Genomic DNA, 281,218 nt, shown 5'->3' on the forward strand with positions numbered 1-281,218 from the left:
GATAATTTTGCAATTTCACAAAATTTCCTGTTTTTCAGAGGAATCAAAACTCGAGAGGAGTAGAAACAGGAAATAAAGTTGGATATTTAGTGTACACAGCGACAAGTTTCATTCTTTTCATATTTCATATTCACACTTCATTCCGTTGCCCTTCAGACGAAATGGTTTTTCAAGGGAGCCTCTAATGAAATTTAATTACAATACAAAACAAAAACAGTAGGATTTAATTGAAAAGAACAGGACGGTTCTAAGCAGGGACGCCGGAGTGGGGGGGGGGAAGGTCAACCGCCCCTATTGCCTTTTAATAGGAGGGGCTAGGAGGCCAAAGTGCCCTTTTTCATAGAGGTACCCAAGACATTTCAGATGAAAATCTAAATGTACTGACTTATCCTTTTCTATTTACGACATTTCTAAAAATTGATAAAAAAAACTATTTTCGCAAACGTTATTCGATTTTCAAGATAAACGATAAAGTAAATTATTTTCAAATGCCCTTCAACTTAAGCCTGCCCCCATGCCTCTTGGTCGGTCGGCGTCCCTGGTTCTGAGTTGCTACTCCAAGTTTTACGGTTAATGTGATCATCAAGCTCAAAAGCGTGTACAGCTTTGCTTTTACGGCGTTGAGGACTTTATGATACGAGGACAGCCTGTTAAACAGTAATTTTCAAACCAATCAGCAATTTCAAGCAGTGCTTTACAAAAATGAAACTCGCTGATAATACAAACAAGGGTGCTCCAACAATTGAAGGCACGTTTTCGAACATATGAAATTTTCTTTGATATTTCTAAAAGTTTGAGGCCACTTGCTCCTTTCGTCCCCTGATCCATGGACAAATTTAAAGCAGATTTTTCCTGACTCTAACAATGGCTGGTAGTATAATTATGCTTTCAATATGGAAATTTGAGCCCTTATTACTTTTCACGAATTTGCATTGTCTTTGCATGATGGAAGATGTTGGAGTTTAAACTAATCGAAAACAATGTATGTCGTTTGTGTCCCAAACATTTCATCACATTAATAAGAATTTAGAAAATATTGAAGAATTCATATGTTCTCAATACAAATCAGTAATATTGATAATTAATAAGTTATTTTTAAGTTAGGGAATGCACACAAATCTGGAGCTGAAGCTTTAAGGGAATATATAAAATAGCAAAATACTCTAAAATATGAGTATGCATCTTAGAAAACTAGCACTTCGTTTAAAAAGTTAATTTTAATAGGGACGCTCAAACGACAGGGTGTTTTGACACCCTGATCAGCTAGTAAATTCTCCTAATGCGCCATTATGATTTTGTATGCATTCCTTTCGGCATAATTTGCTTGGCGGTTGTGCTGATGTGAGTCAGTGATGATTTACCTTGAAATTATTTCTATATAACTACGAATTGGCAGAAATCACATCGTCTCAAGTATTTTCTTTGATTATTTAATTTTGGGGGCGTTTGTGGAAGATGTCGTCGTACAATTTCTCAGGAATACGACATTGGAGTGAACGCGTAAACGAAGCCGTGGTCATCCGTGGGCCTAACGGCTCCTTCAATCTCTGCATTGAAGGTGGTTCAGAGTATGGGCAATTTGTTGTAATTGGTGACGTGCTTACAAACAAAGTCCGGTATAAACTTGGCACCGTGTCAGTTGGAGAAATTATTCTCGAAATAAATGGAAAACACGTTGCTGGCTTCACCCAAACTGATGCAATTTCCTTGATCAAAGACAGCAATGAACATTTGGAGTTGGTCACTGTTTATCCAGGTTTGTAAAGTCCAGTTTGCGTTTCTTTCTAAATTTCTGATATCCGGCTATAACAAGACAAAAAAGTTTAACTTTAATGCGATGAGATGTTTTTATTTTGTAATTGGGGCATGTACTGATTTCCTGTAAAATCTGAAGAAAGTGGATGGATAAACTGTTTTTGTTTTGTTTTCGCTAGCCTGGTTTGCCTTGAACTGGCCTTGTTTATCCGTTAAAATCCCATTAAAATTGGCCAAATTTATATGTTTCCTGGTAGCTCTTACAGGCTGATAATAACTGATTAGAATGTCGAACATTTACCCTATCCCATTATGTTGATAGTCAGCTGATTTTTGGGGAAACTGTTGAACCACAAACGAAAGAATAAATAAAACCAATATTCCTGTTAATTTTGAAATGAAAACTTGGAATTTCCCAGACGTGACGCTAGAATTCGAAGCTCTATCAATAATGTGTTTTGCTTATTTGCAACTCTGAGTAAACCTGTTGTAAACATGGAGGTCACCAGTTCCCGTCGGTTCCCTGCCCTGAAGTTGTTTGAACAGAAGGCCCTTTTGTCTCATATTTCAAAGCCAGCGATCTCTACGAATTGATCCCAACACTGTTTAGATAAATGAAACAAAACTATACCCTTCAAAGTTCTCAGTGGGAGTAATTATAGAATTAGGTATCTGCTGAAAGCAAATAACCATGTTTTCACTCGTATGCAGTTATCAATATTTGCATGAGTTAAACAAATTAATTTGAAAGGGTCGTGTCAAAAAAATCACTATGGCGTGTCTTTGTTTTGGTTTTTGAGGCGTTGTTCTCTTTCTTGTACTCGTGAGAAATGACTCATAGAAAAGTTACTGAGATTCCTGAGGTTTTTCATTGTTAGTTTTTCTCATGTTTTAGAGATCTAATGCGGAAGAGATTTTCAGAGTTTGTTGTGGTGTTGATTCTCCAGAACATTTAGCGAATCCACCGAAATGATATGCCACTCTTCCTGGCTTCTAGAAACATAAGTAGGCCTAGCTGATTAGCGAGTGCAACGAAAACTGGCAAAGTTGTTTAAACTTATCTTAATCTGATTTGCATCTGAATCGATAGTTTGTAAGTTTACAAACTTCCTGCTTCTTTCTTAGTGAGGATGAAGAGAGCCTTTTTGCAGCTGAAGGAACATCCTGCTCTATACTGCTTCGCATAATTTTTGAAATCATTTCACCCATGTCAGATGTTTAGACTTTCACTAACGACATAGCAATAATCCTGTCAAATGCTTGAATCAATTTTTAAAATAATTTAATATTGGGTCTTGAGAAGTTATGAATATTGACAGTAAAGCATTCAGAAAAATATGTATTTCTTAGATTTTCATTACTACCATGATTTGAGACATGTGCAACAGGCCAATGCTTGTTGCTTTATTGCAGTGATATTTTCATCTATTTTTTAAAAATGGGTCTTTCTTGAATATGAAATTATTTGATGTCATCCTTTTTTCACTTGCCTGAGGCAGACAGAAACCTGCTTTCCATGCACATAGACAAAGACCCTTTTGTTCGGCAAACATGAAAAGATTTTTGTCTGCAGCGTATTTATCTATGTACCTGCAAAATCATAGTCATTCAGTTATTGTTATCCTATGAAGGTTTTCCTGTAATACAGTGATGTCTTTTTGAAAATAATTTTCTTGTGCATTTGTTTCATTTTGTCAATTTTTTAAGCAATTTTATTGTGTTTTGAATCTTGAACCTTTCTTTGACACACCACTGTCCATCTTTCCTTTCTCCCATTTTCTTTGCCATTTGTCATATTTTTGACATCTAGGTATTTTGGTCTTTCTAGTTTGATTGGATTCCTTTTTCAATGGCCATCTACAATATCCCACTTTTCAATTTTTTGAAGGTTCTCCTCAACTCCGGTTCTTGTTTTAAAAGCGCCCTTTCTCCTGCATAATATTATTCCATTTCCATCCACTGAGTATATTTTTGTGTAAACTAAAGCTGCATTGCTTTTGAAAGTTTCCTTCCTGGCTACTTCCAGCTCACTTGTCAATAAGTATAGAAAGAAAAACCTTCTGCCATGTTACTTATTTCATCTCTTTTGTTATTAGAAATCCAAAAGTCTTTATTGCACATGTCTAATTTGGATGGCTGCAGAAAGAGACTGTGAATAAGCACAAGGTTTTATAGGTCAATGTCATGTATGCATAGTGGTTTGTGGTTGAAGAGGTCCTTCTCAAGTGATTTCATATAGCAATGTTTAGCTCCACCTTATTTCTCAGAAACTTTTTAGGAAAATTAGTGACATATTTTTTATTTGCAGGCGCAAATGCTCTTAAATCTTGCTTAAAGTACTCTAGTATGGGCATTGAAAGACCAAGAAAGGGTGCCAGCTTTGTTTGTTGTGTAAATGTATCAAGAAATGTTAAAACTCTTTCACGAGAGAAGAGTCAAAACATAAATTTGGAAATGATTTTACTTTTTATGTTGAGTACAGGGGATGACTGCCTCTAAATGTCCCATTCCATTGGCCACCTTGCGTTTTATAGTTATCATGAATGAAGACTGATTAAAGCTGAAATTCTCCTAAAGAAAATTTGATACTGCAGGATAAACCAGTTGAATCTGGTGACTGATTTTGCATTGAAAAGTTGATGCTAGGGTTTCAATCAGCAGAAATCTTTTACCATATATTACTGATGTGGTAATAAATAAAACCACATAACAATAGAAAACCACCATTAAAACTGTCTCTACTGGTTCGAGGTTTTCTTCTTGAGTTTCATGTCTGTTTCCTCTTTTCTGAAGGTTATGGCCATAGTTTACAAATGAAGGATTTGTAATCCACAGTGTTTGAAGTTTTTATATTATTTAGGAATAGAGCAAAAGAACAGCAGATTTTTATTTTATTAATAATAATCGAATGTTTTAACAGGATAACCTATCAGTACAATATGTACTGTTATCATTAGGGTTGTTGATTTATTTTGTTATTTGTTCTATCACTGTATTTAAGTGGATGCTATTCCAAGACCTAATTATTTCCTGGTGTTTGATAAATATGATTTTCCAGGTGGTGCATATGTATTAAATAGCTGTAACTTCACCCTTAACAGCTATAATGGCTTAGCTTTTTGGTTTTTATTGTTTTTGGGGCGAGGCTGACCCCTTATTAATAAAATAAAGATCTCACGACTACAATGAAGTCCCAAGCTGTCTTATGAATTCCTGCTTTTAGGCCTGTCATGCTTCTGTTCTGTAAAGAACATATCCAGACAGTTTATAAATTATTGGAACAGCATAGTTGTGCTATTCATTGTGTTAGCATTTATATCTTGATTTGCAAAATAAAATGACGCTTCAACGCATGTTTCATAATCATCAAAAGAAACAAAAAAAAAGCAGTTAGCAATGCATAGCTAAAAGGAGCAATGGGATAGAAACAAGAATTTCTTGTAACACAAAGATACCAATAATTTTTTCTTGACCTGCACAGCCTTTCTATTTAAAATACAAACCTTACTTACAGGGGCGGATCCAGAGCAAACTTGAAGGAGGGGCAGTTGGTAGTGGGGGCGCTGAAAAATTTTCAAAAATTGACGACGCAAGAACGCTGTATAAAACAATTTCAGATCCATTTTCGGAATGAACAAGATAATTTTGAAGTAATCCTTGAAGCAAATTAACCTATTGGTCTCAGAAACCTTTTCACCTGATTCTCATTCCAATTTCCAAAAAAGCGGCGCCATACTTTCTTCAACTCGTCGAGGGAGGGGCAACTGCCCCTAGTTGCCCCTTCCTTTAATCCGCCACTGCTTGCTTGAAAGGTATTGCTTTATCAAATCACCAAATAGCTAGAAAGTTTTGAATGAATCCAACTTTTAAAATTTTATTCAAGAGAGTTTTACCTGGAGCAGAAGTATTTAAATGAATTTCAAGATTGTGGAGTGGGGGAGTAATGATGCCACAATATACTTTTAGAATTTTGATCCCATAGAAGGACCACCACAAAATACCTCCAAGTATGCATAATCAGTTGAATCTGTTGCAAATCCACTGAGATACTGCCACATAAGCACAGGGCTCTTTCGCCATCAAAACAGCAGTAATTTGGCCCTTTCCAACATCTATGAACCAGGCATATTCATTAGTGAATCTTATGTCTTTAACTGACCATATCTCAGTGAATATTTAACTGATTCAACTGATTTTGCATATTTGGAGGTATTTTGTGGTGTTATTTCAGGTTATGGAATCAAGATTTCTTAGATTCAAAAGTATATTTTTGATGACGTCACACTCAGCCATTCTGTTTTTGTTTAGTTGAATTAACTAATTGACAAAGAAGGAGACAATTTCATATTTAAATTCTAACAATGTCAATGAAATCCTGTTTTTCAACTCCTCATTCCCTCTGTCTTTTTGTCAAGGTTGCCTTTTGGTAACCGTGGCTACTAGCGTCGTTTCCATTCAGCTTTTCAAAACGTCATTGTTTTAGAGCTCTCAACGGATTAAACTAGGCCTCATTCAATATCTGAAAAGATAAGAGAGCCTTTATCTTTTAATTCTTACAACTGTTCAGTTGTTTACCCTACAAAATCAACATGTATGACACTTGTGTTTTGCGAGTGTCCTGTTTTTAAGCCTACATAATGTTTTCTGTTTGCATGTGAAATCTGATCTTGCCAACGATGTTTGAAGAAAAGTGCGTTAGCCATTGCAAATTTCTATCGAGGTCTTCTCATCTCTCTACCCTATGAAGAGTAGCCTTGACCGATAAGATGTAAGAAGCGAATTCAATTTGGTGCTATAGTCAAGCCTCTATTAAGACGGACAACATGGCAGTGAGTCGGTTCCGACGGCGGTCCCGTGTTTTAGGTTCACTGCATTTCACAGCCTTTTGTATATCCCTCATAAATTTTCTTAAGCCTGAAAGTTAGAAGCAACTAAATTTGGCAACAAACGAATTCTTATGGCTCGAACGCAAGACTGGAGAACCTGTAAAGGGCAAGGCACACATTGCCAGTTAACGATAAATCAACATACCACGGCTTGTTGGGGGCATTTCCAAGGCAAATTCAGCCACCCCTCTCTCCCCCTACAAACAATGTTGATTTACTACAGAAAAAAGAAAGGGGTTATGAAATACACTCTTTCTTGTGGCTTGTTTGATATTTTTCTGGACGGAAATAGTATTATTCGGGAAAGCAAATGAAAAAAAGAAAAGCAAAGAGCAGAGGGTTTGGTGTTCCACGCAATTTTGGCAATGATTGTATGTGAAAAATTGGTGCTGTTTTAAAGATAACACTATTTCTTTCCATTGCATGGCAGAGGAGACAAGTGTTTCAGAACAACGCTGTATTATCTGAAATAGAGTGTTTCTTCGTATTCCTTTGCCGGTTTTGATATTTCCAATCTTGGCTACGTTCCTCCTTTTCCTTCATGCTGTATGCAATAAAAAGACATTGCAGAGGAGGACAACAACCTTCCTCGTCAAGCCTCCTCTTCAAGCCTCAGTTTTTTACCTCTCGCCGTTAATGTGAGATTTTTCTTTCATCTAATTTATTTTTCCTCTATAGCCACGCAAGATGCCAAAAAATCGATGTGTTTTATGATAAAGAGCCCCAGCTACAATGCTAGACTAACAGACCATTGAATTGGGGTTCATTAGACTTCTCAATCAGTTGTAATGTCAGATAATACAAAATATGTTTTTAATAGTGAGTCGATGTTTTCTGGTTTGTGCAAACAGCGCTCGTTATCATCAATTATTTAGTAAGCATAGAATTTTTATTCCGTGTTTATGAGACTCTGGTTAGTTCATTGATTACCGTCGTACTGTCTTGTTAAATTATGCATAATTAGCGTGGTATATACAAGAAATTCATGGTTGTGGGCTGTGTTCTGAAGGGACTTGTTTGCGTGCAGGCAGTGGAGGCTAGCCTGCGTGTAGTTCCGATCCGTGCGTGCAGGCAGTAGATTGAGGCCTTCGATGAAACGTAGCAGTGCATTTTGCCATGTTTCAATGACAGGATTTGCCCATGCATTTAAAATCCAGCCAAAGCTTTTTATTGCAATGACAAATTTATTTAGATGGCAGTTGATCGTTTTATGCTTTTAAGATGCCTTTTTTGGTTGGACAAGGGCACAACAGAGTTACTTCTTTTGGGTTTCGAAATTAAGGGTGTTTTTGGGACCCAAATAGAAACACTTCCCCATGAAAGCTAGTGGTTTGCCAAAGTGCGATGGTGCAAACATGATAGGGATTCGTCTTTCCAAGCATAAAATGCTTCAAGTAACACAAGCGAAAATTTATAATACTTGATTAAGAAGCATTGTATCGCCCAATGGTGATGGATTCTGTGTGTTTTTTTTCCTTCCAACTTAGAAGGAACTCTTTGTGGTTTTTTGGAATTTGAAGCTTTTTAGCTGTTAGGTTCTCTTTGAATTTATTTTATGCACCCAGCTTTTGATACTTGCCTCTGTTAAGTAACTTTCACATCTCTTTAAACTTTCCGAATACTTGGACTAAAATTTTGTAAAGACTTACGTCCAGTTGTCTTGAGCAAAACATAAGAGGGTCTTGAAGGATCCCATAGCAACATTTTCTAAAATATTTGCGAGGCAGCGCGCTTGTACTATCTATTAGAGTTAGAATTATAGCACCAATTTAAACTCCAGGGATTAGAGCCATCTCTTTTTGAAATCATTTCTCTCATTCATTTCCAGTTTTCACATACCTCGAGCTTTGCAAACTCTATGAAATATTTGGATTGAAGCTCTTGTCTTGCTCTCTTTGGTTTAAAGAGCTGAACTGAACTGAATTTAGACTGAACTGATCTTTGCATACAGTTTTTTTAAAGTGATCTCCGCTCACATTTACCTTCTCTTGCATATCTCATATACTATATTGTAGCATAGTGTAGGCTCGACACTCTGGGCTGAAGCAAACAAACTGGGACTTTATCTACGATGCAGAGTTTGAATGCAGCAAAGTTTCTTTGGAAAATGTTTTGTATCTCCGATGATTTTGGCACTGTAGTTTAATAGAAATTTAGTGATTGTTGGGGCTAGCTTCTCATTTTTACACGTTTCTGACAAAGGATAGTGAAATGAAGTTTGTTTGAGTTTGTTAGGTTTTGAGTTTCTGAATTATCGCTGCAATAAAAATTTAGCTGATAAATTTTCTTCGCACATAGCAGCTGTTGTTCATAGTTGATTAAGCCAGTGAAATTTTTTTGTTTGTGCAGAAATTTTTACAAGACACGTGTGAGATAACCCAGCGAGTTTTTTAGAATCACCCGACAATACTTGGATGAATTCTATTTTGAGCAGGCTTCAAGACAGGTTAACCTGTGATATTTTGGATAAACATGAATTATTAATCTGTTGATGACAAATGCAGAATTCTCTGTAATTTATTGTGCCGCTATCATTAATTGGTGGACGAAATATGCAGCTTAATTCTGTTTCTGTAAAAATTATTTTGAGGTTCTGATGAGCAAATCACATTTTGATCAGACTCTTGGTATAGAGGTTAGCAATTGCAAATTAAGTTACACGCGTTTTTGCTTGGAAATATGTCAAGCTTTTTTGGCAAATTTGCAAAGCATGAATTTCTTAAGCGATTCATGGAAGTCTATTTCAAGGCTAAAACATTGGATCCTTTTTCTGGTTAATTTACCGGTTTGTCTCATCATATCATGAAACACTTTGACGCGAATTCAAAAGATCATTCAGATAAAGTATCTATAGAAGATTCGGCTTTTATGATTACATCGTCTCCGCGTTTTAAATGAGTTTGCACACGTATTACGCATTTCACAGCAGAGTCCAGAAATGTCCTTAACCTCCTCCGTTCAAATTTTTTCCCTTTCAAAACACAGCCAAGACTGCTGCTTTTCAGGGGGCCGTGGCAAAACATTTTTCTTAAAATAGAAGGGGGTATTCACAATGTTAAATAAAAATTAATGTAAAAATCAAAATTTATTTTCTACTTAATCTTTATTTGAAGGAAGACATGGAGTGGGTTGCCTCTCCCCTGTCGAGACCCTGGTAATATCTTCTAGTCCAGTTGAAATATTGAAAACTTTCTCGCAATAGCAAAACAGTAACATCGACTTCCCTTCTTTTACAGGTCAAGGTATCACAAGAGATTTGCGAAAATATCTTGGTACCAAATTTTCCAAAGGTGCCGTTGACTATGATCTGCAGCAGACGATCAGAGATAACCTCTACCTGAGAACAGTGCCATGTGAGTGTCATTGTATATGATTCTTAAGTAGCATCTTGCAATGCAGGCTGGTAATGTTAAGGCTTTGCAAACCCCTAGACACATTATTTGGCAACTTGAAATATTACTGTTTAAATGATTTAAGGAGATTTTCCTTAGATTTAGAATTTCGACTTAGAATTTCCTTTAGAAGAACTTTTTCCAGATTCTTTCGAGAGCTCAAAACACGTCAAATGCTCCAAACATTTCTTGGAGCCTCGATGTATCTATAAGAATAATATCTAACAGCAAGATAGAGTACTAAAGAAGAATTCAAAATTTTAAAAACGTGAAAAATTCTAAAAAATATTGATTAGATTTATTGGTAACAGCGTTCAAATAAGCATTAGGCTTTTACGAGGAACTGCGTCGCTACGAAAGTGAAAAATAATATTATGAATTTCATAAAAGAGGTTTAACTTGGGAATTTGGTTATCAGGTTGTCTAAATCTTTAGGTATCCCTGTTGTCTTGGATATCTCACAATATAGAAACTTTATCTCATAGAAACGAAACTAGTATTTACTGTTGGATCAACTCGTAACGGTCCAAAAATGCAATACAAAGGCAAAAAGGTTCAAGAAGTCGAGATTGATTCTATTATATGTTTTGTCGTTGCTTTCACAAGACTCAGACTTGTGGTGGAAACTATGGTTAAGGCTAAAAAAGGATTCGTTAATCATTCTTAATTGCTTTTCAAGGTACAACAAGGTCCCCAAGAGAGGGCGAGGTTGCTGGCGTCGACTATGAGTTTCTTACTGTTGATGAATATCTGGAGCTGGAGAGATCAGGCAGGCTTCTCGAAAGTGGCTATTTCGAAGGCAATTACTATGGAACGCCGAAGCCACCCAAAATGCCAATGACCCCCGGCACTGGGACAATCAGAAGAGTGAAGAAGTAAGTGGAACTCAATGTTTATCTCTTGGAACCACCATTGTCAAGGGGGTAGGGGGATCATTGTCCTATGTTGATTTATTGGCCTTACTCTTCGAACTCTTGGTCAGTAGCGAAGTTATATTATTGTTAAGGCTGGTAGTTGTGGACCAAGTGTGTATATGCTTCAAATGGTATAAATGTTCGTGTCTGTTGTTATTTAGTGGTAGCTCGTGTTTAGTCAACAGATTGGATGTTGAAAACACACTGAGAGATCCTCCCCCAGTGAGTTAGATAGAAGAAAAACCTCGTGCGTAAAGATTTCTTACGGTTATTTGATTTACTAAGAAGATTTTAGGTTTACAAGAGGGTTGTGAAAAACATTGGGGTCTCAAAGTGTCATATAAAAAGGAAAATAAAGTAGAATAGATAAACAAAGGAAGAATTAATGGGTAAGTACTAAAAAGGCTCTTATGAATAATCTTTCTTATTACCTTTAATGGGATTTTGTTGTGTTTTTATGGGTGTCTGGGCGCTTTTACTTTAGATATCCTAAATGGTTGACTTCACTGTCTTGTAAAGGGTATAACAAATTTGAAAGTATAAAGATAGGTAGCAGGCCCGTAGCTAGTATTTTCTTAACTGTTACAGTCCACATACAATATGGCTAAGTTGTTCAGAATCTCGCAGTTATTTTTTATCGTCCTTTGTATTGACTCAATGAATTTTGCAAATGCTTGGACGCAATCAGGAAGACTCCTTTCCTACTGGTCATTTGTGAAAGTCAACGCTCAAGATTTTTCTGATGAAGAAGCATTATTTTTGTGGCTACGGATTTTTTATAGATTCATTTGAAAGAAAACAAATGATTGGCTTTTCGGTCCCCTAAGTGCAAAATTTGGCATGTTCTATTTTATCATGTCTAGACAAAAGGTGACATTTGTTGTCTGAAACTTGATTGCACGCGCAGACATTAAGCAGAAACATAATGGAGAAATACTGTTTTGTTTTTCCAGGAAGCCTATACAAAAACCAAAAGAGGAAGATATATCTTTGCCGACAAATTGGGAAATTGCATACACAACCAACGGAGAAATGTATTTCGTAGAGTGAGTATGAATCCTTGTTTTTTTTGTGACTTTCATGTGTCTTTATATCTATAGAATTAAGACAACCTAGAACCATCATGCTTTTCCTACCAAAGCTTTTGTATAATTTGCAATAGACAGAAGCACGGTAAACAGCAATTTCGTTAATGTTTTTTTAGTAATTAGAGATTTTTAGAGATCTTTTGATGAAAATCTTTATAGTTTTTAATTTTAAGGCTAAAAGAATTAGTTCTCATAAGAGTTGAGGACATGTTTTTTTATGTGACGAAAATCTTACTGCTGCAACAACTTCACTCTTTTTGCTGTGATGTTTTCAGTTTTAAAGTGACAAATAAAAGCTATTTTATTTTGTTCGCTCGACTGAAATGATTTTCTGATTATAACAGGAAAGAAAGCTGTATTAATTGTTTAAAACACAGGGAACTTTAAAACCAATAATGACAGTATCTCACCTGCCCTACACTCCTAGTCATTTCGTTCCAAATTTTTTTTGCAAAAACCTGTATGAAGTTGCAAATGAATTAGTTCTTATCAACGAAAAGCGTAAAATATACCATACTTTCAAAAAGTATATTCGTTTATCCTGTTGTATATTATTGCTTTTATTATTTTACGTTTTCAACCAATACTAGCATGGCGATCTTTTTTAATTATTTTCTTCAACTGATTTAAAGCAAGTGATTAAAATTCATTATCATTTTTAAGAACAAAATCCTCTCTATAATTGCGAATTAATTTTGCCAACTTTTTTTTCCGAACAGTATCAGTCTGTGCTTTCCCACGCAAACACCTGGTCAATGTCAGCTTTTCATAATCCCCTAATCACAACTCTGGCTTTTATGAAAACCTTTTTTTCCACATAGCCACAACACCGGAAGAACACAATGGGAAGACCCACGAAAACAAGGACAAATTCCTCAAGATGTCCAGTCGATGAAATCCCTAAATTCAAGTTACTCGATTCAAGATAATCACAATGAATCAATGGACGACGAGGGTAAGTGACAATGGCTCCTTACTTTTGATAGCTAGAGTATTTCTAATTCCAGTTTCAAGGTAGCTAACGTAGCTCAAAAATGGACTTCGCTTGAAAAGTAAATTGACCCTTACCTTGAGAAGCACCTTGAAACTGAGAATACGAGAGTACAAGTACCTTGAGAATACGAGATCATTTCATTCAATATGGAAATGCATCAAACAATGTATTTTAGTCTAGTAATTTTTTGTTTACTCGAGTCTATTTTGTAAGAATTTGCTGCAATTCTTGAAGCACAATTGATTTTATTTTTTTCACGTTTGTAATTTGCTGTTTCAGATCTACCAGATGGCTGGGAGCGGATTGACGATCAAAAATATGGCACGTACTACATCGAGTAAGTTCTGTTCAATGCAGTTTTTTCTTGTATTGCTGCCCACGTTCCCCAGTGGTGTCACTGGAGGGGCAAAGGAAAGAGAGGAGGAGGGGCGAAATTCAGCCTGTTTAAAATTTCTGAATTTTATCGGATGGACTTGGAATTCTGTTTTTGCTAAATTTGAAGCGCTAAGGAAGAGATTTTAGTTTTGTTTCGTATGTCAAAATTATTTTGTTCAATAAAAAAACATCTTAAGCTTTTCTTTAATTATCATTACTACCCTGATATGCAACTATTTTACTACCCTGATATGCAACACTGAAGTGTGACACACCCTTTTCATAGAGTTTTGGTCAGGTATGCCCCCCTCTCCGGAGCTAAAACCACAATGCCCCTATGCTCATCTATGGGAACTGCTTTAAATGAAAAATAACGACCTGAAGAGCTTAAGAATCTAAAAAGAAAAAACTATAGTGACGAAGCCTCACCTTAAATCTATTCGTCTATTGTACCCTCTGCCCCGTCATCACGCTCCCACATACACAGTTGTTTAATTAGGCAAATCAATCTTTTTTCATTGCGGTTTCAACTATTCTTATCGCTTTAGTCACGTGAACCGACGTACTCAGTATGAAAAACCAACCAAAGCCCAAGTGGATAGCTCAAGGCGTCGACCAAGTAAAGTCAGTATGCGGTCTGTTAGTACAATCAACAGAGACGACGACCGGTGAGTCTTGTGTTTTAATATTTTTACATGCCATTGAAGGAATTGCTTCTGTAGCTATTATTACAGAAAACGAACAAATTTCTTTGCACGACGGGTCAAGGAACCAGTAAACTGAAGCTCCCATATCTGTTGAAAAAGGCGTGAATCCCCGTTTGACTAAAATTATTCATTTCACAAAGTCATCTGCCCAGTAGCAAGTAACAAAATTCCATTATCATTTTCAATTTCCCAGTAGCAAGTAACAGAATTCCATACATAGGTGATCATTATCATTTTCAATTTCCTTGCATGTTAGAAAACCCCATGTTTGTTGTTTTTATCCAGAACCTCGACACCAAAACAATGCTTAATTTTTGATAATGCTCTCTAGTTTTAGTTCTTTGCACTTACTGATCAAACATGTTTTCTTAGCTTTTCAAAAATACAGAATTAAAGATAGCTATTCTTACTGAGTAGGGTGCTGAAGGGTAACTAGAATCCTAAGAACACATTATGATCGTGTATGTGTGTTTTTAATTATAGTTTTTAAACTCAATAAAGGTACCAAGCTACCAGAATATAAAGGAAAGTAGTTTTAACATTTCGATCTAAAATAATGATATTTCAAAAGGTATTGTTTTGCAGGTTCTTCCTGTGTTTTGCATTTGGTCACAATGTTTGTCTCTTGCTTTCGACAATGCTTGTGTCTTGTTTTGTCCGCTTTATGAAGTTACTAGCTAATCTCCCACTCTGGGCTGTAAACATGTTAAATACTGATGATAGCCCATCTGTTAAAGGTCACTCTTAAAACCGCTTACACAGGGTCTTGATTATTTTTTTGTAAAAGCTGATTCATTGTTAATGGGTCTTTTTGTTTTGGAACGAAGTGGTTTTTCATATTTTATGAAAAACTGCCCTTTGTATTATCTTTTATGCCCATGATTTTACTTATTCGATTAGCTATAAGCTTTCCTTTCCGTCAAAGAATGAAATTTTCTTGAATACACAAAAAGAAATTCAGCCATTAGCTCATTTACTTTGCAGAGGCACCCAGAGAAAGTCTGAATCCGTCTTTGATCCCGAAGAGCTTTCAGGTGAAACAATGAGAGTGGGCCTACGCAAAGGACCAAAAGGATTCGGATTTACGATTGTTGGTGGAGAGAGAAGTGGCCAGGCTTTGCAAGTTAATAACATTGTCAGAGGCGGAGTAGCTGCCTTGGATGGGAGATTAAAGACTGGGGATACAATTATTAGGCTTAATGGAAGGAATATATTAACATGGACGCACCAGGACATTGTTCGATGGTTGCAGGCAACTAAGGTGAGAGTTTGTCGCTCGTTCAATGCTTTCTAGCGAAGCTGGATTCTCGGTACCCTCTTTGCTCATATTTATAAATTTGTATTTATCATTTAGGAAAGTGTTAATCTCCATAAATTCTGTTTATCAGCTTCACACATTATTATTATTCCTATTTCAAGGCTGGGGATTTGGTTGAAATAGATGTCGTCAGAGGCAGACCGCTGCCCTTTAATCCCGAAGATGCAAACGTAAAGAAAATAGTAGGCAACTCTGGGCATCCTGTGCCTGAGAAAGTCAATGGTAATTATGACTTGAGGAACTCAAACCAGAGTTTAGCATCGAATTCTTCCAGTCAGTTAGGTTTGAACCAACAATCACCGGGCTATGAAGATGACCGGAACCAACGAGCCAGAGCAATGGAACAGCGGAGATTCGAACGTCAGGATAGTGTTGGCCGGGCATCTGTTGTCTCGGCACCTCAGCTTGGCCCGTCCTCACCCGGTCGGTACGTTAGGCTTTCGATTATACGTGGGGCAAAAGGATTTGGATTCACAATTGCAGACAGCCAGTATGGACAACGTGTCAAGGAGATAATTGACAGACAACGATGTCGTGGCCTACAAGAAGGAGATTTGTTGGTTGAGATTAATGGCAGAGTTGTAAGGAATATCGATCACTCTGATGTTGTTAATTGCCTGAAAGGATGTCCTCAAAATGCACCTTCTGAATTTGTATTGCAAAGAGGAGGTAATTCGTTTTTCTTGCTGAATAATCCTGTTTGAATAATCCATTACTTAGTCTGTTCAGCGTGTTCCGTGCTTTATTCCTTGATTGGCGATTGTTAGAACATAGAGTTTCTTGGATGCTTTGTCATTATAGACTAAGGGCTTTCGAGCCGGAAAATATTTCAGGGCCTGGAAAACCTCACTCATAGAAATTGTCAGAGTTGGCGCAAAAATTATCACCATAATAAAACTATACTAGCACAATCAGAAAATTGAGCTCAAGCAAGATAATTTAATCATTTTTTTTAATAGACTTTGTTATGTACGAAAATACACCCCAATACCAAGAAAGACGACTCGTGTTCAATGACACCATATTAGATGAATTTAATCAATTAAATTTCCCTAAAAGTTACTTAATGTCCACTTTTGCGAAACTATTCGATGCTATATTTTCATCTGACATAAACTTTTTTCCCCATTTAATAAGTTCCCAGAGAAAACAAACACTTGGAGCCATTCTTCACACTCTGTTGAATCTTTCACTAAGATAACTTTACAACGATTTCAATTTCAAATGGTCATTGCCATTGAATTTTTGAAACTGTGAATCATCGTCGTTAAACACCATACTTTTATCCATCGTGCAACTTTTCGGTAAAAATGCCTGGAATTGAAGCTTGGCTTTTCCATTTTCCGATTAGAAGCGAAATCAGCTACCAGAAACTTCATATTTCATCCACTACTTCGTTCCGGAATGCAAGAATGTAAATAATCCTTTTTTATTTAAATCCGATTGCAAAAGCAATAAATCACCTTTTCCGGTCCGAATTGATTTCATAAATTATTTTCTAGACGCAAAATTTGATGATTTTAATATGTCAGCATCCATTCTTTGATAAGTATGCCATTTGTTACTAAACTATCTTTGCTGTTTTAGGCATGTTGACAACTGTGGTTCCACGCGGGGCGCAGACTCCTCCGGTGCGGAGAGATCAACGCGACTCATACAGGCAGTCAAGACCGAAATCCATGCCAAACCTTGATGATGAGCAAGTCAAAGTAAAGCAACAAAACGAACCACTGCGCTCAAGCTCCAGTATTGGAAATGTGATAGCCTCAACTGGAGAGAGCACCCAGGATCAGTTCAGTTACGAGGCTCGAGACCTCAGACACGCAGAACCAGCGCGGGAGCATACGCGGGAACCTATGCGGCAGCCAGCTGATGAAATGCCTGAAGATGAAACGGTGGATCATGTCATAACATTAAAACGAGATGAACGAGGATTCGGGTTCAGAATAGTTGGGGGCCAGGAAGAAGGGACTCAGGTAATAATCTTTATTTTTTATAAACACGAGGCCTTAAGGCTAGTGGGCATGTCTGAACATGATGGTGATATACTGAAACGGAATTCTGTTGCAATTTTTCAATTTTGCATCATTCCATTAATGTAATTTCTTTTTTATTTAGAACTGTTACTATCTCTTTCCTTAGTTTATTTAGATGCTGCAATGTTTCAAGGCGTTTACAAACCTGAAATTCAGTTTAGAAGCTCAAATAATTTTTAAACTAAATTTCCAATAGTTTTAAATCTATTATCTAAAGTTTAATGTTTTCAATTTATTATCATCTAAATTAGAATGTATTTATTATGTTTCAATCTTCCTACATCTTCAAATTATGAATATTAATACATCTTTGTTAGCTTCTTTTTGTTGTACGTTTGAGTAAACCAAGATCCTACTTGCCACGCTTTTTTGAGGCTTCGAGATCTCAATCTGAAACTCTCTCTTCATTGACAAGGTTTCCCTTGATACGATTGTCGCTAACGGCGCTGCTGATCGCGATGGTCGGCTGCGTGAAGGCGATCTCATCTTGGCTGTTGACGGAATAAGTGCGGTTGGTGCATCTCACCAGCGGGTCATAACACTGATGAGCAACGCGGGAAGAAATGGCCAAGTAACGCTTCGGGTACGGCGGAAAAAGCCTGTCGTTGCTCGAGAGGGTACGTTTTTTTGTATTTAAGACTTAAGGAATTCTATCAATAATCATAGAATTGATCAGAGTCTAGAAAATATTACTTTTCCACGGCTGTGAGCCGGAAGAAGGTTATCCGACGATACAGTAGTTTTGATTATATAATGATACAAGAATATGTAAAGTAAGAGGAATTGACCGCTGTGCTTGTATATTTCTTTTGTCCTGACAAAGCACAAAGGCCAACCCATAGACGATTTTACTCAAATTTCATTTCTGAAAAACTTTTGTTCGAAAGATACAAGGAAATTTTTTGTGGATCCTCAGTTCAAATTTGAAATACGGTACCATATTACTACAGTTTCGGTATTTTGCAAGCCTCTTTTAATTTTTTACATTAGAATTTCTATAACAGCTGACATTTTGAATATCTCGATTATATTTTATTTCGTTTGTTTGGTATTTAGAAAAGCCTCCAGTTCGCGACCGCCACGATTGGCCTTTGGCCGCCAAACCACCTCCGCCAGTTCGGTCTTCATCTCAGCCTTCTGTTAGAGAGGAGCGTCGAAGTGAGGCAGGTAGTATTAGCTACCAATCTCGCACACTGCCACGTGATACGAGGTCAGGGTCACAACGAGACCACGAAAGGGACGACGATCACAGGGAACCATACAACAGAGGTGCGTCAGAACAACAGCCTCATGTAGAAGATCGTGCCCAAGTACAACCCCGTGACCTAGAACAGCCTCATGTTCAACAGTACCCTCGTGCCCAAGAACAACCTCATGTTCAAGAACAGCCTCGTATCCTTCAAAACGGAGGTAATAGATAGTTTTGTGAGCAATCAAATTACCCAGATTGAAATTGTTGTTGCCGTTCCTAATTTCAATAGAGCGTTATTTAATCTGTTGATTAAAATTATATCTTTTTGTTCATCAAAATTGTATCTTATAAGATGATCGACCATTAATAATCCGATATTAGCCTTATAAAGTGAGGAAATTTATACGATTTCTGCTAGCATTTATTATTTTAACTAGATTTTATCAAAGCATTTTCTTTTTTTAAATGTAACTGAGACAGTTAATTTATTTATGTCAACAGGATTAGATACTTTTGAAAGTATCAAGTGTTATTCGTTTTTATCATTAAGTTACATTCAAATTGTCTTCCCAGCACCTAACAATCATTATTTAGAACTAGGCAGAATAAGAGTTTTGTATATTGATTTTCAGTTCAAAGCCAGCATCCATATCAATCCGAATACGATCGTCAGCCTGATAACATTGTCAGAAGCCAAGAAGACAGTAGGCCTAAAGCACTTGTAAATGACCGTGGCTTGAATGTAAATGCACAGGGGAGACGACAGCGGCCAAAGTCGCTTGCGGATGGCATACCAAATGAGACTATGAGCCAGCTTAATGGCGATAGAATGCGCGAAGGAATGGGAACAAAAGCAAAGAGTACGGCAGCACTTCAAGATATGAGAGATGGACAACAGAAAGCAAAACCGCCACCAATTGCACCGAAGCCCAAAGTACTCCAGAAACCAGTCAAGGAAGTAACCTTAACCCGAAATTTCAACGAAGGATTCGGGTTCGTCATATTTTCCTCGCAGAATTCCAAAGGCTCTGTTATTGGTACGTTTTCTTTCACGTTTTGTTTCGCAAATGACATGGCAGATATCACATGATGGGATCGCATGAACCCATATGTTTTTTTTTAAATGATTGAATGAATAGCAAGCGGTTTTGAACTAAAAGATAAGAGTTTTGTAGTCGTCATGGTTTTTGTGGAAAACTACAATGCCCGCCAAAAGTGCTGGAACACCCTCATCATCTTCCCCATTCAATGCCTCCCTCCCCCGCCTTAAACAGTGTTGGAGAGGGGGATCAGTCCATTTGAAATAGAAAAATAAAAGGCAACTAAAATTAGTAAAGGCAGTCTCGGTGTTTCAACTACTATTTTCGGCCATTGTAGTTGTAGTAGAAAGGAGCGATTTTTCATGAATCGGGCTGAGCATTTATTGTTTCTTAAACTGTGAATTTTATTTGTATAGATTCATGTTAATTGATAATTTGTATCTTTTCTTAATTTGTCTTATCTGTTGTATTGTAACCTAAGCCGTTAAAAGCTTAGTAAATAGACATTATTTGCGGCTGTGATTTTTGAAAAAGCTTAAAATTTTTTTTAATAAATTTGCCTTTCTGAATGAAATGTTTAAAACCCGGGCCCTGTATTCACGAGCTACATTGCTCCACAAAATGATTGAGTGCTTAAAACGTTCGTCTTCTTACAGGGCGCATGATAGATGGCAGTCCGGCAGCTCGTTCTGGTCAGTTAAATATCGACGACCGCATCTTAGAGATCAATGGCACCAACGTCGCTGATCTGCCTCACGGTGATATTGTTGGGATGGTCAAGAACTCGGGAAATACTGTCAGGCTAAAGATTGCCAGGCCAGGTATTTCAAAAACATTTGTATATCCACTAAGATGAACAGCGAAACCGTTTCATATTTGAAGGGGCACAGGTTGGAAGGGGTACCATGTCACAGAAAGGGTGCACTTTTCCAAATAGACTACTGTCTAGAAAAAGGGTATTTTTGAAAATTTGTTGGCACTTCTCCTGATGCCCCCCTCAATTTCGACACCCCTGAAGAGAAACAATCTTGTTGTAGTTATTGTTGACATAATTCTGTAGATTTTTCATCCTTTTTCAAGATTTCATGCCTTGTTTTAGGAAACAGTCGACCTGCAAGCAGATCTGAAGATGATGTTGCCAATGAGGTGAGGCCTATTAATTGTTTCTATCACAAGAACATCTTTAAAGATCCTGTTTACATTGTTTTAAATCAAATCGGCAGTATGCAGTTTATGACTGTTTGCACGATACTCTCATTTTTGTCGAATGGATTTTGACAATACTGCATGGATGTTTTATCTGTCTACATAGGTTTCATTTCCAATCGGATTATGGATTTTGTTCGCAAAAACGTTTTGATAGTGATAAGCACTGCGGGATTTTTGCTTTTGTTTTGTGAATCTGCTATAAGTTTAATGAATTGCTCACGGGGTTTTTTATATGCCATTCTATTAGGAATATATCTAAAACCGCGACAAAAGTCTTAAAGTGTATGTCACCACACCACTACTTAGAAACTCAGTGGCTCATTGAATCTTGATTTCATGTTTTCCGTTCCTTTTCTCAATTTTTGGCAGTTATAGTGAGTCTATACCGTTCTGCAAAAACTTACTTCTTAACTCGAACGATGCTTTGTAGCAAGCCAAAGGTGATAGAAGGATAGTTAAGTTCTGCCTTGTCCTTTCTAGCAGAGGCAACTGGAGGACGCGCGAAGGTTGGAAGAAGCTCGAATTCGAGAACTGCAAGAAAGACCAAAGTCAGCCCCCTTGTTTGACCCAAGGAATAACAATTCTCAGGAGACAAGAACAGTACCGGATCAGAGATACGCTACGCTAGGAAGAACGAGAGAGGGACGAGAAAATGGGTAAGACCGCTTTGGCTGTTGTTGCATTTTTAAGGATTTTCCAAATGCTTATCTCGGCTCTTGCAACATTCAAAACTTAGGCTGAAAGGAAATCATTACTGTTTCAATGTCCTTCTTGTTGCAATAAGCTCCAATTGACATCCGAAACTTGAACTGACTATGGACCAGGAATTATTCTAGCTACTCATATCTAGCGAAAAACATCATGTGGAAATCAGGCAATAAAAAATGTCAAGCAAAGCTTCTGATCGTATGTTCTCCAAATTTAATAGTTCTTGAATTTCGGAGCTGGTCATGCTATTTAGCATTTCGAAGTTTCTGGTATCAGGTTTTTTCAAAAAAAGCTGTATTCTTTGCAGAACAAGTTTTCGATTTGGTTGGTATTAATTAAAAAAAAAAATATTTTCTTCTCTTGCTGAGAACGCCTGCATTTTAATTTTATCGTTTTTTTAAACTGGGATTTTTCAGGCATAGACTAAGACTAAACTAAGAGCAAAGAATGATTATAGAATTATTTATAAACTGGAGATACAGCAACAAAGCCTTTGATAACCTCTTTTACTAGGGCCTGCTATCCATGGCTTGTTTCATGGTTTCCCACAATACAATCACATTTATTTTATCAATTAGGTATGAATCTCGGCCACAACCTCAGAAAGTGCGAGTCGAAAGCATTAAAATGACGAGTGTTCCAGCACCGCAGCGACACCCGTCTGTAGGCAACGTTTCAACAACTTCGACATTGACTAGAGAAGAACGAAAGTCAATTGTCGCTATTCGTAAAATTAATCCGGGGGAGAAAGCTGAAGTAACTTTAACAAAGAAAGACCGTGGCTTTGGATTCAGTATACGAGGTGGTGAAGGCATTTCGTTGTATGTTTTAAGAGTGGCAGAAGGTGGAGCAGCCCACGAAGATGGAAGACTTAAGGTATGTGTTTTATTCATCAAAATAAAGATGTGCATTTGTTGTTTCCATGGCTTGTTTCCTGAGCTGACCGAGATTTGGGAAAGTCAGCAATAGATTTTAGTTGCCCATAAAGTAAAACTAAGCTGTTGTTGGCGAATTGTCAGATTGCAACACGGTTTTTGTCTATGAATGCATTTTGAAAAGGATTATCTATCTAGAAAATTTGAGAGAGAATATTTGCAGGGATTGCGAAGAGATGAGATCTCCAAGCAACAATGGGTGGACAGTTTTAGGGAAAAGCTCTTGAATTATTCGGATGATTTTATAAACTGTCATCAGTAGAAAAGCGATCTTTTTCAGCAGCAAATTACTAGCACGTGACAAATCCCTCGATAATTGACAGATAGGATATTTTGTATAAGAAAGTAGAAAGCCTTCACAGATGTGTCTTTACTGCTTAGTATATCAACAAGAAATGGCAAAATGTTAACAGCACTCTTTACTGAGCTTCTTTGCCTTCTAAAGTATTTCTGCCGCTTGATCTTTAATTGGGCTTCATGCATATAGTACACATTCCAGGGTCTGCCATAGGATGCTGGTCTCGTCTCGTCTGAAAATAAAACCATAGTGTCACGCATGAGGCTTGCACTAATTTATACATCATTTGACTGCTCAGGAAAACTATTCTGCTGCAAGAACAAAGTCGATATCCGATTTGGTTTCTGACCCAGTCTTGCAAGTTGCCAGCCTTTCCTTGCTACCCGCATAGCCTTGAGATATTTAGTTGGGAGATCATCGTCGCTGAAAAAAGTGTTCTTAGCTGAGTTTCTTCATAGCCAAAGTGCAGTTTTTCAGTCCAACAACAAAGCATATATGAAGTTGATGTTAGATGAAGCCTGTTTTTGTTTTATAGGTTGGTGACGAAATTTTGGAGATTAATGGCCGCGGTTCAGAGGCAATGACTCACGCAGAAGCAGTGAATATGATTAGGTTATGTTCTGATAAAGTCAAACTTTACATTCGAAGACCACTGAATCCTCGAGTGCCAGGTAAGAGACATTCCCCATGTAGTTTTTCCTTCAAGTTGGCGATGCTTTAGCATGTAAGCAACAGACTACGCTTAGAACTTAGAATCACAAAAGCGTATGGATAATTAAATTCTGCAAGAAAAAGGAGCACAGCTATGGACAAGTATCCAGGGTATTTGAGAGTATAATGTTTATCATATGATGTTTATCACTTTCAAAACTAATGCTGTCAAATTATTAAGCGAATGGAATGAGAATTATGAAATCGTATTTGTAATTAACGTCATCCACCTGCCATACTTTTTTTTAATTGTTGTTTAGAAAATATTGTTCAAGTTATGTTTTATTAGTATAATATTGTCATTTTATGTTTCCATGTTAATTTTTCAAATCTTACGCCGTAGACTTGATACCGTGGCCATTCAACCCTTCCTGTTTAGCTTTTGGCCATTGGGACAATTTTTTTGCCTTTATGTCAAATATAAATGCTTGCAAGACTAAAGTTTTGTCTTTTTTAGGGGAAGAAAAGACGCCAAATGGCCAAGCTAATACTAACAATTATTACTCGCTGCCCCGCAACGCTTCACGAACAGTAGAAAGACCAAAGTCACTTCACTATTAAAAGCTCATCATGCGTGTTTACCTAACCCGTTATTCGTGGTTTGAATGTGAACGAATCTATGTGTATAAGCCAGGTCAGTCAAGTAGATTTTGCCTGGCTGCAGACTGCTCAAATCATACACAAAACGCAGTAGATACAAATACTCGAAGCTGGCACAAGTAGCTGTACGTTCCATGCAAGTTACCCTTTGCTGGTCTGCAGTCTTTGGATTTACTTGATGAAAACTGCTGGGATTTTTCGTTCAAAGTCTGGTGTTCGAACAACGAAATTGTTATATTATTGCCAGATTGAAACTGAGAGTATGCTAATTATTATTTTAGTTCTGCAACACTTAAATTCTGCAACTACGAGGCATTCTGGATTCGATAACTTTATTATATAGCTCTCGTTCTCTAGTGGATTTTGATGGCATTTCGAAGCTCCTGCATCAGTCTATTACACCAACCTTCTTAGAATCATCTCAACCCATAGAAAATCGCATGCTCTAACCCTATCATTCAAACGTTTATAAGAAAATTAAGCTTTGTTTTGTGCCAGTCAATCACATTGGCTTTTAAACATCAAAAATTCTGATCGTCAACGTTTGCGAAGCTGCCAAGTTCCAACATGAACTACGTCTAGGTATTTAGAAATGAATTTCAATAAACAATGAGAATTTAACTCAGCTAGGGTACCTTCCTTCAAATGTTTGTATCTCTTGTTAACGGAGCATTGATTAAACTTTATGTTGATTACATTTTATCAAAAATCAGCATCTGTTTAAATCGTTGCCAGGTTTTTCTGCAGATCAAAACATACACAGGGCTTGGCATTTTCTAGTGAAAAAAAATTGTTGTCGTTATTTCGATGCTTGGGAAATATTTTGACATTTAAACCGTTTTGACAAAGTGTTTTTTTATTATTGAAAGGTTCTTGTGAACGTTGATATCCTTCAGTAAAACCCTGAAAGAAAACGTACCCGACCCCCTGTACCCTAATCCCTTAGGATATTTGTATTTGCATTGGTTATCAAAAAGCCTGTCACTCAACTACCTCTTCATTATTGATGGATCCATTTTTGACCATCCCCACTATTTACGTTATTTGATTTTAATATCTGCGCATTTGATATATTTCTTGAAGATATGACATTTTTATCTATTAAAGTCTTTTATTAATTCGAAAGTTTACTTTTTCAATGTTCTCATTTCACTTTCCAATAAATCCTATGTTAAATTTTGTTCTTGACTGCAGTTATTATTATACTGAAGCTCATCAGTATGTTGAAATGCATATGAACAACAAAAGGAGTATTTTATAACTTGTATAACGTATTGTGGGACCCTGATAGAACGGTTAAAGTTGTTTTTGTAAAAACCCAACAACAATTTCATCATGTTATTAAATATCATACAGCCAGAATTAGTTGCCTGCAAGCTTTCGACTATGTCATTTTTCTAACAATTTTAAAGCACTTATGCGTTCAAGATTTGTGGAAGTCTCCGTGCCATGCTTACAAATACACGTAGTTTTCGGGAAGCATGGTTTTCCTCATTATTCTGAGTTTGTTTCCGCCCCTCGATTTGTATAATATTTGGGAAAATGCATGCATTACCGCGGTATATTGTGCACACTGTATATTTTAAATGCATTTTATATGTTATAAAGATTTGTAGCGAACAAAAGGTTGTAATTGTATTTCATGCTTTAATTCTTTTGAGATTTAACCATTATTTCGTCGTAGAAATTCCATTCTTCTCTGTGTTGTTAAAGACTTTAAGTAGCGAAAGTGTAAGGTTGTAGAAATTATTAATGAATAAAAAGAAACATGGGAATTATGTTCCTTTTTTTCTTAGACTCTTCTTACGAACAACGTTTTACGAGCTCAGAACATTTAACAAATCTTTTAGTGCGACATATTTTTGTCGTTTGACCTTGGCACATTTAATTCACTGTTATTTATTCTAGGATAATATTTTCAATATCGACCGGAATAAATTTTTGAAATATCTATTCTGGTGCACTTATCATTTAAAATTCGAGAACCAAAAATTCCTATTAAGTCCGTAGCAGCCACTCAGTGAAATTTTATCAGCGTACGAAATCTCTGTCTTGTAGGTATAATTCAGTATTTGCCTTACCATAGCCATAGATTATCAATCGAGAAACTTTTAAATCTTGTCCTTTGTTATTATAAATGTAAATATTTTTACTTACTTATAGAATTTTTATACATAGTAGCAATATAGTTACCGTGTTCAAAACACAACTTATTGTCTAGGCTAAAATCAGAGATTTCCAAAATTTTTGAAAATACGATGTTTGTGAATACATGTTTATATGTAAAGTACAAATTCCTCGAAATACCTCGAAATTCAATTCTTGAAGATATCGTGTTCTTGTTTGAATTTTTTATTTAAGTGCGAAGGACTACGCAACTGAAAGAGGTAACAAGTTATTCGAGAAGGAATGGAATGTGATAAGGCCCAAATCAGTTTTTGATGCGAACTTCCATTGAAATCGAAATGAAATAAAAGCGATTGCCCACCAAGTAAAATAAACAGCTGTATCATTTCACGGATGTATATTTAGGTATTTAATACATGTTTTGGGACGCGAAGATTGCCCAGTATCAAACAGCTTTTTCAGCAAACAGAAAACGGAATGTCAGCGTGCTAGGCCGCCGAGCATCCATAATGCCTTTGACTGACAAGCGATCAACGAAGTAAACCTGTCGACAGCGAATTCGAATTTTTTCTTTTACTCTGCGAAATAATTGATTATATTTCGCTAAGTTTTGCTGCCAAAACAGCAATACTGAGATTATAAGTGGCATTTGTAATTGATAAAGAATCGCAATCGACAAGATAAAGTACTAAAGGTTTCTGTCGATCTTTTTTCAGTTCAACGTCGAAAGTTGGGCCTAACAGTTTGAGTCGTTCTGCATGATTGCGCATGGTACACTCATTCAACTCTCTGTTCACAACACATTCCGAAGTTTATGGGGAAAACCGCTTCAAAGGGAAACCAGAGACAGTAAATCAATGTGTAAGTATTTATTCCATTAATGTGTTTTCCAGAAGCTTCAGTGAGAGTTTGAAATAAACAGAAAAAGAGTCTCAAACCACCACTGTTTGGAGATTTGATGAATTGGCTATTTGAGCATGCTGGCCTAGGCCATTGTTGTGTTTCAGCTTTTGGTGATTACGTAACGTTGTTGTACATTGGTTAATCAAAGAGACAACACTGCCATCCTAAAACTTGCGAGTTTTCTTATTCTTCATATAAATGATAGTTAAAACTAACGACAAGATCTCAGTTTCAGGATTTCGTGCGGGTAAGTTTTGAGATGAAGGATTGCTGCTATTGGATGCTTGGCTCACAATGGCCGTCGCCTTCATTAAATTTCGATTACTTTTATAACTGAGCCGCAGTGGCGTGAAAGGGACACATTCCCATAAGTTAATAAGTTACATACTCAGAAAAGTCGAGTTCCCCATTTTGGTCAAGGATAGTGCTTGTCAATGCCAACCTTCAATGGCTGGCAAACTCAAGTTCCACACCCCCGGAACCCAAATAAGACATTAAGAGTTGAACGCCCCGCTGTATCGAGGGTTAATGTAGATTCTGAATATTTTCTACATATATTTTAATGAAGTTTTCAAATAATAATGGTTTTATGGAAAGGAGAGATTTTGGTGAAGTTACAATCTGTTGTTCGAGATCTGTAGAAGTAGGCCGCTGCGCAGGAATTTCGTCGATTTTGACGCAGTTGAAGGAGGGAAGATACAAGTGCACATGCTGAAAGAAGAACGACGATTGTTTGAACAGAATAATCTATGCCTTCTGATATATCTTTGTCAGGATGCGAGCATCGGTAATAAAAGAGTAGATATAATCTCGTAAAATCCACGCAGCTGCCAAACAAAGCGCTGGTATAAGGGGATTCCCTAAGGCCTGAGGTTATAACGAGGTTCCCAAGGTGCGTTATGTTATGAAATATCTTTCGTGACTCATTCTTATTCTAATTCATTATCTTATGAATATCTTAATGATTAATGCGTGCATAAACCATTACTTTTTGGTCAGGTAGATAGCAAAAACTACGGAGGAATGCTGAGTACCATCCTGTGGTATGGCAAAGGGAATTTTGCCAACCATTTGCCTTCTTTTTACCTGCCATAAAATATGCTATACTTCTGCTTTGCCCGACAGAACGTCCTAAAGAAATTGCTTCTACTTCTTTCTACCAGCGTTTTACACCCAGATTCACACCGTAGAGAGAAAGATTTTCGAATACTTAGGACCTGTCGTCGCTAAGTTCGCACAACCTATTACCCTGGGTACCAGAGGCACAAAAATTTAACGGCAGCAAAAAATAAAGAGAGCTGCATTATTTTTTGCTGCCGTTAAATATTTGCGGCTCTGGTACCCAGGGTATCAACCTTTACGCAGGTTTACAAACGTTGCATATGTCCGAGGGGCGGCACTGGGCGAGCCCCAAAAGCATGTACCCCCAACTTTTGAAAAATGTCCCTTTTTCTTATTCTTAGCAGCACCTTATCAGCAACCCTTGAGAAAGTGCCCTGTTTCCGAGACACAGTGTCCTTCTTACTTGTGCTCCGAAGACTATGAAATGCTTCCGACGCCTATAATAAACTTCTGATGTCGTTTATCACTAGCAAGATAAAATGCTAGAACTAATTTTATAATTTTACTTGATAGATATTAGCAAAAAGCCACCAAAACAATTCAATATCGACTCCCTTAATCGATTTCGTGAAAATTAAGTAGAAACACAAACATTAAGTGGAAAGTCCCTCCGGTTTCTATAATCAGTTTTAAATACACGTTCAGCAGCCAAAAATGTTTCCAAATCCCTTATAAAGCACAAAGTGGTTTCTCTGGTCATCCACTCCCATCGAAAAGCCTTTTGATTTCAAACGGGAGAAAATGTTACTGCATTGAAACAACCCATTGAATTGAATATTTCAATTTCAAAAAGAGGAATTTTAGGCACAAAAGGAAATTATTACCAACTAATTGGGCCTATTAGGGGGGCACTTGATGTGAGACTTACTTCTTTTTCCAAGGGTACTTGACAAATTTGGATCGGGATATGATTGGACTTTTCAAATGGGCAGTCTACTAGACTTTTACTAGAACTGGACAGAGTTTTACATTATGGTGATTTAAGCAACTCCTTTTTTTTTAATGTCAGTCTTCCTATCGTCTTAGCTAACAAAATTGAAGAAAAATAATGAAAACTGGAGTGACACTCAGGCACCACGGAGCAGAGGGCTAGGGGGCTTTAGCCCCCCCCCACTTTTTGCAAAAAATGCCAAATATTAAATAGTAAACTACCAGTAAAGCCTCTTTCTATTCGGTTTTAGCTCCCCCCACTTTTTTAGACCCCCCACTATTCTCAACGCTCGGCGGTGCCTGATATGGAATTAAAGAAGCTCTCACTCTGCAAAAATGAGAGATAAACGCATAAACAAATTTTGTTTTGATGACAGTGTGTCGTTTGTTTTATCGTACACTCTTTTTCATTGAGAGTTGAGATTAACACTTGTGAAGGACTTCAAAACTCTAGACTGTAACGCTAAGACATGTACTAAACGCTGAGTTGATCAATATTTCTGAAGTCCAGAAGCAGCAAGCGATCTAATGTCGGTGACATTACGCAGTTTATGGCACCGTAGTTTGATACCCGAGGGCCCCCACATGAAAAGGGGCCCCAAATTATATTCATATCCATGTTTTTAAGACTTCGCTGATGTCCATATCATTTTCAAGAACTTTTAAAGCTCTCAACTGAACCTTTTATAACTCAACTTCTACTAGTTAACGAGAAAATTGAGATTTTCAACGCCCTTTAATGGGACTTAGGGCTCCAGATGCCTCCGTTACGCCACTGTCTAATGTTGTATTTCAGATTCAGATTAATAACTTAATGAAAGTATATGCTGAATTGAGTTTTCTATTTACAAAATTGAGATATTCTCCTTTTAACTTTTGTAAGTTGGACTGTTTTTTAACTAGCTGGTTTGTTCTTGAAAGGAGTTTAAAGAAACCGATTTGGCTGACACCACAGTGTCGGCAATAGATGGTCCGCACTTTGGTATTGGCATGATAGTGCACCAAAATCTAGTTTGTTTTTTTATTGGTTATTCGTCTCAAATTGTGCGAGATTTGGTAGACCTGGTAATGATTCTTGGGACAAAAGCTTGGATGAACGCTTGAATGAACTTAAGCTGAATGATGGTACGCAGATTTGATGATGTTTCGATTTTGTAAAGGCCGTAGTTTGCTGGCATAAGGTGCCTCTGCATCTGCATCCTTTTTTCCTTTTGCTCACTCGTCCCTTATCCTATTCTTCAATTAAAGGCGTTATTATTACCCCACATCCCACTTGACCTTGGCTGCTTCATTTCTTCTAGAAGGTTTCTTTGCGTAGGGAAATTTGAGCGTCAGCCTATTTTGGTCATGTTGGCGTTATGACTGAAAATGTCTGGATATTTCTTTTATGGTAACCATTTTCTTCGAAGGATGACGATCGATTTACAAATCTGTCAAAAGGGCTTCAGAACAAATTTCGTATGTATTGGGGGGGGGGGGGGCTGGTAGGAAGGCGAGGCTCTTTGCTGTGAAGAATCTCTCACCATCTTTAGCATATTTTCGTTTATGTGACCAAAATCGAGAAAGAAGAAGCCTAGTTTTAACATACCAATCTCGAATAATTTTGGCACGTGTTTCAAAAACGATGATTATTTGTCAATCATTATCAATCAATCAATTTATTAATCGAAAGTGAAGGTGCACATATTTAATTTTGCTTGGTCTTCGTGTACAAAAAGACACTAAAAATGAGGCGTTGAGATAGATGTGAACTTTGCTTGTGATACCTGATAAGTTGAGAATTAGGTCATGCTACGTAATGAACTAAGTGCTATTTTTCGAAGAATTTTTTTATTTATATTGAAAGACTATTAATTATAACACAATGTGTATGTTGAAGTGTTGCTATCGTGCTTTTTGGGTTTCAACATTCACACTGAATTACGTCACCAAAGCATTTGCTTCTTCGAACTTGTCTCCAAGTATTAAATTCTGTGTTATTGTTCATGATGCCCCATATTTGGTTCCTGATGACGACACATAGGTATCTCGCCCCAGACCATTTTTTTCCACGCTCATTGTGTAAATTGACCGCGTTTGTTGGTTGCCCTCCGGTTTTAAAACAACTCCTACACTGAATAGATCGAATACGAAAAATGGTGGGTAGGTGGGTATTGTATTTTTACGAATTTTTATCCTTTTTCGCGGGAAGCTGTTGTTGTCTGTCCCAAAGTGTAGTCCAAATATTACCCTAGCTGACGGAGACGAATTTTAACAAAAGTTGTGGTTTAGGCATTTATTTCCTAAAGGCGTCGGTCCTTTCCACTTTTGTCAAACATAATTGAGAAAGTCACTTCAACATTTGATCTGTATATGGCTAAATTCAGGCCCAGTTTGTATCTTAACAGGTTGTGTTATTCAGAGTTCACAACAGCCAGAGATTTCCCTTGCTCAAAACAACACGGGCCTAACTGTACAAAGTTGAAACAAACGGGTCTAACCGACAGCAAAAGCAAGATCCTTTTGCACATTCTAAGGCGCAGTTTGTTGGGAAATAATTATCAATATTTGGTAGGAAAATCTGAAACTGTGTGGACTGTTTTATACTTCTTGGCTAGGTCCGTTCCGCGAATGATCGTATTGTAAGGTGAGATTAGTAGAGCTCGGTTAATGAACACATTGGACTTGTGAGATCGCATACCAAAACCGTTCCGAAAGAAGCTGTTCAAAGTTATTCATGAATTGACTAAACGTAGCCTAAGTTTCGGCGTTTTCAGATGCAAAAAACGTTTTTTTTTCATTCACGCGAAGCAAGTTGATTTAGTCTCCCGTTCTCTTCCCAAGTTCATCCGGGATGTTTTGTTCGGAAGTTTAGTGTTGCTCAATGCATCTTGCTCAATGAGGACGGGGGGATTCATAAACCGCTACCGCTTTACCATTCAGGGAATCGCCATTTTACGAAGTTTATGAAGCTCCCAGTGATATAAGTCCGCAAAATACACTGCTTGCCTTCCGAATTTTTAATGTAAGAAAAACAAGAATTATTTTTTCGTCTCGCAAATAAACATTTTCAATCCTCGTTAATTTTAAGAAACAAAGTCCAATTTAAAAGGAGCTCAGTCCGCTTTATAAAAAAAATTCTAGAACGTAAAGTCGAAAAATTTTAAGAAAATTTTTCTACTAAATAAACGAAAATGCAACTATTGATACTTAATTTATAGTATGTGAAATTGTTATTTCTCAGAACTTGCAGCAATCCGCAGCAACTCTCGGCATTCGTGTTTGGATAGAATCGGACCACTCTTCCCAGGAGACTCAGCCTTTTGCAGAATTTTTGTCTTCAAAATAGACCACTCAAAGTCACAGTTGTGTGACATAATTCCTTCCCTTGACATAATCATAATATACACCTATCTTCTACCCAGTCCTTGTTGCCATCATAACAAAATGGTTTATTACAGCATAGTCGATCTATTGGTAGGCGGGACAGGACCACAGTGCTGTGGGGGACACATAGCGTTGGGAAACATAAGAGATCCTGAAAGTTTCATATAGTAAGGCAGGAGCCTCAAGCTCCATCAACTGCTGTTTGACGTGCTATCTGTAGTTCTAGTAAGCCGAGCATAGTGAAGCTTAAAAAAGAAACAAGACCAGATATTAGCTCAATCTGTGTAACTCCTTGGGGAGCTGAAACCCATCTTCTGACAATAGAAATATGTCAAAGCGAATCATATAGGTAAACTCTAGTTTTAGTTAAGCTAAGCTATACGGTATCGTGACTTTGACTGCTCCATGAAACAATGAAGGGATTAACTTTGTCTGGGAGCAGTGACTGGATACTAAAGATTAACTAAGAGCAAACACTGCACTTTGACAAAGCTTTGTCTGCACTCTTGAGTACAACCCCCCATTATCTTCTACCATCTTGATTTACCCCGGACTGCCGACAGAGGGGCCTGAGCCCGTTCTGGTTGTCATATGCTGCAATCTACATTCGTTGTCGAACAAGAGGTCTACACGTATTAGTTGCCCTTGGGCCCAGTCTCGCTCTCGGCGGCCCTGGATTTACACATTCATATTATTCACCCTAACCTGATGCAGCTACTATTTTTTGCTTCATATTCCTCCCTGTGAACATTTGTGCTTGGTTAAGCTTCAAATGTTTTGTCCCTTCCTTGCACCCACTGTTAGTTTATAGCTTACCCCTTCATTTCACTTCAATTCTAATTATTTGCCCCTTATTCTTATCTCAGCCTCGTTTTTCCCTAATTATATCACTACTTGTAAACCTCTTTTCAACGAAAAATCCGGGGTATCGGGGAAACAGGGAGTCGAAACGTGAAACCATCCATCTCCGATCAAACGTGAACCTTAAATGCATTCACCCTAACGGTTAAAAGACGAGTTGGCACAGTTAAAGGCCCATTTACCGTAAATTACTGTTTACTCACATTTTTTGTTATTATGCTATTGATAATGATGTCTTTTTAAGGAATCCGCCCTTTTTATCGCGTTTTTTACTAAAGAAAGTGCTTATTGCTTTCAATACAACCAGGGTGTCGCTGTCGTTTAACATATCAAGTTCAATATCAGTATTTGTTGTTGTTTTATTTATAATATATAGAGAAGAAGACGCATTGAGTTGAAGATTCCCCTGAACTTTTTGCAACGTATCGGAATACGTCACTTGACAAAAGGGGGCTAAATTTACAAGCAATCGCATTTCCACTAGGCTGTAGACTGTAAAGAAAGAATTGGTGGAATTAAAACGCACTCAGTTGACAAAGATGCATATATTTTCCTTTGTACATGCACATATAAAGGTTATTTATTTGTGGTTTGGCTTACTGTTTTGGAAAGAGCGATAAAGTACTTTTAAAAAAACCTGTTTAACTGCTGTATAATATTGTAGTTTTTGGACGGTGAGTTTTCAGTTGGTTACGAAAGCCTTGTTGGGCCTTAAACAACCACATTGCGGTTAAGCATCTTCCCCCGTTCAGTTTAACCCATCACTATGCATACAATAAACCACCATCTTAATTTGAATCCCTTACTTTTGCTCAGCACGATGCATACTTTTCCCAATAATTTTTTTAATTTAATGTATTTGTTTGCTTAAAGAGTAAAGCTACGCAAACTGATAGTTTGAAAGTTTTTTCAAATAGAAAGCGTGTTTCTGTGCCTTCAGTTGTGGAACTATCCTGCGAAGTCGACCACCCCTTACTATCTCATAGCGAGTTAAGCAGCAGCCTAAATTTGAATTTTTTCCATGAAAATTTTGAGTTTTTTGAAGAAAGATCTTTGTTTGTGAATGTAAAGTTAAATAAACGCGTCTTAGAATGGAATGAATACTATTCATAAAAGAGTCGAATATGCTTTTGTTGACATTTCGCACCGGCTTCTTTCTACGAAAATTTTCGATGTCCCGAAAGGCCCTGCTGTGACATTTTCGATTAAATTGGTTCTGGCTCTATTTATTAGCTTAAGAGTTGTTCGTATTTCTTAATAGCCGAGTGATATTCTGATCAAGCATGCATAGCTCCCCGTACCAACGATAGGTTTGCCGGCTTATCGTTTCCTGCTGACGAAAACCCCAGTTGCTCGTTCCAGGCCCCCAAAGTTCTTGGCACTACTACACATGAAACGAAATTGCACATTGGAAGGGTAGGTATAGCAAATCGTGTTTCGTATATTTAGTTACTTCGTGACATGGGAATTTTTAGCTGGATTCGATGTATCGTACTTAAGCTGTGCGTAGGCCCGTGAATTTTCGACTTCGGTTAGATTTCTAAAGTGTTATGAGCTAGACACATTCTGTCGATTTCATGACATTTCTAGGGTGAGTAAGCAGTCAGCGCGCGCTTTTTGGTATCAGTTTTTGGTATCGATGAATCTGCACTTCTAAAAAAGTCTTTTAGCATCAAAATATCAACTGATCGGAATTGCTTCGAGCCAAGCCAGATACAAACACAACCTTGATTTTAATCCCAGGAAGCCCTTTTCAAGTCCCAATATTCCCTTGTCCCTTGTCATATACTTCAAGCAAACCCCAAAGTCAATTTTATCTATAATTCAAGGCGATTGAGAACTAATGTGAAAGAAGATAGAGGCGAAGAAACTGAAGCCGTGAACAAACAGGTCACCATGGCCAGCTGATGGACTCCATCGGACTGAAATTGCTGTTGGTGACAACAATGCTTTGAAAACTGGTAATTTGGAAACTATACCCGAATCAAGTGATACATATTCGAGTCTTGAAGGCTAAGAAACATCACAAGGAAAACTTTACTTGAATAGGTGGGAGAAAGTTTGCGGTTGAACGCCATTTTTAAATCATGATACCTGCGAACACGAACATCCGGGAAGTTTTGGTTGTTTTGTTAAACAAAACATGGAAGGCCTCAATTGTCACGTTAAATGTGAACGCAACATGTCTTTGTTCGTATTTGCCAGCTGCGACGGGGGTCTTGCTATTGCTAATTTGGACAGCCGCAGTTACTAGGCCGTTTTGTGAAAACAGAGACTGTGTTACTGAAAGCAACGCTTTGATGTATGAAATCAAAAGGGGAAAATAAGAACGATAAATGTTACATTCTATCGGATGAAACTTCACATACTAGAAAAAAGTCGGCTCTTGATTTTGTGAAAAGAGTTTTAATTCGGCTTTTCGTCCAGAAGTCCTCTTGAGTTTTATTCTAATTTGGGAGGCGCAACAGTCATCGTTTCTTTATCGACTTCCCTGGGTGCGTAGATCTTGACGGATGGGCTTGTGTCGGTATACATTGCTAGTTGCAGGCCATTGGCATGCTATGCCTGTCCGTTCGCCAGTCTCAAGTTATCAGAGAGGAAATATGAGTGTATCACGACCAGGGCAGGACCTTTTCTCAAGTCTTGTTCTGCACAAACTAAATCTCTCTCTTTGATATGAAGTTTTTGACAAGTAATCGCACCATTGCGGTATATGATTCTGATCGATTTAGAGTGTATTTTGAGGTATTCGCGACCACTCGTTTGATTCTCCGTCCTTAATGAATCGACTAGGCCTGCAGAGCTTCGAGACGATGTTTATAATATTCCTTTTGGGTGAATTAGTTCTCCTAAAGGAACTTATCGCGTCACATAGTTTCCTCAATCGCCTTGGAGAATGCTAGAGACGTTAAATGGAATATACGAAAGACGCCATCACGATCAGTAACACATCACGATCAGTAACGCATCACGATCAGTAACACATCACGATCAGTAACACATCACGATCAGTAACACATCACGATCAGTAACACATCACGATCAGTAACACATCACGATCAGTAACACATCACGATCAGTAACACATCACGATCAGTAACATATCACGATCAGTAGCACGTAGCTTCCAAATTTTATCAAAAATTCCGTATGCTTGGGCGAAGTTTTATTGATATATTTTCTGAAACTGTTGTTAATTGCTACGTTTTTTATTTTTTATTTTAAATTAATTTTAGTTTCTGTATTCCTGCTCACCGCCAGCCCATATTTTTAATCGCAAGTCTCAATTGTCATCTCCCAGAAATCCTTGCTTTATGATGCTCAATTTTTTTGCTATTCATAGTAAGGATTTAATGGCAAAGTAATGAGGTCACAAAGTTCTATTTTTTGAAATTTTTCAGTTGAGATATGACCACATAAACAGAAAGAACACGGTTGAAAATCTCACAATGTACAAAATCAGTTACCCCTTTCAGATTTCAAGAGATATGGCCAATGAAGGTTTTAAAGTTTGCTAACGTAGTCCTTTGCTTTTGGCGTACTTGGGTTGAGTTATAGAATTAGGGCAAAATTACAGTGGTTTGATGGGGGAAAACTTGTACTCATGTAGTCATATTTGTAACAGCCTAACTGATTTTTCAAATTTAAAGTTATTTTATGATGCTTCTTGGGGCTATATATTCAGAATCTAATAGTTGTTTAGTAAATTCTGTGACGTCATCACGTAGCCACTGTTGAAGATAAGCCTTCCCTTCACCTATTTTCTACATTGCCCGATTTCCAATGCAGAATTTCATGAGCCCAACAGATCTCTACCTGGAACGTTATCGTTAAATCGCGATTATTAAATCCTTTCATTAAATCCTTTCTTAACCCTTGCATGTAAAGAATTTTTTTATAATTTCCCAAGGTTTTGACATTATGATGTGAGTTGCAGTTTTGAGAACAGTGCGCCATGGCAACTAAAACCCTGGTGAATGGCTCCGTAACGAAAACCAGTTTAAAGCAAATCAAGATCGAGGAGCCAGAGTTTGAAAAGCAAAGAAAATACCAAAGCAAGGGTACGTATGCGAGTGGGTTTAGAGTTTCTATCTGGTTTCTCGGCATGTCAATGTTTTCTGGCATTCCAAAGGGTGTGGACCCCCATTTTCCCCACGCTCCACTTACCTTAGCAGCCTCCAATTTTACCACCCTGGTTACGCTACTGCTCAAGAGTGGCGTCCAGGTTCTATTCATCGGATGACCCCCAATGAAATTCGCGACGAAGCACCGTTAGATGGCAAAAACTCTGTTTTTCAAGGGAATGTTTTCGATTTCGCCCATTTCTTAATGAAGAATTTAAAATGGTCAGTTTCAGTCATGTAGATACCTTGCTTTCTGCAAAATCTTCTGCCATTCCGTCCACCTCGCCTGTTGATTTTTCAAGTCAATCATAATATTGTATCTAAAATATTTGTATACTAAATTCAGAAATTTTACTGTTTACCGATATGTCGTAAAGTGCTCGATGCCGTATAGGCAGAGATGTGCGCGCTATTTGGTGCATAGAGTAGGACGGTTCTAAGTTGCTACTCCGAGTTTCACGTTTAATGCAATTATCAAGTAACTCAATCAACTGATCTATACACCAAGTAGCCTGTATACTTATTTGAGTTCGAATATACTTTGAATACTTTGGTTTTAATACTTTTCTTTCAATCTTATTCGTTATTTTATTTTGTAGATGGCGCACTAAACATTATGGAAGGTGAGGAAAATAAAGAAGAAAGTTTTGATTGGGAAAAATATTTGGCAAAACACAATGCTACAGCTGTTCCAAAGAGCACATTTAAGCATGTAAGTAGTGTAACGTTGGTGTTTTGACGCACTTAACAGCTCCCATATGATCTACCCAACTCTGATCAACTCCTTCCTATGTCGACCCGTATACCCCCACCATACCCCCTACCCGGTAAAGTCTTTGTTACTAGAGGGGCTTGATCGTAGTTGTTATCGGACATTTTGGGAAAATCCAAATTTTTCTCTCGCCAAAATTAAAATTGAGGGAACTTGAAAGTAATTTGAATTAAGGGGTACTCCTGTTTTTCATATAGTAATTTATATAACATATAAATTTTGTATATGTTATAGGCATATTTTGTACGCAGTTTTATAAATTAGAAAGCCTTAATTTTTGCTGTCCCTCAATAATTTTAAAAATTTGCGATTATGAGCCTAATATTATATTTTAATCATTCTTAAGAAAAAAGGTTCGATCTTTGCTATTGTCTTTCTTCATCACAAACACATTTTAAGAAGCGAATCATCCTAGCAGAATACAAAAAGGAGCATTTCCTTGTTGTCCGCTAGATTGACTAAAACAGGGCTCCTCCCAATGCAAATATCACAGCGTGAAAGCTCATAGATACATGAGTAACTACAGACCAGTATCTACAGACCATTCCATGAAATAACTACCTGTAATAACTTTCTTTCTAAATCATGGGAAATCTATGCTTGTTGTTGAGAAAAATTGTATACAGAAGAGGCTGCTCATTTCGATTCAGGAAATATACGAAACGAAAGATGCACAAAGAGTTTTTGATTTCGGATAGACAGTTTTGCACGCTTGGTATATGGAACAGGACAGTTTTAAGCTGCTATCCCCAGCTTTACGCTTTATATGAACATCTGCTTTCATATTTTGCTGACGTTTTTGAATACCATTTTAGCTTATTGCTGGAAGCACCTTTGATTTTGAAGCCGGTATGAAACTGGAGGTTCCAAATCAAGACTGTTCCAGCACCTATTGGCTAGCCACGGTGATTGCAAAGTCTGGACCATTGATACTCCTCCGGTACGAAGGCTATCAAGATGATAACAGCGCAGATTTTTGGTGCAATAGCCGGAGCTCAGAAATTCATCCGGTTGGATGGTGTGCCAAAACCAAGCATGCGCTTAGGCCTCCAAAGGGTGAGCATTGTTTACGATCAGTACTGAGTGATATCACCCTTAAGCCGCTCTCTCACACAAGATCAGATTTTGCATGTTCAAAGAGCATCATTAGGCCCACCAACAGGCGCTTTAGTTACTACTCCCATGTCCCTTAAATGGTTTTATTTCTAACTTTTTCAATAATAGAGCCGTTATAATACAAGGCAATTTATCTCGACACTTTGGAATAAAACATTTGGAGAAACGAATATTTCGAAGTCATGCAGTACATAACAGGATTTTGATTCTAAAAATTAATGTATCCGACATAGTCCGACCGAGTAAAAACGACGTGAGGTTCGATTGAAAAATGATTTACGGAAATGCTCATAGATTTTTGTGAAACATCAAGACCAAACTTGACAATGTATCGCCTATTTTAAAGTTATATATGTCGCTAAATGTGCAACCTTTCTTTGGTTGTGTTGGTGTTGAAAATCATTATCAGATGTAAAATCTTGTTAATTTAACACAGGTTCTAGGTGATTAAGTATCTTTGGCTGTAAGTGTTGTTTGCAAATTTCCAATTTTGATGGTTCCGTTTTGTGACTTTTCTAAGCTTCAAATAATTACCCAGATTCAGGCTTGCGATACTACTGATCCTAGGATTTCATGACCTCGTCGACATCGTTTTGAAATAGAAAGTTTATGTAGTGTATATAGACTGTTATTTAAAGCACATTGTTTCCGTGCTCTACAGCAATTCAGCACAAAGAAAAAAGTTGGTATGATTATTTGATCAAGAACCTAACTGGAGCACGGAAGGCTGCAGAACATCTCTTCAACAAGGTATGTTCGCCAGGGCATTATCATTTTCGATTGCTGAGAATGAAGCATGGGAGGCTTGGAATTGTTGTTGTCAGTTCTAAAGGATTTACCAGGTTTTTCGAGGCAATTAGTCACCGCAACAATCCGATAGTCATTGTAGTTGATGGTGCATTCTCAGTCATGATAGTTTTGAAGACCCAAAGATTCAAGTACTTTTTCTATATTTCTATGTTCTGTACAATTATGATTACCCAATTACCCACCTCTTCCAAACAAATTGTTACTGACAACCAGAAAAATTCAGCAACATTTTGATGGGAAAGGGAAGCAAAAATTTTAAATTTTGTCTAGGTATTTGAAGTAGTTGTGGCAAAGATTGTATTGCACTATACGTCAGAACCCCTAGAACTTTGATGTGAGTTTTGTAAATACTTCCTGTAGCCAACGAGCTATTGTTTTACCTCAAGGATCGTTTTTCGTTACGATGATACTCATTGATGGTCCTTAGGTAATTCTTCAATGAATGGTTCTTGGTAAGGCAAAGCTACGTCATATGTTAAGTTTGTCATATCTAGGGCAACCTTGACAAAGAAAGGGGCATAGGGGCTGGTTTTCGGAGGTTTGTTGAGAAATAGAAACTCTACTGTTTAAAAACATTACTTATAAAACTAGTGTTTGTTTCTCGTGTCAAATTTTACTACGATTTTTATTCTCCTGCAGCGAGTTAAGCCAATTGACAAGCTTGGTGTTGGTATGATGTTAGAGGTCATCGACAAAGAAGACCCAAAGTACTACTGGGTGGCGATTATAAGCGAGATTTACGCGGGTCGTCTGCGTTTGCAGTACAAAGGAACTGAAGACTCGTCTGGGGAAATCTGGTGTTATTACCTCAGTGAAAGGCTGCATGAGCCGGGCCACGGCTTTGTTTATGGACTGACACTCAGGCCACCAAGAGGTATTTTTACAGATGTAAAAGCTTGCAATTTGAAATGCTGTAACGTGCCAAAGATGTGTTTGTTTCATGACATGTTGCATCTGCTATGTTTTATCGCAGAGAGTGGCTTGATTTGCCATGCTCTTCGCATTATAACTATTTATCGATTAAGGCGATAATCCCTTGTTATAGTAGCATAGTACAGCCAGCTTTCGGGGTTTTTTTGTCTGTGTTTCCAATATTTCAATTTTTGGACTGCTTTTTCCTGACTTTTGACAGGCAGATTATCAGTGCCAAATATATGATTTTTTATTTAATCTGTTCTGAAATGTTTTCCTTTTGGTTAACCGTCAGATGTTCTGAAGACAATCTCAGAAAAGCAGTGGCCGGATTCGAAGTTAGAGAAAAGATTAATGACATGTTGGGAAAAAACACTGCTCTCTGCATTGCTGAAGGTAAATTTCTAGCACGTGTTGCGTAATTGTCTAGAAATAAAGGATTGACTATTTTTTGTTGATGAGCAGGAAGGCCGGACGTACACAATGGCAGTCATTGCACAGTCCTGTTTCAAAATCTTAGCAGTAAATCAATTAAGATAGCTCTTCCAATTTGTAAAGATGTTTGTCTACCTCTGAAATATGACACTGAGATTATGGTCACTGCTAACATATGTATTTATCCTGGTTTGCGATTCACAAGCTAAATCCCATTTTCGTAAATAGTCTTCAATTATCAAGTAAACATTTATGAATCTGTAGGTCCACAACACATGATAATTTTCCTGTGATTTCGAAAGGGATGCAAGATTTGAACATTCTGTCGTCAGATTTAACATACCCTTTTGATAAGTTACTGTACACGGTAATATATATGTTTATGAAAGGATATTGCCTGCTAGTGTCTATTTTACATACGTACCAATCCACTTATTGTTGTTGTTTCTCGTGTATCTCTTAGTGTAAATGCTCTAAAAGACATTCCATGTTTAATTCCTTACTATTTCTCCTCATAAATGCTTTATATATCTTACGTTTAGGATCGCCCACCGATGGTAGAGCACACATTCAAAATGGGGATGAAATTAGAAGCAAAAGATCCGATGGATCCTACGTCGATCTGTTGTGCCACTGTCGCTCGTGTCTTTGACAAATTCCATTTTCTTGTACGAATTGACAATTTGCTAAGCAGCTCAGTCCACGAGGATCGGTCTTTTATTTGTCACAAAAAGAGCCATGGTATTTATCCCGTTGGGTGGTGCCACAAGTTTGGTTTGTCACTGCATCCGCCTAAAGGTAATTTCTTATCCTCGCAACGTTTTTAAGGCAATTTCAGAATTGTTTGCTTTAAAACAATCTTTGATCCTCCAAATAATCTAATTCTTCCACAAATACTATGTTTCTGAAGAAAATAAGAGTGTTTTCCTATAGAGAAACAAACAATGTTTACAAAAGAAAATTAAATGTAGAAGAAGCCTTTGATCGCAGAAGATGTGTTATTTAACAGAAACCAATAATCTGAAAGGACAGGATTTAATTGTTAAAGCTTAAGAGATAAATGAATACAACAAAAATTGTGTCTTCCAATATTTCCCTGCAAAGAATTTATTCCTGCGTGCATATTTTCTGCTGCAATTTGTATTTTTGGTACAACTTTGCATGGCACTGATGGTCAGAATACGCCTATCGGATTTGTTCAGTTCGTTTCTTCATTCTTACTACATTCCCACTTTGTAGTCAGATGGTAGAAGTTTTTTCTGCTGGAACGAAGAAAGGTTGTTTAATATTTAAGGAATCAAATTTAATTATGAATAATAGAGGACTCAAATTTAACACGACCTTTCCTCCCAATTATTTCGTTTGTTAACCATTTCAACAAACATTTTGGCTCAGCCTGGTTTTCACATTGACCCTCCTTGCTTAGCCAGATAAAGGCATTGGATGTAGATGATTCCCCTTTGGACTCAGGTACCGAGCACCTTATGTAACAGTATGACAGCTTTGACACTGCACACGACCACAAGCGTTTAAGTAAGAGTACACGACCCCTATCCATGAAACTACAGGCCTATTGCCTGATCGGTTACCTTGTTGACTTAGGCTCACTTTCACTTATACCCAGGCTTCAATGGCCATTTCACATGGAAGGCTTATCTACAACTGGAGAAGGCAATTGCCGCACCAGAGGCTTGTTTTGACCTGGAACCAGTGGAGCACGAGTTTAAAGTTGGAATGAAACTGGAGGCTGTTGATCAAGAGAACAATGTGAATATATGTGTTGCCACTGTAACTCAGGTCCTCGGCAGGGATGTCTGGGTTACATTTGACGGAGAAAGTCGAAGCGAGCAGTTATTTGATGTTAGGTCGCACGATCTGTTTCCAGTTGGCTGGTGCGAGATGAGTGGGCACGAATTGCAGTGGCCTAGACCGAGTAGTAAGTTTTTCGATTCTCGCGTTAAAAGGCCAGCGTTTAACCTCCAACTTTTACAGTGTTTTTAAAAAATGCAAGTGACGCAAAAATTGGAGGTACTAGAAAACTAAAAATTCACCAATGTTTACAGTATTTCGTCTTAAATTAAATAATGTTTTGTTGTTCTTGGTTCTGAAAAAATCTCAACTTCGTTCTTTTTATGGAGTGATGCTCTCGTATTTGGGATGGCACTCTAATCTTCAACAAATCTAACCTTACAAAGTCTCTCATACTTTTTTCTCATCGGCTTTGTGCTGCTGACCTATCAATGTTTTACAAATACCCCCATAGACATTGCCTCTGAGTTGAGTCAGAAACACCAGGAACTTTGTCAATTTCCTCTTGCCAAATTCGGGCACCCACAAATCTTCTTTCCATTCCATTCCTTTTCTTTCCTTTCCTTTCCTTTCCTTTCCTTTCCTTTCCTTTCCTTTCCTTTCCTTTCCTTTCCTAGAGTGTTTTAACTTTGGAACTTCCACCCTCTCCTTGCTTCCAGATTCTTATAAAATGCTAATGTTCTTTTAAAATGGTCTTCAAAACCAAACCAAATCAACAGTCTTGAGCTCCCCTCCCTCTCTTTCTTTAGCCTCTCCCTTTCTTTGTTAGGGTTTTATGATCCCACTGGTAGTTAAACCGTTATATTTTATTAGCTGTTATTTGTATGGTCTTGAAATCCATCTTTTATTCGTAGCTATTCTTCAGAAGAATCGAATTTCGAGGCTGAGATCCACGACGGAGAGAAAAACCCGTTTGGATCATCTCCGGAAAGGCGGTCCGCGGGCCAAAAAGTCGATCATATCGGGGCAGACTAGTTCAAGCAATAATAACTCGGACGAGGAGAGGGAGGTGAAATCGAAAAACAGGAAAAGGAAGCATATTAAATCACAGTATTACAAAGGAAGTAAGAAACGAATTAAGCAGAAGGCAGCGAAATCCACAGGGGGAGAGGATGACGGGGGTTATGTTGATCCAACGATTTCGTATGTTTTTATTCGGGGGTTGGCAGAGGAACTGAACAGCGAAAATGAAATCAAGAAAGGGTATGCATTTTAAGTTTTATGTCTGTGTTTTTAGGTGAAAGAAGAAATTCACAGTTTTAACTTCCTTATAAAGATTAATTTAAAGACAATGTCTAAAAAACTCTTGATTCATTCAAAAACGATGTCTAAAAAACTCTTGATTTTGCCATTCAAAGGTTTTTAGACACAATAAACATAATGAATGTCGAAAAAAGGAGTTAGTACTTCGAACTTCAAAATCAAAGGTTTCACTGTTAGCTTTTGTCGTAATTCATTAGTTCTTTGATAATTAATCGGTCGAAAGTTCAGCAATGTTTCATTTATTTTTTCCTTGCTATTCGCACCAGTTCCTAAAAGTTCTTTGCTTTAAATGTGTTTTGAAGATTGGAAGCGGGCCTAGACCAACCTACTTCGTATAGCAACAAATTCCAATCGCTATGATTGTTTTTTTGAAGACGGTTTAAATGAAGTCGGCTCAGCGCATATTGAGGCTTGGTTACAAGTTTTCGTTCCTGTAGTGTTCTTGTATTGTTTATTTTTGTTTCAATGTGAACTTATATCTTAGAAGAATAGGTCTTGGAGCCTTTCCGCTGTAATCCTTCAGAATGTTTTGCAGTCTGCAAATTAAAATTATAATGAAAATAATTCGAACTATGATAGATTTTGATTTTAATTGTTTTGTATCTTTAAAGATAATAAGGCAATCTGATTTTGATCCATTTTCCCCTTCAGTTTCAATCTAGACGAAGAGGGACAAGTACCGCGAAAAATCATAACAATCGACTCAGATGAAGATGAGGATCCAGAAGCGAAAAAACCGCTTCTGTCTGAGAACGAAATGAGTTTCTTTACCACTCTTAAAGTCAAGCCAAAAGACCTTAACGTTAAACAAGACGAAGAGTTCGATTTGTTGGCAGGAACCAAAATTCCATTCTCAGAGAGAAAGAAAGACTCTTTAAGCGTGCTTGTCGAAAAGTTCCGCGGAAATCATAGTAGTTCAGCGGCCGCGCGACTTCGTTTGATAGACTTTTATCGTAAACAGAAGACAAAGCAGCGCGGTCGCGTTAGATACAGCGCACGTCGTGCCACCGCAACAGGTTCCCAACAGCAAACTGAAAATGGCGAAAATAGCTCAAATGGTGAAACGAAAGTAGAGGAGTTGAATAAAGAGAATTTAAAATCTGGCGACTCTAATAAATTTACGCAAAGATCTTTACGAAGAGGGGAGCGTAGAACGAATTTCCGTGTTTTGCACCTTACTGGTCAAAAAGCTGTAACAGCCTCGAAGGAAGCTAGGAGTAGCGAGAACGGAACACGTGAAAACGCAGATTCGCAAACGACGTCAACGAATTATGGTGTAGCCAATGGCTTGTACAGAGTTGTTGAGAATAAATCGCAAAGTAATAAAATCGTTATGAAAATCGCAAAACCAAATAACATCAAAGACACGAAACTAAATGGATCCAGTGACCATTCGTTGTTGTTGGATGGGTATTCCCCAGCAAGGGACATCCCTGATATCGAGGAGCACTTGACCACGAAATGCAACGAAATAAGGTCTTCGTGCAAGGATCTCCCCAAAAATCCGTTATCGTGGACTAAACAGCACGTCGTTGAATTTGTGCAAGCGGCAGAGTTAGGAAGATATGCTAGAATTTTCATGGAAGAGGTATGTTTGACGTGAAACCTTGACTTTGAACGTTTTTTATCGAGAAATTAAACGTTATTTTTATCTTGGAGAACGTTGCTAAAGCATTATGCTGAATTGATTTAAGCTTTTCAAGCCTATCATTGAATAACAATAAACTGGTGAGATTTTTGTCAATAATTATGATAAATTGTTCATATCTGCAATATCTTGTTACTTACGTCTTGGTTTGTTTCTACTCTAAGAATCTCATGTTTTTCCTTTGTATTTCAGGAGATCGACGGCCACGCGTTTCTTCTTCTCACCTTAAACGAGCTTCACAACTTACTCGGTCTGTCAGTCGGCCCAGCAGCGAAACTTACTGATTACATATACACCCTACAACGCGACGCCGCGCGATTCAAGAATTCTACCGCCGCACAAAGCTCGAGTAAAAGTAATCGTGCTGATGACTCGAAAGAGCATACCGCGACCGCAAGAGATTCTGACTCGGATACAGGAAGTCCTAACAGTAAATCAAATACGTCTTCAACGAAATCTTCCCGTTCGTCAACTCCAGAAGCGTCCTCCGCGCCGCTCATCACAAAAGTGTACAGCATTTCAAAGCCTTTGTTTTCGAAACTACAAAAAAGTTAGCATATGTTTATTTGCCATAATTATTTCTATCTGCATTTGTGAATACACTTCGTAAAAAAAACACTCGTGGTAAATTAATTGACTCGGATTCTTAATTATTCATCTTTAAGTATTTCTGCTTGTAATTCATTGCTAATTCTATTTGTAACCAGTAATAACTATCTTTTACTTCTCTGATATTTTTGTTCAACTACCCGCTAACCTGCAATGAATTCTGGGATGTTTTCAAGTTGTTGGCAGGGAACTTTAGTTGGTTCTCATGAAATTTCTCTCAACACTCTTGCATTACAAAATCTTTTGTTTCAAGCTCTTTCCTTTTAAGCCATAGCCTTTCAGATCATCTAAAAAAGTCGGTACCCACCACAGTTTAGCCCTATCTTGATCTATAAGAGATCACTGATCATGCTGCCTAACATGAAAACCTTCTTTTGGCTCCGCTATTTTCTCATTTAGGTCCTTGACAGACAAAACTTGCTCAAACAATGTCCACATTTAGTTTTCTAGAAAATAGGCAGGACATTTCTTAAGGAAATTCTTGATTATCTGTATTGCAACATAATATGTATATAATATTGGTAGTTATGCCCACTTGCTATGAAATACCTGGCATTTTATTATTGCAATGAAATATTCATGACATTATTATTGCAATGAAATATTCATGACATTATATATAAACCAGAATATATACCTAGGAGTTAAGTTCTCCAAATTTGAGTCCAGCTGTTTCTAAGGAACACATTTTTACCGTGGTATTTTGTAGCAACATTTCAGATGGATTAAAGTTGCAAATACTAAAATGTTGCATATCTATCAGGAATCAAAGCGCAAAAAGAAATCACACACATTATACATTATTTTTAATGAGCGCTCGATCAACAGTCCCATTAAAAAGACTAGTTCTTGAACAATTAAAGTGTCTTTCTTTGTCGAAATCTTCCCAACCAGTTATTCGACCATCCGTTATTAATGCTTATCTTCACGCAGTCAGGTGCCCTAATTGATTTGATATATCAATGAGGAATTACGTCACTCTGTCCCAATCTCCCATTAACATGATCTAATTTTAACTAGTGTTTTCGAGATGAATTGTGCAGCTTCACTAGACTCAAATACAGAGTGTATAGAGTAAGAGTAATTTTAAAAGTGATGCTTGCGTCATTTTATCAAAATAAACTGTTTATCCTGAATGTTCCTGCTGCTCAATGTGTAATTATTTGATAAAACCCCAAACACTTTGTTATCTTTTTCCTGTAATTAATATAAGTTTACTTGTGTTTAGTTATGAACATGTTATGTATAATACCGCAACGTTTTGTAATAGTTGTGTTAACACTGAAAAGTTCATCTGTGAAATATTCCATCTGTACGTCGCTTTGTCTTTCGTAAATGCCCATTTGTTTCCAAACATTTCAGGTTTTGGGGTGAGAACCAAAACTTTGTCTTCCGGTTTTCGATGCGACTCTTTTCCCAGATGCCCCCAAAACCATATTTCATCCCCAGATGCCCCTATATTATCGTGCCCATAGCTATTCCAAGATCATCCGTGATTCCCTGGAGCAAAATGTCCATGGTGTCATCAATCAGGGCCTACATACTATACGCTTGATTCCCGAGATATGAAATTGCTGTGTCGTAATCGTGACGTCATTTCTTGGGTCTAGGAACTAGAACGAATAAATCTATTCTTTTCTCGCGTTCTCTTTGATGAAAGAACATCAAACTTATTGTATAGTGAAAAGTATACAAAAACTTTACTATGTATTCAACTTTGTTTCCAGAGCAACGCTATAGTATTCGGGCAGGCTTTCTCTGAAGCAGGGGTGTCAAATGCCAATCGTAAACTCACATGTCAAAAGCTATGGCTCGGACCAAACATATTGTTACCGCGACAACCGCTTCTGTTCTTCGTTACTACAACTAGTCCATGAAATTATGTCACGAATTCGTCACAACCTTTAAGGGACTTAAAATTACCCATTTTACCCCTTTAGGCAGTGGAGTCTTGTGGAAATCTTTTTCGTAATTTTCCATGAACTAGAATTCTCTTCGTGGAAGGAGTTGCTGTGAGGAGAAATGGGACAAAAACCATATGATCACGCTTCTCGCCTGAGCACGTGCCATCACTAATCTCTATACAAAGTAAACTAAAATGCATTTTACCACCTCTACAACGCATTCCTCGATCATAGCTATTTGTTCAATAACAAAGAAAAATACATTCCTCGTGGCAGAGTGCACCTGTTCAGATGAATGACGGGGGCTGGAGTAAATACCTCTTTACAGCCAGGAAGGGTTCAAAACACGAACCAACTATGATATCATAACCACAGGTGTAGTCAGAAAATATTGCTCTGGTTATATTGAACCAATCTACAATTTAATTATTTAGTCATTGTATTTTGAAGAATCTATAGCAGAGTCAAAGAAAAGGTTCAAATTGATAAAAGCTGGGCTATAAATTGTCAATAATTTTAACTAAAATTTTTAATCTAAAGAGAAAATAGAGACGAAATTGTAAGACGTGGACAAATATTTGTTGTGGTTGAGGAACAGCAGCAAGTGTTGGATCGAATCGATTCTTGAAGTCTGGTAACGAGAGTCGAAGCTAGAGGACGCGGGGAAAGCTCGAATTGCGCCAAGGAAGTAGATTTTCAGGGGTAAGTCCAAACTTTTCTTTTCATCGATCTCGTGAAAGCGATAGAAACGATTCCTTAACATTGAAATTCGAGAGCAATTTGTTTTGATCAACAGTTTGCTAATGTCGAAAACTTCGATCGGGCAGTTTCGCGAGCCGGCTGCAAGTTCAACAAGTGGGGTTTCAAAACGTTTGTTTTATTTATTCCATTCCATCAAATTAATTTTTGTGTTGCTCTCAATTTAGAACAGATGGGCTGATTTATTTGATCCTACGTTCAATTTTGAGTGTAACAGTATCTCGATGAATGAGTAAATGAATGTTTGAAAGCATACAATGGTCGCCATATACAAAATCTCTCTTTTGGCCTATAATCCTTAAATCGTGATGTACTGAATAATGTCGCTTGTAGAGGCCCAAAAGCCATGGCTTGGTCTATAAAGTTATTGATCTGAAAAGACGAGGTGTAGGTTTTGGAATTCTGAATGATGGCATCAGTATTATGGTCGTGAAAATGAACTACCAGCTTCACTCACATTTGTATGACATCCTTTTTATTTGATTTGTTTAAAATACATTTTTCACAGACTTATCGAAAGAACAAAGCTGGTGCTAATTGTTATTAATTTGTTAAGTTTAACTTCTCTGTATAGAATCCATTTGTATAAGTATTGTTGTAATAAGACATCTAAGTGCAAACTGGATTTTAAAGTGATTGTAATTAGCACCCTTTCTTTAATTCAGCTTGCCATCTTAAAAGGGATTCCTGTTTCAAATTTTGTGCATTTTCAGTTGATGGTAGTATGGCTGCAGCTCTTGATGCTTGTGAGAAGGTAAGTGTGCAATATTAGTTTCTTTTTAATGAAAGTTGCATTTTAAATGAACAATGAAAAGTAAATACATAAAAACACAAAAAAATAAAAGAATTGTGTAACCCTGTGAATGAGTTTTAGTTTTATTCAATACTTTTAGGAAAAGAGCAGAATACAGATTGAAAATACTTGCATATTTTTTCTAGCTAAACAAAGTAGCTTTTACATGTACTTTTTCTATTGTAAATTTTTGCATAACATACCAAAAGGGCCACCAAAAGCCTGCAGCTGGCGACTGCAGCCCTTCTAGGCTGTATCCATGTAAAGCTCGCTCATTATATTTGCCAGTAATTCATGGCCCTGCATGGAAAGTTCTGCATCTTGATAATAATGCCAAAGAGTTCCATGATACATGCATGATAGAAAATTTTCATTTTTCTTTACACCAACAATGGCTTTTCAAGTCACATTCTACCCCAATACAGGCAGCCAACTATCCACCTCTATCACAGCACATTGTTTCCCTTCCTTTATGCCAGTATGCCAAGGAAGTGAAGAAGTCCATGCTGGATATATCTGGCATAAGTTCCATAATAATTACCAGCCTATGAAAGGTGACCAATGCAACACTCCTCCCTCAGACTCCAATTTCCATCTTAACCTCATATACTCTAAATTGTCAGTTAAAATTTCAGTCTTCATATTCTACGTCACACGCTAAATGTCTTTACTACTTTGAATGTCGCTTGCTGGTTTCAAACTCTGTGCAGCAAATTTTTATTAGTACAAAGTACAATAGTTCCAAAATTTTTGTGAATAATCACTGTTTGCTAGCAGTTTCTTTTCATTTGAAATACAATGTTACTTTCTTGGTAACTTTTGCTTTACTAATTAAAATTTTAACAGATCCTGAAGTTATAGGAATGATTATTCATTTCAACCAACATTGTTTGCAGACTTTAGAAAAATAATGTATATGGAGCAAAATTACAAACTTCTGTTAATGAACAGATTATGAGTTCTACTAGCAGGGGTGTATCTCCTAGGGAGGGGGTGTGTGGAAAGTTGGTCAATAATCAAATTTTACAGATGGTCCGTAATCGTTATGGATTGTCTGTAGATGTGTATCTTGACTTTATATATTAGTATATTGGTGTGTATACATTGACTAGCAAGTGTTGAATTTTGGTCAGTTAACTCACCTGTTTACACCCCCCCACTCCAGATCGTCAAGGTACACCCCTGTTTACCAGATAAATTTCAAATGTTCAAGCTTCAAAGTTCTTCTAACAGAACATTGCATGATAATTACTTGTTTTAAAAGGATGTGATATATAAGAAGGACAAAGGCCTAGGCCTACCATTCTTGCTGTCATAATATGAGTGAGTAGCCATGTCTGAATTAGTGGTTGATGTTTGATCTGTCTTTAGCACTTTTTGCCCTCCTTAAACTTGCATTTTTATAAGTTGATCCTTTTCTACCTATTGCAGTGATAGAGTGTTGTATGCCTTTCATTTACATTTTTATTGCTTTCTGGAAAGGCAGATTTTTGTTTGTTGTAACCATACATGCAAAAAACCCACCTTTTCATTCTTTTTAATCAATAATCATTTTCTACATACCAAAAACCAAATGTTTGCTTGACAGACAGTTGATTTCCATCTAGTTTTTCTTGAAGCTTTTTGGCCGTTCATCTATTTATTGGTCGAAAAAAAATTATTTTATTGATATGTAACCAACATTTGTGAGGGTTTTTCCTCAAGATTGTAGAGATCAAAATAATGTTTCAACACAATGATGGAAAAAGGCTATCATTAATTTTTCTGACTGCTGCTTTCAACACATGCAAAAAAATGAAAAACAAGAAGCATAAAAAATTTGCCACTGTCAAAAAAGCAAGATCTCTCACAACATCAATGGCCAAATGTTCTGCCTTAACCAATTTGCATCAAAGCTGGTTTTTTTGTCATTACACAAAATTGCATTAAATGTTCACAATATCTGTTGGTAAATATTGCAAGGGAAATGATAAAGAATTGTAAATGTATCTTTATACTGATAAATTTATGCGAGACTTGCAGCAAAGAAATAGTATGACTTTATGGCCCTGCACTGAATGTCATGTCTGCTTTGCAAGAAAGTTTAAGATTTGTTTAAAATGTTACCAAATGTTATGCATGTTTTATAATGGATTGGCGACATCTACATGCAAATGTTTTTTTGCAACTGAGAGTAAACACTTTGTATTTTCTTTATCTGTAAATATTCTGAAAATATTGGACCAGTGATTTGACATCAGTTAAGTTGCCTTAGGCTTGTAGCGCAAAAGGTTTTTTACTTTAACAAAAAATTATAACATATGAAAAGCGGAGAAACTTGCAACATTTTAATGTCATGGTTCATTATGGAAGGGTTTTTCAAAAAATTATCTGAAAGAGCAATCAATCTCCTTGACCTGCCTGGAAACTTTTGTGAGAGGAATGTATAGGCCTTCCTCTAAAATTGTAATAACATGATTTTTGTATAAGTATTGCTTTTTTATCTCAATATTTTGTATCAATTCTGATATTTCTATGTGACCAATTTTTTTTCAAACAGGATCTGGAAATCTTGCTTGTAAAGATAGACAATGTGAAAGGTTTCTTGTTGGATGCAGTCAATGCAGTCAAGAAGGTACGTATCATTTGTAATTGCCTATTTTATATCAGAGACTAAATTGATATTTGATAGACATTTATAGACAACTTATTCATAGACAACTCTTGACTGAACCAAACCACACCATTGAGTGAATGTATGCTTATAAACTTTGAGGTAGCTATTAAAACAATCAAAAGGTTTCTTGTTCACACTTGATTTTTTTATCAGTTATTGTGGTTTTGATCTAATGATATGGGCGGCATCAAAGTGTGAGCTTTATTTTGAGCATGGAATTGTTTGTTGTGATCTGACTATATTTAGGGTGCTCTATTTTGAGCATAGACATATGAAGCATTTCAAAAGGGGGTTACATGTAGCTACAATCTTTTCTGAAAAGTGGGAGCAGCCCGAATGAATGCCCACCTCTTGGTTCCTTTGTCTATGATTTTGAGAATGCACATGTTTCTGTGTCATAATCATAATTATCTCCTTCAACTGTAGGTTTTAACCATGTCTGGCATCAGACCTGCAGCGTTTATCTCTACTTTTGTCTGTCCTGCACTAAGCCTGCCCCTGCAGATCTTTCTGCACAAGTCTTCACCATGTTAACCTTGGTCTTCTTTCTGGTTAATTTAAACTCTTCTACAAATATAGCACTTCTCCTTTCTAAAACGCCTGAACAACTGTAGCTTCCGCAGGCCTTTTTTTAATTCCTCCTCGATATCTTATGCAAGCTGGACATCAAAAGTTCTGGATTCCTTTACATTTTTGAGATCTTGAGATCTAGATTTGCTCGGCCACTGTCTCTTTTCATCACAAATGAAATGTGATCAAATTAGAAAATTGTCAGTTTATCAGGTTATCAAACACATTTGGAGGAAAAAATGTCATTTTGTGGCATCTTACCTTGTAACTATCAGCAAATAGTTAGACATTTTGATTTTTTAAGAAAAATTAACATATGTTTATCTGACCATAAATTCTTTGTGATGATATTTGAGAAAGTTCAAATCAAATTTCTATGTTGGAAAAAGATGAAATTTTTTAGTTTATGTTTCATTATGTCACAAATATCTAAGACATAATGGAAAATGTTTAGAAAGAAAGAAGATGAATCAATGATTTTGTTTTGCGAGTTTTACTTGTAAAAGATGCTGTTTGCAGTTTCCCAACATGTATGCCATAGGATCTCTTGAAATTTTTATTTTGCAGGAATAATCACCATTTATAATTCTCATGTCTTGAAAATGACATGAAGAATAGGCCTTACCCTAGGAGCTCGTGAATAAATGATGTGACATAAAAATTTTATTAACTTCAACTCTCAGATCCTGACTCTCAGATCTCGATTGTGATTATATCTGTTGTTAGAGCTTTGCTATAAGCCCTATAAGCCCTGGGCTTCTTCTCAAAATTACCAACTAAAAAGAAAAAAATGAGATCTATTTTAAAAGTTCGTGTTAGAAGCCATATCAATGTGAAAAGATGCACTGTTGTTCTGTAATTTCAAGCTTTATAGTTAAACTAGCTAAACTGGCATTTTCTCATTTTAGGCCAAATCATCTATCAATGAACTGCCACCAGCAGTCATTGAAAATGAAGATGTCGAAAAAGTCTTTGCAGCAATTACAGAGCAGATGCAGTTTCTTATGACAGGTAAATACCTTAAATATCCTGCCTAAAAGATTCAATTGATTGCACCAATTGTTCTCTGCTGTTGAGACAGTTGCCAAAACACATGTCAGGTTGCAAGAATATATGCAGCTCAATAGCAGAGATATTAACAGTTTACAAGGGATTGCAAATCTCAACATCTTCTGCCCTGGATTTTAGGTAACTGGTGTCATGTTATAACCATTATTCTGAATATATGTATTTAGTAACTGAAGGTAAGTAATAGTCATCTGATGAGCTTTTTAAGAAACTGGTTGAGAAATTGGCTACACTTTCTTAGTTATAATGAAAGAGGCGGCAAAAGTTAGAGAAAAGAAACTTTAGACAAGCAATTTAGATTGTGATATGTTCCAAAGACAGCCTACCTTGCCAACCCACTATGGTTATTTTATTGCCTAAGATTGCTCACACAAATGTGCATGGCACAGAAATATATTGAAATGATAATCATAATGTATTCTAAATGGATTTGAAAAAGCAAACATTCCGAGTCATACTTAAGCTTATACAATAAGCAAGCGGCACTGATTGGGTAACCTCAACAGTCATGTGCTCTTGTTTCTGATTCGCCTATTTCAATCCACAACTTGGTATATATAAAAGTTTTCTGTGAAACATGAACTATTTTGTCAAAAGCAGCCTATATCATCAAGCAGAACGTCTTTTGGGATCCCTTGTAATCAAGGTTAATAGCTGTTGCTACTACTTCTCATTGTCTTTAAGCACGCAAGCGATTATGACATGAAAGGGTCCAAATCATTTGAAGAGCTGTCTGCATGTGCATTTTGCCAAACTTAAAGCGATATTTTTCTTGGGAATGGCATGCCTGTGTGACTGTGTCATTGTGTAAACCTGTTGTAGATCTTGGTAAATTACTCAAGTGAATTTTGTTAAAATGGTCTATATTTGAAAAATTGGAACATGGTAAGTTTTTTCAGGATAGATGTGTGCAATTGTAGCATTATGAGAAAGGAATCCCCACTGCATTACAAAAATATAGCATGGAAAAGGGGGAAATGAGAAAAGGCCAGCTTCTGTTAGGCTGATTAGGGTCATTACTCCTCTTGCCTTCTTTGCTCAGGCGATCATAGTGCATAAAGCACGAACTAAAAGAGATTTAATGCGTGAAAAGGAAGAACCGCAAGGTAGGCTGTCTGCCGGATTCTGTGAATCTTGCAATGAATAATAATATGACAGATATTCAGGAACAAAGCAATACGACGACGAGAACCCAATGTGATGGGATAAGATGTTCAATGTAAATAAAAATCAAACAAATACTAAATAATTATAAAATTAAACGAATAATAATATTTTTAATAGAGATTTGTTATATTTGTAGTCCAAGCTCCTACAGAGGAAACCCTGATAGAAGAGAAAACTGTGCATGCTGCAGAGGAAGTCAGGCAAAATGAGGAAACAGTGGAGGAAGTCAGACAAAAAGAGGAAACAGTTGAAGAAAACAGACAAGAGGAAACAGAGGAAACCAGACAAAAAGAGGGAATAGAGAAGGAATGCATACAAAAAGAGGGAACAGTGGAGGAAGTCAGACAAAGAGAGGCAACAGTGGAGGAAGTCAGACAGGAGGAAACAGAGGAAACCAGACAAAAAGAGGAAACAGAGGAAACCAGACAAAAAGAGGGAATAGAGAAGACATGCATACAAAAAGAAGGAACAGTGGAGGAAGTCAAACAAAAAGAGGAAACAGTGGAGGAAGTCAGACAAAAAGAGGAAACAGTGGAGGAAGTCAGACAGGAGGAAACAGAGGAAACCAGACAAAAAGAGGAAGCAGAGGAAAGCAAGGAAAATGAAGCAACACCGTTAACTGACGACAGCAATGCGCCTATTGCAGAGGGATCGATAGAAGAGAGTCAGACAGACTCCCAGGAAACAGAAACGAAGGGAGTAAAACAGACCAGTGAAAAAGCTGATTTGAAGCAGCAATCCGAAGAATCGCTAGAAACACTTAAACGTATGTATAAGCTCATTCTGGAGTGTTTTGATGACCATAAGAGAAGATTAACTAAATGCACGAAAAGTATAATCGAAGCAACTTAATGTTTGCTTAGAATGATTGAATCACATCAAGATATTTATAACATGTTTTATTTACAGCCTGGACAGAGAGAGGAGAACTATACATGCGAGTAACGAGTCCTCTGCTAAAGGACGGAACCTTTTGGTGTGTTCAAGAATATGGTGTGAATCTTGAACTTTTGAATACCATCTCTCAAAAGCTAAGGTTTGTTATCAAAGCTTATTTACCTGATCATCAGACACGTAAATACCGGTGCCACCCCTACCCCAATCTTTGAAATTCTTTGAAATCAGAAAATCTAAGCCACAATTCCAATTCTTACTTACGCTAGAGAATAATATAAATAACGCCAATGCCGAGAATTGTACAAAATAACAATTGGCTTATTTTCAGTCGATAATTTCTGGCCTCTCAACCTCCATCCAATGCCGTCCGTCAATTTACGTCCCTGCTTGTGATGATTTTGACCGAGAAAAGTCTTGTGTTTGATGATTATTCTCTACCGTAGAATGGAAACTATGCACAATAGAGATCTATGGAAATGTGATGTTCGCAACAAGGATCAGGTATTTTGCGTTCTTTCCAAGGTGCACAATATGTGGCTTAGAGCTATCATCGAGAAAGAATTGTCAGAGTCTGATGTGAGTTTTTTCCTCTTTTTATTATTGTTTTCAGGCACTTAATCAACTTTTTAAGGCATCATTATCTGCATTTTGAGAGCTTATCTTGACTGTTAATGAAACGTTTGTGGAATAAAGATTTACTTGATGGTAAATAATGAATATGATCCAATGGACAAGACTTGGACTGTAAGAGGCGGTCGTTGCGAGGACAGAGACGGGTGGAGAACGGAGTCGGCTTTATGGGTTCACCAACGGCCTAACCGGATTCGGTCCTGATGGTGGTGAAATACAGAATATGTTTAGTACTTGTTTGCTCACAAGATTTTCAAATTATTGCTACTAGAAATGCTGCGTGTAGTAGGCAGAAAATAACGAAAAATAATCCTGTTTTGAGAATGTAAAGCTCCCTGGAACTTCGGTACTGACTGAGTCTTGTTAGCCTATCGGTATTGTAAAGCTGTGTTTGACTATTTCTTCACAAAAGTGCTGGCCTTTGTTCTTGAAATGGAAACAATTTATCTGCATTATTTTGTAAGAATGGAAACTATGGGCAAGCAACATTTGGTTGTTAAAAAGAAAACGAGTAGCTTTAGTCCTGCCCTGGTCAGGTCACTCGCTCACATTTTTCCTCCGTATATATTATCAAATACTGGTCTGCACTCATTTAAAGCATTGCTTCTGGGAAAATAAACGACCCTGTCTAGCATTTTTAGCTTTAGAATTTCTCCTCAGAAGCCAAACTAAATATTCCCCTGTTATTGTTAATATCAGCGTAATTATCAGATTTATGCCTCCACCATGTACCGTAATAGATTATGTATGGAGGCTTACCGGCTTCATCTGGTTGACTCGATGGGTGATATCTTATTCACTTGTCCTTAGGAATGAAACTAAGGCAAGTTAATTACTATTTTGGTATACTTTACTTAAATTTGGATCTGTTGTTTGTTGTTTCATAGCTGTTGTCTGCTGCCCGTGATTAGATTTTAATTTTTACTCTATTTTTTGTAATCTAGGTCGTATTACGCTACATTGATACTGGCAAGACAGAAAAAGTGCAGAAAAGCAGATTAAACCGTTTGCCTGACAACCTTAAAGACATCCAGCCACTTGTAAGTATTATCTTTAAAACTTCAATTGATTAGCGGTCTGCAATTCCGTATAGGCACAGTTTGACATGCTTTGATGCATCGAGTAAGATGGTTCTCTAAACTGCAACCCTGAGTTTAACGCATAATGCGATCACCAAACAACTTTCCTTGTTGTAAATTTGCAATATGTTTTAACAGGAAAAGAATAATTTGTTATAATGGAAGAAAGCTAGCAACGATACCCAAGTTGCAAACATTACTATTTCTCAGATCAGATGGAGATTTTCTGGTCGAAATTGTCATTCAAGCTCCTTTAATTATTCTAATATAAATATGTAATTCCTTTGAAGCAATGGATTGTTACACATATTTAGTTTTGTCTAAACCTTGTCATTGCCAGCAATTTTGGCTTTCTTTCGTAATCTGATACATTCAGACAGTAAGTTATTGTGCAAGATAAGATGTATTAATTGTTTGACATTTTTTGTGCAGACCCTTCGTTGCTGCTTCACGAGAGATCCAATTAAAGTTCCATATGAGGTTTGTGCTCAACCTAAACTCTTTCTTACATAAAAAGCATCTTGTAATTTCTAACCGATAAATATCCCATATTTCCTCTGCTCTTTAAAATCTACATCAATGCGCTCATTGTAAATCACCCAGGCTGTTTATGGGCAATTGATTTTCAAATTTCGTTACTTCGTTTGTAGTTTATTGGGTTTTCTAAAAGTGGCTCAAAAAAGGGCAACCTAGCTATTCAAACTGATTGATATAATCATATTGTTGCTGCAGGTTAAATGGACATTTAAAGATATAACTGACAAGCATACACTGGCTTTGAATGTCGAGGACGAAGTTCGTGGTTCATGCCTGCCACGGTATATCGTGTCGCTGAAAAGAAACGAGGAAAATGCAGAGGATATTAAAGATATCATTTGCAAAGAATGTAAGCCGCGTTTGGAAACTTGGGAATGTCCTTGATCCTTTTTACAATAGCCAATGATCAAATTTTGCTCTTCTTGTAGTTACATTCATTACCAAAAATCTTGAAACATTAAGGGTTTCAATTTAAAAACATGCATTTTTCAAGGTCGAATTTATCGATTCTCCTACCGCCCTGCCCCCTTAAACCTACCGCCCTGCCCCCTTAAACTTACCGCCCTGCCCCCCTTAAACCTACCGCCCTGCCCCCCTTGAACCTACCTACCGCCCCCCTTGAACCAGCCGCCCCCCTTGAACCTACCGCCCCCCTTGAACCTTCCGCCCCCTAGAACATTACCAGCACTATTTTAGGGCACAGCTCCCGCTGTTTTGTGTTCAAGGCTATTTTGGCATGAATTGTAAATGTTGCAGTTGTTTAACGTATTGTACAAGACATAGGAATAGTATATTGTTAGATTTTGTGTTGCCAATTTACAATTAAATGTAGTTTTTGATGATATTCCACATTACGATCTTATTCTTCGCTTTTTTCAGTGAAAGAAAGTGGGAGACAAAAGGTACGTTTTAGGTTCAGCAAAACGTTCTAGTACGGCTCTTCATTTCAGTCAGTAAGGGTCTCAAAAACGTTTGCAATGCTGTTTGGCTTGGCATGGTGACGAAGAAAAGAGTTAGTTTATTGTGCAGGGGAAGAAAATAGATAATCGCGTATTGAAATGTTTTCTAAAAGTTGTATAGATCATGACCAGTACTGGGTTTTCAACATCAGATAAACGTCGCTACCAACTGATAAACCTGCAATGAAGAATAAAATGTAGTTCTATTCGAGGATCAAATTTTGTGGGGTTTGATGTTTCCTCTAAGTCTCATCCAAACCACTGCCAGTTTGACAGTATAGCCAGAACTCAACAATATTTTAACTAAAATTTAGGTTGCACTTTTGTTAACAGTAATTTCGTTTTTCAAATGTCAGAGCCAATTCATTCTTGTGCATGCATACGCCAGTTTGCCTCCGTTGATTTAGGTGCGGGGAAATCCAATATAAAGTCATTTCTGGCGCATTTGTAGCGCGGATCCAGGGAGATACCTGGCTGGAACAGGAGGGAGGGGCTAGGGGCACTCCCATAGGAAACTCTTTAGTCCACACCCTTTATAATTGCAGAGATGCTTTTTAACACTACTTGGCGACGCCCTTTAGATGTTGTATACCCTTAATCAACATTGATCTGCTTCCCGTGACCATTATTTGAGGAGGTTTTTTATTTATTCAATGTTAATTACCAGGCAATTATCCTTTAGAACTTTTATCAAATGGAATGGTTTCTTTGCAGGTTTCTACTCTGCTAAGCCAAGATGTTAGGCTTTATGGAGAAAACTCAAATCAGAAAGATAAAATCGCGGTTATTAGAGATGTGCATCGCTCGGATAACAAGAACGAAGAGAAAAAGCAAGACTCGGATACAGAGAAGGAAATGCTCGATAAAGTGGAAGGAGAAACTGAATCAAGAGAGGAAGTCGAAAATGGTCAGTCAGAGGCGACACAAAAATTAGGCGGAGAAAAGAAAGGAGAACCAGAAATCATCGTCGGAATGGAAAATACTGAGAAAGGAGACTTGAAGACAGCAGAAAAGAAGGAAGGAACAGAGAAAAAGAAATTAAAGGTATTTTATTGAAATAACTTTTTTGTTACTTTCTTTTACTTGCTATGATGGCTGAGCCCTTTTGGTTTGATGGCCTTCTACGTCTGTTATCTTATATATTCAGTTTTTTTATATGAGAAAGTAACGCTTTGAAAATTGATGCATGTTGTTTGCAGCAAATTGACACAATCCATGTAGTAAGACTAATAAAGTAAGTCCATGTCACTTTATGCGAGAATGGAAATCGGCCAGTTGATGACTGGGTGTGCTCCTTCTTGGCAGCCTTTCAATACCCTTCATACTTCAGACTTTTAACTATTGTATATAAATATGTATATATTGTAAATAGAATTTGACAAATTAAGTGAAATAGAAATGAAAATATTGTAAAAGAGTATCAAAAATTGCGAAGGTAGGATGGTTTAGAAGGGTTGAGTAGCATAATCTATAAAATTTAGAAAATTGTAACCGTTTATGTTATTCTATTTTATGTTTTTCTTTAAGTTTGAATGCATGGACCCTTGTTAACCAGCATTGCTGAATGGGCTACCAGACTTTAATAATTAAAAATTAATGTATGAATTGGCAAATTATACACTTTTCAAATTTCTCGTATGGAAGGATAAACAAAAAGTTTAAATAGATTTCTCGACTGAATTTCTCTTGTCATATTTCTAGGAAGTGGACAAAATCGACGTTAATGTTAGTGGCTCGTTAGAAGGATTATCCTGGGGAGATCTTTGCAAAACACCGGACGCAAACAATCAAGAAGAGAAAACATTTTTGCCGGTGGATGACTTCGAATCTATTTCAGATGGCGAAAGAAAATCACCAATTGGAGGCGAGAAATTGGCAGTCAGTGGATCGAAACCAGGAATCGACGAGGCAAAGCCTGATTCAAGTGCTGGGCTTAATGAAACTCGTCACCATGTGGAATCTACAGGGGTTTTAAAGGAAGAAGAAAAATTGCAAAATGAAGATAAACTTGTTGTAAGCATGCAGTCTGCCGATGTGGGTAATGAGAAGATTGAAGAGAGTTATGAGTCGGGTGGTATTGGAAGTGCGGTAGATGGATCATTAAAAGGCAGGGAAGAGGAACATGAAATTCCAAAAGCTGATTCTACTGAGATAGACATGGTACGCCGGTCAGAAGAAGTGATCAAAGAAAGACTGCGCGCTGTTTGCCAAAAGTCAAGCTCTACAACAACAGAAGTTGCGGAGGAGAAAAACCTTTCTGGAGTTAATGAGACGGAAATATATCAGAAAAATGTTAGCAAACAAACTGGAGATTCTAGAAAAGTATCAGATTCTGCAAAAAGTGATGGAGGTGTTGGTTATACGCTGATCAGAGGTGAAGATGTACCAAAAAAGCGTGAAGCAAAAAGTGAATCCGACAGTTATACTAACCAAGGAGGACGGGATGTAGATAATGTTAAAAACCCGACCAATCGGACTGTTTCGAATAAAGGCTTTGATAAAAGGACGGACCATGGTTTTGGTAATAAAATTGACCGGAGAAGACGCACTCGTGAAATCGTTGAAAAAGAAGACTTATTCACTCAGTCAGAGAGTGACAGAAACAACTGGTTGAAAAATCTTGACCGTGGCTTGCGCCATGCGGTATTCGATAGCCACAATACACGGTACTTTGTAAAGCTATATGATAGTAGATTTATCGAGGATGCATACAGAACAAGTCGATTTCAAAATTTTATTTTTACTGATTTTAACAATGCTCTTGAGAATATCAGAAAAAAGCCGGTGGTGCTTTTTATATTACGAAGAGCCGCTGACGATACCAAGCGTTTATGTGCTGTTGCCCTCGTCACTTCTTGTGCTTATAGATTCCCTGTTCCTGGTAAGGGCGGTAGCCGTAAAGAAATGGAACTTTTCGATGTGGATTTCCTTTCCAAAGCGGCTATGCGTACCAAATGGCTCCACTCGCAGCGCGGAGTAGAAGAAATCGAGAGAGAAAAGGCCGTTAAAATTGTAGAGCAGTACAGAGCTGCTATACAACAGGGAAATGTGGAAAAGTTGCTGGACGAATGGCATACAAAGAGGGAACAAACTGTAAGTTATTTCTACAGTCCTATTCTTCTCCTCCTCTATGAATTTGTTTCGTCTTCTTCAAACCGTTTTAAGCCCAACGCGTGCAAATAAATCTATTGCATGAGGGTAGCTAATTGTGGTTTGCTTTTATTATAAAACAGGACTGGCCAGCTGACATATTTCTCCGAGTCGCAGTACAGTCAAACCCCTTATATCATCTCCCGTTATCACACCAACCTCGCTTTCAACCACTAATTTTGTTCAAATTTCAATCAAAAGCAACCTCTTGTGTCACAATTTCGCCGGTCCACCATCCGGCAATCTTTTCATTGATCAAATAACTGCCAATAAAAGATTTCAGCGATCAAAAAATATTATGAGAAACTTTTCTAGAATATTCTAGAATGTAGTTTTGCATTTCATCAGCATATCTTATGTCTAAGATTTATACCATGGGCCATGTAACTGTACCGAATAATACTAAATCCTACAATTTATCGAAAAATGTATTAAGGTAAAATGTTCATTCATTCATGCATTCACTTTATTTACGCACGGTAGCCCCATCCGTTCCTGAGAACGTCTTTTAAGAGGGCCGTGGCAAACCTATAGTTAAAAACGGTTCGTTTGAAAACGGTGAGCACACCTTAGGTTTAGCCCTGGTTAAACATATATCCCTAATGGCATCCACAAGTTAGTTACTGACTTTTTATTGTTGGTCCATCAATGTGAAATATTGCGCTCTTATGCTGGCGTAGAGCTTCCAAGCAAGAACAGAAAGAAATATAATTGTGGTATGGTGAGAAAATGATTTTGCAGCAGGACAGTTCGCCTTGTCATATTGCAAAAGTAATGAACGAATTCATCCACAACGATGGTTGTATATATCTTCTGTCTCTCCCCTGACCAAAAGTACAGACCCATTTTACAGAAAGCTGGTTTTTTATAGAAATACTTATGAGCAGACGTCGTCTATGAACAGAAAATTGACAATGAAGCTAGTTTTTATTGTAATGACCATTCTGCTCACCAGTTTTCTCCTCAGACTTACTGGTGTGCCTTTTCAATGGTGCCCTTTTAGGTTTTTTCATACATCAAACCACAGATTATAGTACTTTCAGGTAAAAAGGAGGACAATTCTATTCTGAAATTTATTCATCTTGCCATTGGATGAGAGAGAGGCTTTTGAGGCTGTTTAAGAGCAAGCTATTTTTACGTTTTTTAGGCACCACGTTTTGCAGGCCAGGCATCACATGCTCGGTTGTGGAAGCCACATCAAGAAAAGGAGCATGAAAGCAAACGAATGCCAGAAAGAGATGCAATGAAAACCGGACGATCATTGAATGGCCACGCACACAAGGAACATGTCGGCCAGAATGAGAGAGATGTGCCATTGTCTCTAAAAGCAGGCGGTGAACAGTCTAGGGATGAGCAAGAAGCAAGCTCAAACTTTCTAACCGAGCCAACTGAGCTCTGGTCTCCAACCCCACTGACAGAAAAACAATTATGGACACTAGATGGACCCGTTGAAAAGAAAAATCCTAGTGGGAAGGACGATGCTCAAAATGACGGCGATGGGCGTGACGCGCCCGCGGCTAATCAGCAGCTCTCTCATCAACTACCAGGTACATTCCACGGTCAACAGCAACCGTTTACACAGCAACAACAGCTTCAATATGTCTATCAACTTCAGCAACAAGAACTGCTGCATCAACAACATTTGCAACAACAGCAACAGCAACAGCAACAGCAACAACAACCGTTTCCTCAGCAACAACAAACACAATCACAGCCTCAGGAACAGAATATGCAACAACAACAACACCAACATCAACCACCCTCTGTCAACTTCAATCGCCAGTATTCTGAAGAAGAAAAACTCTACATGTACCAGCAACAACGGATGCTACAATTTATGCTCTTCCAGCAACAACAACAACAACAACTGCAGCAGCAAGAACAACAACTCTACCAGCAAGATCCAAATGGACCTGGATTCAATTCTTTTGGCCACCCGACCCCTTTTATCCATCAGAGTGAGAACTGGGATTTAGAAATCCATGGAGAGACAGGTTCTGGCATGCAAAATCACACTACTGTCCAGTCAGCTAATGCAAGCTCTTTCACTGGTAGCGTGAACGACCTGGGATCTGATGACGAGGCTGAAAGAGATCTTAGACGAGAACGAGACGTGTTTGATCTTGTCGATTAGTGAATGATAGCAGCTGATACATACATCTATGGTGTTGGATTTTCGAAGTTTTAGATAATTTTTTTCTGGTTTTGTAAATATTTCATTTTTGATTGCTTCAGTGAATTTAACTGTGTTCAGAAAGAAACCTACTCCACAATATTTATACCTTTCTTGAATTTGAGAAGAAAAAGTTTTTTCAATTTTGAAATTGAAATGTGTATACTAGAAAAACTGACGTCAAAGAAACAATTGCAGTTTGCCTAGTTTTCACTGTGCCCTTCAAAAATTCAACAAGTGCTCAAAACGACGTCCAAAAACCCCAATCGCTCCTTGCTTCCCTTCCTCTTATATTATCATTTTGAGTATCCAGTTTAGATCGTAGATTCCCAACAAAAGCAAATTCTCCTTTCAAAAAGGCTCTAGCTCGCTGGAATCTTCCAACGCACCCCCCCCCCCCCTTATAAAGGGAATTTAGTGTGTGAAGATCCCCCCTTATAAAGGGAATTTATTGTGTAAAGATGATTCCAAAAATTCCCATTTTCCTGTAAACGCCAAGGCAGTCTCTGCCTAAGTCTCTGCGATGACAGATTGCTTTGCAAGCTTGTATTTAAATAGAATCTTTGCGAGCTGTTGTTTTTATTACTATGTAATATCAGCTGTTGCATGATTCCAATAAGCTTAAATACAGGACGTTAAACCGGAGAATTCGAAGTTGGCACGTCTGAGTCCCGTTTCTCTTAAAGCCAGATAAGTAATTTTTTTACGAGTTGAAGTCGTTTGTATGTCGTAAACAACAGAGTGAATATACCGTTTTTTTAATGTATATAATGAGTAGTGTCATTTTGATCTAAGTACGATACAATTTCTGTGTTCCGTGTACCCTCTACATATCAGTTTTATGTTTATCTTCGGAACAGTTTTCACAAGATACAAAACTTCAAATTTAATTTATAAAACAACTGCAATTATTCTATTGGATCGTCAGTAACTTGAAATGTCATCAACAGCATTACACAAATTGTCTAAACGAAGTGGGGGAATGTCTAACTGCGTGATCTGCGAGTTGTACGTCTTCTCGATCGAATACCAGCTCTTGTGCTTCTCTAACCTAACATTCTCAACTTCGACATCAGGTTTGGCCTGCGTTTTGCGCAAACTAAAACATAAATACAGTTCTTTTAATGTATTGTTTATGCATTCCTTTCCAAACGGACAACAGCTTTTTGTCGTGCTTATAGTTACGATAAAAGGTGATAAAAATGACGTCTATCAGTTATGATTGAAATTATGATTCCCAAATAGTTCCCTCTAAGCTGATCTTCCCGTTGATGCCACCAGTTGAGGCCAGACTGGGCAGGGTATAGTGAAATTTGAAAAAAAAACAAGACAAAATGCTACGTTTTTCGCAAAAGAGCCACAAAGTCTGGCTTTGGTCAGTCTGTTGACTCGTAGATCCAGATCCCACCAATCTAACTTTGGTGAGATGGTCCACTCTCTATGTAAACGCTAATGCCGAGTACAATTGAGTGTTTATAACGCACTGATCCTGCATAAGTTAACCAGCCCACTTCATGTTAACAGGCCCTTAAGGCCATGGTTATCCAGTGAAACCTAATTCCTTCTCAAGCAGTTGCATATCAAGAGTGATAAGATTGCTTTACAGTCGTTTCAGCTTTTTTCACAGTCTTGACCTATTCAAGACATCAACTTAAAACACAGTGACGTTGCAAACATGAATTCACCACCTCAATGTATGAATCTTCCAATGACCCCGCTCTGCGCATGTAAATTATCCTCAAAGGAGACTGACTTACCTATTTTCAGAACAGCCTTCGTCATGACGAAATCAGCCCTGTCTTGTGGACCTCTGAAAAGAAACAGTCGCTGCACAATTTTTCTTCCCACGCTTTCGAATGGTCGAACAATACTCTTCAGTGTCTCGTAACTGTTGAACGCTCTTTTCCCAATCGCCAGCAAATACATATCAGCACCGACTTTTTGCAGTCGTTGTGCTACAACTAACGTTCGTTTTCGTGCAATCCTTGGTGCTCCAAATGTTATCAAAACAAGGGTCCATTTTGTCTTTCTCCGTCCATCACTTTTTAGAATCCGTTTTGCCTCTTTCAGCACACGAGCAGTCGCACGCTTCCCTTTTCCAGGTCTGAAATGGAAACAATTTTTGTGAGAACGTTTTGGATGGGTACAAAGAGTAACAGATGAAGTGTCAGAAAAAAAGATTCTGTATCGGACAGACAAGAAAGTCTTAATTTTGGAAATATAACTTGACTCATAAAAATGATAGAATAAACCCAGCTGCTTCGATCTCAGAAAGTTGTCTCCTTGCCTTTAACATAATTAACTCTCTTCTTCAGTGAGCATGCCGGTTCATATCTTTTTTGAACCAGGCCAGAATAACAGTTATCCGTTAGCAAATTTGAATTCTTTCATTGGCCATATCTCGCCCGATTTGGAACATATCTAACTAATTTTGCATATTGAGAGGTATTTTATGCCGTTCTTTCAGATTATCTGGCCAAATCTAAGACTTGGTTTCTCTGTTGTGGTGGTGAACGCCTGCACCCAGTTCCCTAAAGAGTTTTTCCATGATACAGAGACAGGGAAAAGAGAATTCTTGTTGAGAAAGAAAAGGTGAAACGTGAAGAAGGGAGAAGTAAAAAAGAAATTAGAAAGATAGGCCCAGCCTCGAACAGCGGGGCCCAAGCCCCAGATGTTATGTTGTCAAGTTAGAATTTTTATCCTATTCGTTGAGGGAGAACATATAGACAAACTTTGAAAATATAAACAGTTTTAACTACGGTGTGTTTGTGCATTTGAGCTGACAATTTTGTTTTATCTATGAGATATATCTTGGTATTTGGTGTGTTTATGGGCAGCACATTTTTCCATTACAAGGGCATGGCCTACTTAAATTTTGCCCTCCCTCCGGGCTAGTGGCTGGAGCCGCCACTGTTTGTGCTCCCAGTACTCTTAATCTTATTTCAATGTCATCCACTAGCAGAAAAACTGTGTATGTATTGACACTTAGACAGAAGTTATGTTGGCTTTGTTAAAACTAACATTTATTCAAATATAACATGAACTGCCTCCTTAATGAACGGTCTTGGGCTCTCCTTGATTAATCTATTCAATAGAAGAGTATTCGCTTGGTTAAGTTTTTTGCTGTGTTGCTACGCATTTAACCTAATTTCACAGTTGTTCTGGTACTGTCGCTACCAGAACCTCAGTCGAGGAGTGGGGTCTGGTACCAGGGTAAACCCGGAACACATTTTGAAGTGCGAGGCTATGCTTACTCTTGCCTCTTCTTGGACGCTGGAACGCATTCACATGGTAGTTTGCCACTATTAACAAAAAGTGGGGGGCTACAAAAAAGTGGGGGGCTACATCCTCTTCTTTGTATAGGCTCACCTTAGGCTCCTAAGAGACTTGATGATACAGCTGTTCTTCTGGCAGTCCTGGAATCGGTGAACAAGCTTCACTTTCTCGGCAAAAGACGCCACAGCAATGCGAGTTCCTTTAACATGACTTAGGCACTGCACAGCCATTTCGGACAGGTTTTTCATTTCGTTGAAGACATCCTCCTTCACTCCATCTGCTGCGTCAACCGCCAACACAATGTCCGAGTTACTGTGGTTTACAAGGCCTCGGTACAAATCCATTATGTGTGCAAAATTTTTTCTTTGAGGAAGGTATGAGCCTAGAAAAAATATCCGCCCATTAACAGCAGTTAAAGTAGAAGCTTAAAAGTATTTTTGATTGATTTGATGAAATAATAAATTTTTAATAAAAAACACAGCTGCAATTTTTTTTTTATTTTAACCTACAAAAATACATGAAGATCTCCTCAGTATTCAGAGTTTGATGACCCTCTAAACTTTGGAGCAAAAACCTTGTTCTGACTGTTTCTGGTCTTTTTCTCGTCATGGCATGAGCCTGTCTGTGTGATAAAATAAATTATATCTGGCAACACTCTGGCTCTTTTGGTTGAAAATTACTAAGGAACTGAGTAATACAGAGGCAAAGTATCAAACAGGGAATAATCAGCGATTTTTCAAAGTTCCAGTTGATATTTGTCACAGTTATTCTTGTTATGCAATGGAGGCGCCGTTACGTTGGAAGTGACCTTGGACTTGATCACGTTTTAATCATTTCATTTTCATGTGTTCGCTTGATACTTGCTTTGCTGCTTATTTGGTAATTTTTAACAGTTCTGTTGATCTTTGATCCTTGTCTTGATGTTCATTGGTTAATTTTATAAGTATCATCATTTTAGGACACTAATTGGACATTAGCTTAATCCGATTATACAGTCATATCTAGCGTGCCAGCTTTAGAGTGGAGTCAGTCTTGAGGGGCCAGCCGCTACGAGAGCAACTTTGTTGGTGAAAGAGACTTGACGTTTTTGTCGAAGTAGAAGTCCAGAAACACTTGCCGTGCCCAAGGTTCATACTCAAGTCCAGGATCCTTCAAGCATCCGCTTTAAAACTCGCAAAGATAATCTGAAGGTCGTGAGTTACCTTACCTATTATATTTTAGTGATTCAGTGGTTTAATCTCTTGGTGTTACTGGTTTTTACCGAAGAACTCGCAATTCTTTAGCCTTTTTCTGCTAGATTAATCAAAAAGGTTAGCATTCTACTTTGCTTTTAAAAGGAAGCTGAAATGGTGCTTAAAGGAAACTAGAGGTCCTACAAGGCAACTTTCATATTGAACAGGGCTCATACTGTGACACGACTTCAATCCCTCCATAGCTAGAAGCTGGAAATTCGTCATTACATTTGAAAAGCATATGCCTTCGGTGAGAAGGACATTAGAAAATGTTTGACACCACGTGATACAGCTCAGTGGAAGTCAGGCATATTTCCTTTGTACAGGGCCCGCACCACAGAGGTGGCCAGGAGGGCATGGCCTCCCCACTTTTTGTGAAATAAAAGATTAAAATCGGCTCAAATTATTGAATCTTCAGATAAATCTGTAGATTAAAGCAAATACATTGATCCGAAATCTATCAGGAAAACAGCGTCAGAAATCATTCTTACGACGGTTGGGGCTAGAGAGGGTAAGAGGAAATTTTCTTCAAATTGCTGGCCCCTCCAGTTTAAGGTCAGTGGCGCGGGCCCTGATGCATAGTCAATGTTTCGTTGGAGCAATCAATGAAAAGCTATGGTCCATGACGCGGCCAGGCTCGAAGCCAGCACTAAAAAGGTTGGCGGGCAACAGGGGCGGAGAAAAATTGTTTTTCAGAGGGGTTCAGTCAGTGGCGTAGCGTCCGGGTATTCAAGGTATTCAGTGAATACCCTGAGATTTCTCAGAAAAAATATTAATACGACGTATAATTGTAATAAGTAAAAAATGTTTTGGGGCTATTGATTCTGGTTGAATTCGTTACCTTCAATATTCTACATTTTGTACAAGTACAAAATATCACGAAATTCATGGCAACAATAACGCTGCGAAGCATAGAGAAGCTGGGGGATCTTTGAAGCTAATTTTGAAGATTGAGCTACTTCATGTTGTATGGAGAACGGTCATGAATACGCAGTGAATACCCTAGACGGTACTTTAACCAATCAAAATGCTCCTTTCCATGAATAATATTTGCCGTTAATCAGCTAAAACAATGGTTCTGTACGCTGAGAAATATGCAGCGTACAGCCTCAAAGTTGGTTCAAAATAGTCTCGTTATGAGATCGATATAAACAGTTAATGGACGTCGGAGCGGTTGGAGTGATGGAGCTGCATCGAAAACAGTAAACATGACTTAATTAAAAAAACTATTGCAATGTCTGTATTACTGTTTCATAATCATTCTCTCATTTTACCCCTAATCTTAATCTACCAACAGCAAAGTGGAAAGGGAAGGTAGGCTGCTACATAATACTACACTGATTCAGATCTGTTCCCTCTTGAAATGCCAATTTGTTATTGCTTGCCAATCAGGGATGTTTCTGTTTGTATTATGTGATAGAATTAAAGTAAATGCAGATAGGCCTGGATAATATCCTTATAGTTGCCTGGTGTATTCAGTTATATTGTTGGCCTATTTTGTTTGCATTATTCGAGCGCATTTATGTGCAGTCTCGTCTCATTACCTTCGATTCTTTCAAATATTAACTTGTATTGAAAATATTACGATTAGACCATGAAGAAAAAGTCTATACTGCATAGCACAAAATCATTTATAACTCATGTAATGCCCTATGAGAATAATTTTGAAACTTTTGAAAGCCCTTTTGTATTAAGGTATCAAGAGTAGGTGTTTACAGTTACTTCCTTTTTACATCAGTGCAAATGTTAGACGATTTAACAGCAACTATTGGGACATATTTCGACCAGTAAAATTTTACTGGCTTTCAATGATATGTTTTGATTTGAATTACTTTTGATGAAATGGTTAATAGTAATATGATGCAATGAATGAGTTCGAAGAGTATATTTGAAGGGTCCTTTAGCAAAGTATTGTTTTTATCATAGCAATGCCCTGACAGTGCAGTACTTGCCAACCAAACCAAAAAGAAAATTAGATAAAATGTCAATAGCTAGTCCTTTTAATCTTCCTATTATCCCCCTATTTTCATCAAGCCGCATCGAGCCACACCCTGCCCCACCCTTTTGATTAATAGAGAATACCCAGTTGAAAAAGTCACGCTACGCCACTGGGTTCAGTTAAGCTTTTTGCCGACAAAAAGGGCGTATCTTATTTGTTCTTATTCAGAATTCCGAAGTTTCAATTTGAAGCATTTTTAGTGCTATATTATGAAAATTGAGCTGCTACAGAAATCATAACATATTACAACTGGTACAAAATAATTATCATTATACTGTGTGAACAAAAATTATGTGTCGACGGACAAAGTATAGGAAAAAGCGCTCTACTTAAGCCAACCCCTTACGGCAATTTTTGTTATTTGATAGCCTGTGCTCCAGACCCCTAATTTTAAAAGCAATTACTTCAAGGGAAGAACTTAAGGGGATTAGCCTACAGTGTTGGCAAATACAGTTTACGCGCAATTTGAGTATCGTATTAAAGAACCGTGCTTTACACATGGTCACTAAGTCGAATCGTTACGCCAACACTTTAACAGAATGGCTATTTTAAACATCGAATACATCTAAATAAGATTAAAAGAGAGTATCCACTGAATCCACGAGCTATCAAATCCGATCCATAAAGGCCAAGTTTTAATCCCTTGATATTAAATGCATATCATGTCTCTTTGGCGCAGGTCAGCCTCGTTTCCGACACTAATGTCTCTTGGATTTGCATAGATTTAAATTGGAGCCACTTTATCGCAACGGTCAGATGACAAGGACAGTCGCTATTCTTGTCATCTCTCTTTATTTTCGTCACAATTTTGTAATCTTGGAAACATAATATAGCTAATTCTATGCAGCAAGCACTAAAAGGTAATTAATTGCCAAGGATACAAAAACCACAATAGATTCCACAAGACAAGTAAAAATGAAAAAAAAAACCCAGATAATTATTCGCCTGAACTTAAGGTCAAAATTGACAAGAAGCTAGAGACTTTGGAAATAAAAGGTAAATGCGTTTGGAACTTAGACAAAGAAAATGTGAGTTTTGGAGGGGGAGGGAGAGGGGTCATTAACCATGATTTTCTCATATCATATGAAGAGAACCCATTTTCAGAAATAGTGCCATTTTTTCTTGGAATTGTATCGTTGAGTGAAGACAGTAAGCTGCGAAAACACATCTATATTTGAGCGTCGCCTCTAAATCGACTCATGCGTTGAGAGTCAGAAAGCAAGATGTAGGATAGCCTTGTCCTCCAGGGCTGCCGATACGACCAAGAGGCAGGGGCGCAGGCCTCAGTAACATGGCATTTCAAAATAATTCACAGATTCTACTAATTCTTTCTTAATTGTCATTATACTTTCATCTGCAGGCATCTTGAAAACAAACTAACTTTGGAATAAGAAAGTTTTCACAAGTCTTTAGAAATGTCTTCGTTAATTAGGTGCTACAGCCAGAATTTCATATGAATCTCTTTGATGATAATAAAAGGATAATGTCAAGACCTTGAAAAAGGGTATTTTTACCCCCCCCCCCCCTCCCTTGCCCCTCCTTTGCCCGCCGCATTCTTGGCCATGCCTTACAGCTGAAGCCCAGCAACGAGAAGGCAAGATATAAACTGCACCAACAAAGAACTTGTGAAGCAGAGAGATTTAGTAACGTAAGTCCCTGCATTGTCCCCCCGAATAAACCCCACCCTCGAATAAGCCCACAGCCTAATATGCCAATTTTCGCCTGAAAATGAGGCTTATTCGAGATATAACAGCAAGGTACTTTATTAATGGCGTAGATGGGAAATTTCATAGGATGGGCGAAAAACTGAGATTATCTGACAAAAATCTAACAAACATTTTTAATTTTTATATACATTTGAACATAATTCAGTTCAGTTCGGTTCAGCTTTTTATACTTTAAAATTCCTCTACATACAATATTTTACTACAACTACTTTAGAACTAGCTACATACAATGTACACACATTACATAAAATACTTATAGTAACAGGCAATAAATAACAGATATATAAGATGTTGTTTGCAGAGGAGGTTCTTTAGGAGGAGCTCTCTCAGTAGAGATGAACTAATGGAGGAGAAAGCACCCCCTTTTCTTAGGTGGTTTTAAATGTTATTGGTCATTTACATGAGTAACAGAGCAATAAGCTTCGCTTCAGAATCAAATTTGATAGGTTTTTTTGAATAAAAAGGTTTTGATTTTTTGACATAAACTGACAACAGACAGTGATCTTTTTATATCTACTGGAATATTGATCTAAAAATTTAGCACCAAGGAAACGCACAGATCTGATACCAGATTGCAAATAGTTTTTTCGTAGTAAAAAATGCCATTTTTGTGGCTTGCCGTGTACCATATTCGTCAGCATTTGACACAGATTAAAAAAAATCGTGAAACAGATTCAAAACGTAACATAACGACATTAGAACTGAAATAAAACAGGAGATGAAGCTAAATTATTTACTCAAAGTCATGTGTCATAAATCATACTAATTGAAGATTTTTTGGTCTTCTTTTTGCCAAAGGCATTTTTAAGTTGTTGCCCATCCGATTCAGAATGACTGAAGAAATTGTTATAATAACCTTTAAAAACTGACATCTCAAAATGTAACACTTACATAAAAATAGAAAACCATGTTGCATTTCCGACCAGATCAGAGATTTTCCGAATAAATAGCTGTTTAGCTTTACAAGGGGGTTTTTGCCCCCCCCCCCTGACCCCCCTCTATCTACGCCACTGTACAACATTCTAGTACATGATTGATAACACAATCAATCGGCAAATGAAAAAACTAAGAAAACGAGACAAATATCAAATTGTTTGACTAAAAGATCTTCTTTACTTTGACAAATACTTTGATGCGTCTTTTTAGAAAAAGTTGTTGTTAAATAAAATGAATAAAAAGAATTATTAGCTAATGAAATGATCTTGAAAAGCTACAAAAGGTGCTATTTGTATGACAACTTATCGATTCCCTCGAATAAGCCCTTTTCGGATTAATCCTCATGAAAAAATGGCCTAAATTAGTAAATCCCAACTCCCAGAACATTTATTCGCGGATTTACGGGTAAGGAAAAAATGTTTTTCAATGAAACGTGTGTGTATTTTTCTGAATTTTATCCTCAATGAGACCTTCTTTTCTTGGCAAAGGTTTGTGGCTTTATGAAATTTTTAGTTGCAGAGTTGACTAGCTGTTAAAATCTATTTTGTTGACATGAAAGTAAATTTTCAAAAACACATCGCTATTTTCAATGGACATGTTCTAACGCCATTTTTCTTTTTAAACCAAATCGATACAAAAAAAAGTGCACTCTCCACTTTCCAAGTTCCAATTTGAAATGACTCTCAACGCTGTTCTCAGATCATACCAGAATCTTGCACAAGAAAGGATTTGATCAAAGCATGTTCGAGGGACAAGAAACAGGTAAAAATACGTTTCCTTGGAAGGGTGTTTGTGGATATCACCCTAAATCAAAGGGCGTGGTGCTTATCCAAACCCTGAAATACTTCTTTAATCTTGAATTTGCCTTGATGTGCGGTCAGTTATTTCTAGTCCTACTCTGAGAAATAAGTAGATCATCTTGACCTAAAAGCTGAGATTAAGCTTAAAAATTAGTGACAAAGTAGTTGTCCAGCTATTGATCCAGAAACCATAACAGCATGGAACGTGGGGGTACAGCTGAGTTTTTCAACATTATTAGATTCAAAACAACAGAAAAAAACAATGCTGAAATTGCTTGTTAGCTTGAATCATAAACTTTTAAGATTTATGATAAACTTTTGTTGTATAAATGTAAATAAGCATACCTTTTACCAGCAAAGCATTGGCAAGGAACGACAATATGAAGCATCTAACAATCCCGAGCTTGGAGTCCATCATTTTGGCAAATAAGAGCTACTATTTCTGTCAGTGTGAAATTCACAATATTTTCACCATTTGCTAATGTGTCTCCGCATAAAACATATCAGGGATATGAATGTTGATATTTCGTGCAAAGTCCACTCGCAAAATCGTAATAAATGACGAAAGCAAACGTTGGAGAGCGTCCAGTTCAAGCTGCATCACCACTGTTGTGACACATAACTAGTCTTTTGAGGAGAGCAAAGGCGAGACAGATCGGTGAAACTGATAGCGTGGCTGCCACTGAAATGTTGACTTTTTACTTTGTCTGATCGATATCGACGCAACAGAAATGACAGCTAGATGAAATGAAGTCGACTTGATGAAAGACATAAGACCAAACGGTGATGTCATATTCGACCTTCTAAAGCGACCGTTCTAGATTACTGTTAGCAGAAGCTCTTTGGTGTATATTATAATTATATCATTGAACACCGAAGACAAGCAACGTAAGGAACAAGTTATCGTGGAACATAATATGGGTTGGAGGTAGTCGCGGTGGCAAGGGATTTGAGGGATAATTGCCCCAATTTTGTCGAAACATTGTCTCCATAATTCATCTGAATATGGATAAAATGCACTGGATAAGGGTTGTTCATACTTTTTAATGTCTACCTATAAAAATAGCACAATAGAGGTGCAGAATAGAAAATAGGAGGGTGGACCTCTTCTCTACTCTGTGATAGAAGAGCGAAGCATTGAAATTATGAAAAAGCGGGTGTTTCCGCTTGCAGTGAACAGAGTGTTGTCTCAAAAATGTGCAGAGGGATTACGCCTATTGTATCTCAATTACTTGCAGAGGAATACACTCGATAAAAAGAGTTTTATTATGAATCATTTAATGCTTTGGAGCAAATAAAAATTAGTGATCATTAAGCATTGCCTTTCAGTATCTTTTGTAAGTTTACTTCTGACTGTCTTCTCTAAAGATACAGAAGACTGGTGTAATTGAGTAGGGGCGAAATCAGCGGCGGCAACACCAAATAGGCTGTAGAAAGGACAAAGTAGAAATTTTAGGCCACGCAGTTTTGGAAACGCCCGTTTACCAATAAGGAATGTTAACAATCAAGAACGCCCATGACTGACTTTTAGTTACGTACAGTGCTGTGGAGAGGGGGTCAGGGGGGTCACTGACCTGGGGGCCCATGGCTTTAGGGGCCCATAGATAAATGGGTCAATGATGCAGCTATAGTAAAGTTTTTTCGGAAATTTCAGCTATTTTGCTGATGCAATGATGAAGCTGATGCAACACTAGCAGGCAAAGTCAGAAACAACCTGGATGCAATGAAAACATTTGGAAATAAGCGTTTTAAATTCAAATGCTTAAGGTTGTTCAACAGCTGCATTGGTTGATGCTTCTTAAAAAAAGTGACTCCTCAGTGATGTTAGGAGATATGTCATCCTTTTTTGCTGTGCATAATTTTGCTCTTTTGTGCTAGGTCATCTTCCTTCAACCTTGTGTATAATCAAAGAATTCTGAACCCCTCCCATATCTCGCCAAATGACGTGAGTCGCCTAATCATCTTTGTTGTAACACTATCAATAATAACAATGCCGACATTATCTTGAATTTTACCAAAGTCCTTGGTTTTCTCTTCAAGATAGAGGTGAACCTGACTGACTTCTCTTGGTCTTCAATATTTTGAGACATTTCGCCCCTCGTCTAAACGAGCTTCTTCCAAGATCGAATCAGCTGGTTTTTTATTGACATTGAAAGGTTGCAAAGGTTCTGATTGCTAGGTGTAAAGTTTTTCAAATTATTTGAATAGTGAAAATCTATTTGGTGCAGGATGTCCGTTTTGATCAAATTTAGTATTTAAACGTTTTTCACTTCCTAAGATTTTTTAAATGTAAAGAATTGCAAATTCTATAGTTAAGAAATAAGCATGAATTGTGACGATAGAATACCAGTCATACCTAAACTATATTGAAAAGAGTAGAGAGGTAATAGCCACCATCGCAATTTCAGCAACCAAAATAGCCGTAATTTTAGGAACCATGGTCTCAAAAAATTTACCCGGACCCCTTAAAAGGGTCGCCTCCGGTGTGCCTTGCTTCTTTCTTTCCTTTTGACCCGGGGCCCAGAAATCTTCTCCGCGGCCCTGGTTACGTAAAGGCGGTTTCAAAATCATAGAATCACAACACAAAGAATAACTTGCTCCTTCCCAAGAAATACTACTCCTTCCCAATATTATTTTATCGAGTTTTGACAAGAAATGAAATCGATTCTGTCGAGAACCTCAGGGCATGTCCCTCCTAGTCCTTTACGTAAAGGCTTTCTTCCTTGGGTGAAATCTTAGATTCCGAAAACCATGACCTATTAGGCTAACATACGTGACAATAACCGAAGCATTTCTCTTGTGTGAGTTTGAGTACGTGAACAATCGCGAACAATGATTAAATGCAGAAAGCTTTATAGATGATTCCTCGAAATTTTCCACGAGAGAATAGCAATACTAGAGGGCAATTGACCCTCTAGTCCTAGCAACTTTCCTTTTTTCAGAATATTTCTTATTGCTTCTTGAAAGCCAAAAAGCTATGGCTGCTACATCCAGGGGCCCTCATCTAGCGACAATCCTGAGTCCTAATAAATAGGCTGCGTGTTTCAATTGCTATATTTTCATAACAGCAAAGCTGAATTTTCAGTTAAGGTTCATTTTTTGACTTCATGTGGTTTCAGTAAGAGGTTATATTTCTCTTTTACCACTGATTGTATTGTGTTGTATTGTATTGTAGATTATTTTATGTTGGTTTCTACAATAGTGAATATACACTAATTAAGACTAACATGAAGCAATTTCAAGGATTGCATAAGACAGTTCATTTGCTGCAAAATGAGCATCCGCACTTGTTTTCAAGGAACCAAGTTTTGATCAAATTCTCAAATTGTCTAGTATTTTGTGCTGTCTTTATTGATTCCGGGAGTGAATTCCAGATTTTAGGCCCTTGATCTCTTACTTCATGGCATGTGTCGTTGCCAATGACACTATTTGCAAAAACGTACATTTCCCTAAACACAGGAAGCGCTCGGAAATAAAGGATTGAAAAGTTTATTATCAGTGGTGGCGCCAGAAATCTTCCGACAGAGGGGTTGGAGCTTCCGACAGGGGGGGCTAAAATGACTAAAATAAGCAGTTTTCGTAAGTTATTTTGTCAAATTTGCTCCGACAATAACCTAAAATTTCCTCCGATGGGGGGGCTAGATGCTTCCGACGGAGGGGCTGTAGCCCCCCCTAGCCCTCCCCTGGCGCCACTACTGTTTATTATACATAGCAGGTGAAATCTTCCTGAACCTGATGAGGAAGATATTTAGTCTTTCCAGATGTCGGCTAATATGAAATTCTCAACAATGTTTGCTTTCTGTTTGATGTTTGTTGAAAACATTTTCTCTTCTGTATTGGTTGACTTTAATTCGTCATTGCTCTGTTTACTTATGAGTTATAATATGCTAAAGGTTTGCTCAGGAGCAAGCAGCATGGACGGATGGAGAAGAAAGGTGATTGCAGAATTTTGTGTAAATCCCGCCAAAGAGATACCAACGATGACGATTATTTTAAATCAAAATATCTAATAAGATTGTCACTCAGAACATCAAGAACACTTTATTTTCTACAAATTTGTATATCTAATTACAAACTTTTAACGAATTATTCGATGAATTCAGTGGCGAAGTCAAGCTTTTGCTGAAAGTACATGGTCCTCGAGGCAATAAACCATAAATAACAGTCGTCAACAAAGGCAGAACAAACTTCAAATCAAACTGTCACAGCCTGACATTAGGACATTTTATATAGCTTTCAACGTCATTTCTAAAGAAGACTTTAACAGCTTCCCAACAACAAAGATTCTTTGCCACATTCCAGAAAGCTTGAAGTCAGAAAGCTCCAAAATATTAGAACCTGTTTAGTCAACAATCCCCAACAAGTTCTTGTATGTGGGGCTTAACCATTTAATTTATCTACTTTTATATCAAAAGCCAAAAGGAAAATTGAAATGTTATGATAAAGTAATAAAAATTGAAATGTTATAATAAACCTCAAAATGCACAATGTATGTTAAATTTGAACTGTACTGTATAATCGATCAATTTTTGGTGGGCTTTTGGCAAAATTAGAACACCATAAAATATTTAGAATGAAGAAGAGACCAGGCACCTCAGAGAAAGGTGGTCTGGGGAGCTATAGCCCCCACTTTTTACCAAAAATGCAAAAAATTTACCAATGAATCACCAGTCAAGCCACTTTTTACTCGGTTTTAGCCCCCCCCCCCCCACTTTTCTCAACGCTCCGCGGTGCCTGGAACAGACCAGATATAATGCTATTGTCTGATAATCAACAACAATATCTAGTCTATAGAAATTAAGAACTTAACTAAGAACCTATTTAGCCTAAACTATTTACAAGAACCCTATAATACAAGAACCTGTTTTGCTAAACTCCAAAAAAGTAGGTTGTTACACGCGGGCTTTTACTGTATTCATAATTGTATTCAGAATAACTAATAATAATAATAATAGTAATAACTGATGTTTACAGATACATATAACATGGCTATTCTCTGTTTAATAATAAGTAAGAAATTGTCCTTAGTTTAAGAAATATTGTCCTGAAAAGATGTTAAAAAATTGTCTAATAAACACGTTGAAATAAAGGGAAAAAACAATTTCCTAAGCTAATTTAATACATTGTACAATTAAAAACGGTTTATCCAATTTATTAAAAAAGGTTGAGATTTGATTCTTTAGAAAGTTTTTCTATTATTATAAAAATTCACTATATACACTGTAACTATGATAATATAACTTTCTAATATAACTAATATAATTATGAAAATAAGAATGTAAAAAGATTTTCAAGCATCTGTATCCTCAAAAAAAGTTTTCATTATTAGTCGAAGCATGTTTTCAAAGTATTCCAGGGCCATAAACTGATCTTAAACTGGAGGGACCAACAATAAAAAGGAAGTTTCCTCTTACCCCCTCTAGCCAAATTTCTAGCAGAAATTTTGCTGAAGCTGTTCTACTTGTGGACATTGGTTCAATGAATTTGTTGCAATCTAAAAGTTTATCTATAAAAACAACTTGTTTTAATATTTTATTTAGCAAAAAGGTGGAGAGGCTATGACCCCCTTTCCCACTTCTAATTTGCGGGCCCTTTATTCTCATGTTCTGCTATTAACAGTCAAAAGGCAGTGGCTGGACAAGGAGACACAAATGCACTTGATAAAGCTGAACGATACAGTAGAAAAGTTGAATGATCCAAAGCTGCAATGTTCATATTAACATTATTCTTATAGTGTATATTATCAAGAATATCATATTATGTGCACAGTAAAGTAGTTTATTGGTAATATGGTAGCTACAGAAATTGATAGTTATGAGGGTTCTTATATGACGGACGGGGGTCGGAGTAAGGGGGTTTGGAATTTCAAGAAAGATTTAATGAAGAAGGCCAATATAAACTGGAGAGGTTAGAAAAGCAAAAAAAACTCTTTATGGGCACAAAGAAGATCGGAAAGAAAATCAATAAACTATAAAGAAAATTGATTTTGGTAACAAATTAAGGAAAGCTTTCAGCTAAAACAAGACTTTAACTTTGTTCAAATTTGTAAAATATACACTTTTTTCCAATACTGCAAAAGTTCTAGCAAAGATATTTGTCCAGTCAACTGTCTAGGTCAATGACCAAAAATTAACAAACAAGGGGTCCAAGCTAGAGCGGAGAGGGGTGGGGTCGGAAAAATTTTTGAAAAATTTGTTAGTCACCGAAAGTTGATGTTTGCAGCCATTTATTGTATCGTTATAACCATGTGAACTATTTTTGCGAATGAATATGATTCATGAATTGTCTTTATATCTTTCTATGAAAAATTTTGAAATTCTATTGTCTTTAAAGAGTTAAACGAATCTGTTTTGTTAAGATTCATGATGGTATGCTATATAATTATACGAATAATTTCACCAACATGCTTGCCATCAATGTCTGTCGTTTGTGATTGTGACATTATAATGTATATTTATTGAGAATTTTCCTTAATTTTGATTTTTGATACTTAGAACGCTCCATCCTGTTTTAACATTTGTAATGCAGCCCTGCGTTCTGATAACAAATCATTAGTTGTTAAATACATTATAATAATTGCTTTGTTAAATAGTTAAACATTAATCTAATGATGGGTGGGAATGCCTTGCTTTTGTCTTCGCAGCTTATCCACATTCCAGCTTCAGCTTAAAATATAAGACATGCAGGCTAGATTCTAGCATAATAGAAAGTAATTATTAAAAATTCAAACAAAGCAAACAAAGCCCCTTAATCTAGCAGGTGAAAAGTTTAGCCTTCTAAAAGTTCTGTAAGCGAAAACAAGATTGGTTAATGACTTGGTAAAACCCTGTCTTGTAACAGTACTATCTTTTAACATATATTTTAACAAAACATGGTCAGCATTCGCTTTTTTCTTTCATTTGTGGTTGGCAACTATTTCAATTTTCATGTAACCATATTTATCATAAGATTTCGAATTTCACGGCATTGCAAACCACTTTACCAGCTTCCAGGTCTGTTAGATTTCAGCTGCTAATTTTGATTTTTCCAGGTGTGTTCGGCCAGGATCAAGGGATTAAGCGCTGATGCAATCTTCAGATCTGGAAAATCAAGGTATGTTGAGCGTTTTAACGTTGATATGATTTCTTATGTTGAGCGATTCTAAGTAAGGAAAATCAGCTATTCTCATATTTTTCGGAAAATTTTCCAAACAATAGGCTGACGCTGAGCAATTTTTCGGAAAGTTTGTCTCTTTGGCACTCTCTAGAAATCGTATTAGAGCTGCCCTCTTTATATCTTTTTTAGTGGTCTGACCGAAGAATGGGAAAGCTCACAGTGGCATTAAAGTTTCTCGTAGTTTCAGGATTATGGCAAACGGGACAGGTAGTTTTGTGGGTCCATTATAGGGTTCGATGTCCGCCTTACCACACCTTTCTTGCTATTTTGATTAGTTAGCCGGAAATTTTTTTGGCAATATCTGCAATTATTCTATAACGGATCCACAGTTCTAAAGAAAATTTCTTGGACACTGAGACTGGAACTTCAGTTAACTGATTGGATGATGAAATGCTGCATACTGGGGCGAACCCCCTAATTTCGTTGTTATTTGTGAATATGCATCGTTCCATCATACGGCTAAACTTCGGATTTAAATTCGGATAAGTTTGGATAGAGACATGATTGGTAAAATCTACCAAACGCCTCTCTACACATGTTTCAGTAAATCAATTCCAGAAAATTATTCCAATGTTGTTTCTTAAAAATTCTGCATTTTCTCTCTTGTATACCTCAGTTCTACTTTGCCGCCAAGCTGCGTATTTTCAGGCTTAATTTCTATCCTTCACCAATGGGCCTTGTCCGATTCTTAACGATCTTCCCAAACAGCTTTACATAGTGGTAATAAGCTGACAAATGTGCTATCTTAATAACTTTATAGGAAAAATAAAACATTCGATTTTAATCATATTATGATTCGTATGCTACCTACCTTCGAATCAACTGCAGTGCCATGTGGCAGATCAAACTCCAGCTTAAGTGCATTCCTTTTAAAAATTATTTTATTAATTTCCCTCTAAGCTCCAGATTAGTTGTTGTGCAACCTTCTGCTAGAACTTCCATCAAAAACCTTTCTGCATATCCCCCCGAATTAATGGCCTCTGATGCAGACAATCCCACTATTCTGTATTATGATGTCGTTGATTTCAGGAGGTTGACTCTGACTGACCTACGGTATTTACTGTAATATTGTAGAGCGAAGCCAGGTGTTAGTGAAAATGGACAGCAGAAATGTTATATAGCAGGTATTGGAACACGTACATGATAAATGAAGATTTCAAAGTTAGGCGAATGGCACATTCAGCTACTCTATTAACGATAGAAACAGTGTATTGCCGCATTGTCTAAACAGGCATATGTAAGTTACCTTTCTGGTATTTATCCTCGTGCTTATAGGTAGTTGGTTTTCAACCGAGAGAAAGGACCAGTTTCTTTCAAAGAGGAGAAAATTCATTCGAGGCTAGGCATAGCCTTGCTTTCTTCCCAGCTTGTGCCGATGCTTATGTTTCTGGTATGAGCAGCATGCAAGTCAGTGATATGAGATAAAAATACCTTGAGCATAACACGGGTAAGTATTTTTTTCTTTTCTTCTATGGACCATAAATTCATTTGTTATTTGCCAAAAAAAGTTAGCGTCATTTCTGAAGAAAACCATTTTATATTGTGTAAAAAGCTCTTACTGAAATACAGGTGCTTAGATTACCAGGCCAACACAATGAAAAACGAAAGAAATATTTATGTTCATCAGAGTCTGCTAAATGTTTTTGAAATAAAAGATTACAAACTGGTAGACAAGAAGGATAAAAATGGCTTTTTGTCGATTTGTCTTCGAGGTGTCTCATTTAGCAAGATAATTTCAAGCTTTGTCGAAATGCCTTAAAATGCTCTGTATCATAATTCTTGTCAAATTTAAGGCTTCTCAAATCGATCAAGATAGATACGACAGCCAGCTTTATCAGCTTTAAAAACACTCGTTCGTTTATGAATATTTTGTTGCTTAGATCTTTATCAAATATTTATAACTTTAAAAATTTTTCTCAGAGGTTGTTCATTGTAATTATGTAAAACAGTGTTTTGTTTTCATGTGAGTTGTGTTCAGCTAAAGGTACAGTGCCTAGGAGGCAGTTTATTCTAATTTCAAGATTAGCGCATTTAAAATTCTTTTAATTTGCATTTTATTTAATTCTAGCGCTTAAAGTTTTAAGCAGGTGAACAATTTCTGTTATGCATATCTTCTCTGAAAGAAATTCAGGAATCCGTACATTTTTGCAGCTGAAAACCCCTATCATGTTTACAGAGAGCAAATTTATCCTAAAGTTTTAAACAAAATATTGACTTATCCTTCTTAGTTTACGAAAGCCGAAGAAAAGTTCCAACCAGTTAAGTTTTCTTCCAAAGCACGATAAAACTTTAATCTAGAGCTTATCCCAAAAGAAAAACAAAATAAAGATCTCTAAAGCATATCGAGGAGCTCATTTAAATGGTATCGAATGATTTATCAACAGTTTGATTTATTTACGAATCGAAAGCTGTTTGCATGACAACAAACTTCTGCTAAAGAGAGCGATGGTTTTAAGAAGGCTTTGATCTTCAGGGGCTGCTGACATTCAACGAGGGCTTTTATAGCTACAAAATAACTATTTATTCACATAGATAACCCATATCCACAAACAGAAAAATCACGGGAGTTCTAGCCTGCGTGCAGACTCGACTACTATTTCACGTAGGAAATTTTGAGTCTGCACGCAGGCTAGGGAGTTCGAGACAAGCACGGAATGTAAGTGTGTGTATTTTTTCCGTTCAAAAAACAGCTAAAAATAAAAGGGAGCAAATATGAATATGTACAAGATTTAAAAAGTGTCTTCACAGCAGTTCGTTTTGTAAACACCACCTGGAAATCAAACAAAATGAGCTGTAGGCGAGAACAACCTTCTGTAACTTATCTATTGCATTCATATCACACGACCTAATTGCTTAAGTAGGTGTTTGCTTCATTTACAGAATGCTTTCGCACACTTTTAGGGTTCCACAAGCTTCCATTTAGGGAACTATTTTGTTCATGCTATCTTGCACTGGCCGTGATCACTGCATCTGCCATGCCAAAGATATTGCAGACTGAAAGATAAGTTATGTGAGACCAAGATTCGTTTATACTATTTGAAATGAATCAAATAAAACCCTTGCCTGATATCTTCGTAACTTGAGTATTTTTAACTATTTATCATGAAAGACAGACAGAAGTGTTTCGCCTACTCAGAGAAAGCTATATGTCAATGAACTTTCATAACGTTTATCTTTTGAATGGCAAAGCTTTTAAATGAAATGCAAGAATGAGTCCTGGAAACTTGGCATGTTGCGGAAGCTAAGGCTGGAATGTAGTTTCCAGGAAAAAAGATGTAATCAACAAGGGATGTTTACTCTACAGGCAAAATGCCATGCGTTGAGAATGCAGCTTGCTATGGAAGTTATACAGATAATTTTGCCATCAACAAACAAAGTGAAATAACAGAGAATAGGAAAAATATTTTTCGCGTTCCAAATTCCTGCTACAGTTTGCTAAAGATGTTTTGGCTGTATGAATCTACACCGATTGCAAAACTTCAATTCAAGGGAGTGTAGCACGACTTTGATGCTTCAGCAAGCGAACTAAACCTACAGTAAAACTGAATTAAGAAATATTTCTTTCTTTGAAAAAATAAGAAATAATTATATCAATAATAAGAACAATTTTTTTCGGGAAATAAGCAAGATTTCTTGCATTATTAGTTTGCTAGTTTGCCAAAATGTCATGCAAATGAAAAAGCATTTTTTACTCAAGACGAAAGCAATTTTTTAAAGTTTAATTGATGGTCGAGACATTGATTCTCTGGAAATTTTAGTCTGTGTTGCAAGGTATGGATCATGAAGCAAAAAACATGCAGACGGTTTGCAGGTAAAAAATGTTGCAAAACGAAATTAGGAAATTCAGACACCTGCAGCGTTGCTTTAAACGGCTGCGTGCTGGATTCATTAGCGGTTTTAGGGACTGCGGGGCCCGGGGCCAAATTATCTATGGGACCCCTTGTTCTTTACAATTTCCATCTTTTTTCTTAGATGTGGGGCCCCTTTTGGCTATCATAAGCGCGGGGCCTGGGGCCATGATCACCTTGGACTCCCCTTAAAACCGCCACTGGCTGGATTCTGCAGTTTTTGTGTGGTGATGCAGTGCAGAAAACAGGCTGTTCCCTAAGCTTAGGGACTACCTACATCTTTCCAAGAATCTTCCATTGATATTTTCTCTGATGTCACATTCTACCAATCACCTGACCTTTCGAACATAATCTCAAATGATAGATTTTTCCAATTGATTATAGTTTTCAACTATACATAAAGCTAGATATTCACGCTCTATATGTCAGAGAATCCTCTGCCTTATACAATGTTTAAGTTTGCACACCACTGAAGCATTGTAAGTCTAAATCTCTTTGCAAGCATCCAAACGCAGGTTTCTATCCATGTTTGCCATGACCATTAGAGAGAACTTTCATTGCGAGGTTTCCTAAAGCTGGCTTTGCTAATTTTGTCAATTTCTGTTTACAGCCATAAAAGCAATTTCTCACTTAGGCCACAAGACGCTAGTAAATTTGCTGACAAGAAAACCATATTAGCTTTTGCTGGTTTTCGATACCAAAGTCTTAAATCTTATAAAATTAACTTACATATTCTCTTGCACAGCAGAGTCGCTGCCTGATTATCTTTCGGGGCTTACCAATCAGCAACAGTGTTTTATTTTATCTCACACGGAGCTACAGAAAATGAGTCTGTTCTATTATGTCTATGTACTTCAATTCTTTCTTTTATCTTTTCGACATTAAATTTTTTTCACAATAGAATGGACCACTTGATAGATTTATCTCTTTTTTGTTAAAATCAGATAACAATACCACAAAGGAATTAAAAAGGTTTGCGCAACAATTGCATAGACGAAACAAGTTAGTGCAATGCTGTCGGGAATCATTTGAAAATTGCAACAAGAAGAAGAGAGTGCAGAATAATACAGCAAATTGAACTGGATCAAAGAGTATTCCAATGCAAACTAATAGAATGAAGCTCTAGCAATCTTGTAGCCTGTCATGGCGCAGCTTGGTACTCCCAAGAGAGCACTGATGCTCTCAATGGGATTGGTTTTGTACGTAATACTAATCAGTTTGCTGATGTTTTACATGGAAGAGTGCAGCATCGAAACACAGACCGGAAGTGACGTAGTTGTAAAGAGGAACGAAGAGATAAAGAAACATTGCTATTCCATACACGAATCATTTCAAGAGAAAGACATTAACATGGAAGGTCAAGGGAAACAAGCCAATGCCTCCATTGAAGGTTGTCTTCTCATTGTTGGCAAGCTTCTAAAGTCTAATTACAAAGTTGAAGGAGCCAATTGTCGTTTCAACACGATAAATTTCTTCCCGTGGGTTCATTGTATCACATTTTCCTTGCTAACGATCGGTAAGTAAGTCAATTTACATTGGTATTGTGTCTAGCACGAATAATTTGCTTCTCATGTCTTTTTCGGGTGTATAAAAAACGTCATAATCTTTTAATAAAGTTGAAATCTCTTCAACAGCAAACATGATGCTAGGCCATCTAATATTGAGGAGTCCTTGACTTCTAACCTTCAAACAATTTTATGGTTACTTTGTTCCATCGGTAATATTTATGAATAATTAAACATGTACCAAAACAGTTCCTCTGTCTATTGCTAAGTACCCACCACACCTGTCATGGTCATCAGCGGTTTTAGGGACTGCGGGTCCCGGGGCCAAAAACATCTGTAGGGCCCTTGTTCTTTACAATTTCTATCCTCAGCGTGGGGCCTGGGGTCATGGCCCCCTGGACCCTCCTTAAAACCACCAATGGTCATGGTAAAATACAAATGTAATTGCAAAGTGCAAGCTTAAAACGTTGCAAGTTTTTTTGAAAGGAAAGTTTTGATTTCAAAATGAACTTCACATTTTGTGTTGTATGTTGCTTTTTCAAAAGTAGAACAAATATTACATATCAAACCGATAACACCGTATTTTCCAAACTATATGGCATTTGCCCATGGAATATCTCTCGAAAACATCATAAAAATTGTTCTTAAAGAAAAGAAGAAAATAATTCAAGTGCAGTTTTAAACATCCACATGTTTTGGTAATGATGAAGTATTAATTTAGACGTTTTTATTCTGTTGTGAAACAGCAATATTGATACAAACTTAATCATTTAGGACCAAACTAATATTTTATGACACGAAAATGGTTACATAAAAGGTTTTCTATCTATAAATTGGAGACAGCAAGATTGGTCTTAAGAAGTGAGTCTCTAAACATAGGATGTTTTTGCTAGCTTAGAAATTATACCCACCTTATCTCTGATTGTCTTAATATGTATGTACATCCTATGTATTTTTGTATTTAATTGAATGAAGAGAGAAGCTTTCTGTCTGTATTCTATTTAAAAGAAGACTCAAGCTCTTTCGTTAGCAGAAAATTGTAAAATAAACCTCCATTTCCATAAATCATTAGGGGAATCTTCTGAATGCATTTTATTTTTTCTCAATCCGAAAATGCTCGGAACAAAATTAATACAGCATATCAGTGTCTTTAACTGGATTGCCCTTTGCCAACTTTCTTCCCGCAGGCCCAACTTCCCAAACTTTCACTTTGTAAAATTCAAAATAAGATGTTGATCGCCGATTACAATTAGTTCCTCTGTCATTCTTTAATGACTAACTGAGTGTGAAACATCTGCAGCTCAAATAAATCTCAATGTCATCCAGAGACTGATGTTTCTTCTGAAGCCTCAATGCATACATTGGTCGATAGAATGGCATTTCTTTAAATAATATTTCTTTATAATCGGTGGTGAGGAATACGCAGATGATTTGAGGAATACAAGTTTTGTTTGAATATTAAATTTATCGTAGGTGTAGTTTACAGAAAGACTCACATGAAAATTTGCAAATCGAATCAGAATAAAGAAGAAGCTAAGTGCATCCATTATTGATTATAGGGAATTCATCATCAGGTACCATCTTCTATCAGAAGGTTGGCTACCATGACCCTCCAATTATCCCAAAATCTGGCTTTTGGTTTGTTGTCATGGTCATAGATAAAAAATACAGGGAATTACATACCGGATATTGACTATCTTGACTGGACGAGGGAGCGTATGCATTAAGAGTTAAATCTTAATGGAAAGAGGTAGATAGTGTTTCCATATTTCACCTGCTTCAGGCAATTATGTTATTCAACAGCGGTTTCGACAGCCTTTTACAAGATACACACCCAGCACTTAGAGTCGAGTGCAACTTTATATGATCGATGAGATCTATAAGGTTCAAATAGCTGCTTGAAGAGCGGTTGAGGGTTTTCAAGGATTTTGGGGCTCTTGCGAAGAGGAAAGACTACTATTCCTGCCAGTCCGATCTGAGAGAGTTTTGGGACTCACTGAGTTGAAGACACCTTAGTTTTTTCTGCAAAGTGCTTTCGAATGCCAAAAATTGCTCAAACACTGAATGTTGCCGTTTTCGCAACCTAGATACGTCCATAGCTACGCAAAACGAGAAACAAGATTTGGGGTTGTCACTGCCCCGGTTTCCTTTTGCCAGCCAGGAAAAGTGAATGTGACTTTTCTATATAGAATGAAACATACATGGGGTAGTCAGATACTTTCCCGTAGCAGCACTGTGGTGTTTTGACTGTATTGTTAGGATTGATAAAGTACGGACTTCTGACGCTTCAAATTGATTGAATTCCAGGAGTGTATCCAATGGCAAGGCCCCGGAGCCTCTAACTTTATCCCAATTTTATCTAACTACCGCAGCTAATTGTGTTTGGAGAAATATTCCAGCAACCGTTTTTCCTGCCACTCCCCTAAACAGGGAAAATTTAATTTCTGTATTATCTTTCATGTGAAAGGACGCGCACTTTCTTATTCATCAATCTGACAGCAATTCGTAAGATAATTTTACTGGCTTTCAACATTAGGACGATGAATAATGCTGCTGATAGTAATTATACTTTATTTTATTATGACAAATATTGTTAAAAACCTCCCTATCTGATTACTTGTATTTCAAAAAGCTGTAAAAGAGGGTCAAATTTAATGGTGTACTTTATTAGCGACAAAATGAAATTTGAGTAACAAGATTGTCGGTTTTAAACGAAATGACCTAGTAAAATAATGTCAAAATTTAATCAGAATGTCAGAGTTTGCATTTAGCAAGATAGTATGTAAGTGGCAGGGACATGTCAAATTTATAAAAGGCCCGCTTAGCTTGTAGATGAGAAAAATAGAGGGTCGGCGTTTTAAATGAATCGCCAGTACCAAAAAGGAAAATAACAAAGATTTCTTCGTGAATCTTGGTTTGTCTACGTTTTGTCAATGCACTAAGAGAATATTCTGCTATCAACATAACCCTTTTCTACAAAAAAGTTGCACACACTTTTGGTAAAATATCAAAATAGATGGGTAAAAATTCACTTGATGATCATATCTTTTGTAAACTGTAGTTTGTTTGTCACATGAGAAAGGTCAAAGTGATTAAAAATTTGTTAAAAGAGAATAGCCATTAATCAAAGTCCTGCGTAAGGTTTGGCGTAAGTCTCTTACCCAGGTGCGAAGGATCTTTAAAAACCTAAGAGAGGCTTAAGCCACCCTCCCAAAGATATGGCAGCCCTCTGTTAGCAGCCAACACATCTCGACGCTCGACATCCCAAATAGCGTTGGAACTTAAAATTTTTTTCTTGCTGTACAAAGCAGAAAGGTGACCAAATTCAATGAGTGACAATTTTTGTGTAACAAATTTTTTTTACGTGGCGTAGAAAGTATAGGGTTAGGGGGCTACGCCTCCTACCTAAAAGACAGATTGGATTTTGTAAAATGACGTTGTTTCAGGACAATAAAGTTGAAATGCTAATCTCCAGCATGTGATATTGTATCAGAAAACTAAGATGCCTCCTACCTCTGTGTTCCTTTTTCTGGCTGGGAAAAAGAAGCTGGGATGCAATGACAATTGCAAACTTTTATAATCCGTCACACCCCTTTAAATCAATCTTTGTTTACACCTAAAAGCTGGTTGAATTCAGTTAGCTGTTATAAACTGTATGAACTGTAATGAAAACCAAGACGATCTGCTCTTCCTTCTGCTTTTGCAATCAAGAAAGATAATTAAGTACGATTTTCGAAAGTGAATTACAGTGGAATTTTGATTAGAGGGCACATCTCTGGCGTAATCCATGACAGCTCCTGATGAGAATATATGTGCGTTTTATAAAAAGACGTGTCTTCTCTACTTAATGCATTTGCTCAAACAAAGCTGAATAATTTGCTATCTATCTTTAGTACATTCCATTTGGACAGATGTTCTTAGGTTTTGTGTCTAGATTATTAATCTTATCATCATTGCGAATAGAAAAAAAAGTTTATAGTGATTATCGCGTTTATAAAATCCTAATGTCTACTCTACCTTCATCAAGCAAAACAATACTTAAGTAATATCCCATTTGCATTGAGAGATGAGAAATTACACCTAAAAATATATTATAATTCACAATAAATTTCATGCTGCTTTATAAGCTTCTCAAATAGCAGAAAATTTCCTTTATTCATTTTCACAGTCATTTATTTATTGACCAAGTCTTCCCGACTAATCGATTGTCTCAATTCTATAAGAGAGCGCTGTGGGTATTTGGTGTGTTGAGGACAAAACAAGAATATCTGTAGGCGTATGAGAAATATCAGCTGTCTGCAGCATTCTGGTTATGAGCAATACTTAAAAAAGGGCTTTATTTGTTTGTGGCTTTTTTTATTTGCTTTTTTATTTATTTCACTGTTCAAAGTACGTGTTAAAAGTTGAGTTGCACTTTTATAACAGAGATCTGGTAGTAAACTGTCTCTTGGAATCTTGATGCTCCACTAAGCAGTCGAAGATAGCTTTGAGACCTCTCATATAATATCGGATTCTTTTCAACTCTCTGCATCCTTCCTGGAGTGTTGATAAGCCGTAACCATAGCTGCTTGTTCTTATGACAAGCATCTGAAAAGCATACAGATATCATTAGCATCTTCAAAACGTGTTTCCCAGCTTTTCGAGCCTCTTCTCACCAAAAAAAAAGATCTGACGAACAAATAGCACATATTGAAGACATCTTACTATCGTTGACTGTCTTGATTGTTCTAGGTTTTTCAAACTCTTCAGTTTTATTCCAACTTTATGGGAACATTTTTCTTTTTTCTATGTGCTTTGAAATTCTGTAAGCTGATAGAACCTCGCTAATTGTTCTGTAAATTTGAAACTTCTGGAGAGTAAGTGTTTGTAAATAATTTGTTGGCTGGCGGTTCTAATTAGGGATGTTGAATCAGGAGGAGTGACAAATGTGAGCTTGTTTCTGCTAAGAATAAATTATGGATTTCCACATAAAGCTATATCTAACTGCAGGCTAGAATTATCCTAGAATAGAATTAGAATTAACTGCAGGTTTTTTAAATCCTCTCTTTAATTACATGAAAAATATGAATATATTGTCTTGCCTAATATTTTTGCCAATATGGAGTAGCACTTTGATCTCCCGTTGTTTTTAGGGGGCTGTTCTTAATGTTATGACTTAAATGTGTTTATTTTTGCTTTTAGGGGGCTCAAAAATGCCAGTTACTGTTGGCGGTCAGTTGCTATTGACCCTTTCCACGATATTTGGAATATTTCCAGTTGTGAAATTATTCATTCATGTTGGAATCATTGTCTCTTCGGCATTAGAACGAATCCTCCTTGCTTTTGAGCTGCAAATTCTCAACAGAAGTCCGCGTATGATCCACAGTATTTTCAAAAAGCTTCTTGTCTTCAATACCCTGCTACTCGTTTCATACAATGTCATTTTGGCCTGGATTACAAGTAGGTCATTCTATGGGACAAAATGGACATTTTCAGAGTCAATAGTATTTTGGATCCAAGGGCTGCTTACAAACGGCCAGCCTATTGATAACGAGGTTACCACCTATCTGTATCAAGATGGAGGCTGGCGAATAATGTCTATCGTCTTGGGTATGCTTGGGAACATGATCCTGTCCTCAAGCTTTGCATGCATCCTCGTTTCCAAAATGCACAAGAAGGTGTGCGAGGCTTCGAAAACAATCAAGGAGTCGTTCAAAAGACAGAACCCTGAGATTTACTTGCAGATCAAGCCATTGAAAACTCATTTATAAATTATAGATGAAGATGGATTATCATGGAAATGCACACAGTCCTCAGATACCTCAAGCTATATGTACCATGCAACAGTATTCTATGTTATCGCATAATAAATGTATATTAGGAGCTTTATGTATCTTCTTTAGTAAATACAGTTGTTCATATATCGTAAAAGAAATCATAAATGTGTTAAAAAGTCTGATCAAAAAAGCTTTCTCTGAAGATTTAGATGAATATTAGTTTTTGGGCATTTTAGATTCTAGCCTCAATGATTTACATAATTTTCATCACTATAGAAATTTCATGTCGCTATGGTTTGGAATACGCCACTTGGTTCCAAGTTTAAATAATTTGTGAAAGAAGACCTGCACAAGAAGACAAAAATATATCAAATTTCAGTGTCATTTACACAGACTTTGCCTACATATATAGTGAAGTCATCCCATGCTTTCTCCGTATAACCTACTAGCTAACGCTAACAGATATTAACTACGGGTGTGTAAATAAATTCATGGATAATAAAGAACCTCTGTATTGTATTAGCTATTTTTCTTTCTAATATATAGATAACTGTAAAGCCATTCTTTCATTGTATTTATGTTATCTTACTCGTATAAACTGTACATAGATCAACTATTGTCGACTGTAAGAATCTAATTGGAAAATTAGTACAAACTATGATTGACTCATAATGAAAATACTGGAGATTTCATCACTATTTGCTTTCTATTGTAAACAATGCTACAGTTTCTAGTTGATTGACTAACCTTCTTGTTAACACTGTTGCCCCTCGCCGCTAGCAGGTTGCAAACATGTGCCTCCGAGCCACATGACCAATCGAGCAATATTGAAATGACCAAAAAATAAGGTTACGGACCGAGAACGTCTAGATACCTTCAAAAATAAAATACATAATATTTTAAGCCTGTGAGAAACCAGGAACTACAATTTAACTCTATGCACGTGTACACAGAAACACAGTCTAGGTTACGGAAAAACTTTTCCACGATTTAGTATTTCAAACTAACAAAATTATTTGCTTGTTGCTAAGCTAGTGTTCGACGCTCTTTGTTGCCAGGGCCTGAAACAAGTCTGGATTTGCCTCACTTTGTGGGGTTGTAAATTAAATCTGTGTATCTGTAATTGTAGAAAGTGTAGCTTTGTAGAAAGAGCATTTTATCAAAAGTGCAGCATAAAATGCAAACCAGACGTTAAAACATTAGTATTTAAAACTTGTTTCTTAACGCAGAGCGGACATACGGAATCCCGATAGGGATAATGTTTTGATGAATGTTACATCGGTAGAGAGCGTGACCCTGTGATTCCTCAAAACAGTCAGAAATCTCCTCGACATGTATGACACAAGGTTAACTGGCTTATCCTTTTCGGATTCCCTAGTTTCGCCAGGAAGCCTAATCCCAGCCTGTTGCCTTACAATAGTCTTTTTCAATAAATTTTCTAAAAGAAATGAGCAAAAGTGAAAAAGAATTAAGAAACTTTAGTACTGAAAGCAGAAAATTACGAAACAAATGAATTTTGCAAAACCTAGAACTTAGTGAAAATCAATAAATACGATTGGCTGCTGGGTATGAAAACAGAGGTGAAGTCTCTTTGACAGAAATAAACAGTATAAACATTAATAAATAAAAATAGAAATAAGAAATAAACAGTATGAATATGGGATGATAGACTCTCATGGTTCTAAACTATGTTAACTACAGAAGACAGACAACCACAATTTGTATATCAGAGAGAGAAGCCAATAATTGCCATCGGCTCAAAGATTTGACCGTAAAGAATAGAGAAAAGATGGATAAAGCAGCATAGCCCCAGAAACAATCAGCAAATATATGGACATGCAATAAATATGCCTGATCTTGCAAGTTTCGAATTCGGTCAGCTGCAAAGATATGGAAGTTTCAGAAGCAGGATTGGTTTAAAATGAGAGGAAGATTTAATGGTGCACGGAAAGAAAAAGACAACTTTGACAGGGATGTTGAAAAACCATTTTAAAGGGTTTTCTTTCGATGACTGTATTTCTGACGAAAAAAAGCACCACTAGCTGATGCTGATTGCCTGACTAACCCATTCCACGTTTTGTTGAAAAATCCACTTTTGTTTCTTATACTTCACATCTAGGATCTTGCTCAACTAGGATATGTTAATAGCATCAAGGTAGAATTAATGGATCTTTTCTGTACTTGCAACGCCAATTCTGTGAATGTAGACATAGAACTGCAACTAATTTTAATGAAAATATCTGGATCTGTAAAAAATTTATTTTAGGCACTGGTTGTAATAAATAGATGTCTGATGATTGAATTAACTATAAAACTTTCAATTTAGAATCGTCCCGTTCTATACACTAAATTGTTATTTTCTTTTCAGGTATATCTGGATTTTAGATATTTAAGTTAAAAGATATTGTCGTGAAAAGTTGTTGCTAAACTAAACAAAAATAATTCACGAATTTATAGCGGTTGGTAGGAAATGTTTTGGAGCTATATGCGGCAAAATTATTGAACAGAAATGGCGATAGGGTTTAAGGAAATAACAAGGGCTAGCGTATTATTTGATGAAGACAATTGTTAAAAAAGCTTAGCTCTACAAGTCCATTAATGGACAAGTCGGTAAGACATTTCTGTCGGTAAGACATTAAGCATTACAAGCAATTGGTTCCTTCTATATGTAGCTCTGCTACCTAAAATTAGATGACAAACGGTGCTACTTCACTTGCTGTAATGCAATTAGCAGCACAAGAAATAAGTTTTTAGGAAAGTTTCAAAAGATAGTGGTAATGCTATATATCTTTTACAAATAGCTAAATAACAAAAATTTGTCTTTGATTTACTAAGAAACCAAATATTTTTATGGAAAGAGTTTGAGGCAGAAAATATGTATAGAGCTTTGGCAGAATTACGTTTTATGCAAAACAAATTGAAATTTTTTCAACTTATGTATGACTGACCATCAAACTTAGTAAGTGATGAGAGAATATATTAAAACAGAGAATAATTAGAACATCTACTAAAATTGCTCCAAATTTATGCTAGTTTTGTTTGAGACTTTAAAGGTGAGGACCTTATAATTGATCAATTAAACTTTCGAAGCTGCTAGCAGAGCTTTTTCATAACATTTGTTTGCATTTTAAAGCAAAAAGGAGACAAAGGCGTTTTCAAAAAAATTTTACTTCAAACTTTTAATAAGCCCCCTTCTTTAATAGGCCCCTCTCTTTTAAGCCCCCCCCCTCAAGGAATGAAAAATAAATAACGTATGTTGATTGAATTCTAATTCTAATGAACACAACATGGATGTTTAAAGAAATTTTGATACGTAGTCATTACAATATGCTGGAGTTAATTTTATCAATAATGCGATAAATATCATTATACAATTTTTATACCGATATCAATCTTTTATGATAAGTCCATAGCTTAACGTAACTGTCTATCTGAGTGAGTAACAATCAAATCAAAACTAAACTTTCAAGTTAGATTTGAAAAACATCTTTGCCCACATAAGTAGATGCAAAAATCTTTATTTACATAAGTAGATAAGCAATATCTTTGATTACATAAGTAGCAAGCCTCTGTCTTATTATTTATGCAAGCTTGACATATGCTTTTCTATCATAAAGAATTTCATTTTATTGTCTATTCTCGTTGACTAAACTCGCTTTATGTTAAAGAAATCATCTAACGTATATTTTAGAACATTATTTAACGCAAACTGTCTTTTTTATGCAATTGTTTGCAACCACTTCATTTTAAGGGGAAAGCTAATTTCAATTATAGCCATTTTATTCTCTTATAAAGAAGAAAAACATCATATTAATTGTTGAGTATATTTAAGTATAATATGTTAAGAAAAGCTTGTAAAGGAAATTATTTAGCCTTTTTGTTCCAGCAGATTCATTTTCCTAGAGTATTAACTTTTTGGTAAGCTTTGATTATATATTTTGCAGGTTTTAGCTTGTACATTGTATCAAAATTAGATACTTAACAACGCGAAAAAAACTGGGTCACTATCTGCAGTAAGATTTGCAAATGATAGTCCACTTACTTGGGGCATGACACCCATCATGTCAGCTTATTTCATTCTTCATGGAGAGTGCAAAGAAAAAGAAACTTTGCAACTTTCAGCCTAACATTTTTAATGATACTTGAGATTCTAGTCAATGGTGTTTGCTACATTTGCTACATAAACGGCTGCTCATTGAGTTTTTGCACAAATGAACATTTTGCATGAATTTGCCATCATGAATTTTGCCACATAAAAGGCAAAATAGCACTTGCTTTAAATCTCTCATTGAATCTGAGAAAACATTTCTTTGGTGCCACTTTTTCTAAAAACAAAATATCTGTTTATATATTTAATAATAATAGAATGAGTTAAGGCCTTTTAAACCGATTTTACTAATAAATAATCCTAAAGAAGAGGACATTTTAAGAAAGGAAAATGATTTTTTGATCTTGTTTATCATTATCCTTTTTTATTCAAGAGAAAAATGCAAATATCTTAGGTGTTATTTTTGCTCAAATTATTTTTCCTTTCTGTTAAGTTTTTGCAAAAGGAAAAAAACAAGATAAATGTTCAAAGATATTTAAAAAATTAAAGATCATTTTGAAGATAGGAAAAGCCAGGCTGTGAAAAACTTTTCAGGTACTTTTATAATATTACAGAAACTACGCTTGTATATTGATCAAGATGAAATTTAAGTGGCCATATGTTATAGGGACTTGAAAACAAAGACAATTTCTGCAGTGCAACATTAAGGGTAAAGAACACAAAGAAATCTTTGCACATTTATGGTCTTTTAAAAAATTTCGTTTTGGAAAACTTGCATTGTGTAGTTTCTTTTAGGTAGTCTTTTCACTAACCCGGCTTAAAACAAACACGGGTTACAAGTTTTAAAATGGTTTTCCGAGTGGATCAGTGTTAACCCTGGTATCATTCGACTTAACTGTGAGTTAATTGGAACGCCAACCCGGATAATTTTTGATCCATATACAAAAGTAAAAACAAGAGCCAAAACAAAAACAAAAACAAAAACAAGAAAACAACAACACTGCAAAAAAACAACAACACTGCAAGAAAACAACAACAACAACAACAACAACAAAAATACAACGACAACAGCAATAATAACAGCAAAACAAAATAAAAAACCAAAAACAAAAGAACAACAACAGCAACAACAGCAACAATAACAACAAAAACAAAACCGACAGAAGCAGTGTTATTAAAAAAAAATCGAGGATTTTTGTTGAAAGTATTGATCTCTCTCACAGCTCTGCATGCTTTAATTTTTGCTTATATTAATCTAAATCTGATTTTCCTGAGGTGTTGAAGGCTAAGGATGCATTTCCGAAATACATTTTAAACCAATTGAGAACAATCAAAAAACAGGTAAGAACGAGTTTGTGGCAAACTGGGGTTTCCATTGCCTCACTTTAAATACGGATACATTTTAACCCGTTTTTGTTTTAAGCCGGGTTAGTGGAAAGGCTGCCTTATAAGAACAGTACACACACGCTGTATGTGATAAATAGTGGCGCCTGAGCATAGCTGGCCTGAGATATCTTCATGTTAGAGCAGTTATTGGTTTAAGAGCTAAGTTTTCCCTGAATTTCTATTTCATTTTTGGATTTTTGCTTCATTCTTGCTGCACAAATGACCTCATGACACACTTGCTGTGTAATGAGGTCACATTTCTAAAACCGTTGAAATTGAGGACCAGTTTGCTAAATACATGAATAACACCACTAGATAATAACCCATGTTTATTTAGTTTGACATCTACCATGCAAAGTATATTTGCTGCTTTTGTTTATCAAGAAACCAGTTTTTCAGCAAGATTGTTCTAAACATTAGGCCTACCAAGATAGAACTACGCTGTTTCTGTTCAGTTATTTTACCATATTCTGGAATACACCTGTAAACAATATGTCTGCACTGTCAGTCTCTTTTCGATTCGGGAAATTAGTCCGAATTCAAAGAACCTGAATAGTGATACCCGCTTAAGCAAAAGTGATCTCAATAAAGAATGATATTACAGGTGGTCAATTTAAGCTACATTTTGGATATTATGGTGTAGCAGGGGTTATCATTCTTCCAGTTTCCGATGACCTCTGTTTTCCCGCGGTCATCTGGATGTCTAGATACTAACTCAGGGCAAGTTGATTAAAAAAGTTGCTCTGTAGATCTTTGGGTCAGGATTGGAAGATTTTCTTTCTTGACGAATGTTTTAAAGAAACTATTTTGATGAAACTGTTTAACTATTTAATAATATCTTTTTAAATTTAGGCCCTCGTTGTACTCATAATTCAGGTCCAGGGACACCGGAGAGGTAACAAGCGCCTCTCGCACCCTTCGATTGGGAGAGTAAGAGAGCCAACATGCCCATTTTAAAGAATTGGTTTTTATATTGGCCTTTGAAAGTGTCGTAAACCTGAACTTAGAACCTTTTATAAGCGATTCTTTAAAACTAAAAATTTTTAATACTTTTTATGTGCTAGGAGCTAGTCTAATATTCCATTAGTAGATTGATTTTCGAATTTAAGCTATCATAAGCTGCGAGTCAGTGTTTAAAAGTTTGCCTTGAAATTTGTCCCAATTTCCGCTGTCAATGTTCATGACTTACAACCGAACAAGAGCGATGCTTCTGCAGTGCACCTACAGTGTCATTTTATTCAGTGACTTCAGTGACTAAGTGTCATTTTTTGTCTCCAAACAACACCCGAAACATTGCAAAAACCTAATATACGAAATGATTTTAATAATAAAAAGAGAGAAATGTACCAACAGAAGCTTCTTATCTTCTGATAGTTCCTCTTTGACAATGGATTTGGAGAGCTAGGGTTAGGAGTTGGATTATACAATTATGTTTCAAAAATAAATAAAATTGAATCTGATAAAAAATAAAGAAAACTGCCAAAGGTATTCAGTATTTTTCAAGAATAAAGTACTCAGTCAACCTAATTTGATGTTCTTGAAAATAATAATTGAAATAAAATGGAGTTAGAAATTTGACCTGAATCTTGGCAGTCGAGATTTTCTGTTGCCAACATTACACCACTCATAATGTTAAACAACATGGCTTATGTTTTGTTGTTGCTGCAGCATTAGGATTAAACTGTTTGAACTTTTTTGTATTGACCATATGAGGTAAGAGAAAATCTCGTTGCATATTCTGGCAGCTCTTGGCTTGCTTTTAGCATTCAAGGATGTTATATAAGGGGCAATAGTGCAATATGAAGGCTCTTGCCTTACTGTCAGCGCTCGAGGATGTTACATAAAGAACAGTTGCTCTCAATGGCTTGCAATTAAATTCACCAGTATACCATGTAACAGACAAAAGCCGCTGAATAGTATTTAAGAAGGAAGAAGTAGCTCTTATGTCAAATCAATTCTTCGTATAGGTGTGAAAACGCGATCCTATACGGGACATGGTTAATAAACAGTCTGCATCACATTGCTAAACAAATCAGAGGAGTCTGGCAGTAATCAAGACAATGCCTTTCATGTACTCAGCTGTATTAGCTAACAAACACCTGCATTGGCGGACCCCCGTCTTTTGGTGAGTGAATATCATAAAGTTAATGGACATTGTTGGATGGCGTTTTCGAGTAGCTCACAAACACAGCAGCTGACCGTCTTCGAGTAGCTATGAACCTTCATGAATATAAATATTTGTGAAATAAAGATTATTCATCAACGTTGAATACTTTCAAGAGGCAAAGTTTCGTTTTACCACGGAGGTATTGGAAAGTAGATATTGGCAAGAGGACTCATAAGGCATATTCTTGAAGATTCCCACGAAGCATTACCCGCAAGACGCCGCCAATAAACTTTGGGTAGAGCAATGGTTGCTGTGAACGAAAGGAACCGAAATTTACGGCCATGTATTGTTTAAGGAAACACATTTTAACGCGTTGAAGAGTAAGGAAATCGGTTTTGCCATCTTTAAGTTCAAATACTTGGCGTGTGAATCTTACACATATCAAAGAACAAGAGGTGCGCATACACCTCAGTAAACTGGTGGTCAATGGAAAATCTCATTTCGCCTGGAAGAAATATATCCTAATAAAGTGATTACGTTGAAGCTCGTTACTCAGAAAGGGTAGCTGCCATTATTGAAGAATGAACATGAAGAATTAAGGACACAGAATAGGAGTGAATATTAATGATAAATATGATACTACAAGACCAAGAAATAACAAATGAATGTTGTCAGTAATGACCAGCTCTGTGGAGAAATGCATTCTACTTTAATTGAGAGCTTTTTTGTGTATAAACTGGTGCGCTTCTCTGGATGATTGTTGTGCAGCTTCGACGAAGTTGAGAGTGGACAGATAATAATGGCAGGACGGCTTCATTACCACTGGCTTCCTTTTATTAAATATTCTCTAGTTTTGCTTGTTTACATCTTTGCAGGTGGTCTTCTCTTGTTTTATTTGGAAGAATGTCGCAACGAAGTAATAAGAATATCGGAAGCAAGGCCTGTCTATTTAGGAAATGTGACAGAAGTTTGTGTCAAGCTGGCTGGAGATATGTTTAAGAATCCTAACGTCACCATTGTTTCTAGTTATATGAACAGATCAGACTTGGAAATAATGGTTGGGCGTTGCACCAAGTTTCTGGAGAATAGAGAAATTACAACCCCAAGGGTACAAAAAGGGTGCTCGTGGAGTTGGAGTAGCATTCGAAAATGGATCAAATTTGTCCACAATACGCTGGCAACGATAGGTGAGTACAGTGTTAAATGTTTGTAACTCTTTTCATAATAAATGTTCTGGTTATAAAAAATATTAGCTTAGAGAAATCAGTCAAGTCATTTGCAGATTATTAGCAAAGTTGAATTCAAACAGATCATCGGTTGATCTTGATACTGATGTTAGAGCTGGATTGCTACTCAAGAAATACTACAAGGAAATTCTAAGGTGATTGATTGTACGTGAGCAATGCATAATCATGGTTGATGCACTCATTGCCAACATTTCTCTAACATGATTCTCTTGGTTTGTGGATCTTGAAAATCAATGAGCTATGAAAACATTATTGAAGAGAGTGTTAAATGCGAATGTTTTTTGCCGGGCTTTCTAAGCATCCTTGGCATTTTAAGCACAAAGCGTTTCAAGTTATGTTTAAAAAGGCGGCTTCAAAATGCCGACAATATCATACGCGTAGATCTAAATATTTGCCAATGAAACGCGGTTTTGATTCTATTCAGAATTTGTTTTTGTGACTGGCTGCTGTGTTAGTGCTGGTCCTGCTTCGTTTCTATCAAAAGATATACGCTTTTATCAACATTTGTTTACTTATCCGCAATTCCTAGCAAAGAAGAAACTTTACCAAGCATATGACGCAATAATGTTTCATTGTATTACGTTCGTCTGTGTTTGTTTCCTCCTGTCAATTCACTTTTCGGTTTAGGCCTGAGCTGTTTTAAAATGAATATTAGAATTTGGTTATCTTTTGCATGCCAATCGCAACCATGCCTTTTGGTTAGACCGTATTGTTGATCAGGGGAAATCAAGAGAAATGTTATTTTTATATTGGTAGATGTCTGTAAGAAATGTCTGTAAGATTTAATAAAGTAAAAATTACAGGAGTGGAAATATTGGAAAGGAAATGGGTACTTTATATTGTTTATTATCGGAATATTTAGAACAATGGTAAGTGAAAATAATTTGAGGGAAAAATTTGCATCATAGCATTAATTGCTAACAAAAATTTACATGTTCAGGAAAAACACGAGTTAAAGGCTTTAACGGTTATGAAATCGTGTTGCTAAGGTTAATTTAACAGGGTGTGATGTAATGACAAAATTTTAAATGTGAGAAGCTAAGGTGATTTTGCGAGTAAACTCATTTAACAGGTGACGAAAAGAAATGCTCTCTTATGACTTCTTTGGGCTGCTGTTTTCTAAATATCTATTACTTGTTACTGTTGTTGAATCTAATGATATATTCTCATCCAATATGCACTTTGAATTGACTGCAGTTTTCAAGACTTTTAGCATCATTAAGTTCATAAACTTGCATTGTCCACATATACAATAACTCTCTAAGCGTACTAGACAATGGAGCTGCAAATGTTATTGAAAATAGCCTTTTGTAAGTCGTCCTGTTTAACTAAAACTGTATTTCAAGTGATCTTGAGATCTGATCAAGGCTTACCTGTAATGAGTGTAATGTTTTGACACCAAGATAATCTGCTTTGCAAGAAGTTGTGTTTGACTTACCTGAAGCAGCATTTTCATTTTTTAGCTCTGAAATAATTGGTAATTGGTAGCTCTAAAATAAATCTTCTTAGCTAGTTTTTCCAAAAATTTTATGTCGATGACTTAATAAAAGGGGTGGAAGGCCCATGTGTAGTGAAAGCATTGTGTTTCAGTGAATAAAATCACCTAAATTTCATTATGCACAACAAACTTGAATGATAGCTAGAAATGAGCAAGCATAAAGTGCATGGCAACTGCTGAATGTTCCAATTAAGATGTACATAAAAGTAGCGTCGAAGATTTGAAAATTGTAGACAAGAACTTCATTCGCCAACCTAGGCCATTATCAAAATATCTTTGGCAATAGATTATTCATTGATGCTGTATACTTTGCCATGAATAAAAGGTTTACAGAAGTGTCAGAACAACAACATACCAAAGTCTCGAGAAACATTCATGAGTAGAGGCAACAATATTACATAGATAATTTTTTAGTTATTTTTTTCAAACCACTCCTTTGCCTTGAACTACCCTGCAGCCAAAATTTCTAAGCACGCTGGGTGAGCAGCAAGCTTCTAAAAATTATGTCAGACAGCCAGCTCTATTGCGCATTTCAGCCGATTGAGAGCCTAATCAGCCATTTCAAGTCGTGGAAGCAGCTTCCTTAAATGAATGTCACGTAGAGCTGTTGTGTCGGCATTTTTGTGCTTGTTTAGCTTTTGTTTAGTTACTTGTTTTTTCTCGAATCTATTATTGGCCAGCACAATTAAAGACCCAACTGACCCTACCACAAGCACGTGAAGTAGGTTATGTAATTGAATGTTAACAAGGGTGATGTTGCTTGTTTCGTAACATGCTTGATGTGTTAAAGTTGCCACGTGATACATGGAAGAATCGTCAGTGCAACCAACAGTTTTTAAGCAGTAATTTTATTGTATGGAATCTTAACGAATCTCAACTTCGTCAATGCAAAACCTGGGTATCATACAAGAAGCTATATAGTTTCAGGACAATTCTGCATATTCTAGAATCTTGCATGGAAAAGGCGTACAACGCAAAGCGTCGGTTTTTAGGCAGTTAGCTCGGGGTAGCCGCTAATATAAGAACCTACTGAAAGACTTCAAAAAGAGATTTGGCGAAATCGAATGCACATAATCGAATGCGAATTATCGAGTGCGATGAAAAGAACATATCTCCAGTATTCTGCCATAAGAATATAAGATACATACTCTGAAAATAAGATACAAGAAGGGATTTGAAACATTTGAACTGCACAATCTGAATTTTTCTAAAAAACCTTTTGCATTACTTATGACTCCATTTTTCATAATATTTTGAAAAGAACAAAAAGGAAAGTTAGGATAAAAGCAATAACTTTCATACTACGTTCTATTCAAATATTTGTCGATGGCTTAAACGGTTTGATGACATAAAACCAAATCGTCAAAAATAGTTTTGCAAACCTCTACTGCATCTTATAGTTATTAAACACCTCACTGTCCAGTGACCGCGCACCAGTTTAAAAGTGGAGAGGCTGAAAAGAGTGTGCCCAAAGATTTTCTACTCAATTTTTGTAAACATTCTGGTGCAGAGAAGATATCAATAATTATAAAAACGGATCAAATTAGCTTGAGGGAAATAAAACACCAAGCAAACAAAGTCAGAAAATGCATCATAACATTAAAAATGATAAAAAATCTAGAAAATAAACAAAAGAGGTTTGCTCCTATGCGCAATGATCTCCTTGGCCAGCTTTCATACCCCCCAAAACTGGATTTAAACAGCATCGATTCAAAAGCCTTACTTAATTTGCTTCTTTACAGTAGCCCAAAATTTAATGAAACTGACAATCGAATGATTCTAGAGGCATCCATAGCATATATTAAAGCAACTAACATACCTAACTGAAGTAGAAACTTGACGATTAGTGACCTTTTATCTTTTTTGGGTTTTGGTCTAAATAAGTGAAACATGTGAAACATGGCATCAGCATACATAGCCCAGTGTACAGTTTCCTTTATCAACTTGCTTACTTTGACCTATTTTGTTTTCTAATGCCTGTAATCAACCCATAACCACGAAATCGCCTGCCCTAAACTGGCGTATGCAAGCTCCTGCCAAATGAAATGGTACCTTGGTTCACAAAGTGTTTTTTTAGAAGGTTACTGTAATCAAAGTAACTGTTTAGTGCCGTTCACAGCAAGAACCAGATGACGTAATGTATATTTCTGCTGTGGACGGTACAGAATATTTTGTTTTTTGCTTCTTAACAGTGATATTTGAAAAAAGAAAAAAGGTTTCCAGTTAAGAAGAACTGCTACAACATAGGAGTAAACTATCCCAAGTTGCGTTAGAGAAAACCTTTAAAAAAGTTTTCTAGCCTATCATTGCAAAAAAGTGGGAGGCTATAGCCCCTGGTAGCATCACATTCATTTTCATGTTGTATGTAAGAGAATCTTTCCAATGAATGTGATTCCTCTGAATATTGGAGTATAATATTCACGTTGAGCACAATGCTCATGCATATTTCACATATTAAATAGTACATCCATCAATGATTTCTTGCAATATACCATTAGTATATTTTTCTGTAAAGAGCAGAATTCAATATGGATAATGGCTATGGAAAATGTAAGCTGCAAAATGAGCTTAATTGTTAATGATAAACAGCAACAAAAGTTTAAAATCCCAAGTAAATTATGAATTGCCAAAGTTAACTGATTCCTAATCTTTGTGTTAAGACTGCAAGTCCCATTTTTTCGATGTCATCGACTTCTTCCAGTGTGTCTTATAACATGATTATTGGATGACAGTTAGAAGCGGCAGAAGGATTTTAAAGTTGTACAGGTAGGAAGGAGCATCAGAAGGATTTCAACGTTGTACAGATACAGGTAGGATGAAGCACATGTCACAGAAAAGGGCACTTTTCAAAGAGGTTGCTTCTTAGAATTGAGCATGTACCTCTGTTGCAACCCCAGTTTCAGCGTCCTTGGATATAGCAAATGAAACCAACAAAACCATTACGCAAGCAAAATTTGTATCCTAGAGGCAGATGGAATTGCTTCTGGAAAAAAGCGATTACAATTTAAGCCTGTATTGCTTGAAGATCAGTGCCGGTCTCTTTGTGTAATCTTATTAGGATCTTCTTGTGTGTAGGAATGGATGCATAAAAAATTGTCATGATTTCAAACAATATCAGATTTAGCATTTACATCAGCCTTTTGTCGGATCCAGCAATGTTTACAATAACAAAGAAAATATATACTTTAGCTGTTTGCATAGTTGTTTTTACTGAGCAACTCACCAATGCTGTATGGCAAAACGATCAAGTGAGGCATTTGGTAGACATATCTTTATGTAGGTGTGTCAAAATATTTTTTTAAAGTTTGGAGCTCAGAACGTATTTTAGAAGTTAGCTATTGATCCCGGGAACGTACTTTTTTTTAAATATCTGTAACACCTTAGGCCAACAATGATCCGAAAGGTAACTTTCAAATTAGCAAGTTGATAGACTCTGGATTTATACGGGAAAAGGCCTATCACTTATTTTAACAATGTCGCCACTAAGAGACTTGGCAAGATTAGCCGCGTTCGTTAATTTCGCAAACAGCTCATGGCATAATATGAAGATTAAAAATTTCAATTGTCAAGTATCTTTTTAATCATGGGACAAATAATGGACATTTGAAAGTGAAAAAAATAATAGGAAATAAATGGAATAGGACGTAAAAGGGGGGTTTCCACGAAGAATTGGTTTCTTTGTTTCTCTGAGAGAACTAGGCTGTAGATGTTTGACCTAATGAATTTATCTATATATTGGCATTTTTCATCACAGAAAGGGCAAACAATTATAGTTTTCATTCAAATTTGCTTTCAAATGAATTCTTTCCATTTGTGCTTGCTGTAAAGTTTACCTGTTTGAGAACAACTGCAAAAGAACAGGATTTAACAATAGCATGAATTAAATGAGCTTTGTTTCCATTCTGGGTGTGGCTGCATTGAAAAGCTGCATGAATTATTTTTGTAATTCTTTCAAAAATGGGTTAAGATAATACATTTCTACCGATAAAGAGCCTAACAATCGTCTAGACCGTGCCACAAAAGACCGTGCGTTCCATCTTTCTCTCTTCATCAGAAATACATCTCCATGGAAAACATGGCTCCTATTTTTCGATGTTATCTGTAAAGCATGGACTCTCTCTGACCCACTGAGGAACAATCCACATGGTACACGTTACAAATAAAGAACTTTATATTATTCTAAAGTTCAAGAATAATTTAAATCTTTTTGTAAACTCGCACTCTCTATAAATATTTTTCTACAGTTCTAAGCACTTTAATCTCAATTAAATCCAATTCAATTCAATCAAAATCAATCCAATCAATCCAATTCAATCAAAATCAGTTGCAGTTTGTTCAGCAGCCAGGTGATATGAAACACGTAAATAGCTGGCTTTTCGACTGAGTATACCAATCCATTTAGCAAAGAGAAGGATTTGTTATCAATAAAACAATTAAATGATCTCGCATATTGAAATTCAAAATCAAATCTTGTGGATAGATCAATACAATATCAGATTAGCAAGACCTGTGTGAGCTGCCTTCTGTCTACTTACAAATATGATACTGTACATCTCTCAACAGAAATCAATGGTTGGCAAACAGAAAACTAAGCCGTCTGAGCATCAACATTAAAAGCTTTTCCTAAATTTTCTTTGAAATACAAATAAACCACACCTTAGATAAAAAAATACCCATGTGATTTTGAGGGGGGTTTGTGAATTTAGAGATTCAAAACTACTGTTATCAATTCGAGACTAGCTATTCTGTAGATGAAAGCGAGGGCAAATGGCTTCGCTCTCAACAAGGTTCCTTCATGATATCCAAAAACATCTCTTCTATATTGCTTTATCTTTATTAAGTTAAAAACATAAGAACTAAGTAAAAATAATGCCTTTGCACTACCATCAGCTGATAAGTTCTGTTACTGAAATACAAGTAAAACCCCTAAAATAGAATTTAAATGTAAAAAAGCAAATAAAAGTACAGAAAGTACTTCTAAACTAAGAAGTGTTTACATATTTGATTCAATTGAAAATTACACTAAAATGTCTTAAATAAAAGTGCTACAACAATAAGCTTACCAAAGCTGGCCAATCAGAAACACATGACTGTAAATTCCAGTCTTTAAGAGGATCTTACTGACAGTGTTTGTTTTGTTCTATAGGATATCACGAAATCAAGGTTCAGACAGAGCTGGGCAAGTCATTTACAGTCTTCTATTCGCTGATAGGCGTGCCTTTGGCAATTCTATGTTATATTCACCTGGGTAGAATCGTCCGAGTGACAATACGACGAGCAATACGTTCCACGGAGACGCACTTCTTCAATCGAACCGAACCGAGAAACATACGTCACAAAGTTGTGCTGTACACATGTGTTCTTATACTTATTGTAATAATGTTATCAGCTGGCGCTGTCCGACTTAATACAAAACAGTGGACGTTTTTGGAGTGCCTTTACTTTTATACTGGTGTGATAAGCACATCAGGCAACGATGGTTCGAACATAGATACTATATTCTTCGAACAACACCTCGGCTTGTCAATTTTACTAGACGTTCTTCAAGTCATTGGGCTTGGCCTAGTCTCATCACTGATACAAGCTGGAGTTGGGTTTCAAAAAGCCAAGCACAAGCGTCGGAGGTTTCCATTTCATGATGCAACCAAGCCATCAGCCAATGGAGCACAGAAAGATGTTGTTAACGGTACAGTTGCAATGGACTCTCTTGTAATACTAGTCAGAAATGATGAAATTGAAAGATTTACGTAGAAAGAACTCATAGTTGTAAAGGAATTATTATATTCATTGAGGGGCAACAGGCAACACGAATTGCATTGAAGAAACGTTATCACGTAAATTGCTATGGGATGCTCACAAGACATCTTCAAACTTTGAAGATACACACATAGACTCTGAGGACATTAAGACAAAGAAATCCAAAGAATCGTAGACTATCAAATTCTTCTTTGATATTAAAAGGAGGAATTTCACAAAAAATCGAAATATTAGTAACTGTGAATTTAGAAAGAGCTTGTAGTTTAGTGACTAGAAAACTCTGGGATAGCAATCGGTGTAGAAGTTAACAGAGCAGCTAGTTACGAAAATATGGGTAAGATTGTAATGATAAGGTAATTATGATGCAAGTAAATAATTTGAAATCTTGATCAGTAAGGATTAAACTTTCCTCTGCGGAATGAAAATAAGATTTGGTTTTTGATAGACAAATAAATAAAGTTTTTTTTCAAGTAGAATTTAATGAGTAGAAAAGTAGCTGCTTTAACGATACATTCATTAGCTGCGTTCTCCTGTAGACACATCCTATTTCAAAACGAAGAATCACCTTAATTTGAAACCAATAAATGTTGACCATTATTGTTCTTTTTTAGTTGAAGCAAGGTAATAAGATTGAAAAACGAACTCCCTGGCTCATAATTCCATTCACAAATTTGAAAAGGCCGTAGTTTGATGTTCCATAAATCTCGCAAAAGTTCATAGATGAAAGGTTAAAGTTCAAGTGGGTAGGTGAAAGGTTGAAGTTTGTACCTAGGTCAAAGGTTGAAGTCGACAGAACATTGAGAGGCATAAAAGCTCAAGCTCGTGGTATTGAAATATTAATAGTTGAAACTTACATCAAAAAAACACTTTGCAATAATATTTCCTAAAGACAGAAAAAAACTGAATATTCTAACTTCCAGTGACAATTTAAAAAGAAAGGAAATCTAATTTGACAAATGATACCTAATTAAAGCCAGTGACACATCGCAAAGAACCAATGATGTCTCGGTTATAAAGACTACTATAATACTTTGTCGAAGAGCTTTGGTTCAATTTATCCAGTAGAGTTTCTTAATACCATAATTGGCAGATCATTGAGTTCTTATACCTTTTTATAAATGGCAGTGAGATGCTATTAGAAATTAATTCTTAGTAAAAGTAATAGACTAATAGATGAGTCATAGAAAAGTGCCTTGCAGAAACCTGATAGCTGTCTTATGTTTAAGTCTAAAAGACAAAGTGGTCTTGTTCTGTGTAAGATGAAGCTTATTGTGCTTGTATACGAATCTGTAGTTTTCATGTAGCCTATTTGATTAAATTTTGTTCGAGTAAATCGTAAAGAAACTACTTTTGCTGCTTTTACCTGCGATATTTTTGAGCATCTTTAAACAAACGATATTTTTGAGAATCCTACGATAATGTTTAGTGCTTTATTGAAACGTTTGTAGTATTTTCAAAGCAATGACAAATATCGGAATTTCGTCACAGTGACTTATGAAATGCTTCCCCGATTGTTAAATTTATTCTGTTTCATGTTTCATCAATTTATTCATTATGTCAAATTTATTCCGATTATTAAATTCATTGGCAGCAGATACTGCAGACAAACTACAAAACTGTACAAAAACCATTTCAGCGATTGGCTAAAATAGAACTTTCAATCAATAACAGCCAATCATATAATGAGCTGTGATGTGAGCCAATCAGATTCACATGAAACCTTGAGAATGCCCACAGTTGCAATTTTCACCGTTTAAAATACAAAAACAGGCATCGAAGTGAACTTTCCAATAATAAATTTAAAAACTTTTTGGATAAATGATCTTAGGATACACAAGTGACAACAACAACAACAACAAAATTTCCATCTAGTTACGAGTCCAGGGCATTCGGTGAGAAATTCACATAAAAGGGGTTGAGTTATCCAGTGTTATTGGCAGCTATCTCAAAGTGGCACAAACTGCAAACCAGTATTCGAAAGCATGTCTTCAACTTGATGAAATATTTAGCAGAGTGAAAGGAACATTTGTTTCAGTACTTGAGAATCCTGGCCATCTGTCAGACAATAAGAATGTTAAAACAAAAATATCCTTGCGAGAAACCAGAAAAAAGACAAACATCTGAAACCATTATAGCAAAAATTCAAAAGTTTGTATTTGTTTCTAACTAGCACCCGAAGTTAGTTTTTAGGGCAGCGAGAAGCTATGCTTATCGAGCAGTGTCCTGGTTCTTCCGCTCAATGTGACAACACCTTGTGATTCCTACGCGTAAAATTGCAGAGAGCTAGCGCAGAGAGTTAGCTCTGTATGAACGTTACGTCATGTCAGGGACTTGAAACCTAAACCCTTGGGTCTGTAGTCCAGACCCTAATCACTGAGCTATCCTTGCGCCTTCATATTCATAAACTAAATGACAATGTTGAAATTCAGCTCTGAATTCAAATATTTAGAATTTAAGGGACAATGTAAAGACACCATAGTGGAGAAGAAAGAGATAAAAAATATTTAGTAAATAAATTTTGATAGCCATACGATATGTAAGCAAGGTTAAAAACCAGAAACATGTTTCTCTTCAGGGTGAGGGAAGAGTAAATCCGTTGAACATAACGTTTGTTGATACATCGTTGTTCAAAGTTGTGTTGGGAAGGGTTCTCATTAAGTCTGAACAGAATTTCTGGTTTCTCAACTATAAAATAAAAGTTCCGGACACAAAGTCTTGGAAAATGTTCTTCTTTTCTTTAGTCACGGAGTTTGTTAAAACTGACGACAGATCTTTGAAAATTGCACGATTCTTTCGAAAAGCAATGAAAAAATGATTTCTGTTATGACACGATGAAGATAAACAGAACTCTTGTTTCGATAAAAATTCTTAACAGTCATCAGTTGGGCCATGACCTTGTTAACTAGAACTTTTCGAAGAAACTTGAATCAATTTATCAACCAGCATACTTCAATGTTTACGTTTAACGGAAGCTATGTAATATGCCAATCTCAAATCATTCTGGAAATTATGCTGTTTAGTTAACACTAATGAAATGAAACAATCAAGTCTTTTATGGACTTCATCAATAAAATTGGTTCTAAGGAAAGCACCAAGCAGACTTTATTAACAAGTTTTAGCAAAAACTCACAAACTTTGAAACAACAATTTAAAGGATCTCTCATAGAACACGAGATTTGAAAGTTTTCATTCGTTCTTCACGAATCACGACAGACAACAATCATGAACTTGCAAAGTCGTATCTTCAGCCTAACCAGCTTGGCGATGCTCATCAACCTAACGCACATCAGTCGTTCTGAATCACCTTTTCCTAAAAAATAAACGTTAAGGAAAGTTCAAAAACAACATAGGAGTGCGATTGATCTAATAAATGACTGGATAAAAGCGATTCATTAGAATGATAACAAAATCAAAACCAAACGAAAATGCTGTTAAATTATGCGGAGACGTATTGAGGCAAACCAACCCGAAAACAGAGATTAAACCCCTTTCTAATTGAAGCCATCGTTTTCTTGTCCATTAAACATATACTTCCGACTCTATACATTCATAAAATGCCAGCTGATGTTCTGTGCAATCATATTTTTGTAATCCACACTGAAAACTCAATATACGAAGGTATTCTAAATGTCAAAGTTCCGGCTGCGGTTGCTTACGGCTGACCAAAAGCTATCAACCGGAGTAGGGGAAAGGTGTAGAAATCAGTGGAAGGGAGGAGATAAAGAGTGAACAACATTAAACTTGGTATAAATACCTGTTGCTTGAGTGAAAGAAACTTGGATCATGGTCTCGCGACCTCAAACGCTGCTGGCCTCGTCTATGACCACGTGATGAATGGTGACCATGGTAACCAGGTCGCGCAGGTTGATTTGCTGCGAGCATTTCTGCAAAGAAAGAAAAGAAGGTTCTTCAAAACGAGGCTGGTGTTTCCGAGTACACATAAACTGATCGACTTGATTTGCTTCGTTTTAATCCCACCAAAATACCTTAATGTTGCAGCATATTTTCAAATGACTCTTACCCAAACGTTAAAGAGCTTTATCATAAGTTTGGTGAAAGAAGTCGATTGCTAGGGCATTAGCAGTGTGACGTAATTGTTAGATTAGGGGATAAATAAGACATGAACTGGACAGTAGGTAAAAGTGATGTCATGATGACAACTCCAATGTGTCTTCCAAATTTTGTTTTGGCTTCTTTCAAGATACCTAAAAGCATTTCAAGAAATTTAAGATACTTTCACTATTTATGTAGCATGCTTCAAACAATAGACATAATTTTTGGGTGGCAATGCACTAACCTGGAGGGGGGAGGGGGGCTTGGGATGTTCCGGGCAGGATTAGTCCTAAGGATATCATGCTTTCTGGTACAATATTTTCAGAAATTTATTCCAGCACAGGTACGATGTAGGCAAATACGCGTCATCCTTCTCCGAAGTGTACCCCCCCCCCCGGATGCATTAAGCAAAATTGCATAGGTTTTGAAGTCAAATATCAATGCTTGTTAGTAACAAAACAAAATTGCACTTTACGATCATTACATCTATAATGAATCAAAATCCCTAAAAGGCCTGTCGATCGATTCATCGATTTCACCCAATTGATGAAAAACACATAGTACAAGATTAACTTTTCTTGGCAGTTATAGATCGGTACGATTCTCAGCATGTTTCCAACAGAATAAATGAGTTCCGAAGATGCTATGGAGAATTCCCTGTGTTATATCTTGGTAAAACCTCAGGAAAAACCTTGCCATACAAAGTATTGCTATACCCAAAACAGCCCTGAGGTGTTTTTGACTCCAGTATAACCTTCTTACCGTTAAATGCCTCCTCCTCTTGTCTTTGATTGTAATCGAGCACCAATCTCTTCATTTCTTCATGTTCCGCTCTCTCTGCAACTTGTTTGTCTCTTATGTTAGCAGCAAGGTTTTCAGTCACAGGAATATTCAAGTCCTTAAATTGCTGTTTGTTTCCTTTCTTCAGCATGAAAACAAACTTGACACTCTCCGGATTCTCCTCGAATTGCTGTTTTTTGCCTTTTCCTTTGGGGCAAGAAACAAGAATTTCGTAAGAAGTAGCAAGGATAGTAAAGCCAGTTTTGTACAACCACGTACATCTTCTTAAATATATTCAGAATGGTCTATTTTGTAAAGGTGAATTTATTTGAATTGCGAGAGAAGAATTACCCTGGTGGAAATCCAGTTCAAGTTTCATCTCCCTACACATGGTTTGATTCCTTAAAAATTAAAAAATGGCACAATCATACCTTTTCCCCTTTCAGCTATTTTGTTTTACTAAAGAATTTCAGGAACTATGTGCTTCTCAATGGAAATATACGAGATTTGCTCAAGCTATCAAAATTTTCACGGAAAAGAGGGACCACGTGGGGAAGTGGGGCTAGGAGGGCTACACCCCCTGATCTGGCAGCATTTATCGCATTTCAGGCCTCATTCAGGCAGTTTTATGTCAATAAAACTATCTTATTCAGGCAAAAGCCATACTAAACCCCCCCCAAGCACTTAGCATCAGGGACGCCCATGTTAAGTAGTTGTGTTCGGGAAAAGAAACGAAAATATAACAGAAGCCTTTAAATGTTTCAGATAGTTTTGTCCAGGATTGTTATAGTTCATATAATCAGTGATACTAAGCTTGCATTGATACCTTTTAGATGCATCGGAATGGCAATATCCACTGCTGTTGACTTCATAGCTTCAGTCAACCTTCCTTGAAAACTATCGCTCATCATTTTATCAAAAGCTGAACAGAAATCCTGGTCATCAGCCGATTCTATAAATTTGGGGACTTCTTTCAGCTTAACCTTGAAATTGAAAACAAAGCAAATTTTTAAAATATCATAAAATAAATAATTATATTTTAGAATCAAAGCTTCATTATGGCTAAATAATATAAAATTCTAACCATATTCATATATAACTCCAAAAGTAACTTGCAAATATTTGGACAAATACAATACATAATAAAAACATAAAAGCCTAACGCAAAAGTATTTGTCAAGGTCCAACGGAAGCAAGAAGTCGAAGCTCACAGGTTTACTAGCTAACAACGTATATGAATATCTTAATACTAAAATGCACACTTCACGTAATTGAGGACCTTTTGCCTATGTAAATGGCGTCACCCATTCTCCTGTATAAAAACGACTATCTGATGTGCTTAGAATTTCTACTTGAGAAATGTTTAACCTTTAGATGGTTTTATCCATTACTTATATCACTAGAAATATCGTTACTTACATTGTCATCAGTCTCAATTTCGAATATATTTCCATCTGTTGCCTCGTTTTGATCTTCCATTAAATCGTCACCACTAATATAGTCAGATTCGCATTCATCCTCCTCCCCAGAGGACGATTGTGATTTAAAAGAAGGTGACATAGAACATACTGAATCTCCTAATGACGTTCCGGATAATTCAGAAGAAGGAAGTGGAACCAGAGTCGGATCAATAGTGGGCTTTGGTATTGCTTCTGGAGCAGTTTCATCGCGCAAAGACAGGACACTGACTGTAAAATTAAAGATGATAAAAAAAACGAACAAGTAAAGAACCTCTCCTATGATAGCTGTTTTATCAATGAATCTGTATCGAGCTGCAAAAAGTTATTAAAATTTGTAATTTTTGAGAGATTTTGAAGAAAATTATTGAAGAAAAAAAGCAACTGTTAGTGTTAAAAAGAATTAAGGTAAACGAGCCAAGCATGAGCCCCGTGAACCATTCAAATGTTTTAGTTATCCACTGTGATCAATTTGCTGCAAAAATCTATCAAAACCCACCGATTTTCTCTTGGCATTCTTTTTCAATCTCTTCAGCAGCCTTATAAGCATCTTCTGCAGTTGCATGCATGCTTATCTTCGGTCTGAGAGATTCGAATGTATCTGATACCATATAGTCGAGGTCACGAGGAAATGGGCATTTCTCATTCCAAAGGCCACTCTGCTTCTTTCGCCAAATATAGCACTGTATAATGGAAAGTTACAGGTTACCATCAGTTACTATTGTTAACCCGGTAGGTATTGATGGTTATGACGTGAAGATATATTCTGTGTATTTTTGTGCAATTATGACTTTGTTAAGTTCTGGAAATCCTACTTCGTCCGTAGTTACAAACATCTGAAAATACGAAGAAATTCAAACTCCGTGCAAACACGTATACATGGAAACTAAATATTACGAAATGAACTTAACGGAGTAACAAATAGCTTTGTCACACATCTGAAAAGCAATAAAAACACGATACCTGGAAGTAAACAAGGAAATAATCTAGTTTCTTCTTGGTGGATCCACGGTCGAAATACTGGCCACAGCTGTCGAGCAGAATACAGACAAGCCGAATTCTGAACAGGTGTTCTGGTGGATCTAACTCTGAAATTGTCCCTATAATGAGGTAAGGAATAAGATTACTGAATACAAGGGAGAAAAAATATAAATTAGTCTAGAAAGATCATGAACAGGAAGATCAGCAGAGCAAAGGGGTTAGGAATTCTGAGTTCTAAATAAATAGTCCAAAATCCAGCAAAAACTGGAATTTGGACATATCTGCGATCAGGCACCGGATTATCCGACCAACCGGATATCCGGTACACCCCTATCGTTAAGTCTTCAATGCTACTACTCATATCATGGCAAATCCTCCCGCCCTGTATGTCTTTAAAGAAGAAATCTGAAAGTATAGGAGTTGCCAAACAAAAAATGGGTCAGTAGATGAGCGCCCATGGAGAAGCACCCATATACTCAGTTGACCAATAAAGGGGCAACTGCTTATCGTTCAAGTCTCTTAAAATGAGGAGATTATACGGGGCCACATCGTTGTTGCAAGGTTCTGTTGTTAGCACGAACTGATTATGTTAGTGTAAACACCAACGAAAATTGGTACGAGTCCAAAATGTATCTTACCCGTTCAGATCTGACAGTGTCGACGGGGTTTACATTCTTTACAAGATAGAACATTTCAAGACAGAAAATATAAATGTTTTACCGTCAGCAACACTTCCAAATGAAATGAGCGAGTAAAGGGTGGTGAAAATGACGTCAGACTCGACCAGTTGGTAGTTGAAGAGCTCGCCAAGGTATTTGATAATGCTAATACGCTGCTGGTTGAATTTTGGGATGTTAACCTGTAAAAAAATCAAATTTTTTAAAGGGAAAATGGCTTTTAAAAATTATCAGTCATTTGCAACTCTGAACTAGCTTGTTTCCCCTTTCAAGAGTATATTAAATGTTCTTCTGTTATCAACAATCATCATATTCAAATTCCACGGGATAACATGAAGTGAATATGTATAATACAAAATTTCAGACCTAGATGCATAGTTGCCACTAAATTTGCCAAATTTTAACATCATAAACGTAAGATGTTGCAATTACAATCCTACCCTTTACTGTGTCACATATGTTTAAGAAATAAACATTTGGGAAGGAAATTTTGTTATAAAGGCACATCCTGCCAAACAAACGTTTTAAATAGCTAATGCTGGTGACAAATCTTTGAATTTGTACAAAATTTTTTCTCAGCATTTTAATTTAATGTATTGGGATTAGGAAATTGGATTAATCTTTAATATATCTTTGAAAATCCATCTACTTCTGATGTGACTCTTTCTTTATTCTTTACAGATAAAATGAAGAAATTGTGAATCCTGATTTTTGGTTCTCTCTTTAGGAAATAAGAATAAATATTTTTCGTACTCACCTCCATTCCTAGCCTAATATGTTCAATAACTTCATCAACAACATACACGCCAACATCTTCCTGTAGCAAAATCAAATTGATAATCTCAGTGCCTGTTGGTTAAATTTCCTATCAAAACTTTTTTTACGTTTCTAAACACAGAAACATATTCAAAGGTAATGTTTCTTGGCGATATTTCTTTCGTTAATATGGCATTGATCTGTTTATTAACCTTAATTATAAACAGGAGTCCTCTATAATCACATAACAATACTGTCTGATGATATAGAATTTGCTAAATTAAACTAAGTTGCTTTTTCTGAAATTGAGACGATATCTATACAGGTATACTTGCTAGGAACCATTCAGTCAAAGGTCAATATTATCATCTAAACATTCAAACGAAGAACATGTCCACGAAATTTATCTAGCAGTTAATTATTTAATTAACCGAATAGATTAAGTAACCTAGAAGTAAGATATTTATCAAATCAGTAATTGACGTTGGAAAATAATCGCAAAAAAATTTCAAGGGATATTAAGCTTACGTGATATTCACTCAGTCCGGAAAGCATATTGGCCGCACAGTGGATGTTACTGTATTTTACGTTCCATATTTTACTGAGGCACTTCACAACGTATTCCTTGATCTAAACGGAAGTAGTTATTAAAGATAGAGATGTATAAATCCATACATTTCCCAAATTATGTAATAAATCACTGACAGGCAAAAACATTCATTCAAAGGATCGTGGTTTCGAATAATTGTTGAGGTAGGCAGAACTAGCATTTCTACTCGCAAAGTTGAAGTCGCCTCCACAGTCATGAGAAAGGTCTACAAAAAGGCAGAGGGTCTAAAATCAGGGTTAACTTTTGCATCAGTTCATCCTAAGCATCTGGTGCTCCTTTAAAAAGTGCTTTGACGTCAACGTTGCTGAAAATAATGGTAGTATTCTATTACGTGGAATGACATCAACTTGCAACATCGTTGCTCAACCAAAGAATATTCATAACAAGATTCAATATCTCCGATTCATAGAAGCGCAGGAAAAACTAAATAGGCAATATGCAGTAATGATGGTAATGAACATTTAATTTTTACGTATAGGCAGAGCTGTACACATTTGGTGTATAAAGAAGAGAAGTTCTAAGTTGTCTGATGACGGCATTTATCGTTGACTGATGATAGCACATGTCATGGAATTAGTAATGATGGCATATAGCAAAGACAACATGAAATAGACTCACCCCTGGCTCATCCCAAGACAGCTTCCGCATTTGTCTCAGGACTTTCTCTATTGTTGTCTTTGATAGATCTTTATACAGCAACTTTCGTATATATTCTTGCATGGGTGGCCTCTCCTTAACTTGAACCTAAAGGCAAGCGTAAAGAATAGAATCAGGCTGGGTAACTTTTCAGTTTAAACCCCCTAAGCCATCTGCCTCTGCACCTTGTACTAAACACAAAAGCGTAGTTGAAAAGTTGAGCTAAGAATTTAAACTATCAAAGATATAAGTTACAAATCATTCTCATCAATGAACATAAAAACCCTTACCTTCTGTCTCTCTGGAGGGTTGCAATAATAATAAGCATTTTCAATCATCGTGGAGAGCCTTGAGTCGACAGCCTGAACTGTCTTTTTCCGCATCATTTGTTCCTGTGGAGGAATTGGAGAAGAACATGATGCAAAAAGACAACACCGGCTTTAACGTAGAAAACTACCAACAAATTGAAGGAGTCGAAAAAGAATAAAAACAATAATATCAAATCATCAAAAAGACAAACAAAATTGCGAAATTGAGAATTAAATTTATCGGAGACAAAGTTCCTTAACACGACAAACGCAAAATTAATAAAACTTAAGAAGTCAATCTAGCAAGATGAATATGATTTACAGATATATACGTCGAAAAAAAGCAAATATTTACAATAAGTGAAATATATTTAGTTAAAAACTAAAAAGTCGAGTTTTAAGTACGGGCGGAAAACGTGAAAGTGTGGTGGGGTAAGATTTTCTTCAGATTGAAAACTATTGAAAAAATTTTCGAAAAATTTTGTCAGTGGACTAAAACTTAGGCTTTGGGCCGAAAAGTGGAAAATGTAAAGTAAAAAAACTTGTTGAAAAAGAGTTCAATAAAGGAGAAAAAATTGTCTTGGCGGCAAGGACAATTTCGTTCTCTTACTTCTGACCCAAACATCAGACGCCATATTATTACTTATATCAAGAGAAAAATCTTCGTCGGTTGTGTGGATATTATCCCTCCCCCAAGTAAAATGAACATTTCTTTTCTTTGAGAACTAAGAGGAAAATTAAACACATCGATAAACGAATTATCACAATGTCATGCGGAAATTGTTTTAAACAACTGATCTTAAAAGAATATTGCAGTACCAAAAGCTTGATCATCCTGGGGTGCGACTCTGGTGATCGATACAGGAATCTACCACAAGTTTCCAACAAGTGACAAGCCATCTCTATATTGTGGTGAGTGAAATCTTCTAAAAGCATCTGAAATTAGAGAGAAAGTTCCAAAGATCAAATCTATTCTACTTTAATAAAGATAATTCGTAAAATTACTTGTAAAGCTTGCTTTATATTTTGTTTTGAAACAAAGGATAACATTGAGATTTTTGCCGGTTTTGATGTAATAAAATTTTATATCTATGAATTTCAATAAACTGATCTTTGAAATAAGCATAGATTTTTAAGAATTTACTGATGGTACAAAAGTTGAAAAATGCTTTGTGATAAATAAACCACTGAAGACACATTTAACCTTTCGTCGGACCCACACGACGATCGTCTTTATGGCATTTTCTACTCTGAAGAGTGTAATAAGAAAAGCTTGCGCATATCTGAGAATGTTTGTTTTTTCACATCTATTATACTTTATTAACTGAAATAAATATTTTCTAGTTTAACTAGCAGTCTTTTATTACATATAATACCTTATGACTTCAAGAAACAGGTACTTGAAGTTGCTTAAAAGATTTGATACACACCTTCAAACAATACAGAGCCTCTGCTTTTGGGCAAACCTTGAATTTGGTTAATTCTCCTGAAAATAAAATCAGTTCAGAAATCTTTTAGCATATTTTTTAAAGATTCGTATGGTACATTGGAAAACAGGAACCAGTACCAGGAAATTTTGAAGTGGGTAGAATTTTTTTAGGTAATTTGCCCTTTGTATCTACAAAAATACACTTAAGTCTCCAAATGATGGAAGAAATTTCGCGATTCTCTGATATAGATTAGATTTGATGACAGCAGAATTGTTTTTTCATGCAGGAGTTATTAAAAAAGTCTCTGTGTCCAGAAAGGAACAATATTTATAGGCTCCTGTGCGTTTAAAAACTTAAAAAATTGATATTTAGAATCATCTTATAGAGACAGTACCAGCTGAAATATTTTAACCTTCAAATGAAAATCTCGCTCATTAAATATTGTTTTTTATTTGGCAAATTTTGGTGTCATTCAGTATTATTCCTTGTTCTCTTTCCTGTGGGAAGTGAAATCTTCTGAAAATGAAATTTGAGTTCTGCGAGCCTCCTCGTAGCATCTAGGCAACAGTGCTGAGCAAAGTGTGTGACCTGAGGGGTATATCATATAAGCACGTAATAAACTGTCATCAACCCAGTGAGCCTCGATGCGAAAAGGAGGCAAAGTATACCATTCTCTCTAACTGACAAAGCACAAAACTCCATATCTTTTTTTCTGCATGGCAACTGTGAAGAATCCTCATTAAAGGCGCATCAACACCCCGTTTGTTTCTCTCGTTGCCATCAAAAGGCCCTCTATCAACTATCCCTTAAAACAACACTGATTTTTGCTTCTGTTTACAAGCTTTAGGCTTATGTGTCTACTCTACATTTGTTTACAAAATGAAATAAAAACACATTACTATAAAGTGACAAAAGCTGGTTTACATACCGATGAATCTTACAGTTTTCACTTTCGATTCAAGGTTAATCTGATGCTTTTTTCGCAGCTAGGAAAAATAATTTCTTCCATTTATCAAAAAATATCTTCTTTTTATAATATATCATTTACAAACTTTACTTTTTGGAAATGATTCATCTTCAAATCCAAATTTGTGGAAACGTAGGGATGATCACCAGATCCAGACTCACGTCGATTACAAAATTTTGACAAAAATAAACTTTGGCGGTAACTCATCTTCCAGCAATTAAAATAAGTTGACACTATTTAGAACACTTTAAAAAACTTTTATAATACCATTAAAATACTTAGAATAATACTTCAAACTGTCAGTTGGCTAAACGGCAGGAATTTAGTTTACTTTAATTCTTGTCCATCTTCAATGTTCTTAAGAAATTTACATTTTAAACCTGAATATACTCTAAAAATTTTCATATTTTTTAAAATCTGATATGGTTTCAGAAGAACATCGCCTTCTCTTCAATAAAAAAACCACGCATTTTGAAAAAACGAGATATGTTAGACAGACAACTGCTAAAAAATGAGACATAATAATGCAAGTTGAGGCTGAGCTATTTCTAAGATGTTCTTAAAAATTTGATGATTCCGAGTCTGAATATTCTTATAAAAAATATTCTTATAAAAAGGAATCCAGGTTTTATTTACACTATCATTTTAAATGTCTTTTATTCAAATTTCTTCATTTTCAACGTATATTTAAGAGAATTGACAGATATAAGTAATGGTTGATTAAATACGACTTCAAATCTTGATCAGTTATTTAGAAATTGAGCTGTATCCGAGGAAATAAATTGCGTGGAATATCAAAAACTTCGTAATTGGTTGCCTAATTATTAACACGAAACTGTCCTGAGCAACAAGTCTTTTAAAATAGATTACCAGTTGGTCCCTACAGTGACAGGAAAGTATCTGATAAACTTTGTTACATAAGTACTCACATGGAAGCGAAAGTCGCCCTTTAGAAGGAAAATCAAATCCTGGGACACATCGGGCAGGCAAGGTGCTAAGGTGGCAACAAGGCGACCATAGAATGGAAGCAAATCCAACCTGCAACAAGGTACCACGATGAAAGAAAATATTTTCTTTTCTGAGATTTTAGAGCTTAAAGGAAAGAAAGCTAAGTTTGTGCAAAAATGAAAAATCCTTAATGTTAGGCCGCGAGAACGTGTAAAAGCATCTTCAGAAAGTCAAATGGAAATAAAGGTATTTTTGAAAGAAATTGTTTTATATTCATACGTTTCTCAAGCTATTAGCAAAATCTTGGTTTACAGCCTTTTTTGAGTTCAGAGAAATTCTCCTGAGAATTTATGGGATGAGACCGAGCAGAGGAAGTCATTTCAAAGGGACCTCTCGGTAGTATAGTTGCATAACTAACCACAGAAAGAAACAAGCATGCGCATATCCGAAGGGAGGGGGGGGGGCGTAAAAATACTGAAGGTAGGTAAAATGGTAACACAGTGACGATAAGTGACGATAACGATTTAACGAAAGTTTTCATGGTTATGTCAATTTTAAAGACAGGGAAGAAGCTATGAGTGTGTTGAAGGAGCATTCGTATTTCTATGCATTACGCTGCGAGCATATGATTTGGCAAGACAACAGGCTGTCTAAACGACAACAGTATCGGACATAAAGGTATGGAGGGAATTACGCAGGGTTTTATAACGCAATAAGATAAGTACTACCTCACAGAAGGTCCGGTGCTCATTGTGATGGATGCTGCAATTGCTATCTTGCGCACTAAGTAACAAGAGAGGGAGCGGGAGGGGGTGGGGGTGTGAGTGTCACGGCTTTGGGCTCGGATTTGAAAATGTCACCGGGTAGCTCGTTTCGTAAAGCAAACGAGGTATTAACCTAAATTGCTGGTCGTCGGTTAGAGTCCTGCCCTACTAGCGTTACTTGCTTATATTTTCCGCCACATATTTTTCCCAATTTGGTTCTCCTATCAATAGGATAATCCGAAAACAGAGGCTGTGATGTTTGGCAATTTCTAAAAAATCAATACAGCTTGAACAGCTTCAAGAGAGCAATTTAATAAACATGAAAACCTGATATTACCTTGTCCGGCTAACCCTAAACAGAGTTCGGATTAGTTTCTTTCTGTTGTCTTTTCTGTTCATCTTCATGATGAAAGTTTCGGCAGCCTAGAGGTAAAACGTGACGGATAATTTGACACAAATCGACAGTTGATAATGAACAGAAGCGAACAATCTAGAATTGACGGTTTCTGGTCCCTTAAACCAAGGTGTGGTAGGGTGGGGTACACACATAGATTCAAAATAACAAGCAAAATTGAAGGCTCTTATACCCTTTTGATTAAGAATTATCAAAAATCCGAGACTAGAATTTTTACTGCCACATAGATGACACAATCCATATATAACTTAAAGTTCCTTAAAAGAGCAAAATTTGGCACAAAGAACCTCATAAATCATTCTTGATCAACGACCTTTTCGATGCTTATCAAGTAACCTTCAAAATATCTCTTCTCGTGCTCCTCCGAAGCCTATTCGAAAATACCATCGATGTTTCTGTTGTACATTTGTTGTTTATTTTGAATTGGTGGAATGCAGTTAAACGTTTTGTCCTGTGTTTCGACATCACCGAACGACATCTTTATCACAAAACCTGATAAAGGATCTGGAGTTGTCATTTTGAACAAAAATTAACTACATCAAAAAATGGGGGAAATTCTAGATGACAAAGAAAAATTTGCCAAATCTGGTGATGTCGAAACAAAGGACAAAAAGGCCAAACTAGAGCGGAAACTCAAAAAACCTTTGTTGGCACTGGTCAACTTAAAAGCGTTGACCACGGAAATTTTCGATAAGACCAAGATAAAATTTTCATGCATTGTCACTCTAAAGAGATTCCCATGCACCTCCATTCCAGAGATATTTCTATGCATCTTCATGCCAGAGAGATTACCATGCACTCCCAGAGAGATTCCCATGCATCTCCAAAGAGATTTCTATGCACCTCCATTCCAGAGAGATTTCTATACATCTCCATGCCAGAGAGATTCCCATGCATCTCCAAAGAGATTTCTATGCATCTCCATTCCAGAGAGATTCCCATGTACTTCAAAAGAAATTCTCATGCAGCTCCAGAGAGATTCTTGTGCATGTTAAAGAGATTCCTGTGCATCTCCAGAAGAGATTATCACACATCTCTCTTCCAGGGAGAACCCCGTGCATCTCAGTTTCTTCTCTTTGCTATCAACAAATCAACTCAGTGTGTAGGGATTGCAAGCAATGCAAGTGAAGAGGCCAAGGCAGGGCAAACTTTTGCTTGGATGAGAGGTGTAGCAAGTACAGATGCTTAAAAAAATCCCCAAAAATATATTTTGTTTACTAGGAAGTCATCCACAAATAAATTTCAAATTGATCAAATACCTGATCTATAAAATCCCTGTTCACGCAAGTGACAAGGTTCTGCATATATTGTTCAACTATTTGTGCCATACTCATCGCACCAGAATTATTTCCAGCTTCGTTGTCGTCAGCCTCTAAAAATTTTATCGAAACATAAACTTTTTGTTATCTCAGCCTGCCTTTTCACAACCTTGATAATATGACTAGTTCATGAAGGTGATCAGGCTTTCTCGAAAAGGGACAGTGTTCCATTAGAAGAGAAAATCTAAATTAAAGGCATACGAAAGATTCGAAAACTATCCATCTGGGGTATTCAAAATAGATTCTTCTAAATTCTTAAAAAGATCTTTAGAAAAAATGATAATCGCAAAAATTATTTTCTGTTGAATTGGCGGAAAAACATGAAGGTAAATCATCGAGAAAATTGTATTTTCTGCATTGATAAACATGTGGCAAAAAGGCAAGTCTTCAGCTACAAAGACAAGTCTTCAGCTGCAAGTGTTTCAGTGGATTGTTGTTGAAATATCCCAATATAAGGCTTGATAGACAACAGACTATAAAATTACGTAATGAGTCCATGATTTCATTTTTAAGTAGTCAATCAATCACAACAACGTACGTACCGTCCCCAAGTATTTCTTGTTCATAGTTCTCATCTATATCATCGTCACTGAAATCCATGTAGTCGTCATCAAGATTGACTGTAAATGAGTACAGCAAAATGTAAATTCGCAGCACCGTAAGTGAAAGTACTAAACAAACTTATTCAGGGGTCATTTTTATTTTAGAAGGAAAGGGTCGATAGATGCTACCCTGGGTAACAGAGACACATAAATTCAAGCGCTGAAATAGAAGATAGGAGTGGAGAAGGGGAGGACTGCTTGGTTTTCTCCTTACTCATTCGAAATTTTGAGGCTCTGGTACCCAGGGTAAGTAGATGCTCGACTTCTTCTTTTCTCTAGTCGATGTCCTTTCATATCAAACATCTGATTTACAATGTCCATCTTTTCTTGACTTTCTCTCCCGCAAGGAGTTGTTGCCAAGAAAAGAGTTCAATCATTCTATAGCATTAAACCATTGAATAATTTTGTCTAGTCTTAATAAAGAGAGGGGAGTTAAAGATTGGACTTGGTGGACCTTATAGAGTGACATATCCACGATAACATAATATCAAAGTAGATTACATCATCCTAGACTGGCAACAAGTCACCCGAGGGCAAATTACTCTAAGAAAATCTCGTACACCTTTTGTGAAAATCCTTTTTGTTTTATCTGAAAATCCCCAGAAACCCCTTTGTTCTAAGCAAAATCTTGTACGCCATTTGCAAGAGTGAATCGCCCCTCGGAGTCAAACTCAAGGCATATCTGCCATGACTTGTCGATAATAGCAAATCTAATAACAGAGAAATATTTACACAAGCTTACCGAAAAAGGAACAATACAAATCCAGTTAAATCCGAACCATATCAAAAATTTGAGCATAAAGGATAAAGTTTGAACACGATGAACAGAGGATAAAAAAGAAAAGACATATTCGAAATGCTAGAAGATACTAGAAATAAGCTGAAGAAACTCTTGACAATGACAAAGTAAGCATTAGGCTAATCGAAGAAATTCTAGAGTGTTATGTGCCACCATTGGTGTCAGCAATTGGTGTCAGGTATTTTGTGCTTTAGGTTTGAAACTCCTTTGGACATTTTTTAGAGGTTGTGTAGCCAGGCCTGGTTGCTTTAATACATGAAAGATTATCAGTGAACAGCCAAAAAACAGCACATTTTTAAAGTTAAAGATTGAAAGCCAAGGGGCACTTAGGAGAAGTGGTCCTCCATTGATAGAACTTGTTGAGGTCGAAAGACACCAAGTTGGTACAAACCCTTTCTTGGTACAAACGGTACAAACCCTTTTTTGCAATGTTTTATTTTAAATTTTATCAAGTAGATGGTCTGGTCAGGGCCGTCGAGAGACAACTCGGGCCCAGGGGTGATTCACAAAGCTCGACTCCTTAAGAAAAGGCCATACGGTCACGCCCTTCCGTCTCCAGGAGAACTAGGGAAACGCCCTTTTAGTTGCAATTGTTGAAAAAGGCTCCGCCCCAGGCCCCCTCCCCCCCACTGCTGCAGCCCTGGGTACGCCAAAGATTTGTATTGAATGAGAGTTAGAGTTAGAGTTGGAGTCCTGTAGTCTTAAAGTCATGAAACGTCAGTTTACAATGAACGGAATCTCTCTCTGGGTTATCGTCTCCCACCGGCAAGCAAGGGCCCGTTACCAAAAAAGGCCGCTTCTGAGATCAGTAATCGACAGCAACAACAACATAGCCGATGGTTCCCGATGACCCGGTTTTCATATGTCATAAGTCATCGCAGACTGTCATAGACCATCGGGAAGCTGCATCGGGGATCATCGACGACGAATTACGATATATGAAAACCAGCCTTTAGCATAGGGTTATTGTCGCTGTTTCTTGTTCTCTTGCAATCATGTCTAAATGGATATCTTCGTACGAGAATGGGCGGCGTTACGCTAAGTCATAGGAAGACAAATATTCATGGGTTAAACAAGCTTTTGATGGATCACAAAACGCTTTTTGCAAGTTATGTCACCAAGCAATTGCTCCAAAAGCATCTAATCTGTCGAACCACGAGAAATCAGAAAGACATGCAAAAAATATGAATTATACCTTATTTTTGAGATCAATTGTCGGATAATGTCAAATTAACACTAATTTGCAAAACCTTTAGATGCCTCGTTTTCATTTCTTCGATTCTATTGTTATAAAACCTCGTTTTCATATTTGGCTTAATTTTGATTTTTGACACAAGATTTGGCTTTGGCCAATTTTGAGACCTGGCAACCCTGCTGGGCTGTAACTCAATGGCGCTGTCCTAATTTGATGAACAAAGTACAATGATTGATTCATGCAAGCGACGCCGAACCATATTTATTATTGTTACAGGAATAATTACTGTTGTTTATGTGATTGCTTTTACACGTCGTGGTTGGGAACGGAAAAATGCAGGACGTCAACGCGATCCTCACGCTGTTTGTAAAGAGGAGATGGAGCCCTGGTACCCCGAATGGAAAAAGTCAGTTAAGAACAATACAAAAATTATACTACTGTATTCAAGTTGGTTTGGGGACAGATTTTGGTGGACGATGAAAGGTCAACAAATATACCGCCATTTTACTACTTGCGAAGGGCCAAAGAATTGTATTTTAACTTACGATAGGTCATGGCTTAAAAAGGCTGACGCTGTTGTTTTCCATGGCAGAGATTTAGAAGACCATGCAAATAGCTTTTATAGTGGTAAAGTTCTGAAATCATTGCGGGAAACTGTGCCGAAATGCCAAAGGTGGATATTCTTTGCTCACGAGAACCCTGATAAAGATCCGGGAATTTATCAACAATATGATGGTCTCTTTAACTGGACGGCTACTTTTGATAGGCGATCTGATATATTTGTACCCTATTCATCATATGAGGAGAATAAAAAAATCAGTTCTAAAAAAACTGACTACGCAAAAGAAAAAACAGGTATTGTTGTATGGGCAGCAAGTCATTGCAAGTTAATACGAGATAAATATGTAACTGAGTTGCAAAAGCACATAAGTGTTATTGTGTATGGAAAGTGCAGCAAATATTTTAAGAAAAGGGGAGAACCTTGTGTACACAACAAAAATGAATGTACAAAAGTACTCTCAAGATATAAATTCTACCTTGCTTTGGAAAATGATTTTTGCCATGATTATGTTACTGAAAAATATTGGGAAAGAATACAACAGGATGTTGTTCCAGTGGTAATGGGTGCAAATTATGACAAAGGAGTTGCTATTCCAGGATCATACATAGATGCCAGTGAATTTGAATCAATCCAAAAACTAGCTGAGTATCTACTGTATCTTGACAAAAATGATGATGAATATAACAAATATTTCAATTTCAAAAGAAGGCCATTAAAAAAATATGCAAGTCTTTTCTGTAGAATTTGTGCAAAGCTACATGAAGCCAAATTGGAGAATCCAAAGCAAATTAAGCTTTCAGAAGTCTACAATTATAAGAAAAACTGTGGAATTTATAAGAATAAAATTGCAAAGTTTGAAAAACAAATAGAAGATTCACAAAGTAAGGATGGATTTTTTGGATCAAGATTATGGTACAAAATCAAGTCATTGTTCTTTAAGTTCGGAGGATAGTAATTCAAAAGTTTACAAGATTGTCCTCAAAGCAGGATATCATCAGAAATGTGTGCCATTGCACACCCTGGCACACACCCTGGCACACACCCTGGCGCATGCCTTCTGAGTTTCAGTAGTGCAAAATATCACATGCCTACTTTTGTTTTGAGAGCAAAATTCATAGTTACTGGCTTTGTGGGTTTTTGAGACAGGTTTAAATGTTTACCCTTGCTTGGTACTACACCTTGTCAGGATTGCGGACTAATTATTAAAATTTGAAATAATCATAGGAATAATCTACAGTGTAATCCTGATGTTATGAATTGAGAAAAATTATGGTATGAGAAAAAATGTCTGGCCTCTTGGATTCTGCATAACTCTGTACAAATTTCCTTGGTAACCCATATATATATAAAGTGTAAGTGTAAGAACCTTAAGGACATTTTGGTCAGGGCTAGGCTCAGTAATCGAGGATAAGGGGGCACACATACTAAGGGATGTTCTGGTTGTGGTAAAGCTCGTTGTCAAGTGTGTAATGTCATGAGTAACTGTGATAGTTTTAAGTCTAAGGTAACTGGTTAGGAATATAAGATAAATTACTCGTTTAACTGTGATTTGTCGAATGTGGTGTATCTGTTAGAGTGCAATGTTTGTGGTGTGCAGTATGTTGGTAGCACTAACACGACCTTTAGATTAAGGTTTGATAACTATAAGGCATGTAATCATAAGTTTAGTCAGAGATCCTCAGTACCTCAGGCAAAATTTTTCAGGCACTTTTCTGTAGAAGGCCACCAGGGGTTTCTGCAGGATATAAGGGTTAGTATAATTGATAGGCTTACTTGGGGGAATAGGATGCGAGAAAGCTTCTGGCAGTATAAGCTAGACAGTTTTACTCCTAAGGGCTTAAACACTAGGCATGTTGATACACAGATCTTAGGCTATTTCTTTGCATACAATTTTTTCTTTTTCTTTCTTATTATTTTATGTCTCTTTTTTTCCTTCTGCCACTAGCACATGTTTTTTACCTTCTTTGTGTATCTATTATTCTTCTTAAACAGGTGTTTTTTTCTGCTACACATATCATTTGAGCCCCAGTGAGACTTGCATTGCCACCTACTTTAGCAGCACCTTCTCCTGTGCTTTCTTCTAACCCTCCCATTGAGTTACACTTTTAACAATAACTATTGTAATAGGCAATTTTACTCTAATTTCCTCATTGGGTGATTCCATAGCAACTTGACACAAAAAAATTGGATTGGACACCAATGTCTCAGATTTTTCTATATTTTTCTTCAAACTGTTCACCATGTCTTAGAACCATTACAGAAAAAATTTCAGCCTGCTATAACATCTTGTTTCTGAGATATTGCTTTTTGATTCATGATCGTTTACGCCCTTAAGAATGGTGGCAACGCCCATTTTTGATGCGGTCCATTTTCAAAAATTTGTCTCTAATTTCTTAACCAAATGACATTTTTGGGTAAAAATTTCCAGTTTGGGGTAGTTTCATGCGCAGATTTTAAGTATTACATTAAAAACACAATCCTAGCTATCATTCATATTTCATTGATTAAAATAAACTTAAATACATCATATGCGGAAATTGAAAAAATGCATGTCTTTGTTTTTATATAATGTTGGGTGCGGTCAATTAACCATTTTGAAAATTTACAGAACTGTTGTCCATAGGTATAGATATATACTGAAGAAGTTATGAGATGGTAAGTTGTCCTGTGTAAGAAAAAGAAGCTTTTAAAGTTATGATATATTTCTAGGTATACAGAACAACTTGTAGTCACAACTTGAATACCCTTCTTCATCTACATTGTATTTCTATAGCAATATAAACGGATTTAAATCAACATAGATAACTACACTGAAATTATATGTCATCAATTCCTCTTTTTGAGAGAGAGAAAAGCCTATACCTGTAGAAAACATTTGATTGATTTTATATATATCATCAAATGCTATAAATGCATGTAATAAATCTGAATATTGTATATCTTTGCTAGATTTATGTCCCCAAAGAGATCCTTTATTGAAAAATTTCCCCTGATTTCCTTCAGAAGACCTTTTATTTTGCGTGTTATATTTCCTATACCTTCTCAGAACTGTCCACTAGTAGTTTCCCTGTAACTTATAAAATCATTTGTATCCTGTAACTGTTGAAATCATTTGCTTCTTGTTTTTGGCTTCTTTTCTTAGATAATAAAAATTTACACATTCATGCAAATATCAAAATACAGTTGTTATGAGGTCATTCTCTAACTAACCACAAAACAAAATGTATTTTGATGATTATTGAAGGGTAAATATTGGTCAACAGCTTGGCAGACATTGCTGGGGTACCATAAAAGCCAGACTCCAATACCCAGGACCTTTAGACACTAACAACAAAAAGGACCCTCAATACCAAAGGTCTTCAACTTCCATATAATAGTAGTTGATCACAGTTGGTTGTCAGCATCCTACAATCCCGATTTAATCTGTTATAAGTCATTTATCAATCTAGATCCTTTTGTTGTTGGTCCTCAAGGGTCCTGTAACAAAGGATCTAGAGTCTGGTTTTTACGGTATGCAGACAGGAATGATTTGTAGTGTATGATGTTAATGTGATGACATATATTGTGGAGGTGCTTCCAATATCAACCCATGTGATGTGATGTAAGGCATGATGAGGTAATATTTATTTTGAGACATGTGTACTTATGGGCAGATTTATCAGTTAGGAGTCAGTTTTGGTTTAGGTTGCAGGTGAGAGCACAATTTAAGAAAATAAGTATGTCGGTTGAAATTTTGGAGAGCTGTTCTCTTGGTAATCTGTTAGGGGAGGTATGTCACAAACTAAGTTATTCAAAGACGTCTGGTTTAAAATTGCTTGCAGAATTAAGCAGTGACGAGAAATATCTTGTAATATGGAGAACAGGCTTAGAAGACAGTATAGGTAGCACAATATGTTATCATCACGAGCACACAGTTCTTAAGAGGTATGCAAGTACAAAAACAAAATGTTGCAATCCGTTCAAAAAAGAAAAACACACTGCCAGAGGCTCCTTGAGAGAGATTAGCTTAGAAACTGCAAAAGAAATGAAAATTTTAGGAATCAATGTTACTCCTGGAGACAAATTATGTCCTGCATGCAGGATCGAAACTGACAAGCACAAAGAGTACCTCCCTACAGGCTCATATTCTTCCAGTGAAGTAGATCACGATGATATCAATGAGCAAATGGAATTGGAAATAAGTGTTGAAGACAGTAGAGAATTTCTGAGCTCTACTCTTAATGAAGCAGAGGTAAGTCCATTGAAGTTACATGCTATTGGAGGGCATTCTAGAACCAGTTATGGCAAAAGGAAAATGTTACAGGTTCAAAGCAAATTTCAAGAAAAACAGTCACAAGTTCAAGAAAGCATAGCATATGTTTTAGATGTGAATCCAAAGGAGTTGGAAAACAGTGAATCAGCTATAATTTCCAAGGAAATCGAACAAAAAGCCAACGATTTAGATATCATGGTAGATCTGATGAAGGAGAAAATTAAAGTATCATCTCGGAAAGTCAAGATACAGATTTTAACGATGACACCTTTCTCATGGACAGTAAGAAAAACTGCTAACTTCTTTGGAGTCTCAAACTACATGGTCCGACAAGCATTCAAACTGCGTAAAGAGCATGGTATCTTCGCAAGCCCAGAGCATAAGAAAGGACAAGCATTATCAGATGATGTTGTGCTCCTTGTTACAGATTACTATTGTGATGATGAGAATAGCAGGGTACTTCCAGGGAAAAAGGATTATGTTAGCATTGGAAGGAATCAACATATGCAGAAGAGGTTAATCCTTTCGAATCTAAAGGAGCTCTATTCATCATTTAAAAAGCAATTCAATGATATCAAAATTGGCTTTTCTAAATTTTGCATGCTCAGGCCAAAATGGTGTGTAACTGTTGGGGCTTCTGGTACACATTCTGTTTGTGTCTGCACTTCCCATCAGAATATTACGTTGGCTCTCAATGCAATAAAGCTAGACAAGGATTACCATCACCTGTTAGAATTGATTGTTTGTAGCAGAGATAAGAAAGAGTGTATGATCCATCGTTGCCCTAACTGCCCTGGGATTGAACCCCTGAAGAACTACCTTAGAGAACAACTGAATGCGAGACCCAGCGACCAAGACGAAACAAGTGCAGATGCAAATGAAGTAGATAATACCTTCACCGAGGAAGAGGATTACAGTATAACATTCAATCAATGGACTAGCACAGACAGGGCAGAGCTGATTAAACAAACAGCACCACTTTCAGAGTTCATAGAGCTTGTGGCTGAGAAGTTAGACAAGATCACTGTTCATTCGTTCATAGCTCGGACCCAAGGGAAGTACCTGAAGCAGTGTAAGGAAGACTTGAAAGAAAGTGAAGTCATTGTCCTTGTTGATTTTGCTGAAAATTATAAGTTTCTTGTACAGGATGAAATACAGGGATATCACTGGAACAAATCACAATGTACCTTACATCCAGCTGTTGTGTACACAAAGAAGAATGGTCAGTTGGAGGATCACTGCATATGCTTCATATCAGATGATCTAAATCACGATGTAGATATGGTGTACCAAATTTTAAAAGAAACTTCAAAGCACATAATTGAAAGCATCAATCCTCAAGTGAAATCTGTCAATTACTTCTCTGATGGATGTGCTGGCCAATTCAAAAACTGTAAAAATTTTCTCAACTTATGCTTCCATCATGCTGATTTTGGCACTAATTGCACATGGTCATTTTTTGCTACAAGTCATGGCAAGTCAACATGTGATGGTGTTGGGGGCACAGTTAAAAGAATAACATCACGAGCAAGTTTGCAACGACCATTTGATAACCAAATTCTAAGTGCAGTTGAAATGTTTAAGTTCTGCAAAGAGGAAATCAAAGGAATCAACTTCAAATTCATACCAAAGGAAACAATGGAAGTAACAAGGGCAACCCTCAAGACAAGATTTTTGAATGCAAAGACAGTACCTGGTACTAGGAGCTACCATCATTTTGTTCCCTTGTCCAGTTCGTGCATTGGTGCAAAAAGAACGTCAATTGATGAAAAATATGCCTTAAAATTTGATTTTGCATTGGAAGTAGAGCAAATTCGCACTAGCTTCTCGCTAAATTCTTTTACAATTTGTCTGTATGACAAGGAATACTGGATCGGGCTGGTAGAGGAAATTGATTCAGCTCAAAAAGACATCAAAGTAAAGTTTATGCATCCGAAATGCCCAGCAAGGTCGTATTTCTGGCCAATGAGGGATGATGTATGTTGGGTGCCAGAGGAAGACATACTTTCTACAATTAATGCCCCAACAACAGCAACTGGAAGGCAGTACAAACTACTTGCAGCTGATGAGGAGATCTTTATTAAAATATTATGAAATACCATTGATAAGGACATAATTCGTAGAGCAAAATTAAAATGGATTCTATTACCTGTCTTATTTTCTTGATAAGCTTGATTATCAAGAAAACATTTTGAAGCAAAATAACATCTAGATCCATTTATATTGCTATAACTATACAATGTAGAGAAGAAGGGTATTCAAGTTGTGACTACAAGTTGTTCTGTATACCTAGAAATATATCATAACTTTAAAAGCTTCTTTTTCTTACACAGGACAACTTACCATCTCATAACTTCTTCAGTATATATCTATACCTATGGACAACAGTTCTGTAAATTTTCAAAATGGTTAATTGACCGCACCCAACATTATATAAAAACAAAGACATGCATTTTGTCAATTTCCGCATATGATGTATTTAAGTTTATTTTAATCAATGAAATATGAATGATAGCTAGGATTGTGTTTTTAATGTAATACTTAAAATCTGCGCATGAAACTACCCCAAACTGGAAATTTTTACCCAAAAATGTCATTTGGTTAAGAAATTAGAGACAAATTTTTGAAAATGGACCGCATCAAAAATGGGCGTTGTCACCATTCTTAAGGGCGTAAACGATCATGAATCAAAAAGCAATATCTCAGAAACAAGATGTTATAGCAGGCTGAAATTTTTTCTGTAGTGGTTCTAAGACATGGTGAACAGTTTGAAGAAAAATATAGCAAAATCTGAGACATTGGTGTCAAGGCTGTTTGAAATGATATGGAATTACCCCATTGTATTCACTTTATTGTACCAACTCTATTGTATTAATTCTATTGTATTCTACTATATTGATTTTGTATATGTTAGCTCCATTTGATTTGTAAAGTATTACTGATGAAGACTTCAGCCGAAACGTTTAAGCGATAGTGTTTTTTCTGAATATCTATATTTTTTTATTACACTCGGTGCATGAGCTTTTGAAAGTATTTATATATATATAACATATCCTATATAGTGCAATCCCATATATATAACAAACTCTTGATATTAAGAACCTAATTGTAAGTCTGTTCATCATAATTTTCCTCGATATGACAAACTTTTCGTAAAAGATATTTTTGTCTACTTCCCGTTTTTTTGGGGGAATCATTATCGCCATCGTCAAAACATATATGCATCGGTGAACATGCACTTTTATGATGCTGAAAATTGGAGAGAAGAGATTTGTGCAAAAGTTTACAACTTTTCAAGGCTTTATGGCATTTCAGTTAACAATACCAAACACAGAAGACTATAACAGACATTTTCGTCCCCAGATTTGGCAGCCAAATTCAGCCAGCTAAACACAGTATACACATAGCTAAATTTTTTCTAATTGTGGGGAGTGATAGTGTAAATCAAAATTTGCTTTGTAGGTTAACAAAAGTTGTCACTTGCTTTTATCTCAAAATGTCTGCTATCTTTTACTTTGTTTCATCATTCATCATTTGCAATTTTGAAATTATTTAAAATGTTTTGAAAATTATCTGTGCAAACATTTTTGTTTCCTTTGCATTTTTGTTGTTTTTTGCAACATGCGGCCAGAATTCAGCAAAATTTTGCTTCTTCAGCAATATCAATTTATGATGACCAAAGGGTTTTGAGAAATTGCCAAAATGGAGAAATTTTGCCATCAAAACCATTCATCTAAATTTCCTTCTTTGTTTATGAAAAATGAGTAGACTTGGTATTAGATGAGTGGTCAAAAAGGCCAAATGGCAACTCTGGCCATTTTTGATATTATGAGCATGTTTTAGCCTCTTTCTCGAGCAGGGTTGCCTTGATTTGAAATTTAGCACCATTTTATGACAAATTTGGCATAATTCCAAAATTGAGATCTGGTCACACTGTTCACTACCCTCCTACACCCCCCTATTTGGACTCTGCTCTGCTCTAAATCTAGATGTTGGTGAAATTTAATTTAATGAAAAATGGCCAATAATTATTGTTTATGCATATATTGATTAAGGATTATTGACATCTGGCCAGTAAAGTACATGACATGGCAAACATTTTTCTGTAAGCGTAGTGCCGTCTTTTGCTGATATATTGAATAAGCCAGTTTATACCTGTGTAGAAAATTCCTGAAGTCTTCAGAAATATTTTTTGTTAAAATTTAAGTAGTTATGCTTAGAACACAGTGAAGTAAATTTCGTCAAAATTATTACTGTCATCATTGTCGTGTTAGCAATTTCCATGTAGATCGATTATTGTTACCATAAATTTTGGCCAAAAAGATGTCACATGCCACTATATGCCAAGATATTTCCAGGCGTGCGGTGGTTGGCACACCTGCTATATATTTCCCACATAAGCCTGCAAAGTTATGTTTACTTTAAGATTTCTTAAAAAAGACGCTCATTTAGAAAAATGCAGGTGTTAAAAATTTCATAGCAAGCACAAATCTTTTGGTAAGGATTACTGAGCAGTTTGGCTCTAAATGAAGAGCATTTATGACAAACTAATAAAAATAAAGAAGTCATACAATGGGCCCTCCTCCCATATTTTTGCGTGATGCGTTATTGGCTATATTTTTGTGCATGAAATCGAGAAATCTCGATTTTTTATGTGTGATTTCTTAATGACAACCACTTTGGGTGGCCCCTGTACAAGATACAGTCAACACCAGTCCATTTACAGGAAATCAATGGCGTAGCGTCCATGTATGCCACGTTTGCGGCGCAAGCGTAAAAAATGCTGGGCAAATTCTAAAATTTTTGCAACATTGTTACCTGTAATATAAACGTTGTAGCGGTAAGGTCAATGTATGATATATTCCTAAATAAACGGCCTCTCTTCCTGGTCATGAACGGCATGCAGTGAGCTCTTTTTGCTTGTCTTACTGAATCAAACAGAGTAGCAAAATAACCGCAAACAATATTTTGATAGGGTAAGAGCAGTTTTTATTAAAATAATCTGGGATGAAATCAATAGGAAATAAAAATATGTCAGGGTGCCCCTGTTCAAATCATAATTGCATTGATATCAGCATTTCGCATTTTCCTGTTTTTACTTTTGTGTTGGGAATTTGATATCTTATTGCTAATGGATCCTGGACATTTGTGTTGATTCTTTGATGTCATATAGGTAAAAAAGCAACTCTAATTTATAAGTATCTGTCATCATTTTTTGTTAGCTGGATAAAAAGCTATTCAAAAGGTTTAATTTCCCAGGGACCTACAAGTGTGTTTTTCAATATTTGATACACATGTCATGCTATTAGTAAAACCTGTTCTGTTAAAGTATTCCATTCTGCAGTTATCCTAAATTTGACATTTTATGTTATTTCAAGGTAAATGTGTCCATATAAAATGGCTGCGCTACATATCCAACTTGTCAGGTAACATCACAATAACAGCTTGTGATTGGTCAGTATTCTTTTGATTCAAAACTGCTCACAGCAGTGTAGAAAAACAGAATAACTGTAATAGCTCAGGCAATGACATGAAAAATCATGTTTCTTTAATCCCCAAAGAGTTGCTTGTTTTAGACAGTCGCGGGGTAAAACACGAAGAATTTGAAAAAAGGAGATAAAGCTACCCGCTTCAAATAATAGTAAAATTGGAACATAACTACCAACTCCATATCATCTGAAATTTTGTTGAACAGGAAAAATCACTGGAAACTGTGAATAAAACTATTAAAATTTTGTTGACAGCACCCCCCTCAATGTGAATGTCATAAAGGTATGGGACCCCATCTTTAATATCTGCTGTGCATCTCTCCTTGGAAGTTTTTAAGTTTAAGCTATCTAGCAATAAAGCCACAGGGTTAATCTTAGGTTAGTTCAAGAGTAAATTTTCAAAAGCTTGCCAAGTAAAATTAGGCACCTATCTGTGATTTGTTGCTGTGACATCACTGTATTTCAAAGTTTTTTTGGTCAAAGCAAATGAAAGTTCAGACCTGGTAGCTCTTCTCATTAGCAAACCTTCTTTTACAGTCTGTCCTTCTCAAGAGTTCTACTATTATGAAAAATCTATTATTATGATTTCTACTTCTTCTGTTTTAACCTTTTTTACTGTTAATTTATTCTCATTTTGTTAATTAAAAGATTTGCTAGGTTGTGAATAGCTTGGATCACAGTCATTATCAAAATGTTATTGAAGGCCATCATGGTCAAGATTTTTGACCCATCGTTCTACTTTTAAATGTAAAATCTTGAATAACTCACAATGTGTGATAAGGTTGCTGACTTACAGTGAACAATAACATACTTTATTAATATGAAAGATAAAAGGTAAAACTTAAGATAGCTGAAGGAAAAATTCTTGTACAAATTGAAACCAGCATGTACAAATTAAGAGTATATTGAACAATTGATGACCAGGATATATAGAGAGGCTTTATTCTATTAGTCTTAATGACTTTCACTGGCTTGAATGATTTTAAGATTTATATAAGACCAATCAGCTGGATAAAATGTGTTCCTAGACAAGGCTGACAAAAAAGACATGAAATTAGCATTTCATATCAACTGACTTATTCAAAACAACAAAAGTTTTTTATTCAACCCATACTTTGCATAGGGTACACAAGGAACTCAATGCACAAAAATATGAGCTTCGTGGGCTTATGAAGGTAACGTTTTCAAAGTTGGGATACATACATTTAAGCCCAAAACTTTCTGACTGGTAGAAAAAGACCTGAATATATTCTTACTTAGACTTTGGAAGAAAGGACCTCACGTTTATAACTATTTGCCTTTGACTTTATTGAGGTCATTTCTTATTACATATAAAATATTAATTTGCCAAGGATCATATATGAGGCATAGACTGTTAAACAACTGTTGCTACTTTAGGGTTGATTTCTGAACTGAATTTACTAGTTTTCTACAATATTTTTGTACCTATGAATGTGAAAAATTATTACTGCATTTCAATACATTTAAACACTGAAATTTGAAACATAAATAGTTTGTTTGCACTCTGATGTCTCCAAACTGCCACTTTGTGCCAATATTATTAATTTGATTTTTCATTCTACAAATTTGTGATATTGAAAGATTGCCATTCCCTGAATGTTTTGCAATTTCATGATGTGTTATGCAATATACCACCATTTTATCAGCATACAGATGATAACAACATTGTTTCATTAATCTTTATCCATAATGTCATTGTTTCATGAAGAATGCCTGAACCGATTTTGCTTAAACTCAAAACCTCAGCTGAGTGGCATTAACTTATTCAGTTTCTTGCACCATTTGCAAGCTATTATGCAGGCCTATTTTTTCGAGACTCTTCTATTTGTTTACGCAGCTTCTCTGTTTTTGGTTTGTAAATGCCACAATTTTTTTCATAATTAAATAATTTTCCTAAATCAATAGCAGTAGAAGATTCACCGGGTTTCTGCTCATGTAGAGCTGCACAAATTGGGCAATAAATGCTACCATTCCCAAGCTCAAATTTCCCCTTGTATGCAAAGTACTTGTTATACTCATCATCATTTTTGTCAAGATACAGTAGATACTCAGCTAGTTTTTGGATTGACTCAAATTCACTGGCATCTATGTATGATCCTGGAATAGCAACTCCTTTGTCATAATTTGCACCCATTACCACTGGAACAACATTCTGAGTGATTCTTTCCCAATATTTTTCGGTGACGTAATCATGGCAAAAATCGTTTTCAAATGCAAGGTAGAATTTATAAGTTGAGAGTTCTTTGCTGCAAGCATCATTAAAATGAGCACAGCTTCTTTGGTTTTTGAACCGTTTACTGCACAAACCATACACCGTTAAAGTAATATATTTTTGAAGCTCGAGGGCATAGTCCTCTCGTAGCAGCCCACAGTTGCTGACTGCCCATGCAACTAGGCCAGTTTTTTCTTTCGCATAATTTCGAGTCACTTTATGGGGGTTCTTCTTAGCAATGTAATTTGTGTAAGGGATAAATATGTTGGAGTTCCGATCAAAGGTTGCAAGCCAGTGAAAAATCCCATTATATTTGCCATACATTAATGGATCATTCTTTGGGTTCTCGTGACTTAGGTATATCCATTTTTGATCCTTCTTTGAAATTTTGTCTTGAACTCGTCTCAACTGTTCAGGTTGGTATTGTCTTTTATAGTCCGCTTCTAAGTCCCTTCCATGAAACAAAACGGCATGTGCATCATTTATCCAGCTCATGTCATATGTCACAAGACAATCTTTGTACCGATCACACGAACCAAAGTGCTCGAGCGTTTGCTTCCCAACCATCCAAGACCAATGTCTTTGAAAGAAAAATGTGGAGTAAAGAAGGATGACTTTAGTATCCTTGTCAAGGTAGTCATTCGAGGTTTGCTTCTTTGAAATGCGAGCAACTTCATAAGCAATCTGTTCTACATTTTCCCTGTCATTTTCAAGTCCGTTTGTTTTCCGTTCGCTTGTCACTGTGGAATGCAATTGCTTTCCATACAAAGTCCCTCCATAAAAAACTAGTGTCGTCAAGCAAAGAAACAGGCCTAAAATAAGAATTAGCCTTTTCCCTCTCAATTTAATCCACATTTTAATGATGCTATACTTCTGCTAAAAATGTACCTGTATTCTCCTTCACATTGGGAATCCAAGTGGTAGCATGTCGCGCCGTTCATTGGTTTATCAAAACAAAGAACAAAGTTTCTATTTCAGTGACTTTTCATTTCGTAACAAAGGACTTGCTACAAGTCCTGACTACAACACGGGGGAAAATTGTAATAAGCAAAAATGGCGGTCAATTATCACGTGCAGTGTGTTGCTGCGCTGCGACGCGTAGAGACGAGACAAATAAAATGCATTACTTCATTTTACTTTTATAGATTCTTTCGAAGTGAAAATATTAACATTGAAGTATCATCGACGCAGGAATTTACTATAAGACGCGGTATCCATGACAACAATAATGGGGGATGAAAATCCATAATGGCAGACTTTTTGCTGACTTAAAAAACCTTAGCACCCTGTGATTTTTACGCGCATGTGCAATACAATTTTCGCCCGTGCTCCTGACTACGAAACATATGATGGGTGTTTCGAAATGGCAGCTTAGCAACGAACCGGGGGTTGATTCAAATTCTAACATCATATGTGATCAGAATGCAAATGCTCCTAAGTGCATTCTAAGAAATCTTAATATCCTTCTAAAGCCACCATAGACCTTTAAGTAGGCACACAATAGTTTGTATGATGAAGAAAGAGAAAAACACCAAATGAATAAATGAACATGCTTGAAGTAAAAGTTTTAACAAATGGAGTGAGTCATTATCTACACAAAGTCTGCAAGGACAATTTCATCTTCTTCGTTCTTGTTGGACACAGCACTTGGATACATAATATCTGAGTTGAACAAGGAAAGCATACTTTGGCTTGGTACAAAGTCTTTGCAACATTTTTCACCAAAGTGCAAGTGAGTGCGAATGCAAACGATGGCCTCCACCATTGTGACACCCATTCGGTTGCGGTGCTTTGTCTTCACATTTGTGACATAGGAGAAAATCCTCTCAACAATGGAATTGCTGGTAGGGGTGGTAAGGCAGGCAAGAGCATGCGCTGCTAGATCTGTGAAGGGGAATTCTTGCACTGAATTTTGATACTGGTGAACACCAGACCAGAATGCTACAGCTTCTTGAGGTATTCCATCCTTGAAGACAGGTTCCTCTCTCCAATTGACAAGGAAAATGTTTCGGTATTGGTTGTCAATTTCGGAAAGCTTGTCAACCATCAAGTGCTGCATTGGAAGCTCTGCAGGAGGCACTCTAGCAATTTGACTAAGCACTCTTGATGGATGCAAATAGCTTAAAGCCTGAAAAACATCCCTTGATGGTGGAAATCATTTGCTAACTTGGCTCGTAGCTTCTAGAAGCATTTTATGGCACCTCCCCCTGGCCTCCATAACCTTTAATAACATGGAATTGTCTTTCTTTGTTGTTGTCTACCAGTGCATCAGCTTCAAATAGAAATTTAGCACCAAAATCTACTTTCGCAAGTGGCAGCTGGACTTCATTTACATCGGATACACGCCTCTTGAGACTGTCGAAGAAAAGATTTAGCTCCTTGATCATGCCATGAGGATCAATATCTGTGGCTTGAAAAAATGCATTCACCCTTTCAAACTCGGCTACAATCGGAGATAAGAAGTGGAAGTATAGGAGATTTATAGGATCTCGTAGCATATCTGCAATCAAGCGGGCTTTGTAACGCACTTTAGCATCCCCTTCAAGCTCTGCAATTGAGAAGTAGGCTCTCAACTCCTGCAAGTTGACTAAGATGTTGAAAATGACTTTCCCTCTCACCAGCCAACGTGTTTGTGAGAACTTCTGGTAAGGGTGGGGAAGGCTTGCACGCTCACTATTCTCATTGGTGATGTCAAACAGCTTCTTGTATGCTTCCCGTCGCAAGGTGCTCTTAGAAAACCATTTCGGAATCTCACTCAAAAGGAAGCCAAGATGGGATGGCATCTGCTCGAATGTATGCTTGATGCAAAGGGCCAAGGAATGGCATATGCATTTCATTATGGTGCAGTTGGGCGATTCAGTCCTGACCCTGGACCAAACTGAGTCATGCTCACCAACTATGGCTGATGCTCCGTCGCTGCCAAACCCAACACAGTCATTCATCTTCAACCCGGCAGCTTCCACACAAGCTTTCATGGCGTCGAACAAATCCTTTCCAGTTGCACTGACGACTGGTATCAACTAACAAAGGCAGTGACAATCTTCTTCTCCACCTTGCTATAAAATCTCACTGCTACGCAAAGGTACTTCAAGCAGGCAACATCTGTCAACTAGTCAATCATGACACAAAACTTTCCGCCAGTCATATCTTTGCACAAATCTTCGTGTAAAGCTGGTGAAACAACATTCTTTATCAGACTGGCACAGTTTGTCTGCACTGTTGCATGCTATGGCGACAGCAAATTGAATTTCTAATTTCTTCGTTTCCTCGCCTTCTTTTGGTTTTTGACCAAAAAATATTCGGCAGCTTGAAACGGAACTTGCAATCTTTACATGTTTTAAAGTTTCTTCATGTTGCTTGAGGTTTGAGACTCTAGGCTGGATGTTTACTCAGCAAAAAGAGCAATAAACCATTTCAGATCCATCCACTGCCTTTTTAACCCAGGGATATTTCCTCTGCCATTCGGGCTTGAACCTTCTAGATTCATCGTAGTGACCTTTCCATTTTGTACCTTTAGATGGCTTGCTGAGACTCATTTTAACCTTTCTTGAAAATTGTACCGTAGCGTAAATAAGATATCCACTGGTATGTTCGAATTTAGATTTAGATAACATTTTTGATCAACGGCCCTTTTATAGAGTGCTTGTGCTTTCTAATTCAGGAAAAATGCAATTAAAAAGGGTGTTACTATTCTATGTTATGATTTTTGAAAAAACGAACCTCATAAGTGGGTGCCTCACATTCAAAACAATCAAATATGGATATGGATTACCTTCATTACCGAAAACGTCATGCACTCATACGTCACAGACAACATATGATGTGTGTAGTTCAATTAGAAAATATGCAGTTAATGTGATGTCTATATTAGTCGTCTGCTGGAAATCCTATTATTGTCTCGCTGACTTTATGAGGTCAGAAAGGGCATTCATTTCGTCTGAAGTAGGAAATGCAAAACAAATGTTGAGAAAAATTTGACTACTTTGGGCGAAAAAAGCCAAAAAGAAGCCAAAATCAAGAAATAAGCCAATTGAAAATTTTGCAAGCCAAACCAATCGAAAAAAAGCCAAATAGCAAAATTTGGCTTAAAAAAAGCCAATCTGGCAAACCTGGCAGTTTTTCATTAAAAACTCAAAGCAAAATTGTAAAACTGTCAGTAAAATTGTAATTTAAAGATTATTCTCAAGAACCACATTTCCATTGATTTAATACTTCTTCTATACTTTAATAATAATAATAATAAAACCATATTTATACAGGTTAACTTGTTCAGCAAAATAATTTGCTGCTATCAACCAAGGACCTGCTAACCTAGAGTTCCTATAATATTTTGCAATAACAATTTAATATAATTTTACAATAAAAATGTTTTAAAATAGTCTAAGTATGTTTTAAAAATATGTTTACAATATGTTTTACAAAATAAACAAGTCTAAATAAAAATAAAAGTTAAAATCCTTGCAGAAACTCTTGAACTTTAAAATTGATGTTATGTGTTTCTTTGGGATTTTATTGAATATCTTCGCACCCTAGAAGGCAAACGTTTTCTGTTCTGCTTCAGATATCATTTTTGGAAGCAATAAGCTGTGTTCGTTTCCACGAGTTGCTTTACAATGTTTAATTTTCTGAAAGTACGTCATAAAGTCAGGCGGAGAAAGGCCATTCAAGCATTTAAAGACCTTAATAGCACACATTCTATTTCTGATGTGGTTTATTGTTGTTTAATGTGGTTTCGCTAATTGTCCGCACATCACACCCATAGAGTAAAACTGACCACACATAACATATTAACACACTTTAAATACAGCATTCGTCTTGTTGAAAGCCTTCTTTGCCATCCCAATTCTTTCCATCTAATGTTATCAAGCTGCCTAGATAAGTAATTCAAAACCTTATTTATTGTTACGCCGTTGATATACAAGGAACATTTGTTTTACCGTTGATATAACCAAACATTCTGTGTTTTTACATTAATTTGAAGACCTTTCTTTTCACTTTCTGACACAGCCTTATTCAGAATATTTTGAAGGGGTGCTTCATTTGCCACAATTTATACAGTGGGATCCGTATATCTCAAGTTGTTAGTATTGCCACCACCAACCTTCACACCTGGCATATTCTCTATCTCCCTCAGAATGACTTCTCTGTATAGATTAAAAAGATGTGGGGATAGCACATGTCCTTGTCTTACCCCTCTCATAACAGTTGTCAACTTGCTGGTCTCTCCTTAAATTCTAATGGCTGCACTCTGTTCCCAACATAAGTTCCTTATCAGTTGTAAATCCTTTCCATCAATCTCTAATGCTTCCAGAACTTTTAACATTTCTTAATGGTATACTTTATCAAATTCCCAGTAGTGTAATCAGGGTGACAGGATTTGTTGCGCTAGGGAAAATTGGGGCTCCAAACCCTTTTGAATGCCAGAAAATGCTCTTTTTCAAAGAGATTTTTTGCCATTGGGGGGGGGGGGTTCTGTTTCGCTTTGCCACTGCATAACAAAGTGTAGGCCTAAGAAGGTGTAAAGACCAATGACGTCATAAACTGATTTCATTGATGAAGTAAACGATGAAGAATAATAACTTTTAGCTCATTTTTATTTCTTTATGGGAAAACAGCATAAAGCGTGGAGCTTTTTTCAAGTCTAGCAGATTCATTTAAAATACGTTCAAGTTGCACTTTCCCTGAAAAATGTTTGAAAAATGCAATTTTATAGTTTTTTCTTCCGACAAGATTAAATGTTAAAAGCTCATAGGCCCCCCAAAGATAGGAACCGGTTCTGTTATGACCAAATTCACTGATATAGAGCTAATTAAAGTAATATTATGTTTTAACTGGCATTAAAATCACCACAAGCAATCAGTGTCTGACAGATCTATTACCCCTAATTTTTTAGGTTTGACCCCATGCTTCGCCCCCTCAAACGCTTGATCAACATTCAAATTCGTAATCTACGCCCAAAACTACCTAAAAAAGATGGTGTGGTAAATTCTCCGCTCGGGTGACAATCATACTCGATGCCAAAAATGATCATGAATCGATTACTTCGTCAGTTCGCGTCCGAAAAGGGCATACAACACCTAAAAGGTGGTGAAGGAAAGTAGTTAGAAACCGCACTAAAACATGATAGAAATGTAAGAGCAACGGCTCATTCGCCTCGTCAAGGCTTGCTCTTGTCAAACGTGGCCAAGCGAAGCACGTGTCTCTTGACGCTTTCGAAAGAACCCGTACATGCTACAATCAGCAAAGTAGAAATTAGCTTATTTGCTTATTTTGATGATCTCTAATGATACTCAAGTCCGTGCCCCTCCCAGCTACAACCTCGCGCATATATACCTTTACAGGTGTACATACGAGTCTTACTCCATTGAAAAGGGCCACGCATCTTTTGTTTACTTTTGCTGGTTGTCACTGGTTGTGGTTAGTTCAACTTGAATGAAATAAATGCAATCTTTCCAGACAGTTTTTAAGACAATTTTCCAGACGCTTTAGTTTTACTAAAGCGCACAAGATACTGTTTAATCAAGAACAAACTGCTATTTTGATCACAATTTAAGAAAGAAAAATAACTGAATTAAACTGAAATGGATAAGATACAAAGGAAATAAATGAAAAAACAGCTTTCAACAGAAAAAAATGGAGTGCAACCAAAATCTATGATTCAATATACAAAGGATCAGAAACAAATACTGTTGTGAAAGATTCAGAAAATACAAATGAGACAACTAACGAAATTGCAAAGAGCCCATTGGTATTTAGTCAACCATTTAAAAGCCCACACACTCTTTCAGTTTACAGGTTTACACATTATAAAATCCTCACAACAATTTAGGTATAAACGCAAGTATTTACTCTTGCCAGATTCATTGTTACACTACACATATGTGTTTCCAAATGTCACTAGCAGTATTGATTTTCGTTTTCATTTATATAAAAGTTAAAGAGAACAGGATCTTAAATAGCTATTCAGTTCATGCATTTAGATAAATTGGATAAATGATGGTGATGATGATGGAGATGCCGACAAAAGAAAGCTATGATATGATATCCTGGTAGCATTTACCAGGGACTAGTTCACAGAAAGGCAAATTTGGTCAACTATCAACATTAATCAATAAATATTTATAAATAAATCCACAATTTTGAAAGATTGAAATATGCAATAATGTTGTATGAATTTACTGCCTTATGCCATTATAGTATTGATTGTAAGCAAGGCAAATTTTGACAACTACACCCATTTTTCTCATAGAAACATGCTAGCAATTTAGCAGCTGCAAAACCCCTCCCATAAAAAATTTTTACATCACAAAAAAATACCAGGACCCAAAATGATAGAATTTAGGACATCATATTTATGAAACTCTTTCTAAGAAACAATGGGCCAGGCCTTTTCGTTTCACATGGGTGATCGCTTTGTCACTGGTTGCCTCGCAATTGCCATCCCAATTCCCCTCCCCAGATTATTGACATGTGCAATATTCATGAGTGAAAGGCCAAGTTGCTAATGAAAATAAAACAACATTTCTTTATTGTTGAAATTATAGATCATTGCATCAATATATTGGTTACAAGTTAAGGGTATTTTAGAAAATTAAAGGTAAGGCAATTGGGGGTAGATAATATCCTAATTCCTCAGGTCCTGAAAGACTTCATTAAAAAAATATTGTTGGATAGATAATCGCCCTTGTAAGCTGATCCACCCAGGCAGTTGGTTGCCCTTGCAAAAAATCTCTTCACAAAAAGGCTTGCAATGAGCATTGAAATATCCTAAAGAGTTAAGAAACTAGAACAAGTTGACCTTTGTTTCTTATAAAAATGAGTGTATAGAAATTAATCAATATAATAGCATAAATAAATTCCACATTTTTGAAGCACTGCAATTCAAAGTTATGTAAAATCGTGATGTGATAGGTAAAACCACCATTTTATCATCATAACTTCCACATACATGGGCAAGGGATGTGCCGTTTTTGGGGTACCCTTTTTCAAGTAGAAAATGGCATCTAATTTAGCAAAATCAAACATGGTCTTAAACTTTGAGATTAATTTTTAGCATGACCTTAAATTTTTGAGATATCACTTTCAAACAAAAAGTAATATGTACTTCACTCACTTGATTTAGTTGTTGGATTTTTGCAAATATGAATTAAATCTAGGGAATGCATTTCAAAGTGTATCAAGATTTGGGGTAGGGATTCTGGAAAATTTGTAAAATTAAGGGTATGTTTTTATATTTCAAAATGGCACACCCTTGTCCGCTACTTATTGATGTTAACCCTCCAGGAGAAATTTTGAAATTCAGAGCTTCAGCTGAGTGGCATCATTTAATTCAGTTTCTTGCACCATTGCCAGTTATTATGCAGGCCTACTTTTTCGAGACTCTTCTATTTGTTTACGCAGCTTCTCAGTTTTTGGTTTGTAAATGCCACAATTTTTTTCATAATTAAATAATTTTCCTAAATCAATAGCAGTAGAAGATTCACCAGGTTTCTGCTCGTGTAGAGCTGCACAAATTGGGCAATAAATGCTACTATTCCCAAGCTCAAATTTCCCCTTGTATGCAAAGTACTTGTTATACTCATCATCATTTTTGTCAAGATACAGTAGATACTCAGCTAGTTTTTGGATTGATTCAAATTCACTGGCATCTATGTATGATCCTGGAATAGCAACTCCTTTTTCATAATTTGCACCCATTACCACTGGAACAACATCCTGAGTGATTCTTTCCCAATATTTTTCGGTGACGTAATCATGGCAAAAATCGTTTTCAAATGCAAGGTAGAATTTATAAGTTGAGAGTTCTTTGTTGCAAGCATCATTAAAATGTTCACAGCTTCTTTGGTTTTTGAACCGTTTACTGCACAAACCATACACCGTTAAAGTAATATATTTTTGAAGTTCGAGGGCATAGTCCTCTCGTAGCAGCCCACAGTTGCTGACTGCCCATGCAACTAGGCCAGTTTTTTCTTTCGCATAATTTCGAGTCACTTTGTGGGGGTTCTTCTTTGCAATGTAATTTGAGTAAGGGATAAAGATGTTGGAGTTCCGATCAAAGGTTGCAAGCCAGTGAAAAATCCCATTATATTTGCCATACATTGATGGATCATTCTTTGGGTTCTCGTGACTTAGGTATATCCATTTTTGATCCTTCTTTGAAATTTTGTTTTGAACTTGTCTCAACTGTTCAGGTTGGTATTGTCTTTTATAATCCATTTCTAAGTCCCTTCCATGAAACAAAAGTGCATGTGCATCATTTATCCAGCTCATGTCATATGTCACAAGGCAATCTTTGTACCGATCACAGAAACTAAAGTGCTCGCGCATTTGCTTTCCAACCATCCAAGACCAATGTCTTTGAAAGAAAAATGTGGAGTAAAGAAGGATGACTTTAGTATCCTTGTGAGGGTAGTCATTCGAGGTTTGCTTCTTTGAAATGCGAGCGACTTCATCAGCAACCTGTTCCACATTTTTCGAGACATTTTTAAGTCCGTTTGTTTTCCGTTCGCTTGTCACTGTGGAATGCAATCGCTTCTTGTTTCCGTAAAAAGTTCCTCCATAAAAAACTAGTGTCGTCAAGCAGACAAACAGGCCTATTATAAGAATTAGTCGTTTCCCCTTCATTTTAATCCTCATTTTCAACGTTGCTACACTTCTGGACAGGTACACTTGCTTTACGAAGGCTGAGAGTGGTGCTTTGTTTACTTCAGTGTAGTGCCCCGTCTTTTTAGTGCGCATGATGACATCATGCATAGTTAGCAGTACGACGTTCCTCTCACTTCCGCGGGTTTCGTGTCTTCAGGTACCAGAATCCGCTTCTGGTTTCCAAGTACCATGGCCCTAGACTAGCCTGCGTGCAGACTCGACTATTTCACGTAGGAAAATTTGAGTCTGCACGCAGGCTAAGGCTACCCTAGACGCACTGTTTTCTGACATAAAACTCATTGGCCCTAGACGCACCAATTTCTGACATAAAACTCATTATCTTTGTCAAAATGGAAAATCGAGAATCCTTTTTCAAGTTTGACAAATATAATCCGCGTTTGGAAATTCGCGCGCGCTGTAGTTCGTGTGTGAAGTGGTTGTTTCCTGTTAGGCTAATTTAATGGGGTTTAAAACAAAGAACGATTTTGGTTTTGTGTGGCACCAGAAAAATGCTCTGGGGCAAGACGACAGGAACTTTGAGGGATTAGTGAATATGGTTCAGTGGCAATTTGGATGGGGTGGCTGCACTGGAAAATCAGCATTTGTTTACTAACAAGCTTAAACCCTTTTCTCTATGAACAATAGAGATTAAAGGCATTGAGTCATGGCAAATAGGCCTTCTCTTTAGGGGGCCATTTTGTTTCGGCGTGATCGCTGCTGTTTCATGTGATATTGCATTCGTTGTTGACAACTTGCACTTGGTGGAAGCTTATTTGTTAATCAGTACGAGGAGCGTTCATGTGCCCAGTTCCAGGTCAACCAATAGCATCGCAGTCATGAAAATCATGCATCGGCGGATTTTGGCACTCAGGGCATATAATGACTCAATGCCTTTCAGTGTGTCAGAAGTTCTTTCTGAAATTATGTTCGGTGCGTCTAGGGCCAATGAAGATTCGAAAAACAGCGATATCTTGTCAAATATAACAGAAAATAGAACGTAATTCTTAACAGAAGTATTATCCAAATTATTTACAAGAACATTAAGTTGAAATTCCGTTCCCTTTTTCTGGAAAAACAGCGTTAATATTTGTTCCAGGTTACTAAACAAAAACCATTAGCAAATAAGGGTAGGATGGTCCTCAGAATGTTTTACCATTGTCAATCATAAGACTGAAGGTGGTGTTCTCTCATCATTTGAACCATCTAGTTTTGGGCTGTCGGTGCGCCAGTCGCAAAGACGGCCATAAATAAAACCCCAACCGTTTTTGAGGGGGTTGAGAAGAAGAACAATGGCCTTTTTCCGCCGACTAGCAGCACCTTGTTCATGCAAAAAGTCGCAAGCCATACGGCCATTAACTAATGCACGAAAATAAGTAGAAAGTCAACGTGCATGTAAATAAAATCCCCTGAAAATTTCTAGACAAGGGTTGGGTGGGCAGGGTCGCAAAGGAAAAACCTTTCCTCTCCAAAGTCCAACTTCAAGTTGTCGTGCAACGTGTGAGAATGAAACTGTGCTAAGACAAAGTTTATATACCCAAAGCCAATGCACACTTGCACGCTGGTTGCTTTAGCCGTATAAAAAACACAATGTAAAGCTTACTCGAGCACTGCTACAATAAACACAAACTCAACAATTGTGCAATCTGTGCCCAAAAACAAAAGCCCAAGGGGCACCTAAAAGGCGTACCCTGTCACATGTTAAACGTGATTAAATTTCATTTAATCAAGCTTTTATATTGATTGCTCGACACAATCATACAGAGAAGGAATTTGTGAATGCTTACCCCCGTCTCAACTTTGAAAACTCACCTAGTAACCTAAGGGCCTGTCTTGTAATAGTCAGGGATATAGGTGCCAAGAGTGCACCAGGGGCACGTTCCCCACAACAGTTGAAAAATGTTATTTTCTAAGAAGTACTCTCTTTGAAATTGGCCCTCTTTTTGTGCCCCTTCCACCCTGCGCACCTCCAACTTCAAAATCCTTCCAACATCTCTGGTAATAGTGCTAGTTTAGTTTAAATGATCGTTTAGCTATATTTAGGTCGTGTTACATTTAGAATCAGATCAGTTATGAGTGAGTACGACACGGTAGGTACAAGGTAAGAGCATCGACATTTCATATTGGGTTTTTAGTAAAAAAAGCCACTAAAGTAGTCTCTTGGAGGCCCAGGGACAAAACTCCAGCTCTTAAAGGAGGGAATTTTAAATGACGCAAAAATGTAACATGAACGTCTTATTTTGAGCTATCAAATGTAATTGTTTTCGGCTACTGGTGTTTTGAGGTAATGATTTGATATCGCGTGTGTTTAAGAAAGATTATTTTTAGGCAACTGTACACCTATATCGAGTTTAAAAAAACCATATACACTTACACGCTCATAATTTAGTTTTTTTTAAGAATAAATTATAAAAGGAAAAGTTTAATTATGGCTTTTTAAACTCAATAAATGGGTGAAGTTACCTAATGTTATTTTAAATGTGATAAAATAAATGTTATTTTATCACACTACACACTACAATCAACAAAGTATAAATTAGATTCAAGTACAGAGATAGGTGCCTTTGAGAGCCCAATTTTCGCAGCAGAACTGGTACCAAATGCAGCTAATTTCTCTTGTGTATGGTCTTTGGGGTGAGCAGGTTTGAGTGAGCAAACATCTTTGGTTCTTAGGAAACCTTAGGAAGCTCTGATATCCTAGTAGGATTTATCAGGGATCGGTCCCCAGTTTCCAAAAAAGGAATTAGCTGATATTTTTGGCTTCTTTAAAAATCTTGCCTGACTTCATAATGAAATTCGTTTAACGCTATTAAAGAGATAATGCATTAAATTGAACAGCTTTTGAAAACGAAAACTATTCTTTAATAGAACAGCTTTGTAATGCAACAAATGATAAGTATTAAAGAAAGAAAAAAGGAAAGGAAATCAATAAAACAAAAAAGTTAGTAAAACAAAAGGGAAGTGAAGTTGAAGGAGTGAAGAAGTTTAAGTGTATCATAACGTGAGATATCTAAACATTCGGATGCCATAGTCAACTTCAGCTACTCAGGCCGGCTCGCTGGCATGGTAAATGAACCATCGATTACCTTCGACCAGGGGTCGAAATGTTTGGACAGACATTTAGGCATTTACTGTAGAAATCTTTTAGAGATTTTCGTAGATAACTACGAGGAATTTTGTGAAAACATACGTGACTACAATTGTGTTAGGGTGACAAGATAAATTAAGGTCCTCCTACATCATACAGCTTTAGAGTTTTGAAGTGTGACGTCATCAAAATACATTTTTGAATATTTTACTTTTGATCACATGATTTCAAAAGGCACTATGAAACACCGCTGGTTACGGAAAATCAGTCAAATATGTTCATAACTGGGTGAGACATGGCCAATGAAAGATGTTATCTTGGCTTCGTTCGTGAAGTTATGAACAGATTTAGCTGATTTCGTACATTTAGAGATATTTCATTATGCTCTTCCAGGTAATGTGATCCAAAATTAGACATTCTAAAATAGGATTTTTGGGACGTCATCATTTTAGAAATCTATTGTGGTATCATGTTATCAGATACCCTGGCAAACACATTTTAAGCCATTTCTCAGTCAACAGCACATAAAATGAGATACGTGACCCCTATCTTTGATAAAAACGGCTTCAAGTTCCGTGTACCAAAAATATCAGAGTCCACCAGCGGTAATATTTGCATATCTCAGTTAACTTATAAACGTGATGACGAAGATAATCAACACTTTCTTCTGCACTACCCACAATTTTGTCTGACGAATGAATCGAATCAATGAATCTCTTGCGTCAGCTTGCAGAAGTCCAAGAATTGGATATTACAGACATGAATTCAGATGCTTTGTGTAATTTCTCTTATAGGAAAAAGCTGATCTAAATATCTTGACGAGCAGAATGATGTTTGAAGCTACAATGTCGTTTATTTAAAAGAAGAAGCGGTTCAGATAACTACGTTGCATCGTTAATTCAATTCAATTAAAACACCGATGCAGCAACTGCCCTTCTGATTTTTCTTGCTATTGTTTTAGTTTTTTTATTCTGGATCTGTTTAGCTGTAAGGTGTTAAAGAAATGTGAATGCAGTTGATATTGGGAACTTGATGACAGCGTGTCTTTTCCCTCGGTGAATGGCATAGGTAATGACGTAATATATGTTGTTTTCGTAGTTTAATTATGTTTTGTTTGTATATATATATATATATATATATATATATATATATATATATATATATATATATATATATATATATATATATATATATATATATATATATATATATATATATATATATATATATATATATATATATATACAAAGTTATGAAAGATTGAGCGTGAATAAGGTAAGTACAATAGAGTAAATGAAATATGCAAATTGAACGTAATGGATAAAACTCACGATCATTTCTTAATTTTCGTTTCTTCTTTGGGTCTTTTCTGTTGTCCTTGCTTGGCTTCGTTTCCTTTTCTTTAAATAGTATCTTTAAAACGAGAAGCATTTTTTTAGAAACTAAAATCAAATAAAGATTGAAAACCAACTAATAAATACCAAAATATACGTTGAGTAGTTTCACAATGAAGGTGTGTTGATATTAGTTTCTCCAAAAATGTTTCATTGTTGAAGCAGAGAAGCTTCCGAGAAAGTTTTGGCACTTTAAATGTTAACATGCATTTTCGAATCTTAACAGCAAAACTGCTGATTGAGGTTACGGTAAACGTTTTCTGGATGAAAACATCAATTTCTCTATTTCTTCGCATTCTATAAGCCGGCCCTTCAAGGCACACAATGATACAATGCTTGAAACTAACAGAACTTTTGAAAATGGAATTTCAAAACAAATCAAAAGACAAAAAACTGCACACAGCCAGGACAGACGTTGGAGAAGAAGTGTGTCTCAAAATTCTTGCATTTGCTCTGGTGTGTCTCCTATAGCCAAATACATCTATTAGAGGGTAGAAAGATTAAGGATATGATTTCAAAGGGAGCAGGAATTTGAAAAAATCGAGTTAAACTTTGATAGCTAAGGATGCACTTCCTGTTGATATAAGTCAAATTTTGCTGCCTCAAACGAAAGGGTACAATCTTTTGAAGGTGGTACACACTTTTAAGCAAATTTATTATTGGAAAATATAATTTAACTATATTTGCGAATAATTTGATATGTTTGGAATCACCACATTCTTGTGCATCGAATAATGGCTAATTTAATCCGATTCCGTTACAGTTTTGCTTTTAGGGAGAGAAAGCCAAATATCGTGTCAAAAACGTTTATCATTACTATACTCTATCGTTACCTCCATTGTTAATTGAATTTCATATCTCTAAAGAAATATTTGTCTTTTAAACATAGAAATATCGAATTTCAAACGGGTAAAGGTATAAAATATAAACTTGGACAAAAATGCAAACAGATCCATGAAAGCTCACCTGCGGGACAAACGATTTCAGGTCTTTCAGGTTCTCGTAGAATGTTCGGGTGTCTTCATCTTCCCAAAGCCCGTTTTCAACGTCATACTAGGAAGAAATAAATAAAAGTATGATTCTCGAAAATTACGTAAAGGTTCTCTTTCTAAGTGACCTCTTGCAGGGGAATTGTGGCTAGGCGGGACAACGGGAAATTTCCCGGTGAGCCCCTTAAAAGTGAGTTTGTAAAACCCCGGAAAAAATTTAATATGAATAAAATCCTTGAGTGAGAAAACTCCTCACATTCATGTAGACTCAATTTCACAGTTCAGAATTAGAGGAGGTCAACATATACAAACAGGCCCCTTTAAAAAGAGATGCGTGGAATATGAACAGGGCCGCCGAGAGGGAGACAAAATGGGGCAAACTGCCCCAGGGCCTCTTTAAGCCAGGAAGTCCGATTTAAGAACTGAATTTTAACGAAACGCAAAAAAGTATGCCCAAAAAGTTGTAAAATGTGGTAAACGACTGCAAAAAACATTCTGAAATGTATTTCAAGCTAATTTAAAGTGCATGACCCTAAAACTTTTCCACGAAGGTGCTCTGTTACGTTTGTGTTGGTGTTAAGTGTGTACTACAAAATAGGGTTTGCTCCACATTTTTGCAATCTTAAAGAGACAATGGTTGGAAAAAAGGGGATACACCCTTTTCTCTAACAAAACAATAAACTCTACAGGAGTAAAGCAAACCTCGTTGCCCCTGACAGGGGTGAATATATTCACAGTGCCTGTTTCATCTTTTTCTTCAAGCTCTAAAAAAATTAATTTTTATTAAAACAAGCGTTTATGTTTGAATAATGATAAAACCTGCATGAGTGCAGCATGTGATGTTTTTTTGCGAAAAAGTTCGAGTAGTGTAAAGCACCAAATATCAATTTTAGATTCTCATATTGCCTCTTGCGTATTAGAGCAATTTTGAAAAAAAAACATATCAAAAATAGAGCTTATCAATCATCTAGAATAAATAGTCAATATACAATGTTTACGTTATTAACTCTAGAAGTAGGGTAGGGGTAGAGGGGTAAAGATGAAATAGAAAAAAGAGAAGACATAGATGCTTATCTGAAGTTAAATCAAAGTTTCAAAAATACACATTTTTCTTTCTATAAAAATGAATTTATCAAGACAAATTAGTGAAAAGTAAGAAAAAGTTAAGAATAATAGCCAGGCTCAGATTTCATCGACAGTTTGGGATTCTGTGTTTTTTTTAGAAAAAATATAAGCGTGACATTCAAACAGTAAGTTTGAAGGACAATCATTAAATTTTTATTGTGCTGGTATGTTTAAACTCCTAGATTGTTTAATGTTGAAAAAAGATAACAGCAAAATTTGAACTATCTTTCTCGATTTTTACCAAACTTACATGTTCTGTCGCTTAAGAATGATATTATAGAGCAATTCAAGGTTCAGAATGACAAATTTTTTACGAATATTGATGCTTAGCAAAATTTTTTGCAAAAAAAGTATTTAGGTCAAAAAGCTCTTCGCCACCTATAAAAAACGGATATAATTGATTTGCAATATCAAGCCACAATAAGGGATAGTTGCTGAATTATGCTTACGATCTTCAGGGAGATCCGGAACCTCTTCGTTGAGCATTTCCTGAAAAAAGAATAAAATAAAGAAGTATAATCATTTATAATTTCAATACGATATTGGCCACCCAAGTGACTTGGTGATATTCAGAATACATTTCGTAACAGACATAAATGATATAAAACTAGCAATTATGTCTGGAAGGCTACACAACGATGGATCCAGATTTTATACTGAAATTAATAACTTTGCGCTGTGCAGAAGATTTAATCCCCAAAACATGATAATCTCTTACAAGGATATCTTATAAGGGAATTTCTACCATCCTCTAGTGTGGCATATTTGTTTAATGTCACAAACAGGAATCTAAATATCCAGTTTGGCTAAAGAAACATATTACCCTTCCAGTTATTAGTTCTAAGGCGTGTTTATAGCAAATATCACTGGAAAAGTAACGAAAAAAGTCCTATCTAAAACTTAAAGTAGGCAATTGCTGGATTTCTCATGTCTTGCAATGATGGATTATTCAGTAGAAACCAAAGTCTTTGAGAATTTCAGTTAAGTGGATGTAAAGTGGAATGACATTTAATCAGTACCGCAACCGATGTGGTATTTGTAAGCAACTTTTCGTATGACTTTTGTGCCTTTTCAAATGCCTCCTTTCTGTCAGCAGGCAACTCCCCTTTGAGCTGAAAGAACAATGACGTGAATAATTTTTGGCCCAACATTTCGTAAAAGAAAGTAGACGGTGTATAGGACACCACATACATTTTTCAAAGTTTAAGTTCTTATCAAGATCAATGCTTTCTACTTGCACTTTAATAATGTATTTTTTTAAACATTTTGGAACTTTAAGCCTTGTTTTCGCATTTTCCCGATTCATGTTTTAATTGCATTGCATTACTGATATATGAAAATTGAAACTGAACGCATTCTCGAATAGGGTTAACCAGTTTCTATTAAAGTGGTCTGAAATATCGCTTTTAAGCCTAAAGGGTCTTAGAACGTAGGATCATATATATTGGGTGTTACTGTACACCGCTAAAAGTATCATATCATATGTTACGGTTAACGAGCTAGTGAAAAAACACCTAAGATAAATAGAGAAAAAAGCTAAGCACTTGGATAATAGAATTATTGACATTTTTTAGATATTCTGCAGCACAACTTTGCTTTCTCTGAATGTTACGTGCTTCGATAGTGTATACTGTGGAAGGCATCGACGAATTCAGTACTAGACTCTCAAGGAACGTTAAGTGCTTCATAATGTGTTTGTTATACAAGACGCTAAAATTGAAAGCTTTCTGCAACTGTACCCCAATAGTTTGTCGATTCTGTCGTTCTCTGTTCTGTAAAGCTTTATGTTCCTTTGTCAAATGCTTTGCCATCGAGTCATAATAATCCTTGAACATTTCTTTGAATAATATTTTCTTATTTTCGGGAATAATCTGCAAAAATAGAAATGCATCATATCGAATTGACGAGAGTAACTGTGATACTGAATTGTCATAAATTTTTCATAGGCAGAGATGTACACGTTTAAGTGATTAGAACAGGACGGTTCTAAACTTAGAGTTTCACGCTTAATGTGATCATAATATGATAAACTACTCTGCCTGCCTGTGTTATAAGCAGAGAGTAAAAAGATAACAAATGAGAATATTGCTGATGAGGCTGCTAAAAACGCAAAATTATAAAGAGAATCTTTTAAGGTTCAGTCTAATTTTAAATTTTCCATGCAATGCTCAAGCTATAGTACCTAACACGCACTGTATTATGATGAAATTAAGTTTCAAAGTATCTTTTTTCTTTCTTTATCTAAAGTTGTTACTATCTCTAGCTTAAGTCAAGCTAATTAAAACCAACTAGTAGCGAATAGCATTACGTCAAAGCGGCTTTGATTTCGATCGTTATTCTACAACACTACAATATTCTTGTAAGGAAATTTCAATACAATAATAGCAAATGATAGACGAAATTTTAGATTAACTTTTCTGGGGCCTGAAGCGAAAAGAAACACAGGACCCATAATGACGTCATCAAACTGTGATTGTTATTGTTGTTGTTAGGAGCTTTGTTATTGCCTTTCAGGGCCCCTTCTCAACCTAGGGCCTAGGAAAATCTGCCCACATGCCTTCTCGGGCAGGCCAGGGCTTAGGAGTGCAATGAAACAAAAATAAGTCACAGATATGTTGCTATAAATTCTGGGGAGAGCTGTAGAGCCCCTTATCCCAAAGCAATAAATACTTGATTGCAGTATTACTGGAGAGGCAGCCTCTGCTTCGCCTCTCCCTAAACGACAATGCTTACAAAAGAGACAACACTTACATCACATTCAGGAAACAAAATATCAAACTTTTCTGCCCACATCCTTTAATGTAAAAGAGAACATAATTCTACCATTTAAATGGAAATGGATTATTGGATAAGGTTAATTAACTGAAAGTTAGCAATAAATTTTCCTTTTCAAGAATCGGTAGGTGCTTGATATATTTTCATTGAGGAAAGGAGTAGTTTTATTGTTCTTTGAAAAAAAAACATCATAAATTAAAGATGTAAAAATCCAGATAGACATTAACATATGTTTTTCCATTCAACACCCCTTCTGAGTTAATAGTCAAACAGGCAGGCTAGCATAGAGAGCAGCTTTGTAAATTTATCTACAAATATCTTTTAGCAACAAAACATCTCTCTTTAATCATAGATATGCTTAAAATATTTCCATGAAGTAAATGCGATGCATGGTGACTAAAATTTCTTAAAGGTAATTATTTCAGCCACTTTAACAATTACCTTCTTCTGATTATGCAAGCTTTCATCTTTTAAGGCATTGAGTAACCATAAAAGGAAAGGGTATACCCAAATAAGCTGAGTCACGATATCAGTACTGCAATAATATTGGTGGACTTCATTCTGATTACATGAAGTTACCTCGTTCTGATTTTGAAAGAAGGCAACGTCCATACTTAATTGCAAGTAATGGCTTTGTAAAATCACGTGATACGATAGTAATCACATTAAAATTGACCCCTTTGCAGGTGATGCCCATTTATAATGACTCAATGCCTTTAACCTTGAATATTGTAAAATCAGGCTATTTGCACCCCTTACAATGTGTCATCAAAACACAAAAATGACGTTCGGGCAAATTCACATGGCAATATGAAGATAGCACATACAGCACTTTTCGCCTGGTACTTCTCTGGGTATGAATATCGGATAGTGACCAAAGGTAGGCATAACATTGATAGCCAGAAGCGGAACAAAAGTAATAAACATAGCATGATTTTAAATCTTACAAAAAATACATAGAAAGTATCATCAGCGTTCTTCTCAAGTTACCAATGCAATAGTTACCTTTGTTTTCTTGGCAAAATACCCATCACATCTTCACCACAATGTCTTAAGAAAGTCAGAATAACCGGTGCATATACATGTTCTGTCTGCAATGCAAAGGTTCTACTCAGACGAACGCAGAACAAGGGGGAAACATGTGACATGACCAAAAAGTATGATCTCAGCACATATGATCGCAAACCTTTCTTGTATGTTTACCGTAGCACTTCTGTGAATATTTACAACCCAGAAAGAAGATTCTGGTTGCGTACAACAACGATGATAAGATATATTATACAAGTAATTATTTTACAAAGCTAGCGAGTCTTGAGTAAGTCTGCTTCAAGCAGTTTCATCTCTTCACGTGAAACATGTAATACGAATAAGGCTGGGAAAGTTCAAGACTTCATACCAAACGATATTTTGTCTAGTTCTTTTCAAGGACAAAGATTTCAAAGAATCTAGCAAGAATTTCCAAAAATAATATCTAATGCTTATAATGTATAAAGGAAACCAGTGCCACGGAAGACAACACGAAGGTTCAGAAATAAGATTATCATAATTTCAGCTAGAAGAAAATGAAAGAATCCAATATGAATTGAATTTGTGTCTCGGAACTTGAAAGGACGTAGTGTCACTCTCGTTGTTTCTCTCTCTTTCCCTTGACTGGTATGATTTTCATCACTTTCTTAATTTTTAGCCTTTCAGCTTTTTTGTACATACCTTATCACTATTGACGATAGTTGCAAAAATACTTTGAAGTAACTGGACACCTTCGTCTATATTTGCAAAAACACCATCAAGAATGAGTTCAGCCAGCAACCGCAGTGACGTGCGCAGTCTAGGGACATTGGCGCCCTTCGATTAAAAAGATTAAAGATTTAAGTTTACGACGACAAACTAAGCTTGCCTTGCAAAACCAAGAATAAATAACGAGCAAAGGTTGCCTCAAAGGTTATCTTGAGGACAAAATTCACACTAAAGATTAAGCTGACATTATCAGGTAGACTGATGAATAGGCCATATAAATGTTGGGTGGAGGTTAACTTAAGGTCAAGGTTCAGGAAGGGTTAGGTTTCACTTAGAGTCAAGGGTTAATTGGAGTCAGATTTTACTCGGAGTCAAGGTTTCAAGGTTTACTTGGCGTCAAGGATAATTTGGGTTTATTTGGGATCCTTGGGGTCGAGACTTAATGGCTTTTTGGAATCAAGGGCTAATTGAAGTCACTGCTTTCCAAGAAATCATTTTAGAATTATAAAGAGGGATTGGACCTATTACGTTGAGGCTGTCACAAATTGCTATTAACAATCCGGAGGACTCATATTACTACAGTATAATGGAGATCAAAGGCTATCAGTTTTGTATTATTGCCACACAACAAGGAAAAATGAGGAATATATCTAACCTTTTCCTCGTCCTTGCAGCTAATGTTTTCAAACGATTTGTCAACCAGCCTTTTCAACAGTGGAGTAAATTCACTATATCGTTGATGGAACAGGCTACACAAATGAGCGACACACCCAACGTCAGCGACCTGTGGAGAAATTGGCGAAAAAAGAGAAGCTGTTGATTATGCAATAAAGAAAGAAAGAAAATCTGTTCTTAATTACATATAGGCAAAGCCAGGGAGAAAGACGACCTAGTGGAAGAACCTCGGTGTTTAATGACGCCTTCAATCTTAATAAATTGTTTTATTTTACTGAATTTATGGAAATGGGTGAAATAAAGTGGCAAAGCAGCTTGAGCAATTTATCACAATCAGTTATTAATTCAACCAAATTTGCCAAATTGATACGTAATGTAAAGGCAAAATTGATAATTTCTTTTGTGGTAACTTATGATGCTATGCTGTTAAACTTGTACAATAAATGGTAAGAGCCTCGGACTACTAATGTCAATTTCCAATACCACAATGACCCAACACACTGTCTCTTTGAAACATTGTTTGTTTACAAGCAAATGATAACTGACGCGTGAAACACATTTTTCTTCTAGTGATTTTCTGGTGTTTGCAAAATTATGAGAATTTCGATTGACAGCAGGGAAAAGTGGAATTGACATTATTCGGGAAACAAAAATGTAAAATATGATTCAGGCGTTGGGTGCTTCAGTTAATTCTAAGAGACACCGTAGTCAAAATATGTTCATTCTGAAGACTGCTACTCAAATACTATTTTGCATGCGTCATTAGCAATTAGCGATGAAAGATCTTACCTTTATCTTGGCATCCACTATGGAGTTTACCTAAAATGGAAAAATATCAGCTCCGTTTAGATACATCAACAATAAACCTTAAACTCTAAATTAATACTTTGTGACAAAAAACAACAAGTACCTCCAAAAACTCACACCCAAAGCTCGAGATGTCAACCATTCTTAGCATAAAACGCCCAATTCTAATTTGTTTCACAACTTAAGTGATCTTTTGTAAAGGAAGACCATAAGGGATTTTCATAAAGAAGAACATTTGGGGTAATTTTATTATCAACTTCATAGGCGCAAAAGACCTAGGGGCTGGGGGCTGTAACTCCCCAGTCAGGAAAAATTTGTCGAATTTCATGTCCATTTGAGAGTTTCATCTCAATTAGGCAACAATATTCTGACAAGATCTAAGCTAAACCACCCTAAACGCTTGGCCTCTGCTACGGCCATGATCGTCTTTCATGAAATCAATACACCTAGCCAACAAACTGGACAGCAAATGATTCCGTGAACTAAGCCCAAACAGGACTGAACACTGGATCAGGTCCTTGATAAGGTCACTTCTTTCGATTATTCAGGGCACTATTTCGATTATTATAAGGTCACTTCTTTCGATATAAGCAGAGGTAGTTTAGGAGCAGAGTCCTGATTCGTAATTTACTTGTAATGTATCATGATTCGAGTAAATTACAAAACAAACAACCCATAATTATTACAATATGTAAATGAAAATTATAAAAGATTTACAATTCAACCGAGAGAAACCTTGATATTTTTGTTTGCTTTGCATCATAATACTTGAAAAACCTCGAAAATTTATAGGTGGAAAGATTTTTGCTTAGAAGTGTCTCTGTATAATTTGATAGGGTTTCAAAAGATACGCAATTCTCCTTTACCAATGAATATCATATAATAGAGGACGTGAGGCTTTTTTAAAATTGGATTGAAGTAGGCGGATATAGTCTATTATTTCCATGAAATACTCTGTGAAGGGGAAATTAATTAAATTTTAACTGTTATCATGGCCTTGATAAAAAGAAAACAATTTGAGACATGATAAAGCCTTCATTTCATCCCACAAAAATTCGAGACATACAAATCACGTTTTATACTCTGTGGAGATTTTCTGACGTTTTATACCCTGTGGAGTATCAGACGAAATGCATTAGCACATCTAGAAATATTTGGTTTTTAAATCTCCACCATCAAATAATTGTTCACAAATAATCGATACTATGTCAGGGAAACTTACCGCCTCCTGAATATATTTGGTTAAGTTTAAACCTTTGAATTCGTTTTCCAGTGTGTCACGCTGCTGCTCTGTGATGCTTTTCTAAAAAAAGAAAATAAATTGATATTCAACTAGAAAAAGTATGAAATTGGCAGAGAGAAATATTGAGTTTTCCTAAGACAAAATAAAAAAGATAAATGACAGAAGATAAAATGCAAAGATACACAAATACATTACATGGAAATACAAGGAGACAGAAAGGTGACTGTCCTATAAAAGTAAAAAAACAGTGAAGCTATAAATTGAAAAAACAGAGGTAAACTGGAAATAGGTGGTGGACTGAATGCATCAGGAATATTGAAGCAAAAAGATCTTTAACCTATAATGGCAGGGTAAAAAGCACAGCAAAGAAAGCAAGCAGAAGCATTATAGCAAATCATTGGATTTAATATTTTGCAAGCCTTTGAAATATTGTCATCCTGAAAGAAAGAGTATAAAGTTCTATGAATATAGCAATCTTCTTGCTACTTTTGCAATAATATATGTGGGATTTCTTTATTCAATGCTGTTTAATTAGCAGTTCAAAAAAGTCAAAAATAATGCCTTGATGCATACAAGTTTCTTTACAAATGAAGTATTCTTTTTCATTGAAGAGTCTAGTTTCTTGAAAAATGACTCATCTGGGCGAAGCTCTGCAAGAAAAATCAGCATTGCAAAAACAAAGACACAAGTTGCAAATAAAATGTTGATATTGGTGAGCAGAGCAGCAACATAAGGTCAATAGCAAAACCATCATTGGGATACTGGGGTGGTAAATTATTTCCCACTCTTGCCAAAATAAGGTCAATTTGTGTTTTTTAAAAACCTATCAAACCCTTGCTAAAAACCCTACAAGACAGGTGCAGAAAAAGTAGCTGGAAACCGTACTAAAACATGATAGAAATGTATCAAATTGCAACCAAACATAATTTTCTTATAATGCAAAAATGCAATTGATCTAGCTACAACATTCCAAATAATTTCTTTGAATTCTTCGACAGATCTTTAGGAGCAAATGTTATTGAATTGATTACATAGTCTACTGTACTCCTAGCCCTACCCTGAGACTAACAAAGGGCACATTATTTAGCAGTCTCTCCTTAATCAAATGACATAGAAAGAGCTTTTTTATAAAAAGATTGTTAAACAAACTAACACAACCTATTTTGCATCATCCTTTGTTTTATGATCAAAATATTGTTGTAAGCAGCATCTTGTGTTTATTTTTATCATGATCATTAGGTTTCACTTTATTTTAATTCATTTTATGAATCACTATTAGACATGGAAAGCTCTAAAATGAGAATTGAACTAATGAAAATAGATCCTTGAAAAGCATAAACTTCAGGAACCAAAACCTACCATAAGCAGCCAAATTCTTTTGCCTTATAGCTTTTCTACTTGCAATTCTTTCCTTAGCAGCAGTTTCAGCTTCTATTGCCTGGTTCTAAAAGTAGCAATAGAGATTTATGTGCATATTATCAAATATTGGTTTACTCTCTTATCTGTTGCCTCTCTTATCTGCAGGGATGGAATAAGTAAGCATGAGGGTCTGGAATTTGTTTAACCAACCAAACCAAGTGAGGGAGTAAAGTTAGCATACAGGGGTTTGTATGAAAATTTTCAAAAGTACCATTCAGGGGAAATCATTTGAGATATGCATTATAGGAAAAGAAAGCACTGAAATCCTTTCATGTAAATTGCCTGTAAATCACAGTTAGGGAAAGACTAACTTTTTGTTTGTGGAAAATTACTAAGATACTTGGATGAGAGCTGCCATGCTGGAAAAAACTTAAGCATTAATAAGTGGAGGGTGTTCCTTTAGAGACCTCAGTAACTTCTTTTTCTTTTTCTTATGGCTTAGCAGGTTTAAGGTGAATAACCTGAGCAAAAAGGCAGACATGCTTAAAACAACTACCCAACGTCTTATTCCTAATGGACTTGACAAACAATTTTCATATCTTTGATAATGTAGCCATAATATTTGTACATTGCATTATCTTATCTAGTAAACTTATCTTATCTCAAAAATTTGCTTCCCTTCCACTCACATGCTTTCACATCTCTTTACATTCTATGCTTTATTCCTACTGCATTGTACATTAGGTAATTTTTCAATTATACTCTTTTACTATCTTTATAACCATTGCTTTTTTATTTTGTGTACATAATTAAGAGTTAGGCTTGAAATGTCACAATTCATAATATTCAACATCTCTGTACAAAGTCATACTTTTATTATTTTAATTTGTTTTATTACGCACTAAATGTACAACATACTGAACTACATTTGATAATAAGCACACACAATCTATAAATGACCACAAGACTCTTGCATAAAACATACATTGAGAAATTCTGTTATAAATGATAATCAGACTTTTAGCATTTTTAGCAAAACTGGTAACACTTAGCGATACTACCTTTTAACTTAATTAGGAGCAGAAAGTAGAGAAAAAATATTCAAAACCATATTCCCAGCTCAAGTTTATTTGAGCTCTTTCAAAGGCATTGAAACTCCATAAAAACAAAGATTTTCTGAACTTTTCTGAAGGCCAAGAAAGATTTTACTCAACACTTTATGAAATTATGAAATTCTATAAGATGTCTATCTTTTCCAGCAAAAAATATTGCATTAAGTTTTTAAGCTACATTCCCTAGAATCTCACCTTTTCAATTTCTAGCATCATCTGTGCCTCCTGACTTACTGATTCAGTATTTTCTTCCTGGGTACTACTTTCTGGTGGTGTAGCAACCTTCAAGAGAAATAACAATTATTGAAATAATGCAATAGATATATACTTTAGGGAATCTTTTAAAGAATGAATTTTCTGTCCCAGCATTTCAGATGTCTAATATAGATGACAAATTTCAGATGACAAATTCTATGTGCGTTGTTATCAACCCAGCAAGAAATACTCAATAAATTGAGAATAATGAGCCAGAGAAGATATGTATGCATGTATAATTTTGCCATCAAATAAATAACAATTTAAAGAGGAAAGTGATCTATAAAATAGATACAATTTACAGGCAAAGTTTAAAAACGTAGGCTAAAAACACCACATGGTTTAAAATGGCAGTGGCATTCAAAAGGCACTCAAAAGGTCAGTACCACCTTGTTTCCATAATGGTCCCTCCAGAGGTGTTATCAAAATGAAATGTGTTCAGGAAAGGATTTTGTATCAAAACTAGGAAGAAAGATTTTCATGTCTTCCTTTTTTATGTCTTTGTTATGTTAAGAAAAGATTACCATGTCTTGATTTTGTGTTTTGACTTTTTATGCCTATTCTTGACTGACAAAATCTATTGCAATTATATATAGTATTAAAACAAATTAAGTATCGCTATAAATGTAATTACTGGATAAAGAGGGACCCAGAAGATGAGATAAATGGGTTAAGCATGAAGAGTTATGCAGTGAAGAACATAAAGATTTTGGAAAATTATTAATGATATTATGAATGAGTGAAACGAGATAGGCACAACTGACATGGAAGTTGTACAAAATGGCAGAGAGAATGAGCTATGGTATGTGGTGAACTATGTCATGAATGACATACAGAGATATCACAGAGATTGCATGATGAATGAATGAGAGAGGAAGTTGGTAACTGATGGCCTAAGTTAAAACATTTAAGCTAACTACAAATGTGTACCACCAAAAGATGTTCAATAACAGAAATAAAAGGTATCATCTAGCTTGCTACTGGTAAAAAACATTCATTTTCATGCAAGTAAAACATGTCATACCTTTTCTTCTTCTTTTACTTCCACTTCTTGGTTGGATGCTTTCTTCTGTTTTTCAGAACTATCATTCTTATTTGCCTTGTTAGCATCACTGGTACATTAAAAAACAAAAAGTTTTGATTTACCAAAAGAGATAGCAAAATGACCCTTTGCTGAGGAATGCCCTCATTGTGCATTAGAATTGGCTAAATGATATGCAATAATGTTTCTTAGCTCAAAATCTCGTTCTGTGGCACAGAAGCTAGAACAGCATCAGGGCAGGGGGGAAGCAAAGCACACACAAAAATGGGAAAAAATGGCAAAATAAAGGAAATTGCTTAAATAAGAAAATTTCTTGACTTCGTGAAGACAAGAGGGAAGTTCGCAATTTGCAATAAAGGATGCTTACACAGTGCAATGAAGAAAAGGATGAGGATCCAGGCAAATGACATGGCTTAGGGTCTGTCTAAATGCGGCTAGTACGTCCCTTAATCTCTTATAAAGCAAAAGATTGGCTATATTCTACTGGTCAAGACAAAATATGTTGGTACCTCATCACAATTTTCTCTAGCAACAAAAATAAATTTAAGGAACCCACCTTTGCTGTCCTTTGTTTCCAAATGAGCTGCGTCTTGCACTGTACCTGTGTGTCTTATCTGATCTTTTCCCTCCACCGTTTTCATTTGGATTTTTTTGCTCTTTTGGTTTCATGATTTGTAAAGTCTATATTTCCTTTAATAGAAAATATTGATTTGATGAGTGAGCCTAAAATCTGCTTGCATTCACCATGTTTACATTGCCAATACCATAAGGGCTGCTATTGACTTAGAAGTTTATTGCTAAAAAGACTCAAAAAATATAGAAACCTAATATGTGGCCTCTAAAAGTGGAAGCTTGGCAAGGTTCTGTCCTACCCCCGGGGGATTACCATTCCCAAAAATAAAGTTCTCATAAAACCTTCTGGAAAAATTTTTCTCAGAAAAAATGAAAGGGTTAACAAAACATTATGTGCTGAAGCACATAAAGCAAACAACTCACCCTTGAAATTAAATCTTTTGCTAGTTTATAAACATATCCTCAGTTTCCAACCTTTCCAGTAAAATTTGTTGAAGTTTGTTTAGAAAAACTGCGAGACCACGAAAAAGAGGCATCAGCGTTTTAAAACGAGACCGCAATATCTGTGAAAATTTCCAAGAAGCCCCCGTCAAGAAAACTGCATTAATCCGACTATTTTTGTTTGTGTTCTTTGCACGTACGAGCAAAAAATGTTAGGGAAGCATGCACTGTGTTTTCTAAAATTCAAGTACTTTTAGGGTCTTTCTGCTTGACCCGCTGAGAAGCAAGGGCAGATTTTGTAACAATAGGTTCTTTGGTTTGTTTACATTTTGTTGACTAGCCAATCAAAGAGCTCTATTTCTATGGCGTCATCTTATGGTAATGGCGGATGGAGGGGTTTGCTGTGGAGAAAACCACACCCTCGTTTTTTCCTCGCGACGAAAATATACTTTGAGAAAAACTCGAGATTTTTTGCACCCGTATAGAACGATAAATTTTACATGTAATTTTATTGGCACTAAGCTCTGCGTTGTTTGCTCTTTGCGTGATCGTTCGCTATTGACATCCCTTTTTGCACGCCCTCAATGGCTCGATGACCCTCCAACGACTCGGCCCTAAACCCAACAAATCACGCTCCTCTACCAAAAACAACAGTGGACTTCAATTGCACTGCTAGCAGATGTAAGGAATATTTCAAAAAGGGTCTTACAGTGTTTTTTAAATCATTTTTCAACCTAAAATAGCTATTAAGGTGGATATGTATATGTAGCGCTAGCCCTTCGGGGAAGGGGTCTAGCCATAATTTCGGCGGGACGGAGAGTGAAAAGCGAATAAAAAACAGTAACTGAACAAACTCGCAATCAACATGGTTATACGAAGATAGCAGGTAAGACACAATGTCCCACCGCTGTTCAATGTTCATTTAAAATTCCCATTGGTTGGACTATACACTGCACTCCCCCACTCCAATGTATCCGGAAAATTTTAAAATTGCCAGGAATCTGTTTTTAAGTATTTTTTTAAATAATTTCAAAGACAATTCTCTTAATAACCTTTCCATTAATTTCCTCGAATTTTCCCTGTGTTTCTTTGGCGTTGAACTATTTATTCGTCAAAAAATTCATCTTATTATAGATGTGTAAGCAAACTTTTTGAGGGTCTTTCCTCAAGATGGTAGCATCGGAAACAAGTGAGTTGACACATTAGCAGTGTCTAGAAATAATGTTTTATCACAATGATCGAAGAAAAGCTATTATTTAATTGTTCGTATAATTGAATGCAAAAAACTGCTGATTTAGAAAATTGCAAAATAATTTGAAAGCAAGAAGCATAAAATTTTGGTCACGTTCAAAAAGAACAAGAACTCTCGCGAGACAAATGGTCGAACGTTCTGCCCTAACCAGTTTGCATCGAAACTGGTTTGCTTCATCGCACAAAATTGAACAAAATTTTTACAGAAAATTGTAAATTGAAGTTGAAAATCATAACTTTTAAAATCTGTCCATAAATATTGCAAGAAGCAAAGTAAACAATTACAAATGTACACTCGTACTTATCGATTTCAGCAAGACTTGCAGCGGTAAAGAAAGCAGCTTTTGCACTGAATAAAATGCCTGCTTTTCAAGAACGTTTATGGTCTGGTAAAATGTTACTAAATGTTATACATGATTTGTAATTGATTGTTGGCATCTCCATGCAAATAATCTTCCCAACTGAAAGTAAACACGTTGTTTTTCAAAAGTTTTTGTGTCTTGAGAACGAGTTTATAAAAAATTATAATGTTTCATTGGCCAATTTGTAATTGAGTTCTAACCACCTGACTTTTCTGCTCTGCGTTGATTTGACATTGGTTTATTTGCGTAAAGCTTGTAGTGCAAAGGTTTCATATTTCAACAAAAGCTAATAACAGAAAAAAATGAAGAAGGTTGGCAATATTTTAACGTCTTGGTTCATCTAGGAATGGTTTCTCAAAAACATTATCGTTTCTTATAAACTATCTGGTGGACCCTCATGTATTTTTGAAAAGTCCTTTTGCTAATTTAAATTTGTTCTATAACTTGACAAAGGGCGATGCTCAAAATTTCGGTTTTAACACTTTCATTTTCCTAGTACAATTTACCTTATTTTCCAGTTATATTGTCAAATAATATTGTACAGATGCAAACTATAACGTTTTTTGAATTTGTTTTTGTGCGGAAGTGCAATCGATCGTCGAGCCACTGAGGGCGTGCAAAAAGGGATGTCAATAGCGAGCGATCACGCAAAGAGCAGAAAACGCAGAGCTTAGTGCCAATAAAATTACATGTAAAATTTATCGTTCTATGCGGATGCAAAAAATCTCGAGTTTTTCTCAAAGTATATTTTCGTCGCGAGGAAAAAACGAGGGTGTGGTTTTCTCCACAGCAAACCCCTCCATCCGCCATTACCATAAGATGACGCCATAGAAATAGAGCTCTCTAATTGGCTAGTCAACAAAATGTAAACAAACCAAAGAACCTATTGTTACAAAATCTGCCCTTGCTCCGCTGAGAAGTTTTATGACGAGCTTATTAACTTCAGGGGCTGCTGCCCCATACCCCGCCCCTCAATTTTATATTTTTTCCGTTGCTGCATTGGCTTGAATGATAGATTTCTCAAGTATTTTGATGGTATATTTTTCTTTTTTTAAATAAAAAAACAAATTTACCGCATGGCCCTTGGCAGCCCTTGGCAGACAGTATTCTAGTCAGTTCGAAGTTACCCCCGTGCAATTCACGATGTGTTTACGTTCTAGCTAGCATTTTTGCTGTCTCATCCATCTCCCTTCTTTCTTCGAGCTGCTCTGTTTGTGGAAAATGGCGGATGCTGATCAAGAAAACGCTACCTCCCTCCTTTTGGACTATGTCCCAAAAGATGCAGATAGCAAGATCTTCGTTGTCCTCGGTGCATCTGTAAGTGACCGATATTATTTCTCTTTTGGGGGAAGTGGTTTGCCCAAGACTGTGAACCTTGTCAGAGAACATGAAACCAAAATTGTGCACGACTGGTGGTGTGGCAAAATCTGACATTGCAACTTTAAAAGATAAATAATTAAACTTTTCATGCATTAGATCGTTTGCAATTTTTTATTTCATGCATCAGATCATTTTTATTTGGCATTTTCAAAATCATATCATTTGAAATTTACAGGACACCGTTACAGAACCAAGCCCACCAATAACTACGCCCATTTTGTGAAAATATTTTCGCTCTATAAAACCATGCCTATTCTGGCCTCAAAAGGACAAAATTGTTATATGTTGAAAGTCAGAAATGTTCCAGTGTACATTTTGTTGTAAGAATTTTGTCATCCTGTCTACAATTAATTCGAAATGTGTAGTCACAGTCGTGGTATGAAAAGAACAAGGGGACCTCAGCAAATTCTTCTGAAAACAGCAACAAGAGGTAGAAAAGGGGTAATTTTGGCATTTAAAAAGGAGACCCAGCCCCTTAAGCCCCATGACTGTACACACAGCACTAGAAAATACAGCTAGCAGTAGGTGTAGGGGGTGTGACACCCCCAATTCACCATGTGTTGGATGGTAAATCTTCAGTTGGTCCACAAAATCCTTAGTTAGTCAGTATAAATGCATATAGGTAAATAAAATAGCACCTAAATTTTCTTGGTCTATGATTTTGGTAGTTTTTAGTGTTCATCGGAACATCGATCGATGATTGACTAAAATGTCCATTAAACGACAAACGTGCTGTTTCAACCAGTGCGATCTTATTTAACGTGCAGAGGACACGGAGCCAGAGAGATGCAAACTGTTTGTGCAGTGTGTAACGTGATTTCTACTGACTGATTATAATTTACAAAAGTGCGTATTGATATAGAAAACTGGCAAACTTAATTAAGAGTTATACAAAGGAATGGATATGCTCGATGGTTAACAATGGTGTGATGGATTAGGTTAAAATGACGTGTAATTAACATAGAGAATGATGAATATAGAATTACGTAGGTATGCAGAAGAAGCAATGATGGATTGTATAAAGTGGCCTAAATTGAATCACTACAATAGCCCCCTCCCTAGAATGCAAGCGAGTGTGAAGCATTCGATACGTAGGGAGAAAAGCGAGAAAAAAAAATGCAATGACGAGAACGAATTAAGTTTTAGAGTTCGAAATAAAATGTTCATTTTTGGTGTGCATGTTACTTGCCAGCTCTTGTGGTGTGAATTGACATCCTGCAGAATTTGTGCGGAGAGTGGTGCTTGCTGTGCCGAGGTTTTTGGCGTAGGATGACCAGGAACCCTGAAATGTGCATCCCTGGTTTTATGTGTAGGATGACCAGGAACCTGCGATGGATTGGAGGCGTATGTGTGAGCAAAGAACGAATGCCATGTTGCTGCCTGCCGTAGCTGAGTGAGGCGTGTGAACCAATGTTCGATGCTGTTTGCTGCCTTGATTCGAATGGTGTAGCGTAGCACTACGGTGAGTCGAGCGCTGCTGTGTTCGCTTGTTGCGAGTTGGCACTAAGGTGATTCGAGTGCTGCTTGATGATGGTGCATGTGCATTGTGGTGCGTTGAAAACAGCGTCGTAGAATGTGCGTGTCGAAGCAACCGCGGTCACGTCGTGGTCACCAATTTAGTGTTCATCGGAACATCGATCGATGATTGACTAAAATGTCCATTAAACGACAAACGTGCTGTTTCAACCAGTGCGATCTTATTTAACGTGCAGAGGACACGGAGCCAGAGAGATGCAAACTGTTTGTGCAGTGTGTAACGTGATTTCTACTGACTGATTATAATTTACAAAAGTGCGTATTGATATAGAAAACTGGCAAACTTAATTAAGAGTTATACAAAGGAATGGATATGCTCGATGGTTAACAATGGTGTGATGGATTAGGTTAAAATGACGTGTAATTAACATAGAGAATGATGAATATAGAATTACGTAGGTATGCAGAAGAAGCAATGATGGATTGTATAAAGTGGCCTAAATTGAATCACTACAAGTTAAGTTTTACTCTTGATGACCCTCCACCCCCTAGTCAGGCATGTCAAGCTACCCCACTGACCCTGCTACCCCTCTGAGTACAAATCATATTTTTTGCTTTAAGGCAAGAAGGAGTGGAAATTTTTGCCAGATTTTTTTTGCAGTTTCTATATCCTCTTTTTGCCTACTGACAGCACTGTTCACAAACCTTTGCCCTTATACAAATTTGCAAGATTTTGGAAGCTTCTTTTTTGGTGTGCAAAAAAACTTTGTAAAAATGTAGTAGTTTCTTTTCATACCCTCAAATATAGGATATTATTAGCAACCTTGTAACACTGTCTTGAAAAGCTGCGCATCTCATTCTGCATCAAATCTCTTCCAGGGTGATCTTGCCAAGAAGAAGATCTACCCAACACTATGGTGAATATCTTTACTATCTTTTTATTAAAGATGGACGTTATGTCTACTATCTTTTTATTAAAAATGGACTGATAATGAAGTAAATCTAGAATTATTGTTAAATTTTCATATCAGGAAAACAATTATGTTGCTGTTGTTCTCAAAATTGGTGTCCCTCTTTCCTTCCTATGGTGCTGTTAGCATCGGTTGCAGCAGTGGTATAAAATAAAATTTTAAGTGGTGACACAGGTGTATTGAGTTTTCTGAGTTTCTTGTCTAGGAGCTCCTTTTTTCTTTCTTCTATGCCAAAATATCGAAATCATAAGATAAATTTTCCAATCAGGGCTGAATTGTGGTGGAGCCCTCTGCCTAGCACCATCCTACCCATAATTCCTGTTGACTCGAAACTCAGAAACTTTTCTTTTTGTTGACTTGTAATATTCACATTGCCTATGTTTTCTAGATTATAATTTTAATTTATGTGATAACATGTTATTTAATGTAATGTGATGTATGTTCAATATAACCAGGATGTTATACAAAAGCCAGCTAGTACCAAAGCACACAATATTTGTTGGATATGCAAGATCAAAATTGACTGTTGCTGATCTCCGCAAGAAGGCAGAACCCTATCTGAAGGTAAGATTTCTCATGAATTTTATATAGTTGTCTTATTCATATTCTGATATCCAAAAAAATTTAAGTAGATTTATCCTGCCAGCAGGGCCTCTGAGAGCAAGGCCAGGCCCCAGGGCAACCAATGAGTGTAGGCTTCTTGCTTGGCAACAAATATATATTCCAGAATATGGCAATATAGATTCCATAATTATTGTCCCTAGACCCCTAGAATGGGCCAGGGCCCTGGAAAACTTGCTCAGGCTCCTCTATGTGAGCGGTCCTGCCTGCTAGAAATAGTAGTCTTTGCCTAAAAAGAATAAATTGACTGAAAACAGGCAAACCTTTAAGAAACATGAGATTGACCTTCTGGTGGTTGTAAAGTCTTTTTTTAGCAACTGAAATATGTTTGCAGGTTCTGAAAGGCTTTGAAAATGGCACTCTGTAGCTTGATTTCATTTGCAGGTTAAAGATGATGAGAAAGATAAACTTGATGCTTTCTTCAAAGCTAATTACTATGTTCAAGGTTCATATACTGAAGCCAGTGCATACCAGAACCTTGATGTTGAGCTGAAAAAATTGGAGAATGGGTTGAAAGCAAACAGAATCTTTTACCTGGCTCTTCCACCTTCAGTTTTTATGCCAGTCACTGAAAATATAAAGAAATGTTGCATGAGCTCAAGGTGATGTATATTTTGCAAATTTGAATATTGTCATTTAATATTTGAGTGTTGTCTGCACTATATTTTCTCCCAAATTCCCTTACTTTCCATAATATTTCTATGAAAGTTTTTGAATGAAATTAAGTGTTACCTTTAATTCCAAGGGAGCACCTTATTAATTGATGCAATGGCAGCACCAAGGAATGGTATGGGGGTAATTAACCCTATCCCCCTATTTTCTATAAACATGGTCCACATAAATCACCTAAAAATTGATATAAATACTGAATGTTTGTTCCTGCCCCAGTAAAACCCGACAAAGAAATCAGTTTTACCTCCTGGCTCAGAAAGCTTGCAAATTGCCTGTTCAAAATTTAACCTTTCAGAAAAAGTAAGCCACTTAAATGTTTTATGGCTCCTGTTGCAACAATTTACGTACCAGAGCTACAAGTGGCACAGCAGATATATTTGGCGTGGATTTCTTATACACTCCATGATTTGGCATCCAATAACTGTCCAAGTGTGGACAAATGTCCAAATCTTCCTTCAACCACCTTAAACATTCCAGCCTGTTAGAAAATTTTCAGGAATGAGGTCATTCGGAATAGCTATATCCATTATTGGGATTGGGTATACCCTTTTTCCAATAATTCTTAAAAGTAAAACCATCAAGTGGATCATATTGCTCTTGGCTTCTTGCATGTTGGACTTTCACCTCTTTACTTACAATTGTTTTGGCCCCTGAATAAGTTATATGTTCTGTGGTCTCTGAACCAACACATGGGTATATTGTTTTTAGAGGCAATGATAACCCTGAAACCCCCTTCTAAATAGGTAGGTACTTTTTCTGTTCAAATTAGCTGCCAATGTCTTTTGATCTAATTTTCTTATAAAAGCGCTTCCTCTTGGATTGTCAGACTATCTTGAAAGCTACTTAGAACTATGATGATCACAATTGCACACATTTCTTATTCATCATCTGATGGGTTTTGCATGGAGCGACATTCATTTTGAAAATTGGCTGCATTGTCATCTCCTAGTTTTGCCTTACAAAGAAATTTCGACTGCTGAAAATATACTGAAGACTCTGTTTGCACTCTTTTTTGCAGTGGTTACAATCGAGTTGTTGTAGAGAAGCCGTTTGGACATGACTCTGCCTCATCTGCAAAGTTGTCTGAACATCTTTCCTCACTCTTTAATGAAGAGCAAATCTACCGAATTGATCATTACCTTGGCAAAGAAATGGTTCAAAATCTGATGGTTCTAAGGTTGGTTCAAGAGTTTATGCATCATTTTTGTATCACAGGTTTAATTGTCTTAATGAAATGAATGACTTTGAAGCTAATTTATTTAGTATTAGCTGGAATGCAAATGTGCCAACTGTCCAGAGGTGTTAAACGAAGCTTGGAGGAAATATCAATGCTCTTTATTCTGTAGCCCTGTTCTACTGTGTAGTGCCACTTGTTTAAGAAAGCTCTTTATCTAGATTTGGGAATCGTATCTTTGTAGATTTGGGAATCGTATCTTTGTAGATTTGGGAATCGTATCTTTGGACCATTATGGAACAGGGACAATATCCAATGTGTTATGATTCAATTCAAGGAAGACATTGGCACATATGGTCGTGGTGGTTACTATGACGAATTTGGTGTCATTCGGTATGTATTCTATAATGATTTGGAATCCTTGCTTGTTTTTTCTATCATTTTCCTCATATTCAATCCAACAGAGAGGGCAATTGACCAAATCAATAGAGAATCTGATATCAAGTGCAAAAAAAGGAATTTGTCTAGTGTCAATTCACGATAGGTCGGTGAGGAATTCAGTTTGAGTTTTTCATTCGTTTGTATGACCGTTTCAGTTTGTGTACATTTCCTTGTTATCCTGTAGGGACGTTTTGCAGAACCACATTATGCAAATCATGACGATTGTTGCCATGGAAAAGCCACCAACAACAAGTGCTGATGACATTCGCGATGAAAAAGTATGCTTGTTGTAAAAAATTGTCTCAAGTTTGAAATTTCCATCTTTTTCCTGTTGCTATTCATTTATTATTTGTTTGGAAGATTATTCCCTGGTTTTGCAGACAAGCAACATACTCCTTTTCGCGAGAGCAATGTATCTTTGGAATCTTATAATGATAACTGACCTTTTCAAAATTCAATTGTTATTAACGTAGGGACAACAAAAAGGCATTTAAAATTCTTTACTACCCAATGTGATGTTAACAAACAAAATCAGAAATTTATTTAACATTTACTTTGCTGAAATTCAGTGCATCCTCAACTATCCGAACCTTTTTTCGGAATCTTAATTTTCTGAACGCAGAATGCCGCTGTGGTTTCTAGTTGTTGGGGGGGGGGGGGGGGGGTCGAACAAGGTTGAGCAAGATTGGCTAAAGCATCAGCAATTCAACTTTATTGACTTAAATCTGCAACAGCAGTTAGCAAAGCAATAAGAAAGAGATTCATGTTCCAAAAGAAAAGGAGACGTCTAAAAGTACAATCTTCTTCCATTCCCCCATGCCTAATGTCATTTATGGTTCCTTGCAGCTAATCTTTCTATTGATTTTAACAGAAAACTACACTTCAATAGGGGGGGAGCAGGGAAAAAGGGTGATAAAAGTTTTCCTCGATTATCCCACTTTTCTGCGTATCCGCGCAGATGGGCCTGTGAATTGTGTTCACCTTGTTCAGATATGCCTCCTATTGAATAAATTATCTGCAATCAGGCTGGCTGTCTAATTATATAGCAGCTGGACTTCTATCAAGGATTTATAGGTATGCATTAGCTTTTCCAAAACGATGTAGATCGTCAACGGCGAACAAATATAACTTGTCACTAAACACGAAAACAATTTATAGTCTTATTCACAAATATCTCCAATTATTTATAATTTCCAGGCTCATAATTGTTAAATTGAACTGTTTTAATGAATCGAAACGTTGCTTCTTTTAGCTTAAGGTTCTCAAGTGTATGAAACCATTTGAGCTTGAGAACATGGTCCTGGGTCAATATGAAGGGGATCCAGAAGGCAAGGGCGAGGCTGTCCATGGCTACCTGGATGACCCTACGGTGCCCAAAGGGTCTGTAACACCAACATTTGTTTCTGCTGTGGGTTACGTCAGCAATGAAAGATGGGATGGTAAGTTACAATTCGTGAAACAGCTGTTGGTTATGTCCATCTTACTAGACTTTAGCAGTGTTGCTTATATGTCTAGAAAACTGCTTTAATTTCAAAGAATTTTGTCTTAAATTTTCTTTTCACAATGATGTACCTACCGTTCGGAGTCTTGTTATTGTAACTTTATGTATGATGATTATTTTAGATTCAAAACTCTGCCAAACTAAATTTTATAATATCTCCATCAAGTCCAGGAAGATTCGTTTTACGTTGTCTTTTTTCCGGTGGTCGTTCCCATCATTATACAAATTATCATCCTACCATGAATTAATCAAAAGGAACCAGTAATAAATATAAATACTTCCACTTTCACGTGCAATTTCTTCGCTGGAACTCCTCACTGATTAGAAGTAAATTTATGTATGTTTTTATCGCAATCTCTAGATTCTCTCATGCTGGGCGCAGTATTTTATGTACTTACAAAATGATACCTGATTGATCCTTGTTTATTAGATCAATTCTGACTCCTTCCATTCGAATTATAATAAGTCGACGATTTCGTCTCGTTCGTTGCATTTTCATTTCTTTGCTTATTTGTAGGTGTACCATTCATCCTGAAGTGTGGCAAAGGTAAACCAGTCGTTTCATCATTTCTTACTGACTACATAAAAGTTCAGTTGGCTAGAAATATGGAGAAAAAAATTCAGTTTACTGATTCGAATTCAAATTTCAGTTTAAAACCGTAAAGCACTTAAACACTTTCTACCACAGACTAAAATCTTATAAATAGAAACATCAACGTGTCATGCTTTGGTCATTTATTTTGTGCTTTTTGAATTATTGTGCCTTCTGAATTGTATTCGCTTTAAGATAAAGTTGTTTTTCGATTTTAGCATTAAATGAAAGAAAAGGAGAGATTAGAATACAATTCAAGGAAGTTCCAGGCGACATTTTTGATGGAAAATGCCAAAGAAACGAACTAGTTATCCGAGTTCAGCCAAACGAGGTATCATATCGTCTATGGAATTTACTATATCTTGAAGCTTGTACCTCATCAGGTTTATGTTCAGGTTTATAAAGGTACAAATATTTTGAAAATACTTTTTGGCTCCTCAATCAACGTTATATTGATTTTCCTTACGTCGTGTTTGGAGATAATTACAGGGATTGCAAATTATGATTTAAAAAATTAGATTTCAATGATACACTAGATTTGATAACAGCTTTAAAATGATCACGTAAAAATGCCCTTTTGTTCATTTATAGTAATGCTCTATGCCTGTTGATTGTCATACTTTAAGGTATCTTTATTCTTCAGAGAAATAATTAGTATGATATGGCTGGTTGCGCTGTACTTATCCAGGTCCACCTACTGCACGAGGAGAACCCGTTTGACAACCTTTCTCTATCTGTGGCCTTCATTTTCTCTTCATCTTAAGCCTCTTGAGCAGTTTGATGGAGCCTCTTCAGGAACTTCTTAAACGGTATCTTTTCATATGTATCGAACACTCATTCTCATTTCCACCTTTTGGCTTCTATCTGATTGGTATAAGCTCTTGGTGGCAAGGTGGTGAACGCATAAGATGGCCAAAGTAACTTCTCCGTCGTTCAAAAAATTATCCCGGTGAAATTTTATATACCAAATCTAATGATAACCGATTTACGCTTTTAGGCCGTGTACTGTAAGATGATGACGAAAAAGCCTGGTATGTTCATTGATCCGTTGGAGTCAGAACTGGATTTGACATATAACGAAAGATTCCAGGTAATAAAAGCTACCAAGTTGGATTTGATGCATATCATGCTATAAGAGTCTTATTTCTGCCCAGACTTCGTCAATTTTCTACTGAAAAATAACGCAATCAATTACTGTCCACATAATTTATTCTAATTAATTTGCACTTTATTTCAGAATGTGCATATGCCAGACGCCTATGATCGACTCATCATGGACGTATTCTCAGGAAGTCAGCTTAATTTCGTCAGAAGGTAATTCGCCTCCCTGGAAACATTTGAGAATAATGTTTAACTAAGACCATATCCAGAACACAGGGGCCCTGCAGGATAGTGTTAGATTTTGAAAACCAGAAGAAAGCTTCAGATCTTTATTTCTACTGCTTCGATTGTGCTTCGTTTCATGTCGATAAACTGACCACATGTCTTATGACCATATATGACCATATGCTGCAATACACGTTATTGCAGGGGGTTTAAATAGTCTTTTTGCAGCAAGCAATGCCAGAGCAACATCATAAAGTCCTCTTTGGGACTCCTCGATAAATCTTCTTGATAAAACCCACTATAAGGACTTCTGAAAGCTTATTTTTTGTTCTCCTCCTTTCCGTAGCTTTACTCGAAATATATTATTTGAGCTCATGGCCGGAACCCATTGGTAGAGATGGGATCCACAAATATTTTCCCTTGTCCACTTTTGAATGGATGTGCATGAGCTGAAATTGTTTATTAGAGTTCTTTGAATTTTCTGCTAGGGCGCTTTAAGCACCAATATAAGCATCACATTTTCTGCACATCGTGAAGGAATAATTTATAGTTAGGGAGGTTTGAGTAATCTTTGAGAATAATCTCGAATAGGTGCAACTGTGTTAGTCTAACTGAACGTTTACTCTGAATAACAATTTCAAATTGACTGCCAAATCGAAACTTTGAGACTTTTTCAGATACCACTAACCTAAACCTGAAGAGTGCAGTTGATCCAACATTTTAGAATGAGCAAACAGCTTGAGACTATTGACAAATTCCTTTAATACCTAGAAAGGAGCATGTGTAAGACCTAGAAAGTACGAAATTTTTCAATAAAGAGTAGAGAACCTGATCTCCCCCCTGTCTTGCCGCCACGCACTTTTCTGGACCCCCTGAATGGATACTGAAGCCTCTTCAAGCTGTTTTCACTGAACTAACGCAGATTTGTCACGCCCGTTTTGTTTTTTTCTTCAGTGACGAATTGAAAGAAGCCTGGAGAATTTTCACACCTGTCCTGCATAAAATTGAAAATGAGAAGATAAAGCCACTCGCTTACAAGTTTGGAACGTGAGTTTATTTTGTATTCTTGTCTTTTGTTATTCATGTTGAAATTGACGGATTTTATTTTCCAACTTCCCATCTTCTCAGTTAATAAATAGGTTTTAAACAAATGTTTGTTGAATTATCACTTGGGTCTCTTCAATAAGATTTGTTTGAAATTCAAAAGGCATTCCAGAGCAAGTAATAGATGTTATTACATTTCTGTTCAGCAGAGAGTTTCTAATCAAGAGTTTCTCCAGCAAAATACGTTGTAATCGACTGACTCCAGTTTCCTCGGGTTCTAGGAATATACGTAAGAGAGACCCAAGGCAGACACAATGGGTCCAAAATTTCCAAAAAAGAAATATGTTATTGGCCACCTTCAAAATTTCTTTTTATGAGAAGTAGGCCTGGAAGATACCTTTCCTTTTTGACTGTCCGAATATTTGACGATAAGGTCAATGCAAACTGAGACTTGAAATGTCTCGTTCCCATAACTTGAAACCTGGACGTCCGCATTGCGTAAAAAACACCCTCTCCCCCTATGTCCGAATCTACTCGGATTCACCAAACCCTCTCCCCCTTCAGCTTGGAGGTCCTTTGTGAATGGCCCCTTAGGATTTCAGGAAGCACTTTCTTTTTCACTTCTTTTAGGATATCTCTCTACATTGTTTTAGGGGGAAGGGGGCGGAAGTAGCAATTTTTTTTCATGAATGGAATGAAAGATATCAAATACAGCGTAAATTGCTGGGTATTAAGTACTTTGGCAGGCTTTGTAGCATTTCCTGTTGCTTGATAAGAGCCTCTCTTCTTACAGCCGTGGTCCTAGCGAAGCAGACGATCTTGTCAAGAAGCATGGCTACACATATTCAGGAACGTACAAATGGGTGCCACGAAAGTGATCGAAGAGAGACTAAAAACTGCCCATGCACAAACAGGAATGCACAACCACTCGCAAAATTGATCTAATTGATTTAGGTCAAATGGTTTTAATTTTTGTAAAACTAGAATAAAAAACAAGAAAATATCAGATGTAAACAAAGAAAAATTTCTTAAATTAATTGCAACGAACTGTCATTTAAGAACTGCCAACTTTAGTGGTAAACCCTGATTGACATTACTTGCAGCAAAAAGGATCCGATCAAGGCACCGCCCACCCAATATCAATCACGAAATAGTTGCAAAATCTAAACTCAATATTTTGTATCATTATAATTAGTTTAATTAATTTTATGGAAATGAAGGTCTGCACAATTTCATTATTTTTCTATTTTGATATCCCTTTTATATTTCAAAGTCTTTAAACCAATGGTCTCACTCGGTAGTATTTTGGAAAATGGTTGCTGGTTGACAAGAATTTCTTAGCAAATGCTGGGAATGCATAGCTGTGCTTTTAACTGGAAATTGTTGAGAGGAACACTGACGTTTCAAACAATTTGCCTTTGTACTGGGAAGTTTGGGTGTTTCGGTTAAAAGACTAACTGCTTCTCGACTCTTTCAAAAGTAACATTGATAGCATTTCACTCCTTTTATGCAGTTTATTAAAGGCAGAAGGACATTTTAAAAAGAAAAGTTGCGATAGAAAGCACATTTACTTGATTTCTGTGAAACTAACAACATACAATAATCAAGTGCACTTAAGATATTTGTTACCTGTCAAGAAATTGCTCTGCTTATAAAATTAATGCTTGAGAAATATTTACAATTTGGAAGCAAATTAAACCTAGAGAAATATATTTTTTTACTTCAGTTTTCCTCTTCTTTTCTTCATTTCTTTTTCTTTCCTTTTCCTTTCGCCCCCTTTTTGTCTTTCTTTCCTCCAGTGCCCTCTTCTTCCTCCTTTGCAGCTTTCGCTCGCTTTTTGCCAAGCGGCGTTTTTACGTACCAAATCTATAGTACAAAATTCACTCGATCAAGAACCTGAGTAGGTTTCTCGCCAATTGTGTTGCAGTGAACGAGGTCTGTTTCATCTTCAAGTACAAGTTGTTTCACATTGTTTCACATCATGCTTGTTAGTAATGGAAGAATTTAGTAGCTTACAGTTTATTAGAAATAGCACGTTTCTGCTTGAGTTGCAAGTTTTCTGATTTGATTCTTGTAAGTGGAAGCATTAATAGTGTTGTATACCGAAAAGTAGGAAGTTAATACAAATGTTTTTAATGAGTTGCAGACTTATTCAGTTAGGAATGAGTAGATAGACTTCTGCTTGACTTACTTCGCTCTTACCATTAATTTGAAGGTCGAATTCTGTTCAAATAACGCGTTCTCTTGCTAACTTGTATGATATTTAAACCTTATTCTCTATCTTTATTCATACATACAATTTCATTTGGGATTGATAATTTTGTAGAGTTTAAGAGTTTTGCTGTGGCAATCTCAACGAAAGGAAATAAGGTACATTCAATTGGTTGGTGCAAATTGTGAGAATGTCGACTACAACCTCAGAATAAGACATTAGGGTCCAACACCATTTTCAGGAAACTAAACCCACAATCAGAATGAAGAACAAGAGAAGTCACAAACTTTTCGAGCTTGTGCTTCTTGTGTTTGTGTCAATGTTTTTACATGATTGACCATTCACTCTGCCTATACATTTACATTACATTTACATTTTTAATTATTTAGGCACGGTAGCCCCGTCAGTCCACGAGAAATGCTTTTCAGGGGGCCGTGACAAAAACATTAATTAGTAAGAAGATAGATACTACGAAATAGGAATGGTCGTTCATAGTTAGTTTTTGATTCTTCTCTTAAAGGTGGTATGGGAAGGTGCCTGTTTGGCATCAGGTTCAAGTTGGTTCCAAAGCTTAGGTCCACGAAAAGAAGTAGCTTTATCACTATATCACGAAAAGAAATACGATTACTTCGTCTGTATCATTTTCCTTTAAATACACAATGAAGCTCACAAACTTTTAAAAGAAACATGGACTGAAAGGTACTATTCTTTGAACGTCTTTATTAATGCCTGTATGCCCTCAGAGTAAGTTTAGAAAAGCATCACAATTTCCTGTGAACCTAGATTTGCCAAATAGAATCTTCCTTGATCACGACCCTATAAAAATACCCGGAGTGAATTTTGTGAATGTCGATGGTGAAGGTAATGGAAAACAAAGTCAGTGATGGGGTCCTATGACAAGGCGAGGGAAGCTCAATTATTCCAAAAACCTTTCACAACAGGAACCTTGGATTCCTTTCTCATTGCCAGCGAATTTTTTTTCTTCCAAATTAGTGAAATTGCTTTATTTTTAAATCTGCGTGTTTTCCAAAATATTTTCCTTTCTTGTTATCTTTACTTCGCAAAAACGTTCCTACCTGACCCCGAGGTGGTAAGGTCACGAGAAATTTTCTGAACCCTGCAATAAAATTGATTAAACCCGAAGAGAAGATAGATCTGGTACCTTGAAAGCCTCTTCTTCTTCTTTGTAAATTGGGTCAATTTTGGCTAGTGGAGGGATGAACTCAGCAGCTGTTAGTGGTTTCTTTGAAAGCTGTAAAATATGGCAAGAAATATGAAAATATAGTATAGAAAGGGAAATTTGGCTTTGCATATAACATCACTTCAGTCTTGTAAAAAAATTAAATCCTTTTGCATTCTTGCAAGACATTTCTGGTGAATAAGCTTTCATTTAGAAAATATTTATGATTTTATTAGTTTTTTGGTCAAATGTACGTGGAGTTTATATTTTTCTGAACAAATAGTGGTTTGGTGCGGCCAGTAATATCATACCTAATACAATATTATTTGGGCCACATGAAGCATCCCAAATGGTTGCCTTCAAACCTGGTTCAACAAAGGGCTCAGTCCAATGGTTTTCGTATAATATAAATAAAAAGTAAATCTAGATAATAGAAAGTCAAAACAGAACAAGTTAAGCTACTGCCTTTAAGAATAGGTATTTGAAGATTTTCAACCACCAATTCCATCCAAAAAAATTTAACATGAGAAGCTAAGTCAAAAATTCCGGACCCAAATGTTGATTCATACAAAATGGCTCTTTTCTGGATTAACCATTTTGCTTGAGAGCAGCCCTTACAGAAATATGGCTCGTCACCTGCTGAACCAGCAGGGCCTATGCCACGAATTTGAAAGTGGGGTGGGGGGGCAAGGCTAGCAAAAGTAGAAGGCCAAGGCTTTGTCCCCTTTTCTGCAGCTTTAAAACTACTTGCTTCTGAGGCCAGTGGGGGGACATGGCCCCTCTGCCCCCCTCAGTGGCTTGGGCCCTGACTGGGACTAATGTCTCTGAGAATGAATTTGGAATACCTGTTGGATTCGTCGTTCAGTCAAAACGGTTTTAATGGCTGTCAGCAAATGACCGGGGGTGTATCCATCAGAAATCTTTGACAAAGAACTGAAGTCGAGTGCATCTGATATTCTTCCTCCGTATTTCTTTATCAGACTTGGCCACAAGACTAGAGATGGAAGACAAAAACATTGGGGACTATTATTTAAATTTCAATTACAATTTTGTCTATATGCGTTCACATAATGTGACGTCATGATGTGGTAAAGTGGGCACCGTACACTGTGCAAAAGAATAGCCACAAGTTACCTATGACAGGCAACCAACTTACTATTGGGAAAACTTCGAACATTGTGATTTTTACAAGCAGAAGAGGTACGGCATTGTTTCTTTATATTGAACAATATTGTAAAGTAGGTTGTTCAGAATTTAATTTAAGTTGTTCAAAACGAACAAAAATACGATTCCCCAAGTTGATATTTATAGAAAGAGAAAATCTTTTAGGTTTTCTTTAATCAAAATCAAACGTTGGCACCTACCGAATCTAGAAGCATAATCTGGTCTTGGGATTAGAACTATCTTCTGATAAGCTGCACATAATGGTTTCACCTCGGCATCTGGGATTGAGGACACGAAATATGCAATGTTATGAGTAACGTAGGGTGAAACGGTAAATGGAGGACCAAAATAGCTTGCAAAAAATTGGAGAGAAAGCAAGAATTCATCCGGTGAAAAACAAAAAGATAATCGATGACTTAAGGATGATTAATGAAAAATATTAGAGGTGTAAAATGATGAATATTGGAATCAAAGAAAAACACGATCAACTTAAAATTACTAGAAAATAATCACCAAATGGTGTTCTTGAAGTTCCGACAATCAAAACTCTATCTTCTGGTTTCAGTGATTTTAAAATTTTCGGTAAGTCTTTTTTCAGTCTTCTTGGCTCGGTCTGTAAATAAACACAAAAGAGGTTAAAATCAAGGTTCTATCTAGAAAAAAACATCAAAGATATAAACAATTGAATCTATATAGATGAATATTAAACAAAATCAAATTGAAGAAAATAAAACCTGACAATCTAGAAACAACTTTCGATTCCATTAAATTGGCAGAACTGTGCATGGACTATTCAAAGATAGTATAGCATGAGAAGTCTAGTTTCAAAGATGAGTTTCATCATGATTGGTTGCCTTTCTATAAACAACGTGATCACCATTTTTATTATCTGTACGTCTTTATCAATGTTTACATCCAGTTGATTCTTAATACGAAGATCACTATAACTGTATCCACGGATTCTTTTAAATATGGGATGATCGCTATTTCCATATCAACTGTTTTTTATACAATATTAAACTCTTAGAATCCTGTACCTTGTCTGTCTTTGGGACTTTTTTGAGGAATGTCTTCTCGCAGTCTCCAATATAAACAACAGATGGAGGTAGCTGACGAGCAACCTAAGGGTCAAATCGATTATATTGAGCTTATAATGGTTTGAATTCTACTTTTCCTAAAATACTTAGAATTGGAACTTTTATATTGAATACATATTCTAAATTACAAGATACAATGCTTGCCTAAAGTCTTGGTACACTAGCGTCAGTTTCCAAGGGCAAGTTAAGCCATTCCCTCCCCCCCCCCCTTGGACAATGTTGGTTTACTACAAAACGACGTAGGGGATTAGGAAGAACGCTTTTTTCTGCAACTTCCATGTTATTTTTCTAAATTATCAACCTTTTTTTAGGGGAGTAGGGGGTGCGGAAATAGGAGTATCCGGGAAAAGAATGGAAAAATATAAGAACACAAACACAACGCAAATTACTGGATGTTCCAAGTACTTTTGGCAATGACTGTACATCAGAGGAAAATTGAAACTGGATACACCAAAAAGGTTTCACTGCAGCTCTTAAGTGATGACGGCACGAAAGTCTATTTTTAATATCCTTTAACTTGGATTTCGTGACCTGAAAGAGCATCATGGAATACCACTAAAAATGCTAAATCAGCTTAACATGATACTAATCGCCTGACATAGGCCACATAAGCACAGGCTCTTTCCCCATCAAACTTCTGTCATTTGGCCTCTGTTCATAACTTCATGAACAGTGCCAAGAAAACAGCAATCCGTTAGCAAACATTCAGATCTTTATTTGCGACATTTATGGTTCTGACGCAATATTTAAACTTATTGACAAAATATTTCCACAGCACAAAAATACTGGAAATGCTATATATACACAACAATACACAACAAGAAGTCGTGAAATGTTTTCTTCCACATGAGAAGATGCTTTCATTTCTGCTGTCAATATTTCTAGTTAATAATCAGAAAGTAAGAGGCAACGTTGACAATGTTGTTATGTCTTCTATCACTCAACTATAGTCAGTGTCTTTTCTCTCCTCTTGTTTCGGACTACCTCTCTCAAATTCTCGCAAAATAACTTTATTTCTCTCGAACTTTTTTTAGAAATTTTAGCATATAAGTACCATTTTTACACCAGCATTTCATACAATTACCACTTTTTGCGTGCTCACTTTAAGAGGCATATTGTGTACTCAGCAACAAGAAATGATACATATTCTAGAGATAATAACATTTTAGAGGTCAACGAAGGTGCGGAGTTTCATATGTCTACTGAGCCTTGGGGTCACCTAACATGAAAGGCCTTGGAAGAAATGTTGGAGGTACCTTGAAGACTAGATGTAACATCATTTGCAAACCGGCTTTTCCAGGGTATTTCCCAGCAATGTTTGCGGCAGTTAAGTCAAACAAGTTGGCACCAGCCTCCGTGCATATAGCATCAACAAGCATCTTCTTTCCACAGCCACGCGGTCCTGCGATCATGACTGATTTGACATGGGGAGCTTTTTCGTGCACAATCTGTGATCCTGGATTTGAATACAAAAAATATGAAATACTAAACTAGAATTGTGTAATATAAGGCTTCGTTTTTAAAAGCTTTACATTTCCCTTGAAATATTAATTTTTTGATAAAAAGTCAGAACAGTGCCAAAAGAATTGAAAAATACAGAAGAAAGAAAATCTCTGGAAAGTGCAAACTTTGATAAATGAATCACATTTGCATATAATTTATAAAATAAATGTTTCGATACTGTACTTAGCTATTTTTTAGACTGATGGGGGCAAAGATAAATCAACTTATAACTACATTTTAACAAGCAAGTATACTTTAATGGTAGGACTTGAACTAAAATCATTCACAATTTCAAGAAAACACCCTAACTCCTGCTTTATTCTATACAGTCACTCTTCGGATACGAAGAAAGAGAAAGCTATAGTATATGTTTATTGTCATGGCTCTAGAGCAGTTATGAGTCTTATACTGCTTGCTTGGTTTAAATAGATGCAATTTTGTCAAAAGACAAAAAGAAAAAATAAGGATTAATTTACAAATAGAAGAAAGGAAATATAGGACATACCAAGTGGTAAAATACAGAACTCAGTAATAACTCTTCGGACGTCTGATAATGAAGGCATTGGTTCGATATTTGCTTGACGTAATGTTGTTCCCAAGTAGCTGTACTCCCCAATGTAGTCCGATACACTGACTTTGTTTGGGCGCACCAAAATGCCTTCGACAACGAGCTCTTCGTATAGAGATTCAATGGTTCTGTAAAATGACCAAAAACAATAATTTAAGCAGGGTTAAAGGAAATTTGATTATAATTTCATTCAATTTGCTTTTTCTCTTGCTCTTTTAACTGATGCTTCGCACAAAAGGTCCAGGAATCCTTATAGACAAGAAAAAGAATACTGAAATCGTTGACGTCTCATCTAAACTTGAGATGCATGCGGCACTTAAGTTTCAAGAAGAATCCATAACGGCAAATATCCAACTTTGATACGGTAAATGATTTCTGTAAACCCAACTAGTCAGAAAACATCTCTATTCAATCATTTAACAAAAATGCATCTTCTTGGATTTCATTCATTGTCCGCTCAATACAGAAAATTTACATTCGAAGATTGAGCATTATATCAATATTTGAATTTCAAAATACAATTAATCAAAGAAAGAAAAAAAAACATCTGTGAGCTAAAATATTGTGAGAAGCAAAAAAAGCTATTACCTCAAGAAAATATCTTTCATTGTCTTTATTTTTCCAACAGCTATTGCTAAGATTATACTCTTATTTTAACTTATCCTTTTCGTTTCCTTAAATGGATTTTTAATTAGTGAAACTGCTTATCAAAACATTTCAAGTGTTCCAAGGAATAAGAAGAACAATGCATAACTGAAAATCAAATATTCAAAACCTTTTACGTCCATGAATATACAAAACTTTACAAACCTGTCCGCAGTCAAATCCTTTTCTTTCTTCTTTCCCTTTTTACCCTTCTTTCCACTTTTCTTGCCACTTTTCTTTTTCTTAAAGTAAACATAGTGATCTTAGATAAAGGTAGTGATACAAAACGGTCAGTCAGTCCTTCCTTAATTGAACACTGGACATTTGAAAGAATTTTAGATAGCAAATTCTTAGTAAGACTTAAAGCTACTACAAAAAAATAAAGAAGATTGTTACCAATCGTAGACGAGTCAAAGAATAGTGATAGCATTTAGGACACAGACGATATTAAATTAAAATCAAGTTGGAAATTTGACTCACAACTTAATTTTTACACTGTATGTAAACTTTAAGGGTCTGAAAATTAGATTCTAGATACTTCAACCCCTTCAAAGAATTTTAACCTTTAAAAAGCCCTGGAATACATAAACCCTTTATTTTTCAATGCTTCAAAGATGTCTCCTTCTCAAACAATTGCAAAAACACAAAGGGGCAAAATGTAAAAACGTCAAACAACCTTTTTACCACCCTTTTTCCCTTTACCGCTTTTCCCCCGCTTTCCTTTCTTGCCTTGTTTGTCACGATCTACAGCCTGTTGAACAGAAACATTGAATCAATTAGCAAGAAAAACTCTGAGAGAGAAAGATCCTACATCTAGAATACATCTAAAGGGTAGTGAAGAGGACATGGCACCTGCTAACTTGCTAACTGTTGGCTGGCAAAATCAACAATAGATCATAGATTAATGTGTTATGTCTCGTTATTTCTCTACCACCATCAGGGAGGCTTACAGAAGAATCAGCGATTGCATGGGCATAAGGCGTGAACTGAGTAATTTGATGATGCTAACTGCTCAACCAGCACAACATGTAGATGAAGATTTCAAATAGGGCAAAAGAACAAATGAATAAACAAAAGGCAACTAATTAGCAGATAAGGCATTAGTTAGCTAGATACCTAAGTTAACGAAGAATATATGAAGGACTTCAAGTCACACTAATGAGAAGAACCCTTAACCAAAATAGGATTACAAATATCTGACATAAATGCATCTTACTAGCTTTAAGTTCTTGAGCTCCTGTCTCATTAACTCATCAACATGCAATCGTATCTCATTCTCCACTTCCACTCTAAAGTAAAAATGATTGCATTGTAAAAACGATATTCTAAATTTAGAAATCAATGCTAAAGGAACTAAATTTAGCTTATCTAAAAATAAGATAATACGCTAAAACCCTTATGAAGAATGATATTACCAAAATGGTTAAATAAAATCCACAGACTAGAATGAAATATGTCGATATGCATAATCAGCTAAACAGTGGAGTTTTGAAGCTTTGGACATGACAACTTCAAAAAAACCTCACAAGAAACAGTCAGTAGAATCTAATTGCTTCTGCTGCCGGATAAAATTACTGTTTTGGTAATGTACAAAATAATTCAGAATATAAATTTATATCTTTATCTCTGTGCTTACAATATGAGTATGGACAATAAGCAAAAATTTTCAGGGACACATATTCTTCTGATCAAATATGTATGTTGCATGTGGTACTTAATCGAAATAACGTTAATACAGTTGGCAAATAATCTGAGTACCAGAATCATATTATTTATTTGTATTCTGATACTTAATTTATTTGTTAACTATATTAACGTTATTTATTCTTCTGGGTTGTTTAAAATCATTTACTTAAGACTTGCACATCCTTTTCGTTTAACCTCTATCTTTTCTTAGCTGAGTACCAAAATGCTAGTCTTGTTTGTTTAACACAACGTACATTTCAATGATTGCATAACAAACTAATAGTTACTATCTTTGGAAACAAATTCTACCTTTTGGCTTCTTTGATCAATTCAGCGTCATGTTTTTGCGCAAAATTATTTGTTTCATCTCGAGTTGACCACACATCTAAAATATTTCAAATATGAATCATAGAGGTAAAAAAACAGCAAAGTGTTTCTACATTTACAAGTAATCATTAATTCTGTTTTTGATTTTAAGTAGAATAAAATCATCTTTAAAAGTCATGATGATAAATCTAGATCACTTATTGCCTTTAATATTCTCTCATACCAAAACATCATGAGTATCAATACAGCTTTGACAGAGGCTTGAATATGCAAAATATACAAGGTAGATAATTTACGGGGAAAAAACAGTCCAATTCTCCATCAACAAGAAAACTATATATATTTTAATTATTTTTCGAAGAGAAAAGATGACAAATACTTTCTAAGGCTCTCTGGCCCGCTGAATTCCCTCTAATCCGTAAATACCATGTAGCTGCATAATTATTGCATTAAGAGTTAAAACACAGAACTGTCTTCCACCAGAGTGAGTACAGATTGCCTATCCGGCATCGCTCATTATCTGAGAGAAAACTTTCATCAATAATTTTCAGTAATTTTTCATAAGTGTCCTCGAATATATGTTAATTGTACCTTTGTAAGACAGACTTGCTTCGTCGACTGTTGGAACAAACGAAGAAGGCTGGAATTTAATTCCTTCTTCCTCATCCTAAAAAAGGAGCCAATTCAATAAGCAAAACTTATTCTATTCCTTTGAGCTCAAGAATAAAAAGCTGAAAATACCATGTTTATCTATTAAAATAAAAGTAAGGATTAATCATCACACTTTTTTGGATTAAAGATAATACATGAGTCTATTAAAATTTTTTAGCCGGATAAATGTTTTAATTTACAAAATAAAAGTAAGACATCTTCTGAAAAGATATATTGGTCCAACAAAGTTATGACTCTAGATATCAAAATTTGAATGTGGCAATACCGTTAGTGGCTTTGCAAACGCACGCAGATTATAGATGCACGAGATCTGACTAGAATAAAGCCATGATGGTTACTGGTTCCGAATAAAGCTAGAAAGAAGCTGTAGTTTTAAATACCTCATCACCCTTTCCTTTCTTTCCTTTCTTCCCTCCTTTTTTGTCCTTTTTGTCCTTTTTGTCTTTCTTATCCTTTTTGCCTTTCTTCTTTGCCTTTTCTTCTTCCTGAAAGAGGAAGGAGAACATAAAACATCTCGTCACAAGCCACATTCAACTGCAACTGATACTGAATGAAGGCAAAATCATATGACACCATTATGTTTATGCATTTCTTTTGTAGGACGCTTAAAAACAGTGTTTAACTTCTGATGTGTTTTACTCCATCCATTTTAACGTTAAGCTTTGACACGAGTTGCTTTTTGGCCATTGCAAAAATTCAACGTGTCCGATTATCAAAATTTCTCAGCAAAATTTCTCAATATCTTCAGTGATCATATTGACTTGGTTTTCAGAAACGGGTTAGAACACAGGAAAAAACTATAAACACAAAACAAACATTATATAGCAGTATAGCTAAACTCTTTCTATTACAAAAATTAGTCTCTCTCAAGATAAATCACAAAATTAGTCTGTTTAAGATCTGCTACATAAAAATCATCAGTAGGCTTGTCGATAAACTGTCTCTCTATTCATAAACCTAACTGAAAAGAGTCCTATTACAAACCTTCTTTTTTAATTCCTCTTCAACTTGTGCAGGGTCTTTCTGTGTGAATATTGCAGCAGATCCTCCTTCTTCTTCAGTTGGATATTCTGGGAATTTTCCAGTGGCATCTCTTTGATTGAAAAAAATGGAGAATCGAGATCAAAAAAGCAAAGACACAGGCTAATAAAAGTAAAATATTCAAGATAATATGAGATGTAAAAATGTAAGATAGCTTACAAAATCAAAATTGTCTAGATCATGAACATATGATGATTCAAAAACATAGAAATTCATAAAAATGAAATTCGATTTTTTCTGTCCATGGTCGAAAATGTCAAAGTAATTATAGAAATAAGCAATATGCTTTTCAAGATCGTTCACAGTACAAGCGTAAAGGTACTCTAAATTTTCTTAACTTAACTCCTTTCTTATAACAAAGTTTCTCGTTCATTTATTCTATTAATGCTTAGAAATTTTTATAAATTAGTATCAGTCTCTTTTGTACTAGCATAAGCATGGCTTTTGGCCTAAATCAAATTATACTTTGCTTTTGATTCGAGTCGTGCAGTATGTGAGTTCACTTTAAATTGGAATATAGTTACACTGAAATGTATTATAGGCAAATGAGTAAAGTCCTTGATATCTTTCCAAAGACGAGCCAGAATGAACTTTAACAATGTTGTATTTGGTATATCTATGATAATGTAAAAACATGATAACAACATAACACGATACCTCTAAACGCATTGTAGACGAGATTTCAAGAAAATCAACTGATATTGGCAGAGACACTCAAATATAGGAGGCATTATCAAGTGCATTATTTACCTGCATTCGATGAACCATTGTCTAACTTGATCTTGCATTTTCTCTTTCATTTCTGGACCTTCAATCTCCACTAGTTTATCTTTAACCGTAATCAAAGCCTTTGATAAATAAAGATTAAATGTTAAGTTTGTGATCAGAGTAGTTACCTTGATAACATCATCCCTCGATGATATGCTAATTAATTGCCGAGTACTGTATGTAAATTCTGACACTATTGCCAGCAATGATGAATAAAATGAACCGCGCACTAATGGCTTGCGTACAAATAATAATTGCTCAATATCCTTTACAGAAGTGTACATAGGAAAACAAGAAAACATTCTTGATAGCCAAAGAAAATTGGCTTAAAATATTTCTTTCGTTGTATCAAACTTTGAAGCTTGATCTACTTCTTTTTAACTTTCAATTTTTCTTTCATAGTTGCTTCGTAAGTCATACAAAAAAGTTGCAAAGCGTTTAATGAGAAAATACAAAAAGATGTCAGTGGAATTGACGATCGTTAAAGCAGCTGATGAAATACTAGCACATAACTGAGCCGTGATCAGTTTGGATATTGTTAAGCTGCTTTGTCTAGTTGATTTAGACGAAACTGCGCTCCCCTAAAGGCATGCTATTTCTAAGGAGAAGCTACCTTGAAATCAAAGGAAGACTTTTCAGGGCTTTTCCCTTATGGGACAATTTGCTAAGAACAGGCCAGCAAGACACAACAAGCAAGTTCACCTTTTGATAATCTCGCTCGTACTCTTCTTGAACAACTCTGCGATGATCCTGAAAAAGAATAACATTTTGTTCCTTCAATCAGCTTTTGAAGCACCATACGAGAGATCAAACCTGCTTCTTAATAATCATGCTCATCAAAATTCAGTTTGTAAGGATCACCAAGCTTTTCTAATATGAAATTTTTGTATGTGCTATTAATCAGCAGACGGTTCTGTTCATTTTCTATGAATTCACAGAACAAATTACAGCTGGAATCTTTTAAGAATAACTTCTTGAGGCAAGCCCAAAGGCGAAGGCATTATAATACCTTCAAAGATCTAAGAGTCCACATTTTAGAGGATGGCTTTTATCAAAATCAAAAATAGAATAGAGACATTATTTAGAAGGTCTAATAAGGAAATAGTATAAAAACAGCTCTCTCTTTCTCTTATCACAGTCTATCTTCAACAAAGACCACTGGTCAAATGCTGCTGTAACAAGTACATTAAACAGCATATTTAATGGATGGGCAACCATGGACACACGCATCTTATGCTTTTATTACATACAAACGACTTAGACATTTGGGCATCTGTTAATGCATATCATCACATGCAACCAGTGCATTCGATAATCGTTTTAAGAAGTATCAATTACCTTTGTTTGGTCAGAAATGAACATGGGAGTCTCCTTGAAGGGTACATCCTGGGGAGCTTTCTGTAGAGAAAAAGATTATAATATTCAGACAAAGAAATGTATCAAAAAGAGGAAAGAGATATTTCAGGTAGTTTATATCTTATTGTTGTAAGTTCAAGAATTGGACAGATTCCATCAAGAGGAGGGACAAGGACAAAGCTCGATTAGCCAAGCTGTTCTAAAAACCATATTCAGAAGCTCGGTAGAAACAAATACAAAAAATTACAAATACAGAGAGACATTCATTGTTAATACCAAATAACTATTACCATTCCAACAAACATAAGCTCCTCTTCCCTCATCCTCACAGTTTTCTTTCGGGTTGAAAAGCCTTTCCAAATCTGTAAAAGAATGTAAATACAATGAACTGAAAATTTCTTGAAAAGTTCTAATATCTTGACATCGATGTTAAGGTAAATAAAGTATTTTGTAACCGAGGCTGCTGCTAGCTGCGTTGCTGAGCAACCGGGCAGGGAACATTAAACAGAATAGCTGATTTTTAGGGTATTGAACCACTAAATGTAAAAATGCCCACCATAGTGCAATGGAATGTTTTTTTATCAATACGTCTTCCTTTGAAATGACTCTAGCTACAAACTTCAAAGAGGATGCAAGAGTGTAGAATTTGGTCACAGATTACTGTGTACCTTGCAAATACGTTTTTGATGTAATTTTTGAAATCAATTTTGATACCAATTTGGTAATGTTAAAGACAACGATTCTGTATAAAACATCACTCTGGTATCTCTGGGTCTCCATGCGAGTGTTCATGTGATCATCAGGTGACTCATGTTAGGGCATTATCATTCTAGCACAAACAAACGCTTCATGTGATCAGTTACACATCATGGCAAATGAAGGACAAATGTTTCTAGAAACGACTCTGATGGGATAGGTCAGAAAATTGGATACGTTTTTGGCGAGGCCTTTCAGTTTCTCATTTTGTATAGACTAGCTGTCTTTATCATCCTTACCAAAACGAACGATAAAATTTTAATTTGGTAAGTAGATTTATTAAGAATGAAATTTCCTTGTAGATAATTTCCAATGGAAAATAATTATGGCCTCACCTTTTGAATTTGAGTAGCTGCTAAATCTCTGTCTATGGTTGGTGCACCTTTGGAGGCTGCCAAGCGCTCTCTCTCTTCCTGTGCCCTACGAGTTGACAAGAAAGGGAGCTGAATCATAAATTTCAATACAACATAGCTAAAAGCACAGAAGTAGAAGAATAAAGGTTAAAAGTTGATTATCTTGGCAGTGTATAATTGTTTTAGTGCATTTAATTTTTGTTGGCATGTTTGAGAGAAAGCTGTTAAAAAGCCTTAAAGTGAAACAGGAGTTAACATAAAGAATAAGAATTTTTCAGAAAAATCGTGCAGCTTCCACAATATCCTAATGACCATAACTGGCAGACATGTACTAAATAACATAAAGATTTTATAAGAAAAAGGGAGATCTACACTTTTGAAACACGAACAGATGTTTTGCAGTCTATGGGTCTACATTGGTAGCAAACTAGAGTGGATGTGCTATCAAGGCAAAAGGGTTGGGTCTTTCATTCAATGTAATAAAGATTATGTAAAATTCTGTCAAGGCAAAAGATTGTCTTAACACAGCAGAGTAGATTTCGATTGAGAGTCACAGTTATGTAAAGCTCCAAAAGGAAGCTAAAACGAATATAAGAAGATCTTAAGGGTAGCCTGTCTTCTCAACGAATAGTTGATATGAACAATGAGGCTTGGGCCATCTAACGTCAGCTCTGATTGGCTGCTCCTGCTAGTTATCCCTCAAAGTCAATCAAGCACTAAATTTACTCTAATGAATTAAAACTTTCATGAATTAAGTACTTTAAAGGACAAACTGATTTCAATAGCTGATTGAAATTTGACAGCATTTTAGAGCGAATGAAGAAAAGAGAAACGTTAAGTTACTTGCACTCCGATTTAAAGTCTACATCTATTAAGAAAACAATTTTGCACCTTATTTCTCTCATAAACTTTGCTCTAAGTCTTCCTTGGCGTGCTCTTTCGTGTATCTGAAGAAAAAAATCAATTTAAAGCATGAAGTTTTTTATTTCTTATTGTCTTTATAACTATAGCTTCTATTGGGTAAAAAACTTTTAAACAAAAGAATTTAAAAGAATAAACATAACGCACTAAATACAATGCAATAAGGTTCTTATGGTCATTTATTCGTGTGAAAGAGCACCTCTATTCTATTTCGTTGCACAGCGCTTTAAAGTTTCAAATAAAAGTGACAAACTCTGGCAGACAACTTGATGAAGATGTCTACAGAAATAAATTCAATAAATTTACTTCGGAGTTATTTCTACTGCTTTTTTCTCTAATTAGAAAGGTTCTTTAGCAAAAGAGGCGTCATTTTGTTCTTGTCCTTGGCAATAACCTTGCAAAGATCTTACCTGCACAATACGAATTGCATCCTCTGGTGATATTTGAATTTCTTCTACCATCTAGAACATAAAAAAAGATATGATACACATTTAAGTGAAAGTCGCGATACCACTGCCTTTTTTATTCAAACCAACCCTTACAGGTCAGCATTCAACTGAAAGGAATAATAAAAAACTACAAAACATCAATGGTTAAAAACCGGTGCAAGTTTGATATAGTAATAAAATAGTTATTCTTATTTAGTAATATTGTTACACCTGTTTTCATTCCTCTTTTTTCATTCGATATTTTTGAAACAGTTTTGGTAAAATTGCCAACACAGAAATTTTACAAACGAAACAAGAACTGCTAGGCATTTCTGTGTTTCAGTTCAAATAATCGAAACTATGTTTCTCTGCCATACTAGACTAGGGAAAACTTTAAAGACTAAGGACAAGGAGACCTTAAATGCTCCATCAAAATTTTCCAGTATTATTGGACGAATAGTCTACTAGAAGACAGTATCTTGACAAAATTTTTCCATACTAAAATATCAAAATTTGTGTTGATTTTAGTCTATTGTTACTTTGCTAATAAAATATTTGGTTATTGTTGTATGGAAGGAGGTGTCGGCAGTGTTCTCTCGTGTTTAGTACATAACTGCAGATGTGGACTTTTCTCGAGGTGCACAACAAGCGGACAAAACTTAGTTCTAGATCAATTGTTTATAAAGACTATTTGCTAGCTATTTGCTATCCCCTAAAAGGATAACTACTTCAAAAACAATGAGATGGACTAAGTTTGTTTTGGGAAAATTTCTGAATGAATGTCGTCCATGTTATATTAGTAGTATACAGCATAAAACAGAACTGAAAGAGGGTAGAAAGTGACAAACAAAGCTGAAAAAGGAGAATGCCATTACCTGAGTTGCAGGCTGGGTTTGTTTCATGCCGGCCAGGACCGTTCCCATCATTTTCTCACGTTCTTTAATCGCCTGACTGTTTTCATGTATAAAGTACTTCGGAATTGGTATCTCAATATCATTCTAGAAATAATGATATAATCACAGAATTTGGCAATCAAATGGCACCAAAACACAAGACATGATAGACAAAAGGAAAATACTTTTTTGATTAATTTGTTGTGTAATGTAGATGAAATCACGTGAGAAGATAATGAAAAGATAAGGTTATGTAGAACTTACAGGAGTGAGCTTGAGATCAGACAGGACATCGTCAAGATAGTGGTATTCTGAGTACTCTAAAACGACCATCTCGTTCTTCAGTTCCAAAATCCTTGGCAAAGAAAAATATAAGTTTGGTTAAGCCACAATGTTGCAAAGCTTATTCAATTTATGCTAAGATCAATTTATAGGTAGAAATAAGGCTAGATTGGCAAATTCTACTATAACAGTGTGGTTCCAATTAATTTGTTCTTTGCACCCCGCGAAACTTAGATTAAATCATTTTGCTTTGGCAAAATTAACACTAAAACTAACTTTTCCATGAAACATCCTTTGTTTTTAGATTTTTGTTGACTCCACCTAGGAATTTATGTTCCAAATTTTAAACCACGCAAATAATCTCCCTTTTAGCAATTCACTTACTACACCCTTGGCTAGAATGGATAGATTCAATATCATAAACAAGATGTAGAAAACATGGGAGCCTGAAGAGCCCGAATGTTCCAAAATGGTTACAAGTGCCAAACAGGAAAAATAAGTGACCCTTTATTGTTGCTTTTTAATATCACAGTGCACTTTTTGCTAGGACTTCTTGTCCAATGCTTGGTCAAATCGTGTCCTCTCCAGGTTATGAGTGCTACCTATGCCTCTGACTCTGTAGCACACGAAAGGTATGGGTTTAAGTACAATTTGAACTACCTGCCCATTGTCCCATCCAACAAATGTCTGAGAACTCGACGTTTCTGGGGATGCACAATCTATCATAGAAAGTAAGATTACCATTAACAGACCTGTGATTTTCTGAACATAAAATATTCAAAGAGGATTATAGTGGAAAACAACATCAATAGTGAAACCAAACTATTAAAAATTATTTTTGTACAGGGGCTGTGACAAAAGGGGGCTAGGAGGCTACCAGATTTTTCAATTATATCATTATAGTGTTTGATGTTTATAATTGACCACCAATACTTTTCTACCTTTGCACCCTAACTATGACGTTTAGGATGCAGCCCTAATTTAACCAATTTGAAAATTGTCAAAATAACATATAAAAGCGGAGAAACTTCATTCCATAAAATAGCATTTGAATAAGCATTTCAAATACCATCATTTCATCTAAATCAAGGTGATCTAAAGTCAGTTTTAAACATTTTTCAATGCAAAATAACAATTAGGCCTGAATTCCATGAATATATCATTGAAATTGTAAATATTCTAAAACCTACCTGATCATAGCATTCTTCCAATCTTCTGAAAATTTGAATGTACTTCACATACATAACTGCCAAAAATTGAAATGCTGCAATTCTATCCTATAAAGCAGGAAGAAAAGGAAAATTTTAGGAATAATATGGGAACATTCTTACACCCAAGGTTGGACAACATGACATACCCTGCTTTTGAAAATAAGTATTTCAACTGTTTGAGGTGGTAATCAAGAGCGAGATGAAGTCAGATTTTGAGCAGCACAATACTTTGATTTTTTTCCACAAGCAGCAAACAGTTCTTGAGATGCAAGTGTTGATGAGCTGGGTTATGATTTTTTCAACCTGGGGTACACCCACATTTAAGCACTGGCTATTTTTAAAATTTTAATTTTGATAAAACTCACGAGCAAGGTAATTCCATTGAAAGCTTACAATACAACAGTACATATTTTTACTATAGTACTTAAAGACTGTCAATTGCCTTAAACCCTTTGCAGAGAAAAAAATAAATTATTCAGCTAACTGCCAATTTTTGTCATTAGCAAGGTTTTTTTACATGGACAGAGTGGAAAAGCAAAAGGTTGCTCCCATAAAAGGTCCCAGACTTCTTAAATAATTATACCAGTTTAGCATATCTTCTATTCAATTAAAATAAACAAGCGAAAAAATTTGAATAAAGCATTCAACTATGACATTTCTTTTAAAAATTGAATTTTCAAACTGCCACATAGCTTATGCATGCTAAACAATAAGTTCTTCACTGATGATTTCAAAAAAATCTATATTTAATCTGAATAACCTCATCATCATGAATAAGTGCATCATGAATATTCTCAAAGTATGCAAAATCAATTAAATGTGCTATGAATTGCCCTATCCTTATCAAACCTCCTGTTATTTGGTCTCTGTTGATAGCTTTATGAACAAAGCCAAAATAACAGTAATCCATTTGCAGGATTCAATTCTTTCATTTACCATAACTGGTGTTTTTTATGTTATGTGGTCAGAATTAAAAAACTCTTAAATATACATTTTGATGTCATACATTACAGCTCTATGCTGAAATTTTGCTGATTATCAAATGATATTGGAGGTCTTACCCTTTCAGGCTTTGGGGGTTCTTTTGGTAACTCAATCTCCAACAAATCTTCGACAGTTGCTTGAGCATCTGCCCATTGTTTGTTGAAAGCACTTTTCAAAGAAATACAGTAATGAAATAAATCATCATACACATATAGACTGAAATGGAATAGCACACCTCGAGGCTGGTGGGTGGGCAATGTTATGAGCAAAGAGCTTATACAGACTACCATCTCTTATACAGACTAGCATAAATCTGGCATTCCTGGAGTTTTGCCTTACCTTCCCAGTAAATGATGCTAAGACACCCATGGTAATACAATGTTTCGTACAATCATTAGTTTGTTGTTTAAACAAAATATTTCACTAAAACTTCAAGAAGGCTTTATAAAACCATTTTATGATCAATATTTCTGACATTTGGCACAAATTAAATGCTGACGTTTAGACAAAAAGATCTATCCATTAGATCAATCCAGATAGACATATAGTAATGAACAAAATACTGTGTACAACCTAGATATTTTAGTATTTTGCAAAAGTCCCAATCCTGAAAAATTCAGAAAACTACGGTTCGTTGTTACTCTCCCACTAAGAGTTCAATGAAGCCGGCCTTTGCCGTTGTGAATTGAAAACGAGCGTCAATTTTGCGCTCTATCTTGCACAGCTTAAAGCCTCTATGGAAAGCATATTTGAAATAACCTTCAACGAAACAAAACTATCAAATTACCCGTGTGACATCCTTTTCTCGAATTGACAATTTTCCTCGGTTTCTTTACATCAATAGTTACTCCACAAATAGCTCAGCAACATAAAAAATCTACCATTTTGTATGCCAATGGCAACAAAATAAAAACCAACCTCGTTTCAAATTTTACCTGTGAACAGGAGGCAGTCAAGAAATGAATAGAGACCCTCATTATAAGCTTAGAACGACAAAGGCGAAACGACTAAGTTTTTTAACTAGCTTTAAATTTATTATTTAATATCTAGCTTAGAATGACGGCATTTCATTAAAAACCTAGACGTTAAGTACTTTTTGGTGTGGAAACAGACATCTTTATCCCCCTTCCTGTGCCGAAAGAAATAAAAAGCTGAAAGCTATAAACATAATATAATTTTTTTGCGCAATTATATAGTCAGCTTTGTAAATCATAGTCTTGGTAAAGAGAGGAACAAATGCTGTACAGGGCTCGTAGGAAAATTTCCCCTGTTTGAATTATTAATTTAAAGATCGGTTGATAAAATCTCGACTAGTGTTTAACTGTACTCAAGCGCTGGACAATACTTCAAAACAGAAAAGTGAACTTACTTAGTTTTACTCTCTAAGTTGTTGCCATTTGAAAGGCGTTCGTGTTCCACATCTAGAGGTTGAGCAATCATAAGGCATCATAACGCAGTTACGCGTTGAATTAAGCAAGTTAGAATTTCACAAGTTTTATGAAAGGCCCAAAAATCACACGCTATGTATATAACATTACGTATCACAAGTTTTAGCATGATTGTAGGGATAGCCCAAATCCTTTGTGTAAAACTACTGATATTACAACTGAATGGTTTATCTAACATATTTCTCCAGGAGCTGTTAAAAACACCCTGGTCTGTATTGTCACGAAATATTACCAGACGATGCAAATCGAAAATATTATTACATGGTACCATTGAAATATGTCCATGCTTCAGAACATTTTTAGAACAAAATGTAAACATGTAAAAACCAAAATGTTCTTCACATGCAATGAAGATCCTTGTTTTTAGTTTATAGCTGTATTATTACAAGATTAGCTTTTACAATTATAGTAATATATGTTTAACTTATTGTTATGCATTTCCATGCTCCCTGTGGTACCATTATGCAACATTGTAATTGTGAAACTTCATAAGAATATAAAAAACATCCACACAATGTGGTATAAGGCAATATCAAAAAGTAAATTCTCTGAGTGTCTGACTGAAAATCTTTAAGAGCTAGGCCATGTTTCAGAGCCTAATGTAAACAAGTTTACGAAAGACCCACTGCACTTGAAGGTATTGTGCTTAACTACCGTTATTTTCACTACGGTATTGACATTTCACACTTTCTTCTGCTGGGTGGCAAGAACAAGTATATTGTAGTTTTTGTTTTCTATAATTTGTGATGCTTCACTCGAAATATCTTTTTTGAGTCTTTCAGGAAACCCAAAAAACTTACCAATATTGGACAGTTACTCAATGTATTTACGTAGATCATAGTATTTATTTATTTGCATCAAGTTGCCGCAATAACCAGCTGCTTATAAAGAGTGGAGCCAGAGAATTAACTAATAATTTATGATGAATAGCCCTAAACCTCAAAGTTATCTTTTATCAACTAATATTATAAATAAAATGCTTGATACATTTTTATGGTGACGGTGTACATTGCGTTTATTGTGTATCTTGTCCAAATGGTACATGTGTTTACTTGTGTAAATAGCGTACATTGTCCAAACAGAGGTTACATATGTGATGTCACAAATGAAGTAGTTCAAATGTCTTTGGTTCGGTACATGTCCATTTGCTCTTCCTGATTTCAAGAAAATTTCTTTAGGATTCACCTAGTTTTGTAGCCTGCAAGCAGTCTTTACAAAAAGAGGAAATACAATTTACAAATACAATTTCTTCTATTTGTAAAGACTGCACACAGACTACGAAATTTGTCTTCTCAGCGGAGACAGTTTTCTAAAATGACCCAGAGAAATTCTTCAATCTCTGGAGTAGGTGATAACTACTAACTACAACGCGTTCCATTGCGTCACATACCAACCCGGCTGTATGTGTGTAAGCGTACAGTCACTCCGCACATCGTGCAGCCGATGGGCGCGACCCTCATCGTCTGTGACCAGTTGTTAGCCCCAGTGTTTCCACTGATACTCATTTACCGACCTCGGAAGGGTGGAAAGCTGATTTGGCTCTGCGGCGCAAGTGTTTCAGATCGATGGTATCGATCTGATCGATCGACGACGAATCGAAGTCGGGTTACTTGCGTGGTAGTTCAACAGGCTATCAATTGAGGCACAACCGCATTTGGAGTAGATGATAAAGAAAAAAAATATGCAGAAGTAAAAGCAAAAGAAATACCATGTGAAGTTGAAACCATGATAGAACCTTGACAACAAGCTACCTACTTCATGTATATGAAGGACAAGATCTTTGATTAAAAAGATCAATAAAAACACATACATCTTGGTTAATGGGGGCTTGTACTGGTATCGTTATTTGATATTCTCCAATAGTAATTCATAGGAACTTTCAATAATCATCCCCCCTGCTTACAACTTCTTTACAAGTAGGCCTAAGCAGGATAGTATGCTCGTACTGGGCTGTGTAGCAGCCTTTTATGTCACAAAGAGGGGGGTATGGGTCTACGATTCCAGCATCACCCAGACTCTTCAGTGCCATGATGTATTTAGTCTGAAAAATAAAATATATAACTAATAAATCGACTGGAGTTAAAAGTGAATATTTTCATGATTGTCCTCATGTTATGAAGCTAAACAGGACCAATGGAAAGCAAAAATGAACAATTCAATCAGAAGTAAACTAAACTGAAAACACAAATTAAACTTTAGAAACCGATTTTTCATATTTTTTTGTGGCACAAGAGTTGTTTTGGAAAGCATTGTCTGCACAATTACAAAATCACAAAAACCAAAAAAAGTGTTGTATGCTCGGTGAAGTGTGGAGAGCGCTTTACTGGTTGCCAGATGACCAAATTCACCAGAGACCGAGAACACCAACTTTAACAGCCCTGTTCTACTGAAGTGACAACAATTGATTTCATTTGGAATATACCTGGCCCAGTCTGTCCAGCCATCGTCTGCAGAAGGCTAATGTACCAAAGTTCTCATTGATAACATGTAGCAGCTGTTTCGCTCGTGGAATCCTTAAAATAAAATAAAATACAATTTGCCAATCAATCTAGCAACATTCAACAACCATTTTACAAAATCGATTCATTATGGGCCACAATCTGGTTGCAGCCTACTCTTTATTTCATATTAATTTGCAATCGATTACAATCCAACAATAACCAGCAAAATTTTGGAGATTGCACCCCTGCCAAATCTAATGAAATTTGAAGCCAAGAAGATCCTAATTTACAATGCTCATTCATATATACCCACAGTTAAACTAAATTGATGTCTGATGTTAAAAACATAAAAATTATGATTTTCCTGCCGTGCAAGCAAGCATCGATCGCTCTATCGCATAACTACTGCTGGTAAACAGCTTTTAACAGCTAAAGGAAAGAAGAGATCTCTGGTACAATGCAGCTGAAGGGAAGAAGGGATCTCGGGTGGGATATTTCTGGTACGATACAGCTGAGGGAAAAAAGAGATCCCCGGTACAATGCAGCTGAAGGGAAGAAGGGATCTCGGGTGGGATATTTCTGGTACGATACAGCTGAAGGAAAGAAGAGATCCCCGGTACAATGCAGCTGAAGGGAAGAAGGGATCTCGGGTGGGATATTTCTGGTACGATACAACTGAAGGAAAGAAGAGATCCCCGGTACAATGCAGCTGAAGGGAAGAAGGGATCTCGGGTGGGATATTTCTGGTACGATACAACTGAAGGAAAGAAGAGATCCCCGGTACAATGCAGCTGAAGGGAAGAAGGGATCTCGGGTGGGATATTTCTGGTACGATACAGCTGAAGGAAAGAAGAAATTTCTGGTACGATACAGCTGAAGGAAAGAAGAGATCTTTGGTACGACAGCTGAAGGAAAGAAGAGATCTCTGGTAGGATCAAATTACACAGTATATAAAAAAATGAAATAATACCTCAGTCGTTAAGTTTATGCTGTTCTAAATGATTGCAATTTATACTGAATGCTGAATGAGTTTCTATAGATTTTTTAGAAATCAACAATTTTGATATGTTGCTTAGGGGTGAAGCCAAAATTGTAAACTTACCTTAAGGGCACATGACCAACGTCAAAGTTCTTCATGTAATGTGAACATTCCATGTCATCGTGGACAACACCTCTGCCTGTGCTGCCGAAAGTTTCAATAGCATAGAATTCATCTTCTTCCATTTTTGTTGCTTCACCCCCTTTGACAATGGGAACTGTTTTACCAGCATGGATTCGGTATGGGCCAATCGAATGACCATTTAGGTTTCGTATGGGTTTAACTGCAAGAAAAATTAGAAAATAACCAATATATGTTAATTTATACTACTAACACTAAGCAACAAAAAAAATTACCTTTCTTCATTAAAAATACGTTTGGTTTCTCCATGAATTTGGTTTCGTTTTGCTGATCAGCTTAGGATAGTTTTGGAGGTACAATCAATGCTTTGGTGCTGGATTCCACATTCAGTCTTTGCCAAAATTGTTAGAAAGCATACACAAAATCATAATCGTCTTTAACAGCCCCCCACCCCCACCCCCTAATTGTAAGGGAGGGAGGCAAAAATATATAGCAACAGCGTTAATGACTTAGAGTGGTAGTTAAGTTCTGGGGTTGTCAGTTTTGAACATGAATATTGTGGTGTTCTAATTATATTTGGCAAGAAAAATAGCAGACACGGACACTAATAGTTTCATTCATAAAGACAATTTAATTCAAGAAAAAAAGAAAAAATGAAAAGTTTCTCAAACTCGTATCATTTTAGGCCACTTACCCTGGTAGGTTCGGCCATCTAATTCGACTTCATACGACTCCATTACTTCTTGTATGGCCTTTCCAACATCACATAGTCTAACATCTATGCCAGCTTCCTAAAGGAACATGACACTGATTGCATTATAAATAATTCTGCCACAAATTCCTTCCATAACAAAGTGCCAACTGCAGCGGCAGGAAAATGCGCAATAATTCTAGACACGAGTAACTGAAGTTGATGACAGGTATTTAAACTGACCAGATGGATGTAAATATGACCTATGAACATAAATAAGAATGGCACAAAAAAGTGCCAAAAGTAAGCGAATGACGGATTGTTAGGCAAGGAGCATGTCTGGAGAGATATCCTAACATATGGCATAGAAGGGGTGTATAACAGGGGTTTATAACAGGGGTCAATAGCATGGGTGTGTAACAGGGGTGTAAAACATAAATGACTAACTGCGTGTATACCAAAGATGATTAAGGGGGTGTCGCATGCATGTTTAGATTGGTGGCCACTGTTAATCAAGGAGAAAATTTGCAAAGCTCATTGGAATATGAAACGCCCCTAAATAAACCGCAATGCATTACCTTGATCCCAGTGTTGGTAGCGTCTTTGACTGCTTTTAACAAATTGTCGTATTTGGGATTAAAGGCTACAGTGAAGGCACAGTCAACAATACGACCTGAACAGATAACATAACACGTGTCAACGATGGCATACAGAAAAGCCGTTGCACTTAAATGCTACAACAAGCAGATGCGTAAGCAGATGAATAGGCACAGCAAAATCAAAACAGATCACGAGGAAATCAAGACAGATACTTGAAACGTACAGAAAAACTGAACGATGCTCTCATAAGCATGCATACCAACCAGTTTAAATTTCACATGCAACATAGATCGCCATATCAAGTTATGTAGGCTATACACTTTTTTGCAAGAATATAGTCTATAACATTGAAGCTCAAAATCACTGAAATTTAAGAATAATTTAAGCATAATTCATGGCTCAGCTTCATCATGACTTCAAATTTTTATTTACCTAAGTTTTTTCACAAATCAAAACAACTGTCACTTTCACGCTATATCTATGTTTTGAAACACGCTCATCCATTCTGTGAGTGATTAACTTTGTAGTGTTACTTAGTGACTAGACTTTGAATTTTAACACCACATTTATTGTTCTATTCTGCTATTTCTTAAGTTTATGATGAAGCAGCACATCAAACACCATTTTAATTTCTTTCTTTTATCTCAAAGCGAGTTTACACCTTGTATCAAAGATAATTATTTTAAGAATAATCTCAAGCTCAACACAGAAATTTTTCAAGAATATTGAGGCTCGGCAAAAATTAGATATTCTTATAAAAAAGCAGACCTCCCTTAAAAACTGTTTTGCAAAACTTGCCTGCAAGATTTTTTTCATACGCATTGCATAGGATATAAAATTGTTTAAAATAAGAGACATAAAGTAAGGTTTAGTTACGCAAAGACCAGTAAATTTTAAAAGAACTACTTTAACAGAAAGTTACTTTAGAATGACGATGGTTATATTAACAAAATGAGCATTATAGAGTTTAAACAAACTTTAGCTCACGAACAAAAGGGAAAATTTGCAGCGATTGGTAGTTTGTTCTGAATATTTTTACATGGAAGCTTTCATTCAATGACTGATTTAACCGATAGCTAGCTGCAGCAACGCAAACAGAATAAATAGTCACATCAAGATTTTTGGACATCTTGTTCTTGCTGTCAGAAATCTATTATTCTCTTTTTGCTACATAAATAACTTTCACAAAGCGGTAAACCTTAATATTAACATGGTGAAACTTGTAGCTGAAGTGTTTCTCTAAATTCTTAAACAATTGAAAACTTTGAACAAGTCTATCGAAGACCGCTTTTTCAGATGTGCCTGCAGAAGTAATTTGATAGGCATGGTTTGCATGCAGAAGTAATTTGATCACCGCTCGCGCGCTCGCACGCTTTAAAGAGACCTTTAAAAAAGATTGTGTTTTATGGAACTCAAAGAACGATTGTCAGGGATCAGCCCGGCTCTTCTAATCTAGTCATTTAACGTAACACATAGAATTTCAAAAACACTCTAGCTACGAAGGGTTGGATCTAGGAAAAATCTGACATGTGGTTGGTAAGGGTCAAATTCCAGTTCTCTGGAAAACTCCTATCTCTCGATGTCCAGAACGGAGTTTGGCCAAAAAATTATAAAAAGCACTGTTAAAGAACAGAAAATAAGATTTTCAACAGTGACAAAAAAGACAGAAAATAAGATTTTCAACAGTGACAAAAAAGACAGAAAATAAGATTTTCAACAGTGACAAAAAAGACAGAAAGTAAGATTTTTCAAAATAAAAAACACTTTGGTGATAATGAAACCAAGTATTTCAAAACAAACGGAATCTGACTTGCGCTAGAACACCATTCGCAACAGCCATGCAACTGCTGTGTATCAATAAAAAAGAATGAAGTATGCAAGTACCATTTATATGTGTTCCAAAGTCTATTTTGCAGACATCGTCATACTCCAGGACAGTGTTATCTCCAGCATTTGGCGTGTAATGAGCTGCACAGTGGTTTCTGGAGCATCCCGTGGGAAATGCCAGTCCTAGGGGAAATTTGATTCGTTAATAATCAGATAACTTTCTCCTACATCATACATCATATAGAGTCTTCTACATCATATAGAAATCATGAAGCAAAATGGTCGAAAGTTTCCACAGTAACTGAAGTTAAATATTATGGTAAGTATCGATAATTTGAATAATGTATCAACAACACATTCACAGTACCAAATAATTTATTGCTATGTTATCGTACCTGCTTTAAGGCCATTTTCATTTATAAGGGCCCTCGAGGCAGCCTCCAGCCTCTCACTGTTAAAAAAACAAAAAACAAAGTGATTCAAGGATTTATTTTGGATTCAAGGATTCACAATGAATTCAAGGATTCACCTTGGATTCAAGGATGAAAGGATCTACTGCCTTTCATCAGTTTTGTCTCAAGAAACAACGCAGTAGCGTGAACTTTAAAAGCCAATCTATGGCTACCTCCACAGTAACGATAAAATCCTTCTACACAGAATCGGAAAGTTGGCAAGCATAGACATAAACAAATTTAAAAATAAAAGTTCCCCTTCTTTTTTTCTAAAAGAGACAATTCAATATTGGAATAAATGAAGAGAGAATTTAAACATAAGAAAGAAAGAAGGGTGACAAGGAAACGTTTGTTTATATCATGATAAAAAGGTTAACAGCTACAAAGTTAACGGATATCTCAAGTCTTAAGACCAAGAAAAGGAAAGGCTTGTTTTCAAGACTAAGTTTTAGAGACAAAATAGCCATGTCTAAGTAGATAAAAACAAACAAACTTATTAAAAAGTTATAAAGCTATTTAAAACATACCATATATCAATCATTTTTAAACCAGGTTTTATGAAGCCCATAACATGTTTCCGAACCTAGTGGAATAAAAACATCAGTTTTGAAGCAACATTGAAGATAATGATAATTGATGACAGGGAATTTTTCTAAATGTGTTGCAATTAAAAAGCTATGGATGTCAGGACACACTGGAACATACTTGTGGCCAAAACTGTGAAAACATTTCACACAATTTTATATCTCCTTTACAAATTCAAACAGTATCTTTAAATCTCCCAAGATATAAGACATGACAAAAACAGATCTGAAGATGTTTCTACTTTTTATTTTTTTTAAGGCCTATCTTAAATATTTAACGCATGACACGGCCCTTGCAAGACAATTTTTTCTACTTTCTATTTAAATATGTAACGTTTCAAAGAACCTTCAAAACAGTAATTCTTCTATTCAGCAAATAATTTTGAACTGAACTGAAATCTAATATTTTTCTAAAGCTAAACTTTAAAGATAACAAACCAAAAAGGTCAGCAAATACTGAAAAACACTGATTGGAAAAATCTGGCAATGCATCCTTGTTTATATTGATATAATATCCGCTAACATCAGAAAATTTTTTAAACAAAACTGATAAAGAATTTGAAAATAGAAACCTGGCGATGAGCTTCAGCTGCTTGTCTAATGTCATTATAAATATCTATCCGAGATCTATCTAATGCTTTCTTTTCTTCATTGGTTACTCTCCACAAATTACTGCAAAATAAGGCAAAATATCATACTTGTAAAACTCGGTTAAGGACAGTTACAATTTGTGAAAAAATTTTGGGAAAAGAATCCAATGAAAAATGGGTGAAAATGTTTTTAAAAAAATGAGTTGTCTAACAGCTTAGAGGTATGATATTAAAGGGACATGTCATTATTAAAGATTACTGTATTTATGGTTAAACCCCGAAAAACAAATGAAAGGTTGTTGGGATCTGCAGCACTTTCCCACATGGTTTCGAATAAAACTCAATGGGAGCTCATTCATGTGACATTTGACAATTTATGTTATGCAGAGTAAATGACTTAAACACTGTATTTTTATTTTATTGCAGAATTTTCCAGCTCATTGACTGTCAGATGTACCAAAGGCTTCATGCAAGCAAATAAGCATTATAATAACTGAAATTAATGGTATGGCAAATTTTTAAGGGAAAAATGGCAGAAAAGAGAAGAAAATTTAAAAGACAATTTTTTCTACACAGCAAGTAAGATGAAACTGAGAACTCACTCATCCTTATAGTTAAGGATTTCTCCTTCTGGATAATTGCCATCATTAAAAAGTTCAGAGATAGGTACACGTGGTGGGTCTGTTTGCTGTTTTGGACCAGTAGATGCATCTATGAAGTTAAAAGAGATAAAAAAATTAGTCAGATGACTTCTGTTGGCAAGATTTTGCCTCAAGCTGCATAAGTACACAACATTAACAGGACAACCAAGCTGTTATTCATTGACATTGACACTAAAATAGCTTTACCTTCCTTATTTGAAGAAGCTGGCTTCTTTTTCTTCTTCTTCTTTTTAGCAGTTCCTTCATTACCAGCAGACTTGTTCTCGTCTACAAAATTTATCATTACAAATCATTACCAAATACAGATTTAAAGCAACCTAAATTTCACATATAAAAGTTTTTCATCAGTAGAATATTTTTAAAAGCATTTGTTGAATAGTAGTGCAAAGCAATAGGCATAGAAGCTAGCAAACAAATGTACATATTGGCTGAATCCTTCCCGCAGCCACTGTCCCTCATGCGACCTAGGAAATTTTTCCCTTGAATCAAAATTTATTGCTGTCTTTATCATTGAAGCACAAAATAAACTGAATCTACTGAATAACTCACAATAACAAAGCTCTAATCATAAATAACTATTATCTTACCAACATAAAAGAGCTTATGGATTTCAGACTCCTATTAATATAATACCAAACTGATAAAGTTGGCACCAATTTCCTTTCTAATATGAAAAACTTTTCTATCTTCATAGCGCCGATTCATGCAATAGAAGTGAGAACATTTGCAGTTTTGTTGATTAATTGCAAACAACATTTGTGTTTTGGGTACAGGAACAATGTATTCCATGTCAGTTTGGTAATAGCTAACTGAAGCAACATGCATCGAACTTCCTAATTTCTTCAAATCAGTAGATAGTTAATCTGAGAAAGGCGCTGTTTCAGGCCTTCCTGGGAATAAATTAGCACAAGTGTGGTATTTTGACTGTTATAGGTGTGTGATGGAGTACTATAATGATTTGTTATAAGTTTCATTGTATTAGCCCTCAGCAGGAAGAAACAAAGATTTCCAAGTTGTTTGCAAAATATTGTGACTAGATCATCAGGCATCCATCATGCTAAGGAGCAGGAGCTTTTTCTGGAAAAGCATTTACCAATGGCCCTATGACCCATAGTGTACTTAAGGCCTACTGTAAGCCATAGGTTTTACTAGGCCAGTAATCGCAGCGTGCAGCGTTCAGCGTTCAGCGTGCAGCGTTCAGCGTTCAGCGTGCAGCGTTCAGCATTCAGCGTGCAGTGTGCAGCGTTCAGCGTGCAACGTGCAGCGTTCAGCGTGCAGCGTTCAGCGTTCAGCGTGCAGCGTTCAGCGTGCAGCGTGCAGGGTGCAGTGTTCAGCGTGCAGGACTTAAAAAATCCCAATTCTCAAGTCATCTCTTCAGTTCTCACAAAACTTTAACAACAAGTATCTTTGGTGGCATACCGTTAATTATCTAACTGGGGAATGAAATACAAATAGAAAAGAAAGGGCAAAAAGCTCCTTCAGAAAAACATGCCAAAGACACCAGAAGGTCAGTCATGAGACTACAATCCCACATCATCGCAAGCAAGTTGGGTCATTGGTGCATCAGCACAAATAGCTCAACCTACCATAAACAGGCATCTTTTTTTTCGTTTTCATAGGAAAATGATACAATATGAAAAATGCATGGTACATTAAACCACATTCCTGCAGACAAATATATCATGCTGTGTTACCTACTCTGGGAGGGTTGTTTAATGTTGCTGGAGGTATAAACTGCATGCTGAAATTACTGGCATAGTGAAACCTAGGGCATGCAAAAAGCACGCCTTATAGTACACTATGGGCCATGGGGCCATTGGTAAATGCTTTTCCAGAAAAAGCTGCTGCTCCTTAGCATGATGGATGGATGCCTGATGATCTAGTCACAATATTTTGCAAACAACTTGGAAATCTTTGTTTCATACTGCTGAGGGCTTCAATAGTATGGCATAAAATTCCATTCTTCCATCACTTCAGGAATATGGAGAGCTCCTTTAGGACCCTTTAATTTTTCTTTGCTAATGATGCCAAATTTGAGTGTAGATCAGAAAACACTCTAGATGATACAAGACAATACAAGTCTAGTCAGAACTGGAAGAATTTGGTATAAAAATTCAACTTAATTTACCATTTGAAAATAGTATTTTAGAAAGATGTGCATGGTAACACAGGTCTGTGATAAAAACTGACTATAGATCCTTGCAATTTTTTGTGTAAAGATGGTTTCTGCAGCCTTACTTAGAGGTAAGAATGCAATTTGCCAGACAGCTGGTCAAGTTTGCATAATATTCAGTTTTTGCTATGATGTGTTTGGTCAAGGTTGTCACTTAACACTGAAGACATTACTCAGGAAAAAGCTACTGTCAGTTGGTCCATCTTTTATTGTAAAGAAGAGTCACCACAACTGTTTTTCAAAATGATGACCCAATTGCAAACAACATTTTTGTTGGGTTAAATTGGGCCTTCATGCGGTAGGTTGTCCAACCATGCTGGCAAAATAAACAATAAACTTCATTCAAACAAACTGAAAGGTAACATTATTAAATTAAATTATTTAAAGATACAATGCAAAAATATGATGGAATAAATTTTACAATGCTTAAATTATCATTCCTTGAGCAAATAAATGAGGAACCAACCTTGAGGGTTTTCAGAATTATTGCAGTTTGGTGGATTCTCTGAGTTTTCTTTGTTTGGACTTTTATTTTCAGTATCTTTGATCTCTTCACTTAATCCAGTATTTGATTCACTGTCTTCAGACTGGTTTGCTACAAAGTATGCATCAAGTTTTAGGTGTTACATTGTTCAATTGAAAGCATTAATATCATGATTTTAAAGTGTAAAAAGCTCATGTAAGAGAAGGAGGATCATATTTGACCCCAGACATGGGAAAAGATGGACTATAAACAAAAATGATGTTCATGGTGATAAGATTTAGTAAGATTTGTAAAAATATAACATTCAGCGCTCTCTGGCTGATCTCAATACACATTTAGGCCAATCATTGGACGGTAATGTGTTATGTGGAAACCAAAATTCTTCTTTTTCTCAACCTCTCCAGACTATGCGTTTTAAACACAATATCCACAACAACAAAGTGTTGTCATTCTAGACATTTTAGTTTTATTGATTGAGGCAATTGATATACGTTGCTCCTATCTTTTCTCTTGTTCCTTCTACCCTAATTAACCTCTAAATGCTGGGGATTTCAGCTCAATACAGGAGATTTGGCAACAACGCATTGATGGAAACAAATGTCACCGGTGCACGTGATAAAGAATACCTAATAGAAAAGCAGGCAAGGGTATTATGAGGCTGGTTCATCGACAAAATATACCTTTCTTTTTTTTCTTCTTCTTCTTTTTTTTCTTAGTGCTGGTGCTATCTATATTGTTATCTTCATTTTCTTCTATCTGGTCAGGCTCAGCTTGTTCATCATCAATGCCTGCTTCAGTTTCAACCACTACTTCTGCCGTCGCCATTTTCAATTCTTGTCTGCTTCATGTATGCTGTAATGAAAGTGGCATGGGACTGTGACGTCAGAATTTTCTGCTCAAACAGGCTTGTTACTGAAGGAGAGTAACTCAACGCTGAAATTTTTGTCTATGCGGTAAGATTTGTAGATGCTTAGGAACAGGGATATTCCCTCTGCAGATCATCCATGTTTTGCCAATATATTTTGCTTTCACTTTTGCAATGGAATTTGCAAACCACTGCAATAGTCAGGAATGTCATGACATCTGGACAATACGACACCAGGAAATGTGTCGTCATCTCATCTTGTGTTTGGCAGAATGGTATTACTAAGAGCATTCTATGAAAGATAATGTTTAGCAGTAGGGAAAAGTGCTACTAGAAATCCACAACTTTCCTCCATATATAAGCCCCCCTCCCCCCTTCCCCCCTCAAATATGCCCCTTGAAAGATTTGAGCTAAGATCTTTTTGTGTATTGATTTATACTTTGTTTTTTAAGTAACTAGCACTAGGATTACCAAAAATTTAAGAAACTTTAGTTCTAGGCTCAAGAAAAATTAAGAAACTGCAAAATTTCCATTTCTAAAATAAAATTGCATAAGTTTTTGTTTTGATAATTTTTCTTTGGAAACAATAGCATCGTTTTGATCAGCATGGATTTTTCGTAACGATCTCCGTTTACATTCCTCCAAAGATGCTCAACTTCAAAACAATATGGCTAATTCAGGTCCCGAAAAAGAGAAACCAACTAACAAACTTTGAGTACTAAAAGGTTCAAATGTGGATGCCAAGTCAAGAAACTTTTAGAACTTAGTGCTACTGCAGGTTTCCTATATAAAACTTGCACTAAGCTACACAAAGAGCTCTTTGTGTGGTTACTTGGAGATGAAATTTATAACACCCTTTCTTAATGCCTCCTTGAATTAATCTTCTTCCAAAAGCTTCGTAAGTTAGTAAGATCTCAAAATAACTGTGCTTTTATAATGCTTCTAGTTTTACTAACGACCTATTTTATTAGGAAATACATCATTGTTAAAAGAAGTATCTGTAAAATTTCTTTATGGCTGGAGTGCAACAAAGAGCTCCATTGCACAGTATTTTATCCGCCTTTTCTTTATGAAAGCACGAAATTTCTGGGCAAGATATTATCTTGTATTCAACAATACATGAGTTCTTTAAGAGAGTATTGAAGTATATCAATAGCAATTCCTTATCTTGAACAGGTATATGAATGCATGATTTTTTTCTGTTCTAGCCAATTATTGAATCACTCTTGAATCACTATAATGAAAAAATTATTTTCAAAAATTGCTACAGCAAAATTTAAAAGAAAAAAACTTCAAAGTTTTGATTTGAAAATGCTACTTTTGTTCTTTTGGATATCCAAATGCCTTGGCATTTTTCTAGCAACTAATATTTATTGCTTGAATCCTCTGAACTTTATAATGTATGGTATTTCCTAGATTAGAATTTTCCATCAATATCAGAGACGGCACGAAATTGCGCCTGGAGGGGGGGGGGGCTAAGAACCATGTTTAGTGAGTTTAGTGACATATGAGGACACTCTATGATTGGGTCTGACGTGTAAGAAAAATTTTGGAATTTAGCCGCCTATAATGGCTTAAAATGCATCTCCCAGATCAAGTTTAATAAAATACTACACCGCTCAGAATATAGAATTTGACGTTTCTCAGAAAAATTATTGATTATTGATTTTTAGGAAATATTTGGGAAACTTTGCACGTTTACCACCCGTTTACACATCGAAAATGCAGACATTGCAATGATACAGAAAGTTATCTACTAAATTGATGCAAATAATATACAAATAATAATGAAATAGATAAAATAAAATCAAGCAATATATGAACAGTTTGTTCTCTTTATTTCATATTTCATATTATCTGCTTCTAAAAAAAATAATAAACGATGGTAAAAGGTTTGCATCTCTGAGCAATTGGAAGCTTCAACTCCCAGCCCCTCCCCCCCTCCCACTGATGCCTGTCTGAATATTCTAATATTTTATACTTGGAAGAGCGCTAGACAAAAAGCTTAGGGGCCCTCTAGTGTTTCAAAATGTTTTTGCCATGTTTGTTGGCTATAGAGAAGATGTTGTGCCCGTATACATACTCTTGTTTGTGGTATCAATCAGTTTTGTCCGTAATATTGTAGAGCGGTAGTAGTTGCAGTACTGTACTATTTTTGATTTTGCAGTAGGCCTACGCCTATCTGTTTTTGTAACTTGATTTTGTTAGTATAGTGATCCAGTTATGGCATTACTTTGTAGAAAAAAAATAAAAATAGAACTTGGCTGACAAAATGGCCAGCAATTTTAAAAGCATTCGATAATAACGACCTTTTCATAATAAAGGAGGGATACAGATATAGCGAAAGGCTCAATACGAGGGAAATGAATTTTGGTAAAAGTGTCCTGTTTCTGTTATTTGAGCAGTAGTGAGTAGAGGATATATTCCAAGATCGTGTTCTTTAGGGGGGTGGGGGTATATTTACGTCTAAATGTAACTTTACAGGGGAATTTCTAATTGAATTAATATCATTAGATAACATTTAAAGATAATATACTCGTAAAATTTATGTTTTGACGTGATTATAATTCACGCGATGAAACAAAAGCAATCACTTTGTTTAAATGCAAAGTCCGAAAATTTGAAGTTAAGATGCAAGAATATAACAATGATCCATACCTATAGAATGAATGAATGAATCCGTTCAAAACATTCCTGTTCTTATCGTAAAAATAACCAAACTACGTTATCAGAGAAAAAGAAAACGTGATGAATGGAAGTTGAGGAAAATGAAGTTGGGCAAAACTTTGTCGCTTGCGAAAAATTAAGTCACATTTCCCCTGATTTGGCCTGGTAAGTATCGACAAACTGCATACAGTGCTCCATTGCCCATTCTTATGGAGTTCAAGTCTTATTAGTTTTTAAGTAGTCAACTTGCTATGTAGAGTGGCTTCAGTTGAAACAAGCTTTGAAGAGAGCCAAAAATTCATTTTATCTTTTTACCATGAAGCAAGATCGAGTGACAGGGCTATTTCTATTTGCTACCAATTTTAAACTTCAAATAGAAAATGATGCCGTAAGAGCATAAGAAGAGTTCTTTGCTTCTGCAAGACATAAAAGCAGCCTATAGCTTTAGTTAAAATGAAATTATAGGCAAGAAAATTCAAACAGTTTTCTTATTTAGTCTCAATTCCAGATATGTGCTATGCATACCCATTTCCATTAACCCCCCCCCCCCCTCCTCCCAATTATGTATTTCATTCAAAATTCTTATTTAAGCACTTTCAATTTAAACATAATTTCGGAAAATCTAAGCATTTCAATCTATCATGACTCTAATTTTAAGGTTTTTCAAAAAATGCTAACCCCCTTCCTTATTAGACCCCCCTACTTGAGAGCACAGGAACTTGAGAGCACACAGAGCACACACCAAACATTGCAACACGAACAATTTGTTTACGAGAATGTGCGGAGGAGCATTACGTGTCTCAAACAAAAAGCTGGCCTTTTTGAATCAAAGGAGAATTATAATGAAACAAGGTATCAATGCGATAAAATACTCTAAAGAAATTCGGTTAATGCCAATTGATATATTATGAGCAGTGTATTACTTCACTCGGATGACAAAGCTAAAGGCCTATCTAGTAACGAGCTGCAAAGTCTTGAAAATTACACGAATTCAGAGGGCCTAAGGCGCCGAGGTGGCAACATGGTACCAAGGATATCAGGAGAGTCTTTCCAAAATAGTTCAGCGGGTCGTAGAAGAACATTTTCGTCATCCAGTGACACCAGCGAAACTAAAGTTTCCAAAGAAATGTCAAATGGCGTGTTAAAGGACAATCCTATTGTTGAATTTGAAGATCCGTTAAAATCTCAGATTAGGTCTCAGATTTGTGAAACTTCTTTTACTGAAAATTACAATAGAGACTCGTCGTCTGATTTACTTAGCCCAACTGCTGATGTTTCGCTGTCATCGGATGAAAATGAAGACAATTCGGCAAGATTTGGGAGCTTTAATTCAAAGAATCTTTATAAACCTCTACCACATGTGGACGCTAACTTTGAGGAAGATGATATTACTGAGGAAGCAGTCTTGTTACCAGATGGAGAATTTCGAAGAATAAGAGAGGGTAATCGTGAAATTGATATCAAAATAAGTACTGAAGAGAAATCTATAAGCATTGCCTTACAAGTTTTCTTTCCCTTTATGATTGCTGGCATGGGAACTGTAGCAGCAGGACTTCTACTGGATGTTGTTCAGGTAAGTCTAATTCTATGTGAACATGAAGTGTAAGCACCAACTTAGAGGCCAGTATGCAGAGCATGGCAAAGGTGCTGTTAGACAAAGGTGCATCCCTAACAGTTAGCTTTGTTGAAATTAAATTTAGGAAAAAGTGATAGTTCTGGCGCACTATGGCAATATTTGGGTGGTTTCTGCACCTGAGGTGCAGGGCTATTGGCACACTCAAAACCTTTTCAATAGAGGCCATGCTTTGCAACGTTTAAACTGTGACCTTTGCCAGTGAAATTCCAAGTTATGGTGACTTCTTCAGTGGTTTTCAAATATGTCCAGAATTCTCAGTATTTTAGTTTTGTTTGATTGCTGATTGCAACATAGTTAAAGGGTGTAGCACTAAACGAAGCAGGAACCGGCACATAGTATGACACAGATACTTGGGGTGCATAAATCTTGTGTGCTGATAAAGATGACTCCTAAACTGGTAACAAGGAAGATTCTTATTTTTCAAAATTATTTTCTAGAACAAGAGTAATTCTTGAATTCCAATAAGTTAAGAAAATTTTGCTCCCTTGAACGGCAGTGTTAAGCTGATTGGGTCGATTTTGCAATCTTTGGTTCTTGTCTCATGCCACTTTGTGCACCAGAGGGGTAAAAAGCTGCTAGACTTTGCTGAATGGCAGCCCTCCATGCACGCTATAGCAAAAGAACTCCTCTGCCAATCTTGATAATGAAACCAAATGCTGAGATTGCAGAATAAACGACTGAATGTTTACCAGAATAGAAACAAGAAAAGATAACTATTTATTTAGGAGAGCACTTGGAACATCATGCACAACATGCATAAATCATTTGGGCTCAAAATTTATGTGTGTGATTGGTACATCTATGAAATAATTCTTACCAACGAGGCTCCATTTCAACATACCCTTCTCCCTTTTTGGCAATAACGCTACTTTAAGGAATGACAAGTATTTTTTCCCTCTTCTACTCATCCTATTAAGGTATCAGCTTAGAATTATTTACTTTTAAATCCTCTTTTTCTCATTTTATGTCTTGAAAACTCAAGGCATATCTTTCCTGTGGTTTTCAACATATCACACTGGCATGATGCCTCCTTAAAACTTGTTGTACATATTCCTGACTCAATGTATGGATGGATTAGTCTGGAATGCATTAAATAACTAGGTCTACTAAGAGTAACCCATTTTGACTATAATGTAAACAGGATAACATATTATTGTGAGGTCTATCAATGTTTACAGTTTTAAATTTTCAGCACTGGGCAGTTTTCAAAGAGGTTTCTGAGGTATTCATACTAGTTCCAGCACTTCTTGGTCTGAAAGGGAATTTGGAGATGACACTGGCATCAAGAATGTCAACAGCTGTAAGTATGGATTTTTGCCAGAAACAAGGGCAATAAAATAAGGATGGAAAGAATTCTGCAACCTCTAATACCACTCATTGAATGACATTAAGCATTTCTTCAATCCTTTATCCCAACTAGGATAAATGTTAAACTACAATGTCTAGAGCTATCAGCAACAAATGAAATTTGCCAAGAATTGTCAAATAAACATAGGCAATGATAAAAATGATAATTGGTATCAAGATACTAGACAGTTCTTGACTCCATATCTATTAAGTAAAAAATCCTTGCTAAATTCTATGCTGAACTCAGGTAACTCCAGTGTTTTGATATACCAGCTTTGTGTTCTCTGATGCCACTTGCTTGGGTCACAAGAGATAACTGGGAATGTATTTTAAAAAAAGCCACACAATTTGACAAAAACTTCATGATTTTTTTCCAAAATTACAGAGAAATGAAAATATTGAATTTTCATATTTTGATAGATGTATTTTGCCAGAGCAATCAAATATTGCATGGTTAGGTTTGCACTCGTGTTGATACTAGCAAACCCTGTAAATATATTGTAGATGGATCTTTTGGTGCTACAAAGCTTAAAATTGGCATTGAAAAAAGCAAACATTTTGAGTCATACTAAAGCTTTACATCTGATGTTCAGAGTATAAAATGTCAGAACATAGCTTGAAAACTCTATGCTAGGAAACATGTATACAGGCCTTGCCCGGAAAGGCGCTCGATCGAGCGCGTGCGCCTAGAGCGCAACCAAAAAGAGCCTTGGAGAGCGATTTAAAGAGCCCCTCAAAAAGTAAAAACAATATTACCAATTAAATAAATTAAAAAAATCAAACGTAAAAAGTAAAAACAAAAATTAAATAAATTTTTTACATTTGTTGAATAAACTTGATCAAGCATAAACAATCTACCTAACAGACCGCAATATTATGATTTGCGTAAGATTACCACTGGAGAAAAAATTCAGCAAATTCAACTATGGATTTTCGATACAATCTTTAATCTAATAACCCTCTAATAACCATCAATGACACAGGCCATGAAGCGTATTCTCCTTTTTCGAGCAAGCGTTAATATTCTGTTGAAGTATTGTTTTCTGTTTTTCTTAATAACTTAGAATGTCCTGTGCAAATCATCTATAACATTTCCCCCAAAAATATCGTATTGCTTTTTAGTTTTCATTTGCTTCTGTGAGTCGTAAATGTTCTAGCATGTCTTAAAGAATGAAGAAGATAAAAACGGAAATATAGTCAAATTTTCGAAAATTTTTGATATGAAGCTGAACATAACTGTTTAAGGATACTGAAAGTGATTAAAGCTCATCAAGTGATGGCAACTTACATATCTAGAAAAATCTGAACAATTTTGAGACTTTGTTCTGTTATATTTATATATTTATATTAACATAGTATTTGTTGCATGTTTTGTTTTGCACGAACTCCTTCTGTCTACACAAAAGATGATGATAAGATGGATTTTATGTTTAATCTTGTGCAAACTTTGACACATTCCTTCTAAAATGTTTACACTGTTACTTTTAGATACTTATTGTTTATCATTTTTAGGCCAATCTTGGCTCAATGGATACCAAAAGTGAGCAAGCTAGTTTGATTATTGGTAACTTAGTTTTGACACAGGTGAGTTTAACTGCTTGAAAATAAGATTAGTCAGAATTTTCAAACCATAGAGCACCACAACAAATTTTTTATTCCATAAATTATCAGAGCATTGATCACCCTTGAATATTAGTCGCACAACCTTTGCAAATTGAATTTTTGTACCTTATCTATATCAACATTTTCAAATGACTTGCCTTATGAAACCACAAAAGCTGTTTATTCATTTGATTAATCCCATATTTTTTGAATAAATCCAACAGAATATCTGCTTTTGACTTCCAAATGGATCTTGTTGAAACTTGGATGATTTATCTTGTTATGTTTCAAATCCAGACTTTTTGAGTAAACATTATACCAAACAATTCCAGATTCTTAGCCATTTGAAAATGTCAGCTGACAAACATCACCTTAATAATAAATACACATTTTGTAATAAGCATACATTTTATCTTGCTAATTACAGGTCAGGCAATTAATTTATGCTTCAATAATTGCTTCACTCACAGGCACAAGCATTGGTAGTTGCAGCACTTGCATCTATAGCTGCGGTTGTATTTGGTTGGGTCCTTGATGGTCACTTTGATGTTCATCATGCATGGCTCCTCTGTGCCAGCAGCTTAGTGACAGCATCATTAGCCAGTCTAATTCTTGGTAGCATTATGGTTGTTGTTATAATACTATCAAAGAAATGTGGTATCAACCCTGATAATGTTGCAACACCTATTGCCGCTAGTTTGGGAGATTTAACTACCCTTGCTCTGCTGTCTACCATCAGCTCCTTTTTCTATGATCGCATTGGTAAGTAGAATGTGTTTGAGGTTTTTTGAATTTGGAATCTATCTACTGATTATGTTGTGTGTTGTTATTTGTTTTTCAAAATACATGTAAACATCAGCCAATATCTGACTTTTACTATATATTTGATGTAGTTTTCCTATTCCATTAAACCCAAATTTATAGTCAATTTGCAGCTTCAAAGTTTGATAGGAGAATGAAAATTCAATGAGCCGGTTTTCACATGAATGCATTGATTGATGAATGTCAATCAATACAATCAATTAAAAGAATGTTCATGGAATTTTTAATGAAAACTGAAAACTTTAGGCCAGTTTCCTTAAGTTCCGTTTATTGCACAGATATTTTGCGAGATAATCCTGTTTTGATAGAAGCACTTCATAAAATGGCTGATTTTTTCTTTTATTTAGGTACTCATTACTGGATAGCACCAGTGATTTGTGTATTATGTGTCATTTTGCTGCCCCTCTGGGTCTATATATCACACTACAATAAATACACACATGATACTCTATACAGTGGTTGGACGCCAGTTATAAGTGCCATGTGTATAAGCAGGTAACTTTAAGCATTTCTAAATGCTTATGGCAATGTTTTTCAGCAGACATTTTCAAATGATTAAGAAACTGGAATTGTTTAAGCAGAAAAAAAGTATCAACCGTGCATATTATAATTTTCTCTACTTAATACTCTATAGGGCATTATTTGTGCCAAAAGAAGAAATAAGCCCTATATTTGCTTGTTAGTTTTCTAAACGTGTTAAGTTTATATCATTTATGAGTTATCCAGTTTCTGTTTATTATATGATAATTTGACTGAGAGTAGACAGCTAAGAGTATATTTGGTTGCAAACTTTGTTGACCATCTAATCATAAGATCCCTATTGGTGATTACAGATTTGAGTCCTTGACTACTGAATATTTAAAGCAGTACACACTACTGACCTGAAACACACTGTCTGGGAATTCCAGCTCTTTTCTAGTGGATGTCATATTAAATAAAATATTATATGCAGAACCTGAGCAAATCTGCTTTGTTGCCCCTAAAAATGTCTCTGACAGAACCTTTGGTCAAAACAACATAAAATTATACCAATTTTAACCTGCATATTAATATTAAACTAACCTTTATTATTAACCTTTAAACTTGTTTTTCCTAGTGCTGGTGGTCTTGTCCTTAGTTATATTGTTGAAAGGTATCATGGAATTGCTGTCTTTAATCCTGTGGTGAATGGTATGTTGAAGCACAAATTTTCTTTGTTGAAAAGTGGTTTTGATAGCCGGTTTTCATGTAAGCTTTGATGCTTGCTTTTTTACAAGTTGAATGAGCTCATTAATCGGTCTGGTTTTTTATTTTTCTATGTATAGATTTTAAACCTTAAACTTCTTGAGAATTTCTTATTTGGAAACTCTCTGTTAATATCCTTGACTTATTACATCCCAGTATAATTCTAAAAAAGCTTTAATAGTATTTGTTTGTGTTTTGCTTTTTTCATCAATTGATTCATATGTGTGATACTTCTCCTGTATTTTTCTTTCCAGGAGTTGGAGGCAACTTGGTTGCTGTTCAGGCAAGCAGGATATCAACCTCACTTCACAGGGTATCAGTTCTTGGAAAGCTTCCACAAGGTGTTAGATATGGGTGCATACATTCCTTTTGTACTGCAGGTAAATTCATTTGATTTACACCTAATTTTGTTGCTGTATGTCATGAATATTTATAAGGCAAAGGATCCATCAATAGAAATTCAGGAGGCTGCTGGTGCAGAAAACAAACTTTTTGCATTTAGTTTAATTTCATTTTTAATGGAGGCCAGGACATGAAAACCCAGCCGACCATGTGACTGGGTGGTCGCAGGAAATTTTCCATGAATACAGTTCTACAGGAATTTTTTAAAATATTTTTAGCATTTTTAGCAAGCTGTATGTTATTATATACCTAGTATAAAATATTTGTGAAGCTTATGGTATCCTGTAACATCTTTCACAGAGCTACAATATTATATTTTCTTTCATGCTTTTAAAGGGCAGTAGAACATAGAAAGTCCAAAAGATTTGGTAGCGCTAATAAGGTAGAACAATTGATCTCAATAGATATAAATTCTTAAACGCTTACGTGGAAATAGGTTGATGGTTCCTTCAAAGCAAAATTCCATTTCAGGTGGACATTCAAAGACAGCACGGATTTTAATTGCAATGTCAGTCCCAGGTCACATGATTTTCCTTAGCATCATTGCGTGGATGAAAGCTGGACACACATCTTTAACACCAATTTTTACTTCAACATACCTACTTGTTGGAATTCTTCAGGTATCTATTTATAAAATCACTTACTTTGTTTAGAATTTGTGTTTCATATTGGATATTTCTATTTAGCAAAATGATACATTAATTTTCCCAGCATTTACATGAATAAAGAATCAACATATAAATTTTATAGCATAGATCAAGCTAATCAGCTGTGAAATATCTCTAACTATCATTTTGCTATTACTCTGCCTTATTTTTGTAATTTGTTTTTACATAATTTTTTGCGTATACTTGTTTGATTGAAACATTATTGAACTTTGCTAGCATAGCATTTCAAAATGGCTTGTTAAGAAACAAATATTTTGCAGCATGACTTATTATTCAAGCCTTTGACACTTGCAGACTGTAAAACATCAGAATAAGGGCTGAAAAGATCAAGAAAGAAATATATTCCTAGGTTATAATTCATGTTGCATAATGTTTGCTTTCTTCAAAGCCATTTTCTAATTTTGTACTACTAAAGAATTGTTTTATTATTTGTGATTTCAATTAATTGATCCATGATACCAAGTTCTGTGACACTTTTTAAAAACTGAAATTATGAAAACATTTTTCTTTGAGATCTATTGATGACCAGTTTATATATTTGTGTATATATTCATACAAGGTAACAATACTGCTATTTGTCGCAAACTGGATGGTTCACTGGATGTGGAAGAGAAAGAATGACCCTGACAATTATTCTATCCCATATTTGACTGCCATTGGGGATCTGTTGGGTACACTTCTTCTTGCTGTTGCTTTCCATGCCCTGTGGCTAATAGGAGACAGAGATGCAGATGTAGGAGACTAAAACTTATGATGGTTATCAACAGAGTTTGGGGAAGAACTTTTCTGTTCTAAGACTTAGGAAATATTCAACAGAAGTTTTAGGGTTCTCAATATGTATTCGTTTTTAGCATAGGCTGTATTGTCTGTGCTGATAACCTTTTGATAAATCTGTGAAATAATTTATATCAAACTTAAGAAGAAAGTGAAATAAAGAAATAAGATTTGTGATATTCCAAGTATTGCTGAGTCTGAAATATGCAGGTTTCCTTGACTATAAAAATTTCTTTTTTTGTCATTTACTCATTCTAATTTATTAATAAATGAATGCAGTGTTTGCAATAATATCAAATTATTTCAGACTCAAGAATATGTTGGCATGAAATATTTTTATTTATCTATATATTGCATATATTTGCCCAACCCCTTGACTTAAGAACACTAGCATACAAATATAAAAGTTCGCCACATTGGATTCTTACTGAAAAACTGTTTCTGGTCACCTTTTTTTGCTTCGATGGTTGTGGATTGTCAAGAGAAACTACTCAAAGTTCCCATCTCATTAGTAAATGTTAACATGAAACTATTCAACAATGTTATATAAGCTCAGTTCAACAAATCATTTGTTTAGTATATTTACTTTAGTAATAATTGAGTGTAATATTTAACATAGGTAGCCTGCCTTTGAATTTTAGTGTCAAATTTATATATGGTAGGCTTGCTTTTTGGTCAAAGACTTATCTTTCTTGAAACAGTAGTAATATTGACTAAATACATTATTTTGCCATGTTTGCATCCTTGCATAAGACACACCCTTAATTCTATGTTTGAATTCTGAAAAAATTATTTCTACTGTGTCGTGCCATGTATAAGATGCACCCCCTTTACTCAGTTCTTGTAAGGAATGCATCTTTCAGTGAAAAATTAAACATGACAATTTTATAGACACTAACTTTTGTCAGATATTTTTTCTATTGTGGATGGAGAATTTAAAGAATTTACTAAATTTCGGGTAAAAGTGTGATTATTCGAATTAAGAGAACATAAGCTCCAAATATCATAATAATTTGTCTATAAAATGACACTTTGCCTTCAAAGGAAATGGTAGGACAGTCAATGTTACCATATATAAGATGCCAATAATAAAGCCAATAAAAATTAAAAAAGAGGTGTGTCTTATACATGGCAAAATCTGGTACTTTGTTTAATTGATATTTTCTTACTAATTGACAAAGCTTTCATGCCACGTTTTAGCCTTGATATTATCATTGTTGATAAAAAATTTTAATACTTTAATACAAATGGTATCATTTTTAAGAGAAAAATACACTTTGAGGGTGCTTACAGTAAATGCTTGCTGTCTACATTCTGGTTTCTATTAAAATCAAATACAAGAATATTTTAATAAAAGAAGGAGATTGTTACTGTGGAGGGATCCTGTCTTTTTTGTCCTTTCAGATTTTTGTGATTTATTCTAAATATTTTGTTTGTAATGACACTTTTTGTCAGTGATAGAGGTTTTTATCAAAGAGCTATGCTACCTGTCAAACATGGTTTGTAGTCAAACTCTCCCTTTAATTCCAAGTATCATGGTTTGCCAAAAACATTGTCTGTAGTATTGCTTGGTAATTTTTCAAATCTTGCAATCATTATAAAGTACTGCTTCCTAAAACCAGTAGAATAGCAGAAATTTTTGCAATTTGATTGTATCTTGACATTTTCCACCAGTTACAAGGTGCATTCAAAAATACAATTTTTTCTAAGGCTTCAGAAGTATTCAAAAGCATTAATTTGCAGTTGTTCTATGTACTGTAAGTGTGCAAAATTTGACACTTCCCATGAGCCTTTATAGTGATTGAAGCTAGAAATTTAGAAAGTACAAGTCAGTTATTTCAATATGCTTGGAACTATAAGGCTTTTTACAATGTTTTAAAAAAGTTACCTAATAAATCAAGGTAAAAAATTATTGAAGGCAAGTTGGTGTCACTGGTTCTTAAAGGTCATCTTTTCACGTGCAGCACCATACCCGAACTGCTATTGGCAGATCCACACTTCTGTACCTTTGAGTGTCTTGCTAAATGTAGATCAAATTACAATGTCTAGAACTGGACCAGGTGAGCTATCTATGAAAATCTTGGTCGGTACATTTTTCATTATCAAGAATGGATTCAGTTTCCTCTTTGCTATTTCTTCTTCTTTTTACCCTTACCTTTCTTTTTCTTCTTTCCTGTTTTTTCATAGCCAAATCCTCTAGAATTGAGAAAATCTGCAGCATTATGGCATATGTAATATGCATTTGTCATGGCAGCTGAACTCATTGGGTCCACATCTGGCTTTGGTGTTTTTGCTGATCTTTTCCTAGCTGAACTTTTTCCAGATTTTTTTCGAGATGGGCTTCTTGATGGGGACCTGCTTCCTGTTGCATTTGAGGTCTTACTTTTAGAACTTGGGTTTCTGCTTTTCGATGATGATTTTTTCACTTGTCCATCATTGACCTCAAATTTTATGTGTTAAAAAGTGATTTTTCTTCGAATAGAAAGTTTTGATGAATAAATTATGTACATTATGCACCAATCAACTAAACAAGTACAAACGTTTTCAGAAGAAGCACTTAAATTTTTTTTGCTCTCTACTAAATAGCTAGCCAACTTCAAAGGAGGTTTTTCGATTTGTTCTGTGAAGCAACCACTTTCATAATGTTTAGACCACCAACAAAATGTTAAAATAACGATCAATGTAAGTAAATTGTACCAGGAAAATTTATTTAAAATAAAAATGAAAAAAATATGTACAAAGTAGTTTTTAATCTGAGTGTCTCAACTTTCATTAATCAATTAATTCTTTAAGTTTTGAAGTTTTTAATTGGATGAGTATGTTTTTGCAAGACATAATTTCTGATAAAGTGTTTCTTCCAAAAACCAGTTGGAAGGCTATCTTCATGTAACAACGGGTGGCTCCAGGGCGGTTTAACTTTAACAAGCCAATTACAGTTTTGTGAAGACCCCTCGAAAATACATTTGTCTTGATAATGTTAAGTAAAACTAAAGGAAAAGAATATATCCAAGTTGTCTTTTCATATAAAGCACAACAGCATCCAGTCACTGCTTTCATTAGAAGTTGGGTCACAGTCAGGGGTTTTTCAAAATCGGTGATTTACAAGGGAACGATTCACTCATACTTTAAATGACAAAAGGTGAGTCGCTACAAAGCTCAGAAAATACTGAAAACCAGTAAAAAAAGTCCTAATATTTTGAGCTACCGGCAGATCATTCTTTAAAAAGAGGCCATCGAATCTGCTATCTGTTCTACAGAAAAACACAATGGGGGCATAAATTTCGATTTAAAAATCGCAACCTACCATGTTTCTTCTTGTTGCTCAGGACGCATCTGTGCTTTATGTTTTGAAATCGAACCGTTTCAGTTTGATACACCGAATTGTTTGCTTTATACTACTGAAAATCACAGCAGGATGACCTTTTTTATGTTTTCCTTTTATCCAAGTGTTTTTAGGTCGAGACCGCCAAAGGTCAAATGTACACAATTGGAGCACGTGCACAATTCATCACCTAGTAACCAAAAACATTTCATTTGGGTGCCGCGCTCTGGTTTTGTGGTGAGAAGGAGGTTGCAGAACTGTGGCTTCTTCACTGACATCTTGTCTTTTTAATGACAAATTTTTAAACATATTGACGATGCCAGCCACAAGGCTGTGGGGACCAGAAAATTTAAAGCTTTGGAGAGAGTGTGGTACCCAGGGTAACTTCAGTAAAAATAAAAATGAGTAACTTGTAGATGTAAAACAATTTGCGTTTGGCTGATAAAATGGGCGCAAACGATGAAATTCCTCAAAAGCCTCACAAATTCGTCACAAACAAATGCAAATTCGTCTCTTCCGTAGTATTTCCTTATATAAGATAAAACTTTCTTCAAGCATGGAAAGTTTCATAGAGGATCACAAATGTTAAAATCATTAGAGTTTTAAGAATGGTTATTAACAAAGCTGTTATAAAAATTTGGTGTGTATCATAGGAGCAAATTTCCACAAATCTTTATCCTTTCTCAAAGATCATGTTGTCACGAAATCAAAATCTCGGCAATATGATTACTTTTGAAATGAATTACTATTAAAGCTAGCTGCTAGGTTCCTTCCATGTAGCGAAAGTCCTACTCACAGAATAAGTTATTCTTATTCCGTGGTCCTACTACACGGTTTGTATTCCATGATTTTGACGCTAGGAAATCTCAAGAACAGACAGGGGTTGATCCAGAGCAAATTTGAAGGAGGGGCAGTCGGTAGTGGGGGCGCTGAAAAATTTTCAAAAATTGGTTACGAGAGTTAACTGCCCCTAGTTGCCCCCCCCCTTAAATCCGCCACTGAGAACAGATCCAGAGAAAAACTTATTGGAGCTGGGGGTAACTACACTAACTGATTGGCCATCTTTGATCAAATGCACAGTTTCAAACTGGAAACAATCTTTTTAAATTTGATTCGCAAACTTGATCAAAGAACTGCAGTGGATAGAGTTTTTATAGACTACCTTTTTGGTGGGAAAAAATAGAAAAACAAATAGAAAAACGGAAAACAAAAAATTTCGAACAATGATTCTCCAGAATTAACTTTATAAGGATCTGAGAATATAGAAATCTGAGCTCTCTGCTTTATCTAAATATTCAGACTACTTCGAAGACACCTCTCAGCTTCTCTGAAATTAAAATTTATTTCAGACAATTAAAACAACTACTTTGATCTCCGTGCTACATTATCGCTTGACAACTAGACTGGAACATTTTGCCTTTTGATGATGCAGTTGAGCCTGATGGTACAGCACGGGGGATGTTTGGAAAAAGGCTGAAGTTTCTCAACTTCTGAAGCCGCTTTATACATATCAATCAAAAGCTTCCATGTTTAAACCGTACCAGCATTCCATTCAAAACAATTTGATTGGACAAATAAAAGTAAACAATTATTTCTAAGGAAAGATTATCTTAATATCGTGATGATGTATAATTACCGATTTGCATCTAAAGATTATCATTTGAAACAATTGTTAATCACTATGTCAACATCACGTGTTCTCGAGGCTTTTCATTAAACTTGAGGGACAGAAAGGACCTAAAATCTAAAAACCGTTGTGTATGATCAACACATAATCTGTTCGCGAGATCGACAATTAAAAAATTATAACCAAAACAATTCCTAGAAAATAAATTTAATCTTACATAAAACTCATCTACAGCAAGAACAAAAGGAATGTCGCATGCGAGAATTGGTCCGAAAACTGAGCTATTCTTTCAAATACAGAATAAATGACTAGCAAAACTGTTTTGCCAATTATATCTTTCCAATACAAAATGTGTTGTTTTGAACGAAATCGGCAAAAGCTTTCTGCGAAATGGCTTCAACTGAACAACCTGACCAACTATCGGGAGCATATTGTGAACATCAGCACTGGAGGGCGACAGGGGGTCTTTGAGACAGCACAGAAAACTACTGACTTGCACTTTCAGGATCTTCGCCCAGTGAGTCCACTTCGACAGCATGCACCGCTACAGGGACAATTTCGTTGTGCGACTTCTCGACAGAATGCTCTGATATTGGTAAACTGTCTAAATGAATACTTGAAGTGGTGTTTGTTACTGGCGAACTTGAAGCAGCTAGGGCTGTGTGCGATGCAAGCGATATTTGCGCTGCGTTTGAAGATATAAGTTGCAAAGCAGTGGCAGTTGAGATGGGTATGATATTTCCTCCTTGTATCTGCATCATGGCAGCAGCTGCCTGAACAGGTATGCTGACAACACCCGACCCTTCATGCACACCAACAAGCGCTGCGGCTGCCGCTGATGCAGCATCACCAAGGAGGAGCTGTCCGTCTTGAAGGCTGGCTTCCGTAAGGGTAGTGACACCCTCACCCCCTTGCAGGGCAGCTGGGTCGATGCTTATTGATGTTGCCTGTTGGGTTTGTAGAATCATTTCCCCTTGCGAGGCAGCAGCGACCTCTGCAAGCGTTGCTACAGCTTGGGTCGCTTCAGAATGTGTTGTGGCTTCGGAAAGGGTGGTAACAGTTCCACTAGCATCTACTTGTATAATTGAGACAGTGCCATCAGCATTGTTGATCGTGTGTACCATGTGGGGGTACTGAACTTGAGTATACTGTGTTTCATGTGACACACTTTGAGCTTCGCCATTTTCTTTGAACTCAATCAGTAGATCTTCTCTACCATGGTATTTGTAGCAGTTTCGAACAATTTTTCTAAGCGCATTTGTCCAAGAGACACTGGCCTTAGCTTCTTCTGTCCTTGCATCACTCCTTACGTTTGCCCAGGGCACGTCCTCAGGCCACCATGGCGGCCTAGTGCTTTCCTTTCCCCATCCTGGCTTCCCTCTTCCAGTCGAGTATTTGAGCATGACTGGGATGAATGCTCTCAGCTGTGCTTGCGTCATTTTGTCCACAGGCGTCGGAATTCCATCAACAACTAAAGGAGGCAACTCATGCAAACCTGAGGTGTCAGGCTGGGGCTGCGGAGCTTGCTGCTGCAGCGCGTTATCGAGGTCATTCATAATCAGCTGCTTGCAGTTTCGTACAACATTTTCTAGTGGTGCAGCCCCAAATACCTTAAAGGATGAGTTCACCTTTCCTGGACAGCACACAACAACGCAAGCTTGCTGACCGACACGAGTGGTAAATTCATCAATGACTTGCTTCAACTTGCGGAGCAATCGCGTTGCTTGCCGCTTACGCACTGATGGTGTCAGCTCAAATGAGTGAGGTCGCTTGCGTTTTTTGCCAGTAACAATGGCCGCAGCAGCAGCGACACCAATTGGTCCAGCGTTGGCAAGGTGTGTCGTGACGTCATCTGGCACACCACCTAACAAAGAAAATGCTAGTTTATAACATATCCTGATAAAGGTATGATTTTGGCTTTCTTCCAAGCAACTACAATTATCATTCCAAACAAATAAAGTCATCATTCTCATCGTCTATCAAAACGTCACAGAACTTCGGTGCCAAAAGTTTCTTCGCATCTTCAGTACTGAGAGCCTCTTCAAGTTTTTCAAGAGTACGAAAACAATCTTACAAACATGTGTGAATCAGTAGCCTGACCTTGTTTTGCTTTGAATATCTAAATGATATGTCAGAAAATATTTGCGCCTTAGTTATTGTCCAAAATTTTACCCGCAGAAAATTTTTTAACTTAAAGTATGTGGATCAGAAATGAAAGTTTCCTAAAAAGTCAAGAATAATTTAAAATGAGTTGATAGCAATTATGTAATTTTTGGCACATTCAGTGGTTTGTCTCTTATTGACTTTTCCTCCATTCAAACAGCAAGAACAATTGTTTATTTTATATTGTGACATGAGGTTGCTGGGAGTTTATGTATACAGATAAAAGTGCTATAATTGCTACATAAAACCAGCCGTTGACAGCAAAGAAACATTTTGTGATGGCCTGTTTAATCTGACTTTCGAATCGCAATGAAATGTTACCAAAATGGTAATTTAAGATAAACTGGGCACTTTTGCGGACCAAACCTTTTTGACAGCCGAAAAACTTGCGATCCTTTCTTTCCCCAGTGTACGAAGAAATGACATCTGAATAGCCATTGTCCAGAAAAATCGTTCTGGGTTTGTCCAATTCAGCGTGGAGTTTAGATTTCAAGCAGATCATGAGTGACCTGTGTACTAAAGTTTTAACAAGAATGAATTTGCTGTCAATCCTCGTATTGTTTACAGTACTAGGAAGGTTTTCCCGTTAATTCATGAGGATTGCCTTTCTACGACCCAAAAAGTTCCGCTTTTTTCTAATTTACGTGCCAAGACAACACGTTTCTTCAACATGGATAAAGCAACATGTTCCTTCCAACATAAGAAACAAAACTGTCCCTCAAAGAGAACAGCATCCTCGATCTTGTAGGCCTAAAAACACAGTAAAAACTAGTGATTCTGCAATCGGACAACGCCTTTTAGTCAAACCAGACGGTATGTTTCAGGTAATTCAGTGGCGATTCTACAGGGGCCAAGGGGGGCCACGGCCCCCCCCCAGAAATTTTCTTTGCCCCTTGTTTTGCCCCCCCCCCCAAGTTTTTTCAAAAGTTTCTATTAAAAATTCGATGTTTTCTGCCGAAGCTGTTCAATCGTTTTTTCACTTTGTTAGGGTTTGCTCTCTTTATTTTCCTCAATGCTATCTTTATTGCATTTATTTAACAAACTAGGGGCCCCGATAAGCGTTTTGGTTTGTAACAGAGGTGGACATTTATGAAATTTTGGCACCTTTCTAATAAGTTACAAAGTAAAAACCAAGTGTTACCAAGAGTTCTGTAGCTACCAAGAAAAACTCATTCTTGACAATCATTTAAATTCTATATTTGCTACATATTATCACGAAGATCCACCTTCTTGCGGTGGGGTGCGCAGGGTCAGCCCAATACCATCCCAGTATACCATGGCAATCTACTATTGCTTATCGAAATTGCATGACTTAAAATTCTGCGTAACAGAATGATTTGCTTGATCTCATGGAGGTTGGATATAAGACGACATAACTACTATGGAAAAATTTTACCAATCAACCTCATAAAGCTATTAGACATTTATTTTTTAGAAATTTAGTTCTTCTGTTGAAAACCATGATCATGATGCATTATTGTTAAACAGATAAAACTCAGTGGAGTAACAGAACAAAGTTACTTTTAGTCAAATAACAAACGGTCCCGAGCCTTTAGGGGCCCCCTGTAACAATTTTTCTTTGTTATTTTTCCTGGGGACACAGCTGCTCCTTACACCACTAATAAAACTATTTGGCATAATGATAACAGCCTTGATAGAGCTGTACCAAGGACATATTTATGGGGAGCTAAGAACCGGTGCCTTGTAGCTAGCTAATTTTGAGCCACCACACCACTGCTTTACATTCTACTAGTTCCCAAAGTAATAGCTAGTGTTGGCTAGAATCGCCACTGGGTAATTGGCAGAGTCCAGTCTCGCCACTGGGTTTTTGAACCGATCTACATACAAATGGAAAAGCCGCCATTGTGTAGACAGAAGGAGTACATTTTCTCTTTTGGACTCCAGTGGTAATTTTTCTATAGGCATGCGGTACTGATTGGACAACTAGACCGGTCATTTGCTCGCATTTTTCTGATTTGCCTTCTTCTGGCATTTTATCCTCTGAGGAGAGTCCGAATAAATGCTTTTCGTATGTTGTTAAAAATTTGCTTTTTCACCAAAAAAACCAACAAAAAAGTACCCATGCCATGTAGGTTTTCCACAATATAAAGTGTCCCTTTTTCAAAAAGGGCACATATTTTTAGGATTAGATGCCTTTAGTCCACAAAAAGGCCCCTTTTCAGAAACATTTGCCTTTTGATAATGTGGGATTAGTGTTCCGTGGCAAATTTTAATTTCTTTAAGGACCGGCCAACTAACTTCTCAAGTTCCTCAAAATGGGACGTCAAGAAGATCACATTAAATGTATATGCAACATATGCTTGGCCTTCCCTATCAAAGGGATTCGGCTTTGCTATATCATCGTTGCCTATTTTTCTCCACTCAAACAAACTATAAAAACAAAAATGGTACATTTACTTGCTTGAAAACAATGCCATACCTCCACTGAGCAAGTCACTGTCATCAAATGTAGTTGACTCTGGGGAGGATGGGTCATCTGATACATCATCAGACATTGGCTCCACTTGACCTAAGTGACTACCATGGACAGAAACTTGTGTGAGATTTTCCAGCTTCACGTCTGAGTTTTGGTCCATCATCATCTGGAAAAAATTTAGATTGATTTATTAGGGCAATTAAAACATTTAGTGGCAAATCAAGCAATTCCATGGGGGAAATAATAACCTAACAGAACCAGAATGAGTTGGACATGGTGGGTAGTGACCTCAAGTACAACTTTTGTCGAAGAGCAGAGAGATACATAAGAAAAATAAGAAGGCAGAAATGAAATTTGGTACTTTTTGCAGAGAAGGAACATGCTTGAACAATCTTTTATTGAACAATGACACTAGCAAAGGGGAATAAAGGCCCAATTCCACTTTTCAGAACTTTTCTAAAAGAGCAACTTCACTCTTGACCAGCTCTCAAAGTTGCTTCAAATACTTGTGGCTTCAATCTTCAAAGCACAGTTGCCATGCTAAGTCTCCTGAGTCTGCCAACGGTTTCAGATTTAAAAATTGCCTTATGTTCTCAAGGATTCTGAAAAAAATCTCACAGATCTAGCAACCTTCAGCCAGTTTTCTAGTGAAGTATAACCATTTGTTAAATGGTGTGGTGTAATGCATATTCTATTTATGTCTGCTATGTCAGAATGGTGCTGCAAAGTTGTGAGCATTTTTTAAAAGTAAGGTCGAAAATCCTATCCCAGAGTTTGCTTTTCAGGCTTGACCATGTGTAATGGCCTTCAGAATTTGAAATGCAAAGCAATAAACTTCTAATGATTGTATTGCTCTACAAGAACTTTATATTCTAGTAAGATCTTTTTTCAATGTAAACATGGTATTTCATGCTGCTGAAATGTCTTCCAAATTTCTTCCTTTTGTACATAAGCAACCGGGGGCTTGGTAGATTCTTATTGCTCTTTCTCAGGAGTTTCTAGAAACAGTTTGCTCTTTTCTGATCAGATAAATTGGGTCTCCAGTACTTATTCTGTATACCTGAAATCTCTTTAATTTAAAGATAATCTTAGAACTGTAATGTTGAGCCAATGGGAAAACCCAAGTGGGGGTCCTCCGGCTTTACAGCTTGTTAAACCATTTTCAAGGCATAACAAAGTTGTAAAATTTTCTAAAGGATTGCAGGAAAATGACTACAAAAAATACCCTGGAATGGATTTTTAGCTAATCTTGCAAACAAAGGGCCTCGTCTTTCACTTGTTTCACAAGGCTTTTGAAACCTTTCGGTAGTACTACTCAGAACTAAGCTAAAAAAATAATATCTTAACAGCCTTTTTACCCTTTTTGGAATCTTTATTAGGGTGCCTTCAATGTTCCCTCCTCCCCCAACTTTTATAATTCTTTCTATGTCCTTGAATTCAAGATGTTTATTCAAAATGTTTTTTTGATCAAGAAGAAACTTGTTCCAGTGGGTCTATTTGCTTGTCCTAGTTTGCCCCTTTTGAATCCCCTCTAGTTGAAATCCTTAACAAATATCCTGAAAACTTGGCTTGAATTTGGTAAGCTGTGTTATAATCAGGAGGAAAACTGCTGGGGGGAGGGGGGGTTGGGTGCTCCATGTTATGTTTTTGTCAGGCAAATTTATGGTTGCCAGTATATCGGTCAGGCAAATCTGGAAATTTTGTCCCCAGCTAGGTTTTTGAATTTATGATCTTTTTACCCCATCTTTTTTTAATTTCCACCCAGTTGGGAAAATAAAACAGAAACAAGGCAAGCAACAGAATACATTTCTGTCTTTCATCTCGAGCTCAAAGTGCACATGTTTATCTTCTCCTCGAGATGTGGAAGTGTAGTCTGACATATTTATCGACAGCAAAAGTATAGAGGGAGAGAGAAGTGTGTTTGATGCAAGAAGGAAATGAAAACAGGGCATGCCCCCCCCCAGCTTTCCATCCTGTGTCAGAGCCCATGGAGCACTGACCATTTTTGAAGCATAATAAATCAAAGCAAGAAGGATATGCCATCTGGGAATACACTGTTGAGAAAAATCAAGCAAGACTTTCCTCTCAAATGTATAAAAATTTCATTATACATTCATAAGGACTTATGCCCCGAAATTCTCTTAAGGTTTTACACAACAGTCCGAAAGTATTGCATCCTTTGCCAAAAATGGCCATTTTTAACTAAAGAAAATTCAAATTGTTGATACAAGTAACAGAAAGTTTTAAGCTGACAGTTCAAGTGGGAAATTATAGAAATTTATCAAGGAATTGTAGAGACACAGAATAGAAATGACTGTGGTTAAGATATGAATTGCATTTCTGAACAATATCCATGGTTACGAAAACACAAAAATTGAGCTTTGATGATAGGTGTACCTATCAAGTATTATGGTGAATTCAGATACACTCACTTTGTACTTGAGTGTTTAAAAATGTTTAATTGCCTAACGGAGCAACAGAAAGTTGAAAATCAAACTCAGAAAATAAAACTGAAGCTCTTTTATGGAGTTTCTATTTTTGTTAAAACATTGTAAATTCCAAAATTTCCAAGCTGTTTTGTTTTTCAACTGTGATAAAATTGAAACCCTACTTCAATCTCTTTTTTTAAATTGCTCTCTTTACAGTTAGGAGATTTAGAAAGTCAAGCATGACATGCCTTTTCGTCAGGCATCACAGCTTAATACCCCCTCATGAAAATATTGAAATTTTGTCCCTGGCTAGAACGCAAATGTATAAGCCAGTTCTAAAAACTCTTTTTAAAGTCATTAGCTTTTGAGTTATTTGAGTTTCTTATGAGAACCCTGGGAACTCTGGAGCAATCTGAAATTTTAAAAGGAAAATTTTGAAGCCTTTTAAAAGCTAAGCTGTCTCTCTTCAGAAGTAACAATAATAGAATGGTATGATTCTTTCTGCTCTCAATATCACAGTATGTTCAGAGGAGTTCTAAACGTTATACCCATGTACATGATCATCAGAACAACTTTTTGTTCTTAAGTAAGGTAGGATTGGGTCAAGCCTCCCTTGATGGTTGATGTTGGGTTGAAAGAATTTCTGAGAATAATGTTAGACTGTAGTCTTGATTCAAATGTATTTTTATGGACGTTCTCCCATTTTCTGACAATTTAAGGTGTAGCAATATAAAAATTTCCTAGAGGCTTGCTCTAAACCACCCGACCTTCTTCACTTAGACAGGGACATCACCCCCACAACCAGGTTTCGTCACTAGCTAAAAGATGATTCCCGATTTTTTGGCAGTAAAATTTGCTACCCCAAGATGCCCTTTCTGCGGTTCCTGCCCCAATCGCATCATGAAGCTTCCAGCGCCTCTGCATGACAGATTTCTTTTTGTAATTTATATGGATCCCACCCAGAGGCACTTATGTCAGAGCTGCTTGCACCAGAGCACTGGTTTCTTATAAATTTGTGGTTTATCAAAAGGTTAGGGTTTGAAAAGTACAACATGAATTGCTTTTCAATAGTTTATTGAATACAAGAGCTGTCCCTCAGTGATTGTTCTTTTCACTGAAAAAGGCAATTTCCCTTCTCTCTCCAAAAATTTTCTAATTAAAGATAAATTTTGCCTTCCATACGTTTTCTACTCAAACCTTCTAGGTTGAACAGGAAGAGATGGTTGTTCTCCATCATTTCATTGGCTTCCTTTACCATGAAGCAATATTTAGCCACTGGAGAACATTTACTAAATCTCACCTTTGAATCTTTATGAGACTCGTCTTCATATCAGAATTTAGAGGTGCAAACTTTCTAGAAGTACCTTTCATAAACTGAACTAACTTATCCTTACAAGAACAAGCCTGTTGGTGTCAAACAATTACACCAAGTCTAGATTGAAAGGGCCTATCTAGAGCTTTCCCCTTTCCTTTGGGTAACCATCTCAAAATGGTATCGTTAAATTGGCCACGTGGGCTAAAATTGGTTCCTTGCCAAACACCTGATATTTATGGATAAAATTTGATACCAGAGCATGTAAAGATACCTTTGAAGTGGATCAGCAAGGAATCATCCAAGAAATGTCAAAGTGGCTAATTTGAGAAAAATGGGGACACTTTGAAAGAAATAGAACAATAACTAAAATCAAAAGGAAAATAACTGTGCAAAAGATGCTAAGTTTGCTTAAACACACTTCCGGAGCCCAAATTAGCCGGCAAGACTCCCATCTGTCCGCCATGACAGTCTTCTCTGAGACTTTGGCCATCCCAATGCCAATCTAATCAACGAAAAATAAAAGAAAAATATAAAATGTGTGGCATCGATGCCTTCGCCCTGCACTTACGGTGACTTCCTTAATATCAATAGCATACGTGCGCAGAAACGTTGAAAAGTTTGATAGCTGGATTCTTCGCCGAGCTTGCTCAATGCGTCGAAGGTCTTATGAGCACGCGCGAACAGAAGAGTAGTTAATTGCCAACATGTCATCTCTCAAAAGGAGATTTGCACTCGTTTCAGAAGTTTCTTTTTCATTCATTTTTTTAGAAATTAGATCTCTTTGTAATTGAGATATATTTTAATTAATATATTAGGGAAAATTTAGATTAAATAACTGAAAAATCATGTTTCAACATTATTAACTGAGATATCAATTGTGCTGACGAGCATTTGACAACAATTCCATCAGCCTTCGAGTCAAAGGTGAATATCCTAAGTCAAAATTGTAATTTTATTTTCAGGAATTTTAAAAAAGATGTCTTCTGTCTAATCATAAACAAGAAAAGAAGGAGTGGACACATGGAATTACAATGAACATAAGGATGAGCAAGATTAAAACCAGAAAGTAGAGGAAAAGAAGCGCTGTTTCTAACTATAGGGACAACCTTTCCGAGATCGGCAATACAGTCTAGCGAAAATAGGAATCTAGCAAAAGTATCGTTTGTAAATTTTGAAAAAACTGAAAGTTGACAGTTGACACGCATAGATTGTCTTGAAATTGGCCATCTACAATTGAGACCTCGACTGAACCTAAAGAACAAGCCTCTTATGGTCGACAATTCCTCAAATTTTTTAAAGAAAGAAAGGATTCTAATGCATTCTCTGAAGTCTGAATCCAAGAGAAATAGGACTATATGGAATGAAAATACTTGCATCTGTAGATTGTGCAAAGTTTTGACAAGGGATAACATGTCTTTTTTTAAATAATACTCTATTTTATATATTGACATTTCAAGATTATGCTGTATTTGATTTCGAAGAAAATCTTGTAGCAAACTACGCAGTGAACTGTATCTAGATAACTGTCGTTAGTCATTTCTTGCCTTTTTACAAAAAAGACAACGTTGAAGGCTTTCTATCGATCTCCTGGACCGAGATTGTCCCCAAAGTGTCTTCTCCTACACGCCAATGGTTTCTGGAGGGGAAAATGATGGAGAAAGATGACATCGAGGGATGAAAAAGTTGCTAGATTTTCCACCTGTGCTCATTAACATATGATCTTCAGGGGTGCATAGTGGTGTCGGCGGGCAAAGAAAATTTATTAGTATTCGTTCAATTTAAATTATTTTGAAACATTTCTCTTATTGGATTCTCGTCGCAGTTTTGCTTTGTTCCTGAATCTGATTTCTCTAATACAATGAAAATTTAACCTGAGCGAAAATTGCAGGGTGTGGGGGAGCTCTCCCATCTTTGGCTAATTGCAGTTGAAATACAATTTTAGCACTTTGATCGGTAATTTTTTTCATTTTTCGGCAAAATTGCAAATGCTTGTTTTTGGAGGTTGTGATCCTCCCACACCTGAAAAATTGATTTTTTGTCTCTGCGGGAAAATTGTCAAGCCGGAAAATGTCATCCACACTGTCAAGTCGCAAAATCTTTCACAGATTTCTTGTACCCATGATATGGAGTTCTAAAACTTGAATAATTATTTACACTCAAGTTTATCATTGTTGCTAAAAAGCGTAAAATCGTAACATTGTTGTAAATTTATTCTTATTCAATCGAACATTTTAGCTCACAGTATAAACACAAGTGCTCATGTACACATACATGCAATGCAAAGTTAACAAATCAAAATCGAATCTACCTGAACAAAAAGGATAAATTATAATATACATTATTACACTGATAGAAACTAAGCCAGAGCGTTATACTGGACTGACAGGCACTGCATTTGCAAACTGATCTGTCCCATATCTGTCCCATATTCTATTGATTTTTGATTATCGTTGTTAGACTATTCCTAATCTGTGGCCCAATAGACATCATGGCCTAAGTGATTTGGACAAGCCCAATCATGATTAGGCTTATCGTGGGCCAAGTTATATGAAGCCCGTATCTTAAATATGTCATGTGTAAAGGTGGGTTGTTCTCAAAACGTTTACCACGCATTGCTTACCAAAAGGGATGTCATTGTTTTCCAAAAAGCGGATTATTGTTTCCAAAACAATGATGATTGTTTCCAAGGAAGCGTATTATTGTTTTTAAATCGTGTAACATTGTTTCTCAAGATGAAGGACTGTATGTAAGTAGCAAGGCAATTTCGTTGTGTTTATAATGACTCCATGTGCCTCATAGACCCCAAAACTCGGTTCTTTTCTCTTCGCAAACGTGCTCCTAGTTGTCACCTGGACCCTACTTTCTCTTCAGGCTCAAAGAAAATTGGCCAATGAGGTTTGAGAAATTGCTACTTCAACCAATCAAATCACTGCATTCGACAGAAGGAAATTACTGGAATGTTACCATCAATCAACAATTCACCTGCTGAACTTTACGTTGCTTAGATAGGTCGGTTGGCGGCTATCCCAGCCAAAAAAATGTCTTCTGAGGCTTCTATGTGAAGAAATTTCACAAAGGTAAGACCATTTTCTGGTTCTTTGGCAAATTCTTGTCATATTGATATAAAATTCATGCTGCTTTTACATTCATAAGCAGCCCAAATATGCTCGAAAAAATCTCGCAATACGCCTAGGCCAGTACGTATGCGATCTCATATCCCGGAAAGTTGCTCGTCATATACAAACTTTTAACCTCTAAATGGCAGCAATATTAAATTTTGAACAATCTATTGCCTTTGCTAAATTTGTACCTATCTTCTATGAATTGCGAAAATTGTACCGTCTATTTTATTTTTCTTATGTTTTGATAGTGAGGACAGCCTGAGCTACGAAGAATAAAGATAGGTGTATTACGTCGAATTATAAATGTCTGAACATATTCCTAAAGGACGTTGGTTTTGCTACATAATCAAGTATATTATTGTTTCATTAGTTGATTTTGAGGGAAACCCTGAAGCAATACGGATTTTTAGACTTCAGGAGAGGATAAAACCTCGACGTGCTTATTATTAGCAGTTTGCGCGTGGTAGCTATTGCAGGTGTCCAGTGAAAAAACAGATTCGCAAATATTCTTAAAACGTACCCTAAACTGAAGGTAAAAGATTTAAAACCAAATTTTTCATGGGCACGTCAAAAAGTTTTCTCAGAAGCCACGGACCGTTTGTCGTTAATAGCGATGACGTAAGGTATTCCCCTCGTGATTATCACTGTCGTTACCACATAATTCATTCCTTATACATATGTCTCCTTAGGAACATCGCTGTGAATAGCAGTTATTTCAATACAAATACAAGGCAGGAATTTCGAAATGCAATATTGCGATTATACTTTGACTTTGCTGGTGGGTTTAGACACCAGGACTATTGGGAGATCAATTTTCGAGTTTCACTATGGCTCCGACTGCTACAAGGCCTTGGGAATAAAATTTAAACAGGCGAGGGGCTGAAGGATGAATGTGCATGAAGTCAATTTAGCACTTCATGGTGAATGTTAATATCGTACACACAATATACATTGCTGAAATAAATGTTGCTTGGGGTTTCAACAATTTTTGGAAATAACTGAAAGGGGGCGTACTTGTTTTGCTTTTTTCTGCAGACTTTAGAGGAAAAAGCCTTGATTTTCTGCCACTGCTGTGGTGCGTGGGATCGTTCCATGCCAAGTGGACTACGGGTCATCCATAAGATAGGAACATCCTGAAAATTTCAGCTTGATATCTTGTAGCATTCCAAAGATATGGTTCTTCAAAGTTTCTAGCTTTGGCTCTGATGCAGAATGCTGGGAGGTGGAAACAAATAATTTGTAAACTTTAAGCTCCAACATTTCTTGATCTGATTTTAGTAGCCCCTTCAAAACTGATACTCTGGAACCTTTTGGGGAGCAGTAACAGAAAAAAAATTACAAAAAATTCATGCTTCAATATTTGGCCTATAATGGTGTCCTAATGTTGTTAAAAATTTACTTCTGGAAGCAAAAAATTCAAACTTTATAGGGCCAGTGTTTGAATTAAAAAAATCTTTATGAAGCAAAGCTTATTTTTGTGCAACTTTCTAAAGTGAACTGCAATTTTTAAGTGAATCAGAGGGAAGAAATTATTATTTATGAGGCTCTCAAAATTGTTCCAGGCTAAAGTTTGAGGAAATATGGTCCCTGTTTTTGAGCCCCCAGAAAAGTAGGATGGAATTTGCTTTGATGGTTGAAATTTTCTCTAATGTGATGCTGGTCATAGTTCAATATAATCAGGAGAAAAGTCATGGGGACTCATTGGGAAGTTAAAATTTTAGGGAATCGAAAAAGTGCTGAAGTCGGCAAAAATTTACAGTTGACAGATATCATACTTCCTGGTCAGTAGTTTAAACCAACATTAAAACCTGATTATGAATGTTTAAAAGATGAATTTATATGGTGATTAGGAAGTCAATTTGAGAAATAAACCTCCCAAAAATTGATTATTTATCTTGTACAAGGAGGGCAACATACACAGATTTTTCAGCAAATTGGCACAACCTTATTGTTTTTGGTTAAGGTTTCTAGTCATTGTTTTGGTTTGACCATCCCAGATGGTACTAGAATGTTTCGATCAACAAGAAACAGGCAAAGAAATTGATCAAATGTAATAATTTATTTTGCTAAAAAATAATTTCCAAAAAACATCACCAATAAACAACATGTTGCTGCATCTATCATTTAGTACTTATTAACTACACAACTTGGTAAAACTGTCGAACAGAGTCAAAATCTCTCTTTGCTTTGTGGTTGTGTCTCATTTTAAGCGAGGTTACTTTCCACAGAATATTTGTAACTGGAATCCAGTAGATGTTCCCTTTTGCTGGCCAAGTGAAAGCATTGGAGGAGACAGATAGTTTAATACACTTGACCTGGATGTCCTGGTTTTCTTCAGACATCCTTGTTTTTACTTATGAAAAAACAGGAAGACTAGGTGACACATGCAAGCTTGCCTGGGCTACAAAGATCAAATGACAGCAGCAATTGATACTCCAGAGAAATGTATCGATGGTGTCAAAGCAAATATAAATGCCATCAAGTTCTTTTTCATGACAAAAGCTGCCATTGAATCTCTTTTAGACAGGTCATTTGCTGGAAAAATTAGGCCTTTTTTCCTGTCAAGGTTTTCTCTTCGGATTCCTTGCCAAGAAACATGCTGGAATAGATTAAGACTTGGGGCATGTTGAAATTTGCCAAAAATTTCAAAATGGCGGAATTTTTCAAAATGGCGATTTTTTTACAATGTTTTGGCTACAATGTATCGATATGGTCTTCTAAGACGAGCATTTCTTGGCACCAAAGTGTCTTACAATGTTAAAGGCATGTTTGTTGTCATGACTGATCTTAAAGAAATCAAAATGGTATACTTTTGATGATTCTGATGGCCGACAACAAACTTTGACTGGGTCACAGACGACACACTACACCATGGGAACGATTTTCCAGCCATCATTCCTGGTGATAAAGGGACACGCTTATATGAATCATTCGTAGATCTATTGCACCACGGAAAGAAAGATTATGGCTTATATGTTATTCCAAAGAAACGGGCAGGCCTTCCAGCAATGCCTGATTTTGAAGACATAATCAAAGATTCACCACTGATTGAAGAGGCATTTCATCGTGATGTAGCTTGGGTATTGTGTGGAGCTGTAAGTAAAGAGATGCTTCTAGAAATACAGCCTGGATTAGACACTTATGCTCTCCAGCTAGTTGCATCATGGACAAACTTCATGAAAGCTTCAACAGATTGTACTACAAGAAGGTGCAAACTAGAAAATCTTCCTGTTACTCCTCCAGATGATAACGTCGTCAAATGGTATATGGACATGATTCAAAATATGCTTGATCAGCTAGAAATAGATCATATTTTTCTTCATGCAGATCAAGCAATTTATTCAAAAGTTCTTATTATTCAATGGCTAAACCAAGGGAAGTACGATCAAATCATCACCTACTTGGGCGGCTTCCATCCCATAATAGTCAATTTGAATATCCTTGGAAAAAAGTATTCTTGTCTCAGACTTAAGGAATGGTGGATGAATGCCGATGTAATAGCACAAGGGTCTGCTGGTCAAGCGATGAAAAGAAGGCATTGCCATAGAAGCATAAGGCTACAAAAACAGGCTTTTGAAGCCTTGCTTCGCTATCAAATGAAGGGTGTCCTGAACAAAGGTGAATTCAGTCCAAGATTCAAAAGGAAAATTGTGAATTTGAGGCTTGTCCAATCAACCGCCAATTTGAAGTCCATAACTAATTCACAAGAATTCAAACAGATTATGAACAATTTAACAGATGCCTTTGACACACAGGATCAAATGATGATGCAATACATTCGTGATGTCTCGGCTATGTTATGCTTCGTCAGTGCTGTAAAAGAGAAAAAACAATTGAGCGCCATTTAGCAGCAGAGCGTGTTTTGTTGCGAGTGTTTTGCATTTGGGCATCAAAACTATACCCGTTACCTGACATTTCAACATGTCAAGCTGCAGGATATTAGATCAAAGCAAGAGCGAGCATGGAATGACCTTCTGGTTAATGGCTTTGGTGGTTCAGTCTCTGGCAAACCATACTTGACTAATCATGGCGACTTGGTAACCGAAACAACCATTAACAGAGAGGTAAGGGTCAGAGGGAGCCCCATGCAAGGTGGATTAAGCACCGATGAGAAGGCTGTTGATACCTTTGTAAAGACCAGTCATTTCATGGCTACTGTTCGAGCCATACTGAAAGTACGTTTGAATGTTTTGACGCAGTCCGTTCACAAAGAATCAACTGTTTGTGCGATAAAGAAGCACGAGGCAATGACCGAAGATCTTGTTTTGCAACTTGATAAGTATTATGATCCATTCCTAGATGGTCCTGCAAGACATTTCAAAACTGGAGCCGAAATCGTGCCATCGGTCATTGAGGGACTTCTGAATTCATCTGCAGTAGGAGAAGCAATGTATGCTGAGTTTATTGACGAAAGACTCAAAGCCAAAGAAAGTAGGGTTAGTAAATTTGCATCAATAAAAATCCTAGGATCAAAACTGGCATGGAGCCGGCAAAAAGGTTTCCAAAGCCATAAGCATTCTCAAGGAGGACAGGCAAACATTTGGAGCACTTTTTGGTAAAGGCTACAAGTCCAAGAGACGCACATTCTTATCCTTTTACAACTGTTCCACTAGCTTTAGCATCACCTGACAGTGATCTCAGACAAGGCTGGAAAGTTGCATTATGAAATTCTCTGATAGAAGAATCTATAGCAGAAGTGCAAACACCTTTGTCTAAAGCAGCGTGGATAATTGACGGCATGGCTGCAGTAAGGTCAATCAAAAGTGAACCGACTTGGGAAGAGTATGCAAAGGCATACTTCAGATTCTGCACACCTGCAGCCTAAGATCTTCAGAAGTGGCAAATGAAGATAGGACATGAAAGATTCGTAAATATCGAGTCAATATTCGTAAATGTTCAAATATCGGCATAAAAGCCTGTAGTATTTTGGCAGCATACTACAGAATCACTGGTTGTGATACGACGTCTTTTCCATTTGGAATTGAAAAATTAATATCATGGAAAAAGATGGTCAAATTGAGATGCTATAGTCTGCTGAACAACTTTGGTTCCACTCTTCCTTCCATCGGATTTTGTCTCTTGATAAAGAGTTCTTTCGAATTGTCATGTAGGGAGGCAAAAAAGATGAATGCCATGTTGACACAATAATTCGAATGTACGAAAGGCAGAAAGTCAAGTCAAGTTTGGAAATGATGAAAATGGCTCCAGGCTCACATATGGCATCAATGCACAAAGCAGATGATTAACTTTCCTCTGTTGACTGAAACATGGGGATGGAAAGAAGTATACGTGCAACCAGTTTCCCCAAATAACAACCAGTAGGACACTGATAATGGAGCAGAAGTTGTTGGTGGAAGTGAAAACAGTGAAGCAGAAAGCACAGATGATAGTGACTATGACTTTGATGCTGACTCAGATGGAAGTTAGGATGACTTTTAGTTTTCAGTATTGAAATTTATGATGGAGTTGGACCATAATAGAACCTTTTTCGTTGCGTTTGTTTAACTTTTATATGGTTTCTGGCCACAGTTACTTTGTTTTATGGAGCGAAGCGCCAAAATTGTTGATTTGTTTAGTTCTGCCACTTTAAGAACACCATTTTGAATTTTTGATGATTAGTCATGACAACAAACATGCTTTTAACATAGTAGGTCACTTTGGTGCCAAGTGATGCTCGTCTTAGAAGACTATATCGATACATTGTAGCCAATACATTGTAAAAAATTTGCCATTTTGAAAAATTCCGCCATTTTGAAAAATTCCGCCATTTTGAAATTTTCGGCAAATTTCAACATGCCCCAAGTCTTAATCTATTCCAGCATGTTTCTTGGCAAGGAATCAGAAGAGAAAACCTTGACAGGAAAAAAGGCCTAATTTTTCCAACAGATGACCTGTCTATTTGCTTTTAGTTTCAATTTGAGACACAATATTCAAACTGCTAAGCAATTCCTGGAAACACCGTAATGATCTTTATAAGAGAAGTCTTTGTGTACAGCCTTGTGTCGTTTTTAGCATAAAAGTTGTTCTTATGTTAGACTTTTGCCATTTTCAAATACATAGAAAAAAGCTTGAAAAACAATCCATTGCACAGAACCAATTTGATTTATGGTAGTTATTTTGTTTGCAATTTTCTTTCATGAAGTAGGGGGCAGGCATCCCGAAATGTGTTATTAGGCTGCGTTCACACTGGGCAATCTTTTTGTCTTCAGTCGCTATGAGATAATTTCTATAGAATCTATTGTAGTGTTAAAATTGCCAAATACAAAGACCCAAGTTAATGCAATTTTGCTTGTTAGTTAGCTGCCACATTAGTTACAAGCTCCTGTAGAAAAGGAGTCACTCACTGCAAACTATAAAGAGCTAGCTTTTTGAGAGGGATGGATCCACTGAATTCTCTCTGTTGGACCTCATTTCATCATCGCTTTTCTGCTGACAAATGATTGTACTTACATTTCAATTCCAATTCTTGTATTTCAAATTTGGGGCTCTCCGACAAACATGAATGTATTTTAAACAAAAGAATCCTTATGAACAATGCCATTCCACAAGTTTTTAAAAGCAGGAAATGTGAACAGCCAAAAATGGGAGCAATCTAGCATAAACTTGACTCTTAAGCGCCCATTGTGAACGCAGCCTTAGACCAAAGAGGCTAATAACATGCAAGTAAAATACAATGGCTTCCATACCTGTTTTGTATGGCAAACAAGTCACATTCACAGAGTAAAAACAAAGGAAATGGAAATTTGGGTTTTTTGGAAAGAATTTCAATATAAGACTTTTCACCTGCAAAGCCTCAATCACAAATCCAAATTAGGGTCTACCAAAAAAATTGAGGGCCACTACGCCTATAGCTTTGGAAAAAACTGTTATTAGACTATTATAGCTCTGTTATTAAACTATTATTAGTCTAATATGCTGTAAGCCACCCCAGAGTTGATTGGTCTAGTCAGGCTGACTTCAGATCAGTTCAGCTCTACACAGACACACCCCCTAGCTGGCAAGCGATGCTAACATTACCCCCCCAGGCTAGCTTGTTATTTGCAAGCATGTGACTCATCCCCCCCCCCCCATTCGCATTTGTAGTCAGTGTTGTGTGTTTCTTGAGTTGCTTGGTTGTGATTGTGTTTTCGTTGTTTGAGTGTGTTGTTTTAGTTTTTTTATAGATGTTCTTGCTTCTTTGTAGCACTTCCTATTCTTTAGAGTCACTTCCTCTTCTTTGGAGTGTGGCATTCTGTATTGGCCTGGACAATTTAGACACTTATGATACTTTTGAAAAAATTACCTTAACACATTTGTTTTCGTAGTTCTAAGGAAAAGGTTAATCTAGCTAATAAGAAATAACATTAACAATCATTTTAACTCTGTCACTTCTTGTAGTTTAATTGATGAATATGAATCTTGAGATACCATTCTAGTGTTTCAAAAGCTGTTTAATCCCCTATTTCCGAGCCCAATGATGTTGGTTTTGATCAACTTATCAATAAAAATTTCGGCCTACCCTAAGTTATTCCTTGATGTTTATACTCTGAGGATTGTCTGACAGTACTCAACTAGGCTTTGTTTCTATCCTGCTATATTTTTGACTACCACAGTTTCCATCTTGATTTTGCACTTAATACACCAATTATACATTACAGCCAATTTGGTGACTTCCAAATTTCCCACAGAAAATGATACCAACCAGCCCAGCCTAGACAATCTTTTTTATTCTATAGGTCAAGGACGAAGAGCAGGCAGAGAAATGGATGTGATAAACACTGTACACAAGCACTTGTTCTCCTACCTGCCAATCTGCAGTGGTGAAAGTGAGAAAGAGACAACATCAAAGCTGGCCTATTACTACATTCCATTCCGTCTTAGAACTAAACTGGATCAATCTTTGCTTGAAGGGCTGCCTAGAGAGTTTCTGATCCCACCTCAAAACCCAACAGAATTGCAACTGCTAATGGGAAAATTATGTTTAGAACTAGAGGATACTAATGAGCAGTTTTTTGAACATCTTTCCAGAACCCTTACAGTTACAAATCAAAATGTTCGAGCAACATTCATTGCTGTATGTAAAGAGATTATAGTTACAGGTATAAACTGGGGAAGGGTGGTATCAATATTTGTGTTTGCTGGAGTGCTTTGCCACTATTTCATTTTGCACAAACAGCCTCAAGTTGTAGTTGAAGTCACTGCAGTGCTCTGTGAGTTCATAGATGAACATGTTATGCCATGGATAAACAAAAATGGTGGCTGGGTAAGTGGATACTTTTATAGTACATTTAAACCTGCTTGTTAGGCAACTAATCAAAACCTTGGCCTTGTCCAATTCAAGTTTAATGCAGTATGAACTCATTTTTAGAGTAGCTGGCCTTATATGCCTTAATTCTCTATAGATAATAGGGAAAGCAAAGTTTCTGGAAAACAATAAAATTAAATCCCATCCCATTCCAGCTTTTACCCAATAAGGAATGTTTATAGTTGTGATCTGTTCACTCCAAGACATAGCACTAAATTCAAGGTTACAAAATGGCAATCTAGACTTCTCACACAGCTCTAATATTCAAACAATTCTTTGATATTTATCTTAGAACATTTTTTTAACATTTGAGCTTGTGAGGGGAGCACTAAGGCAAAAGCAACTTATTGCTTAGCTGCATAGGACCAGACCTACATATTTCCTTATAAGTTTTGCTGCATTGCTGCTAAATTCTTGATTCAGCCCTAAAAGCCTCCATGAGATAAGGCAAGGGTCATGGTCAAAAATTGCAGGCAATTATATGGGGTTAAGGTCAGGGACAGCAAGGGGTACAAGGGCTTAACCCCCAATAATTCCCTTGCCTTGGTTTATTCATGTTGAGCCCCCCCCAAACATTTTGGCGCTCTTAATCTACCATTTGCCCCTTGGTCGAGATTTGAAAACGCAGACCAAGTTGTAAAGCTTGAACCACTTGCACCATTAATTGATTGGCTTATTACAGTTTTTTATCAATATCATTTTTTGGTAAGATTACTTTAACTGTAGATTGTATTTATAGATTAAGTTTTATCTGCTTTTTAAAAGTTGAAGGAAATCAATTTTTGTAATTCCTATGCAATAATATATGTTATTGAACCCATGCTCATTGGTGCTTTCATTCCCATTGACATGAAATTTTCTTTGCCATTATTGCCACAATTGTTTCTAGTTTTACCATAAATTGTTAATAAAGCTCTCTAAGAAGTTTGTAACCCATTAGTACAGTACTAAATGTATTGATGTAGGACTTAACAGGAGCTTTAATTTCCTAGGAGGCTATGTCAGATGCAATGTCAAAGAAAAGCAAGTTTTGGACAAATGCTTTAGCTTTCGGAGGCCTTTGGGCAACAACATATTTGATATTGTCTGGAAGGTAATTGACTGTGAAAACTGGTGCTTGTGTAATTTTGTCAATTGTATTTTATTGAGTAAAAGGGCACTCACTGCTGGGGTAAATGCATTTTCTGAGCTAGATAATATACTGATAATAGGCAAAGGCACTTAAATTCTGGCTTAATCGTAGCCACGTGTGAAAATTTGGCTCTATGCGGACAGTGCATTTACGATAAGTTTCATTGAAAGCAGTGCTGATATAAATAGTTTTCATCTTTTTTGGGGAAGATTTTAGAGTTTTTGCTGTTACTTGGCACATTGAGATCTGCTATTAGACAGAAATATTTGGTTTTTGAGAGTTGTCTTTTGAAAATAAGGGTTGTTGTAAAGAAAACACATAAATTTATTTTCAATGGTAGCAAAAATTGGCATTCTGAATTCCATGATTTCAAAAATGCGAGCAAACTTTTTAATCAAGAAAAGGTTGTGATTCAGAATGATAAAGACATTCTCGACTCATGTGCATGTTATTTGTCTGTCTTGAAATTTGTAGTAATGTTGTGTTTAGTTTTTTGTTTTGAAAACAAGGTTTTTTGTTGATCCATCATCTGTATCATAATCTAAGATAATTTACAAAATTTTCCATCACCCAATAAATATCCATTATTCTGTATTTCATCACACAAATTGTACTACAGTGATATCTGTGCTTTCTGTAATCTGATTATGATAGATCAAAAATAGAGGTACACCATGGTGCAAAATTGATGTCTCTGTATGTGTTTTTTTTCTTCCGGAGTTGGGGTCTTGTTTCATGTCCCAGTGATAGTTCATTCCACAGCAATTAGTAGTTCAGAGCCCAGTAACAGTACTTCCAAAACCTGAAGGATATGTGCATTTGAAGCTGTCACAGTTCTGCTGTGTCAATCATTCAGAGCTCTGTTGTTCAAGTTGCTCCCCACTCTATCTTGGCCAATATAAAGGCCCCCAACAATATTCTGTCACACTAAACAAACAACACAAAATGTTTAATGTTTCACCCTTTCTTCATTTTCTTCAACAACCTATTGTCATCAATATTTTGTTCTGTGTGCCTTACATAAAATAGACAGGTCAGTGGTAGAATTAGCCCAATAGTAGCTTTATTTCCTGTTCAGGAAAACAAATCTTAAAGGCAAACAGCAGAGATATAAGTTTGTTTGAGTCAGGGTCCTGGGCAATTTATAAATATCTACCAATGTTATCTCCACTAAACTGTCACATGATACCCCCATGTGATCAGTTGTCATTCTCTTGACAGTAATGACAGAAGGAGAGTTGCAGCATTTCTTCCTGCCAGCAAAAGGCAAAACTGATCATAATATAAAAAGGGGAGGATGCTGCAACAGACTCTTCAAAACATTTTTGGGATGTGTCCTGGTAACATCACATCCAGGATCAAATCACAACAGCCTGGCCAAGAGACTCAATATCCATTGTCCGTGCCTTTTCAACAACCCTTTTTGTAAACAAATCTTCACAATTTTATAAATCTCCTCTTTGGTTAAGCTATAGGTAGGCAATTGCCATTCCAACTAAGAAAACAAAGTAAGGAAACTGGAACATATGACAGTATGGCCTGACCATGAATTCGTGAACGTTTAGTTCCAAGTTTGTGATTCTTGGTTTAGGAACTGATACTAAAGGGGCTTACTGTAAAAGCTCTATTATGCCCTGGGAGTTTTAATTTTTTTCTGTCCAAGAGGGGGCTTATTAGAGAAGGGGGCTAGGCTAATAAATGTTCTCAAAATACTTTGCAAGCAGCTTCCAAAGTTTGGTAAAAGTAAAAAAATAAAATGTTCTTTTCTTCATAAGAACAAATTTCGTCCTCTGGGACTCTTTGGAAAGGATAAAAATCAGTATCTTCAAGGAAATCTTTACATGGGCTGTATTGAATGATCCTGTCACCCTCAAATCTGTCAAGAGACCCTATATAGGGGAGGGTTGATAAAGAGGTGGCTTAAAAGAGAGGGGGCTAACTAGAGCTTTTACAGTAAGGCATCTTTCATTATGAAAATGACCAATCCGTGAGTGTGATTCCTCTCACATGCTCATTTATTGGCTGATGTTGATTGCCAGATAGAGGTAAATACTGAAAATTTAACTACATAAAACTACATGAAATCAAAGTTTGGCATTGTATGGTAAAATTGAGGTTTTTTAGTCAATGAATGTACAATGTAACAAAGGCCCTAATGGAAGAATGAGGAATAGAAGCAATGATGACTTCTGGCAGTAAAATCTCTTTTTTTTACAAATAAAGCTGGGCAATCAAAAATTAATCCCACTGAATTTTTTTGAAATCAAAATTTTCAAACGCTAGAAAGATCTAGAAAGATTTCACACATATAGACTTTCACAATAATCAAAAGAAATGTTTTCCTTGATGGTTCAAATACATCAGTGAATGTATACTAAGCATGACTGGATGCCACCAAGAACTTTTTGCCAGATAGAATCTGGAAATAACTGCGATTAAATCAAAACCAATTTTTTGCATCATATTTTTTTGGCAATTAATCTAATAATTGACAAGTGCATCCTACATACCAAGTTTCACATCTGCACAAAAATCCATTACTCTATTCATTTGTAGAAAGTACGTTTGAATGTTCGGGAGCATAACCTTTTTACAACTGACCGAATGAGACTTCTTTGGAAATCTTCGAAGCTTCACAGCAGAAAAGCTATTAGTTATGATCATTTTAGTTTGATTTTGAAGTTTTGTTGAAAGGTTGCCAACCAAGGACATTATCAGATATACAAGGCATTTTATGGACCAAACTTTTCCCCTGCTGATAAGCTAGCAACTTTTTCCCTTGAACATGTCAAAATAACATCTTCTGTGTAGCCATAATCCAGAAAAATTTCCCTGATTTGTCTAATTTTAGTTTTCGAGCAAACCATGAGTGCTCTGTGGGAAAGGTTTCCATCAGGCCCATTTTCCTCTTTTTTCGATTAAAGAAATTCCTAAGAATAAATCGTTCATAAACTATTGGTTTTCTGTAAAGACTAGTAAAAGACCCAGCCTCCTTTGTTTTGTGCGAAAACCTCAAAAAATGCCAAGGAATTTTTCATCTTGTTATGTAGTTCATCCAAGAACTGGATGCAACATGTAAGTTTTCATAGATGCAGTCACAACCCTGCCTTCAGCTAAAAATTGCAAAAGTTTCAAGGACATATAGGGACTGTGTTATTGTTGTAACCATCTTTCACTTGATTTCTATGGCTGGTCAGATTTTTTATAAAAAATAAAAAGGACAAAGGAATGTGCAAATTAATTTCACCTAAATTGACACTTGATACGAAATGTTATGAATTAAAGCTCATTAAATGGCAAGCACAAAACAGAGACTTAAAATGCAATTAACTTGTAAATAGTTTATCAACATCCGATGAAGAATTTGTTATCTTATCAAGCAATGTCAAACTTATATTTAAGAAGTATGAACTTTGAAATATTTACCACAAGTGATAAGATGCAAGAGTTCTTCTAATTTTTTCAAATGATGTTTTGCAGTGTGATCGAAATTCTTGGCTCTGAAAGGAATACAAAACTGGGTTTACCCAGGCACTTGAAAATGCCAGCACAACACTTACTTCAAAAGTGTCTGAGTTTGCTTTGATTGAAGAAACGCCAGCATATTGGAATAAAAAGAACATCACTGTGTTCGGGGTCCAGCAAACAAAAAATGCAATAACTAGAATAAAAATTGTTTTTATTGTCCGTCGTTTTTTCTTCACAACCCCTTTGTTGCGGTCCTTCCGTAACGACTGCCTCCTCAAGGCACCATCCAAATTTGTAAGGCTTTTTCGAATACGCGCGAAGTTTATGACAAATAAAATTGCTGGTATGACATACTGACAAGCTAAGGTAACAAGATATATGAAGAAAACACCAGTCTTGTTTTTCCATGCATATGTACAGTAATTGCTGATAGTTGCATTACTTCTCGTGAATTCTACTCCAGCAATTACTGGTACTTGCACAAGAAGACCGCATAAAAAAGCCCCAATTATCGCCATTTTTGTCTTTCTTGATGTTGTTCTAGTTCGTGCCAAAAATGGGTCCTTGATGGCGTAGTAACGTTCAAAACTAAGCAAGACAAGAAAATATACTGATGTACCAGCTAGCCAGAACGGAACAAGATTCCCTGTTATGAGCTTACACAAAATGTCTCCAGCAACTCCTTCTGGATGGCGAAAGGCAGATTTTGAAATGACGTAAATCGGAATTCCAATCACAGACAGCAAGAGATCTGTTGCAGCAAGCGATGTTATGTAAGCGTTGAACGGCACGAAACGAAGGTTTGGACCACTCATAAACATAACAAAACATACAATTGAATTTCCCGTCAAACCAAGCAAAGATATCAAAGAAAAACATACAATTTGCCAACCGTGTAGGACGTCACTACCGGCCATCTTAGCATTTTTTGTGATTTTACGTCCGCAATGATTTTGTCAGTTTCCGGGAATTTTGTATTCGAGGCTTTTTCAAGATGGCCTACGGCCTCGTTTTGAAAATTTCTCCTAACCTAATTATACGACTTTTTAAAGCTCAAATTTGGTTTTATCACCATAATTTTAGGCCGGATACAATTTTTCATATTTTTTGTGCTTGTATTTTAGATTTTACGGAGAAATGAAGTTTGAAAAGTTGTAAGGGGTTTGACCGCAAAAATCATTCGGGGGGAAACTTTACCCCCTAGTCGCCAATCACGGTCAAATCCCTTGTCAAATTTTTATCTTTTTGTCGTCATAAAATCAATATCGTGAGCAATGCCATAGTGAAAAATTCAAAGTTTACTTAAATCATTGCTCGCAATCCGAATCTGAGGTCAAAAATTTTGTACAAAATAATTTGAAGAATTTTTCAAAATGAGGCCGTTAGTCGAATTGGTCTATTGTATGAATAAAATGTTAACCTCGTATCTCAAATTACAATTTTTATGGAAGACGAATGTGACAGTGATTGCGATGGCCGCGTTTGAACTGAAATATTGGGAGCTTTTGTGCTACTGCCTAATATTTCTTATTGGCCTTATTGGCAATTTACTCGTTTGTGTGGTGTTCTTCAGTAACGGCCCAACTTTCCGCAATGCGCCATTTAATGTCTACTTGATGGGACTGGCAACGACAGATCTTATTCTTGCAATCGTTTGTTTACCAATTTATGTAATGTCGACATCAGCATTTGATCATCCCACCGGAGCCAAAGGAACAGTTTTTTGCAAATGTGTAACAAGTTACCTCCTGCCCTTTTGGCTTGGTGGAGCATCAGTTTACATATTAGTTTTCATAAGCTTCGAAAGATATCGTGCTATGCGGTACCCCCTCAAGTCACGCACTGGACAGTCGTGTCACAGAATCTGGCTCAATATTGCTGCAAGTTGGTTTATTGGATTTGTAATACAGCTACCCACCGTTTTAAGTTTAAAACGTATTTCTAGTGGTGAAACCCCCAATTTGGGAAATTACTGTGTGTTTTCATGGAACGATGAAACATTAAAGAAGGGCATCTTCGCCGCGGCTTTCGCATTTCAGTACGGCATACCAGCAATTTTATTTACAGTGAATTTTTTCCGAATTCGACAATGTCTCGGAAAACTTGATGAAAATCTAAAGCGATGTTTTGGTGATGACCGTTTCAAAAAGCAGTTAATGGAAAACCGAAAAAAATCTGTCCGTATAGTGTTTCTTTGTTCTGCCACATTTTTTCTTTGTTGGACGCCCAATAATATCATGTACTTTTTGTTTCAATATGAAGGCAAAAAGGACAATACCTCTTGGAACACGGATCCTTATCAAGTAAACATTGTGCTTGGCTACTTTAATTCTTGTATGAATCCAATACTGTATGCATTTCAAAGCAAAGAGTTTAGACAAAACTGCAAAAAGGCTCTGAAAAGGATGTTCAAGAAGCCAGACAAAACAGAAAGTATTCACAATGCAATTAGGAACAGAACAGTTTCAGCAAAGAATACTCTGACTACCAAGGATAAAAAACAATTATTGAAGTATGCAGTTTAGGATTATAAATAATTATTGATTAGTAACTAAGATACAGGAAAATATTATCCAATCTATTCATTTTGATTAAGTTTACAGGACTTTAAAAGCTCCAAAAGACTATAATCGCACATCGATCCGATCGGAAGTACAGTGGTCCCTAGAGACAACGAAAATTTTCATTCAATTTTGAATCAAACGGGTCCAGCAAGAAATTGAAGTTTGACATTCAGAAATTCGATCATAGAGGATATCAAATATTTATCCAAGACTTTTGGCTATTGAATTACATAACGCCCTTTGTTCTGGACCAAAGCTCACGTTAAATCGATTACAGTCCCAAAACTGTAAGGCAGTCATTTTTTGACGTCGAATTAAACAAATACTGTTAAAACTATCCGTTTATATTGAAATTTATTCGAAATCTTCACAAAGTTATTCAAACTTGACGTAAAAAGATATGCTATCAGGCTTTTCAGAAATAAATCCTCAAATCGTTCCCCTTCGAAAATTTCAATAAGGCCTGTTCCTAACACTCCAATCATTGTGCTATAGTAAGATATTTTTAAGAAACGGCACCTCCCTCACATCCTGAAGAGGCAACGATTTTTGTACTTGCGTCGTTTTCTTTCAAAAATGACTAGATTTCTTTAAACGATCAAAGTACCTCTTTCTCTAGAGTTTATTGAGGTTAAACAAACGAAAATTGGGTAGAAAACATTGATATATATATATATATATATATATATATATGAGGCGGTATGAGCTGAAAGTGTGACGCTGGAATGAATTGTAATACAGCAGTTTTTCGTATGATTTGTGGATTAGATCAAGATTTGTGGATTAGATCCAAGATTATTAAAAAAAATTTGCGGTACAGAATTTGAAAATGGCTTTGAAAAAAGCAAACATTTTACAACATACTAAAAGCTTTAAGTATTCCCAAAACAATCTCATAGACTAGGTATAATCTATTTTATTCCTTCATTCCTTTTACCTTTTACAATTTACAGGAACTTCTATTCTATTCTCATTTCAGCTCTGGGATCTAACAAAAATACTTCAAATTTCTTTTCGAAAACCTGCCTTTCATCATTTCAATGTTTATCTCAGTTTGTTATTTGATCAAAGCCAGCAATTAATGTTAAATGAATCTAGAACTTTGCTCCTTCAGGCTCATCAATGCTGGTAAATATTTTAGGTCGATAATTGCGTTTTTTGTTGCTGTCTTTTTTACCAAGTTTGTTGCTTAGTTTGTGTAAAGGAAAGAGTTCATTATAACTCTTTTGGCTACGATATCATAAAAATGACATTTAAGATAGCTTTTTTATAATACCTTGTAATTTTTATGCTCATGTAATAATCAATGTTATTATTTTTATATAAAAGAGCAAAATAAAAAATGAGAATTTTATAAATATATACGTATTTGAATCTGTTTTTTAATTAACAGGGCTCTCTTCCTAATCGCTTGTTCAAGGCTTTGAGCTTATCTTGCTGATCTTGTAAATTTCTTTAATAAAACAATAAAGTAGCTGGCTAACTGTTTTAAGCCATCTTTATTGACACGTCTTTATGAGTCAATATAAACAAAGTTTTTGTCAAGCAGGTTTTGTTACCATCAATGTTTGTGTATTTTTTCAATATGTGCATGAAATCCAAGATTATACGTTAGCTTTCATTCTCTTCAATTATCATCCACCTAAAAGCTTTTTTTTCTTTCTCCAGAATAATATTGAGCTTTCCCGTTCTTAATTTCCTTAAGCCGCTATCCTCTTACCTGATGTTTTAAGAACACTGCATTCACGATAATGTAGAAGGGAAGAAAATGCCATATTGATACCAGAACACGACTGTAGATATTCACCGTCAAGGTAAATTGTTAGCTATTTCAACTTAACGGAATAGCTGCTCCCCACCTACAATCCCGGACAAAAATGGTTGAGACTTTTCAAGAAAGCTTATATTTTCACTTTCCTTTAAAAAATAGCTTTCCCCCTCCCCCAATTCAATGATGGAACTACAAATCCAACATTGCTTCGAGAGGAAAGGGGGGGATTCGAATTTACAAGGGCAAGATAAAGAAAAAAATTACAAAAATTGCATTTTGTCTCAACATTTTTGTTCGGGATTGTAGCTTTGTCATCTATTCCACCAGGGGGGGGGGGGGGCTTAACCCTGCATAATCATGTCCAAAGTATATTAAAGTTCAAATAAAACCAAGGCCACTTTGTTTTTATCATGTTTAGCAGTCAAAACTTGTTTAGCTCCCTAAATCCGTAATATGTTCCACATTCCTTGAATCCAACAACATTTGACAGGTTCATGGCTCAACACTCAACACGACTAAACAACACTAAACAAAAGTTGAGTGAAATATTTAGTGAAATGTTTAGTCGTTGTGTCAGGGCTTTGCGCACGATGTAATTGTTTCAAAGTGCAACTTGCATAGCAACTTGCAAATGATTCTCTAGATCCAAATATTTTGCTGTAAGAATTGTTATTTCCAAGTTCTTCTCTTCTAAAAGTAGAAAATTTTGTGCCCAAATTCACTCTTCATAATCGTTAACCACATCATTATGTAGGTCAGAAAAACGAGGGTGGACAACTGGGCGTGTGGTAGGATTTCTGGAAATCACGTCGAAAGATGGACCCCTTTGGTCGCGAACGAAACCTTTCATAACATGATTTGTGCGATGTTTTCTGACCAGGGGCAAAACTGCTAGGGGGTATGGGGAGGGGGTGCTGGTGGTCTTTCCCCCCATCTTTTCTTTCAATTTCCGCCCAGTTGAGAAAACAAAACAGAAGCGAGGCCAGCAACAGCAATGCATATTTCTGTCTTTCGTCCACTGATCAACGCTTTCGTCTCGAGCTCGACGTGCACTTGTTTGTTTTCGCCTCGAGATGAAGTCTGAAGTAGTGATCTACAGGGAAAGTATAGACGGAAAGTAAAGTGTGTTTGCTTTAAGAAGGAAATGAGCACAGGGCATGCCCCCCCCCCTACTTTTTGCAAAACAAGAGAGCTTTTTTCAAAATCTTTTGGTATGATTTCCAAATTTTCCCTTGACAAGCCCCCCATCCCACTTTACATCCTGCCTCGGAGCCCATGGAACACTGACTTTTTTAGAAGGATCATAAATCAAAGCATGAAGGATATGCCATCTAGGAATACGTTGTTGAGAAAAATCAAGCAATACTATCTTTGCCCTGAAATTCTTACGGTCCGAAGTATTGCACCCTTCGCCAAAAAATGGCCGTACAGCTGCCAAAGTTAATTAACTAAAAAAGTTCAAAAAGCTGTAACAAATAACAGAAAGTTTTAATCCTACAGTTCAAGCGGGAAATGATAAAAATTATCAAGAAATTGTAATTAAGATATGAATTGCAAAAAACTTGCGAGTTTTTTCTGAACAATATCCATGATTAGGAAAACACAAAAATTGAGCTTTGCTGATAGGTGTACCTGTAAAATACTTCCAAAAATAAACTTTTCTTGGCTTAAGGAATTTTGTTATGGTGAACTTTGCGCTTGGGTGTCTAAAAATGTTGAAATTCCTTACGGAGCAACCGAAAGTTGAAGATAAAACTCAGAAAATGCAACTGAAGCTCTTTTTTATTGAAACATTGTAGTCTGCATAGCTGTTTCTAAATTCCAAAACTTCCAAGCTGTGTTTTGTTGTTCCACTTTGATAAAATTGAGACCTTACTTCAATCTCTTTTTGAAATTGCTCTCTTAATAGCTAGGTGATTTAGAAAGTGAAGACTATTTTTTATAGAAAAGACAGGTCTTATAAATGCTTGCTTTTCGGAATCAAATGTTTATAGCCAATACCAGAAAAACTAGAAGCATATTGTTTGACTTTAAACAAACAGCCTGAGTCTAGAGGCCTAACATACTTAGTGACCCTCTCTCGTGGTTCCCTATGATTTCAGCCCCTGTTTATGACCCTTTTCTTTAGAAGTGGGCATTCGAATGAAGTAAATAATAGTTTCTACTATTGAATGTAAAATAACCGTATAATATTATACTGCGCATGTACAGTGTTTATTTTTTGTTTTTCATTAATCTGTAGAGTTCAATGAATAGAATCTGAAGGATTTGAGTTACCCTGGTTTTGAAAGTGTCTCCAACTTAAATTAAGGTTACGGTTAACGTTTCTGACACGATATTTGGTTCTTTCTACCTAAAAGCAAAACTATTAACGGAATCAGATAAAACTATACATCATTCGATGCACAAGAGTATGGCGATTCCAACCATATCAAAACAATTGACAAAATAATGTAAAATGATACTTTCCAGGCAAATTTATTGCTTAAATGAGTGTACCACCTTCAAAAGCTATTTTGTACCCTTGCGTTTGAGGTAACGAAATCTGACTTATAACAGCAGAAAGCACATATTCTTAGTTTCCAAGTAGTTTATCAGAGTTTTCAAATTCCTCCTCACCTTGAAACTATACCCTGTCGAAAATTGGCAAACAATTTTTCTTCCCTCTCATAGCTGTATTTGGCTATAAAATACGGACCAGAGCAAATACAAAAATTTTGAGACACTCTTTGCTTACCTAGACACGTGCTTTGCCTTTCATAACAGAAGTCATGTTCAATGGTTGTATAATCAAAGTAAAGAACCCCAGATAAACAGTCACTTACCATCTATATTTAGCAACAAACTTACGTAAGTTTTGTATTGCAAGCGTAGCAAACTGACGCAAAATGGCTACACCTACATCTAAAAGTATTTACGTAGTGATATCACCGTCAGCAAGATCGCGAAAAATAAAGAAGGAAGGGAAAAGACCTCTTACTTTTGTAGTTTTGTTGTCTGACGAAATGAAGTTTCAACAACTAAAGTTTTTGCTTTTAAAAACAGATCCGATTGATGTTTTTACTCACGTTTGCTTTCCGAAGCTATCATTAGATTTGAAGAACATAAAGGTCGAATTCTTGCTGACAGTGCATTTTTCGCGGTTCCGCTAACGAGCTTTCCACTCATTTTCCAGAATATCCCAGAAAGGCTTAAAATGATCAGCGGTTTTTCCTTTATTGATTTCCTTTTTAAAAATTTTGGTTTGGAAAGTTGCTAAGTTACAGATACCGTTTCATAGTTACATACTCGCTTTTTTATAAAAAACTTTAAAAGATCAGAATCTTTAGAAAACATCAGGCTGAGATCTGCCCAAAAATAAAAACAACATAAGAAACGAGGCAGGCTGAAATTCATACTCTAGAAATAAAATACCAGCAGAAATTGAAAAATGAAAGAATAGCAACAGATAAACAGCAAGTGATAAGCAAAATAGCATTAATTACTTAATCTACCCTGGGTACCAGACTCACTATATAAAATAATAGAGAGTCTGGTCTAGTGCGCCCCATTCTCGTTCTGGTGAACTTACTTGAAAGAACTGAAGTCTATTTAACAGACTAGGCCTGTGAAACAAGACTGTCGGATAAATAACAAAGATACTCAGTAGTCAGAGCAGTTTTAGGAAATCTTAAAGCAAATGTATTTTATATAGTTCTGTAAAGTTGACATTATAAATACAGTGATCACAGACTTTTCTGCCTCAAGATTCCAATCAAATCAGGTGTAAAACGCCTTGGCAGCAAAAAGCATATGCGAAGCATGAAATTAAAGTTAGCACAATGCAGTTATTGAATGTTAATCATTGTTAAATTTCGCATACAACTTAAAATAAGTCTTTTGTAATTTTCCACATAAATTTTGTGTACTTTCAGTCTACTTCCTCACTTTGAAGGCAGCGCGCTTGGACACCGCGGCGGTTAGAATCATCACGTTGGAAGTTCACCACAGCAAATATGGCCAATATGACAAGCGAAGCCCCGTATGCCGGGGGAAATATTAGCCATAACTGATTTACTTGTGTTTGTTGTTGTTTGTTCTCGGCGCCTTGCGGTGTTTCTTATTTACTGCATTTCACTACAAGGCCTAATTTCTTTGCAATGAGAGGCACTGCCTGAAATATCAGAGACTTTCCAAAGCCAGTTGGCAATATGGCGAAGGTGTCTCTTCTCTCTACAAACAAGGCTTTCAATGCTGTTCTGTGTTCAGTTCCACAACATGCGGAAAATATTCTTTGAGTACAGTTTCAACAGCATCTTCAAACTCAATCGTTACGGTCGCTAGCATTTATTTATGTTCTGTTCTGTTCAATGTTTTACACCAGAGCTAAGTTTATTGTTTCGCTGTGACCTTTGAACGTACAGAAATCTGTACACTCTCTCCTGATTGGTTAATATCAGCACACCAGAACGAGAATGGGGCGCACTAGACCAGACTCTCTATTTTATTTCTCTATTGAGTCTGGTACCCAGGGTATACTTAATCAAGCACATGTGTTGTCCGGACATTACTATGCATAGGAAATTCCATTTAAAAATGAGAAACAAAATAGGAAACATGTTAGGTTGAAATTATGTGAAAAAATTAAGAAAGGCCAGGCTGAAATTGGGGCCGAATCTTCTTATGAAAAAGCACGCAATAAGTGAATGATACCTAAAGCTATTCGACTAGATGATAGTTGAACTACTGTTACAAAATCATGCTTAAAATACGCAAAAGAACATAAAGACACAAGAGAACTTTTAATAGGAGATGATTAAAAGCTACAAAGGTGTGGAAAAGGGGTTGAGCACAAAATTTTCAGGTCATACCCTTCTACTGTCAGCAGAAAAGGATCATTCAACAACTGGACACGCCTATCTTACCGAAAGGAAACGCCCATGCCTAATTTTTCGCTACGAATATTTCTCAATATTTTTATTTCATTGCAGAGCAAGTTTTTTTAAAAAAAATGTAGAATAAAGTTTTACGGATGGTTCAACAAAAAACCCGTTACACCTTCTATACCAAGTTCACCACGTGTGCGATTCGTGTTGAACTTTGTTTAGAAAGCAAATGTTTTCAAAATAATTGCTTCAACGACAAATACTTGCAGGTGATTGCATTTAGACCTTTCTTTTCCACTAGCGGGATTGTTCCTCTGTGGCACGCGACCGCCAATACAAAAACAGCTGGATGTTGCATTGAAATTGCTCCTGCAAGTCTTGTGACTTGGTACCTGTTGCAATGTTGGCAAACACCATGTCAGTGTGGTTTGCAAATTAACAAGGTAAGCTCCAGACTATGGACGTGGTCATATTTGCTTACATTTGCATTTTCTTACTTATGTTGGCGTGCATTTGCGTCGCTGCAGAACGTACCGAGAGGGCTAGTAACAAAGTATTAGGCCCATTTTTTAGGGTGAAATATTTTCAAGGGCGATTATAACGACGAGGGTGTTATGCAGAAGCGTATTTATTTCATTATCAAGCAGGTGCTTTTTGTAAAAAATCTTCCGCCATCTTGCAGGTCAACCGAGCTGAGGAACATGTACAGATTCAGGAAGTGTTTGAGTGAGGCAAACACAGAAGGCCCTCGCAAAAAGGCATTCAAAAATTTTTACTGAAAATTGAAGTGCATGCTTGCTTTCAGTGGCTGTGCCTACTTCCACAAAGTTATGGCAATAGGAGGGAGAGGGGTAAACCTTGAATGCTAATTGAGACCACGCCCATTTGAATAACAGACAAGAATTGACATCATTGTTTGCTTTTCAACTTCCAATTGTTTTTGGTAGGGGGCTGCTACCCGACCAATTCACGACCAATTAACAGGTTTTACCAAGACAAAGAGAAAAAAAGAAATTCAATAGATATCCGAACACCCAGTCGTTTCATATGAACACCCAGGCTTTCTTCGAGAAACTACTTTCGTGCTTGATAAGTGCATGATTTTTACAGAAGGGAGCAAAATAGGTTACAGATCACCAAACGTTGCGAACTGCCCTTGTTGTTTCTGTCAGCCTCCTCTTTTGCTCGCTTTAGCATCTTCAAAAAATTTTTTCATTGGCATGGTGTAGCTTGAATAAAACACTGCTCGATTTAGAACATTAATTTGTTAGATTTTACTTATTTGAAGTACAGAACAACCCTGTCTTTTATTGTATGTATTTCTTTACTGTATATACTGTATATTGTGTTGTGTTTTCTCATCTTGTGCTCACTAGTGTCAATAGGAATTTTCTTGAACCATAAGTGAAAAATTCCTTGTCTTCTCTATAGGCCCTCCTCCATGCTTGACCAGTCAGTCCATATTTCTCTATGCAATGTTTTTGGATTCCAGAGTCTACCGTTCCACAGATTGAATTCATTTCCAAGTGAATGAATGAAACTCCCTCTTTTAAATGGCTCTGGCATACTGGATGCAATGGTGTTATTACGTATGTAAATGTTAAACCTCAGTTTTACCCTGTCGCAAATCTTCGCTGGTTCAAATCAAATACTGTGCAGAAACACAACAATCAAGAGAGGCCATTTTGTAATTCTTATCACTTATCTTAAATTCTTATACGTTTTACCCTAAAAATACGTTTCCTTGCATTTCAATATCCATGGGAAATCCCCATAGCCACTTTCCGTCTTCGAGCCTAAGTTAAAAGCTCTTTTTACTGATTATGTGCCATATGACCTATGAATCAGTTCCCTCGACTAAAATACACGTAAATGGACCCTGATAACCCTGACCCTGAAATATCAATATTGGCTGGTATATGTTTTACAGAAATTTGAACTTGTTTTAGCACAAAATTTTGTTATTCACTTCTTGCTTGGCCATTATTTTTAATGCCACACCCAAGTCACACCCTTTTTCTTTGTGTTTCAAGGAAGTCTTTGACACTCTTTTCTACACTGTAAATTTATTATTGATTCTCTTTGCTGAATGGTTCTTCATAACTTACTAACTTGTAATAGTTTATATGTTATCGAAAACAAAATGTGAATTGATTTCGATAAATAAACTGATTCTTGGGATATATTGCAAAGGATGTTTATTTTTTGGGTAGCCTGTGGGCTTGGAGATTAAAAGGCAAAACTAAAGCTCGTACCTAGGAAGTAAACCAATTTTTATTTACTTTGCTGTGCAGAAACTTTTGCACACAAGAATCTTTTTTCATTTCTGTCTATATTTTATGGCACCGTAAATAATACAAAGCAGATTATAAAGAAATTCCGGACTAGAAATGGTCTAATTCATAAGCATTGATTAACAGTCATAGCCAAGGGTGCAGTGTTAGGGGGGCTCAGGGGGCTTATGGGGTATCAAGGGCTCCGAAGGTTGAGTAAAAACCGAAATATAGGCAATTTCTACTTTTGCTATTGTTTATGGTAACGTATCGCGCGAGAGCCCCCCCCCCCCCTCATTGTTATTTTGATAGCACTACACCACTGATCATAACTGCTTAATGTGTGGGAATGTTCTGTCTTTGAAGATAATCAATAAAACTTAACAAGATCAGAAAATTATCGCCATGATCATCATAGCCGTACTCACTTTTACATTTGAGCACACATAGTGGCGATATATACGCTGTTCATCCCAGGCCATGTTATCTTTTAACATTGTGCGCTTGATGTCACCATACTGCCATCAGTTTATTTCGATTTATCATTATCTTGTCGATATTTAATCTGAGAAGATCGATATTCAATAGAGCTCTCCAGGCCTAATCGTTACACTTTTGAAGATCTGAAGCCTATGTCTACGATTATGGGAATAATATTAATAATAATACGATATTTATACAGGTCACCAGATTCAGCTTAATGAAGCTGCTATCAGTCTGGGACCAGTAAAAAGCAAAAGTAAGAATATATGCACGAGTTTAAAAGGTAACTAAAACTTAGATTTACCGCATGATCCTTGAGTTAACATGGTGCGGATTTCGCTCTGAAAGATTTGTACTCTAGTCTGGGTTCCAAAGCGTCAAGTGGGTGATGAGGAAACAGGGCGTTGCAGGGGAGTGAGAAGGAGGAGAGAAGAAGGAAAGAAGTATTTTATCTATGTCCCATTTAGGCTCTGAGCTTAACAGAACAGCTTTTTTAGAGAACAGTTTTTTCTTTCGAAAGGTTTAACCAATACGCAGTCGATATATGGCCAACAATCTGCTCAACAAAGCAAATGATTTTGAGCGAAAATACGTCAGAGTACCAGCACATACGGCAGCACAATTATTTATCAGTTTTCGTATTTGGTTGTTTATGGTTAAATCGCTAACGTAGCTGGTATATAGATAAGCGGGATTTTAAGATCTTATTGTTTTTCGTAGACATGTCTGTTTGTTATCTCAATGCACACATCATTTACTCATTGTTTTTTAAAGATTGTGTGGAGGAAAAACGAGACTCTTTCCAGCAATGCTATAGTTAGTAGAGGTTCATCAATAGCTAATTTACCGACGAGGATATGGATGAAGAAAAATTTAGGGGCTATTCCACATATCGATAGGTGATTTTAAAGATAAAGATTATGTGGACCAACTGCAGATTTATCGACCGACTTATGAAGAATTAGGGGGGGGGGCTGTCACGCCTCCCTAAACCACCGCTCGCTTCGCCCCTGCTCTCAAACCAATTTTGCTAATTTCTAATGATGTTTTCTTTTAGTTTTAAATTTGATTTTGGTTGAAGATAAACAACGGATATGACAGGATCGAGATAGGAAACTATGCCGATGGTATTAAATTATGTTCCCTGGGTACCGGGGCCACATAAATTTGAGAGCGGGAACAGAAGGTAGAAGTGGAGAAGCGGAGGAGCGTCTATCAAAGAAGAAGCTAGACAATCATCCGCTTCTCTGCTTGGCATTCTGTTTACGTGCTCGTACCTGGCGTACCTGGCTCGAATTTTGTGGCTCTGGTACCCAAAACTATGCTGTCTGGCTAGCATTCAGCAATATGATTGGCCGGCCACTGTGCATGCAGCTTGCAAGCTGGCCAATCAGAATTGCTTTGTCGTTAGAAAAGAATTTAAGCTAGGAAATGCTTAAAAGTTGAAGCAAAAAAGCAAGTAGAGCCCACTCCACTTCTAGTTACCGTTGACATTCACATAAATTTTGGACCAAAATACACAAAACTATCCAATTTACCACCATTCAAAGTTACTCTCCGCTTGCTTTCACAGCTTTTTAAGAAACATATACAGTAGTTAGAGTCACTGATTAAAACTAGGATCTACTGTGGTCATTTTATCTGTGCCATCCCTGGTGCAGGGAAGAATATTTTAGTGTTATTTCACTATATCACTTCACGCAATACAAAGATAATAAATTCTGCATTTTGACACATTTACGAGCCTGTGGTTATTTGATGACTCATTTTGCATTAACGACCTTGTTTGCGTCCTAGAACGTCGTAAACAATAGAATATTGGACTGTTTTTGTGTATCAGGAAAAGAGCAAGAAACAAATGCTGGATAATTTATTGCAAGCAAGAAAGCAAGAAACAAATTTTAAAGGGCGTGGCCTCAATAAATTTTCGTTCACACCCTTCTCAACCCACCTACTTTTAGACTGGTGTACGATGCCTGGCAAAATCACGTCCTATTACTTTAATTTCACGAGACGAGACAGGCAAACATGGTTGAGATTAAAAAATTGGACATTTGTTCCAATTTCATTATACTTTCCTGGATTGTTCTGAAGCACTGCTATTTAGGTTCATCGCAGCCAGTTAGGATTCACCTGTTACCTAATTTGTAATACTACTGATTAGATGCCTACAAAGGCATAGATAATGGCAGGTTAAACGCCCTTTTGCTCTGGTTTGTTTCTTTGGAAAATGATTTTATAAAGACACCTAAATTTTTAATGGCAAAAGGCTTAATGAAATAGGCCGGTTGCTAAAATCTCGGAGAGTTTATGCTAGAAACGATTACTATTTTAAGAGAAATACTATTTTAATACTATTTTAACAGAAATACTATACAAGGCGTTAACAGAAATACTATTTTGATAATCAACGATGGTGCGAATATCTCTAAATCTATTTTATTTCATTTCATCACACAAAAGATCATTATCCCCATTAAAACTGTGAAATTATCTTTTGGCATGCACCCCTATAATTAGCACTCCTAACGACTTTTCGAGATTCATATCATATTTTCCCCCTGGCTTCCATGCACATGTCTGACGTAATTCGAAAACCTCATTTTGCAGAAAGCTCTCCAAGAACTTTTTGTGAGAGTGTTCCCGAATATGGGTATTTTTCCGCACCGTCTACCATAACTTAAGATTTTCAGCTTTGGCACATGACAGCCAGCTTCACTTAAAATGTAACAACAGCTGCTGTGAAACAAAAGGACAATCAAATCTGGACTAAGCATCTGTAGAGCATGACTGTTATTTAATTCATAACATAACAATTTCATCCTTGATGAAAGAATTACAAATATATGATTCCAAGATTCCTTGAAACAAAGTCTTCTATAGAAGTACGTAATCACAAGTTAAATTAGGCTAAATCTCGATAATTTCTTTGCCCCAAATATTAAGTTAGTAAATTATTAAACAACAAACCAAATTCCTGAAATTCGAAATAATAACTAACAGTATTCAGGCAAAGAGTAGTGATTCTGTTATTCAAGCCTTAAAGATGAATATTTCTATTGTAAAAGATTTGACCATTGTCTTTTTTCAATCAACAATTCAACAAAAGAATGTTAAACAGGGACGTTCCTAAGTGTCTACGCCGTCGTAGCAAATGAGGATGACTCGCGTTACCAGAAATAATACTTTGATAATCCATCATGGTTGTGAACATTTCCAAAATTGTTTAGTTCATATAATCATGCAAAACAATTATTATCTCCGTAAAAGCTGCGCAATTTTTTTGGCATGGGCCTTGACAATTAACGTTGGTAATGACTTTTCGAGAAATTTCTGATTACCTCTCAGGTTATCAGGTTTTCCCCCCTGATCAATGCTTCTATGCACATGTATGTCTGACGTAACTTTAAAAATCTTATAGGAGAAAACTCTCCTTGAAGGTTTTTGAATATGTTCTTAAACATAAGTATTTTTCCGTCAGCCAGCCGTTATTTTACTATTTGCAGTTTCACGGAGAATATAACAGCAAATGTTGAAAAAACCAAAAGAACAATCAAATCAAAATGTTCCAAAGTTGTCTTCTCTTTGTGTTCTGGGGCATCTGAAGCGGGCCAGGGGGCTAGGGAACTTCGACCCCCCCCCAAAAAAATTGCCAGTCCGCGCTATTTCTTTTAAAACAGGGTCCTGTATAGGAATACCTGAACGGGTAGTCCCTACCTTTTCATCTTCCCGAAACATCAATTTTCCTTCCTAAACTCGATGGTACGTTACTAGGGATGAGAACATGAAGTTTTCTATGCCCGACCTCGTTTTTTTTATATTTTCCTGTTTCCAAGTTGCCAAGCTGCAATTCATAAGGGACTGATTTTACTGAGTATTTAGTTGAAACCTGTGGTACCCCCACTTCCCACCAATGCCCTCGTGAGATAAACCCCTGCCTCATGAAGCAAAGTTTGAAAGTGGTTACCCTTCTAATATGCGTGAATATAGTATATATAGTAGGTACAAGAATTTAACAACAGACACTCACTCAGATTGTCCATGCAAGGACCCCCTATTAGTCATGCTAAGAAAAGCCTTACAAAAACATCATGCTGCGTTTTGTGTAGCTTAGATTGAAATACTATCAAAAAGTCCCACGATATAAAGGCAAGGCCCACATACACTGAGGATGCATGCAAAGCTGCGTACATCGTTTGTTTTTCATTCACTACCAATTCAGCAGGATATCTGATAAACAAAGTGATGGTTGTAGTCTAATTGCCTGACATTCCCACAATTCTTCATGGAAATTGTCATTTTCATGGGCTCCGGCAAAGGTTGAAAAGTGGGCTGGCCAAGGGAAAATTTAACACCCATAACAAAAGATTTTGAAAAAACTCTATTGTTTTGCAAAAATGTGGGGGACTATGGCCCCCTGGCCCCCCCTTCGTTGGAGGCCCTGTTTTTTGCATCAAAGTCCGTATCTCATTGTTGCCAAATGTAAAATTATAATGAAATTTTAACCTATTTGTGTGATGGGGCTAGGCCGGTGAGTCTTACAAATTTCGAGTTTTTTGTTATAGATCGTCCTTTACAAATCCGATTTTGCCTTAAATTTTCCGCATCTCTCAGAAATAGGCGTAGCATTTGCCCCAAACCCTCCTTTTATCTGCCACTGAATAAGAAAATCCTTCAAGATCTTACGTTATGCAGGTTTAACTTTTGAAGAGTGAGGTGTTCGATTGTTTATTGAATCAAGTGAAATAAGATTTGCAAAGTAGCAGTGTTTTTGTTTCCTTTAATCACTGTTTTGGGAAGAATTACGTCTGTAAATGCAGTCTTATCGTTTTCTACATGACTCAGAAAGTTTTTGAGACAACGAGCTACTAAATAAGGAGATGACGTCATTTTCAAGAACGGATTCACAGATTACGTTGATACTGTTCTGCGACCACAGCCTAGGAAGGAAAATCGTTATCAATTTATCTAGCGGAAGCGAGAAATGATGCCAACACGATTACCATATCATAACTGGAAAATGCTTTCTGCCGTGGAAAAAACTAGCGGAAAATAATGTGACGAGGTTTTTCCAACGATATTAAAAGGGTTTTCGTAGAGGCGTTAAAAAGGAAACTGAATTGTTTTCCTCCTCACTGTTTGTCTTCTTGCACAGGGGGCACCATCTAATCTAGATAAACTTGTATATGAAGGAAAGTCTTGTGATTTCTGAAGCGTAGTGGCCAAGGTGAAATCCGGATACGAAATCAGACATGCAACAACCACGTGTACATAAATATAACGTCGTTGAAAATCGATACGATTGATAAACCGTAGAAAATGTCCAATCATACCAACAAACAGAGAAATAACAGCCAATCACCATCAAGCTTATTGTTTAAAGTCACCAATGAGAATCAAGGAATCTCAACATGTCGAGGCAAGAATTTTGTTGGCCTTGATCCAAAGGTAATGTTCGTCAATGAACCAACCCACAATGCATTTCCTTCAACGCAACAATTCCCGCCAAATCAGATGACCGAACGCGACGTGTTTCAAAACAAAAAATTTTCACCGGTGATCAGGCAAGAAAATAGCGATCAAAGAGTTAAAAGCAGTTAATACGCTTCGATCGACATTGCAACCGTCTAATCAGGTTTAAGGTAATTTTGCATTACAATTATATAGATAATTGATAATGTCTTTTTATCATATGTGCTATTGTAAAAGTTTTGTTTTGATCTGCGACATACGTGATATGATTCATATACGGCAACAGCGTGATGCCATATGTAATTCTTCAAATCGACCGTAGTTACGAGCGGTTTTATTCTCTTCTAATGCCTTATTGTGATTGCTGTTTACATTGATGATGGCAATGGTATCCAAGGAAAATGCGTTGCTATTTTGATTGTGAGTCGTTTAGTTAAGGAAAGACTGGTGCTTCAAATTTTATGCTGCTGCAAATGTATAAGATGCCTCGTCATGTTGGTGTTTTGCGATTAGATCCGCGGTGTCTAGGCGCGCCTTTGGCAGACGTGATTACCTAAAACTCACTACATGAAATTAAACCAGCAAGATGTCAAAAAGTATTTCATTCAGACAGATTTAGTTGTGTCTGGTTTTAGCATTTGTGTTCGAAGCAGGAAATCTACCTATTGTTTGTCAGTGATCAACAAGACTTTTCTTTATTGAAACTTTTGGAAATTTCTCCATGAAACTTGGGAAAGCAAATAAACGCATGTTACAGTTAAATGATCGCTTTTTATTAACGGTTACATAAACACACCGCCGGTATAGCAATAATAACTTTATTACGGAAAATATTCGCGCCCCCGTTAATTTCTATCTCTCATGATGGGAAGGTTGTTTCAACTTTCACATGTCAAAACACTATTGCGTGAACTCTTGTAATGTTAATCGATCTCAATTTAATCTGGATATATTTATTTAATATGGTTGCACAGCGATTCAGCGTATAAGGGCAAAAATGCCTGAGATCCTTACTTACTCTAACAAAAATACATTTGCATACAAAGGTTTTTGAGGCATTTTACAACCACAAGTGTTGTGTATTTGTTTTTTACAATGGAAAATCATAATGAGCTTTGCGAACTCAGACAGTAAAGATCCTGTTACTCAAAATGGAAATATTTATCAGACTTTTTGAGTTGTGAATCTCGACAACGTATTTAATTCAAGTTGTTCTGATTTCCTAAGTGTGGTTGGTAAACTGCCAACGGAAGTTGAACGACCTTGAACGGAGTTCAATCAAGAGCAGGTGCTTAATCAAAACAGACGATGAATTACCTTGCATTTTGCGAATCCAAGCAGTTTACACGACGTCATTGTTCTCGATATTGTCGAAAACGTTATTTTCGACCGGATGATGGAAGAACTTCGGGACTTGCGACATGGCTTTGAGTGAAAAACTTCCGTGATCGGCCATAATTAAATATGTTTTGTGATTGATTGACTGGCTTTGCGGCCTTTAATTCCCTAATGTAAGTATTTAAAGTATATGCTTAAAACGGTTTTTCTAAGCTTTGCGCACTTGAACGGCCTAACTCAAACGAAGGTTTTTTAGGCCGTTTCTTCATAGACGGGCTGGGCTGTTGAATTCATAAAACAGTCCATGGATTAATGAAAGACGGTAAACAAATTTACCTAAAATCAAGCAGTTTGCAAGGATTCAACATTCACTTTGAAGAGAAACACAGTGATCTAGTTCACGTACTCGAGCGATACTCGAGCGAATATTTGGCATGGTTCAGGCCGTGTCGATGGTGCAACTTTGTTGCAAGAATTCCATTATATAGCGCATATTTTCGCTACTATAACTGTGTTTTGTGTTTCCTGCAAGAATCCAACCAATAAAGAAGTTTTTATTTTGATAAACTAAGCCTTCTTTGATGTTTTTGGAGAGAGCACAAATTCTGACTATCTAAACCTGCTACCTTATGATGGTATCTGTTTGAGCTTTTAGTGTCAAGTGGAAAAGTATACGAAATTCTATAACGATTTAATCCCCTTTTTACAAATCAAGCACAACACTATCCTGTCATATAATTTTCTATTCATTTAAATGTATATAAAATGTACCTATATTTGATTGAGTGTAGTATCTGACCATAGCTATTGTGTCTTAAGGGTTTCAGGAATAAAGTACAGATTTTGAGATAATACAGTAATGTAGACAAAGGGAGTGTATGGGTACAGGTGCACCTCCCTTGATTACGTCACCAGCCTTTTTCATAATGGTTATACAATACTCATTTGGTGGTGAAATAAAAAACAACACCCTAACCCCTCTCTTTGCCCCCTAACCCCTAATCATAGATGTGTCATGGTTGTGCCCCTGGGGCCCTTTCTGGAATTCAGCACTTCCAGAACTAAGCTGATTTACCATTCTCAAAAGCTGTTTTACCAGTTCAAAATTTTGGCTTCTCTACGAAGCATTGATTTCTAGAGGGATCATTGGGAAAATAGACTGATTTTGTTGCTCAGGCTAAAAAGTTTCAATTGACATATTGTAACAACCCTAATTGCAGTATTTACATCTTATGGTTTTAGTATAAATCCGGTTTTTGGTTTCTCATGAATAGGCAAAAAGGTTTTCCTTTCAGAATATTTGTTTTTTATGAAAATCTTTCAATTTAACAGTACATTAGTAAATTATAAAGTTTTTAGTTGACAAAAAATTTTTGTTTCTTGGTATTGGTTTTTAAGGTTTTTAAGGTTTCGCGGTTTTTTGAATTTTGAATAATTTTTGGTCAGTATTTTTATTTTCTGATTGTTTATCAGTAACCATTAGATTTTGTGAAGCACACTAGAGAATTTTATTTGGTTCCATGTCACATGATATTTTGTTGTTACCTGCTTTAAGGGTATTGTTCAAAATGAGTGAACAACAGTTGCATTGGGTATCAGAGTAAAGAAACAAATCATGACTTAGCTGTAATTAGGGATGCCTCAATCAAGGTGGGTAAGGGGGAAAACCCCAAGAAAAAAAGTGAAACGTAAACAAAATGAAAAGAATTGCTGAATTTTGCGAAAGCAGGGACTGACTACCCCCTGCCCTCACGGTGCATGCTTCCTTGTCTGTGACTGGCAGCTCATCATAATTTTCTCATGTTTTAGGAATCCTGGAGGATATAAAAGATATTATTTTGGCCTGCACCCTGCAGGCATGCCTTCTGTCAATGTCACCTTGGCCATCCTTGAACACAAATTTCACCCTTACAAAAGCAAAGCCAAAAAGGGACATCACTGCAATGGAGAGTGATGGTCGCCCTCTTGATGAAATGAATAACAATGAACGAAGGAACGACAGAGAAGATGTTGAGAGAGCTGATCTGGAGAGAAGACATTTGATTGAACATATTGGGGGAGAACTCGCAAGAATTGGAGATATTTTCCAAGAAATTTACGAGCAGCCAAGAACTGAAGCGCATTTTCAAAGGTCACAAGACGCAAGAGGCCGTCGGAGAGCCTCAGAGCAACATTGATCTTAGCTTCATGATGATATTCACCTTCTAGGAAGGGAAGTGATGATGATGATCGAATCGATCTGAAAACAACATACTTAAATTTCTCACGCAATCTTTATCTTACAAATTATGTACTTAAACTGTTGTGCCTTTGGTTTGTTATGGTTGGGTTAGAAGAAGAATTTTTGAAACGTGATAGCAGAACTCCCTACTAGTATTGACAAGTGACCGGCCATTTTTCGTCCCACGCAGACGGTCACCTATCCCCCGTGTTTTGGAATTTGCTTTTTTAATTTCCTGAGTAATTTCTGTGGTTTTCAAATCGTTCGATCGTGAGTTACTATCTCATTCATAACAGTTTGTCACGTGGTTTCCCCCACATTCATCAATGAATATAGCCTCCGCGTAGGTTTTTGCTTCGAATGACCCGATACCCGAAGACCTAAACGTACACATATATTGTAAGACTTCCAAAAGGACGCACTTCCATGTGTTGTTTACTTCTAAATGAAACCACAGAAAGCGTTAAATATCGTTTTCACTCCTTTTATTTTTATTCGAATTGCGTCTTCATTTACGAAACTCTTAGTTTTGTCATGCCACACCTGGCAGCAAGAGACGTGGTATATCTTTCCAAACGTGTTTCATTCGTTGTTTGTTAGATTCCATGTCTTGCAGGAGGAAATGCATTCGAAAAACAAAATTATATACAGCTGTTCTAAAGTTGTTATTATTGTAATTGTAGTTTTAAACTTGTAATTCTACCACAAGGTATTTGTAAATTATTGTATATAATTGTAAATTTGTTGATAATAAAACAGAAGTTAATGTAATTAACTCAATGCTGTTTCGGTTCTTTGAAACCATAATTTTTTGTTCTGTTTAATGCAAACTAAAGAATAAGATTGATTCGGAAAATTTGTAATTAAATTTTGAATTTAACAATCGAATTGGTTGTTTGGTATGAATTGGATAAAAACGAAATATTTGAGTGAAATAATGTTGGTTTTTTTAGACTGACTCTGTTTCCTGTCATCAAATGGAATCATACTATATTCTCTTATAAATACACTCTTTTTATCGGTGTACCAAAATAATTTTGGTACAATTGGTTCGCTGAGTGTTTCAAAATATTTTACGATAATTGGCTCACTAAGTGTATGAATGAATTACGAAATTTCATTTTTAGCCTGAAAAAGCTTTTAAAGTATTCTCATTTTCAGTATTCAATTTTCATTCATTCAAAACACTTTACTCGACACATATCACGCTGTTTCATGCACATTCAAACATAATTTTAAAATGGTTTCCAAAAGAAGTAGCCAATGAAGCAAAAATACGCAAGCAGTGGCTGAGCAATATTCTTATGATATTCTTGAAATATGCATAGTTCTAAGCCTGTATATTTTTATAAACATTTTTATTAAAGCAAAGTAGAGAGTGCAAAGATAGATGTAAGTAACAAACAAGAGCACTACGTGCTTAGAAAGGCCAATATATGAAGTTTGTCGTTGCTTGCTGGAAGGATGTGTCTACTGTAGCAATTATGTCTTCTTTCATTGTTTACAGCAATAATTCCGAATGTGCTAAACAATGGGCAGGTATGATCAGGCCCGCCGAGATGAAGAAGGCGGCAGGTTGCCCCAGGCCTCGAGCGTGCCGACATCAACAATTGCAAAATTGATGACTTCATCATGGATCCCAAGAAATGTATGGAAACTCTTCTTATGTATGGAAACTAGACAGCTCCTCAATAGTGTCACAAATCTCCATAGAAGTGAGATGGCCTCAATAGTTCTGCAACCCTTGAAACTACAACTTTATATTTACCTTTGTATTTTTTTTTCTTTGCCCATAATATCTTTTTCAAATCATACAGTATGGACCGGTAAGAGAATGAAATTTATAATCTTTATGCAGAATGAAATTCATATTGGGGGGGGGGCTGCCCATTGTATTCCTTCTCATTCAGTACACTGTTATAAAGGAAAAAAATTACCCCCAGCCTCCCAGTTCCCACTGGCCTGTTATGATAATTTTGAAAAAGGTTCCCTTGTCTAACAATTACTTTTTTAAAACCACAAGAATAAATTTTGGCTATAGATTCAATAAATTTAAAAGATTGGTAATTGCTAAGTTTCCTCAAACGGCGTAAATATAGTAATAGTTGCGGCGTTACGGAAATAAGAGCGGGATGAGACATGTCCGATTCTAGCGTGGTTGATAAAGATTTTTCTTAAAGCGACGTGTATACAAATTACATGGAAAAGTTTTGAAAATATTTTATCGGTAATCACAACTTTCGTTGGGATTTTGGCTGCGCATCCAACTTTTATTCAAGGAAACTAAATGCATCTCTGCCCCTTTTATGCATCCCTGTCTTATTTAATTTCATTTCAAATGTTTTAGGAGAGTAGCCCTTCAGCAATGCTGATTTTCAAGGGGCCCTTCACTTAAAACACTTACAGAAGCTCTTATAAAAACAAATTACGCTAATTACAATTCAACATTTATGATTAAAAATAAATCCTTTTTTAATTTTAATTTGATTTTTTACGACAAATATCCACAATGAATGGCAAAATGGTAATTTACAACATTCAATTTACAATTAGGCCAATTTACAAATGCGAAAGGAATTTTTTGAAGTTGCTCAAGGGAGATGCCTGTTTACACTCAGCTGAGAGGCCATTCCAAGACCTGGCACCTCTAAACGAGAAGCATTTCTGTCTATTTTTAGAGCTTTTCTTTGGTAGCCTTAGCTCAGTTGATGTATTCTTAAGATTCCTAGAGCTTTGATCCTCTAGCCAAGGCTCTTTATGAGTGGCTGGCTCGGTGCATAAAAACTGCTGCCAGATGCAATAAAAGCAACCCGGTTGTATAGTTTTTGTAAGCGTTTGATAACAGTAAGACCACAACAACCAAACAGCGAACAACAATAGCGAAAGTGAGGCTCCACAATACTTGTGTGCATAGTCTTCAGAGTTTCTTTTGGTAGAAAGGATTTTGCATGCTTAAAAAAGCCAATTCCTCTGGAGACCTTGGAAGAAATTGTTTTAGTGTATTCCTTCCAATCTAGTGTATTATCGATCAATCACAAAGTGAATACCCGCAAAAACAACAAAAGTGTAGTCATTCCAAAAGTTAGGACAGAAACGGGGCGGAAAACTTCCAGGGTGCAAAGTTTTTTAATAACTTACCAAATAGCTTGCCAACTGAAAAATCACTTTTGAGATTTAAAGCAACAGCAGGGACACAAACCTAGATTTTTAGTCTAACTTTTTTAACTTCTGTAGTGTAACTTTTTTAACCTTTAAAATTTTTTTAAGCGCTAACTTCTATCTCTTATAATTTTGAACCTGTTACTTTACAAACTTTTATTTTAACAGGACCCTTAGTGATAGCAGCATTATCTTTACTGAAAAGGCTATCCTGTATAAATATGGAAAATTATTGTTATTATTATTATTCCAAGATATTTGGTTTTTTATATCTTGGCTTGGCCATATCTCTCCTTTAATAAATTCATTGCTCTGTAATAGCCATTTTCATTGTTTGGTATGTTTCCTATCAGTTCATGTTAGGCCCCTTTTACAAACACTGCCGCAGATATCCTAGGTTGATTGTCTTGCTCAGGCTGGCTGCCTTCCTGGGCTTTGAATTGATTTGAAAACTTTATCCAGTCCCTAGATGTTTCTTTAAATGGAGCAATATTCAATGCTGGTTGGTTAGAATTTGCCTTCCTAGCCCTTCTCTAAAGCTCTAATTCCTTTTCATTTGTCTGGAGAATAATTCTTTGATGTTCCATCCAGACCTCCCTTTCTCTAGCTAATTTATTTTGCTTAACCTTTTCTTCATACAGTTTCATTTCATACCTTTCCTCCTCCTTAGCGCTCGATTCTTCTTCACGCATCTGTAGTCTGTCTAGTAAACTTGATTTTCTCTTCATTATTCCTCGAGGGCTTTGTGGCCGGTGAGCAGGGGGG

General features: G+C 36.2%; 17 protein-coding genes and 1 long non-coding RNA gene across 31 annotated transcripts; 11 read left to right on the forward strand and 7 right to left on the reverse strand.

Annotated features, from left to right (window-relative positions):
• Window positions 1-1,294: 1,294 nt before the first annotated feature.
• Window positions 1,295-25,933, forward strand: LOC135692814 (membrane-associated guanylate kinase, WW and PDZ domain-containing protein 3). Of its 2 annotated transcripts, none has more exons than XM_065211123.2 (19): window positions 1,295-1,756; window positions 9,878-9,994; window positions 10,713-10,908; window positions 11,901-11,993; window positions 12,857-12,990; window positions 13,309-13,366; window positions 13,953-14,072; window positions 15,096-15,372; window positions 15,531-16,098; window positions 17,017-17,405; window positions 17,881-18,082; window positions 18,522-18,875; window positions 19,290-19,694; window positions 20,354-20,518; window positions 20,797-20,843; window positions 21,387-21,562; window positions 22,193-22,490; window positions 23,383-23,518; window positions 24,016-25,933. In XM_065211123.2, exons 1-19 carry the CDS (start codon window positions 1,456-1,458, stop codon window positions 24,117-24,119), a joined length of 4,140 nt encoding a protein of 1,379 aa, XP_065067195.2. In that variant the 5' UTR covers window positions 1,295-1,455; the 3' UTR covers window positions 24,120-25,933. The 2 variants fall into 2 exon arrangements, with proteins under 2 accessions (XP_065067195.2, XP_065067196.2); XM_065211124.2 differs by having other exon boundaries at window positions 21,390-21,562.
• Window positions 25,934-26,572: 639 nt separating this feature from the next.
• Window positions 26,573-46,911, forward strand: LOC135692816 (uncharacterized). 4 transcript variants are annotated; one of them, XM_065211131.2, is made up of 13 exons: window positions 26,573-27,146; window positions 34,830-34,883; window positions 37,378-37,528; window positions 38,191-38,303; window positions 39,179-39,419; window positions 40,141-40,229; window positions 40,929-41,163; window positions 41,497-41,597; window positions 42,179-42,434; window positions 43,261-43,572; window positions 44,300-44,648; window positions 45,360-46,296; window positions 46,549-46,911. In XM_065211131.2, exons 3-13 carry the CDS (start codon window positions 37,423-37,425, stop codon window positions 46,909-46,911), a joined length of 3,102 nt encoding a protein of 1,033 aa, XP_065067203.2. In that variant the 5' UTR covers window positions 26,573-27,146; window positions 34,830-34,883; window positions 37,378-37,422. The 4 variants fall into 4 exon arrangements, with proteins under 4 accessions (XP_065067203.2, XP_065067201.2, XP_065067204.2 ...); XM_065211133.2 differs by lacking the exon at window positions 26,573-27,146 and adding an exon at window positions 35,297-35,516 and having other exon boundaries at window positions 31,393-34,883; XM_065211129.2 differs by lacking the exon at window positions 34,830-34,883.
• Window positions 46,912-49,443: 2,532 nt separating this feature from the next.
• Window positions 49,444-66,129, forward strand: LOC135692815 (uncharacterized). 2 transcript variants are annotated; one of them, XM_065211125.2, is made up of 14 exons: window positions 49,444-49,571; window positions 50,294-50,382; window positions 52,961-53,035; window positions 54,556-54,658; window positions 56,019-56,648; window positions 56,792-56,918; window positions 57,223-57,355; window positions 58,354-58,449; window positions 58,921-58,968; window positions 59,221-59,374; window positions 59,905-59,927; window positions 60,699-61,028; window positions 61,686-63,077; window positions 64,282-66,129. In XM_065211125.2, the coding sequence occupies exons 2-14, from the start codon at window positions 50,353-50,355 to the stop codon at window positions 65,266-65,268; spliced, it is 4,128 nt and encodes a 1,375-aa protein (XP_065067197.2). In that variant the 5' UTR covers window positions 49,444-49,571; window positions 50,294-50,352; the 3' UTR covers window positions 65,269-66,129. The 2 variants fall into 2 exon arrangements, with proteins under 2 accessions (XP_065067197.2, XP_065067199.2); XM_065211127.2 differs by having other exon boundaries at window positions 49,460-49,571; window positions 50,342-50,382.
• Window positions 61,969-75,763, reverse strand: LOC135692819 (uncharacterized). The gene is made up of 4 exons (XM_065211136.2): window positions 75,623-75,763; window positions 68,677-68,965; window positions 67,065-67,411; window positions 61,969-66,406 (listed from the first exon to the last, which is right to left on the reverse strand). Exons 1-4 carry the CDS (start codon window positions 75,693-75,695, stop codon window positions 66,354-66,356), a joined length of 762 nt encoding a protein of 253 aa, XP_065067208.1. The 5' UTR covers window positions 75,696-75,763; the 3' UTR covers window positions 61,969-66,353.
• A 7,778-nt stretch (window positions 75,764-83,541) lies between these two features.
• Window positions 83,542-94,251, forward strand: LOC135692817 (uncharacterized). Of its 2 annotated transcripts, none has more exons than XM_065211134.2 (3): window positions 83,542-83,879; window positions 87,225-87,796; window positions 92,967-94,251. In XM_065211134.2, exons 2-3 carry the CDS (start codon window positions 87,424-87,426, stop codon window positions 93,533-93,535), a joined length of 942 nt encoding a protein of 313 aa, XP_065067206.1. In that variant the 5' UTR covers window positions 83,542-83,879; window positions 87,225-87,423; the 3' UTR covers window positions 93,536-94,251. The 2 variants fall into 2 exon arrangements, with proteins under 2 accessions (XP_065067206.1, XP_088969034.1); XM_089112908.1 differs by lacking the exon at window positions 83,542-83,879 and adding an exon at window positions 83,919-85,088.
• A 6,636-nt stretch (window positions 94,252-100,887) lies between these two features.
• LOC135692802 (TWiK family of potassium channels protein 7) lies at window positions 100,888-115,678 on the forward strand. The gene is made up of 2 exons (XM_065211110.2): window positions 100,888-102,269; window positions 108,974-115,678. Exons 1-2 carry the CDS (start codon window positions 101,882-101,884, stop codon window positions 109,576-109,578), a joined length of 993 nt encoding a protein of 330 aa, XP_065067182.2. The 5' UTR covers window positions 100,888-101,881; the 3' UTR covers window positions 109,579-115,678.
• LOC135692794 (regulator of nonsense transcripts 2) lies at window positions 112,628-169,198 on the reverse strand. Its single transcript, XM_065211102.2, has 37 exons — window positions 169,054-169,198; window positions 168,614-168,747; window positions 168,040-168,127; window positions 166,956-167,042; window positions 165,649-165,733; window positions 164,863-164,939; window positions 164,269-164,349; window positions 163,029-163,058; window positions 162,220-162,348; window positions 161,538-161,672; window positions 160,836-160,921; window positions 159,807-159,849; window positions 158,795-158,926; window positions 158,075-158,167; window positions 157,505-157,544; window positions 156,633-156,694; window positions 155,908-155,994; window positions 154,879-154,960; window positions 126,228-126,305; window positions 125,626-125,738; window positions 124,289-124,374; window positions 123,169-123,277; window positions 122,201-122,258; window positions 121,273-121,328; window positions 120,662-120,778; window positions 119,825-119,926; window positions 119,517-119,642; window positions 118,817-118,918; window positions 118,290-118,349; window positions 117,576-117,714; window positions 116,838-116,974; window positions 116,374-116,557; window positions 115,837-116,105; window positions 115,244-115,400; window positions 114,400-114,624; window positions 113,339-113,468; window positions 112,628-112,894 (listed from the first exon to the last, which is right to left on the reverse strand). The coding sequence occupies exons 2-37, from the start codon at window positions 168,724-168,726 to the stop codon at window positions 112,885-112,887; spliced, it is 3,708 nt and encodes a 1,235-aa protein (XP_065067174.2). The 5' UTR covers window positions 168,727-168,747; window positions 169,054-169,198; the 3' UTR covers window positions 112,628-112,884.
• On the forward strand, window positions 131,001-140,794 carry LOC135692796 (uncharacterized). Its single transcript, XM_065211103.2, has one exon. The coding sequence runs from the start codon at window positions 132,562-132,564 to the stop codon at window positions 135,187-135,189; it is 2,628 nt and encodes an 875-aa protein (XP_065067175.1). The 5' UTR covers window positions 131,001-132,561; the 3' UTR covers window positions 135,190-140,794.
• Window positions 139,975-141,819, reverse strand: LOC135692801 (alpha-(1,3)-fucosyltransferase 7-like). The gene has a single exon (XM_065211109.1). It carries the CDS (start codon window positions 141,670-141,672, stop codon window positions 140,398-140,400), a length of 1,275 nt encoding a protein of 424 aa, XP_065067181.1. The 5' UTR covers window positions 141,673-141,819; the 3' UTR covers window positions 139,975-140,397.
• A 2,643-nt stretch (window positions 169,199-171,841) lies between the features above and the next one.
• On the forward strand, window positions 171,842-183,117 carry LOC135692798 (glucose-6-phosphate 1-dehydrogenase X). Its single transcript, XM_065211105.2, has 14 exons — window positions 171,842-172,001; window positions 174,420-174,457; window positions 174,967-175,075; window positions 175,517-175,734; window positions 176,823-176,981; window positions 177,246-177,371; window positions 177,604-177,697; window positions 178,672-178,858; window positions 179,438-179,467; window positions 179,731-179,843; window positions 180,510-180,602; window positions 180,750-180,826; window positions 181,793-181,885; window positions 182,676-183,117. Exons 1-14 carry the CDS (start codon window positions 171,906-171,908, stop codon window positions 182,758-182,760), a joined length of 1,518 nt encoding a protein of 505 aa, XP_065067177.2. The 5' UTR covers window positions 171,842-171,905; the 3' UTR covers window positions 182,761-183,117.
• Window positions 183,118-183,252: 135 nt separating this feature from the next.
• LOC135692797 (dynein regulatory complex subunit 11) lies at window positions 183,253-202,856 on the reverse strand. Its single transcript, XM_065211104.2, has 28 exons — window positions 202,717-202,856; window positions 202,007-202,097; window positions 200,925-201,011; window positions 200,395-200,453; window positions 199,717-199,807; window positions 199,435-199,557; window positions 198,542-198,592; window positions 198,102-198,157; window positions 197,193-197,277; window positions 196,392-196,463; window positions 196,084-196,143; window positions 195,448-195,495; window positions 194,728-194,825; window positions 193,921-194,029; window positions 193,317-193,421; window positions 192,856-192,931; window positions 192,247-192,322; window positions 191,468-191,540; window positions 190,928-191,002; window positions 190,417-190,493; window positions 189,544-189,734; window positions 188,792-188,991; window positions 187,476-187,559; window positions 186,952-187,051; window positions 186,639-186,716; window positions 186,120-186,268; window positions 185,257-185,346; window positions 183,253-183,748 (listed from the first exon to the last, which is right to left on the reverse strand). The coding sequence occupies exons 1-28, from the start codon at window positions 202,725-202,727 to the stop codon at window positions 183,626-183,628; spliced, it is 2,538 nt and encodes an 845-aa protein (XP_065067176.1). The 5' UTR covers window positions 202,728-202,856; the 3' UTR covers window positions 183,253-183,625.
• A 2,233-nt stretch (window positions 202,857-205,089) lies between these two features.
• LOC135692799 (uncharacterized) lies at window positions 205,090-215,868 on the reverse strand. The gene is made up of 13 exons (XM_065211107.2): window positions 215,682-215,868; window positions 214,984-215,112; window positions 212,531-212,611; window positions 212,285-212,393; window positions 211,665-211,764; window positions 211,036-211,091; window positions 210,452-210,507; window positions 210,114-210,239; window positions 208,208-208,302; window positions 207,633-207,729; window positions 206,921-207,140; window positions 205,800-205,890; window positions 205,090-205,418 (listed from the first exon to the last, which is right to left on the reverse strand). Exons 1-13 carry the CDS (start codon window positions 215,824-215,826, stop codon window positions 205,257-205,259), a joined length of 1,467 nt encoding a protein of 488 aa, XP_065067179.2. The 5' UTR covers window positions 215,827-215,868; the 3' UTR covers window positions 205,090-205,256.
• Window positions 215,869-219,309: 3,441 nt separating this feature from the next.
• Window positions 219,310-228,296, forward strand: LOC135692945 (solute carrier family 41 member 1). Its single transcript, XM_065211307.2, has 9 exons — window positions 219,310-220,106; window positions 221,362-221,469; window positions 223,029-223,100; window positions 223,589-223,880; window positions 224,288-224,435; window positions 225,037-225,110; window positions 225,419-225,544; window positions 226,038-226,186; window positions 226,794-228,296. Exons 1-9 carry the CDS (start codon window positions 219,441-219,443, stop codon window positions 226,977-226,979), a joined length of 1,821 nt encoding a protein of 606 aa, XP_065067379.2. The 5' UTR covers window positions 219,310-219,440; the 3' UTR covers window positions 226,980-228,296.
• Window positions 228,297-231,607: 3,311 nt separating this feature from the next.
• LOC135692944 (DNA-binding protein P3A2) lies at window positions 231,608-243,098 on the reverse strand. 5 transcript variants are annotated; one of them, XM_065211302.2, is made up of 4 exons: window positions 242,922-243,098; window positions 236,561-236,723; window positions 234,487-234,636; window positions 231,608-233,821 (listed from the first exon to the last, which is right to left on the reverse strand). In XM_065211302.2, the coding sequence occupies exons 1-4, from the start codon at window positions 242,934-242,936 to the stop codon at window positions 232,443-232,445; spliced, it is 1,707 nt and encodes a 568-aa protein (XP_065067374.2). In that variant the 5' UTR covers window positions 242,937-243,098; the 3' UTR covers window positions 231,608-232,442. The 5 variants fall into 5 exon arrangements, with proteins under 5 accessions (XP_065067374.2, XP_065067375.2, XP_065067373.2 ...); XM_065211303.2 differs by lacking the exon at window positions 242,922-243,098 and adding an exon at window positions 240,870-241,002; XM_065211301.2 differs by lacking the exon at window positions 242,922-243,098 and adding an exon at window positions 240,720-240,863.
• A 128-nt stretch (window positions 243,099-243,226) lies between these two features.
• LOC148960487 (apoptosis regulator Bcl-2-like) lies at window positions 243,227-253,524 on the forward strand. Its single transcript, XM_089110960.1, has 3 exons — window positions 243,227-243,378; window positions 251,139-251,665; window positions 252,700-253,524. Exons 2-3 carry the CDS (start codon window positions 251,165-251,167, stop codon window positions 252,802-252,804), a joined length of 606 nt encoding a protein of 201 aa, XP_088967086.1. The 5' UTR covers window positions 243,227-243,378; window positions 251,139-251,164; the 3' UTR covers window positions 252,805-253,524.
• LOC135692948 (neuromedin-B receptor) lies at window positions 251,424-257,408 on the reverse strand. Its single transcript, XM_065211309.2, has one exon. It carries the CDS (start codon window positions 257,222-257,224, stop codon window positions 256,262-256,264), a length of 963 nt encoding a protein of 320 aa, XP_065067381.2. The 5' UTR covers window positions 257,225-257,408; the 3' UTR covers window positions 251,424-256,261.
• Window positions 257,409-257,536: 128 nt separating this feature from the next.
• LOC135692947 (galanin receptor 2a) lies at window positions 257,537-261,593 on the forward strand. The gene has a single exon (XM_065211308.2). The coding sequence runs from the start codon at window positions 257,681-257,683 to the stop codon at window positions 258,830-258,832; it is 1,152 nt and encodes a 383-aa protein (XP_065067380.2). The 5' UTR covers window positions 257,537-257,680; the 3' UTR covers window positions 258,833-261,593.
• Window positions 261,594-265,169: 3,576 nt separating this feature from the next.
• LOC135692949 (uncharacterized) lies at window positions 265,170-278,224 on the forward strand. Of its 4 annotated transcripts, none has more exons than XR_010516897.2 (4): window positions 265,170-265,950; window positions 266,190-267,096; window positions 268,784-273,905; window positions 276,883-278,224. It is a non-coding gene; the product is annotated as an uncharacterized LOC135692949 (long non-coding RNA). The 4 variants fall into 4 exon arrangements; XR_010516898.2 differs by having other exon boundaries at window positions 266,939-267,096; XR_010516896.2 differs by having other exon boundaries at window positions 265,170-267,096.
• Window positions 278,225-281,218: the final 2,994 nt, after the last annotated feature.

Source organism: Rhopilema esculentum, chromosome 3 (assembly GCF_057945365.1).
Source record: "Rhopilema esculentum isolate cy_ngs chromosome 3, ASM5794536v1, whole genome shotgun sequence".
NCBI classification, from domain to species: Eukaryota; Metazoa; Cnidaria; class Scyphozoa; order Rhizostomeae; family Rhizostomatidae; genus Rhopilema; species Rhopilema esculentum.

Excerpts from the sequence above, each read along its gene's own strand:
- LOC135692819 (XM_065211136.2), bottom strand. The coding sequence starts at position 75,695 with ATGATGGACTCCAAGCTCGGGATTGTTAGATGCTTCATATTGTCGTTC. Across the intron at positions 67,412-68,676 it reads AAGTCTCTTAGGAGCCTAAG|ACCTGGAAAAGGGAAGCGTG; the intron begins GTGAGCCTATAC and ends TTTCCATTTCAG. Across the intron at positions 66,407-67,064 it reads GAAGGCTGTTCTGAAAATAG|TTTGCGCAAAACGCAGGCCA; the intron begins GTAAGTCAGTCT and ends TTTATGTTTTAG.
- LOC135692797 (XM_065211104.2), bottom strand. Across the intron at positions 190,494-190,927 it reads GGAAAAAGGGTGGTAAAAAG|AAAAAGAAAAGTGGCAAGAA; the intron begins GTTGTTTGACGT and ends GTTTACTTTAAG. Across the intron at positions 187,052-187,475 it reads AAGTCCCAAAGACAGACAAG|ACCGAGCCAAGAAGACTGAA; the intron begins GTACAGGATTCT and ends GTTTATTTACAG.
- LOC135692947 (XM_065211308.2), top strand. The coding sequence starts at position 257,681 with ATGAGGCCGTTAGTCGAATTGGTCTATTGTATGAATAAAATGTTAACC.
- LOC135692798 (XM_065211105.2), top strand. The coding sequence starts at position 171,906 with ATGGCGGATGCTGATCAAGAAAACGCTACCTCCCTCCTTTTGGACTAT. Across the intron at positions 172,002-174,419 it reads TCGTTGTCCTCGGTGCATCT|GGTGATCTTGCCAAGAAGAA; the intron begins GTAAGTGACCGA and ends AATCTCTTCCAG. Across the intron at positions 177,698-178,671 it reads ATGACATTCGCGATGAAAAA|CTTAAGGTTCTCAAGTGTAT; the intron begins GTATGCTTGTTG and ends TGCTTCTTTTAG.
- LOC135692794 (XM_065211102.2), bottom strand. The coding sequence starts at position 168,726 with ATGAAACCAAAAGAGCAAAAAAATCCAAATGAAAACGGTGGAGGGAAA. Across the intron at positions 161,673-162,219 it reads GCTGCAAGGACGAGGAAAAG|GGCGCCAATGTCCCTAGACT; the intron begins GTTAGATATATT and ends TTTTAATCGAAG. Across the intron at positions 155,995-156,632 it reads CCCCTGTCAGGGGCAACGAG|TATGACGTTGAAAACGGGCT; the intron begins GTTTGCTTTACT and ends ATTTCTTCCTAG.
- LOC135692801 (XM_065211109.1), bottom strand. The coding sequence starts at position 141,672 with ATGTGGATTAAATTGAGAGGGAAAAGGCTAATTCTTATTTTAGGCCTG.
- LOC135692948 (XM_065211309.2), bottom strand. The coding sequence starts at position 257,224 with ATGGCCGGTAGTGACGTCCTACACGGTTGGCAAATTGTATGTTTTTCT.
- LOC135692945 (XM_065211307.2), top strand. The coding sequence starts at position 219,441 with ATGAGCAGTGTATTACTTCACTCGGATGACAAAGCTAAAGGCCTATCT. Across the intron at positions 224,436-225,036 it reads AGTGCCATGTGTATAAGCAG|TGCTGGTGGTCTTGTCCTTA; the intron begins GTAACTTTAAGC and ends TGTTTTTCCTAG. Across the intron at positions 226,187-226,793 it reads TACTTGTTGGAATTCTTCAG|GTAACAATACTGCTATTTGT; the intron begins GTATCTATTTAT and ends TATTCATACAAG.
- LOC135692816 (XM_065211131.2), top strand. The coding sequence starts at position 37,423 with ATGGCAACTAAAACCCTGGTGAATGGCTCCGTAACGAAAACCAGTTTA. Across the intron at positions 39,420-40,140 it reads TGCGCTTAGGCCTCCAAAGG|CAATTCAGCACAAAGAAAAA; the intron begins GTGAGCATTGTT and ends CGTGCTCTACAG. Across the intron at positions 41,598-42,178 it reads TGCTCTCTGCATTGCTGAAG|GATCGCCCACCGATGGTAGA; the intron begins GTAAATTTCTAG and ends TCTTACGTTTAG.
- LOC135692944 (XM_065211301.2), bottom strand. The coding sequence starts at position 240,791 with ATGGCCAAAGTCTCAGAGAAGACTGTCATGGCGGACAGATGGGAGTCT. Across the intron at positions 234,637-236,560 it reads CAGTGACTTGCTCAGTGGAG|TACACAGGTCACTCATGATC; the intron begins GTATGGCATTGT and ends TTAAAACTTTAG. Across the intron at positions 233,822-234,486 it reads GTTTTTCGGCTGTCAAAAAG|GTGGTGTGCCAGATGACGTC; the intron begins GTTTGGTCCGCA and ends TTTCTTTGTTAG.
- LOC135692814 (XM_065211123.2), top strand. The coding sequence starts at position 1,456 with ATGTCGTCGTACAATTTCTCAGGAATACGACATTGGAGTGAACGCGTA. Across the intron at positions 9,995-10,712 it reads CTACCTGAGAACAGTGCCAT|GTACAACAAGGTCCCCAAGA; the intron begins GTGAGTGTCATT and ends TTGCTTTTCAAG. Across the intron at positions 21,563-22,192 it reads AGAGAGGGACGAGAAAATGG|GTATGAATCTCGGCCACAAC; the intron begins GTAAGACCGCTT and ends TTTATCAATTAG.
- LOC135692817 (XM_065211134.2), top strand. The coding sequence starts at position 87,424 with ATGGCGCAGCTTGGTACTCCCAAGAGAGCACTGATGCTCTCAATGGGA. Across the intron at positions 87,797-92,966 it reads ATTTTCCTTGCTAACGATCG|GGGGCTCAAAAATGCCAGTT; the intron begins GTAAGTAAGTCA and ends TTTTGCTTTTAG.
- LOC148960487 (XM_089110960.1), top strand. The coding sequence starts at position 251,165 with ATGGATGTGATAAACACTGTACACAAGCACTTGTTCTCCTACCTGCCA. Across the intron at positions 251,666-252,699 it reads TAAACAAAAATGGTGGCTGG|GAGGCTATGTCAGATGCAAT; the intron begins GTAAGTGGATAC and ends TTAATTTCCTAG.
- LOC135692796 (XM_065211103.2), top strand. The coding sequence starts at position 132,562 with ATGTCGGTTGAAATTTTGGAGAGCTGTTCTCTTGGTAATCTGTTAGGG.
- LOC135692815 (XM_065211125.2), top strand. The coding sequence starts at position 50,353 with ATGGCTGCAGCTCTTGATGCTTGTGAGAAG. Across the intron at positions 58,969-59,220 it reads CAATTAAAGTTCCATATGAG|GTTAAATGGACATTTAAAGA; the intron begins GTTTGTGCTCAA and ends TTGTTGCTGCAG. Across the intron at positions 61,029-61,685 it reads CAGAGAAAAAGAAATTAAAG|GAAGTGGACAAAATCGACGT; the intron begins GTATTTTATTGA and ends TCATATTTCTAG.
- LOC135692799 (XM_065211107.2), bottom strand. The coding sequence starts at position 215,826 with ATGGCGACGGCAGAAGTAGTGGTTGAAACTGAAGCAGGCATTGATGAT. Across the intron at positions 215,113-215,681 it reads GAAGAAGAAAAAAAAGAAAG|CAAACCAGTCTGAAGACAGT; the intron begins GTATATTTTGTC and ends CATACTTTGTAG. Across the intron at positions 205,419-205,799 it reads GGCTGGACAGACTGGGCCAG|ACTAAATACATCATGGCACT; the intron begins GTATATTCCAAA and ends TTTATTTTTCAG.
- LOC135692802 (XM_065211110.2), top strand. The coding sequence starts at position 101,882 with ATGGCAGGACGGCTTCATTACCACTGGCTTCCTTTTATTAAATATTCT. Across the intron at positions 102,270-108,973 it reads CAATACGCTGGCAACGATAG|GATATCACGAAATCAAGGTT; the intron begins GTGAGTACAGTG and ends TTTGTTCTATAG.